This window comes from Pinus tabuliformis, chromosome X (assembly GCF_031772625.1).
Source record: "Pinus tabuliformis cultivar Carrire ecotype Pingquan chromosome X, CPIR1, whole genome shotgun sequence".
Taxonomy (NCBI): Eukaryota; Viridiplantae; Streptophyta; class Pinopsida; order Pinales; family Pinaceae; genus Pinus; species Pinus tabuliformis.
The window spans coordinates 662,892,363-663,180,720 of NC_142308.1; positions in this window are offsets into that span (position 1 = coordinate 662,892,363).

A 288,358-nucleotide genomic window follows, 5' to 3' on the forward strand; every position below is an offset into this window, starting at 1 on the left:
CGGGACCATTCGGCAAGCTTCCTCCACCACCTACATAATCTACTTATTCTGTTCTACTACCTCATTGCACTGCAGGCTCACTCATCACTTATAGAGCATGACTGTCCAGGGCCCTAAGTTTCGCGGTGACTCCATCTTGTAAGAGGTAGAGCGTCTCTCGAGGGAGCATGACCATATTCAATCCCACCCCTTTTAGATTTCTAATTGTGGGCCTGTTAGCCTCATTTTCTGTAATAAGTGCCCCATCTGGTAGCAGTATTGTGTTGGTCACCCTTGTGCGCAACATCTCCTCGGCAGCTGAAGTGCCGATCGCGAGGCTGGTGGACACTGTTCCAGCCTATGGAGTACAAGCTTGCAACTCCTACAAATCTATCCGAAGAGCCCCTAATACCAATTGCTGCTACTCTTCAAACTGTTGGAGGGCCTCCATGATGACATCCCTCACTGTTTCTCCAATATCATGCAAATCCCCCTCAATGAGGGTGATTGGGTCGAAGGATGTCTTTGAGGCCTTGGTTTTCTTCCGTGGCACTACTTTCTCTTGCGATCGTTGACACTTGAGTTGGGTGGACGTCATCTGTAGGTCCACACCACCTTTTTATGTTGGCTCCTCTAGCTCTACTTCAGTTCCCAGCGAAGGTGACCTATGTCCCTCGTGTTAGTTCCAGTCTTCGCAGCCTATCACCAGGGATCAACATGAGCTCTTACTATGTCTAGTTTTGTTAGATCTTTTGCACATGATGTTCAACACAAAATATGTCACAAGTGTCTCCATCAGAAGAAGCTCGGAAAAATATTTCCAAATGTATATCACACTCCCGTAACCGGCTCCTAGATTAGAAGATATGATCGAAATGGATGAGTGATTCTTGGTTATGCATGTTTTGAGGTCAGTTGCTACACACAATGACAAGTTTAGTACAAAATAAGTTTATGAAATAATGGTAACGAATTTTTCAAAAGTGAAAGATTTTTTTGTTCATCACATACCAAATAACATAAACCTCCTTCAGTTTATGCACAGGTGCTACTATGTGGGAGATATACAGTGATATTTGTAGCCTACATTAAAACAAAGCAATTTTTTCATATTTTTTACTGGGGCCATTTTACAACATATGGAAAGTAATTATGAAAAACCCAAGGATTTTTTTGTTAAAAACGAGCCATATAACATAAACCTCTTTCATTTTATTCACAGGTGTCATGAATTGGGATATGTGACTAGATCTTTACAGCTCATTTTCACAGATTTAAATTTTTAATGATTTTCTGTTTTAGAGATGATTTTTTGGAACATATTGCGAGCAATTGGAAATGAATTTCCAAAATTTGAGAGAGGTTTTTCTCCATAATGACCTTATCTACACAAACCTCTTTTATTTTTGTAAAAGGTTCTATGGTTTAGGAGATACGAGGTCATCTTCAACACCTATTTTCATAAATTCGGCCGAGTTTAATGTAATTGATTCTATTTTGAAGAAAATGGTTGAGCTCAATTACCTTAGTAAAAGGATGATAAAATGTATATATTGTATGAATTTCATAGTGTAGGGGTTGGAATTTGGCAAAATATTGGACTTTTGGGAAATATTGGAGCTTCATTGTGTACTCATTTTCAGTAGTTTGGCTAAGGAATAGACCAGGGTTTGCAGCACTTTATGGGATTCCTGTGGCATTTTTCTTTGGTATTGTGTTTCCTTCTGTAATTGTAAGTTTAAATTTGTTTTATGTATGCCATTATCACTCTTTGCTTCATATTAACTAAATCAAACAAGGAAAAAGGTATAATACATTGAAAGTGCAGTGCTCTACCTGGGGTTTGTTTAGTTATCTATGTTTTCAGCTATTTGAAGAGGATCCCTAAGTTTTTCATGCCCTGTACAACTCCTCACCAGTCTAAAAGCTCCCCACCGCACTTAATTTGAAGTACTAAATCACTTTCCTACCTTGCCCCATAGATATCTCTGCAAAACTGAGCCTCATTCCCCAGACCCAAAACTGCCTTTCACATTTGAGCCAACAAAACATCATCAAATTCAATCAAACACCTCTGTACACATATCTAGCCTAAAATCAGTCATCACATCAGTCATCTCAAGCTTTCATTGGCCATATTTTCTGAGATTGACAAGGAGAGAGCCCTCTCCCAACCTGGTAGGGCTAGCTACCAGGTTAAGCGTGGTTTGATGTTACCCTAGATTCTACCTTTCTCAGCCTGAGGTAGATTTAGGCACTAACACCTCGTGCTCTTCTATTCCTGTTTTTTGTTGTTTCGCTAGTTTCACGGTGTCACGCGCTGCTTGGGCCTTAGCCTCCTCTTCCTCCTTTTTGTGCTTCTCAGCCAGCTACACCATTCAGAGCTTTGTTTCTCCCTTCTTATGCTACGTGGAAAACTTGTCTATTTCCACTGCGGAGCCTACTAGAGAGTGCCACTCCGGCAGCCAAGACTAGAGGACTACGAAGATAACATCATCAGTTTCCAGATAGCGTAAGTTATGACATGTCTTTGTGGGGTCCTTCCGTGCCCTGATAAAGACATGGTGGAAATCTGCTTTGAACTCTGCAAAGCTCTACAAACTAGCATATACTATGGGTGACAACCGCGGCTTGCGATTGATCCCCATCTGGATACTCATCTCCATCAAGATCCAAAAGATCTTGCTTTATTTTATATGCTGCGTGTCCTTGGTCACCCACAACGAAGCATAATTTGCTACCTCTGGAAGGTCCAACATGACCGAAGGGAATTGGCTATCTTCTGGCAGCTCCCATGCCACCAGTACGATTGACACCAGGAGCCACGCATAGTGAAATGTCTTGCCCTGCTCCTATTCCTCACGAAAGTTCGCAAGGAACTCGCCGCATAAATAATTCACCCAGTTGAACTGGACTCCTTTAGCGCATTGGGCTGCTAGTGCAATCATAGGCGCGGGCACCTCATCCGCGTGGCACTTCCACATCACCTTCCCTGCTAAAATTTGTGTTGCTACCTTGACTGCAAGGTTGTTAATGCTGGAGATGGCATATCCCCACTTCTTCTTCTCCAACTTGAATTTTTTCTTCATAGCTTCCGCGAGGGCTAACTCACCACCTTTTCCTTCTGATATATTGGCTGGATCCTCCCCTGAGTAAGGTAGCCATGTGATCCGATGGATAAAGTGTTATGTGATGGGAATGGGCTCCTCCAGCCACAAACACCCATCATGCACTAAGCATAGAATCTGCTTGATGACGAAGACGGTCACTAGAGTGCAGCGGTAATGTGGCACTTAGAGTAGGTCGAGAAACCAGACTTTCTCTACACCCTTGAGCCATGTCTGTGGCTCCAATTCAATCGTTCCAGCAATCACGTCAATCCATCAACGCATTAGCTGCTCAGTCGCTAAATGCGAGAATTTCTCATGATCTGCGAGGTCCCAATCTTCAAACTTTAGTACAGGAACCCACCCTAAGTGCGGCCCCTAAAAAATAATGTCATCTAGGAGCAACGGAGTTTGCAGGGAGCTCTTGCTCTTGTCTATGTCCTTCGGCACCTTGGCTTTGCCCTTGCGTGGAGGAACATATTTGGGTAACCTGGTAATAGGGTCCGCACCTTGGGTTTCAACTTCCATTTCCATGTCCTCCTCATCCACCAGGATTTCTTCATATTCTTCCTCATGTACTTCCATATTAATGGCCTTCCCCTTTTCCTGCAAAGTGAGATTGGTCCTCTGTGGGTTTCTTGGCGAGACATGCATCGGGATCACAGTCTGCTTATCCTTCTTTAGTCTCAATGTTCTAAGTGATTTAGGGACTTTTACTATCACTTCGACACTCTCTGGGGTAGCTTCTACTACCTCAATTTCTTGCACGGCTTCCTCGGGTGTTGACATCATTCTATTCAGGAGGTCCTACATCTCCTTCGGCAATCTCTCAAGCGCTGAACTTTCTCTCAAAGCCTCAAAATTTGCACGGTCCATACACACTTGATAGCGCAACAACTAAATTTTCAAAATGCCAAGCGTTTTTCGTTGGATATCCACATGTAATTTATAGGGCCTTTTGAATTCAAATCCAACCATTCCCCCCACATTCAGCCCATTAATGCTAGATTGGCGACATATTTTCAAGAATATAATCCATAAATTTTGCCTTAAATTCCTGCTGCCCACTCCATTTGGCCATAATCCGACCATTAAATCGTGAACAGTGACTTTAACGGTCACTTTCTGGTGGACCTGTGCGTTATTTCCCCGAGTAGCATAGCTGCCTTCACGCTGTTGCGGACCCTGTGACACTTTGTTGCTTCACGCAATCCTGAAATCACGTAGCTCCCCAACCTGGGAAATGTAGTTTATAGTCCCATGCCTCCTCTCAGCTGCTTGGAGTGCTAAGACTTTGCTTATGTCGCATAGTCAGATGGTTGGGCCACCTCTGTATGGCTTCAATTGACTGCCATTCAACTTAACCAACTGGACTGCTCGTCCATCGGCAATCTCCTTAATGACATAAGGCCCTAACCAGTGCATTAAGAATTTCCCTGGAAATTTATCAAACTTACTGTCATACAACAACACCAAGTCATTCACCTTAAAGGTGTGCAGCTTAATATGTCGGTCATGTCATGCTTTTTTGCGCTACTTTTGGACCTATTGATGAAATCCTACCAAAAATCTTTCTTCCTCGAGTTCATCCAGCTGCACGAGCCTCTCTTCCAAGGCTCCACGATCCGTCATACGTGTGAGCACTGTTATGCGCAGACTAGGCACAATGTATTCCATAGGCATTACGTCTTCCACTCCATAGACATAAAAGGGGTTTGTCCCGTCAACTTTTTGCATGTTGTTCGATAAGCCCATAGTATTGTAGGTATGTGTAGGTCCCAATCACTTCATTGAGCATTGCAAACCTTGGTCAGCGCATTTTCAAGCACTTTGTTGAACGCTTCGACTGTACCGTTAACCTGTGGGTGATATGGTGTGCTCTTCTGGTGATACACCCGAAACTCCTCCGTTAGTGTGTTGATCGTCTCATTCAGAAGTGCGTACCATGATCACTCATCAAGATCCTTGGACATCCAAATCGTATGAGTACATGTTCAAATAGAAACTTTGCAGTAGTCACGCCTGTGCAATCCTTTACTGGTTGTACTTCTGCCCAACGATTCAAGTACTCTATTGCAGTGATAATGTACTTAGCTCTTGTCTTCCCTTGTGGTTAAATGGGTCCTACAAAATATATTGCCCATTTTTCGAAGGGTTGCAACGTCATTTGTGGATTCAAAGGCATTTCATCCCTCCGCGATGGCCTGCCTATTCTTTGACATACATCACACGCCTTGCAATATTATTTTGAATCCTAATGAAGGGTTGGCCACCACAACCCGGTGCGTAGAATCTTCTACGTAGTTTCTCTCCATGCATAATGTCCTCCTGCGACACCCCCATGAGTGTCCAGAAGGATGCTGCTTCGCTCAAACTCAAGTATATACCATCGCAATATCTCATCATTCCCCATCTTGTATAGATGCCCATCAATGACAGAGAAATATGCCGCATGCACCACTAATTCCTTCTTTTGTTGGATAGAGTATCCTTCTGGTGCAATTCCTATTGTTAGGAAGTGTATTATATCCTCGAAATGACCATCCATGACACGCACTGAAAATAGCTGTGCATCGGGCAATCCTTCCTCCAATTTAGTAGGTTCCTTCCCTGTTTCGATGCGCGATAGATGGTCTGGTCCTGCATTCAATTGTCCAAGTTTCACAACAAATTCAAAATCATACTCTTGGAATAATAAGAGCCATCTATAGATTCTCCCCCCAACATAGGATTATTGACCAGGTACTTTAACAGAGAGTGATCTGTATACATCTTAAAGTGGCCTCCTAGCAAGTAGTGTCGGTACTTCTGCAACACATATACCATAGCTGGCCCCTCGCATTCAGTGGTAGAGTAGTTCTTCTCTGCTTTGGATAGTCTGCAACTTGCCAACGTGATAGAGTGGTCCAAGTCTTCTCCGCCATCCTGTGTTAGTACTACCCCTAGCACTATACATGATGCTTCGACATGTACATGAAACTCTTTCTTCCAATTTGGGAAGACTAGAATCCGTGCAGTAACCATCTTTTCTTTCAGTATATCGATGTTTTTCTTACAGTCATCGTTCCAGCAGAACGTGACATCCTTCTTCAACAATTTTTCCATCGGCGCGGTGATTTGGGCATATCTTTTGATAAACTTCTTGTAATATCCTGTATGTCCCAGAGTAGTGCGCAACTATTTCACACTCCTCGGTGCTTCCAAGTTTAGAATCACCACAATCTTCACGGGGTCTACCATCAACCCTTATCTGCAAACCACATGCTCCAATAAGTTTCCAAAAGGAATGCAAAGCAAACACTTCTTGAGGTTGAGTGCGATCTAGTATCTTCGACAGGTATCCAGCATCAAGCACAAGCTCGCTACATGGTGCTTAACCAACCCAAATACAGTCCAGTCATCAAAATAGACCTCCAAGAACTTATGAATAAATTCCTTGAATTCCGCAACAACCACCTGAGAAAAGATAGTAGGCGCATTCTTCAACCCAAATGGCATTACAGTGTATTGAAAACAACCCCACTCAGTCGCGAAGGTTGTCTTGCTCCTATCCTCTGATGCAATTTTGATTTGGTGGTACCCAGAGAATCCATTAGTGAAGGAGTATGCTTCTTGGCCACCTACATTGTCCAATGCTTCATCCATGAATGGAGTTGGAAAGGATCATGCACACAAGCGTCATTCAATTTTCTGAGATCCACGCATATCCTTATTTCATCCTTCTGCTTCTTCTCTTGCACCACCATTTGGTTTACCCAGTCAGATTCTTCCATAGGTTCAATGATGCATGTTGCTAGAATTTTGTCTAGCTCTAAGTGGACCTTCTTCTTTTATTTTGGATTTAGGTGGTAACACCTCTTCTTAACTGACTTCGCGTCAGGTTTTAACGTGATCTTCATCACTCCTAGATCTCTGATTATTCCTTCAAATCCGTAAACTTGGTAGGGAATAAGTCCTGGTAATCATGGAGCAATTCAGTGACCTCATCCACTGTCACATCGTCCTAGTAGTCTCCTATCTTCACAAATTTGGGTTCTTCCTCCGTACCAATGTTCACCTTTTTAGTTCTCACCAGCATGATTATATCAGGGTTTTCAATCAATTGTCCTTGAACCTCGCAGTGGCCTTATGTTTCTAGAATCTTAATCTTCCATGGATCTGCGTCCTCCTCTTCAGTAGTTACATTATAACATTCCAGTGCGTGACTCAACTGAGTAGCCTATTCAGGTTGAATCAGGTCTAAAGGATCCTACAGTATCCTAAATATGGATGCTTTCACCTCTTGTAGCGCTTCATCACTACTGTCAAACCCATCCTCAAAACTAAATGTCATCATGAATCCGTCGCATAGGATATCCCATTCACTTGTCCCATGGCAGAGCTCTATTTCTATATACCAATTCCTTGGGATAACATGCAGGGTATGACAAAACAGGTGCACCAACTAAGGTTGTGGCTTTTCTCCACAAGCCTATGTCCATTTGGCGAGATGTGCACGCAGATCATTCTTTCCATCATACTTGTCTATCAATTGCATCTTAGGCTATCATCCTTCTACATTTGCACCAATCATCAAAGGTTCCCTTATGTGTACCCCACCATCTTGCGGGCATAGCACACAGTTCCCAGTCCAAGGCCTGGAAGCATTTATTTTCGGGCACCTCCCTTTCAAATGCATCCAAAAATATATCTACCTCATTTAGACCATCATAAATAGGTAGATTTCTTTCCTCTGAAGACACACAGTGCAACGACTAGGTCATCATGTTGCAATCCAGCATAGTTACTTCATGTAATCAATTCTGCCAGCATTCTATTTCTTCGTCGGAGTATGAAGTGCAAGAACTCTCACGATCCCACATAATCCATCCATCCATGGTGGGATTCACCCAATATTGGTCTTGCGCTATTATCTTATAGATGCAGTCCAGATCATCATCACTCTCATAATCGCGGAATGGTTCCGTATAGAGTGATCCCTCAGTAGGATTAAGGGGTATTATTATGCGCAACGACTTTTTCTCAAAGATCATCTTTCACTTCTTTAGATTGATTACCCCGTTCATATCAGTAGCCCAGTCAGTTCCTAGGAGTGCAGGGTAGGGATTGTTTTTGTCCACTATTTCTATCACTTCAAAATCTGCCAGTGCACTCGCTCCCTCAATATCCACGGTCACCCCCTGCCACTGCCCCAAGGTTATGATTTTCTATTGATTCGCCATCCTTAGCTGAATTAGAGACCATTGCAGTGTAGGTCTCCCCATTCTCTCCCAACTCTGCTTTGGTAGGACATTCACATCTAACCCCAGGTCCAAAATGACCTAATCCATTTCATACTCTCCTATTTGTGCAGTCAGTCTCATCTCTTGTCCCATCCTTGTTTTATGCTTGCCAATCTTTGGCACTACGTGTAGCTCACCTGGCGTGGTCCCAACACATCTATTGATGAGTTACTATAGCCCTTTCACAACCTTACTGTCGCACGCTAACTTCATGCAAGTTTCCAAGAAACTTGTGAGCATAGTGGAGTCCATCTCCAGCTCAGGCTTATCCTTGCTTCCTAAAGTAGAGGCCTCTACGAAGCTCTTCTTAGCTTCAATGAAGGCTTCATGAGCACGCTCCAAATCAAACTCATCCTCTTTCGCCGAGGCTTTAGGAACCCAGGTACTGTCGTCTGGTTGTTTCCCCTTATCATCTCCCATCGTGATTCCACTCCAGAGCACTATATTTATGTTCAAATCTTCCTCACGTGGCTCAGACATCATCTGTAGGTTCTAAGTCATGGGAGGTGGTAGTGCTCCTTTGTCACATATCCTAGCTATCATCATAGGAAAGTCTTCCATTTCATGATGCAACAACATGCAATACTTGCATGGTGGATGCGTTGGATTAGTGTAGTCATGGTCATAGTGTCCTGGTCCTTTGTAATTGTAGCAAATCAACTGTCCTCGACCTCTTCCAGGTCCTCCTCCACCTTGGCCTCGCCCACGCCTATGAAATCCTATCCACACCATCCCTAAATTCTGGTCAAGGCGACACGTTTCGGCCTGAATCCTGTAGGCGCAAGTTCTGTCCATCATCAATTCATAGCTTCTGCAAGTACGTTGATCATGTTCTATCGACCTACAAAAGTTGAAGAACAACGGTTGCGGTGCTTGTACATACATTTGTAACAAGTGGAAATTATCTGTGGCATGTTTTTCGGCTACCTGACAGATAGCGCACCATAAAGCAAGCGCTACGCTAGGTCCTGCTTGAGCTTCCATCCTTAAAGGAATCTATCCTCCTCCTACAAGGTAATTTGTAAAGACCGGGAAATGGTATTTTTCATGACCTTGACTCTTGCATTTCAAGAACCATACTTCCTCGTGTACCTTTGGCCGAACCATCCTGTCCTACTTTAGACTTTGCATCTGAAGGCATAGATTCTTCAACTGTGCATTGATCTATAGAACTCCTAGATTAGGATCCGGCATCAGAGTCTCATGGCAATCTCCAAGGCCTCTGACTGAGTTGATATCTTCTGCTGCGAGAGCGCACTCCTTAAGTGTGGTAGTAGCTAAGCCACAAACCACTTGCAATGTTGTCCATCAGTCAAGTTCATGTTGGCTTCACGAATTGTACATTTTAGCCTCTGATCTAGTTCCCAAGGTGTCTCTCCTGGTTGCATCGCGATCTCTTTAAATCCCACAATCAGCTGCACCTCAGATTTAGGCCTGCTAAATTCCCTATTTAGTGCTACTTGGATGTCCTCTACTCTAGCATTCGGGTTATCGTTGGAGTACTTAATATACCAGGTTAGCATGTGATCTTGTATAGCACTAACCAGTGCCACCTTCTTTATATGTTCATCTATAACACCTTGAGCTTCCCATACAGCCCTCACAACAAACTAGAATTGGTCTGGTTCCTCATTTCCCAAGCCTTTGAACAAAGGAAACTTCACTGTATTCGCCATACTGAATCGCGGTGGAGGTGGAGGTGGTATGGGTGAAGTTGGAGGTGATGGAGGTGAAGGTGGAGGTGGTATTCATGGGAATCCTTGTCTTATCAACTGAATATAACTTCGCGGAGAGACCTTCACTATCCATTCTTCATCCCTTCATGGAGGTGAAATCAAGGGGCTATGCTCTAGATCCTTATTTCCTTCGTTTCTATAATTTTTTCTGCTTCGTGTAGTCCCAAACATCAAGGTAGCTACATAACCCATTTTTTGCACAACATCATTTTAATCTAAGTATTCAAAGATTTTACGTGCTTACCTCGCGGTCCTTTGAAAAAGCGTCACTCCGCCTCACTATAGCTGACTGAGGTGTTGACCATGAACTCAGTAACAAATCCTACTACGACGTGATCGTGCTAATGATTGACATCACGAGTGATCTTAGCCTCTGATGCTTCTAACCTTCGTACTAGCTCTGGGGTCCACACAACAGGACCGTCAAGTTTCCACCCTCCTTAGATATCTGCTAGCTTTGAGATCCACTCATATAGCTCAGTAGGAAATGAGGTGAAAAAGATTTCAAGGATCTTCGTATATAAGTATCGGTCTAGCCACTATTCTTTTCATGGTTGCAGGTTTCTATTTTCTTGTGCTGTGAACTCGTGAATCCTTCTGTCCAACCAGCCTTCGATTTCTTTCTTAGTTGGATTCCAATGATACAACATAACAAATCTCTTATGTAGATTCCAGTCCCAACAACGGAACCATTTGTTTGCTTGAGGGGACCTGCCCCAAGTTCGGAGTTAGTTAGCCAAACAAATCCCTACACTATTGGCCCTTTCCGCATTAGCCCGTGGAGCGCGGACTGAAGTCTCACCTGAAGCAGTATGGGGGGATGATGGAACCAAGTTTCCACACCCTTGAGATGGATGTGATGTCGGTTTATTCTGGCTTGCCTTCAAGTAGGTTTCTTAGCCGTCTTTTCCACCCTTCAGTGCCTTCGCGAAAGGGTACAATTGGTTTTCGTGCAACCCTAACATGCGGCTTAGGGACTTTTGCGCTACTAATGCAACGATATGAGATATCTCTTGATCTAGGCTAAGTGTCTTACTTATCTTATTAACCAATCTTAGTTAGCTTCACGTAAACAGATTTTCATACTTTCGTTACTTAACCAACACATTTACATACATTTGCACATCATATAAGCATTATAAGTGAAATTCATACCCAACATAACAAGATGCATAAACAGGAAATAACGATGCAGAAATTGTAGAATAATTCTCTTTATTGATAATTTCGGATGATTACAGACTCAACCTGCCCTGCGCACTCAGCTGCAGGGGTCCGTGCACTCAGCTGCAGACTTCTAGGCCTCTGCACACTCAGCTGCAGAGCCTCTACCTACGCTACAACACAAAATTAGACTTCTACTTTAGAGCTATCTCTCATACATCATATCTCCATGTGTCTCTCTTCTATTCTTCCTATCAAACTACTTAGAGCTTATCTCTATTGATATAATCCCATGGTCTGCGAACCATGGGTAGATCTTTTACAGCCGGCATTATATTTCCAAAATAAGGGCGGACAACCCTATGACTCTTTAACACTTACGTGCTCCACAACCACAAAATGCGGATTCTTTGCACTTGGATTACAAAATTTGACCAAAATATGGGCTTTTAGCCCCAAAACTCCCCTTGGGGGATCCCGCACCCAACATGTACATGTACATCAGATGTTTTGGTTATCAAATATCCCCTTATCTCATGTTGCAATATGTGACCAGTAAGGTGGTCATGTAAGAAGTATAAAATAAGATAGAAAAGGGATTGTCAGGAATTATTCACATGAGGAAGAAAGACCCTTGGTACACATTCCCATTGAGGATCATATTATATGATTTGAAGAGACACAAAGCGACAATAACAGAAATATAAGAGTTTGACCGCTTTCACTTTGCCACTAAGGACTTCCATGTATATTATCCTTGGAGAATATGCAGGAAACATTGTGAAAGGATGGGTCACAATACATGGTATTCTTCGATATATACAGTAGAATATGAGAAGATAAATAACTAGTACAATGAAAACATGAAGGAACATCCAAGGATGGAAACCAGTTCACTAGCTCAAGACATGTAGGTACGGGAGGAAGAAAATATAACTCCTCAAGCAAAGAAAGTAAATCCCAAGAAGAGGATTAGATATGATTCGAGAGGCGAGGGCAGCAAAAAGTCAAAAGTTGATCCTCTAAATATAGGAGCTATTCAAGCAGAGTAGGACATGAGAGAAGCAGGATGAGTTTCTCTCTAAGCAAGAAGAAGAAGAAGAAGAGGAGAGGAAAAAACTAGAATAAAAATAACAAGAGGCATTCCTAGAAGGAATAAGTAACACAAATACTAGAAGAATAATAATTGACTCAAGATATTGAAGAAGAATATTTGGAGGAATAAAATACCATCAAACCCATGAATGATGAACCAAGCACTCCAAAAGAACCTCCCCTTACATTTGGTCATCTTCCATTCGTGGAAATGGGGATCACCCATCCATTGGCTGACAAAGTTAAGGATGTATGCAGTGTAATGTTTAATCAACTTAAGAAGAGGATCATACAACAGAGGCATAGATACTTCCCCAAGGATCCTCAAAATCAAATGTCAATTTCTATAGAGAAGGTAATAACCTATAACACCATAAGGAATACCAGAGCTATTATGGGGGAAAATGTTGCATTCGATACAATGACACAGGATAATTTTGAGTACTTGTTGAATGAGAATGCTAGGCTCAGAAGAGAACTTACTGCGGTGAAGCAACAGGTGGAACATCTTGCGGTGAAGAATCAATTATTTTCATCACAAGGCTCCAACATTGCCAAATGGAAGTCAGCTATGCAGGAAGAATCGGAAGCAACGGAGGAAACCATGGCATGATTATATGATGAGATGATTCTTCTATAAAAAGTGGTGGCTCCTCTAGTTGGTATTCAAAAGAAAGCACAGGAAGCAGTGAAACTCCAAAAAGTGATAAATACAATAATTGACTACCGTCAGGAGTGGGCTTCCAAGTATCCATATGGTTAACAATATTTAAAAAATAAAGACAATATTTCCATAGAGATGGACAAAGTTTAGTTGAAACTCCACCGTCACAACTACATACACCTTGGAGAACAGTGGACTAGTACCATTGCTTCTTATAATCGACTACATAATGGTTTTGAGTCTCTAACACAGAAGCATGGGGCTTGGATTCTAGAGGTATTTCCTTTTCTTCTCTTGTAATACATATGAGATAGATCATTCTTTGGAGAAACAAGTTGTGGCTTTGTGTTCTACTATTGGATACAATGTTTCATCTATGTAGAAATGTACTTAGGACATTGCACTTTTAATCAGAATCTCAATGAGCTGACACTTATTCATGCATGTATCATACATATAGTTGGACTATTCTAGTTATGTTTATGGTATATGTTTCTTTAATTACATACTAAGTTAATGAACTAATTCGTTGCTTAGCTATGGCTATTATTGAATGAGTGTTGTTATGACTTGAGGATTGTTCTTTATTATGTGGACTGATTTGTAGGTATTCTCCAAGCCTTTCATTTTCTTTCCAAGGCCCCCTTTAGGATAGTACTATTACTTTTCTAAATGGTGGCTCGTTTTCCCTACCATCTATGGTAGTCTTCCTCGTAGACCTTACATTGGGTGTCTCAAAAAGCTCAAATTCTTGCTGCCCCAAAGAGGTGTTGTGTTCTCTTGTGTTTGATGATGACCAAGGCATATTTTCAAATCCTTTCTAGTAGTGGTCAACCCGTATGACTAGATGATACGCCTACACGAAATGGTGTGAGGTCTAATTGGGACTTCACATTGAGGAGACTGCTTACAATTTTGCTAGCATCTAGCATTGTCAACACTAACTCAAGCCAAAATTCTAGGTTAGTATGCATATTTTCCTCCTTTAAGTCTTTCTATTAGCTATTGTAGCACCCCAATCTGAGCTCTAGTCATTGACATATGCTCTATTGAAGTGACTATATGTTTTTCCCTTCAATTGCATTCTTCTAGTCAGTTGTGATCAACTTCTCGGGACCAGTCAAACATGCCTACAATTGTATCTTGTGTCTATGTTCAAACATACCGACATCTTTGTTCATCTACGATTTTATTTCCAAAAAATCACTAATTTCTTGAATGTTTTGGGTTTTTAGTTCTCGTTGGCCCCGAATTGACTTATGTCACTCCCCCCATCGCTTGGCATGCATGTGTTTCTTCTACCTTACATTCATCAATGCCCCTTGTATATTTCTGGTGTGATTTTTAAAAATCCCCTTTGAGCCTTTTTATTGGTGATGTCACATATAATTTCATCATAGTTTCATGCTGACGTAGAATGCCAAGGCTTAGGACTCGATTCATTACTCATGAATGCAAGGAGAGGAGTGGTTGATCCGATGAAGTAATGGCCAATATCGCCATGGTTCTAGCCCATTAGATTATAGGTTCTTGGATTGAGGCTCAATATGATGATGTCATCTTGAGTGGTAAATATTTTTGGAGGGAAAAGAAGAAAATTACTTGTTCTAATTATATTTTAATCTAGCTTCTTATCAGCCTCTTCTTCCTTCTACTTTGCCTCTTGTTATTATATTAGTTTTTCTTCCTCTTCCTATTTCCGTTTCTTTGCAACTTCTTGTTTTCTCTTTTTTCTCTTCTTGTTATTGTTTCTTAGCCTCTTCTACAACCTTTTTCTTCTTTAACTTTTCCTTCCTTGTTGCTTCCTTTTCGATTTCCCTTTTTAGGGAAGCCTTATCTTTCTAAGTGTCTATGTTATGCTGTGAGCCTTCACCTTCAGATTCAGTGTCAATCATTAGATTATAGGATCTTTCTCCATTGCCCAATTACATGGCTTAGGCAATGTTATAAAAGTTTTTCACCATTTCTTCTTCAACTTCAATAGTTGGCATGTAGGCCACCAATATTTTATGACTTTACAATGCTTATTGGAGATCTTCTTGGGATCATATCTGTGGAAACAAAGTTACTGATGAAACGAGAACTATTACCTCAAAATGAGAACTCTAACCAAAAGACCCCAAAGAAACATAAAAAACTAGACTAAAAATGAAAAGTGTTGATGATGGAATAACTTTTTTTTTTCGAGATAAATTTTCAACATTTTTTAAAAATGGAAGTAAAAGGAAATTCCTTTTTTGCAAAAAACACCCTGAAAATGAAAAATGTTGATGCTGGAATAAGGTCTTTCTTTTTCAGGGTAAATTGTCAACATCTTTTAATAATGATGTTAAAATATCATGACTCTGAAAAACCTTAAAATTCCAACCATAGACATGGCATTAAAGATAAAATATCAAAACTCTTAAAATCCAACGATTTTTAGGCATGATATTAAAGATAACATATCACGTCTCTAAAAAACCTTCAACATCCAAGGATGATAAAATATCACCTCTATGAAAATCCTTAGAATTCCAACAATTTTTAGCTATGGTGTTAATATTATTTTAAGAAATTATTACCATTTAATTTATATTAATTTATTTTTATTTTAAGTTTATCATATTAATAACGATTTAATAAATATAATGTCTTTTTTATATAATGTAGTGAAGTTACTGGATATGAAACACATCACTTATGATGAATGAACGACTTTATAAAACAAATGAATTTATATGGGATTTTGGAGTTTTTGATACTCTCTGCGTTAAAACATTCTTTTTTTGGAAATTTGTGTCAATATTTTATTTTTAAATAATTTTGAAATTTGCAAATTGTTTTTTAAAAACTCTAAAATGAAATGAAATGATATTTTAACATCCGTGAGACTAAAAGTAGTTTATGGACTATTAGTTCCCTGCTTTTCATCTTTTACAATCCAATCATTTTCTTGTTCAAATTGATGATGAGTTGGCCCAACTTCCAACAATCCCCACATTGAAAAGACAATGCCAAGGAATAACTTTCTCTGATGTCTTTGAATGCATCACATTCCAAAATGAAATGTTTTTTCGATTCCACTGTCTCAGGTGTAAAAAATGTACACACCCATTCTTCCCAAGTTTCTTTAGGCCTTTTCCACCGTCCTATTTCACACCGAAGTTGATGCGAGTTGGTTCTTAATTGAGCAATAAGAACCTTTTCCCTCCACATAATGCTAGCTCTAGTGATCTCTTTTTGTTGTAGATCACACGTAGGGTTGAATTCCTCAATGTAGTACTTCTTATTTCTACCCAACTCTTTTCCCATACCTATTTATGAAACTTCTCCATAACAAAATCCTTTACCTGCTTGCTATTTGTGGGACAAGTATTGAGGTAGATATTCCATTTTTGCATCCATATGTAGTTTTGTTTCATCCATGTTTTCTTTCTTTCACTGGCGCCGTCATTTAAGATAACATTACACCATCTAACTACTCCCATTTGCTCAATTCTTTTTATATATCTTATGAGCTGCACCATAACAATTACTTCAATGGGAGTTGTCGACCGGATAAATCGTTCTTGCGGACAAGACCGATATCCCTAGTATCAACAGATATCTAGCAACAAGCAGAACAAGCAAATCTATCTTTCTCTAAATATATTACGATTTATAAATACAAACCAAGAGGTGTTTTAGACCCTACCTTAAGTCCAACGCTAGTTTGTGGCAGCCACGCTTCGACCGTCCGAACAAGTTTCCTTTTGAGAACCTGCAAACACAAACAAGCACACATCAAATAACACCTGCATAGCTAATATAATAAATCATATTCATCATGGTGATCAAGGAATCCATGAAATAAACCATAGAACACAGCTTATTGAGAAAAATAAACTTGATTGTATTAACTTTGAAAAATAAGAAGAACTTTACAACCTTGGTGCCTTGATGTTGTACAAGCTCCTCCGAGGGTCCAAGCAAGAATCTCCTCTACTTTGACAAGCCTCACACTCTTCACGATGAGAACAAAAAGGTATGTAATCTCTCCTCTCAAGCTCAATTAGGAAGACTAAATTCCAACAGCATTTACCCTTAAAAAAGTTCATCTTTCAACCTCCCTAGTAACCAGCCCAATACCTCATTTTATAGTGTAGAAGAAGGAAGTTACAGGTCCACCTATGAAGGGATAGAGTCCTCCTTCAAAGGGATAAGCTCCTCACATCAAGGGGTTAGCTCCTTAAGGTATGGGATGCATGAACCTTAAAGGAGCGAACTTGCCACCTCAAGATTCCCTCTAGAAGCTTCCAGAAATAACCCAAAGTGAGTTTTTGAGAATGTACTTGCGCCTTTTTGACATTTACAGGGGTTCGTACCCATTACACAGAGACAAAGTGGTTAGGTACGCAGGGGACATGACTAGTAGGTGCGGGACCGCAGGTAATGCTAAGAGAAAGTGCGGAACCAGAGTTTTAGAGATTTTTAAGGGCTTTCTCTTATTTTTCAAGGCTTGACATGAAGAACTGAGGTTTAAGACTTGCAAAGGAGGAAAGCATGAGTGGTGATAGACTCACACTAATTGGAGAATGTCACGGTGACAATATTTTGTGCAACAGGAGTTGCCCTGTTTCACTCACCATTATTTCATTATTCATAAATATATAGATTTTAATTTTATAATAATAATAATAATATCAAAATTATATTTCTTTTGAATTTAATAAATCAAAACTAATAAACATATTAAAGATTATGAAAAAAAAATTGCCTTTCCAGAATCCTATCCATGAACAAAAAAATTGTACTCCGAGTCTTATTACTTCTACATATATTTTATTTTGACATATATTTCCAATCAAATATATTGAAAATATGAAAACATTGAAAAAAAAACTAAAACAAATAAAAAATAATAATAACAAGTAAATAAAAATATATATTTTAACATTAAAAAATAAAATTAAAACCATGATCCAAAAAACACAATATGAAAGAAAAGGAAAAAAAAAAAGAAAAGAAAGAGCAAATATAAAAAATGTAAAAATCAAATAAAATTAACTTATAAATGATCAAAATTTAAAAATTAAAAACAACCCAAAAAATTAAAAACATAAAAAATAAATTAAAAAAAGGAAAACATTTCAAAAACACAAGGAAAGAACTTAAAAAATAGACAACAAAAAAACATAATAAATAAATAAATAATAATGATAAGATTAAAAAAAAATCAAATAAATAAAATAATAAAACATTAAAAAAAATAAATTGAAAAAAAAACAATAAAAAAATAGTTAAAATTTATTTAAAAAAACATTAAAAAAATAAAAAATATTGAAAATAATGATTAAATATATTGAAAATAATAATTGAAAAAATTGGAAAGAAACCAAACAAACAAAAATTTAAAACCATCTTTTTTTCTTAGATAAAAAAAAAAAAAAAAATGAAAAACATATTAAAAAACAATAAAGTCTATTTAAAAAAATAAAAATAATAAATAATTAAAAATAATAATAAATAAACAACAAAATAAAATAAAAACTAAATTCATTTCAAAATAAAAAATAAATAAAACCATTTAAAAATATCATAATTTATTAAAAAAAATTTAAAAAATTAAAAAAATAAATAAATAAAATAAAATAAAAGTTAAATAAAAAAAATGAAATTGGGCCCACCCCATAGCCACTTGGGTAGGGAGGTCGATTCTCTGCCCAAGCCGTTTTGCGGGCCTAATTTCATTTTTTTTTTTTTTTTATTTAAATATATATTTTTTAATTATACGTTTTTATTTTTTTTGTTTATTTTTTAAAATTTAAATTTTATTTTTTTATTTTTAATATTTCTTTTTGAAATATTTGAAATTGTTTTTTTTTTTTTTTAATTTCTTATTTTTGAATTTAATTTTTTTTTAATCTTTCTTTTTAAATTTTTAAATATTTTAATTTTTAATTTTTGAACTTTAATTATTTTTAAATCTTTTATTTTAATAATTTATTTTTATTATTATTTTTTTAATCACGCTATTTTTTTTTAACTATAGAAAAAAAATCGATTGATGTTTTTTTGGGTTAATTTTTATTTTTTTCCTTTAAGTTATGTGTTTTTTTGAAATTCTTTCCCCATTTATTTATTTATTTATTGACAATTTTTACTTTTTATTTTTGTTTTGTTTTTAAATTTTTTTAGATATCATTTTGGGATTCCACTGCGTTAAGTAAGTCATTCACGTATGACCATTTCCATGAGAGGTAGTCGTAACTGACTAATTTCTCATGATTTTTGAATAGTTCACTTAACACTCATTACATCTGGTGATGCTCACACATAGTGAAATGAAACACATAGCATCAATCATCACTTCCGTGGCTTACACCCAATAACCAGGACTTCCCTGAAGGTCATCCATCCCAGATCGCCTCTGGCTCAAGTGTGCTTAATTCTGGAGTTTTCCCCACAATCAAACCCGCTTGGCTTGCTACCCCATTTGCAAAACCTTAGCAAGTATTGTGCCTCATGAACCATTCCAGTAGAGATCTCTTCACTCTTTTTGAATTTTAAGTATTAGGGGGTTTATGGAGTACATTATATTAGATATCATTGTGGGGAAAACTCCACAGTCAAGCGCACTTGATCCAGAGGCGATCTGGGATGGGTGACCTCCCGGGAAGTCCTGGTTACAGGGTGAAAGCCCCGGAAGTGATGATTGACGCTATGTGATTCATTTCACTAGTTTCAATCCCACTTCTTCACCCTGTGAGCATCACTCGATGCAATGAGTGCTAAGTGAACTATTCAAAAATCATGAGAAATTAATCAGTTACGACTACCTCTCATGGAAATGGTCATACGTGAATGACTTACTTAACACAGTTGAATCCTAAAATGATATCTAATATAATGCACTACGTAAACCCCCTAATACTTTAAATTTTAAAATTTTTGTTTAAATTTGTTATTTTCACAGGTTAATTTTGTTTTTTTTGTTTTTTACATTTTTGTGGGTTTTTTTTTTAATTTGATTTTTTGCTTTTTTTTTAATAAGCTCTTTAAACAAAAAAGGTTGATGTTGCATCAACACTTTTCAAAATTAACATGAAGATCACTAACATTTTAAAAGAAATGTTCATACTCGATAAATAAAAAAATTTAAAGTGTCTGAAATAAGCCCTCTAAAAAAATGGGTTGATGCTGCATCAACACTTTTCAAAATTGACATGAAAATCAATATCATTTAAAAAGAAATATTATATAATAAAATTTAAAGTGTCAAAAATATGTTCCAAAAAAAAGCTTATTTTTGAATAACCACTTTTCAAAATCGAGTGCTTTATTTTTTACCTTGAAAAAAAGGGTAATCGTTAATTTTCTCGTTTTATTGGTAACTATGTTTGGAAAGGAAAAGTGTGAAATCTGAAGCATTATAAGTCCTAGGTTTCAGTTTCTACCTCTGTGTTGTTTTAGATACAATAAGACCCTATACATAGAGGAAAATATGGCCAAGGAGCTTTCCTTGCTTTGAGAAGTGTGTTAGTGAGTCCTATTGAAATTTGATAAGCAACGTGTTGTAAGACTATCTTGTCATTCATAAAAAGCGCCAACTAATGGGGAGCTCTGTAGGCTCCAAACACCCTTATGTATGTTCAATCTATAGGATTAAACAAATCAACAATATCATGTAGTGATGTTCTAGACCTCTCTGATATGCATAGAGCTTCTATATCAAATAATATAGAATACAAAGGAGAAATGAAGCTTTCAAAAATGTTCTTATACATTCATCTATACCTTATGTCCCATAGGCTCTTACAATAAACATGAACTTGTAGTGTATCTGAAGTAGGGATCCATTGCCACCCTATTATTGTAAACTAACATTTGGCACATATACCATCCAATACATAAGAATCCTTATAAAATTCCAGTTCTCCTTTAGCTAATTCTTTTTCTCTCTTTATATTGACCCTAATTAAAGATGCTAAAATTTCTAACCAATTAAAGATCCTTCCTTCCTGAATGCAAGTATACATCACGGGGACTCAATCCTCCTCAAAGAACTTTGCATCTGATCTTCCATATAGCTTGCAACACATTGTTGTTATCATCTAATACACTTTTCTCAACATCTTGGTTTTATAAATGTGATCTAATTTAGACCTACACTTACTTTGTTCCTGCCACCACTTTTTTAGTATGTCTCTGTTAGTCAGAGGAAAAATATTAAACTATTTGGTAGACATGACCACTTGACACTTTGGAAGCTTATAGTATTAAATAATATTCTAATGAGAAAATGCTATTATATTTGCATTGGGGCTACCCTTCATAGTCACATCCTTCATAATTGTGCACTAGATGATCCATTCAACTGTTTCAGCATAGGAAAAAATAAGAGGATGTGTAGCTACCTTATGGAACCATGAGATTTGAACATTGCGATATACCTCAACATCCTCTTCATCCTCAGGGATTTCTTTTCTAGAAAATATTTGCTAGATACCCAACCAAGTCATGGTCACTAGCTTATCCACATAGCAGGTCATGTCTGCAAAAATAGGTACCAAGACTAAGTGATTATCCACCACACCTTCTATGCTACTTTCTATGATTTCCTTGCTTAGTCTCTTCTTGGTGGGTGGATCCATGTCTCGAATGGAAGTGATATGCTATAGCACTCGATATTGAAAGTACTTGACATCTCAAAAATGTTCATGATGATAAAAAATGATGTGAGGGAAAAATGTCAACTTAAATTACTATGTATCACAAACTAGAACAAGATAGTGTGATAAGGTTGTGTCACAATTTTTAAAGACTATCTGTTATAAGGGCTTGAAAAACATGACCATGTATTTCTAGTTGCAAGAAGTCAAGTTAAGCTGCAGTAAAGGGATAGTGCTATCACAAATATATGGGTAGGATTCCAACATTGAATTGTTTTATCACAAGAAGATACATCAAGATGTGATATTATGACTGACAAACAATAGCGACAATGGGGGAAATAAGTCACAAAAGGATTTGGAATAGTGTGATTTTGTACTTGTGTGAACATGAGGAGATGGAATAAACTGTGATACCAAAATTGTGATGTTGTGTGGTAGATCATGATGCTACGATAAAAGAAGGTACCGACAATGAGAGGATCTATTTGTAGAGACATACAACAATGTGCACTATAATCATCAGGAATAGAGCTTTATCTTCTAGGATAAAGTTAAATGCTATGAAAGAGAGAGTGGTAATAATCTAGCATAAGGGTTCAATTGAACTTAACGGTATGGCGGGATACAACTAAGTATGAAGCAGTGAACAATAGGAGAGACATGAGAGAAGGGGAAGGCATTATGAGAATTTTGAGGTAAAAAATAGGCCTCAATACAAAAAAATTTCTAACAAAATTAGCTTTAAAAGAACTAATAGGATTTAAGATGATGATGTCATCCCCAATGGAAAATATTTTAGAGTGAAAAGAAGAAATCTATTTTTTTTAATTGTATTTTTTACTTATATCCTTCTAGGTTTACTCAAATGCCAAGGGTAGACACCCGTTGGATGTGAAAATTGAATTACACATCTAACGAGTACCCACTTTGTATACTTTTAAGTAGAACCACATAGAAGAAAAATGAAAATACATAAAAAAGGGTGTTCAAACAACCTTTTTTCATGTATTTGCAATTTTCTTTAATGTGGGTCCACTCAAAACTATGCAAAGTGGCTACTCGTTGGATGTGGAATTCATCCAAAGGGTGTCTACACTTGATACTTGAGTAAACATATAAGGAGATAAGTTGAAAATACAATAAAAAACTATTTTCCTTTCTTTTTCTTTAAAATGCCATAACTCTTATTCTATCATTTTCCTTAGGAGGCCCATTTTTTAAATTAAAATTCCCCTAATGTATGGAGTGGAATGGAAAGGAGGAGAATAAATGAAAGCAAGGATAATATAGAGCCTAGGGTATATAGAAAGTGAAAACTTGAGAGTCAAAATGACAGAATATGAAACACCACAATCACAAACAAACATGGAAGGTTGCGATGAATTACTAGACTCAATAGCGATAGGGACTATAATAGTAGGTTGTGACAAGCTTAGTCCTCTTGCACAAGCTCTAAAGCTCAAAATGAATAGTGAAAATGATGGGGGGGGGGGGGGGGGGGGGTATTTCTATTTATAGCTTTGCTGACACATGCGAGAGAATTGGTGCATTAAATGTGCCTTTGCGAGGAAATATGTGAGAGGAACTAAGTTGGTCGACAAGTCACATATTCACAAGTTAATATCTAATATGTCGCAACTTCGTGAATCAATATGAAATATCGGGAATCCATTCACAACGGACCACACTATGAGAATGGTTATTGCAAGTGTGATGACTAGTAGTGCGATATGACAAGGTAGTTCATGACATGATGAAGTTGTGAGGAATGACCTTGTGCAAGATTAATAAAATGTGATGTGATGGTCTAATTTGGGCTGTGATGCAACAAGGTATGAAAACATGCAAGAAGATTTATTTTAAAATTTAAAAAGTGAAATCATACATGGAGAAAACTTTAAGACAAAGCCTTTAAGGACCAAAAGTAAGGGACTCAAAATTTTAGAGGGTATTGAAAATTTGTGGTTGCTGTTATAACTAAAATTCTCATGCTAACCCCCTCGTGGCCCTTCCATGTTGACCACACAATGAAACCAATAAAAAATATAGATGGGGTATGTGCTTGTGCTCCATTCACAAATCCCATACTACACCTTCATGCTTTCCATGTAGGCCATTAAAACCTAGTCAAAAAGATAATGATCATTGAATGGATAGCCTTGAGTTAACCAATTCCTAAGAAAATCCTCCTCAAAAATTTGAATCCCTATCCACTCCTCATAGTCAGTCATTATGTTTACATTTCCACAATTTTTACATGAATTACAATTCACATGGATAATTACAAGGGTAATAGAAAAAATTATTTTCACAAACCCCAACCCCTTAGACGAATACTATCCTTAGTGTTCTACATTGAACAAAATTTCAACCATGCTCTATTATAAGCACAAAGTTTCATAGTGCTCTTTACCGAATACCAAATTCAACAGTATTCATGTCAAATACAAGGTTAAGAGTGAACTTTATATATACAATTCTTTACATTCATTACATTTATATTTACATTTGTTTAACTAGAGAAAAAAAATGGGTATAATACCCTCATATGTTCAACCATCTCCCAAGTGGCCTCATCTAGTCCAAATATCCTGCACTACACCTTAACCTCCTCAATTACTTGATCCTAGAGCTCAATCTACCTCCGATCCAGAATGCACAGTGTCTCTGACTAGAATTATCCCCCATATTCCACCTATAACATGGACCTATACCTTTTAAGTAAAGAGATATGGAATAAATCATGTTCCTTCATTGTGGGTGGTAAGGCCAATCTATAGGCCATTGGCCTCACTCTTTATAAAATCTAAAATTAACAACAAAATTGTGGTGCCAACTCAAGACAAGACCCAATTCTTAAGGAAATTGTTGTCAGTCTAATGTGGAGGTAAGCATGTTCGCCCACTTTAAACTCCTTGTGCATTCTTGTTTGATCTTCATAGGTATTCTACCTTTCCTAAGCTATTTTAATAGTTGCATATTAACAATTACTTCATGTTCCATTTCCTTTAGAATATTTGGCCTCATATGCACTATATTCACTGGATCAGTGAAACTTATCGATGTATTGCATTTGCTCCCATAAAGAAGCTTGAGTGGACTCATTCTCAATGACTCATGGTTCTCGTTGTTATAAGCGAACTCTATCAAAGGTAGAAATTCTTCCCATCTCTTTGGCTAGTGCATGGCATACATTCTCAACATGTATTCTAATACTTTATTTATCCTTTCAGTCTTTCCATCCATTTGAGAATGATATGTTGTGCAAAAGGCTAATTTTGTCCCAAAACCAGTAGACAATGTCCTCCAAACCAACAAACAAACCGTGCATTCTCACTATTTCTTTTATAAAAATATTAGCAATATAAATTGCTTAATTAGTAGATTTAATAGCTACAAAGTGAGCTACCTTGCTTAACTTGCCTAGCACCACCATTATGGCATCATGATTCCTAGTTTTCCATGGAAGCTTCGTGATGAAGTCCATTCAAATGGCTTCCAACTTCCATTCAAGAATGCGGATTTCCTGTAGCCATCCTACTAGATGTCTACATTCTACCTTTACTTAATATCACTCTAGGCATTTGGAAATGTACTCAACCACATCCATTTCCATGAATGACCAATAATATGTCCTTTTCATAGTTTTTATCATTTTCTGATAACCTGGATGACCTGAATCTGGACATTTATGAAACTCATCATAAATGGGGTACTTCAAGTCACCCACGCAAGGTATATGCCAGCTTCCTTTGAACTTTAATAGTACATCCTTGATGAGAGATAATTTCTTACTCATTGTTCCTTCTGACTCTTGTTGCAAGTGTTCTTTTATTTGCTCATAATACTCATCTTGTTTCATTTTCTCCTTAATATTTTCTTGTATGTCAACTTCACAAGAAATTATAGTTGCCACATGAGCTACCTGTAGCATCCTGCTGAGTACATCAACTCCCTTATTTTCCTTTCCATTTATGTATTTTATTTCAAGATCAAACTCACTAATCAAGGCTATCCATTTGGCCTGTTTTTCATTTAGCTTGGGTAATGATCAAATTGATACCTCAGCCAACAATGACCTGAAATTAATACAAATTTTATTTCAAGGAGGTAATGCCTCCACATCTTAAGTGAAAGCACTATCATTTCAAACTCCAATTCATGAGTGACATAATCCTTCTCATGCTTTTCCAAATTCTAGACTCATAGTAGACCACTTTCTCTTCTTGCATCAAGACCCCACCATGTCCCTCCTTGAAGGCATCCATGCATACCACAAAATATTTCTTTGTATCTGTTATCCTTAATATCATTTCATGTGTGAAAAAACATTCAACTCTCAAAGATGGCTTAACATTCCATTTTCCATTGGAATTTAATTCCTTTCCTTTGTAGTGTTGTGATTGGATGCCCAATATTTGAGAAATTAAGGACCAATGTTTGTAAATAACCAACCAACCCCATAAAGGATCTGACTTCTAATATGTTTTGAGGAGTAAGTCATTCCATAATGGCTTTGATCTTTTTTGGGTCTACTGAACCTCCTTCTTTAGAGACAATGTGTCCCAAATACTGAATTTGTGACTGGAAAATTTCACATTTGTTGACTTTATCATAGAGCTTGTGCTCCCTCAGTAATTTCAACATCGCTTCTAAATTATTTTCATTCTCATACTTGGTTTAGTAATCAAACCAAGATTTCATTGGCCAAAACCAATACAAACTTATCTAAATATAGACTTAAAACATTTCTCATTAAACACATGAATGTCGCTTGGGAATTTGTAAGTCCAAATAAAATAAATACAAATTCATAGTGCCCATACCTGGTTCTAAATGCCATTTTATGAATGCATTCATCTTTCATGTGTACCTAATGGTACCGAGATCTCAAATCAATCTTAAAAAAAATCACAACTCCTCTCAGCTGGTTAAATAAATCATCAATTCTTAGCGAAGGATATCTAATCTTGATTGTGGCTTTATTGACCTTCCTATACTCAATACACAACCTCAACATACCATATTTATTTTTGACCAATAATATAGGTGCTCCCCAAGGCGATACATTGGGTCTGATATATCCTTGGTCTAACACCTCTTTTAATTGTAGTTTAAGCTCTATCAACTATGGTATACTCATTCTATATGGAGCTTTAGACACTAGCACTAATCCTAGCAATAATTCAATTGAAAATTCAATTTCCCTCCTTGGAAAATGTTTTGGGATCTCTTTGGAAACAAATCGTTGAATTTTTTTATTATTGTATGTTCTTCCATTCCATTTTTATCGACCCCCAATTCATTGGTCACTTGAGCAACATACATTTCATACCCCTTTTTTGTTGCACTACATTAGCAACAATATTGTTATTCATTGAACAATCACTGGTTTTACTTTCCCCTACAACATCACCTTTTCCCTTGTGTTGTTGAGACATTCAATTGACGTGCTAAAGAAATTGAATTTGGTCCCTTGCTTTCCAACTAGTCCATTTTGATTAATATGCCATATGAATCTAATGGTAGCAAGTTCAAATAATCTAGCCTGGCATGTTGTCCATTATAACTAGACATGACTTCACCACATATTCGACCCATTTCTTAGTCTCAGTGGCTAATTGAACCAACCAAGAGATTTTACGTCTTATGCTCTATAGCACACACTTCTCTGTAACATGTGAACTTATGTAACTTAAATTCGAACTAGGTTCAATCAAAATTGAAATAGACTAGTTATTCAATGTACTATCCATTTCGATCATTGAGGCTTGGTGATTGGTCTGTCCATTATCCAAGGCTACATGGATATGCGGTATGCTCTGAACAACATCATTTACTATTTTTTCTTCATGCAGGTCATTCTTCTCTTGTTGAAGAGACTCTTCCTTCTAGTGGTTTTATCCACAAGTCCAACAATTCATGGGCTCTATTATGAAACTCTTCATTTCCTCTTCTATAGGCTGAGAGAATTAGTATCTACTAATAGCAGTGGATCTATGTTAGAAATTTCCCCTCATGAGAGTGGTGAAATTCAAATTCTTTCCTCTAGGTTATTATCTTGCAAACTTTTTCCCTTTTCCTTTAAAGTTGGGATTTCATATTTCTTTCCAATTAGCATGAGGCTCATTCTTATGTTTAGATAGTTCATAACACTGCTTCATCTTCCAAATAACATGTTCCAAGTTTTTAGGCTCATCAAATTCTATTATGACCCTGAATGCCTATGGAATCCCACTAAGATACCTTTGATATTTCATCTTCTCATCCTTTCTATAAGGCACACACCTTAGTAGATCCAAAAATCTAGTTATATATTCATCTGGTGACTATTTCCCTAATTTATTCTCATAAAAATAATAGGACTTGTTGTCATAGTACCACTAAAATAGGTACTTTTCCCTAAAACGCATCTCAAATCTCCTCCAAGACAATTATTTCTCTCTGATATATTTTACATTCCTCAAATATTCCCATCAAATACTAGCCTTTCCCTTCAGGTTGACCCTAAAATACTTCTTCATCCCTAACATGCATGCTTCTTTTTCCTCTGCCTTCGTCACCAATCCATCAAATGTAGGCGTTTTTTCCTTCTTAAATTCTTCTGGCATCAATAATTTTCCCTTCCACTTCTACTGTCAGTGCCTCTTATTTGCAGCATTAGACAAGTGCTCACAACTTCCTGTCTACTTCTCTGAATTACTTCATGGAGTTTCACCTCTCAATGTATCCTTGGTTATGTGCCTATGCATTTTCTTGGATCTATTTCCTTTAGCACCCAGTCTTTAATTCATGATTCCATAGGCTTGAGGTGCCTTGTCCGTATTTATACTTTCCTAGGTGGCTGGAACCAAGATCATGTTTCTTATGTATCTACATATATGAGAGGCTTTGCAATATTACTACATTTACTTCTTCCTACTTTGCCTAGCCTCTGACAATATTCTCATTGTCATTCTTACAATTTCTTACCTCAACCCTTAAAATTCTAAGAGTGTCCATCAAATTAGGGGAACCTTCTTCTCTCCTTTTTCCAATTGACTCCACTTCTTGACTATTTTGGGATGTATCAGTGTTATACTACACCATCTTACTTCTAATCCCTTCACTCTCTTGTTGTTTCTTGGTGTCTTGTTATGTGTTGTTACATACACATATATGTTAGCCAATTAAAATATAATTAAACATATTTACCGATCACCTTGGCTTAACTTCAATAATCCCATGGATCTAAGGCTATATGAAACAACAATTTTCAAGTTAGTATGCTAATTAGAAACAAAATAATGAATCGACAATCTAATTGATCCAAAATGGATCTTAAACCCTCTAAAAATGTAAGTCTTCATATATATTAAACTATCAGAAAGCAGAGATCGCAGAGGAAAACACTAAGGAATGGCAGAAAACAGAGTGAATCGGAGCATAAAGTCTCGTTGCACAGGAGCCATCGGATCGGATAGATCAACAGACCAGATTAAATCGAGATATCACATCGGGAGAGGCCAGCAGAGTATATCGGAGGCGGCCCTAAGGGAAATGCGACTGCGATTGGTGACTTAACGTGGACCGTTGATCAAGCGCATAGATTAATAGTGGAGATTACTGATATCGAATTGTAGATTTGTAAAGGGAGGACTTAACACAGGCGGAAGGATTTTAGCGGACCCAATGGATTTATGAATCAAACAGTGAAGGATTTAAGTTTCGTGGTAAATGGTAATTTGGGCAGGCTACAGGTGGTAAGTGGTATTAGAAGGGCTTCACCTGATTCCATACACTGGCTGACACGTAGCATGGCATAGGAGAGAGAAAAAGACTCACTTCGGGTGGGTTTTCCCCGTCCAAGTGGGCCGCCCAAAATGGTCGTCAGCCATTGGATTAACGATCACGGATCAGACGATGAAGAAGGCACGAGCTGGTTGGATGATCGGGTTGGATGTGAACCGTCAGATTAAAGGCAGATCAATGGTGTGGAATACAAAGGGATTATGACCCGTAGCAATTGTGACTTGCCATAGCGATCAAGGTGGACCCGAGAGGATTATAGGGCAGACTTTATATCATTTGAAGTTTGGATTTAGCATTTCAGTTAGATTTTCCATTGTTTCAGTGTATTCCCATCTATTCCTTATGTAAACAAAAAAGTGTGTTCTCAAGGATTTTCACTCGTGCTTGGTCCTTTCGTTTGTAAACAAGTGGCCTCAATGCCTTAGGTTTTTTTGCAATGATTGTTTAAATGCTGAGCAGGGAGATGCAGGGATAGCGCCGGGAGCCAGAGAGCCCAAGAATGGGATTGAACTGATAGCGACGATAGGCTTAAAAGCCATTCAATGGTAGCACAGAGAAGGAGGTCAGAGACAGAGGCGAGACAGAGAGTCAGAGAAAAACGCATAGCTACGAACAGTTGATCAGAGGCACTAAGAGGGAGAGTCTGTGCACTCTTTAGACTCGAGTTTTTCGAGTGAAATCCCTGTGTAATATCACTATTTGTTGTGTTATGGCTCTGATTGAGCTCACACCTATAAACTTTGTTCTTGAAGACATAATACAGAGGTCGACACTGAAAGCTGGACCAGGAGATGTAGCCAGGAAGTCTGGTGAGCTCCTTGATTATTTTTTGTGTTGATGTGTGAGCCTATTATGTTTTCTTACTGTTAATTATCTATATTGTTTGCAATCTTTTCGATCAGTTACACTAACTAATATACGCATTTTCCTACACATGAGTCTGTAATACCTTTTCTTCTTGATTTAGTATCTGTTTTGGATTAGGTGGTATCAGAGCTTTCGGTTTTGGTTTTGTTAAGGTTAGACAAGCTTGTGCTGGATTTTGAATGCTAACTAGATTAAAGCTCAGACTAGGAGAAGGAGAACTTGTTGAGGCTAATCTAGAGATTGGAAGAGTCTTTTCTAATAGGAGAATGGCAGAAGAAGCTCCATTGGGATCAGAGTCTCAATTTATAGAAAGTTTTAAGACACTTCAAGCTATGGTGGAAGATATGTATCTGGAGTTTAAGAAGGGTCGAGGTGAAAGCACTGCAACACCCGAACCGGACAAAGGAGCAGAGGAAACTTTTCTAGTTGCCCCTCCAAAAGGCAAAGGGAAAGGGGAAATACCTCCTCCACCATCTCCTCCATCATCACCTTCATCATCCTCATCATCTTCTTCTCATAACACTAGCTCTTCTAGGAAGAAGAAGAAAACTTCCTTAATCAAATTAGATGTGAAGTTTGATTTGCCAATTTACGATGGAGAACTCAATGTAGAAAAGCTAGATAATTGGATAAGACAAATTGATGTGTATTGCAAGGTACAAAGCATTGATTCAAAAAGGAAGAAGATTCAGCTGGCTAGCCTTGGACTTGGAGGAACTGCACTAGTATGGTGGGAAGGCAAGACACAAGTTGATCTGTAAAAACATGGTAAAATCATTTCTACTGGAATGAATTTGTTTCTGCCATCAAAAAGAAATTCTATCCATTAGCTTACATGCAACAGGTAATGATGAGTTGGAAAACTCTTCATCAATTGAAGGGTCAAAGTGTACAGAGTTATACTCAGGAATTCAGGAAAAGAGCTTTAAATCTAGGTATATCATTAGATTCATATGAGACTTTATTGAAGTATATAAGTGGTCTTCATAACTATTTAAAGCATACTATTCTCATGTTTAATCCCACTAGCTTAGATGATGTATCGAATAAGGAAAAGAAGAAAGTGAAATGGAAGGAGAGGAAAGCAAACATTGTAAAGAAGGATAAACCTTCATGCACTCATTGTCAGAAAGAAGGACACGATGAGGCACATTTCTGGTCTTTGCATCTAGAAAGGAAACCTAAGAAGTTTGGTGGAAAGGAGAGAAAGAATGTTGCTGCTCTTCAGCAGGACTTGGGATCATATTCAGGTGATGAAACAACAGTTATAGCCACAGGTATTAAAGGTAAAGATTCTGAAGCATCCACAAGTAATTCCTCACAATCTGTTTATAATGAAAATAATGAGAGGGAAAGAAATGAGCTTTTTCGTATTAGAGTAATTTCCAAGCACAATAAGTTTGATACTTTATTTGATAGTGGATCACAAGTAAATTTGATTTCTGAAACAATTGTAAAGAAGTTTGGATTACAAACAAAACCTCATGAGAAGCCATATCCATTAGGTTGGGTGTGTGATAAAACAAAGCTACAAGTAATGAGACAATGTATACTTAGGTTTTCTATTGGATCAACATTTGTAGATGAGGTTGAGTTAGATATAGTTCCATTGGATATATGTGGTATTTTTTTGGGAAGTCCATACTTGTATGATAGGAAAGCTATTTTCTATAGAGATGAGAATAAGTATCGACTCACTAAAAATGGAATAGAATACATTGTAAGAGCTTATAAACTCAAAGGTAACTATTCTCTCATAAAATCAGGATAGATGAAAAGAATTGTGAATTCAAGTAAGCAATTCTTACTAATGGTTGTAAAGGCAAAGGATCCTGAAAAGTCCAATGCATTTGAAGGTTGTGATTCTAAACAGAAAGCTGATTTATTTAAAGTTGTTTCAGAGTATGATGTTTTATTTCAAGAACCTAAAGGTCTGCCACCCAAGCGAGAAATAGTACATGATATTTATTTGCAGCAAGATGCTCCATTACCTAACATTGGAATGTACAGGTTATTAGCTTTAGAGAATGTAGAGATAAAGAAGCAAGTACAGGAGTTTCTCAATAAAGGGTTTATACGAACAAGCACATCACCATGTGGATCTCCAATTGTTCTGGTGAGAAAGAAAGATGGTTCATGGAGAATGTGCATTGATTATAGAGCACTAAATAAAATAACGATCAAGAATCGTTATCCTATTCCTCATATTGATGATTTATTAGATCAATTGAAAGACACAGTTTACTTTTCTAAGTTAGACTTGCGAAGTGGTTATCATCAGGTCAGAGTTGCAGAACAGGATGCATGGAAGACTGCTTTCAAGACAAAGCAAGGACTTTATGAATGGTTGGTTATGCCTTTTGGCTTAACTAATGCTCTTGCTACATTTATGAGAGTTATGAATGATGTACTCAGACCATTTATTGATAACTTTGTAATTTTTTATTTAGATGACATTCTTGTTTTTAGTAAGACATGGGAAGACCATGTAAAGCATGTGAAGCAAACTTTAGATGTTTTAAAAAGAGAAAATCTCTATGTAAAACTGTCAAAATGTGAATTTGGCAGAACATCTTTAAATTATTTGGGTTATATTGTAGGGGGTGGTGAATTGAAGATAGATCCCTCTAAGGTTGAAGTCATTGTGAACTGGCCTAAACCCAAATCTGCTACAGAGGTTAGGAGTTTCCTAGGGGTAGCACAACACTGGAGAAAGTTTATTGCTAACTTTTCTTTCATTGCAGCTCCATTACATGCTTTAACAGGATTGAAACAAGTGTTTAAGTGGGGAGGCAAATAGCAGAAATCCTTCGACACCTTAAAGAAACAAATCAATACAAAACCAGTACTAGCACTGCCAGATCTTCGACATCCATTTGAGATTGAGACAGATGCCAATGACTATGCCATGGGGGCAGTGTTGATGCAACACGGAAAACTCATATGCTATCATTATGAGACATTTACTTCTGTAGTAGTTAATTGTCCCACATATGATAAAGAATTGTATGCATTAGTAAAAAGTGTGAAAAAGTGGGAACATTACCTAATGGGTAAAGAAACAATCATACATACAGATCATCAACCACTTCAATATTTGCACTCACAAACTAAATTGCAACAATCAAGACATTATAGGTCGATGGGTTTTCTACAACAATTTCATCTTGTCATGAGATATAAGAAGGGCATAGACAATAAGGTTGCAGACATGTTATCAAGACCAATCATAAATGCATCTACTATACTTAAGCATAACTCAGTAATGCACGAAAGTACATTGAATAATATGCTCAAGATGTAGATTTTAAAGATGTATATGCAACTTTAAGTCATGGCAAGCCAGTAGAATAATTGGATTATTATGTAAAGGACCAACTCTTATATCATTTGGGAAAGTTATGCATTCCACAAACTAAAAGAGTTAACATAATCCAAGAAGCACATGCTTCTCTCATATCAGGTCATTTTGGTGTAAGTAAAATAGTTGCACAACTGCAAAGGTTCTGTTATTGGCCAATAATGCATGAGACAGTTTCTAGATATATCAAAGGATGTACAATGTGTGCTACAAGCAAGCCCAATAATAGGAAATTAGGCTTGTACACTCCACTTCCAATTCCTTCTCATCCTTGGGAAAGTGTTTCCATGGATTTTGTTGGGGGATTGCCAAAATCTAGGAAAGGTCATGATTATTTGTATGTTGTTGTGGATAGGTTCAATAAAATGTGTATTTTGATACCATGTAACAAGCAGGTTACAGCTGAACAAACAACAAAGTTGTTCTTTCAGAATGTATGGGTTCATTTTGGGTTACCCACTTCTATTGTATCTGATCGAGATTCTCGATTTGTTGGGAAGTTTTGGTCAAATCTATGGGAGTTAATGGACACTAGATTGAAGAAAAGCACAACATTTCATCCACAAACAGATGGTCAGATAGAAGTGGTCAATAGGACAATGATCTAGTTGCTCAGAGGCTATTGCAGCAAGCATCCCAAGATTTGGGATGAGCATTTGTGTTATGTGCAACATGCTTACAATCGTGCCAAGCACTCTTCTACTTAGAGATCTCCTTTTGAGACTTTTTTTGGTTTTATACCAAAGTCTCCCTTGGATTTTTTCTTTGGTAAAGACATAGAAGTTGATGGACATAGTGATGTGGACAAAGCAACCAAGTTCATTGAAAAAATCCAGGAAATTCACCAAGCAGTACATGAACAACTAGAAAGAAGTCAAGCCAAGTACAAGGCAAGACATGACAGGCATCGAGCTAAACATAGTTTTCAAGTTGGTGATCAAGTCTGGTTGTACATCAGCAAAGACAAAATGCAAGGTGAATGTAAGAAGTTAAAACCAATAAGGTATGGACCTTTCAAGATACTTGATAAAATTTGTGAAAATGATTTTCTCCTTGATTTACCAGCTTATATGTAGATCTATTCAGTCGTTAATGCAGAAAACTTGAGATTGTATGAACCTTCATTGGTTGAAGATCCTAAAGAGTAAAGTTAGTTTCCTTCTATTGGGGATTTGTTGCCTGAGTATCTCAATGAGTTACAAGAGGACACAGTTCTGGATAGGGAGGTAAGAACTACGCGTCAAGGGGATGTTGAGTACCTGAGAGTGGGACTCAAAGGTTCAAATCCAAGCAAAGCATAATAGATAGAAGTTAGACAGGTGAAGGAGCAGTATCCTCACTTGATCGATGCCTAAAACTAACTTTTGGTGGTCCAAAAGATTTTGATTGGGAAGGCATGATCCAAAATGGATCTTAAACCCTCTAAAAGTGTAAGTCTTCATATATATTAAACTATCAGAAAATAGAGATCGCAGAGGAAAACACCAAGGAATGGTAGAAAACAAAGTGAAGCGGAGCGTAAAGTCTCGTTGCACAGGAGCCGTCAGATCAAATAGATCAACAACCCAGATTAAATCGGGATATCGCATCGGGAGAGGCCAGTGGAGTATATCGGAGGTGGCCCTAAGGGAAATGCGACTGTGATCGGCGACTTAACGTGGACCATTGATCGAGCATGCAGATCAACGACGGAGATTACAGATATCGCATCGTAGATTCCTAAAGGGAGGACTTAACACAGGCGGAAGGCTTTCAGCGGACCCGAAGGAGTTATGAATTAAACAGCGAAGGATTTGAGTTCCATGGTAAACGGTAATTCGGGCAAGCTACAGGCGGTAAGTGGTATTGGAATGGCTTCACCCGATTCCATACACTAGCCAACACGTAGCATGGTGCAAGAGAGAGAAAACCACTCATTTCGGGTGGGTTTTCCCCATGCAAGTGGGCCACCCGAAATGGTCGTCAACCGTTGGATTAGCGATCACGGATTAGATGGTGAAGAAGGCACGAGTTGGTTGGATGATCGGGTTGGATGCAAACTGTTGGATTGAAGGCAGATCAACGGTGTGGAATACAAAGGGATTATGACCCGTAGCCAATGCAACTTGTGATAGCGATCAAGGCGGACCCGGGAGGATTATAGGGCAAATTTTATATCATTTCAAGTCTGGATTTAGTGTTTCGGTTGGATTTTCCACTGTTTTAGTGTATTATCGTGTATTCCCTATGTAAAAGGAAAAGTGTGTTCTCAGGGATTTTCACCTGCGCTAGTCCTTCCATTTGTAAACAAGTGGCCTCAATGCCTTAAGCGTTTTTGCAATGATTATTTAAACGCTCAGTAGGGAGATGAAGGGACAGCGCCAGGAGCCAGAGAGCCCAAGAAGGGGATTGAACCGAGAGTGTCGATAGGCTTAAAAGCCATTCAATGGAAGCACAGAGAAGAGGTTAGAGGCAGAGGGGAGATAGAGAGTTAGAGAAAAATGCACAGCTATGAACACTTGATTAGAGGCACTAAGAGGGTGAGTCTGTGCACTCTTTAGACTCGAGGTTTTTGAGTGAAATCCTTGTGTAATATCATTGTTTGTTGTCTTATGGCTCTAATTGAGCTCACACCTATAAACTCTGTTCATGAAGACATAATATAGAGGTCGACACTGAAAGCGGGACCAAGAGACATAGCCATGAAGTCTGGTGAACTCCTTGATTATGTGTTGTGCTGATGTGTGTGTCTGTTATGTTTTCTGACTGTTAATTTCCTATATTGTTTGCAACCTTTTCAATCCCTTGCACTAAGTAATATAGGCATTTTCCTGCACATGAGTCTGTAATACCTTTTCTTCTTGATTTAGTATCCATTTTGGATCACTAAACTACCAATCAATTACTATCCCATGACTTTGATGTAACACATATAGTCATATAATGTATAATATAGAATCAATGCACACATCAAACAAGCATACTTTAATGACTACACTCTCTAATAGAGCTGAAAATATAATTATTTCTGATCCCATTTGGGTTCAATGTTGAACCATGTTGTGATATCACTCTGTAATAGACTCTAACACATTACCATATTGTGTCAGAGTCCCAAATTTTATCTTCAGAGGTCCAATATTGATCCTTTAACTCTAATACTACTATGTAATTCTCACTCCCACCCCCTTTGACATTCCCAAGCCTAGTGGGAGGTGTTACTTTAATCTAACCAAACCTCCATAGTTCCTCATGGAAATGGGGTCATAAAATTTCCTTCCTCCCAAAATTTTAAAGAATCAACTTTGGAAAACACCATTGTGTTCAACTTGTCAAGAGATTTTAAACAATATAAATTTTATCAAAATACGATACTCGAATTAAAAGTTATAACAATTTAAATTTTTAGTATTCAAACCCTGCCCCATAGGCAAGAACTTATCACATGGCTCCCATGTTCCACCCATGTGGAACTCACATGGAAACCATACCTCTCCTAGATGGATTCTATTGTAACCCTAGAGACCACTCCTGGTTGAGGAGAGGTCAGTGCCCAGGACATCCATACAAAAAGATAGTGAATTTTATTTGTTGTCCCATTATGATAGTTCAAAAGTGTGTTTCACATGTAATGTGAAGGGAAATTTATGGGATATTTTTTTTTTTCAAGATGGCCTCACTCGTAATGAAAATGACTCAAATTTTTAGCAGGGTGATGTAAAGAAATGATAAAAGGTTCAGAACTGAAGGCTACTTAATGCAAAATATTTTGTCTCAAACCTTAGTAGAAAAAATGAAAGATAGGAAAATGAAGCTTATAGAAAAGAGAAGCGCATATTAAGGTTATTTAATTTAAAGATTACATGTACTTTCAGTTCAGTAAATTCGTATTATCAAAACAACCAACAACTTCATTACTCTTTTCTAAAGAAGAAAGAACAATAAATGAATTACAATGAACATGAACACCTATCAATTTCAAATACTACTTAGAATCACCTTGAAATGATTTATTTAATTTCAAAAAAGATAAAAACATTACACAAAAAATTCCACTTCTAATTCAAAATTTGGAACCTCAAACGGTTCTTGAAAGTCTCTTTTGTAGTTTCAATATAGTGGTGACAATTATAAAAACTGTTAACCATCACAAACTTCTAAAGATACCTTAAAAATACTTTAATTCCTATTCGGTCCATTTGAGGACTCAAACTTTTATAAAATTAACAACAAAACTATGTCAATATTACAAATACAATGTCTTCAAATATTTCACAAAATAAAATAGGTGGTCGTTTTTCATAGGATAACTTGTGATCCTTGTGCAAGCTCTCGCTAGAAGGTCCAACTTCTACTCCTTCTACTACTGTTGGAAATATCCATGCTCTACTCATTTTCCACACTATCAACTTTGAACTTGGAAATTTGAAAAACCTTGCATGATCCATTCTAAAGATCTGAATGTAAGGTCTCTCTGTAAAAAGGTTTTAATTAACCATAATAGTTTAAAATCTCTGTGAAGGTAATTGACAATAGTTGACCCTTTAAGAACCATTGTTTTCTAATGAGAGGAACCAGTATTACTCTTTGATTCTACCAACAAAGTGTCATAAGTCTCCCATGGAATAAAATTTCCCTATTCATCCCAACATGAGGGAAATCCTAGCCTCATCCTTTTATCAAAAAATTTATTAAATTTCAGGACATATTTTTTGATCTTATCAAGATTGGCCTCTGTTGTTTTCATGTATAAATTCTTCCACATCATTTTATTTATTTCTAACACCAGCTTGTTTTATCCTCAACTTGCATAGTTCTTAATTCCTGAGATGATTTGTAATTAAGAAAAGTCAATCATCTTATTTGCTCATTGGGCACGTTGCTATGTTTTTTCTTTATGGGCAGCAATGATTCTTTTTAGGTCCCTAGCAATGATTTTCTCTTCTATGACCATCAACATATAATCCCAAATAACCTTTACTTTTCGGATAATATCATTCCATATTATATCTCTAACCTGTATAAGTGACTTGTTCCCCTTTACATTTTCCTTCAATTCTTTGATCTCATCACTAGTTGTCTATTATTTTTTCTAGTATTGTAATGCACTATATTTTACCATAGTAAGTGTAATTCCTTTAATTTTTAGAAGCTGCTTTATGTTATCCAAGTTCTTCTGCATTTTATTCATTTCATCCTCTGAAATTTTCAACTTAGACATAAACCTGGTTAATTTATTAGTTGGATCTTCTGAATCTAGTTGTAATAGAATAGTGCAGACATGAGTATCCAACTTTTGCAACAAGCTAGTATTCAATTCTTTTAAAGTAGCCACTTCATTTTTCTCTCTGGTAATTATTTGGTTAGAATCTCTTTTTATTTTTCCACTTCTGCTACCTATGGGGCCATAACATGTTCTATTGTAGGCAACTTTAATTTCTTTCTTAGCACTTGAATTTCTATCTCTGCTGCCTATAAAATATTTTGCACAGCAGATCTATCTTCAGGATTTACACCAATCTTAATAATTATCTTTTTCAATTCTTCATTTTGAGTAAACAAGACTTTGGAGTTTTCCTTTTCCAACTTCAATTGATTTACCACCTTCCCCAATAAGGCTTCTGTTTTGCTTGCTTCTAGGGATGTTTTACTCAAATCACTATAGATAAGTTCTCATTTTTCTAGTGTAGGTTTATTTTTTTAGGCAATAGAATATCCCTTGCATCTACAGTTAGATTCACAATTTTGAAACTAGTTGATGAAGAAAAAGTTAAAGATGAAGGATGAGAAAAAGACACTTTTGAGTTTATTCCTTTCTAAATCCATGGATGATAACAACTTGGAGTGATACTTTGATATTGACTGAGTTTCAAGTTGAGACATGACATTTTTTTTACTATTCTTATTCTTTTCTTCAGTATGGCAATATGACTCCTTTAAAACTTAGACAAAACACTTTGGAGTCCTTTCAAGAACAAGGAAGAAGGTGTTCATGTCACTTCACCTAATTGTAATTGGAAACTAGCTACAGTAGAGGAACTTTCAACCAGAGGCTCAGACTCTTTTTCTTCCCCATGTAACTTTTCTTTCTTGGAACCATGACTTGTTTCATCATCCAGATCTATAATCTTTAATTACTCTATTGAATCATTTTTCTATAGGATGAGGAGTTTCAATCTCCATTCCCTTTTCTGCTTCAGATTTACCACCATTAGCCAAATTTTCAATTTCTGGTCTAGATTCATTTGTATATGAAGCATAAGAATTCTCTACACTTCTTTTTGAAATAACATGGTGAGGTCCATAGGGCCATTTATCCCCTTGTCGAAATTGCATGTTTTGAATATTTTTCTCAACTTCTTCCGTGGCCTGTCTATTACTAAAAATAAAATGCCCATCAGTCTTGGGAAACTTGAAAAAATGTCCCTTCTTTATTGGCACAAAATGAACTTACTTGATCTACATTCAAACTTTGTCTAATGAATTCCAAACCAAAGAGTCTCATTGGTACAAAAGAAGGAAGCTTATAATGGGCAACCTTTGCTCCATATAATCTGATATCAACATAATCTTCAAACTCAAACCAATCCCCTACTTTGACATCCTTTCTAAGTTGTAACAAAGAATGAGATTGTGGCAAGAGGCATGGTGGAACATAGCTATTTATAATGGAATAGATAACTGACATGAAAGAATCAATGAAATATACAAAAACTTCACGATTAGGGTGACTTCTTACAATGTTTGTCTAGTTTAGTAATAACTACTTATTTTTGTGTACATCCATTATGTTCAGGCCTAAGTGTACAATTTTTTCCACATGGACATAAAGGAATAGTTAGTTCAATATTGATGGAAATATGAAACAACCAGTAAGACTCAGATTTGATGATTGAGAGTTTCTAACCCTTCCTAGAAGGTTGGTGTATCAAGAACGATTTTAGGTTGCATGACTAAATTAAACATCCCTAGAACAACACTGTCAATAATAAAAGTACTCTCTCTTCCCAGAACCTGGCAATTATTTGTAAAATTGGCTTACCATGCTCATTAAAAGTTTCTAGGGGAAACTAAGTTGGTACAATAGATAAATTTTGTCCCGATGGCATAAGATAAAGTGACAATTGGGACAAATCTCTTATAGACAAATTTTGGAAGCCTGCTATCAGGGTTTCCTCTGAAAATGAAGTATAATGTTCTGAAGGTGGAAAATCAAGATCTTACTAGATTAATAAAACAAATACTTGAAAACTATTCTCCCCTGGTGCATTCATTACAAAGATTAATGAGGATACAGGGAAGAGACCAACCAAGTAATGAATTTTGGGTAAACATATGTTTGAGGGATTATGGTATAGAATATGTCTGACCTTATGACTTTAGACTATACAAGGGAGTCTGTTTGACCAACTAAATTTTTTTTGTAGAGTTCCATCAAGTTCGATGAGAAAACAGGGTAACAAATGTCTCTTTCTGTGTCCATCAGGGGGATATGAGTTGTTGAACCTGCCATACAAACTTTATTCGAAATTTTAAATGAATGAGTGGAGGTAACATAGTGGATAAATACTTGGATGTTGTAGGTTGGCACTGGAGTCTGATTTGATGATCTAGCGGAAGTGAATCTACTTAGGAATGCACTAAAACTTGAACATACAATGTGAACTGTGATAGTAATAAATAAGTTTTATGGGTAAACAGGAAAAGGTGAGGGAAAACATAATTGAATATGAAAGCAGCGGGTGTAAAAAATGATGTGGCAATGATGACATGATGGAGGTTCCATTGAGACCGCATGCCAAACGTGCCCGACTTTTAAACCTTCGACTCTTTGGAATCTTGGTGGGCCCCTCCAATCATAAATAGTATTTAATCTTGCATTATCTTAGTCTAACATTAATCCACCTCTATTATTCTTCGGAAACAAAGTAACACCCTTAATATTTTTGGTTTTTTCTTTATGAGATGTTTTTTTTGAAATATGTAATTTTTATTTTTCACATTTCGAACATAGTGAAAATGAGCTACAACATTTGGCTCCACCTGGGGATAGTGTTATGGAACAAAAAACTAATAACCACATAATAGTTCCTTCAATTCAAGAATGGATCCATATCATAGCTTAAAAATTAGAATTAAACTCACCAAGTACTTACAATGATCAAACTGATATTTACAATGGAAGAAATTAAAAATGCTTGATGATGAAAGTAGTGTTTCAAATACTACCCATTGACAAGCATCTACAATAGTTCTCCATCCAAATTTTCTAGAATTAAAGTATTGTTGGCTCTAGCTTTTTCTATTTTGAAATTTCCAAACCACAGAGGATCAAATTTTCCATTCTTTCCTTTATCTTCCCTTCTAACATCCCATCTAAAGAAAAGGTCTCCAGGATGAAACATTATCTCCTTGGCCTTTCTATCAAAAATAAGTTCATATTTTCTTGATAGCTGGTTAGATTTTAAATCACCTACTCTCGATTCTCATTCAACTCTATTAGCTAGTTAATCCTTCGAGCTAATGCATTGGGTTCCTCCTCAGCATCCTGAATGAGTGCAACTACTATATTAGCTAGCTAACTAGGAAAATGAGTTATTGTTCCATACACTAATTCAAAGGGTGACTTACCAGTGGACCTTTTGGTAGTCACTATGTTTTCCCATAAGGAAAACTTTAGCTAAGAATCCCAATTCTTCTTGTTCTCTACAATTGTTTTCTTGAGTATCCTTATGAGAGTTTTGTTTGAAGACTTTTCCAACCCATTTCCTTGAGGATAATAGGTGGTAGAATGAGAAAGAATGACATTGTAATTCTGGCATAAATTAATTATTTTTGCAGATTTGAATACTTGGGCATTATCAATAACCAATTTCTTAAGGAAGGAAAGCTTGCAAAAATATTTTCTTCGAGGAACTTGATCACCATTGTATTAGTTTCCTTCCTGGTTTGAATCACCCATTTTGTAAATTAATCACTGGTTGTTAAGATTCACTTGTGTTGTCCATTGGAAGGTGGATTTGTCTCCCCTATGAAATCTAGTCCCCACTTCCTGAAAGGCTCCTAAAAAACACAAGAATTAATGGAAGTGGTGCTAAATGTTTATTCTCAGCAAAATGTTGGCACTTTTTACAACTCCTAACGATCCTATAAACATTTAAAAACAAAGTAGGCCAATAAAAACCAACCTTCAATATTTTATGTGTTGCTACGTTCCAATTATAATCTCCTTCACATGCACATCCATGATACTCATTAAAAAATTCAATTGTTTCCCCCTCTATGAGAAAAAGTAGCAAAACACCAACATGATATTTCCAATATCAGTGCCCATTTGTTATCACATACTTTTGAGCTTCCAATCTTAGGGATTTGTATTTTGTTCTGTCTAGGGAAGTTGGGCAGCTAAGAAATGACAAGCAATGAACAATATTTTTATACCAATCAGAGTACATATATTTATATTGAATTTTGTTATCTGGTTTCTTCTTTTTACCTTTTTCATCATCTAATTTGATTCTGAAATTTTTGCAAGAAGATTAATTCTCACCCCCTAGTAATTTGCTTCTATCAAAATCTTTGCTAATCCTTGTCCCTTTGTCAACTTCATTGGTTTAATGTCCATGTCATACTCCTGAATCTTGGCTATCCACTTTCCCCTTCTTCCTTCACTGTCACCCTGTGTCAACACATATTTCACAGCTGAGTTTGGTACATATGCAATGATATGATACTGCAAAACATATGTTCGAAAAGCCTTCAAGCCTTTAACCAGAGCATAGGCCCATTTCTCCAAAATTTTATACTTCAACTCATCATATGTTAATACTTTTCTTATAAATGCTACTAGTTGCTCCTTATTGTCCTGATTTCTCTGTAAAAGAATAGATGCAACAGTAGAAGCTGAAGAAAAAAAGAAAAAATTTGGAAAGGTTTCTCGTAATGAGGACTTACTAAAACAAGTGCTTCACCGAAAGCCTTTTTAATTCTAGAAAAATATTATCTAGCTGCTGGGGTCCATTTAACTTCTTCATCCTTCTTCAACATATTAGTGATTTCTTTAACAATTTTTGCATAATTAGGAATAAATCTCCTGAGAAAATTAATTCTCCCCAAGAAAACTTGAATTTATTTTTTATTTCTAGGAAGAGCTATATTACTGATTGCTTCTACTCATTTTGGGTCAATTTTTACCCCCTCCTTGGATACAATATGCCCAAGAAACTTCCCTTCTCTCAAATAAAAATGAGACTTTTTCGGATTTAGTGATAACCCATATTTTCTACACTTCTCAAAATTTTGCTAAAGGTGTTTCAAATTCTCTTCATAGGATCTATAAAATACTATAATGCCATCTAAATAAATAACTATGAATTTATCCTTCGCTCCAACAAAGGATATATCCATAGCCTTCTGAAAGGTTGCACCAGCATTCATCAACCCAAACGAGATTTTTGCATACATGAAAGTCCCCCATGGAGTTATGAAAGTTGTTTTCGTTTGGTCATGTGGGTGCACTGCAATTTAATTATAACCTGAAAATAAATCAATCATGAATAATATGGAAGATTTAGTCACTTTCTGTAGGATGTGACCATCTTTGGAAGGGGGTAATTTTCCTTCATTGAGGCTATGTTTAGATTTCTGAAATCTATGCATAACCTGATCTCTCCATTTTTCTTCCTCATTGGCACTATATTAGAAACCCAGTCTGAGTACCTCAAAGGAATAATTATTTCTGCCTGCAATATTTTCTTCATTTCCCTTTCTATTGAAGGCAAATTAAGGGGTTGATTTGTCCCAACTTCTGTTTATATGGTTTAACCCCTTGCTTCAAAGGAATCTTATGGTGTATGATGTATGTGTCATAATTCTTCAGGTCTTCACAAGAACATGCAAAAAATCAATATATTTTTTGAACATATCTACATACCTCTGCTTATAATATTTATAAATACCTTTTTCCAGCTTCACAAGTTTGGGATGTTGTCTAGTTCCAAGGTTACAATCTTCAACATCATTCTCCCAACATTGCTTATTGGAGGTTATTGGAACATCATTTGTATAAAACAATTTTTCCAGGGTACCAGACCTTTGGGAGTCACAATGCCCTTCAATTGAACAATTTTGGCCAACAATGGAATTCTTCCAATGTGGTTCATTTTTAATTCCTTTCTTTGCATTACCTTCATCTTTTGCTTCTTCATAAATTTATGAATTAGAATATTCACCTACCACTTCCAAGAACCTTTTGATTTGTTCGTCATCTTCAAATACATGCCAATATTTAACATTGTTTAATATTGAAGGTCTATTTTGAAAATCAACTTCATACCTCAACTTAGGATTTTTTGGAGGTTTAAAGGCGTTGGATGCAAGTGAATCAGCCAATCTATTTCCTTCCCTTCGAAAAAGCTGAATATTAAAGGCTAAAAATAAATTATAAACTAGGTCCCAAACTTCATTTCGGTTGGCTCTAAGCCTTGGGTGCTCTTTCTGACACTGCCCTTTGATCTGTTTTAGAATTAACTTAGAATATCCAAAAATAGAAATACATTTTATCTTCATATTCTTAGCAGCTTGCAGACCAAGAATTATAGACTCATACTCCATTATATTATTGGTAGAGTGAAATTCCAATTTGTAAGAAAGAGGAATGATCTCACCTTTTAGGGAAAGCAGAAGAACCCTTGCACCATTCCCTTCCTTTAAATATTCTCCATCAAAATATAAGTTCCATATTCCACTTACTAATGCTTATTTGTTCTAGATTGCTGAAGAAGCCTGAACCTTTGTATTTTCAGCAATTGCCTCATGTACTTGCAACATAAAACAAGAAAAAACATCTTTCTCATGGCTATAAATAGGATATTACTCGAACCTTCCTTCTTGATAGTCTTTACAAAACTTGAATCTTTGTATATTCTTAATTATTCTCCACTAAAGACTAGAATGATGGCATAAGTAAAGTCCAACTTCAGTACTCCTCCCAGTTTAGCTCCCCAAGATCTTGAAAGAAACATTCCAAATCAGTTTGGAATATCTGCCACTACCACGTCCATCACAATACTTCTGGATGGAATTTGAGTTAGAGAAACCACAAGGTCTTTAATAAGCCCAACACACTTCAATTTTTTGGAATCAAAGAAATATAAATTGTTATATGGTTTAGTGTTATTGAGATTGAATTGCTTCATCATAGAGAGATGCATTAAATTGTGAGAAGCCCTTAAATCCAACATACAATTATGAATAATAAAAGTATGTATTAGGAGAGAGATATAAAAAGGAGGGGTTCATGAATCGTGTTCCTCCACATGAGGGCAAAAAACCACCACTAGCCTCTCCTCCTACAAATTGACCATATCTACTGCATTATTGGTTTGAGATAAATTGATAAAATCTGAAATTTTCTTTTTGTAAGCAAACTATTTCACCAACTTAGTCAATGGAATAGGTATTTTGACCTTCTATAATTCTTTCTAAATACTAAAAGAATGAGTCTCATTTTCTACTTTAGACTGCTCCTCCTTTGTTGGCTTCTCTTTTTGCAGATTTTATTGACTTATTATAGGTTGTTGGACCTGTTTCTCCTATGTCACCTTAATTTGTTGGCTTCTAGAAGTCTCTCCTTGTTAAACTGGAACTATTCTCAAAGGTTGCTTCCCTTTTCATCCATTTTTGGAATATATTTTTGGGTTGTTTGTTTTTACTGGTCTTCTACATGATCTTGAGTTCTTGACCTCTTCCTTGATCTGAGATCATACTTCTTGTGAAACTCTACTTGCATTAAATCTGTAAACTTCCTGCAATATTCATCAATCTCTTCATCATCTAATGAAATTTGAGGCTCAATATTTAAATCCTCATCATTCATTATTTCTTCTTCTTCCTTTGATAGAGTAGAATATTGATTTTCCTACAATCTAAGAGTCTCTTCCATTTCTTCTTCTAGTTCATCTTCAATGTACAAAGGAGGTTGAACTTGATCTTGGTCTTTCTTCTCCCTCTATATAATGTACAATGATTGTCTCCTAAGTTGAGGATTAAAATTTCTATTCTATGCTTGTTGAATCTGTGTAGGAGGATTTTTATTGTCAAGCTCCAACTTTACTATTTTGTTAGACAGATTCTTAATGAATTTTGTCATCTTATCTAGTTTTCGCTCATGTAAACCTTTAGCTTGATTAGAAGGCCTTGCTTCTTCCTTTCTATTATTTTTGTCAATTTCTTGATATTTTTGTTTAATTTTCCCTGATGTAGATAAATTGGCTTCAATCTCTAATGCATCAGTTTGAATTTCATCTAAAGTAGGAGAGTGTCTTTCCATTAAAGTAAAACCAAAATATGACTCAAATGCCCCTGCAAACACTACTTTTTCACCAACAGGAGGTGGTTTTATTTCTATAGGAAGACTATTGTACAATTTATTGAACCTTTTGATGAAATCAACAACTCCTTCATCTGGTTTCCTTTTTATTGCATTAAACTATATCAAGAAATATCCATGGTCTTTCTTTTCTCCCCATCTCTCTATAAAAGAATTCTCCAATTCCTATCAGGTATTGATTGAATTAGCTAGGAGGGTCTTGAACCATTTTCTTGATTCTATGTCCAATGATTATACAAACAGCCTCATAACAACATCCAAATATTCCACATTCAAATTTTCTACAAAAGCGTAGAAATTTGCCACATGTTTTTCTATTGTTATCTCATCCTCTCTTGTGAATCTTGGTAGCAACTTCAAATAATCCTAAGGCATAACATTCATGGGTTGGGGAAGATTTAAAGGAACATATCAATTCAAAAGAAAACCTGGAATCACCATGTTTTGATTTTGGAGGGGAGAAGAAGGGTTTCCTTCCTGAAATACAAAAGGAGGAGGTGGAACCACATATATAGGAACTAGTTGAGAAATTGTAGGGACAATCTGGTATGAAGTAGAAAAATCAACTATTTTTATTTCTTCAACTTTTGAAATAACTAGAAAAGAAAAGGAAACAAACTCAAAGAACCTCTCTTCAAGAGTAGGCTTAGGAAATATGACTTGAGGGGAAATTGAAGTGCCTTCAGAAAAATCTATTTTTTTTTATAATTTCTTCTAGATGATGACCTCTCAGGGATTGTGACAAAGAACTAGTATGAGGGTCCGACAAAGTAGGACTTGGAGTTGCTAGATACTTTTCTCTCCAAACCCTTCAAGAAACCAATTTTTCAAGATCGGATAAAACTGAGGATTTTTGCAGTGAGGAGTTTGACCTCATGTGAGGCCTTCTGGAAGCCAGGAATGCTACCTTTACTCACTCTTGGTGAGAAATCTCAACCAACACACTTTCTCTACTCACCAAACAAAGAAATGGTTTTCAAAAGAAACCCAGGGAAAAATAACTTCGTTCTTCATTCCCCAGCAACGACGCCAAAATATGTTGTAACCCTAGAAACAACCCATAGTTGAGTAGAGGTAAGTTCCTAGGACATCCATACAAAAAGATAGTGAATTTTATTTGTTGTTCCATTATGATAGTTCATAAGTGTGTTTCACAGGTAACGTGAAGCGAAATTTCTGGTATAAAAATAGTTTTAAAGACGGCCTCACTGGTAATGAAAATGATTCAAAGTTGAAAGACAAGAAAATGAAGCTATAGAAACGAGGAGCGCATATTAATTTTATCTAATTTAAAGATTACATGTACTATGAGTTCAGTAGATTTGTATTATCAAAACAACCAACCACTTCATTCCTCTTTTATAGAGAAGAAATAACAATAAATGACTTACAATGAACATGAACTCATATCAATTTCAATTACTTCTCGGAATCATCTTGAAAATCTCTATTTAATCTCCAAAAATATAGAAACATTCCACAGAATATTCCACTTTTGAAGTAAAAAATCGGAACCTCAAATGGTTCTCCAAAGTCTCTTTTGTAGTTGCATTACAATGGTGACAATTATAAAAATTGTTAACTATCACAAACTTCTAAAACTACCTTAAAACTACTTTAATTCCTATTTGGTCCTTCTAAGGACTCAAACTTTTATAAAATTAACAACAAAATTGTGTCAATATTACAAATACAATGTCTTCGAATATTTCATAAAATAAAATAGGTGGTCATTTTTCACTGGATAACTTGTGATCCCTGTGCAGGTTCGCTTGTAGAAGGTCCAACTTTTGTTGCTACTGCTACTGCGATTATTCATGCTCTACACCTTTTCCATACTATCAAGTCTGAACTTGGACATTTGACAAACCTTGTATGAGCCATCCTAAAATTAGTGATCCGACTGTAAGATGGTCTCTCTGTAAAAAGGGTTTTAATTAACCATAATAGCTGAAAATATTTGTGAAGGTAATTGAAAATAGTTGACCCTTTAACAAATGTTGTTTTCTCATGAGAAGAACCAATCTTACTCTTTGCTTCTACCAACAAAGTCTCATAAGTCTCTCATGGAAGAAAATTTCTCTACATGAGGACAATCCTGCCCTCATCCTTTTATCAAAATTTGTATTAAATTTCAAGACAGATTCTTTGACCTCACCAATCTCGGCCTTAGGGAAAATTTTAGGGGCTAATATTTGTAGGTGGGCTAAATTTCCATGCTTTTTCCATAAAAAAGATTCGCCAATTTCCATTTTCTTCTAAAATTATTCCCCTAAATTTTATAGTACACCATTATTTTACTTTAAAAATTGCCAAAATATCATATCAACTAATATAAAATCATTGAAAATCTAAATATTTCTACAAAAATATCACCAAAATTTTGTAATTTTCAGATTAGGGACTAGTAATATTCACTCAAGTTTCTAGACTTGAAGATAAACTTCCATCCTCAAAACAATTTCTACTTGGCCTCTTTTGTTTTCCTATATAAATTATTCTACACATTTCTAACACCGGCTCTATTCTATCTTCAAATTGCATAGTTCTTAATTCCTGAATTGATTTGGAATTAAGAAAGTCAATCATCTTCTTTGCTAGTTAGCCACGTTGCTCTATTTTTTGTTTATGGGTAGCAAGGATGCTTTCGATGTCCCTGAAAATGATTTTCTCTTCTGCTCTTATCAAAATATAATCCCAAAAAACCTTGACTTGCTGGATAATATCATTCCATATTATTTCTCTAACCTTGTATAAGTGACATGTTCCCCTTTACCTTCTCCTTCAACTCTTTGATCTCATCACAAGTTGTCTGATAATTTTTCTATTATTGTGATGCACTGTCTTTCACCATAGTCAATTGCCTTTCTTTAATTTTTAGAAGCTCCTTTGTGTCATCCAGGTTCTTTTGCATTTTCTTCATTTCATCCTCTGAAATTTTCAACTTAGTCATAACCCTGGTTAATTTATTAGCTGGATCTTCTGAATCTAGTTGTACTAGAATGGTGCAGACATGAGTATCCAACTTTTGTTGCAAGCTAGTATTCAATTCTTTCAAAGCAGCCACTTCATTGTTTCTCTCCAGTAATTCTTTGGTTAAAATATCCTTTTCTTTTTCCACTTGGGCTACCTCTAGGGCCATAACATGTTCTACTGTAGGAAACTTTAATTTCTTTCTCAACACTTGAATTTCTATCTTTGCTCCCTATAAAATATTTTTCACAACAGATCTATCTTCAAGATTTACACCAATCTTAAAAATTAACTTTTTCAATTCTTCATTTTGAGTAAACAAGGCTCTGGATTTTTCCTTTTCCAACTTCAATTGATTTACCACCTTCCCCAATAAGGCTTCTGTTTTTCTTGCTGCTAGGGATGTTTTACTCAAATCACTATAGATAAGTTCTCCAATTTTCATGTGTAGGTTGATTTTGTCAGGAAATGGAATATCCCTTGCATCTACAGTTAGATTCACAATTTTGAAACTAGCTGATGAAGAAATAGTTAAAGCTGAAGGATGAGAAAAAGACAGTTTGAGTTGATTCCTTTCTAAATATGAGTGATAACAACCTAGTGTGATACTCTAATACTGACTAATTGTCAAGCTGAGACATAACATTTTCTTTAATCTTCTTATTATTTTCTTCAATCTGGCCATATAACTCCTTTAAAACTGAGACATAACTTTGTGGAGTCTCTTCAAGAACAGGGGAAGAAGGTGTGCATGTCACTTCACCTAATTGTAATTGGAAACTAACTACAGTAGAGGAACTTTCAACCAGAGGCTCAAACTCCTTTTCTTCCCCATGTAACTTCTTTTTCTTGGAACTGTGACTTGTTTCATCATCCAGATCTATAATCTCTTCAATTCCTCTCTTCAAGCCTTTTTATGTAGGATGGGGAGTTTCAATCTCCATTCCCTTTTCTGCTTCAGATTTACCACTATTAGCCAAATTTTCAATTTCTGGTCTAGATTCATGTGTATATGGAGCATAAGAATTATGTACCCTTCTTTTTGAAATAACATGATGAGGGTCATAGGGCCATTTATCCCCTTGCTGAAATTGCATGTTTTGAAGCATTTTCTCAACTTCCTCCATGGCCTGTCTATTATTAACAATAAAAGGCCCAACAGTCTTGGGAAACTTGAATAAATGTCCCTTCTTTGCTGGCACAAAATGAACTTGATCTACATTCAAAATTTGTCTAATGAATTCCAAAGCAAAGAGTCTCATTGGTACACAAGAAAGAAGCATGTAAGCGGCAACCTCTCCTCCATATAATCTTATCTCAACATAATATTCAAAATCAAACCAATATCATACTTTGACATCCTTGCTAAGCTATAAGAAAGATTGAGCTTGTGGTAAGAGGCATGGTGGAACAAATTTGCTTAGAATGGAATAAACAATTGACATGAAAGAATCAATGAAATATACAAAGCCTTCATGATTAGGGTGACTTCTTACAATGTCTATCCAGTCTACTACTGAATGCTTCTTTTGTGTGCATCCATTATGTTCAGGCCTAAGTGCATGAATGTTTCCACATGGACATAAATGAAAAGGTAGGTTAATAGTGATGGAAATATGAAACAAGAAGTAAGACTTATATTTGACAATTGAGAGTTAACTAACCCCTCCTAGAAGGTTTTTATATCAAGAATAATTTAGGTTGCATGACTAAATTAAACATCCCTAAAACAACATGGTCAATAATAGAAGTACTCTCTCTTCCCATAACCCTGGAAATTACTTGTAAAATTGGCTTAACATGCTCATCAAAAGTTTCTAGGGGAATTTGAGTTGGTTCAATAGATAAATTTTGTCCTTATGGCATAAGATAAAATGACAATTGGGCATAATCTCTTATAGAATTTTGAAAGCTTGCTACCAGGGTTTCCTCTGAAAATGAAGTATAACATTCTGAAGGTGGAAAATCAAGAGCTTGTTGGATTAATAAGGTAGAGACTTGAAAGATATTTTCCCCTAGTGCATTCATTACAAAACATTTATGAGGATACAGGGAAGAGACCAACCAAGTAATGAATTCTGGGTAAACATATGTTTGAGGGATTATGGTAGAAAATATGCCTGACCTTACGACTGCAGAGTATACATGGGAGTCTGTTTGACCAACTAAAATGTTTTGGCAGAGTTACATCTGGTTCAATGGGAAAACAGGGTAAAAAATGTCTCTTTTTGTGTCCATGAGGAGCATATGGATTGCAGAACCTTCCATTGAAACTTTCTTCGACATTTTAAATGAATGAGTGGAGGTAACACAATGGATAAATACATGGATGTTGCTTGTTGATGTTGGAGTATGAATTGATGAGATGGTGGATGTTAATGTGCTTACGGATGCGTGAAAACTTGAACATACAATGTGAACTGTGAAAATAATAAACAAGTTTTATGGGTAAATGAGAAAAGGTGAGGGAAAATATAATTGAATGTGAAAGTGACGGGTGTATGGAATGTTGTGGCAGTGATGACGTGGATGATGTGATAGTGATGACATGCTAGAGGGTCCATTGGGACCGCACGCCAAATGTTCCTGACCTTTTAACCTTTGACTCTTTGGAGTCTTGTTGAGCCCCTCCAATCATAAATAGTATTTCATCCTAGATTGTCTCAGTATAACATTAATCCACCTCTATTATTCTCTGACAAAAAAGTATCACCCTAAATAATTTAGATTTTTTCTTTATGATATATTTTTTTTGAAATATATATTTTTTCTTTTTCACATTTCAAAAATAGTGAAAATGAGCTACCACATGTGCCTCCACCTTGGGATAGTATTTTTGGAACAAAACACTAAGAACCATAGATTAGTGCCTTCACTTCAGGCATGGATTCATATTATAGCTTAAAACAATGCAATGAAACTCATCGGGTACTTATAGTGATCAAACCAATATTTACAATGGAAGAAATTAAAAATGCTCAATGTTGAAAGTAGTGTTTCAAATACTACCCATTGATAGGCAGCTACAGTAGTTCTCCATCCAAATTTTCCAGAATGAAAGTATTGTTGGATCTGGCTTCTACTTTTTTTAAAGGTCCAAACCATAGAGGATCAAATTTTCCATGCTTGCCTTTATCTTCCCTTCTAACATTCCATCTCAAGAAAAGGTCTCCAGGCTGAAAGATTATCTCCTTGGCCTTTTTGTCAAAAATAAGTTTCATCTTTTCTTAGTAGTTGATTAGATTTTTAATCACCTAATACCCATTATCATTCAACTCTACTAGCTGGTTAATCCTTCGAGTTAATGCATTGGTTTCCTCCTCAACATCTTGAATGAGTGCAACTTCTGGCTTAGCTAGCTCACTAGGAAAAATAGTTGTTGTTCCATACACTAATTCAAAGGGTGACTTACCATTGGACCTTTTGGTAGTCACTCTGTTTAGACATAAGGAAAGCTTTAGCCGTGAATCCCAACTCTTCTTGTTCTCTACAATTGTTTTCTTGAGTATCCTTACTAGAGCTTTGTTTGAAGAATTTGCCAAACCATTTCCTTGAGGATAATTGGTGGTAGAATGAGAAAGAATGACATTGTAATTCTGGTAGAAATTATTTAGTTTTGCAGATTTGAATAATTTGGCATTGTCTGTAACCAATTTCTTAGGGTAGCCAAATCTTGCAAAACTATTTTATTCCAAGAACTTGATCACCATTGTATCAATTGCCTTCCTGGTTGGAATTTCTTCCACCCATTTCATAAAATAATAAGTGGATTTTAAGATCCACTTGTGTTGTCCACTTGAAGGTGGATTTATATCCCCTATGAAATCCATTTCACACTTCTTGAAAGGCTCCTAAATAAACACATGAAGTAACAACAATGGTGCTAACTTTTTCTTCTCAGCAAAAAGTTGGGACCTTTTACAACTCCTAACCAGCTTGTAAACATATAAAAACGAAGTGGACCAATAAAAACCAACCTTCGATATTTTATGTGATGTTACCTTACAATTATAATGTCGTCCACATGCACATCCATGATACTCATTAAAAATTTCAATTGTTTCCCCCTCTATTAGACAAAGTAGAAAAATACCAGTATGATCTTTCCAATGTATAAACTGGACATTTGTTATCACATACTTTTGATATTTTAATCTTAGGTCTTTGTATTTTGTTTTATATAGGGAATTTGGGCAGCTAAGAAATGACAAGTAATGAACAATATTTTTATACCAATTGGAGTAGAGATATTTATATTTAATTTTTTTTTATCTGGATCCTTCTCTTCACCTTTTTCATCATCTAATTTTGATTCTAAAATTTTTGCAAGAAAATTAATTCCCATTTCATAGTAATTTTCTTTTGTTAAAATCTTTTCTAATCCTTGTCCCTTTATTAACTTAGTTGGCCTAATGTCCATGTCATACTCTTGAATCTTGGTTATCCATGTTCCCCTTCTTCCTTCACTATCACCCTATGTCAACACATATTTCACACTTGATTTTAGTACATATGCAATGATATGAGACTACAAAACATAGGCTCTGAAAGTCTTCAAGGCTTTAACCAGAGAATAGGCCTGTTTCTCCAAAATTTTATACTTCAACTCATCATATCTTGATACTTTTTTGAAAAATGCTACTGGTTTCTCTTTATTGTCTTGCTTTCTCTTTAAAAGAACAAATGCAATAGTAGAAGCTGAAGCAAAAAAAAACTAGAAAGGTTTTGTAACACCCTCCTCCCACACCATGCCAACCGGGGTAAACATGAGACGAGAGGCTACTATGATAAGATTCGAGCTCCTAGGTGACCTTAAGGAAGTGGAATTGACATAACATCACACACAGTCATCCAAGATCATCAACAAAACCCTCAGAAGACAAGTCAGCCAATCAAACATCCTGTGCCTGGGTCCCACTATTGTTTTGGACCTCTAAATCCATAGTCACTCTCATGCTATGGGCAAGGGGGTGACTAGAGACCTAAGTTCACTCTCATAGTCTTGCATGCTAGTGACTGTGGACCAAACTTACCAGTTTTGTGAAAGAAACCCCAAGATTTAAGCCACTTTTTCAAGACCAGAGCCCAGGCCACTGCCCAGAATGGAATGAAATCTTGAAATCAATAAAAGTTCATGGAAACAATGATGCAAAAGAAATAAGCTCAACAATACCTTAACCAAACCCCTACTAGCCATGAGAGGAATTTCATCAAACATATCATCGACATGTAACCTACAGGTGTAAACAAAAAAATTAAGTGTAGGGATCTCATACTTATCTAGGAATCACTATAAACCATTCTTCCCTCATGTCATTTCCTACATATTAATATATTAGTTCATAGACACATTATCCATTCATATACAAATAAAAACATGCCGAGAGCCATACATAGCTACTGTCACAATATGTACGTATAACCAGTATAATAGGAACATAAATTCCATAAACATACCGACCATCAAAACCCACATATACATCAATACATTTTCACATGAAAATCAAGGGAATGATTTTCTCATTAATGAATGCAATAAACCAACCGAGATGGGACTACCATGTTCCACCTGACCATAGAATGGTTGAGCCAAATCTCTCTTCATCAATTCACCCCCATTCCATATTCCAAGCATGAATATGGGATCCAAATCAAAAAAACTCAACCAGGGCATACTGAGGCTAAACCACCTCACCCTCATCAATAGAAACTAGACTTTACTGTAATCCATCCCATATCACAAGGCAAACATAGTGAACACATCATAATAGGCTTTATCGTGATCTCCACCTGATCACTAGGCCAAACAAGCATAGATGCCACCGGATTTCTCACCTACACCGTGAGGTTTTCCTATCTCCTAGTCTCTCAAGCTTTACCACAATCCAAACCCAGATCACTAGGCCCTAAACCGAGACCCACTCTCCAGGCTTTACCGCATATTCCAAACTCGGTATTACTAGGCCCAACAAAGAGAAACCCATCTCTAGTCTTTATTGTATATCTCTCCATTCACCAGCAAGGATTCCTAGGCCATCTGAGGCAACAAAAAATACAGCTTTACAGAAACCCATAGTTCGGCTAAGGGATTTATAGGCCATGTGTTCTATCATTTAAGAGATCCACCTCACTCAGCTTCAAAACCATCCGAAAATCCATCTCAACCAAACTTGAGAACCCCATCACACCATGGCTATCCGAAAATGGCAAGGCTAGGCTAAAAACACTATCACTCCTAGAAAAAACCACGCCATGATAGAAAATAACCACATGCAATACCATGCATGCCAGATCTAGGAAGGAATATACACATGCAAGTTGATAACTGCAATGAAGCATGTTGCAGCTGCTTGATCCTGCCTTTCCCTGCTTGATCCTTACTTCCTCTTTCCTTCTTTTCCTTTTTTTCTCCAATGCCAAAGTGCTCCAAGAAAAACTCTAAGTATACAAGAGTATGAGAGAGAGAGAATAATGAGAATGCTCCAAAACTGAATTGACAAAAGGTTACCAACTGATCCTCAGAAGACATTTTATGAATGAGGCCTCTATTCTCTTCATTTTCCATTATTTTCATTCTTTTTCATCCTCTCATGTAACCTTTGACCTTTCACCTCCTTTCTCTCCTAATTTCCATTATTTTCATGCCGTTTTTCCTTTTAATGCCTTAGCCATAAATAACAAAATGAACACCCCCTCGGATGTCTTACCCAACATTCAGTTTGGAATATGTGTCCCATTCATCCGTGGTTATTGTTTTTTCTTAATTTATTACATGGAATTTGCACCAGTGCTATTATAGTTTCCTCCCCCTTAGGGGACACCATCCATGGTGTTCAATCACTCATATACCTAAGCAACCTTTTGAAAGAATACATAATGCTTATGGAGCTTTATAACACAACTTGATGCAGTATTTATAATGAAATATCTGCTCAAGAGAAGAACATCATGACAACATGATAACATACCACATAGTGGAGCTTTATGTCACAGCTCATTATGGTATTTACAATGATAATCTTGGTGAGTGCCAATCCACATGGAATCTAACATCATGATAACATAACCACATGATAGCATAATAACATGATAACATAACCATAATGACATGACACCCATACCACATAGTGGAGCTTTATAACACATATCGTTATGGTATGTACATCCATACACATGGGTGCATATAGCAACATCACCATATGTATAGAACCAAAAAATATGCCAAATCATATACCAAAACATATATCAAACATACACTAGTCATCATATCTAAGCACATATCAAAACATCATATAGCATATATCAAAAAATCATAAAGCATATATCAAACCACCATAAAGCATATACCAAACCACCATAAGAAAATACCAAACCACCATAATAAAATACCAAACCACCATAAAAAAATACCAATCCACCAGAAGAAAATACCAACCACCATAAGAAAATACCAAACCACCATAAGCAAATACCAAACCACCATGTCAATCTTCTTTTCCTCAATGGGAAAACAAGGAAGGGTAGATGGCCCGCATCTGATCTTCCATCTCCCATGTAGCTTCATCGGGCCCAAAGTGCTTCCATTGCACTTTAACTTGTTCGATTGCTCGGTTCCAGAAAATGAGCACCTTTTTTTCAATAGACAGTGAGGCTTCAGCTGGAATTCTCCATCTAGTTCCACCTACAATACAGCCAGTCAATCACATGATCATCATCCTTAACATACTTCTTAAGAAAATATACATGGAAAACATCATGGAATTTCACTGTCGGAGGAAGTGTAGGTTGATAGGCCACTTTCCTAATCTTCTCAATTATACTAAAGGGTCCACAAAACCATGGTGCCAGATTGGCACATGATCCAATCAACAAGGGGCTCTTCTTCTTTTCATGTGCAAGTACACCTGTTCCCTAACCTAGAACTCATTGAACAATTTGTTCCTCTCTGCATAACTCTTCTGCCTATCTTGTGCTTCCTTGAAATTCTTCTTGATCTCCTACATCTCTTGTTCCATGTCTTCCAACGTATCTGGTCCAATCAATACTCATCTTCAATGATTCCTGATAACTGTTGTTATATGCGAACTCTACCAAAGGGAGATACTCTTCCCACTTCCACTGTCGATGCATCACATACATTCTTAACATGTCCTCCAATATCCTATTGACCCTCTCTATCTGTCCATTTGTCTGCGGATGATAAGCTTTGCTGAAGGCCAGCTATGTGCCCAAAACGTGCAAATAACTCCTTCCAAAACTTGGAAGTGAACTTCGCATCCCTGTTTGACACAATATTCTTCAAAACACCATGTATTCTAACCACATCTCTGATGAACATCTATGCCACATTGCTAGCTGAGTACGTAGACTTCACCGGAATCAAGTGTGCAACCTTTGTCAACCTATTCACAATGACCATGATGGAATCATGCTACTTCACTATCTTCAGAAACCCTTTGATGAACTCCATGGAAATGAACTCCCATTTCCATTCTGGAATTGCAATTGGCTGTAGTAGACCACCTAGATGTTTTCACTCTACCTTCACTCACTGACAATCAAAGCATCTAGCCACGAACTATGTTACATCCCTCTTCAAATTTGACCAATAGTAATACATCTTCACCACTGTCAATATCTTATGATAACTTGGGTGACTTGAACATGGTTTCGCATGAAATTCCCTCAATATCACCTACTTGAGCTCATTGATATCTGATACATATATCTTGTCTTGAAACCTGACCAATCCATCTGCTGTAAGACAATAGTCCATGCCCTGTGCACCTGCACTTGTACCTATACCTGTACCACTACATGTACCTACACCTACACCTATACCTATACCATGACCTATACCTATACCCGTATTATCACCCTACTACAACGTGTGCACAATATCCATATACCTGACATCTTGTTGTCCTACCTGCAAGATCCTATCATGTAAGTCCATCCCATAGGAGTTCACAACTACCAAGTGATGTACCTCTACCCGTCTACTGAGAGAATATACCACCCTGTTCTCTTTACCTTTGATGTACCTGATCTTGAAATCAAACTCGTTGATCATGGCCAACTATCTAGCCTGCTCAGCATTCAGATTCAGTTGGTCAAACAAATACCTCAACCTAATGTGATCACTCGTAAGCACAAACTTCCTGCCAAGAATATAGTGCCTCCACATCTTCAGTTCATGTATAATCGTTGCTAACTGAAGATCGTGTGTCAGGTAGTTCTGCTCATGCTCGTTTAGTTTTTGGGACTCATAATAGACGACCTCTCCATCCTGCATAAGCACTCCACCAAGCCCTCTATTGTGAGCATCTGTGCATACCACAAACTCTTTGCTCAGATATGTAATATGTAGTACTGAAGCATGCGTCGACAACTTCTTAAGTTTCTCAAAGCTAGCTTCACACTCCTTTGTCCATTCGAACTTCTTACCTTTCCTTTGCAATGATGTAATGGGATAAGCAATCTATGAGAAGCTCCTAATGAACCTCATATAATAACCTACCAGACCCATGAAACTCACCTCATCAACATCTTAGGAGCTACCCACTCCATGATGGCCCTTATCTTCTCTGTATATACTGTAATTCCCTCCTTGGAGACAACATGTCCCAAGTAATGTACCTTAGTTTGAAAGAAACTACACTTGCTAAGATTAGCATACAACTGATGCTCTCTCAACAACCTCAATATTGATACTAAGTATTCGACATGCTCTTCCTCATTTTTAGAATATACCAGTATATCATCAATGAACAAAATAACAAACTTATCCAAATCTGGATGTAACTCATTATTCACCAAACACATGAATGTACTTGGAGAATTATTTAAGCCAAACGGAACAACTACAGACTCATAATGCCCATACCTGGTCTTGAATGTAGTCTTGTAAATGTCCTCCTCTTTGATGCATACCTGATGGTATTCATATCTCAGGTCGATCTTTGAGAACACAACTGCTCCCTTCAGCTAATTGAACAAGCCATCAATCCTAGGAAAAGGGTACCTATTCTTGATATTCACTTTGTTCAACTACCTATAGTCAATGCATAATATGAGAGTACCATCTTTCTTCCTCACAACAAGACTGGTGCACTCCAAGGTGATATACCTGGCCTAATGTATCCCTTCTCCAATATTTCCTTCAACTACAACCTTAACTCAACCAACTCAGGTGTGCTCATCCTATAAGGTGATTTTGATGTTGGAGCTTCCTCTGTAACTAACTCAATAGAAAAGTCTACCTCCCTGTGAGGTGGAAACTCTATAATGTCCTCAGGGAATACGCCCTGAAACTAATACAACACGATATATTTTCAACACATATGCATCCTCAACCTCCTTACCATTATAACTAGAAATGTGTATTGTAAATAGCTTGCACCCTTTCCTGCAGCTACACTTTGCTTGCATAGCTATCACCATCCTAATTGATGTGGCTTTCTTCTTACCTTGCAAGACTCTTGGTTCTCCATTGTCATCAACACACTCAATAGATTTTTTATAGAAGTCAACCTTGGTTCTATGTATATACAACCAATCCATGCCAAAAAACATACTGTATGACCCCAACAGTAATACATTCAAATGTGTTGATGTAGGCATACCATTCAAATCAAATGTGCAAGCTCTTACCTAGCGATGACCTCACCTTTTTGTACCTGTAGCCAACTGCACTAACCAAGACTTTACATGCAATTCCTTACTCAAAATACACTTTTCCACCAAGTCAGGACTAACATAGCTATAACTAGATCCAGGGTCAACCAAAATAGAAATAACTTGATCACAAAGCTTACCATCCATCTCAATGATAGATGCCTGGTGTTCTTCCTGCCTGTTGTCCACTACTGCATAGATCTTGGAATACTCTGACCAACGAAAGCAATAGTCTGTGACTCCTGTGCACTTTATATCTAAGGCCTACCACCCTGGTTCTGTGGACAATCTCTCTCAACCTGTTCCTCGCCACATGTCCAAAACTCCAACCAACCAATAGCAACACCTCTATGTTGCTATTGCGACTCATGTCCCTGTATAGCTGCATTAAATCTCTTTTGCGGTGTCACATTCTCTTTCTCATCTGCATGTTGGGGCCTTTTCCTCTTAGGCTACCATTTACCTTTACCTTTGTCCTTTCCTTTCCATCCATGCTAAGATTCATTTACACTTTGATTGCTCATAACAATTCTTGAGTTTCCAAATAACTTCCTCAAGTGCCTGAGGCTCATCATACTCAATCCAATCTCTAACTATTAATGACAAACCGTCTACAAATCTCTAAACTTTAGCCTTTTCATTAGTAAGATATGGTGAATACATCAATAGCTCCAAGAACTTGGTCATGTACTCTAAATATTTCATTGATACCATCTTTATCTCATCGAATTATTTTGCCTTACTGTCATAGTACCTTTCTGAGAAGTACTTCTTCCTAAAAAGTCCCTTGAACTCCCACCAGCTCAAGTCATCTATCCTGATGTCTCTAACCCACTTAACATATTTCCACCATATGTTTGTTTTACCTTTCAAGCTGAAGATAGCTATTATAGCCTTCATGTTATCCATGTACTCATGCAACTCAAGGAATTTGTTCATTCAAGTATCCAAGCCTTTACATATTCCAACTTATTCATATATCCATCAAACGTAGGTGGTTTTAATTTCTTGAGCTCATATGACAATTATCCCCTATCATTCCTCCTATAAGGATGATAGTGATGATGATCATGATGTCTATCAAAGCCAGAACTAGAATAATACCTATACTTAGTGCCCCTCGTTTCTGGAGCGTCCAAAAAGCTGTGATCTCTCACTATGTTAGATCTATCTGACGTATGTCTACCAAGAGATATACTACCATATGCCCCATTAGTTTTATCCTCATGTCCATGGCTGATCCGAAGAGGCCCTTGTCGCTGCAAGCCTGAAAAACTCTGAAGAAGTATAGCATTCACCTCTACCTGCTTCTCTTATGCCTATACGATCCAGTCATTATCACCCTTACAACTCCTTATCTCTTCCTTCAAAAGAAGGGGCTTGATCTATATCAACTTATGTTTATATGGTTTAAACACTTGCTTCAAAGGAATCTTATGTTGTATGATGTATGTGTCATAAGTCTTGAGGTCTTCATAAGACATCAATATTTCTTTTGAATAGATCTACATACCTGTGCTTATAATATTTAGAAATACTTTTGCTAGCTTCACAAAATTGGGATGTTGTTCAGTTCCAAGGTTACAAACTTCAACATCATCCTCCCAACTCTTCTTATTGACAGTTAATGGAACATAATTTGTATCAAATAATTTTTCCAAGGGTACCAGACCTTTGGGAATCAGATTACCCTTTAATTGAACAATTTTTTGGCCAACCATGGAATTCTTCCAATGTGGTTCATCTTTAATTCCTTTCTTTGCATTACCTTCAACTTCTACTTCTTGATCAATTTCTGAATTAGAAAATTCATCTACCACTTCCAAGAACCTTTTGATTTGTTCATCATCTTCAAATACAACCAATATTTAACATTGTCTAGTATTGAAGGTCTATTTTGAACCTTAATTTCATACCTCAACTTAGGATTTTGTGGAGGTTTAAAGGCATTGACTATCATTACAAGTGAATCATCCAATATGTTTCCTTCCCTTCATAGAAATTGAATATTGAAATATGAAAATAAATTATCCACTAGGTCCCAAACTTCATTATGGTAGGCTCTAAGCCTTGGGTGCTTTTTCTGACACTACCCTTTGATCGGTTTCACAATTAACTTAGAATATCCAAAAAGGAAAATACATTCTATCTTCATATTCTTAGCAGCTTGCAGAACAAGAATTATAGTCTCATACTCCATTTTATTATTGACAAATTTAAATTCTAATTTGTAAGAAAGAGGAATGATCTCACTTTTTGGGGAAAGTGGAAGAACCCGTGCACCATTCCCTTCCTTTGAATATTATCCATCAAAATATAACTTCCAAATTCCACTTACTACTGCTTCTTTGTTCTGGATTGTTGAAGAAACCTACACCTTTGTATCTTCAACAATTTCCTCAGGTACTTGCAACATAAAACAAGAAAAATCATCTTTCTCCTAGCTATAAATAGGAGAATTACTCGAACCTTCCTTTGTGATAGTCTTTACAAACCTTGAATCTCTGTATATTCTTCTTTCTTCTCCACTAAAGACTGGAATGATGGCATAAGTAAAGTCCAGCTTCAATACTCCTCCCAGTTTATCTCCCCAAGATCTTGAAAGCAACATTCCAAATCAGGCTGGAATATCTGCCACTACCATGTCCATCACAATACTTCTGGCTGGAATTTGAGCCAAAGAAACCACAAGGTCTTTAATAAGCCCAAAACACTTAAATTTTTTGGAATCAAAGGAATATAAATCCTTATATGGTTTGGTGATCTAGAGATTTAGCCGCTTCATCACATAGAAAGGCATTAAATTGTGAGAAGCCCCTAAATCCAACATACAATTATGAAGAATAAAAGTATGTATTGGGAGAGAGATATAAAAAAGGGGTTGAATAATATTGTTCCTGAGTCCACATGAGGGCCAAACATCACCACTAACCTCTCTACCTACAAATTGACTATATCTGTTGCATCATTGGTTTGAGATAAATTGATAAAATATGAAATCTAGTTTTTGAAAGCAAACTGTTTCACCAACTCAATCAATGGAATATTTATTTTTACCTTCTTTAATTCTTTCTGAATACTGAAAGAATAAGTCTCCTTTTCTACTTTAGACTGCTTCTCTTCTGCTGGCTTCTCTTTTTGTAGATTTTGTTCACTTATTACATGTTGTTGGAATTGTTTCTCCTATGTCGCCTTAATGTTTTGGCTTCTAGAAGTCTCTCCTTGATAAACTGGAACTGTTCTCAAAGGTTACTTCCCCTTTTATCCATTTTTTTCACAGATTGTTGGGCTATCTGTTTTGACTTGTCTTCTACATGATCCTGAATCCTTGACCTCTTCCTTGATCTGAGATCATACTTCTTGTGAAACTCTTCCCTCATTAAATATGTAAAAATGCTACAATATTCATCAATCTATTCATCATCTAATGCAATTTGAGGCTCAAAATTGAAATCCTCGTCATTCATTATTTCTTCTTCTTCCTCTCACAGAGTAGAATATTTATTTTCTTTCAATCAAAGAGTCTCTTCCACTTCTTCTTCTTGTTAATATTCAATGTACAAAGGAGGTTGAACGTGATCCTGGTCTTTCTTCTCCCTCTGCATAATTTTCAAGTGTGGTGTCATAAATTGAGGATTAACATTTCTATCTCATGCTTATTGATTCTATCTAGGAGGATTGTTATTGTTAATCTCCAACTTTACTATTTTGTTAGACAAATTTTTAATGAATTTTGTCATCTCATCCAGTTTTTTCTCATGTAAATATTTAGGATAATTAGAAGGCCTTTCTTCTTCATTTACCTTATTTTGTCGACTCCTCCATGTTTTTGTTTGATTTTGCCTACATTAGATAGAATGGCTTCAATATCCAAAGCATTATTCTGAATTTGATCTAAAGTAGGAGAGTGTAGTCCCCTTAAAGTAAAACCAAAATCTAACTCAAATTCCCCTGCAAACACCACTTTTACACTAGGAGGAGGTGGTTTTATTTCTACAGGAAGACTATTGTATAGTTTATTGAACCTTTTTATGACATCAACCACTCCTTCATCTGGTTTTCTTTTTATTTCATTAAACTTTGTCAATAAATATCCATGGTCTTTATTTTCTCCCCATCTCTGTAAAAAAGAATTCTCCAATTCGTCCCAGTTATTGATTGAATTAGCTAGGAGGTTCTTAAACCATTTTCTTGCTTCTCTATCCAATTATTGTACAAACAACCTCATAACAACATCCAAGTATTCTACATTCAAATTTTCTACAAAAGCACAAGAATTTTCCACATGTTTTTCTGTTGTTATCTCATCCTCTCTGGTGAATGTCGGTAGTAACTTCAAATAATCTAGAGACTTAGCATTCATGGGCACACATCTCTATCCTATCCCACATTTAGGCTTTCCACCTTCTTACTTTTGTGCCTATCCTAGATACATTGGACCTCCAATGTCTGGCCTCGAACTCCACATAGAATTAACCTTGAAGGGCCCCATGCTACATATACCTTACCTAGTGCAATTAACCCTCGATTCAAAGCAAGTTTAGCCCATACAAGATCCAGACCCTTGATGATGTAACACTCATTGTTCCTTCTTAATGCTTGGACTCTAGGACCTTTCTAGAGTGGCCTAAGTCTAGCTAGAATCCAAATTGATTTCAACCTTAGTAACTGAGAGTGATTTTCTGAGTTTGTTTTTGATTTTTTGAGGAATTCAACAGAGGATTCTCCTTGAAACAAAGTGTTACTTAGAACACTCTCTTCTATAGGAAAGAAGACCTTCAACTATATGATAAGGTATGTAGGAATAGAAACCCCATTTAGCATTAGCTTTATAGGCATTAAACATAGACATAATAATCATAATGAAACTATCAAAATTCCTATCACTTGGCATAGGATTCAACGAAAGAATCACTGACGATTAACTATTCTTGATATAACAACAACCCATTAATAATATAACATATTCAACAAGAACCATAAGAACCACTAATGTTACATTCCATACAAGAATTGCTCATAAACATGCGCCAGTGTATAATAACAAATAAGCATGACAAGCATAACATATCAATAATGAAGTGCACACAGAGTGAAAAAACAACTTAACCCAACCAATAAATATATAAACTATGTAATTTACCCTTGTACTCAGGAAAATATCAACAATCATAGGGATCTACAAATCCCCCTCAAACCATGAGAAGAAACACACTTTCATCTCATTGAAAACAATCAGGAATAATACCATTCCTCCATGGCTATTGTTGATATATTCATTGTCATTTACAACAATATTATAATCTATTTTTAGTAATAACACATAGAAAGTACAAGTAATCAACTTATCTTATGAAGTGAATGAATGGAAATCGAGGGAGGGACTTCCACTATCCACCCAACCATATGCCAACTGCATTGCAATATTTCTTGTAGCTAACCACCTCAAAGAAGGAATCAGAGTTTAAGGAGTAAATTCTTAAGGGAATAAAAACCGATTTCAATCAATTAATCACATAGGAATCTAGTGACCAACCCATCTCCACCTACTTATTTCAAGATTATACTATCAAGTGTGTCCGCTAGTTCACCTAGGAATCTAGAGCACACTGATGTCCATATGCTAATCTTACAGATATAAAAAACACATAGATATTTCCTTCTACAAATAAAATATCTATAGTACATTATGTTCCACCTTCTCCCCCTCATAGGATTCCAGAAAGCATATTGTCTGCATGTTTTTTCTTTCTTTGACCATGCTTCCCAGTGTGTTCATGTTCCAATGTCAGTTCTTTTTTTAACATTCTCCTTCTATTCCAAAAGTTCACTAGAGAATCCATATATGCCTAATGTGGCATACAATAGCCATGAAACACTAATCATGTTTGTGAACCTACCAATGCCAACTGTTATCACTCAGGTTGTCCTTAAAGCTCCTTAAAGGATACGGCCGAGGTAACCACAAACCAATCTTTGGACTCCAGGTCCTAGCCTACCTGCAATCAGAGAGGGCTCTCTCTTTATAATTTAGCTTTGTTTTGGGTTGATTTTAGGCTAGTTATGATTTTCTTGGGTTTTGTTTTGATTTTGGTGGGATGGAGGATTCTTTCAAATAGAGTTGGGATGCATAGTGTGAGAAGTTCAAACCATTGGGCATGGAGTCGTGGATTAGGCTTGCTGTTGCATTTTCTTGGTCACAAGAGGAATACAGAGCAGGATAGCTACACATAAAACAATATCGAGCTGGAATAAATATGGAACACAAGTCAGTGAATGAAAGGTAACTAAGTAGCTCTCATTATGCTAACAGAGGGAAGGTGAATGAACATTTATATAGGAGCAATCAAGGATTCCTAAACAACACTCATATATGAAGGAACTAGTGTAAATATGAGCAAATCAGTATTCATATTTAGGACTAATTCAGAGGAAAACATAGATAAATCACAGAAATTGAGAACAGAATACAACTAAGTGAGCTCTGAACTATTCTTTCTTTCTGCTATTTAGATAGTGAAACAATGATGGCATAAACACATATAAACTATAAAAAGGGATAAGAAACACTTATTGGGCTATGTATAAGCGTTAGGATTCCATAGTCACTCTTCAGACATTAAAACACAACAGTCAGTTCATCTCCCAAACGTTCCAGCAATCTTTGATTATAGAGACTCTCAGAAAATACAATGCAAGTCTAGAGAGGAAGTTATCGACCAACCAACCCTTAAAAAAGTGCAGAGGGTGGTTTAAATAGAAAATATTTACAAACATCCCTTGAACAGGTGTCAAGGGAGAAAATATCTCAAAATATCTATCAAAACAGATCCAAAGAGATCTGTGCAATAACTGCTTCTAATGTTAAGTTGCTGGAAATAAATGCAATAAAATATCTAAAACAGCTGCACATGAGGGAGCAACCTCATCAAAATGGCTCTTTAGGGCTGCGCATGGTCCTGTAGCTTCAAAAATGGACTAAAAGAGTTCCTTGAGCCACGCGCTGTCCTCTGTGTGATAACTATGCATTTAAGGAAGCAGCGCTGCTCCAAAAATATGACTGGGAACAATGTCTCTGCAATAAATCTGCCTTGAAAGCCTTCATCTATGCCTTTAGGTGGCTTTAAAGCAATAAAAGAAGTGTTGGTGAGCCTTAATGGCTGAATGATGCTTTGTTGACTTTGCTGGGCTTGCTTTGCTTTCATCTGCTTTGAAAAACTGGACTGATACTCTTTGCCGCTTCTGGAGATGCTATGGCACGCCTCTGGGCCCCTCCTGGCTTGAAAAGGCCTTTAACTACTAAATCGCCCATCATGGCCGCTGTTCGGCCCCAAAAACTTGCTGTGAAGTCCTCCAGCTGCCTATGGGAGCTTATCGGCCCTTGCCGATCCAAAAACTACCTTTAATCTGATAAATCGCTACAAAAATGATGAAAAGGGATCGCCCACAGATTTGCCGAGGCAAAATCATGAATTTTGGCACAAATAGAGCCACAAGCGATGTACAATGGGCCGAGCAAATCCGTGCTTGCCTTAGATTTGAGCGGGCGGAGGCGCCGCATAGAAACCTGCATAAACCAACCCTCCCTTTGAAACAGGAAAAATACCTTTAAAACTGCAAATTTTGATAAAAAATGGCGCTTAGCGAATCACTGTTCATAACATTAAATGCTGGCCGTTGGATCCGGCGCGGGCCGATCCAACGGCCAGCGCTAAATCGCATCGGGGCGGACCATTGTTCCCAACACATAAAACCTCCGAAAAGCCGCAGACCCGAAATGCTTATATGCCCTTTCTTTATGGAGATCGGGTCCGGCCCATCAGAGCTTTCATATCGACGGATTTGGTAAAAATGGGTAAGCGGACCCGATATACTATATGCTGCGCTTTATTACTTTTCAGCTCCGCTGGTCGGAGCCATATAGGAGTGATGCGATTAGATATGGGCCGTTGATCTCTGGGCCTGAATGGGCGACTTAGATTAACTCGGCAATTCGCTATCGGTGGGGTCATGGGGTTGCCACATAAAAACGCCGAAACCCATCGGACCCGATAAGTTATACAGGCTCTCTTTATTTTGTTTCGGGTCCGACCCATCGACGGAACCCAAATCGGCGGTTTTAACAGAGGAATGGGTCCGCGGACCCGAAAAACCCTTAACAATGCATTTGATAACTCATCGGCTCCACCAAATCGGAGCAGTATATGGGGCGATGCGAAATGGGGGCCGCGCGACAAGATCTGGACCGTCAGATCTGGGGCCCGATCCAACGGTCCTGGATCCGTCGGCGAATCGGCAGTCGGAGGGACCAGAGGGCGGCACATATGGAATCGCCGAACTGCGCGGACCCGATATGCTTTTACCGGTCCACTTTATATGTTTTCGGGTCCGGCCCATCGGCACTATGCCCCATGCCTTGAGACTTAGCCATTTTCGCTTATATATGCCACTGCCCCCTCCCGATAGCGATATCGCATCGGAGGGGGTCCAAATGAAACTTTATTATATCGGACCCATGTTTTTGTGAACTGCCAAGCCTTTTGGGAAATCGGAAGGGTTCCTTTATAGTTTGGCATGGATTCTAAAGCATCGGAAGGGGTCCGATAGCCCAAAAAGGGAGGATTTTATCCTTTTTTGAAGGTTTTTCATGGTTTTTGCATTCTTATGCCTTGGAAGGAGTCCAAAGGCACTTAGGAGGAAAGTGATGTGGTTTTGAGAGGGGTTTAGTGGCCAAAGAGGGTTTCATGCCTTATAAAGGCAAACCAAGGCCAAAGAGATGATTTTTATACATATGAAGGGAAACTATGCAAAGGAATGAGTCCTTGTGCACTTGGAAGATAGTTAGGGAGGTGATGAAGGGTTCTATGCATCAGAAAGGGTCCAAAATGCATGAGAAGATGGTTTGAGGGGAGAAGTGAGGATTCTTGCTGAGTTTCAGATAAACTTAGCAATTTCCAAGGATGTATATGGTTATTTTCAACCAAGGGGAGGGGATAAGTATATAAGGGAGTTATAGAGATAGTTTTAGTAGGGGAAGGGAAAAGAGATAGGGAGTTACATAATAAAGTTAGTAGTTAATATGATAATGATGAGAAAAAGCGCTAAGAATGAAGTCTTAGGCTATCAATGGGGGAAAATGACAGATAGAAGAAGTGTGAACATTCCTTTAGTGAAGCAGATCTTCACCAAGGCAGATGATATGGAGAATGATGAATCTAAGAGGTATCAAGCAGATCTTGACCTCTTTAGGGGAAGTTAGTGAGTGATTTGGGAAAGAGGGGGCAGGGGAAGTTAGACATGCATTTCTTGAAGTCCTCCAACTGAAAAATCACCTTCAACTTGTGATATGATAGATATAACACTTGACAATATGAAATGGATCACAAGCCATGATTCTGCAACCACAAAGCTACCTACCCGACCTACTCACCTAGCATTCTCTCTTCTTTTTGGTTTGGGTGCACTTGAACTAGCATACCCAGTTTTTTGTTCTTTTCTTCTTGCTGTCCTCCTATCTACAACTACACTTATTGCATCCAGGGGTTCAGATTAAGCTGTTGAGCACCCTTGTTTCTCTACCTAACTACAAATCTGCCAAGATTAAGCTGTTTGGACAAATGTTCATTCTCTATATTCTACAACAGGAAATTGAAACCCAGGGAGGCCAAGATTAAGCTGTTTGGCCTTCCCTTAACTGAAAACTTATCAAAAAGCATTAACTCATCAAAATTTGGAATACAGCAGTGGCATTTAGAGTAGCACACTCTCATGGATACTTCTCTGGTCATCTGTAGCAAATATGGAGCATTGCAGCAAGCAAAGTATGACATATTTGGCATGTAAAAATGTCGATCATGAAAGATGATTAACCTGCTGCAGCAGGAGGCTAACACCAACCATGCTTCTTTTCCTGTGTGTAGTTCTCTCTTCCAATCTAAATGAATGTCTCCATGTCCATGTGCATGAATTTTGTTATCACTCATAAATTTCTCTAGAAGTTATTAGAAGAAATAAAATGACCGAGGTAACCACAAACCAACTTTGGAGCATAGGCTCTAGCCAACCTATGGCTTAGAGAGGGCTCTCTCTATATGATTTAGCTTTGTTTGCTGGGATTTAAGGCTAGTTATGAATGTTCATGGGGTTTTTTAAATGGAAATTGGAAACTTTCAGAAGGGTTTGGTCGCAGGCTTCTAAATTTAAAGTAATTTTCAATTAATTTTACTCAATTAAAATCTTCAAGAGTGAAAATTTTAAAATTTCGAAAGGAGGTATGGTAATTCGTTCACAAATACCTAGAGTTTAGGTGAATTGACTTCAAACTGGTGTTCTAGATGACGATGGAAGGTTGAAAGGGCTCTGAGAGCTTTGTAGGTGGTCTCCGTAGCTTCTTTGAGGACTAAAATGAGGTTAATTGGTAGTTTTCATGTTTGTAGGTGTTGTATCAGTTCGCATAGGTTTACAAAGAGCTCGAGCAAAAAAAGATGGAAAAGGGACTCCCAGCCTTTTTATGGAGCAACGGTCATTTTTTGGTGGAAAATTTTATGAATGAACAATAGGTGGTTTATCAGGTCGAGCAAGGAGGTAGTTTCCCAGGCCATCGCACTGCTTATGAGGGTCGGGCGGTATTGAGGAGGGGTCACCCGATCTGCTTTAGAGATCAACACGTAGCACTCAGGGGTGTTATTGGGAAAAGTAGTGTCCATTCAAAGCTGCTAGTCCCACTAAGATGGGTAGCTATCTTAGAAAAAAAAAAACTAAAGTTACTTTTGTTTTCCTTTATGAGAGATAGATGAGAGAGAAGCAGAGACTACCAAACTCAGTCTTTTGCTAGTCTCCTTGCTTGTTTCCTCTCTTCCTTGATAGAGCTTTCACCACTCCTTTCTCGCTTGTTCCGCTTCAAAGAACACCTGTAGAGTCAAGGTAGAAAAATACCATCAAAGCATAGAGATCTATAACCATAAATAATGTAGGATCAGATATACATTAACCATATAGATGCATATACAAATACAAGATTCAAAGATATACAAACATATGGAGGAAAAATCAAATAGCTTTATTGATAGAAGTAATAGAAGAGAGGATTACAACCAGGCTGTCTGATCCAGCATCATCCTCCCAGCATGAAATTCCTCTTCACCTCATACAAAGCAAGATCACCCAACAATGTCTTCAAAGAGAAACCAATAGCACTTCCTTGCAAATTACAAAATTCCAGCCTTTGGATCTCTCGGATGAGGGATCCATATATAGATGTTTACAAGAGAGTGAGTCAGCTTCTGGGATTTTGATTAGTATCATTTCACTGATAGTTCTTTGTTCCACTTGGAGATTTCAGATCTCTTACTCATCCCTGGGCGAATTCAGAGAGGAAAGTGTCATATGAGCAGTTTCTAGAAGATTTTTTGGGTTTCCACCTAGCAAACTTCTTCTGCCATTTATCTGCCCTCACTCATCACACCCTACAGAAGGGCTTTCCAGTATGCATCGCACCCCCCGTGTGTAATAGGTGAGATGCATTGCACCCTATGCATGGAGCAGTCTGTATGGTCCTGTTTTGACCAGTTCTGAGTAGTTTTTCATGGAGAACTTCTGGGAGATGATGTAATCAGTTTACCTTTTTCCTTTAGGGTATGAAACAACACTTTTAGGGGTTTAGAATCCCTTGGTTTATGGACATATGTGATTGGGGTTGCAGTGCCCAAATATGTCTATAACAGTTGCCCCTTAAAGCATGAGGTCATAAATCTTTTGATGTCGGGTGAAATTATTTATAATGAGGATCCAAGGTTTTTCGAACTAGAAGGTGACCTGTAATAAGATACAATACAATACATTATCTTCACAATATTTTCATGATATAGCTAAGGCGGGCATTCCCATGCTCAGCTTTATAAATTCATATTCATGTACATAAGACAGACAATTGTCTATGTGGCAGAATGATGATTCTGGTAGAGCCATCATCCTTTAGTTTGGATGATTATCTGTGCAGTAATGATGTACATTTGATGTCTTTATTTTCCTGAAGATATCGCAGCTCAAATGGATGAAACTAGATCTAGGGTCTTCAAATTCGTTCAATCTTCGCCTGAAGTACAAGTTGATCCATGTGAGAAGATGTTCTGATGTCGAACATGGAAAGACATCACCTGATTACAAACCAATGATGTAAGCTGTTAACAGGCGCGAGAGGAATCACCGATAATGATAGTGATCCTCAAGGTACTGCAGTACAATTCATGTGGTGTGAATACACGAATTGATGTCGAACACTACGCAAAATCGTTCGGTCGAAGGCCACTGATGTAAACCTGTTGCCAGAAGTGAGAAACTTGCCATTGAGGCATGCAAGCTTCAAAGTACTGAAAGGGTTGTTCCTAAGTCAACTTCTTGGATAATGAGTTGATGTCGACAAGAAGTGACCCATCATAGGAGGGCCTTAATGAATCCCACATCTATGACACAGAACGAAGAAAATGATTTTTTGGAGGTGAAAACGATCTGATGATACAAGGTTCAGGGTGGCGGTCATGAAAAATGGACAGTGAAGGTATTGCAGCGGATGAGGTGTTAGCTAGGTTGGTGAATTCTCTAAGCAACTTCTCTTGAACATATCGGCGACACTGAAATGGATTGGTAGCATTAACCCCAAGGTGGATGGTACGGTGGACCAATGGTGATATGACCAATGAACGGAATAACCCAACCCGACTCAATCATGGTGATGGAGTGAAAGTGTCATGTTCAAGAGCGACCTGCTACCAATGAAGCTATTCAAGTTTTCTTCCCTTTTTCCCTAGTCATTGTAGACCAGTACCTCTTTATTTTTGTCAAGCTTGAGGAGGATGACATATGCTTGTTCTATAATTTGCCCTTCGGGAAAACCTGTCAATATGTTTTAACAAGCCTATCGACAATGAAACTCACTCTTGTCTACATGGACAAGTTTGCCGCTATTGTTTTAACGAGTTTAACGACAAAGATAACTCGGTCCTTTTCAATTTTAGAGTGTCTAAAAAGGGACAGAAAGGCAACTCCAGTGGTCCTTTTTTGTAATGTAATCCCTTAAGTCTGAAAAATTGTAAAACAATACAAAAGGGATGACTTTTCGATAGTTTTAATGAGCCAAATAAAACAAGCGCTCAATATTTTTGTGTAATAATCCCTCAGGTCCAAAAAAATTAAAATCTAGAGGAGGGATGGCACTTCCGATCACTTTAACGAGCTGGAGAGGCTAATTGCTCGGCAATATTTTCATATTTTACGAGTCAGATGAAAAGAGCTTAAAGGAGACTCATTTTTTGAGGAACGAGTGATGTTTTTGGATAGCAACTGGTTCCAGGTAAGGCTTGGAACTTTTCAATGATGGCAGTGTAAAGAAGGCAGCTAATAGAATCACTCGTCGCAACTGTTCCTCAAAAGGGTAAACAATCAAAGGGAGGCGTATGATCGGCTAAAAAAGAGTGGAGGTGATGGTAAGAACATGACCAAGGTTCAAAAGATGATAATTACATGATTGCAATGGTTATTTACCGAAGGTGGGGTTCATTTTTTAATGAGCTTAAACTCTATGGGAACACTTGCTCATTGCTAGGTTTATTTTTTAACGAGCTTGAACTTCATGTAAAACTGCTCATGGTAAGGCTTATTTTTTAACGAGCTTGAACTTTGCATAAAACTGCTCGTGCCAGTCGTATAATAAGGATGTCTCATCAGTAGGTTCATTTTTTAGGGAGCTTACCCCATGCGTAACTTTGCTCCGAAGCCTTTCATTATGCAAGCTAGGAACGACCAACCTACGAGTTTAAAGGGTTAAGAGCCTACAAAACAAGATAATAAATGGTGACTTTTCACTTGCATGCAAAAAGGTTTGCATGCCCCCAGGTATAAAGTAGAGTTTCCAGGTCACTATATGGAAGTTCTTGCATTAGCAAGATTGTTCCATCCGCGTTGCAGACAAAACACTTCCTTGGCGATGTCCATCAAAATGGACAAAGGTGACTGTTGTTAGTCCCAATCACATAACCTTTGACGGGGGAATCTTTTTCCAGTCCAAATCCATTTTCCTAAATGGACAGGGGTATCAAACTAGTCATATTCCTACGCGAAATCCTACCTTATATCTGGGGTTTTCATGTCGAAGCAAACCAGGGAGCATGCCTCCTGGGTTTCAGTCATAATCACCGAATCACTCGGGATCATCAGGTGGATGGACTGGATATTGATTAAACATTCCTTGTGCAAAAATACCAGTTAGGGATGGAATTTGACTAATAGTTGTGTTTGAACCAAGGAATGAAAGTTGGTCAACTAGGTGGACCACTCTGCCTTCATGTGGAAAACACATCACTCGAAAGAGTGAGGAAACGATATCTCCCATGCTCTAAATGTAGTCACGCCCAATGAGTATATTTTAATCTAGAGGTCCTTGGACTACCATCACATTTAGATGAACATTTTTCCTTCTCAAAGTTATAGGAAAATTTGGAAGGATCCCTAACGGTCGACTGGTTCCTTTGTTGAAGCCTGTCAGATTTCGAATCTTAGGTAGAAGTGATGGCGAACCAAGCACTTTCCAAGCAATTAAGGAAATGATACTCACAGAAGCCCCTTCATCTATAATAGCACCAACCATTATCATTTTGTAAGCTTGTATTATGATTTAGAATGGTACATTAGACAGTAGGCAGGGTCTGCCTAGTAGATTCCAATTGAAGGAAAAGACTAGATTGCTTGGAGGTGGGACCGAATAAACGACCGGATAAATCTCTGATGAACTTCCTTCCTGCAGTAAAGGAATGGGTAGATTGACCCCATGTTCATCAGAGTCTGTGTTTACGAAGAGAATTTGAATGGTTTTGTTCTCATTCTCTTTGGTGACAGTGTCATCTGAAATTTGACCCTCTGAAGACAAGATTGGGTCGACTGCCATCTCAACCTGTTGACTTTGGTCCAGTGTGGAATCAGAGGGTTTATCTTCAATGATAGGTGCTTCGACTAATAACAACGGTGTGTCAGTGAGATTTTCAACTAGCGATGGACTCGGTAAGAGTTTTTTGTATCCAAGAGGAAGTTGCTGCAATGACGCAGGACGATTATCCAATTCTCTTTTAGCTTCGTCTAGGAAGGGACAATGGTGGAGGGCATGATCGTCTTCACACAGTCTACAAGGAAATTTGGATCTTCCTTTTTGTACATTGACTTCTTTTTCACTAGTTGATGGTGTGCTCTCAACATGATCGTCAGCGGTTGAAGACACCGGATTGTGCAAGCGGGGAGACCAGTCCCTCAAGATCCATGCGATGCAGGGACAATATCGATGATAGTGATATCCCTTGCAAATGACACATGGAGAATTAGGTTTGGAAGGTGTAGTGTGTGGATTTTTGTCAGATGATGCATGGTTGCCCCCTTTTGCTATTGGATTCTTCCTCTTCTTCTCCTTCCCTTCTTCTTCTCAGTTACTTGGGTTTTAGCATTGTTGGCTTCACCAAGTGAAGAGGAAGAAGGAGAGGGAGAAACAAACGAAGTAGAAGGTTGGGGAGCAACTTCATCTGGTTGCTGATTAGATTGCTGAGGAATTGTGGTGTTTTGAATGACAGAGGTCGAGAAAAGCCAAACTAACAGGCTAATTGTGAGTCCTGGAAGGGACAATGTAGCCATATGTGGAGCACCAACATCTCCCTAAGAAGAGAAGGGACTAGGATTTCCTCCAAGGGGAAATCCTTGATTGGTAGACTCCATTTCTCAACCTAAATACCAACGAGGGAATAGTGATGTTATTTAGATTAAAATAAATTTTATGATGCTTTGACACAACTTTCTTTTTCAATTTTTAAGAGTCGAGAAAAAGCTAAAGATGACTCTAGTCACCTTCGATTTTTAATGAGCCTGAAGTGACAAGTGCTCAGATGGACCTTTTCTTTTAAGGAGATTGAAAAGGAACGAAAGTGACTACTCTAGAAATCTAGACAGAGGGATTACCAAACCAATCACAAAACTGCAGAATACTTTTTATGGTACGACAGTCAATCTTCTTGAATGTTGTGTTCAGTGCATTGTGATCAATAGGGAGGTAGACACAACTTCCTAAGCATAAAGGATGTAGCCTATTTTGGTCTCTCAATATATACTTGATGGTACGTGGGAGCACAAGTCCATACTGACACTTGTCGTCTCAAAGAGTAGGAATCACCCAACCTACGATGAAAGCAATAGTTACCAGGCTTTACGACACCGGAATACGTCTCTAGCCTAGACTTCAAAATGTTGTGCGTTAGGGTCCAAAGCGTTTTTATGTTCATTGAAGTTTATTTTATAGTTGATCTTTCTTAAGAAGTTTGCCTTTAAGGTTCACTCATTGATGTAGATATACAATTCCTAAATATGCAATCTAAGATGATAAATAGTCGTTTACTTTCTTTTTGCAATGAAAATCCTAGCTACTAAGGAAAGAGAAATGAAATTCTTTCAACATAGAGCAGAGAGGACACACTAGATACACTTTTCCTAAATCAACTTCAGCATGCAGTCTTAATGCAAATGCACATGCATGTATTTTTTTTCAGTTTCCTTAATGTGAGAATGAAAAAAAGAAAACAAAGTATAGATCTGAACTATCTTCTTTCAAAGTGACAATACTAACAATTTTATTTTCAAAATAACAAAAGTAAAGCCAAGACGACACTTTGCGATTTTGAATTTAAAATTGCTTTTGACACTTTAAATACTAATGATTCAAATCAAATACAATGGAAAAAGTGTAATCGACTATCTAAAAGAGGAATTCTTTGTAACACTCTTTTCCTTGACTGAAAACAACACTTGCGACACTTTCAAACAAAAGACGGCAGTTCGATTAAGCTACTATTTGGAAAGGAGAACTGTAAATGATGAAAAATACATAAAAAAAACATTCACAATTCCTTCTATTCAACATAGATATACTGATCATAGACAACAAAATTACTGAATAAAGTTGAAGACAATGAAGAAAAAACCAAAATCTGGAGGCAGAAACAGTGTTAGTCAATCATTGCACCTGTGACATAGGGAAATAGGGATGCATCTCACCCGCAACACACGGGAGGTGTGATGCATCCAGGTTTCCAGGAAGAGACAGTGCGATGGTCCAAGGATGAGACTGTACTTGGTTTTCACTCACAGTTTGCAGCTAAGTTCAGGGATTTAGGCTGAGCTAATGATTGTAAGTAAACACAAAGTATAGGGGCTGATCTAATGAGGTTATTTGAGCTACCATCAGAGCACTTAGGATGTTCGCAAGCTAGATTTTCAGTTCATAAACCAACCTGGAGATTGACTGAAGCAGCGTTGATCTACTTTGCGGTTGCATGGCAAAAGCAGTTCGAAGGCTAGCTAGCTTAACTTCAGGCTCCGTCTGTGGTTTATAAAGCAAACAACAGTAACAAAACAAACAAACTGTTCGCACCCCAGTGGAGTCACCATTTCGTTATCATGAAAACTAGTGTCCATTCAGAGCTGCTAGTCCCACTAAGATGGGTAGATATCTTAGAAACAAACAAACTAAAGTTACTTGTGTTTTCCTTTATGAGAGATAGATGAGAGAGAAGTAGAGAGTACCAACCTCAGTCATTCTCTAGTCCCCTTGCTTGTTTCCTCTCTCCCTTGATAGAGCTTTTGCCACTCCTTTCTCGCTTGTTCTGCTTCAAAGAACACCTGTAGATTCAAGGTAGAAAAATACCATCAAAGCATAGAGATCTATAACCATAAATAATGTAGGATCAGATATACATTAACCATAAAGATGCATATACAAATACAAGATTCAGAGATATACAAACATATGGAGGAAAACTAAAATAGATTTATTGATAGAAGTAATAGAAGAGAGGTTTACAACCAGGTTGTCTCATCTAGCATCATCCTCCTAGCATGAAAGCCCTCTTCACCTCATACAAAGCAAGATCACTCAACAATGTCTTCAAAGAGAAACCAATAGCACTTCCTTGCAAATTACAAAATTCCAGCCTTTGGATCTCTTGGATGAGGGATCCATATATAGATGTTTACAGGAGAGTGAGTCAGCTTCTGGGATTTTGGTTAGTGTCATTTCACTGATAGTTCTAGTTCCACTTGGAGATTTCAGATCTCTTACTCATCCCTAGGTGAATTCAGAGAGGCAAGTGTCATATGAGCAGTTTCTAGAAGATTCTCTGGGTTTCCACCTAACAAACTGCTTCTACCATTTGTCTGCTCTTGCTCATCGCACCCTACAGAAGGGCTTTCCAGTATGCATCGCACCCCTGTGTGTAATAGGTGAGATGCATCACACCCTATGCATGGAGCAGTCTGTATGGTCCTGTTTTGACCAATTTTGAGTAGTTTTTCATGGAGAACTTCTGGGAGATGATGTAATCAGCTGACCTTGTTCCTTTAGGGTATGAAACAAAACTTTTAGGGGTTTAGAAGCCCTTGGTTTATGGACATATGTGATTGGGGTTACAGTGCCCAAATATGTCTATAATAGGGGGCCCAGGGAAAGCTGCTTTATTGTGCAGGTAACGATCGGTCATTGGCACAGCCAATATGGCTATGGACCGTCGAATGTAGGAGATGGTGATCAGATGATAGTTGGGCGATGGAGGTGCGAAGATGAAATGAACTGAGGTGTCGGATTGGGGGGGGCAAGGACTTTCATCTTAGGCAATTTGTGATTAATTAAGACTTAATCATGAGTTTAATTGATTAGGCAGGGTTTAATGACGAGGTTTAGTTTAGGTTCAACGTGCAGGGGTGTATTAAGAGGGTTTTGTTGGGATATGGAGTGAATTGTATAGTTTTTATTAAAACTAAGGGTTGGGATATTACATAGGGGATTTATTAATATAAGGGAAAGGGTATTATGGGATTTATATAATAAAATTAAAAATTAATATGAAATTTGTGGAGTGGGTATATCCTTAGCATAATGTAAAATGTAATATTTGTGCACTTTATTTACATACACTCTATACTTAGGATAACTTTTTTTTGTGGGTTTTTTGAATGAAAAGGGATTTAACATGGAGTTTTCTTTATTTTCCTAGGCAAATGAAGTTTGACCTTAGGAAAAAGGGGTTTTATTAGGGTAGTGAAGGGGGATGACTTTCATGAAGGGGATTATAACACTTCATGCCCATAAGTCATTAAGCTGAGGGTCTAGTCCCACCAAAAGTCAGAGAAATGATCTGAGCCTCTTTGACTTGAAGGATTTAAAGTATTAGAACATACTTGTGGATAGGAAATTAGTATGTAAGGGGAAAAATGAATGAGGGGGAGTTAAACATGTTAACTTGCAAACCCTTGTTGTTTGCTTCCATAGTTGATCATACATATAGAAATATGTGTCTAAGCATGATACATGTGTTTTGATCCAACCAACTTTGAACTTCAGCAACCTTTCTCCTACTTACCCATTACTTACCCTACCATTTTTCTTCATTTTATTTGGGTGCATTTAGGCTAGAAAACCCTTATCATCTATTTTTCTATTGAAAAGTAATCTATCTAATTTTAACCTTAGATCATCAAAGGGCTCAGATTAAATTGATGAGCTCCTTTTATTTTCTCTACCTATCTAATGATCTGCCAAGATTAAATTGTTTGGTCAGATTTTATTCTCTAACTAAAACCATCAAATTCAAAGCATGAAATAACCAAGATTAAACAGTTTGATTATCCTGGATTGTGGGATGAATAACAAGCTGCACACAATCATTATTATGCATAAAAGTAAATAGTAGTGGAATTTTGACTTGCACATTTTCATGGCCTCTTTTTTTTTTTGGGGGGTTCATATATTTTCATTTTTTTTTTTACCTTTTCTTATTCCTTTTGTCCTTTGATTTTTCTTTTAGGACATACCCTCTTTACATTTTTTTATTTTTTAATATTGAAAACATTTGCAGAAAGCAAAGATATGTACAATATTACAAAGCTTAACCTTAGAAATTCAAAATTATGACTCCTATTGGTATAGAAACCTAACAGTGGCTTCACTTGGGGATGGCATCTTTTGAAAAGATGTCAAGAACTAATGAAGATCAGTAGCCTTTTATTTGTTACTGATGTTACCTTGCAAAGTGTCCTTCTGTGAATCTGAATTATTGATACTTATGACAATGAATCTTTTAAACCTTAGGGCCTTCTCTTCAGCCTTCAAATTCAAATATTACCATCCAATCCAAACTAGACTTTTGAAAATAAAATATGTACAAATGGGAAATGAAAATTAGTAAGTTGGTTCAAAGTAATGTTTCAGCATTCGACCATTCACTAGCCCACCTTTTGTATCTGTACCATTATTTTCTCTCAAGGAGAAGGCATTATTTCCTCTGTAATCATAAATGACATAGGGACCTTTCCATAGGAAATCAAATTTCCCATGTTTTCCTTTGTATTCCCTCCTTGAATCCCACTTGAGCACTTTGTCACTAATGTAGAAATATTCAGCCTTGGTTCTCTTATCAAAAATCTTTTTAATATTTTCCTGCACAACTTGAGACCTCACATAGACCTCGTCTGGTTTGTTGTAGATGGATAGTTTGGTTGATTCTTCTTTAGATACTGTTTGGTTCAACCTGCAATTCTTGAAGTATCTTCATTACTGGTACTCCCAAAAAGGTTGGAAAGACAACTTCCATCCCATAAACTAGTTGATAGGGAGAAGTACCAATTGATTTCTTAGTAGTCAATCTGTCTGCCCATAAGGCGTTGAATAGCTTTTTATTCCATGTTTTCTTATTGTCCTCTAATAACTTCTTGATGATGTTTACTAGGCCTTTGTTTGAGGATTCTGCCAGTCCATTACCTTGAGGGTAACAGGTTGTGGAATGGCCAAGGGTGATATGGTATTTATTGCAGAAATCTATCATTCTTTTGGATTTAAAGGTTGCTGCATTATCAATAATGAGCTTAGTTGGACATCCAAATATTGATAGAATATTGGTTTCAAGGAAGGTTATGATAACACTATTTGTGGCTTGCCTTGAAGGTATGGCCTCTATCCATTTTGTGAAGTAGTCTGTGGCTTTGAGGATCCATTTGTGCTGGGCAGAGGATGGTGGGCGAATTTCACCAATGAATTCTAAACCCCATTGTTGAAAAGGTATTTATACAGAGATTGGCTTGAGGGGTAAATGTAAGAGTTTTTTCTTCCCCTCAAAGATTTGGCATTTGTGACAGGAGGTCACATATTTTTTGACTTCAGCAAACAAGGTAGGCCAGTAGAAACCAGCTCTAAGGATTTTATCGACACTGGTCTTCCAGTAAAGGTGTCCTCCACATCACCTGCATGAAATTCTTCTAGGATATTCTCAACCTCATATTTTAATAAACAAATGAGAAGAATACCTTCATGATCTCTCCAAAACAAAGCATTATCTAATATACAAAATTTCAAGGATTTCATCTTCAAAAACCTGCTTTTAGTCCTACATAATTCAAGAGGAGCTTGTAAATTCAGTAAAACATAAATAATATCAGAATACCAAGGTGATTCAATAAAGGCTTGGTTGATTAGTGGAGTCGTCATATCCTCTTCATTATCTATTGTTGCAATAAAATTTATATCCAGGGACTGACAGTTTGATTCCGCCATGAGTTTGGCTAAACCTTGGCCTTTGATTAACTCAATAGGTTTGATTTCTATATCATACTCTAAAATATTAGCAATCCACTTTCCCCTCTTTCCATCAGGACCATCCTAAGTTATGATGTCTTTAACTACTAAATTGGGAACGTAGGCTACTATATGAGAATATAATATGTATACCCTAAAATCCTTAATGGCTTTGACTAAAGCCAAGGCCTGTTCTTCCATTATATTATATTTCAAGGGGGCAGCTCTCAGGGCTTTTCTAAAGAAATCAATGGGTTGTTCATAGCCTTGGTCATCTTTCTGCAATAGAAATGTAGCAATTGTGTGCTCAGAAGAAAAGGAAAACAAGATGAAATCTCTATCAAATTTAGGACTGATTAATACAGGTGTTTTAGTCAAGGCTAGTTTAATGTCTTCAAAGGACTTTTTAGCCTCAACAATCCATTTTATGGTGGAGTCATTTTTCAGCATGTTGTTTAGTGATCTAATTAACTCTGCCACGTTAGATATAAATCTTCTAAGAAAATTAATTTTTCCTAAGAAAGCTTGTAACTCTTTAATGTTCTTAGTGTGTTTTATTTTCAAGATGGCTTCTATTCTAGCAGGGTCTATTCGTATACCATCTTTTGAAATTATGTGACCTAACAACTTTCCTTCTTCTAACCCAAACAAGGACTTTTTGGGGTTTAAGGAGATTCCAAATTTCATGCATTTAATAAAAACTTTCCTTAAATGATCCAAATTTTGATTATTAGATTTTGAAAATACAGTAATATCATCTAGATATATCACAAGGAAATCATGAATTTGGTGGCAGCTCTTGAAGGTGGTTCCTGCATTCATTATCCCAAAAGGCATTTTTACATACATAAATGTGCCCCAAGGAGTAGTAAAGGTAGTTTTCAGTTGGTTATCTGGATGAACCAAGATTTGATTGTAACCAGAAAACCCATCCAACAATGAGATTCTGGTTGAACCAACTACTCTCAGTAAAATGTGGTCCATTTTGGGGAGAGGGTAATTTTCTTTTAGTGACACCTTTTTGAGGTTTCTGAGATCCACACGGAGTCTGATCTCACCAGTTTTATTTCTATTTGGCGCCAACTTTGAGACCCAATTAGAAAATCTGATTGGTGCAATTATTTTGGCATCATACATCCTCTGAATTTCCTTTTCAATTGCAAGTAGTAAGACAAGATTAGTCCTTCTAAGTTTTTTTTTGAAAGCCTTTTGATTTTCTTTAACAGGAATTATGTGTTGGATGATGTTGGTGTCATAGGATTTGAGGTCCTCATAACTCCAAGCAAAGACATCCTGAAATTATTTCAACAACTCAATGTATTTCACTTTTTCAGTTGGGGGTAATGATTTTGAAAGTTTGATCAGTTTAGGATTTTCATCAGTGCCTATGTTACATTCCTCTATATCAGACCTAGAAGGTTCCATTTTAGGTTTCCTAGGAACATCATTTGAATCAAATAAATCTTCCAGAGGGGTTAATGATGAAAGGAGATCTTGTGGGTAAGGAAAAATCTCCTTTCAAGTACAAATTCGATCCTCAGGCCTATGGGTTATGGCCCACAAACCAATCTGAAGTGCTTTTCATTCGCTTAAGCCTCAAAACGGAAGCACTTAACTTATTAGAGCCTACTACACTATCGGGAGTGTTCATTGATGTGCTCTTGCCATAAAAACCCCAGGACAACAAAATTATCAAAATACATAGGAATGAAGGGAAAACCCTGCTTCAAACACATAGCCAGACCTCAAAAATTATAAAAAAGCATTCATAAAATCGTCAGGTCCACACCTTCTAGCCTTTCCATAGCGCTGCTCCAATCTCCAATCACCGATTGGCTTCATCGACTTATCAGCGATATCGGCATTTCGGCACATCCAATGTCCTTCGTGCTTGGTATCTGCGATTAGCGACCAATGATTAGATCACGACCGTTGATCCTAAATCTTGACCTAATGATCAAGATCACATCGCATCATCGCAATCACAAAATACATAAGGCCGGGGTTTATAACTCCTGACCCTTTGTAATGCGATATATCATTATCGGTGATTGCACTGCTCCATAGTCAGTCCACTAACACAGAAATTCTCCGATGAGATATAAAGGCTCTATCCTCTACTTTTATCTAGTCTGTTGATCGTCCATACTCAACAGCTCCTATGCATTCTTGTCTGTTTTCTCCTTAACTTAATCTCGCTTTCCTTTGATGGATTTCTATGTTAAAACACAGTTCTCTGCCATACTCCGTTTAACATATGATATAATAGTTAAATCGATATCTTTGGATCGCCATCGATCCTACAGTGATCGATGGTCAATCAAAAATCTACAAATGGGATTTAAGTCCTTAATGTATATGTTTACAGAATCACCCGAAAAGAATAATTACACAGATACGCGGAAATCCACAAACACACATGTATTATATTACACACATAATTTAGTTACAACCTAAGGCATTTCAGCCTTAGAAACAAGCTTCCTCTCAACTACATTGTGAATACTCTCTCCTCTCTATTATCTACCTATATCACTCTATATCTCCCTCTAGAACACGCAGGTTCATCATTTATAAGAAAACATTGGATCAGATCGTTGGAAGGATCCGATCAAATCCTCTCCACAATTTCCTCAACAATCCCCTAAATCTCTCAACTAATCATACATATGGCAAACTACATTTTAATTAAGTCTTCTAGAGACTTTATCCATTCTGTCATTTTAGCCCTGTTTTTAATAGAATTTCCCCTGTTCAGCTCAATGGTCCACATCCTCCTTGCTCTCCAATTTGGATTTCTCCTTTAATGAAAAGTGTTGGATGCTCCTGTATCAGACTCCTGAGGCACAAAAATTTATGACCTCCTAGCCATATGCTTCTCCTTGTCCTTAGCAATTATACCCACTTCTCAGTGGAACTGCCTTCATGATCTTCTGTGAGCTATAACCAACCTCTGTAGTAACAGTCTTCCTCTGCTACATGATACCTCACTAAGATTTATCCTTTGAGCTTAGTCTTTTGGCATCCTTCTGGTTCTCTCCTCTGAACCAATTGAGCACACCTTGCTCTAGGTTGCTGCAAGTCTTCTCACCTTCTGTTGTTGTTCGATGTACGACAGTAAAGATCATAAACTCTCTAGCTTTAAACAACTATACCTCCTTCTCCTTCTGCTTGCACTCTTATTCCTTCTCGCAAGAAATCCTTTCCTTGCCCTGATACCAAATGATGAAAGGAGATCTTGGGGGTAAGGAAAAATCCCCTTTCAAGTAAAAATTCGATCCCGAGGCCTGTGGGTTATGGGCCCACAAACCAATTGAAAGTGCTTTTAATTCGCTTAAGCCTCAAAATCAAAAGCACTTAACTTATCGAAGCCTATTATACTATCGGGAGCATTCATTGATGCGCTCTTGCCATAAAAACCCCGGGACAACAAAATTATCAAAATACACAGGAATGAAGGGAAAACCCCGCTTCGAACACATAGCCGGACCTCAAAAATTATAAACCCGCATTCATAAAATCGTCAGGTCTGCACCTTCTAGCCTTTCCACAGCACTGCTCTAATTTTCGATCACTGATTGGCTTCATCAGCTTATCGGCGATATCGACATTTCGGCACATCCATTGTCCTTCGCACTTGGCCTCTGCAATTAGCAACCAATGATTAGACCGCGACCATCGATCCTGACTCTCGATCCAATGGTCAAGATCACATTGCATCATCACAATAAAAAAATACATAAGGCTGGGGTTTATAACTCATGACCATTTTCGATGTGATATATCGCTATCGGCGATCGCACTACTCCATAGTTGATCCACTAACACATAACCTCTCTGATGCAATATAAAGGCTCTATCCCCCACTTTGATCTGGTCCATTGATTGTCTAGACTCAACGGCTCCTGTGCATTCTCCTCCGTGTTCTCCTTAACTTAATCTCACTTGCCTTTGATGGATTTCCGTGTTAAAACACAGTTCTCTACCATACTCCGTTTAACACAAGATATAATAGTTAAATCGATATCTTTGGATTGCCATCGATCCTACAGTGATCAATGGTCGATCAACAATCTATGAACGAGATTTAATTCCTCAATGCATATGTTTACAGAATCACTCGAAAATTATAATTACACAGATATCCACAAACACACATGTATGATATTACACACAGAATTTAGTTACAACCTAAGGCATTTCAGCCTTAGAAACAATCTTCCTCTCTACTACATTGTGAATACTCTCTCCTGTCTATTATCTACCTATGTCACTTTGTATCTCCCTCTAGAACTCACAAGTTCATTATTTATAAGAACACATTGGATCGGATCACTGGAAGGATCCGATCAAATCCTCTCCACGATTTCCTCAACAATCCCCTAAATCTCTCAACTAATCATACATATGGCAGATTACATTTTAATCAAGTCTTCTAGAGACATTATCCATTCCGGCATTTTAGCCCTATTTTTAACAGAATTTCCCCTGTTCAGCTTGATGGTCCACATCCTCCTTGCTTGTCCTCTTTGGATTCCTCCTTTAATGAAGAGTGTCAGATGCTCCTGCATCAGTTAATCCCTTTGGTAAGAAGTTATCCTTGAGATTAATTACTTCGATTTCTTCACTGATTATTTCATCAATCTCAATTTTCTCTAAGTTATCTACATCTAATTTGGTAAATTTAGTTGGGTTGAGTTTTTCCATTTCATCACCTTCTATCTCATATATTTCTATCACATCCTTAATGTTAGGATCTATTGATGTAAAAGTATCTATATTGTTATTGGTAAACTCTTCTTCTGAAATCAAAAATTTATTTATCTATTTATCATCAGAAAATATTTTCCAATTCTTCAAATTATCTGGGATTGTGGGTCCATGCCTAACTTTAGCACTATACTGATGGTTGGGCTGGAAGGGTAATTGTAGGTGCTGGCAAACATTGCTAAACTATGGGCTTGCATGTTATGTTTTCTTGGAATTACTGCATGCTTTGTTTCTAGGAAAGTGTTAAGTATTTCTATGATAGTTCCCCTATAACAACTTAATCTAGGATCCTTTGTCATATATACAACATCAATCTGTTTTACAATTAGTTCAGAGTCTCCCATGATAGAAACTCTTTTAGCTCCTAGATTCCTAACTAACTTAAGACCTAAAATTAATGCCTCATACTCGGCCATATTATTGGTAAATTTAAAATTCAATCTATATGCATGGCCTTCTAAGTAATTCTTTTCCAAATTATATATCCAGACTCTTGCTTCTACTCCTAGCCTATTGACTGATCCATCAAATTCTAAATGCCACAATATCTCATGATCTATATTTAAACTATCTGGAGCAACAAACGTTTTATCATTTATAGCAATTTGACCATCTTGTTCATTGAACAGTTTTGTAGTCTGACCTATTTCATTTTGTGTAGAAACTGCAATTTCTTTTGGTTCTGTATTGTTATTGTCTAAAAAAATTTCTTGTGTTTGATCAACACTATACAAGATAAAATAATCAATATCTGAGTGTATGGAGTATATGGGAAAGTTTTGAGGCCGATCCTGGCTACTTACCATATATTTCATTAAGGTTTCTCAGTATAGTTTCTTAGGTTGTCCAAAAACAGAGATTGTTGCATATGACATATCTAGTTGTAAGGATCCCTGAAGTTTGGCTCCCCATGATCTGGATAACAGCATGCCATACTTTGGTGGGATGTCAACAACTACAATATCCATAAGGATGCTTTTGGCAGGATATTGGACTAAAGTGACACACAGGTCTTTAATCAATCCTAGACACTTTACCTGACTGGAGTCAAATGAGAATAAGTCTTTGTAAGGCCTTGTAATGTCTAGGTTTAATTTCTCCATCACTGATTTGGGCATTAAATTGTGGGAGACCCTAGAATCCAACATTTCATTGTGTAGAATTTTGTCATGCATACTAAGGCTAATGTAAAAAGGAGGAACTCCTCCTTATAATGGTTTTCCATTAACATCTGGACCAAATGAGTTCTGGTTGGTCATCAAACATGTTGACTGAATCCTCATTTTTAGCAATGTTTAAGGTCTCGTTTATCTATGATCTATAAGTTTCATTCTTGATTAGTTATGTTAAAGGAACTGAAATCTTTAACTTTCTTATCTCCATTCCTGAATTGAATGGAAAAGAGACTTTTTCTGTTTGAAGGTTTTTAACTTTTTCAGCAGGGATTTGAGTAGGCTTGTCTTCTTTTCCTTTATTGGGTACCTCCTTATGTGGATTTTAAAATTTGTTGTTTCGAGCTTTGTCCACTGGTTCCTTAGGTGGGATTGAAGTGGATGCTTGATTAGCAGAAGGTTGATCAGAGGTTATGTCTACAATTGTGGGGCTAGAAGGTTTTGGGTTTTCCCTAGGGAGAATTTGGAGGATTTTTGAAATAGGGGCTTCTTTTATTTTCTTGGGTTGATTTTGTACTATTTTCTTAGTTTGGTCAGGGACATCAACATTCTTTTTGTTTCTTAGGTTATACTGTTTATGAACTTCAAAGATGGCAGAATCATATCCCTGTTTGTAATCAAATGATTCCCCAAACTATATTTGTAATTACTGTGGCATATATAGTTCCTGCTCATCTTGGGTTAGAAAAATAGTGTCCTCATCATTTATTCCCATTAGGTTAATTTGTGTATCTTGTTCTGGATCTTTCGGATGGGATGTCTTTGTATAATTTTCTTGAAAATGAGGCCTAATGTTCTTATCTGGTCCATTTTTCCCAATGTTTTTTTTTTTTTCTAAAATTTGGGTTTCTAACTAGAGGTGTTTGTTGGTTATCCCATTGAGGTTTCATCTCCATGTTCTCTATTCTATCCATTAGTATTTCCATACTTTTTGCTAAACTATCTATTTTAATGTCAGATGGTGAGGTTTCATCCTTCGCAGTTCCTCTCCTTTCATTTCTAGCTCTATCCCTTTTAGCTAACAAATTGGCTTCTACACTAACAATTACACTTTGTGTTTCTTCTAGTGTTGGCGGGTTTCTTTCCCTAAGTTGGTATGCCATATCTGTGTCAAAACCATCAGGGAACTTTATTAATGCTAAGTCAGGTGGGGGTGTAAGGTTAATTGGGATTGCGTTATATATATTATTGAATCTAGTGCAATAATCTTGAATAGTTTCATTAGGTCCTCTTCTAATATTCTCATATTCTAAAAGGATTTGTAAGAGATTCTTTTTCTTTTCCCACCTATCAATAAATAATCTTTGGAAATTTGCTAGGTTTGCAATGTGGTTGGCAGGAAAGGCTTTAAACCACTTCTTAACATCAGTAGTCATAGTTTGGGCAAAGAGTCTCATCTCAACATTTGCTTCACCTATTTCGTGTAATTCAAAAAAGTCAGACATCTTGTTTACAAGCTGCTGGGAAGTGTAATGACCTGTACCATCAAACAGGAAAATCTTACTCTGATAATTTGCAGGCATGGCATGAAGTTGGGCAGGGAAAACAAGGGGAGCATATCTATTTGACATTGATGTAAGTTGGAAGGGGCTGAGATGTGCGGTTGAGGTACTTGGAGATGATGCAGCACTGGATGAAGAACCAGGACTAGTAGATGATGAATGAGTAATCATAGGTTGGTGAGGGAGTGAAGGTATAAATGGTGGTGAAGAATGGACTTCAGAATGTTGGAAATAATACTGAGAGGGGGGGTGAATCAGTATTATCAAGTTCCTTTAATAAATCTTCCTTATTTATTCTTTGAATTATTTTTGCATGTCAGTACCATAAAATAATGAGCATGAACAAAGAAAACAGATAGTCACACCAAAGAACACAAGATGTAAGGTGGAAACCCAATGTGGGTGAAAACCACCTGCTACAATATGTCTCTATCTTCTTTCAAATTAGAAACTCCTTTTACAATGGTTTTGTACTCGTTCGGTCCTTTACCAGTACGCAGGCTGCAACCTGCAGAGAGCTACAACTCTCTCTCGTTTTCCAGTCTCTCCTGGAAGGGAGCTACAACCCCCTACTTCTTTTCTTTCAAGGACCACTTTTCATAAATTTTCAAACTGGATCCATAAACATCAAGAGATCAACAAGTACAAGTAAATCACCCAGTCAACTGCAGTAACCAGATCCACAATAACAGTAAACTAAACCCAGAACACTTTATCAACAGAAAAATTCAGTCCACAAAAGATCTTAAGACAGATACGCAGTTTTTCTTTCTCTGGCCTGTGTGGCTACGCACTTCTCCTTTTGCTCCCCTGCGTATACCCGCAGAGAGCCTTCTGCTGCACCGCGTGCCCACACACTGTTTCTTCAAATCGCTCTGCGTACTGTTACTGTAGGTACGCACCCTTAGACACTATCGCGCCGCGTACTGCTACTGTAGCCACGCACCCACAGATGCTATCGCGCCGCGTCCCTACGCACCTGCGGCTTCTGAAGCGCCGTGTACTTTCCCTGTGCCTACGCACCTGAACCTCGGTCGCGCTGCGTACCCACACAGTGCGCCTTCTTCTGCTTTGCATACCCACGCACTGTTTATTCAATCGCTCTGCGTACCCACGCACTTGCTATGTTAATCACCTGCGTACCTCTGATTTAGGGCCGAATTGGCAGTCCACCAGTGTGCCACAGATAGTCAGATGCTCAGATCTGTTCATGCGCTCGAGAGATCACCCTTCACAGATTCGCTTTCAACTTCACTTTTATATAGATCAAGCTTTTAAAACAATAACCCAATATTTCAGATCTTAAGATATTCAAGATCTCCTTTGCTTTATATAGGCAAGCTCTTCCTAAAATCATGGATCAATACCATAGATAACCAATACAAGGGGCCCAAAACATGGGGCTCAATAATAATAATAATATAAAACAATACCACGGGCCAAAACCATAGAATCAAGAATGGCGGGCTAAATACCACGGGCCAAACATAAGAAACCCCACGTGAGTGCGCTTCTCTGCCTTGAAGTAAGTGAACTGGGGGTACGCACCTTCTGAACGGGTGACCTGCGTGTGTGGCCGCAGTCCCTTCACGGTGTACCTGCGTGTACGCACCTTTTGAACTATTCTCCTGCGTACCTCTTAATTTTCATAATTTTCAACATTTTGAGAGCCTGATTAGAGCATTGCCACTTGAGGGTGTTGCCATCAAGTACAACATCTATAACATAGAGCCATACCGGAATCATAATGCCAACACAGAAGGTATTATTATTGAAGTTGAAGGTAACAATGGTGACCCAAAGTAATGGACAATTGTTCAGAAAGCTCAGGGGTTGTGGTAGTATTAATGGATGATTGTGGAGATTTTAGAATGTATTCATCAATTGATTTGTTGGTCTGCTGAATTTCAAGGTTTGCAATAATTTTAGGATCTAGGACAGTTTCATCGATTTTGTTTTAAATAATGAAAGATCAAATGGCACATCAAAGGGAAGTTCTTCTAAAAATAACCACTCATCAGGACATGAATTAGCTTTAACTAATGGTATTTGGCTAACCAAAATTTCTTCTTTTTTATATTTTCTTGAAATTAGGTTGGGATTATCAACTACTAGGGCAAGGTTTGGATCTAGATTAGCCCTAGTAAAATGAGTCTTCCTAGAAGCCAGAATTTCAAATTTTTAATTGTTTTTGTGAGATTTTTCAAAATAACTTCTAACAAATGACTTTAAGAGGCTCAAAATGTAGATTTAGAATTTTCTTAAAGCTTTATTAGCACTGAGGATTCGATGGTCCCTAGTGGAGTTTCCACTATGTTATCACTTAGAAATTTCTCTAGAAGTTATTAGAAGAAAGAAAATGATCGAGGTAACCATAAACCAACTTTCGAGCATAGGCTCTAGCCAACCTATGGCTTAGAGAGGGATCTCTCTATATGATTTAGCTTTGTATTCAGGGATTTCATGCTAGTTATGAATTTTCATGGGGTTTTTTAAACGAAAACTGGAAACTTTCATAAGGTTTGGTCGTAAGCTTTTAAATTTAAAGTAATTTTCAATTAATTTTACTTAATTAAAATACTTCAAGAGTGAATATTTTAAAATTTTGAAAGGAGGTTTGGTAATTCATTCACAAATACCTGGAGTTTAGGTGAATTGACTTCAAACTGGTGTTCTGGACAACGATGGAAGGTTGAAAGGGCTCTGAGAGCTTTGTAGGTGATCTCCATAGCTTCTTTGAGGACTGAAATGAGTTTAATTGGTAGTTTTCAGGTTTGCAAGTGTCATACCGGTTCGCAGAGGTTTACAAAGAGCTCGAGCGAAAAAAGACAGAAAAGGGCTTCTCGACCTTTTTATGGAGCAATGGTCACTTTTTGGCGGAAAATTTTATGAATGAACAGTAGGTGGTTTATCGAGTTAAGCGGGGAGGCAGTTTTCCAGGCCATCACACCACTTATGAGGGTCAGGCGGTATTGAGGAGGGGTCACCCGATCTACTTCAGAGATTGACACGTAGCAGTCGGGGGGCCGAGGAAAACCGCTTTATCGGGTGGGTAATGATCAGCCATCGGGTGCAGCTGATATGGCTGTGGACCGTCAGATGTGGGGGATGGTGATCGGATGATAGTCAGGCGATGGAGGTGCGCGGATGAAATGAACTGAGGTGTCGGGGGGGGTGTGCAAGGACTTTAACCTTCAGTGGTTTGTGATTAATTAAGACTTAATCATGAGTTTACTTGATCGGGTGGGGTTTAATGATGGGGTTTAGTTTAGGTTCATTGCGCAGGGGTGTATTAAGAGGGTTTTGTCAAGATATGGGTTGAATTGTATAGTTTTTATTAAAACTAAGGGTTGGGATATTAAATAGGGGATTTAATTAATATAAGGGAAAGGATATTATGGGATTTATATAATAAAATTAAAAATTAATATGAAATTGGTGGAGTGGGTATATCCTTAGCATAATGTAAAATGTAATATTTGCGCACTTTCTTTACATACACTGAATACATAAGATAATATGTTTTTTGTGGGTTTTTTTACTGAAAAGGGATTTAACATGGAGTTTCTTTTCTTTTCTTAGGAAAATGAAGTTTGATGTTAGGAAAAGGGGTTTTATTAGGGTAGTGAAGGGGGATGACTTTCATGAAGGGGATTCTAACACTTGATGCCCATAAGTCATTAAGCCAAGGGTCCGGTCCCACCAAAAGTTAGAGAAATGCTCTGAGCCTCTTTGGCTTGAAGGATTTAAAGTATTAGAACATACTTGTGGATAGGAATTAGTATGTAAGGGGAAAATGAATGAGGGGGAGTTAAACATGTTAACTTGCAAACCTTTGTTTTTTGCTTCCATAGTTGATCATATATATAGAAATATGTGTCTAAGCATGAGACATGTGTTTTGATCCAACCAACTTTGAACTTCAGCAACCTTTCTCTTACTTACCCATAACTTACCCTACCATTTTTCTTCATTTTATTTGGGTGCATTTAGGCTAGCAAACCCTTATCATCTATTTTTCTTTTGAAAAGTAATCTATCTAATTCTAACGTTATATCACCAAAGGGCTCAAATTAAATTGATGAGCTTCTTTTATTTTCTCTACCTATCTAATGATCTGCCAAGATTAAATTGTTTGGTCAGATTTTATTCTCTAACTAAAACCATAAAATTCAAAGCATGAAATAACCAAGATTAAACAGTTTGATTACCCTGGATTGTGGCATGAATAACAAGCTGCACACAATCATTATTATGCATAAAAGTAAATAGTAGTAGCATTTAGATTTTCAAACTTTCATGGTATCTTTTTGGTTTTTGCAATTCATATATTTTCATTTTGTTTTTGACCTTTTCTTATTCTTTTTACCCTTTGATTTTTCTTTTAGGACATACCCTCTTTACATTTTTTAGTTTTTTAATATGGAAAACATTTTTAGAAAGCAAAGGTATGTACAATATTACAAGGCTTAGCCTTAGACATTCAAAATTATGACTCCTATTGGTATAGGATCCTAACAAATTCCATATCTCCTTTTCTCATTGCCTCTTTTCTCCAATTTACCCCCTCACATTCCTTTCATGTTGACCACATAGTGCATCCCATGAGGAAGACAAAGAGGGTATGGGATTCTCCTCCATTTAGGGAGCCCATACTACACCTCCCTGCCTACCATGAAAAACATTAAAAAGCAATAAAAAAGTCAATTACCATTAAATGAACAACCTTTATCTAACCATTTCCCAAGAAACTCCTCCTAAAAACTCTGAATCCCTGTCCACTACTCACATCCATTCATTATGTTTACTTTTCCACAATATTTACATGAGTTACAATTCACAAGTATAATTATAAGGGGAATAACAAAAATGGTTGCCACAAATAAAACCCCCTTAGAGGAACATTGTCCTCGGTGCAAAAAGGGTTGTCACATATATCTTGATTTATGAAATGACCATTATAGGTCCAAAGTTATTCATACATATAGATTTTCATTTTCAAGAATCATTTCAAGATAGTAAATCTAATCCTTTTGGTGGTAGATTGAATGTTATTGCTAGTGACCTTGGTCAACTTCCTCTTGTTAAAGATAACCTTTTTATGTTGGTAAAAAACAAGGAAAGTCTTATAGATAAATATCAACATTGTTTTCACTTTGGATACAATATTTTTCTATCAAGGAAATGATTTCACACAAGTTCTATTTTCGTAGACTTTTAACTAACATGAGTAATGTAGAACCCTTTCTTGATGATTGGGATATTTTCTAGTCACATGTTGACATGATATTAGCCACTATGGAAAATAATTTATTCTATTGAACAATTCACTTATTCCCAAAAAATACTTTGGTCACTCTACAAAATAAGCAGATGGTAAAATCATTAAATTTTCCAATTGCAATATTTGTTGTAGATCTTATTAAATGAATATAATTGTAAATGTCAATGATGATTAGTTGGAATGTGAAGTATTTTTATGCCCTCGATAGTGTGTCATGTTTACAAATAACTTGTGGTTGGAAGTTGGATTAGTGAATGGTCAACATGGATATATCCAATATAATTTCAACATGCTTGGCTCAAAGACTTCATAATTTCCATTTTTTACTACTTTTCTTTTTAATAAGTACATAGGTGTTCTATTTGACATATCTTTTACAAACATTGTACATATAACACTTTTTATCATAGGAAATCATTAAAAAAACCCTTTAAAGATGGAATGAGCCCTTATTATACAAAAATCATAGGGGTTGATAAAATGAGCTACTATTGATATCAGTGATCCAAGTGGATCCTCGTGATTTCTAAAAATCAAAGTCTCTAAATTTTGATGCAAGGTGCATCAAATTGAAGAGATCGAGGGGAGATTTTTGATGCCACGTGGACAATATTCAATGTAAATCATATGAATAAGTTATAAAATTTTGAAGTTTTCAGGAAACAAAGAAAAATTCAGCAAGGGTGCCATGTGGCAGCACCATAGGAGGAAACATGGTAGAACGGTTAGATTCCCTCCTATTATCTTGAACTAACTTAGGTTGTGGAAAGTTTTACTTAATAACCTAACCCCACCTGCAAGGTATATTATGAATATGGGGTCACAAAAATCTTATTTTCTCAAAATTTGCACAGTTTGTCCTTGATGTCACTATAGTGTGTAGCTCATCTAAAGTTTTCCAATGATAAAATTTTCATCTCAACCTGACTCCCAAATTGAATGGCATGCCAATTTAAGGATTGAAAAATCATGGAGAGGTATATAAACATGAAGTTTCCACATGGAATCCATTTGTAATCCACTTGAATTCCATATTAGTAGAGGTAGGTCCATGTCATTTCCCCCCCCTACATGACACCCATATGACCACTACCAGGTCCCTCTAGTGCTCGCCACATCCATCGCAGCATGTGGTACCACTAGGATCTATCATTCATTGTTATGCAACAAGTTCACATTATATATAAGTCCAAGTTCTTGAAAACTAGTGTGGTTTCTATAGTTGAGGTTCTTTAAAGGTCTACAACCAAAGGTGGTTTTGTGGGGGAGTGTATGCCCAATTTATTACATCGGATGAGGGGGCCCCACGGTAGATCATGGTTGTTGATGTAATCTAGCATAAACTAAGTGGTTTATTACATGGCCCACCTACCCAAGAAATAACGTATTGCAAATTAGGGGGTCTTGCAATTTTACTGGGCCATATATCTAGCTCGTTCACACAATTGTGTCATTCTAAATGATCACTTGTTAATGGGGATCCTATGATATGAGGCTGAGTATATTTGGTGAATATACCCTATGGATTCATCAAATGACAAATAATTTGCCTTCTCCATCTCCCTTGTTGGCCTTTGAACTATTAAGAGTTTAAATATGTGCTAAGAGGTCTCCAGTGGGCTAACACATCAACTTAAGAGCCTAGTGATGGACATTTTCTTGTCAACTATTGCCACCATTCCACCATCATCGATCCAATCAGATAAGGCCACATCGACAAAAATTCCACATGGAATTACAATGTTATCATTATATCATTCCATGTCATCTTGAGTTCCTATGTGGCATCAACTTGGGCATTTCCACATTGTCTTTGGCATGGAGCTCACAAGGTCCTCCTCCTTATGTTTTGTGGGGTATTCCATGTTATAGACACTTTGAACCAATTCCAATTTTTGGTATGGTCCATAAACCCATGTCACTTTGAATTGAATAAATATCGCCCTAAATGTATAAGCTTCAAGGAAAAGTGATGGATGGTGATAGGTCATAAGGTTCTGCAATGGAACCACGTTTGGATCCATGTCATGTTGTTAGGGGTTATCACCACCCATGACATTTGGTATTTAAAAAGGTGAGGGAAAAAAGCGTTGAGGTGGTAGCACAATTCTAGTGCTCCAAGTTCCACTTCGTCCTAAATCGGTGGACCTCCGTTTAACTGTTAGGGAATATTGGTTAGGGTATTAACCCTTGCTATTTCTACAACATAATTACTATGATTGATGGTTGATGATGTATTATCGTGCCATTGTGATGTGGTTCTACCAAAATACACTCAGTATAGGCTAAATTTAAGATCTTTGGATGTGCGCAACCCATGAAGAAGCATATCCAACCTATATGATGTTGAGGCCTATGCAATGTTGAAATTTTCTAACCTTTTGACACCCCAAATGACTGAATGACCGAAATTTTGTAGATCATTATAGAAAAGGGAAGCAAGGAGAAATAACAAAGATCACAAGGGAATCTTTCTGAAAACAAACCTTTTGTAGATAGAGTCCATTTCCAAAATAATATAAAGGGGCTCTAATAGGGCCCAGTCACACCAAATTTAGAATAAATAAAGACATGGCTCCAAGGGTTCATTTCCCCAAATTCAACATTATACAATGTGAAGTAAGTCTGATTCTCTAGCTTTCTACTTGTTGCAAGTTAATTTACTTCTTTAATGAGACAGGAGACAGGATTTCTTCAATCATTCTCAATGAGGTTTAATAGTTTGCATGATTACAAAAGAGGGTTACAAACCATTTATTATGCATTAGACTTAAAGGTATTAACTAATTACTACTCTCAATCATAGTAAAATAATAATTATGCACAAATAATAGATGTATCACTTTATTCGTGAGCTAAATAGCATCAACATTATCTAGATATTTATTTAAGCCTTAGTGTATAAAACAACATGCAAATTCTGATTATGGAAGTGCAATCAACAATGCAAGGCATTCCACACAATCAAAGACATGTAAGTTGGTTTTCATCCATAGCTATAACAATGAATTCAGGCATTCATTCCTAAATATACAATACATCTTGAAATTCATGAAATTGGTAGTAATTATATAGTTCAAGAAATTTAGTATCAAGATAGATGTATATGAGACAACTTGTCAACCATGAATATGTATGAGTTGCACATTCTTTCATGAATTAAATAGGACCATACATCATCCAACCACATAACAAGTACACTCATCATCCGTAATTCATATGCATAAACCATTATACTTGTTTATGTGACTTCAATTAGTTTGAAAATAAAGGAGGGACTTCAACTCCCTAACAAACCATAGACCAACTACACTACACTATTTCTTGCAATTGACCACCCCTTAACTAGATCCAAAGTATGATGGAGTGCATGTTCAAGAGAATCATGCAAAAGGTTGGTCATACACTCAGGGGGCGGATTCCATTATCTAAGTGACTTATCTATTTCTCTCTGGGAATAAGCACCACAAAAATTCCCTCACTCCTCTAAGCTCAATCATAGGGCCTCAACCCAAATTCCAGCTCAGTTCAATTTGTCAATTTTGCTCCATGAGCTCTTGCTCTTTCTTTTTGCAACATTTTTCCAGCTCTCCCTCTCCTCTTCAACAACTACTCTAATTATCCATAGACTACCTAACAAATTTTTTTCCGTCCTCCTAGCATCGACGTAGAACTACCTCTTCTCTCCCTAGAGGCTCAAACCACCCTTCTTCTCTTTTCCTCCATGTTATTTTTCTATGTTCTCTCCTCTTTTTTTTCACTCAAAGATATCGTGTTTCCCTTCCATCATGTTGCAAAATAATGAAGATGTGAGCTTTTCCCTCATTCACTCACATATTTTCCATGTGTTAGGTGGTGGCTCCATCTGTTATGCCACCTTTACTAGAAGTTAGGATGCCATCCTCACTTCTCCAATCTCCCTATTCAATGCTTGCTAGTGTTGGTTGGTCATTGGTTAGGGTGAGTTTAAGGAAATCAAATGCAGTTACATATGGGCCTGCTCATAGCATGCGATAGGCACCCAACGGGCATGCAATAGGTGTAACCATAGGTAACCAAAAGGAATGCAATAGGAAACCCCCTAGAACATTGGATATGTTTGTCCCTGTTTTCAGGTTAGGCAAATTAAAATTCCCATTTAATTTATTTCAGGTTTAGAAAAAAATGTCTCAACCAACCATGGCCTCCATGTTTGCATTACACAATCACGATTTAATAATTTAAATAATGGGGGTAACAAGAGCAGGGTTACAAATCCCAACCCCTTAAAGGAATACCATCCTCATTTTCTATAAACAAAGAATAGAGACAAAATTTGAGCCTTATAGTTATAGATATTATATCAACAACAACTTCCATATCCTGAATTTTCACGTACAACCATGTATTCATTGTGCACAAGGCTTTCTTAGGGAACAAATTTAGCTCATTTCTTCTTAGAACACACCAGTAATGCATGTCTTAACCTAGTGAGTATTCTAATGATTCTTTGAAAACTAGTTTACTCAAGTTTCCATCTTCGTCTAGTCACACATCTTCCAAGTTTCGACACCTAGTCCCTTAGGTGATCCATTCCTTGGTGTTGGTTCTCAAACTATTCCAATAATAAAGAAAAATTTAAGAAGACATCCACTAAGGATCTATTAATCCTCCCACTTTAGGTTGGATACATTCCATCTCCAATCACAAGGGGATTCCCCGAATTCAGTATAATTTAGTAAAGTATTCTATGCAAAATGTATATATTTTGCTAGGTTATAGATAAAATGTTGAAGAATCTAGGGCAGTTAGAGTTAGTGTGATTCTTATTAGCATGATAACTATTTGTGAAGTGTTTCAACTTTTTTCTTACTAGCATATTCTTTAATATTAGTGTGTCTTCTTTAGTTCATCAAATAACTACCAAAGCAAAGAGACAAGAACACAAGATGTTGACATTCTCCCAGGGCCAAAACCTCTCCCTCTTGGAAAGGAAAACCCACACTAAATTCTTCTTATAGAGATTCCAATTGATGAATACCAAGACCTTGACCCTTGACCTATTAGGCCACTCCAACACCAAGGCACCAATCCTCTTATACATCAATGTTGATATCATCATCATTATTTCTCCCTCACCAAGGTCTTCATCTATATGATCATTCCATCTCCATCACCATTAGCCAAGAGCTACTTATAGAATTCTTGATATCATGACTGAAATAATGACCTTTATAGCTTCATTAAGACAAGGTTGTGACTACACGTATATGCCGAGATAATGTGTTACTATGAGTTCCTTCCATCATGTTGAGTCAGTATGTTACTATGAGATTCGTCCATCATGCCAAGACAATGTATTACTATGAGATCCTTCCATCATGCCTAGACAATGTGTAGTATAGTAGGATTCTGAGATCATCCTTACTTCGGTTATGAAAGCACTGAGATTTGTACTGAGAAGGAGATTGTGTTCTTCTTGACACCTATATGTCAAGAGTATTACCCATCTGAAATTGTAGTGATACTTCTCCATCCGAGATCCTGAACTGTTGCCCTAATCCGAAATTCCTGCACCTCCTGTACCCATCTGAGATTGCAGAGAAGTCCGAGATTTCTTGGTTCCTGTGGTGACCCCAACGGGGTATTTATAGTGGTTCTGCCTCCATTAATAAGCCGACATGTCACCTTGAACTATTGTGTCTCCACATATGAGCCGATGTGTCATTTAAATATATTTTGAGGCCAACATGACTGCCTTCTTCATCGTTTAGCTTGCAGAATTCTTCTTGTGCTTGTCTTGTAGGGCCTTTTAGACTAGTATACATTTACACATAGGCTCAAGAAGAGCTCCTTATACATGACTTTGACTCTTTGACTTTCCTAGACTTATGAAATGAGAAAGAAACTCATTCTTATAATTTACAAAAATAATATTTCTTTTCCTTGACAAGTACAAAGATAAAAATTACACTTTTAAATATTGAACCTAGTTACACTTTCTTCAACACTCCCTCTTAACTAGGGAGGTATTTATAAAGGTACTTGGTCATTCTTAATTTGAAGAATGTCTCATCAGAAGAATCAGATTGCCATCTATATAGTATTATAGTAACCAACATTGTTTCCATAACAAGGCCTTGACTAACAACTATATCTCTCATTAGGTCAGAGCATAATATTGGTGAGACCAATGACTATAGAAACCTTCATCATTGTTTCTCAAGGTATGTACCCACCTGGGTGTTCACTGAATATGACCTTCTAGGACTATTCTTATCTTGGGTTCCCAACCATCAAAGAATATCAGTCCTCTTGCCTACTCTTGTCTTGGATTCCTAGAAATCCTCAAAGAGCATCAGATGCCAGATGCTTACCCAATCCTCCATTATTTCTTCCAAAGTGAAGACAAGAATGTTGTGTCTATCTCTCCCTATAAACTAGGGATGATATCAAGTGTTTACATTTCTCTTCATGGCCTTCACCTAGACTTGTGGTTGTTTGTCCTAGTCTAGTGCATGACACATGAAATAGGAAAACACAATTGTCACTCCTTTTTAATCAGGGGTGATCTAATCCAAGCTCCCTCTTGGTCAGGGACTTGTCAGAGATTCTTCTTAGCTAGGGACTCTTCTATACATCAACAACTTCTTCTTCGTGGGTCCTTCAGCTGCTTGATCAACTTCTCTTCTTGATGTCATGAAATTCATTTGAGATTCTTCCTTGTAGGGCCACAACCATAGATCACTTTCCTCCTTCATTTGTCATGTCATTCATTTATTCATGGAAAGTTGCCTTCTTCATATCTGGAACCTTCGTCATATGGCTACTTGTTCATCATGCTTCTTCTATCCACCACATGAATTCTAGTTGTACTTGTATTTACAACTCTTGTTCGAGTAGCTCTGGATTATCCAGATATTATTCAAGAAATCAAAACATCATATTACATCAAATCATACCTTACTAGATGGATCTTCATCATGACATCTTTATGTAGGTATCAGCATCTAGCATACATGTTGACACATCTCCCAAATATATCCATTGTCAAGGGTGTTCATCTTTTCCATTAGAGTCTTCATATCTTTTTGGGAGATTTTCTAGTCAAGTCTTCTTGATATTTTGGATGTTTTTTACCATTGGGGTTGCATATCTCATGATATATTCCTTCTCCACACATTCAAGTCTCAGGTGCTTCTAATCATAGTTTCTTAGTTGTGATCAACCACCTCATACTTCATATTAGGAAATTGTTGATTTCATTTATTGTGTCTTATGCCTTCTTGCATCCCTTCAGAGGAGGAGATCCATTTTCTCCTGATCATGCTTCTCAATATAGAAGTAATGATCCATGTTACCTACAACCATGTGACATGACATTATAATATCAAGCACAAACATACATAACTTATTTTACCTTTAGGTAATCTAGGCTTCTTCCAGCAACTTCCTTGATTGAAGTGTCTTCAACCTCTTGATCTTCTTTTCATCTTATGTCACTATAACATCATCCATTAATTCCACAAGTTGTATTTCTTGATGAAACACTTGCTTCCTGTCTAGATTAGTGAACCCTCCTATGAGGATCCCATCAGAGAATCTTGAGGATCTTGTATATCCTCATCTGGGAGATGCTTCCTTTTTGTCTTGATGTATGATGAGCCTTGTCCTGGATGACTTATTCCCTTCCTTAAATGTTTAATGATGTTACCAATGTTGGAAATAATATTGGGGGGGGGGGGGGGTGGATCAGTATTAAGAAATCACTAACTTTTTATTTCCATAATCAGAATCATATATGCTACTTCAATTAAGGGAACCCGTGTGTACACGCAACTGTGTTTAATGCAACTAGCGTATATCCAGTAAACTTATGATTTAGTTAATCCATTATATGTTGATCTTTAATCAGTGCATCATAACTTCATTAACCATATAAACAGTGAACAGGCGCAGTAAAATAGAACAGATCATCACACATAAGAAACACACATGAACACCATGATATAAGGTGGAAACCCAATGCGGGACAAAAACCACTTGCTATCGTCTTCATTTAATATAAGAAAAACCTATTTACAATCATGTACTGGCCCAAAATCATACAAGTACGTAGGTACCCACCTGCAGAAGGTTACAACCTTCTCTCATTCTCCAGCTACTACTGGAATGGAGCTTCAACCCCTAGCTCTTGTACTAGCTAATATGTTTACTAGTACGTAGGCGCTAGCCTACTAAAGGCTCCAACCTTCACTCATTTTCCAACTACTACTGGAAGGGAGCTCCAACCCCTTGGCTCTTGTTCTGGCCAATATGTTTACCAGTATGTAGGTGCCTGCCTACAGAAGGCTACGACCTTCTCTCTTCCTCCAGGGACCACGTTTCTTAAATTTTCATACTGGATATTCCTGAAGCACAACACCATAATTTGAAGGCCACGTTTCATCCAATTTTCATACTAGACCCATCAACAACATTGAAGCACAAAAATAATCACCAGTGCAATACACCCATCAACTACACCTGCATCATCAATCTCTGAATCACTCAACACTGAAACACTGAAACCCTGTCAACAAAACACAGTCACCAGAACACAGAGCAGACCACAGAATTCTGCAACAACAACCAGATCCAACTACAACTTCAAATATCATACTTCATACTATATACGCTACTCTGATGAGCTGAACCAGCGTGTATACACACTTTTACCAAAGTGAACCCGCATACAGATCTGCAAATATTTACTCATAACTTTGCAACTATTCCAGACATCAGTCATACCCAGATCATAACATTTATACAATAAAACATGCATCAATAATTCAGATCTAGTCTATCCATTATCAAACCACATAATGATAATACATTCCAAGCCTTGATCCCGATCCATCATCCATCATCAACCGCATAGGTGCATCCTTGGTTTAGATCAAGCAAAGCATCACAAACCCATAACCAGCATACTAGATCTCACACTTCATCAAATATTCATCACTTGCACTTTGGCCTAATGATCTTCTTCTCCTTATATAGGTTTAGGCCTCTCCAATACCATGTTCCAAAAACCATGTAGGATCGATACCTTGGACCTAATACCTGGGGTAAATACCTCAGACCAAATACCATGGATCAATACCAAAATACCGTGGACCAAAACTTAGTTTTCCAACAAGCCTTTCCTTCTGTGAAAGTGCATGTGTACATTATAAGCGCCTTTGTATATAGTGAACCTGCGTGTATACGTGACTCGATCAATGGTGAACCTGCGTATACCTTTCTCTCTTCATTCTTTTTGTTTGCCTACTATACTCTAATCTTTCATCTGAGAGAATTGCCATCAAGGGAAACACTTCTGTCATACTTGTATCATAATGCCAACAATCTCCCACTTTGGACTTGATGGCAACAACCACACCAAGTCACTCTCCCCCTTTGACATCAAGGGCAAAGGGAGGACCAAGATATTCTCTCCCTTGATATACATTCTGTTGTCCATACTCCCCCTGAGTACATGCTGAGATCTCTGATCGAGCTCTCCCTTTGTACATGCAAAGATGTACCAATCCATCCATGCTCCCCCTGAGCACATGCAGAGTCTGCAAAAATATTTTTCAAAATAATAACATGACTCTACAACTCAAATAAGTGAGTATGACCTTCCTATGACTCATACATACATCAATCTTCCAACCAAGTGCAGATACACCATTTTCACTCATCCACCCAACCAAGTGGGGATATACTGAATGTTTATACATGACTGAAATAGATATTATTACATCATCCTTCCCATGCAAATTGGGGTTACAAATTAGGTATTTTCATGACCTTTACATCAAATGATATACATGACTTTTATAACAATGACCAACAATCTAAATAGGACCATGATAGTCATTAGCAACTATCATACACCATATATGATCTGCACCATAAGCATCTGTCACCAGCATCCAGACCTGTAACCTGCAATACCATTCTCTTGGCCAACCAACAATCATTTAGCCACATAAGCATCATCACCAAATATTTCTAACCATAATGCCAACAATGCATTTATTCAAAGCATATGCTCCCCTTGAACATGTTCCATCTATTCACTATCAGATCTGATCATGCATATATCAGCAAGAAGTATCAAGGCATCATCATCATCAAGTTAGGATCAAAAGCACTTCTAAACAACATCTTATGAGTACCAACACATTTCCACACATCATCAGCAGATTGTAACCATTATCAAACAGAGCAAATAATTGACTGAATCATATCAGACCCTTTTTCTTGAGTCTATCCCACTGCTTTTCCTCAAACCAACATATACGCGACTGTGCAGCTTCGAACTCACATATACACGTGACTTCTCTTTATGAAACTTGTGTATGATATTTAAAACACTAAGGTTCCACACCTTCAGCTCCCTCTAAGTCTGTCATGTCTATATACTCTGCTATGCCACATCTTTCTGACTGTACTTCCTTTTTCTTCCATATCTTCGACTGTGATGATGTTTTCTCCTTTTGGTATGGTGCCCAAAATCTTCTCTTGCATTCCTTTGCTATATGTCCAAGCTTGTTACATGCATAACATCTTATATGTTTCATATTCCTTCTATAGCAGTCAATGGCTTTGTGACCAAACATATTGCAAGAAAAATAGTATCCCTTAAAGTACCTGGAACATGATGATCTTTCTATGTGATGGTCTTGAACCATTCTACTTCTTCATCTGGCTGCAACATGCCCAAAGTTATGACATATAAAACATGCAACATTATTCATCAAAGGAAATAACCGTCTATCACTTCCACATTTAGGAGTAAAGGATTTTCTTTGAAGACTTTCTTTCTTTGGTTGTTGATGGGGTTGACCTCTCATCTCCTTGTTGAGCATTTCAAATTTTGTATTAGAGTTCCTTGCCTCACCTTGTGAGTTAGATTCACCTTCAATAGATTCATAAAAACCAAGACTAGTTTTGATAGTAGGCGACCTTTGACTACTAATAATATCATCCAAAATCTTACTACTCTCTTGAAATCGTAATAGTTTATCTTTTTCTTCTAATTTACCTTTCACGATATTTACCTCAACCTGATGTTGTTCTTCCTTTTCCAGATATTGCTTCTTCAAGATTTCTTCATACTTTCTTTCTTCTTCCACTTGTTGCCTTAGTTTGAGAATCTCATTTTCTTTTTCTTCATTCTGCTCCTGCATCATTTGATGTACTCTGAAGATGCACTCTAGTTGAGCTTTTAAGATGATAACTTCTTCTTTAAGGCCACTCTCCCTTTTCTTAAATAGATCTTCTTTATCTATGATTTTATCTGATGCTTCATTTGCTTGTTCATCTTCAATCTGAGGTGATGCAGAATCTGAATACTTGCTTCCACGTAACGGTACGCTGTCACTGTTCCTTTGAGTTGTCTTCTTCTTCTGACACGCTTTCTTTCCCATTTTCTATGGATCTCCTTCAAGCGATCAAGCTTCTACCAAAGGACCTACTCTGATACCAATTGTTGGAAATAACATTGAGAGGGTGGGGTGGTTAATCAATATTAGAAAATCACTAAATTTTTACTTCCATAATCAGATTCATATACACTACTTCAGTTAAGGGAACCCACGTGTACATGCAACTATGTTTAATGCAACTAGCGTATATCCAGTAAACTTATGATTCAGTTAATCCATTATATGTTGATCTTTAATCAGTGCATCAGAACTTCATTAACCATATAAACAGTAAGCAAGTGTAGTAAAATAGAACAGATCATAACACATAAGAAACACACATGAACACCATGATATAAGGTGGAAACCCAATGCGGGACAAATACCACCTGCTACCGTCTTCCTTAAATATAAGAAAAACCTGTTTACAATCTTGTATTAGCGCAGACTCATACTGGTACGTAGGCACCCACCTATAGAAGGCTACAAACTTCTCTCGTTCTCCAGCTACTACTGGAAGGGAGCTACAACCCCCAGGCTCTTGTACTAGCCGATATGTTTACTAGTATGTAGGCACTGGCCTACCGAAGGTTCCAACCTTCACTCGTTTTCCAGCTGCTACAAGAAGGGAGCTCCAACCCCCTGGCTCTTGTACTAGCCGATATGTTTACCAGTACATAGGCGCCGGCCTACAGAAGGCTACGACCTTCTCTCTTCCTCCAGGGACGACATTTCATAAATTTTCATATTGGATACTCCTAAAGCACAACACCATAATCTGAAGGCCATGTTTCATCCAATTTTCATACTGGACCCATCAACAACATTGAAGCACAAAATTAATCACCACTACAATACACCCATCAACTACACCTACATCATCAATCTCTAAATTACCCAACACTGAAACACTGAAACCCTGTCAACAAAACATAGTCAGCAGAACACAAAGCAAACCACAAAATTCTGCAACAACAACCAGATCCACCTACAACTTCAAATATCATACTTCATACTATATACACTACTCTGATGAGCCGAACCAGTGTGTATACATGCTTTTACCAAAGTGAACCCGCATACAGATCTGCAAATATTTAATCATAACTTTGCAACTATTCCAGACATCAGTCATACCTGGATCATAACATTTATACAATAAAACATGCGTCAAAAATTCAAATCTATTCTATCCATGACCAAACCACATAATGATAATACATTCCAAGTTTTATGATCCCGATCTATCATCCATCATCAACCGCATAGGTGCATCCTTGGTTCAGATCAAGCAAAGCATCACAAACCCATAACCAGCATACTAGATCTCACACTTCATCAGATATTCATCACTTGCACACTTGCACTTTGGCCTAATGATATTCTTCTCCTTATATAGGTTTAGGCCTCTCTCAATACCATGTTCTAAAACCATGTAGGATTGATACCTTGGACCCAATACCTGGGGTCAATACCTCGGACCAAATACCATGGATCAATACCAAAATACCATGGACCAAATACCACGGACCAAAACTTAGTTTTCCAGCGCACCTTTCCTTCTGTGAAAGTGCGTGTGTACATTATACGCGCCTTTGTATATAGTGAACCTGCGTGCATATGTGACTTGGTCAATGGTGAACCTGCGTATATCTTTCTTTCTTCATTCTTTTTGTTTGCCTGCTATACTATGATCTTTCATCTGAGAGAGTTTCCACCAAGGACAACACTTGTGTCATACCTGTATCATAATGCCAACAACCAAGAGCTATATCCTTCAGTTTTGTCTGTCATAGATTTTGTCCTTGATGATTCCCTTGGTGATCTCATGAGCTCTTGTTTCTAATGCTTCCATGATGCCACAATGCACCATATTATCATTGTCATATCTTATAACAAAATCTTATGATGGGATGCTTTTGTGAGGGATACTATCCAAATCATAGTAGATATTTGTTACTTCCTCTTTCCTTGGCCCTTTTCTTCAACTTCCTCCATTTATCTAGTGATATGAGCTTCCATAATTTTAGCTATACCTATTTTTCCTTGTTTGAGGAACAAATCTCCCTTTTCTTTATGCACATGATTTAGTCCTTTACCCTTCAATACCTTTCCCATCAACTTGTCTTTCTCTATTTAGCATAGAGACCATAAGTTGTCGAATGAGGTAACCTTCTTATCCCATGGTTATTTGTTACCTTGATTATCTCTTAGTGCATTATGGTTATCTTCCTTTATAGGTCTTGTAGATGGAAGATATCCTATATCCTTTGATACCCTTTACTTTCATGTAGATCAGATTTCATGTGACCTTCTTCATTGCATCTTCAAAGAATGAGTTAGTCTGTATCTCTTTGATGTCTCCAATATTTATATATGAGGGGATGTTTCATAAATATCCCTTTCTATGAATTCAGAGGAGACCTTTTGATATGCTCAATGACTTCATCTATCTAGATGACTATGTCTATCTTCCTTCTTCATGTAAGGAATCTTGATGACCCATTCAACTTCATAGATGTCCTTGCAATCATGAAGTCATTTAACAAAACTTGATTATAGAATGAAAAGATACTTACTTGTCATGTGAAGATGAAATCTTCACCTTGATGCTTTCTTGAATGATCTCCTTCAATGAGATTCTTGCTTGAGCTGCCTGGTACAACTGAGTTCCAAGATCTTTCTTGAGACTTCCTTGCATTGTTCAACACCAAGCACTGTTTCTTTTATAATATGTTGAGATTACTTGATTCCTTGATTGTGAGGGTATGATATCGAAATCAAGAATTTTTTAGAGCATTGTCATGATGCCCATTTGAGATGTGGCATTGTGTTCTCCTTCTGAAGTGATATTGTTGTAATGTATGATGTGATTGTATATCCTTGTGGCCTTGTTGTGATGCTCCTTGCTGGAGTAGAACCTTGCTTGAGTTGACTAGCATGAACAAAGATCTCCTTTGATACCTTCAAGCATTGTCCAATACCAAGCATCAAAACTACTTCAGACTTAAGTTATTGAGATCTTTGTGGTATGACATAGATTGTAATGACACCCAATTTGGGGCTAGCACCAAAACTGTGAGAGGTATTGTGTTTTCCTTATTTTGATTGTGATCTGAATTCTGAGCACTAGCATTGAGACTTCACTTTGACTGAGATTACTTGATCTTGAATTGTCTTGTTGTTGTAGACTGCTTGTTGAAGACTTGATCCTTTAATCTTGACAAAACCCTTCAACTTGTTTTGATTCCCTTTTTGGAGACTGATCCTTGTATGTCTCTTTTGCTACCCTTCCTTTGACTTCAACACCTTAAATTTGATACCATGTTGAATAATCTAGGGCAGTTAGAGTTAGTGTGATTCTTCTTAGCATGATAACTATTTGTGAGATGTTTCAACTTTTTTCTTATTAGAATATTCTTTAATATTAATGTGTCTTCTTTAGTTCATCAAATAGCTACCAAAAAAAAGAGACAATAAGACAATATGTTGGCATTTTGTTAGGGTCGAAACCTCTCCCTCTTAGAGAGGAAAACCACACTAAATTCTTCTTATAGAGATTCCAATTGAAGAATACCAAGACCTTCACCCTTGACCTATTAGGCCACTCCAAGACCAAGACACTAATCCTCTTCTACATCAATGATGAGATCATCATCACTATTGCTCCATCACCGAGGTCTTCTTCTATATGATCACTCCATCTCCATCACCATTAGCCGAGAGCTGCATATAGAATTCATGATATCATGAAAGTCTCATCATCACTGAAATCATGACCTTTATATCTTCATCAAGAATGAGGTTGTGACTCCACCTGTATGTCGAGATAGTGTGTTACTATGAGTTCCTTCCATCATGATGAGATAGTGTTTTACTGTGAGATCTGCCCATCATGCCGAGACAATGTATTACTATGAGATCCTTCCATCATGGATAGACAATGTGTAGTATAGTAAGATTCTAAGATCATCCTTACTTCGGTTATGGCAGCACTAAGTTTTGTACTAAGAAGGAGATTGTGTTCTTCTTGACACCTATATGCCGAGAGTATTACCCATCTGAAATTGTAGTCATACTTCTCCATCTGAGATCCTAAAATGCTATCCTAATTTGAAATTATTGGACCTCCTGTACCCATCCGAGACTACAGAGAAGTCTGAGATTTCTTGGTTTCCTGTGGTGACCCATTAGTAAGCCAAAATGTCATGTTGAACTGTTGTGTCTCCACATATGAGCCGACGTGTCATTTAAATATATTTTGAGGCCGACATGACTTCCTTCTTCATCTTTTAGCTTGAAGACTTCTTCTTGTGCTTGCCTTAGAGGATTGTGCTTGTCTTGGAGGGCCTTTTAGACTAGTATACATTTACACATAGGCTCAAGAAGAGCTCCTTATATATGACTTTGACTCTTTGACTTTCCTAGACTTATGAAATGAGCAAGAAACTCATTCTTATAATTTACAAAAATAATATTTATTTTTCTTGACAAGTACAAAGATTAAAATTACATTTGTAAATACCGAACCTAGTTACACTTCATTCAACATAAAATAATGAAAAGGCATTAAGTGGTTAAGCTCCAAGTGGAGGGAACTTTCAAACAAAACATAATCAATGATTCCATTTAAAATCTTAAGTATGCAATGGGAAAATAACATTTCACAAAGTTCAAAAAGAACATAACAATGTAACTAAATAAAAAGAAACATAAAAGTAATGACAAGTTAGCTATACTTATATCGCTTATTACTGACCATTCATCATGATAAAAAGTATAAAATAGTATAATATAATGTATTATTACATTTCACTCACCGTACCAAAGATAAGCATCAAGAACATGATCATCTATTGATAGTATAAATATCACAAGACAAACAAATCCTCTATTGGATGCAACAAGGCAATTTTAAACATGCCAACCATTAGCTTGTTAACGAACATTAGGGCAAGTATATAAAATAATTGAAAATCTACAACATAAAAAGAAAACAAAACACATGACCAATATAATCTATATTTACACATAAAATCATAATGGAATTACTAACATCAACCATTCTAAATTCAATTAAACAACATGTCACATAATTATCTCAATTCGTATGCCTATGGTAATATTAATATCAGGAGGAAATCGAACTAAGTAATGAGAAGTGATGTAAAATATTGATTAAGTAAATTATGTAAACCACAAACTAAATTCAGCTCATAATCACATGGAACAAAATGGGACAGAAAACTAAAGAAATGCTATATTAAAGATTGCATGATATAAAATTATAAAAGTATCATGATCAGGTCAATCAAGTGTATTCAGACCTTTAAAACATAAGTCTTTTCTCCTAAAAAGTTGGCCCCTTAAAATGAGAAACAAAGTCATTATATACCAAAAATCACATAACTACTAAGTAATGGTTTATTTAACAATAAAATTAGCATTTCATAATTTGAAAATGAAAAAATGAACTATTTCCGAGGAGATTTTTTTCTTTTCAGACTTTTCTTAGCAATTTAATTATTTTCCTTATAGTAATGTCACATATAAGGACTTGAGAACTTTGTATTTTCTTGAATTTTGCAAAATTGTAATGGTTTCCTCTTTAAATTAATAGCATACATAATTTTTCGTTGAATTATTTTTGCCTCAATATTTAATCCATTTCTAATTTATTTTCCTTAGTTGGCTGTGTTAATATCTTTCATGGAATAATCACTCATGTACCTCTTATAGAATAATTGGTTTTCTTGATTTAATCTCTAGTAAACCCTGGTAAAATATTTTCAAATAAATTTGTACATGGTCTGGAATACAAAATTTTATTTTCTAATTCATATTAGTAAAAGTAATGTGAATCCCCAAACCTTAAACCAATTATCATGGGATTGGGAAGAGAAACCAATGTGTGAGAATTGATTTTGCTGGATGATATGACATTAAACTGGACTTGAAAAATGTTCCTAAATTTTCCTCGTTCTATAATATGACTGGAATACGAGATGGGGTTTCATACCTTTTAATTTTATAAGGTTTTTTTTATGCTTTCCATATACAAAGTATCATACCATAGAAGAAAGAGGAAAGATAAATTTTAATCCATAGTTCTGATTAACAGTTCTTGATTGATATCAGATGGGAAATGGATGGTGATTTAACTCTTTGTTCTAACCGGATGGCATATGCACATGTGAGGGAAATGTGGACATGTGCAATTTTAAAAGATTTAATAACATGTTTTAACCTTATATTTTTCTTGATCGAATATGATTTACATGCCTTGTAAAGCAAGGTTTCTTACATGTTTAGTAGACCTTACGTGAATTTTAATTGGGTTTTAACTAACCCCTATAAAATTTATATGATTTGAACATTTTTCGTGGTTTGGTAAATTTAGGTTTATTACATGAGTTTCTTTTAGTTAGAGACCACCCTCCATTTTATAGTATGTATTAGATTACATATAGACTTGATTGGATAGTTACATGTTCTAAGAGTTTATAATTTCAATAGTGTTGAAATATATCGAAATTTTAATATTATAACATTTTTTTTCATATATTCTTATCATTCTAAGTAGTTGTGTGTTGTTGGAGGTAGCTAGATTTGGATTTCTTTCAAATTAGAGGAATATGTGGTTTTACATAAATAATTAAATTTGAATTTCTTTCAAATTTGAAATATGCATATCATTAATGGGAGCATTGAAAGATGCTTACAGGTTTATATGTAGATGGGGTTGTGTTTGTTAGATAAGTTTAAGTTTTTATCTTCAATATTATGAATATAAATAAACCATGCAAGTGATGGTATATTTGTTTGAAAATATTTTATAAATATTGATAATTTTGAAATAAATGATTTTTAAATTGCTATTAGATGCGAAATTTTATTCACACTAATCTTTTATTTCGACTTGTTACGATTTGAAAATTTACTTCCCTCTCATAAGCTAAGTATGAGCATAAGATTGGTTAATAAGAAATGACATGATTTTTTACAAAGGATTTTTCGGCGAAGATCAAATGAGACATCATTTGTCTCATCAAATGATGTCTCATGTGATCTTTGCCGAAAAATCCTTTGTAAACTTGATATGGATCACAGAAGCCTAAACTCGACATGATTTTTATCAGCACTTACTTGGGTAGGATTATGTTGTTTCAATTTAACATATGTAATACATGTATTAGTTAAATAATATGTGTTAACACAAACATCCTTAATGCATATTTGATATATTTCCCATTTTTGTGGAAACCACCATTAGTGAGGATATGTATTTTGATGATATTTGGTTAGTAGTGTTAATTATTTGATAATTGGTTAGACTAATGTTAAGCCTATATGTAGGTGGCTAATAATATGGTTATATAATTTATATACTTCTACTGATATGTGACGTTATTTACATAAGGTCATCTATATCATTAATTTTACTCTTTCTGGTTGAAGTTTTGTTTTAATTTTATTCATTGATAAGCCTTTTCATGTGATTAAAGGTCAAATATAATGAGTATGTTAACATGTCAAATATGAGTTTAGGAGGCCAAGTAAGACTAGCTGAAACGAGATAAAAGTTAATGTGAGGTAGAATCTATAAAGATAGCCTAAGTTCTTTAAACAAGGCGAGATTGAGCTACAAAATTCAACTCCTACTAAGGATGGAGCCTCCCTTTGAGGTAGCAAAAACTGTATACATTTTGCCTTGAAACATTGGCCATGGAGTTAATTTTCATTTGAAAATAAAATGTCTTACTCAAATGTATTAATACCCTATAACATATTAGTAGATAGTTATAAATGATGAATGCCTCAAGAATATCTACTAACAAACAGGTGAATGTGTCACAAACTCATTTTGTCCATAATTTTTCCTATAAATATTCATATTCATGCTAGAGAAATAATTTCTACTCTTAAAGATCTACAATATTGATAAAGACTAGTATTCTAGTGTAATAATAAAGCTTGGAGACTTACCAGTTTTGTAACCCAATTTATTTTTTACCCTTGTCCCAAAAATGTTCAAAGTGCAAGAGGAAATTTCACGACAATAATCAACTTCTGTGTTGGATGCATGGTATCGCTAACTTGTCTTAATTATCAGATCGATTGATTTCTTTAACTGTTGCGTAAGTTGTGATCCAACATATTTTGTGAATGTTGCATGGAACCTATGTCAACCATTTAATTTCATTGGATGACACAAGGGTCATTAACAAGGTCCCACTCCACCATCTAATATGACCTAATAGCCATAAGATTGAAGTATCACTTGCCATTTGATCATATAAGATGGTGAGGGTCCTATTATTGAACCCTTATTTTACCATCTGATGCAACATGTCGATTGTTAGATCAAAAACTTCTCCATCATTTAACCACTTTGGATGAGAAAGGTAGCATTAATGTTTCCCTAAGTTTCCATCCGATATGAAATTATAATTGTTGGATGAAATGAATTTTAGTCGTTTGATGATATATAGGGGACTATTCTGAGCTACCTGCCAAACTGCATAAAATTTGAAACAATTTAGCATGGAGTTTGTTAAAATTCATGCATACATAATTGACTTTCGATGAAAATATAAAATATACTAAAAAATGGAAAAGGAGATGTTAGTACCATCTTTTTTCAATTCCTGCAAGAATATTGCATAATATTATGCTATAAAATAAATATATCATTCTTATGATTCAAAATCATTCACTTGTTGGTAGGCAAGAAGAAAGAAAACTTCAAATGTAGAAAGAAACAAACCCTAATCTATTCAAGAAAATGAGTGAAAATATTTCACATATTAATATCCTATTTTACCAACAACAAGAATTACATCATGATTAATCATAAAATATCCTAGCATAAAGGTTGATGAGCCCAATTGTTATTAAAATATAAGACATTAGTTCACACCCTTTAGTCTACTAGGTCATTACGGTAATGAATTAGGTCACAATGATCATAGTTTAACATGTGTCTCATCCTTCATTAGATCCTTTCAAAACCATATATAAATTATTTCATTCTTATAGTATTTGGTTAATAGATTGTAAAAAACTATGGTACTAGTTTTAGAAACGCAAGTATTATATGCACCCGAAAGTAAAGTTCAACTAAGACTATTGAGACTAGTTACTAGGTATTTGTGTTTCCCATTTTATTTACGCTACATGAGTTTCTAGAATTGGACATTACTCCACTACCAACAAGTGTCCATAGCCTCGATAGAGTCATCCCCTATCCTAACTAGAAAAATTTCATCACTTTTTTATTCACGTATAAGCATGTTTTGCAAAGGCTTCAATTTTCATTCATTGTAAATAATTTTGGGATGATTATGCACTAGTATTTGAACCAATACCACTCACCTTCCTCTGCGACTAGTAATAATTCATAGCCCTGCCAGAGATATTGTCATTCCCCATCTAAAGCAACTTAAATAAATGTGAGATTATTAGTAATTATGTACTTGGATAACCCAATACCATAGATATTTCTTTGCTACCAATGAGTGTCAATAACCCTGATAGAGTTATCTACTTCCCCCAATTTGAAAAAGGATTAGTTCCTATTAATCAAGAATATTAATTGTGATCAAGGAAGGTCACATGCATGACATATAATTATAAATAACTAGTACAACAAACTGCCTTAGTATTGTTAGATTTTGCAAATATCAAATCTTGCATTTATTAATTTAGTACTCATAAGATAATATAATCTATTAAACAAAGTCTTTCGGTAGAAATCACGAGGGAATTTTTTGGCCGACGCATTTCGAACCAACAAGTGTGCTTCATCATCAAGACCAGATGAAGAGGTAGACCATGGCAAAGGCTTAAATAGAGAGCAATGTAGAGACATAATTTCAAGTAACAGCGATATTTGAACAATAATGTTTAAATTATAATATTAATTTATTAATATATTAAAAACAAATATTATTAACGGCTATATTAAATGGCTAGTTTTTGAAAAATAATATTTAAATTAATTTATTAAAACCAAATATTACTAGTTCTTGAAAAATAATATTTAAATAATCATATTAGTTTATTAATTTATTGAAATATTAAAATGTAACAGTTATATTAAACAGCTAGTTTTTGAAAAAATATTTAAATAATGATATTATTTCATTAATTTATTAAAAATATTAATATGTAACGACTATATTAAATGGATAGTTTTTGAAAAATGATATTTAAATAATCATATTAATTTATTAATTTATTAAAATATTACTATGTAACGGCTATATTAAACGGCTAGTTTTTGAAAAATAATATTTAAACTGTGATATTAGTTTATTAATTTATTAAAAACAAATATTAATAAGTAGCCGCTATATTAAACAACTATTTTTAAATAAATAAATAAATAATCAAAGTCAAACTTTAAAGGAGGGGAGTAAAAATTATAAAAACGAGTGAAGACCCTAAACGAGACAAGATCATTTGATAAATAAAATAACTAATGCAAATAAAATAAAATAAATTTAAAAATAATTAATGGAAAAATAAATAAAATAAAACAAAATATACACAAGTCAATATATATATATATATATATATATATATATATATAATATATATATATATATATATATATATATATATAACAGAAACATATATATATCCAAAGAATCAATAAATAAAATGGGGTCAACAACAAAATATGGGGCTCATGCCCATTAAACAAATAACAAAAATACTAAAAGGAGTTAAGAACGAATAGGATGATAAAATACATAAAAAAACACGAAGGATCAAGAAAATAAACTCTAATGAAGAATAAATCAACAACAAATACTATAAAAAGGATGCCAATACCTACATAGATGAAAAAAAAAAACTAGGAGGACAAGACAGGGACCCAACTTCTACTAATATTCCAACCATCATCTCTATTCAAATTATTGGGTCTTTTTTCAATTTCTAGGGCCTCCCTCAATTTACGATGATGAAAATGACTAACCTTAGCAATGACTTGGGCCTCCTCAATGCAGATGTGATGCTTAGATTTATCTGCATGCTTCACCAAAGCAGAGGAGTGGGTCTTGCCATGCTTGATGTCAGTAGCATGCTCACGAATCCTTTGATTAATCGAGCAACCAATCTCACCAATGTAGGGAGTCCCACAAGAGCATGGGATAACGTAAACACCCTTCATATTCTTGGGTCCATTGGGTCTTTTACAAATCTAAGGGAGCTCCATATGGTATTTAAAGGCCGAAAGGTTGAAGCCACCTTATGCTTCCTTAGGATCCTTGCAATCTTGTCAGTGGTCCCTTGGATAAAAGGAAGATGAACACCATAAAATCGATCCTTGGTATCTTTCTTAGCACTAGGACCTTTTTCAGCTTTGAGGAAAGCCTTAGTACATTAGTGTCTACTATACCCATTATCAAATAAAACACTTAGGAGATTTGCTTTCTCTTCCTTGAGATGGTTCCCATTAGAAACTCTTAAATCTCCAGTTGCTAAGGTGTTGAGAACACCAAGCTTTTGAGTTGGGAAATGATGAGAATTAGCATGAAGATATTGTTTCGTATGAGTTTTCTTACGATATACCTGATGAGAGAGAGAGCCATTATCATTCCTCGAGAGGAGGACGTCAAGGAAGGGAAGACTACCATTACATTCAAATTCCATGGGGAAATTTATAAAAATAGATTGATTGTTAAGATGGAGGAAAAATAGTTCCAACTTTTCTTTACCATGGAACCAGATCACAAAAGTGTCATCCACAAACCTCTTCCACAACTTTGGCAGAAGAAGAGAAGAGGCTAAGGCCTTTGATTCAAAATCCTCCATGAATAGATTAGCTACCACAGGGGAGAGGGGGTAACCCATGGCGACACCGCAAGTTTTCTCATAGAATTCCCCATCGAATGAAAATAAAGTAGAAGTAAGACAAATACCAACTCAATTAGCCATATCAGGATCTGTGATGCACTTGATGACTTCAATGGCCTCGTTGATAGGGATATTAGTGTAGAGAGAGACCACATCAAAGCTCACAAGCTTGTCATTTGGATCAAGCTTGAAACTCTTTAACTGATTAACAAATGATGCGAAGTCCTTGACGAAGGATTCTGTATGGCCAACAAGGGGCTTAAGCTTCTAGGCTAAATATTTAGCAAGAAGATAAGGTGGTCCTCCTATCGTGTTGACAATGGGTCTCAGAGGAGCCCCTTCCTTATGAATCTTTGCCAGACCATAGATTCTGGGGGTTAGGGTCTTCACTCTTTTTTATAATTTTTGACTCCCCTCCTTTAAAGTTTGACTTTGATTATTTATTTCTTTATTTTAAAAACTAGTTGTTTAATAGAGTGGTTACTTATTAATATTTGTTTTTGTTAAATTAATAAACTAATATCACAGTTTAAATATTATTTTTCAAAAGCTAGCCGTTTAATATAGCCGTTACATATTAATATTTTAATAAATTAATAAACTAATATCATTATTTAAATATTATTTTTCAAAAACTAGCCGTTTAATATAGCTGTTACATATTAATATTTTAATAAATTAATAAACTAATATCATTATTTAAATATTATTTTTCAAGAACTAGTAATATTTGGTTTTAATAAATTAATTTAAATATTATTTTTCAAAAACTAGCCATTTAATATAGTCGTTACCTATTAATATTTTTAATAAATTAATGAAATAATATCATTATTTAAATATTTTTTTCAAAAACTAGCCATTTAATATAGCCATTACTTAATAATATTTGTTTTTAATATATTAATAAATTAATATTATAATTTAAACATTATTGTTCAAATATAGCAGTTACTTGAAATTATGTCTCTACATTGCTCTCTATTTAAGCCTTTGCCATGGTCTGCCTCTTCATCTGGTCCTGATGATGAACCACACTTGTTGGTTCGAAACGCGTCGGCCAAACAATTCTCACATGTGATTTCTACCGAAAGACTTTGTTTAATTCATTATGGATCACATAAGCTTGAATACAAAAATAATATAATCTCTTGTGATATTCATGTGTAAGTACAAATAAAAGAAATATTTAATCAATAAATACTCAACATGAACTTTGAAACTAGTAGAGGGATGATATCTAAGATATTTTAGCCAAACTCATTATCATTCAACTTTCTAATATGAACAATGTCTTTAGTGATATTTCCCAAACTCATCATTATGCAATAGATTAAGGAATCATCAATCCATATTTCATTCTTTCTATGATCAATTAAGGTTATTAATATGTGAAGATCTCATACTTATTCCTTTTAAGTTATAAATCCCTAAGGTACATGTGATAAGAAGAAAGGTTTATTTATGAACACAGTCTATATACATTTATGTTTTTCACTAGCAAAACTAATCAAATAAATAAAAAATTCAATGCAACCAAGTTAGAAATTTACCATCTATATAGCTATTAACTCTGGGCTTCATGCTTATAAAAAATAGTGATATGTTCAATAGTTGAAAGAAATGGGGAAAATAATCATTTACCAAGCCTTCGAGGAATATGGTAATATCTGATTGATAACAAGAATATTTGTTTTCAAACTATTTGTTCATTCATTCCTCGACATAATCATGTTGTTGTATATAAACTTATGACATATAAACCTTATAGTATCAACAACCCATTCATGAGAAGAATATCCACATGTTTCTATTTCATGGCTATCTTAGACTATCATTGGGTTAGTCATATTACAATTTGAAAATAGGTTGAAAGTGATAAGGTTCAACATATTAATAGCCATATGGGCCAACATATGATATTGCCTTTGTATAATATAGTTATCATAGATGTGTTGAATGTTACAAAAATAGAACGGTGTTAATCAATTACATGCTCTTATTTGTTGTGATTATAAGTATTAAAAGGATCAGATTAACATAAGGATGGTAAGTTTATACTTGTAAGAAAACTCTCATTTATTTCCATATTGCAAGAGGAAGTTAATGGTTCATCCTCATATTGATCATATATCAATGGTTTAGAGTAATCAACATGAGGATCAAGTGGAATAAAATCAAGGCTACTAAAGGCACCATAACATACTTTATATTCTGAAGATGACTAAAAAACTCAATTAATTGTATGAAAAGGGTCTTCATTAGTCAATTGTTGATATACAAATCTATGGTTGTATAACTTTGATTTTCCTTGATCAAATGTAATTTCTCCTTCACAGTTGTTTTCTTCACAACCATAAATGTTAATGTGACGAGGAACATGAAATAAACCAATAATAATATCAATTATAAGGCTTTCATATTGTTCAATACATATATAAACCCTTTTACATTCTTCCATGTCATGTTCAATGGAACATTTATTTTGTAGAGCAAGGGAAGATAAACCTATTTCATTGAAATCATCAAGTTTGTAATCATTTTGCAAACTTAAATTTTTAGATTCGTTATTAAATCCTTCAAGTTTGAGCTCTTCATCACTATGTAATATTGATTTCCTTGAGTTTCTAGGTCGACATATTCATCTAAATCACAACAATGATTGGAAATTGATTATGTTGGATACATACATTTGTAATATTTTCCAAGGACATAATGGAAATCTCTAAGGGAGGAGACACTAGTAGGAGGAACTTTGCTATACCAAGTTCTAGTGTCTCCTTCCAAACACATCTTAACTAATTTCACAAAGACATCCTAGCGATAAACCCTTGAATATGCAACCATGGAATTCCATTAGATGTTGAGCAAGGTTGTTGTCATCATCTTCTCAAAAGCAAGGAAGGTGTTTCTCCCATAAATCTGAATTAGGCATCTCATTGGGAAAACTAGGTACATTAGAAAATCGAAAGGGGTGAATCATGTGGATACCAAAGAATACCAAGAGAATTTAATTTAAACAATCCGAATAATACAAATAAATTAAGGATTCAATAAAATTAAACAAATAAATATATTCTTGAAACTTCCAAAGAACATGTTATTGTGTTCTATTCGCCACCAACTCACAAATTCAACCATTTTTCATTTAACAGGGAAACGAAATATTTACACTTTGCTCCCCAACAATAGGGCCAAAAGAATGTTATTTCTCAAATTGTTCTCGTGACAAAGAGAAATTTAAGAAGACATTCACTGAGGATATAATGATCCTCCCTCTTTAGGTTGAAGACTGGCCCTCTCCAACCACAAGGGGTATTCCCTAAATTGTATATAATTTTGATAAAAAAAATTATACAAAACATATAGATTTGGCTAGGTTATAGATAAAGGATGAGAAGGCGTTAAGTGGTTAAGCTCCAGGTAGAAGAAACATGCAAAAAACAGATAATCTATGATTCCATTTGAAATCTTAAGTACGCAATGAGAAAATAAAATTTCACAAAGTTCAAAAAGAATGCAATGACATAACTAAATAAAATGAAAAGAAAATTAACAAGAGATTAGATATAATTATATTGCTTTTAATTATAACTCATCATAATGAAAGTATTAAATAGTATAATATCATGTATTATTACATTTCATTCACCCTGCAAAAGATAATCATCAAGAACATGATCATTTACTGATAGTATAAATATGAGATGGCAATAAAATTCTCTATTAGCTACAACAAATCAATGTTGATCATGCCAAACATGATCCAAGTGGATGTTGGTGGCCACCCACCTATCCCATTTGGACCCCCACAACTGTTTCTTTCAGTTTTTAATTTAGTTTTTATTATAGCACAATTTACTATTTTTCGCAGTTTTTCAGGTCCTAAACTTCCGGAGCCATTTTGAGGCCCTAAATGACGTTTTTTGGGAAATCTACCGCCATTGATTTTTTTGGAAAAAAATCATCTTTTTCGTCGTAGTCCTCGGAGAGATCTTTCCAACAGGCTATCCCAATTCGCAACCCCAGGAAGTTGGTTGTCCAACTCACCCCAAAACATAACCCTAGAAGATGAAACGCCAAATTGTGCAATGATCTAGGTGGATGTTGGTGGCCACCCACCTATCCCATTTGGACCCCCACAACTGTTTCTTTCAGTTTTTCAGTTTCCTTAATTATAGCACAATTTACTATTTTTAGCAGTGTTTCGGGTCCTAAACTTCTGGAGCCGTTTTGAGGCCCTAAACGACGTTTTTTGGGAAATCTACTACCACCCATATTTCTTCCAAAAATTCACCTTTTCCGTCATAGTCCTCAGATAGATCTTTCCAATGGGCTATCATGCGCGTCAAACGGACATAATATGTCCAATTTGCGACCCCGGGAAGTTGGTTGTCCAACTCACCCCAAAACGGGGCCCACAATTTGGCGTTTCATCTTCTAGGGTTAGGTTTTGGGATGTGAAGGGTTTTCCATTGTTTCTCAATAATAAATAGGCCTTCGAGCCTCATTGTAACACAGTTCAGAACAGTTCAGAGGCATGTAGCCACCACATCTCTTCTTAGAGATAAGCTACCATCGCCCTAGCTGGTTTATTTCCATTACTGTTTGTAAGCATATTTCAGTATTTTACATTAATGAAATGAAGTATTATTTCCATTGCATATATGTGTTTATGGTTATCTCTGTAATTTGTTGTGTTCCTGTCTAAGTTCAGATCAAAACATTAGCTTGTTAACAGGCATTAGGACCTAAGTATATAAAATAATTGAAAATCTATGATAGAAAAAGAAAACAAAGCATACGACTGATAGAATCTTTATTTATATGAAAAGTTGTAATGGAATTACTAGCATCAAGCATTTTAAATTCAATTAAACAACATTTCACATAAATACCTCAATTCATATGCCTCTAATAGTATTTATATCGAGGATGAAATCAAACTAAGTAATGAGAAGTGATCTAAATAATTAATTAAGTCAATTATGCAAACCACAAGATAAGTTAAGAATATGATTACACAGGAAAAAAAAAAAAAAAAGAGTCGAAATGTTAATTTTTCTTAGGGCTATATTGTTCTTCACTTTGATAATTTCATTTCGATATTTCCATATTAAAGTCACCCCATAGCATCATAGAAATATTCATATTTACATAATTATTCAACAACATATGCAACTATATAGAAAGAACAATATCATCATCAACGTAGCAAAACATAAAGGAATAATAAAAGGAAAGCATTCACACATAAAGAAGCTATGATTGGTTAGAGACCAGGGAAAAACCCACTATGGGGAAAGCCATTTTGAATTCTTCTTCTTATTAGATTGTCATTGAATGATTTAGCAAAGAGAGAGTACAATGGTCCATATCTTCAACCATAAACTTATCCAGCAAAAGTCAACTAAACAATATCCATGAGATGAACCCAACCATGTCAATAATTAAAACCCTCATTCAGGAGCCTATAATCAATTGTCATTGTTTGTGGTCAACTGTCGAACTCTACGGTCAACTGAAAAATCAAACATTAGATTCTAGTCACATGGAGGAAGAGACATGTGTGCGGCTAAGAGATTCCAGTTGCTACCTTGAGCCTGAAAGCCTACGAATCTAGTTGAAAATTGCCTTTGAAAGCCTATGAATGTGACCCAAAACCCTAAAATAGAGATGTGAGCTTGAGACTTTGCAATTACTTCTTCGTGCGAACCAATTCTCCACATATGTGCCTCATACTTACACAAGCCAAAACAAAGAAAAATAATAGAATAATGTCTCGTGATTATTTCCAAATGAGGTTAAGATCAGATGTATTTATACCCTTCCAAGGGTGTCCAATTTGATTTAGGGTCGAATTAATCAAATGTGCACATGTGGGATTTAATTTAAAAATACACTTCAATAGTCAAAATTGGTCCTCTCAAAAAGAGGAATCTCTTCCCATGGTTGGAATTTGTCACTGGATTCCATATTAACACTTAGGGAGAAATTAAAAATATATCATGTAATCATAACAAGAATCCTGTCATCAAATCATATGCAATCTGAATTATCTCGTCATCAAATGTCATCATTATTAATCTCTGCTCATCTCTTGCTTATTCCTACTTATCTCTTGATTGTCCCTGCTCATATGCTGAACATTCTCAAATATAAAAGAATAAGAATTTGATATTGCAGGGGAGCTCATTCTACAACCCTCTATTCATCAGGGAGCCATTTCTAGCACCTTAAATCACTGCCAGCGGGGAGCCAATTAATCGACCCACATCAACAATGTAGAGCTTAGCTCAATTTGGAACAACATCGAGGATCTTAGTCTCAACCTAGAAACATATCAGGGAGCACATCTCAACCTGAAACATCATCGGGGAGCACATATCAACCCTGAATCTCATGGGGGAGCTAAACATCTTCAACCCCATATTGAGTAATAGGTGATATAGGGGAGCACATATCAACCCATCCTAATTCTCATTTATCTTCCCAACAATGACCCTCAAGAGTCATTTGGTAGAACACCTGCATCATAATCATCTTGGGTTGTACACCCCCAAGTACACTCTCAACCCGTTGGCCAGACGAAGAGCGGTATTCCCAACAAGCCTAACTTGTGGGTATGATGCCAACTTGGGTATACTCTGCAAAGACTAAGATAAAGGAGAAACATCCCCAACCATATGGGTAATAGATAAGGGAGCAACTTCTACGACCCTATTGTCTAGAGATCCCTCAACCCTAGGAGCCCTCCATCTCAATTCCTCACCTTAGGAGTTCAGAGAGTGGGGAAGAGTTGGCTTAGTGTTATCCATCAATCCTTCTCTCTATAGATCAGAAACATATCATTGTGCTCAAATATGGTAATACTCATTTATCAATAGCAGTGATCTCTTGTTCATATAGGACATCAAATCAAATATTACATTAGAACAATATATATATCACAAAAAAGATACCTTGTTCATCCTCCCTCTCATGGAGGCAACAACCACAAACCTAAGATTATCTCGTACAACAACATTGTCTCAATATATGAAGGTATCTCAATCCCAACAATATATGATATTCTCTATCAATCAGATCCCACTCATTATTATCACAATGTATTCCTATCATATCCAAAACCTGCTCAAACAACTCTCTAAAGAGCTTCTTGTTCGCATTATGGTACAGGTGTTGTCCTTAATAAAAACACACGGTGATGTATGACAATGAAACAGTTTAATTCAGAGGTAACAAGAAAGGATTACACGTCAGACTCCAGAAATTGAAGAAAGAGAATTTTTTAATAAGTATACGTTGGTTCACTTAGTTCAAGTAGCGTATACAAGCGGGTTCACAGAACAAAAGGAGCATATACATATGCATGCACTTTCACAAGAGGAAAGTCATGTATGGGATGGAAAATTAAGGTTAAAGAATACCAAGGGTCCATACCATGGTATTAGCCCACAATATTGAGCGGAGTAATGGTTAATTGATCACGTCTAAGAATACCACGGGTTCTAAGTGTTGTTTTGGTCTAAGGTATTGAAAAATTCTCTGAATATATAAGGAGGAGAAGATCAAAGGGCTAAGTGTGCATGTGAAAGGGTTTTTGATGAATAATTCTATCTGAAGTATTTTTTGGGTTGTAAGGCTATGGTTATGTTATAGATCTGAAATATATTGTGCACCCTTGGATACAATATTGGATCAGGATCATGAGACCTAAATTGTGCGATCTGATAATGGATAGTCTAGATTTGATTGCTAATTCATGATTTATCCTTTATATGCTATGATCTGGGTATATCTAAAGTTTGGAATAGTTGCGAAGTTATAAGTTATTATTTGCAAATCTATATGCTAGTTTGCCTTGGTGAAGGCGCATATACACGCTAGTTCGACACTTATAAGTAGTGTATACATTATGACATATGATTTTTGAAGTTGCAGTTGGTTTTGGTTGTTGATGTAGAGTTCTGGGTTTAGCTCTATGTTCTCGTGACAGTGATGTGATTGTTCAGATTGATTGATCGTGATTTGCTTCAGTGATTGGTTGTATTGTGGTGATGATTTATTTTGAGCTTCAATGTTACTAATGGGTCCAGTATGAAAATTTGATGAAACATGGCCTACAAATTGTTTTTTTGTGTACTAGGAGTATCCAGTCTGAAAATTTATGAAACGTAGTCCCTGGAGGAAGAGTGAAGGTGGTAGCCTTCTATAGGCCGACGCCTACGTACTGGTAAACATGTCAGCCAGTACATTAGCTAGGGGGTTGTCTCTCCCTTCTAGTAGAAGCTAGAGAACGAGAGAAGTTTGTAGTCTTTTATAGGTGGGTGCCTGTGTACTGGTATGAGTCTACACCAGTACAATATTCTAAACAGTTTTTCTTTATATTAAGAGAAGACAGACACGACAATAATAGTATTTTTCCCAAAAATTAGTTCAGAGCAAGTCCTTCTGAAGAAGTTTGATTGCTTGAAGGAAGATCTCTCAAGATGTGAAATCACGAAGCAATGGGATCTATCAAACCACCAATATTCAATGGAGATAACTTAGTATATTGGAAGAAAAGAACTAGAGCCTATCTTCAGTCACTTGGAGCTGATGTTTGGGCAATTGTGGAAAGAGGATACCAATATCCAGTAACATTCCCCATAGATCCAGCTTTTGAGCCTCATAAATTGGTAATTATATGGGGTCATTTTACCTCCTAACCTAGTCAAATCAACCATTCTCTTAGCTCATTGTATGATTTTCTGATTATATTTATGCTTATAGGGTGAGTTGAGTTAGTTATTATGCCATGTGGTCTAACATGTATTTAATGCAGATTATTGATGGATTTCGAGGTCAAAGTCAAGGATCTAGGGGCCAAGCTGCAGCAATAACTTGGAGTATGTTGGGTTTTGTTATGTTCTTTTCACGACTAGTTAACTAAGGGGTTAGAGGGGGGCAAAGGCCCCCTTCATTGCACCGATTGTGTAGTGGGGGGGTCACAGGGGGTTTGAGGCATACCCGTAACCCCACTTTATGGGGTTCTAGGCAGCGCCCCAGAAAATTTTGGTTTTGGACCCTATGTTAGGATGGGCAGACCCACCTATGGTGTTATGCATGATTTTCGCACATGTTTTTGGACGTGATGGTTTTCAGTCCATGGTATTGGATGCAATGGTTTTCAGTCCATGGTATTCGATGCTTTGGCATGTATAAATATGTATTATAACATTGAAAGTAACATAATGAAAAATCAAGCTGGTACTCCCGGTTTTGGGATCCAGGGGAAAATATCTGTGTATATGTGTTTTATGAGTGATGCTCTCGCATTGTTTATTTTATGTGTTTTTTAGAATTCGTATGCAGGTAATTTTTGTACGGGGTTAAAACCTATATTTGGTATCATAGCAATTTTGGCTTCAAGGGGACGCCTTTGTTGTTAAGGGGTTTCGCTCGGGCCTGTGGTAGACCCTGTTCAGTGGGAGATCTGCGAGATCGATTCTGGTGGTGAAAGAAGATGGCGAGTAGTGGAAAGATAGAGATCAAGAAATTTAATGGTCAGAGTTTTGAGTTGTGGAAACTCAAGATGGAGGATCTATTGGTGGATAAAGATCATTGGATCGCGGTAGATCCGAGTACTAAATCAACGGGAGTGTCCGACGAAGAATGGAAGAAGTTGGATCAAAAGGAAAAGAGCACAATACGATTGTGTGTTTCAGATTCAGTATTGTTGAATGTATCAGGGGAAGCTATGGCGAAGGCTTTGTGGGACAAGTTAGGGACTTTGTACCAATCTAAGTCTCTAGTGAATAAAATGTTCCTGTAGAAAAAGCTGTATAACCTGAGGATGAAAGATGGAGACTCGGTGACAGGGCATCTGAACGCATTTAATACCATGGTAAGTCAGTTAGCATCTGTTGATGTTAAAATTTTAGATGAAGATAAGTGCATCAATTTGTTGTGTTCTCTACCAAATTCGTGGGATAGTCTAGTTATTGCAATAGGTAGCAATGCAATTGCCATGTAGCTTGATGAAATAGTCTCATCCTTCCTGACGGAGGAGATGAGACGGAAAAATATGGAGAGCCAGAATGGTGATGCCTTGTATGTACGAGGATAGTCCCAGAACAGAAACAAAAATAATTCATTGAGTGGGAGATCTAAATCTAGAGGGAGATTTAAATCTCTAGGAAAACTTGTAAAGGTGGTGTGTTGGAAATGCGGAAAGGAAGGGCACTAAAAAAGGGACTGTAAATCTAAAGCTCCTAATAAAGTAAAGGGATCTGATGATGCTCCTTTTGCAGAGGCGAAAACCACCTCAGATGAAGGTGGGGATGTGTACTTGGCTTCTTCAAGTACACATGTAGATCATGAGGCATGGTTGATTGACTCAGGTGCATCCTTTCATTTCACTCCCCATAGAGAGTGGTTTTGCGAGTATGAGTAATACAATGGTGGTGATGTCTTCTTAGGGGATGATAGGAAGGCTAGAATCATTGGTCACAGAAAAGTAAAGTTGAAGTTGCAAGGTGGAAGGGTTAGAACACTTCTAGGTGTTCTTCATATTCCTGCATTGGCCAGAAATCTGATTTTTGTAAGCAAGCTGGATGATGCAGGTGTAAAAACAGTGTTCGAGAAGGATACCTGCATAATGGTTCAGGGAGGACTGGTATTGGTGCGTGGAGTTCAAATTGGCACTCTGTACAAGCTGCAAGGTAGCACTGTTATTGATGGGTGCAACAGTTCTGTGGTTCCTAAAAGTAGAGCATAAAATCTAGTGGTCTCTGGAGAGAAGACCATGTTGTGGCATCAAAGGCTTGGACATATTGGAGAGAAGGGCTTTCTAATACTTCATGGTAAAGGTATGAGTAATAGCTCTCTGGATTTTGATTTCTGTGAAAATTGTGTATATGGGAAGCATAATCGGGTGAGTTTCCCCTCTAGTAGTAAGAGGATGAAACATATATTAGAACTTGTGCACAGTGACGTGTTTGGACCTGTGAAAGTTCCATCACTACATAAGTCTGTCTACTATGTATCATTTATAGATGACTTCTCAAGGAATACATGGATATATTTCCTTAAGAAGAAATCTGAAGCCTTTGATAGGTTTAAATAATTTAAGGCTCTCGCAGAAAATTAGACAGAGAAGAAGATAAATAATGCTGGAGAGTTTTGCAGCAAAGAATTTGAAGAATTCTATAAGAAGTGTGGTATAGAATGATAGAAGACTACTCCATATACACCTCAGCAAAATGGAGTTGCAGAAAGAATGAATAAGACGTTGATGGAAAGGGCATGAAGCATGCTCAGTGGTGCCGGGTTAGGACAGGAATTTTGGGTAGAGGCGGTGGATACTGCATGTTACCTGGTCAATAGGTCACCTTCATTAGCATTGGAGGATAAGACTCCACAAGAGTTATGGACTAGTAAGAAACCCTCTCTTTCACATCTGAGGGTATTTGGATGTGATGCATATGTACATGTTCCAAAAGAGAAACGAACCAAGTTGGATAGTAAATCTGAAAAGTGCATCTTTATTGGGTATAAGGATGGTTTAAAGGGTTATAAGCTTTGGAACCCAGTCACACGGAAGGTTTTGTACAGCCGAGATGTGGTGTTCAGAGAGGTAAAAGATGTTATTAAACATGAATTCCAACCAAAGGAACCTGAGAAGATAGAGTTTGAGCTTAAGGAGGAAGAATCAGACTCTATAACAGAGGAGGAATCAGAAGATGAAGAGCCACAAACTCTGGGTGTGAGAAGATCAGTTCGAGAAAGAAGGCAGCTAGAAAGGTATAGTCCATCTGCTTTCTATTCAAATTTTGCTTTATATATTACTGACGATGATCCCAGAACTATGAAGGAAGTAGTAGATTCAGAGGATGGAAAACTTTGGAAAGAGGCCATGGTTGATGAAATGGCATCTTTTCACAAAACTGAGGCTTGGGATCTAGTAGATTTGTCGGCTAGAAGGAAACCCATTGGCAGCAAATGAGTGTTCAAAAAGAAGACAAATGCAGAAGGAAAGGTGGAGAAATACAAAGCTCGTCTGGTAGCAAAAGGTTATTACCAGTTGTCGGGAATTGATTTTGGTGATATTTTTTCTCCTGTTGCCAAGGTAACTTCTATTAGACTACTTTTATCTATTTCTACTACTTTTGATTTTGAGGTAGAACAGATGGATGTGAAGACAACATTTCTTCACGGGGATCTGGAAGAGGAAATATACATGAAGCAACCTGAAGGCTTTGCGGTGAAGGGTAAGAAAGAACTGGTATGCAAGTTAAAGAAGTCTTTGTATGGGTTAAAACAGTCATTAAGGATGTGGTATCATAAGTTTGATACATTTATACGGGGACTTGGCTTCACCAGAAGCAAAGTAGATCACTTTGTGTCTTTTAAATTAAATGGTGATCGTGTTATTTATCTGGTCTTGTATGTGCATGATATGTTGCTGGTTGGAAATAAAAAATAAATTATCCATGATTTGAAGACCCAATTGTCCTCTAAATTCGACATGAAAGATCTTGGTGCTGCAAACTATATTTTGGGTATGGAAATTGAAAGAGATCGGGTAAAGAGGAAGCTCTAGTTAAACCAGAGGACGTATGTCGAGACAATACTGTAGAGGTTTAATATGCAGGATAGTAAACCTGTGAAGGTTCCTATTCCTATAGGTGTGAGGTTATCTGCTGAACAGTGTCCCAAGACACAAGAAGAGGAAGATTACATGTCCCGTGTTCCATATGCAAGTGTAGTCAGTAGCCTAATGTATGCAATGGTCTATACTAGACCAGACATTGCACATGCAATGGGAGTATTGAGTAGGTTTATGTCAAAACCAGGGAAGGAGCACTGGACAACAGTGAAGCGGGTTTTTAGGTATTTGCATGGCACTAGTGATTATGGTTTGTGCTATGAAGGAAGATCAGAATTGGATAGAATGTTGGATATTCATGGCTTTGTTGATGCAGATTGGGCTGGAGACCTGGTTAGAGAAGATCTACAAGTGGGTATGTGTTTAACCTATTTGGAGGTGTAGTCAGCTGGATGAGTAAGAAACAATCTATAATGGCACTATCAACTACAGAGGCAGAATACATGGCAGCCACTCATGCAAGAAAGGAAGCGGTTTTGTTGCAGAGATTGTGTTCAAGTATGGGGTTAGTATAGGGAGCTATAAGGATAGACTGTGACAGCCAAAGTGCAATTTTCTTGGCAAAGAACCCCGCATATCATTAAAAGATAAAGCACATTGATGTTCAGTATCACTTTGTGAGGGATATGAGGGTATGTGTTTAACCTATTTTGAGGTGCAGTCAGCTGGATGAGTAAGAAACAATCTATAGTGGCACTATTAACTACAGAGGCAGAATACATGGCAGCCACTCATGCAAGCAAGGAAGCGGTTTGGTTGCAGAGATTGTGTTCAAGTATGGGGTTAGTATAGGGAGCTATAAGGATAGACTGTGACAGCCAAAGTGCAATTTTCTTGGCAAAGAACCCCACATATCATTAAAAGATAAAGCACATTGATGTTCAGTATCACTTTGTGAGGGATATGATAGAAGACAAAAAGGTTTTGCTGGTAAAGGTGGACACTTTGAAGAATAATGCAGATGCACTGACAAAATCTGTGAGCTCTGAGAAGTTCTCTTGGTGTAGAGAGACAATGGGCATTTTAGGGCTGAAAAAATGACTAAGCTCTCTTATGGCCCCCTATGGAAAGAAAACAACAAGTGGGAGAATGTTGGGTTGTGTTATATTCCTTCCACGACTAGTTAACGGGGGGTTAGAGGGGGCGGAGAGCCCCCTTCGTTGCGCCAATTGTGTAGCAGGGGGGGGGGGGGGTCACAAGGGGGTTTGAGGCATACCCGTAACCCAACTTTATGGGGTTTGGGGCAGCGCCCCAGAAAATTTTGGTTTTGGACCCTATGTTAGGATGGGCGAACCCACCTATGGTTTTGTGCATGATTTTCGCACATGTTTTTGGACGCGATGGTTTTCAGTTCATGGTATTGGACGCGATGGTTTTCGATCCATGGTATTGGATGCTTTGACATGTATAAATATGTATTATAACATTGAAAAGAACATAATGAAAAATCAATCTAGAAGTCCTGGTTTTGGGATCCAGGGGAAAATCTTTGTGTATATGTATTTTATGTGTTATGCTCTCGCATTCTTTATTTTCTGTGTTTTTTAGAATTCGTATGCAGATAATTTCTGTACGGGGTTAAAGCCTACAAAGTAGACAAAGGAGAGGACTTATAGGAGGGAATCCCCCTCATTTATTTCTCCTCACTTCGAATTCCCCTTCATTCAACTCGGAGTACAAGCAGCCGAATCATGCACTAGAAGGCAGCCAAGAAAGTGGAAGATGATTGAGAGTTATCTCAAGTTTTGGGAGACAAGCCTCCCTGATTTTAAGGAAGCTGTTGGTAGCTTTAGATGTATGAGTAGAGAGGCCTAGGGCCTCACTAGGGTCGACTTAATTCTTATGTAAACTCTGCTAAAATTTCGAGTTTACTATTTTATGACAATTTTATGTTATCTTGCTATTTTTTGATAATGAAGATGGAATATTTTTTGAGCTAGCACTTAGTTACCTCTGAGGGCTAAAGCTCTTAGGTTAGGGCCCAATCCAAGCATCCAAGCTCCTCTTTACTTGTATTTGTATGCTTTACTTCGGTTTGTAGATTAGTTTGCTGTTAGATGTATTTCTCTTATGGTTAAGAATAGGTTGCTTTTGATGATTTAGTAGTTTGCTTCTATTTGTGATTTCTGTAGTAGGTTAAGAAGTGTTCATAGAAGATTCAAAAGGTTATTAATAGCACCTTGGCCTATCTTCCTCCCTCTAGTACCATGATTTGAGGCAAAGTCCTGGTTACCGGGTGCAAGCCCCGGAAGTGATGATTGATGCTATGTGATTCGTTCTCCACATTTCACTAGTTTCAATCCCACTTCTTCACCCCTGTGAGCATCACCCGATGCAATGAGTGCTAAGTGAACTATTCAAAAATCATGAGAAATTAGTCAGTTACGACTACCTCTCATGGAAATGGTCATACGTGAATGATCTTACTTAACGCAGTTGAATCCCAAAAAATGATATCTAATATAATGCACTGCGTAAAAACCCCCATACTTAAATTCAAAAAAGAGTCAAGGGATCTCTACTTGAATGGTTCATGAGGCACAATACTTGCTAAGGTTTTGCAAATGGGGTAGCAAGCTAAGTGGGCTTGATTGTGGGGAAAAACTCCACAGTTAAGCGCGCTTGAGCCAGAGGAGTTCTGGGATGGGTGACCTCCTGGGAAGTCCTGGTTACCGGGTGCAAGCCCCGGAAGTGATGATTGATGCTATGTGATTCGTTCTCCACATTTCACTAGTTTCAATCCCACTTCTTCACCCCTGTGAGCATCACCCGATGCAATGAGTGCTAAGTGAACTATTCAAAAATCATGAGAAATTAGTCAGTTACGACTACCTCTCATGGAAATGGTCATACGTGAATGATCTTACTTAACGCAGTTGTATCCCAAAAAATGATATCTAATATAATGCACTGCGTAAAAACCCCCATACTTAAAAAAAGACTCTCTTGTTGCCCCAAAAACACAGATTTTCCTCATTCCTAGGACTTCTAGTGTTTGCAGCTCTCTAGTAGGTTGATATTCCAGTTTTTCTTTGCTTTAGATATTCTCTATCATGTTCACTTCCTGATTTACAATATTCCTTTTGTATGCTTTCCTTTCTTACAACATTTCCCAGCATTTCCTTCTATACATCATAGTTTAGGCCGTTTTAATGCAAAACTCTGTTTTTCCTAGGATGCACTCATTTCGTTGGTTGCTTGATTTTCTTGGTTGATTGTCAGTTTTCATGTAGTATATATCTTCCAGTAGTAGGCTAGCTTACCAGAAATCACACCCTCCATCTGATCCATTCCCTATAGGTCTCCCAAGCTTCACCTCAATTCTACCCTAGTTTCCTTCATTTTTCATAAAATCTCTTCCTCTCTCCTTGAGCAAACCCAATCATCTTTCTCTCTCCTAGTGATTCATGGTAGACCCTAGGTGCCCTAACACCACATTCCAACCTTCATCCACCTTTTCCACCCACTCTCACACCCTCAAAACAATGAAAATTGCTCTCAGCCTCCTCCTGTAGGCCTGTTGTAGTTTCCCTGTTTTCCTCCTGTAGTTTTCCTGTGTCCTCTTATAGTTTTTCCTATAGGCTTTCTTTTGAAGTTCGAGTATGGGAAAAGTTTCTAGAAGGCCACCTAAGACCTCCTAGGACCCATATACACCATCCTACATCCTCCCAAGCTCCAAAACCACCCTCTAACACCACCTATTCGTTGCCACACTCACACACAATAAATTAGATGCATGTTAAATTCACATAAAAACACATAAAAATCCAAAAATATGTTTTTTTCTTATTTACTTCTAGAAATAGCATGGGTAGATGTTGTTTACTTCCTTGAGTAGGTAATGGTAGTTCTTTCATGGTTTTCATAGTGTTTTTGGTAAAAGCAGAATTAGCTTGTTAATTAGGGTTTACTAGGTTTTGCTTTACATTCCAGTCTTTCTCCTTTTTGCAGTTAGAATAGCATTTGTAGAGTAATATTTCTTTCCTTTCATCACACATAGAGCTTCTTATGAAATCTATAGAAGTTTTCTTGAGCTCCTAGTGATCTCACGCTGGCTGACCAAGTGACAACCTGTAATGAGAACTAGTACTTGTGCACATAGCACCAACACTTCCAAGTTTGTTATGAACTACCGGGTTGATAAAAGTAAAGTTGGCAGCCAAGAGTTGCAGCATTCTTACTGCAATACTAACGCTCACCACCAATAGAAAAGAAATCATATGAAACCAATGCCAAAGTCGTCAATGCTTTATTGAGAAGTCTATTAGAATCAGAATTCGTCAAAGTCATGCAGTTCAACATAGCCAAAGAAATATGGGATAGAATCATTCAGAGCTATGAAGGAGACTCCTAGGTAAAATGTGCTAAACTCCAAACTCTCATAATCCAGTATGAAACTCTCAAGATGCATAGTGATGAAAGTATCACTAGTTATTTTTTACGAGTAGATGAGATTGTAAATCATATGAGGAATCTGAGTGAAGAAATAAAGGAGGTTAGTATAGTTGAGAAAATTTTGAGATCTCTATCTTATAAATTTGAGTCAAAAGTATCTTCCATTGAAGAAAACCAGAATCTACAATCTGTTACTGTTGTTCAACTTCATGGAATTTTAACTGTCTTTGAAATGAGGAAAGGAGGTCCATAAGAAATCATAGAAGCTACTTTCAAAGCTTCTGCAAAAGGAAAAGAAAAGGAAGATCTCGAAGAATCAGGATATATATCAGAAGAAGATGAGGTAAACTTTGTGAAGAAACTCCACTGGGGTTCCAGAATATTTAGAGGTAAGCTTCCCTTCAAATGTTTTTCTTGTGGAAGAGTTGGTCATTATGTTGCTAAATGTCCTCATATATACAACCATAACAAAGGAAATACTTCTACAGAAGGTAATACAAGAAGTTATTATACTCATGAAGATAGTGATGGCCTTTCTAATAGTAGTGAAGATGATCAAGATTTTAAATTGTTCATGGCATCTGAAAATTATACCTTAGAAGAAAAAGATTTCCTTAAAGAAATCACTCAACTCAAAATCTATTTGGAAGAAAAGGATACAGTCATAGACACAGTGATAGATCAACTCACTAAAAATCACAAACACAATGAAAAATTAGAGTGTGAAGTAGTAAGTCTAACAAAAGAACTTGAGAAGAAAAAACTTTGAATATTAGATTTTCTAAAGGATCGGAAACCTTAGATTAAATCATCAAAGTTCATCGTTCTCCACTTATAAAGATTGGTCTTGGTTTTCATGAAATTGTTAAAGGTGAATCTGGCTCACAAACTAAGGCAAGGAATTCTAATGCAAAATCTGAAATGCTCAACAAGGAGATAAGAGGTCAACCCCATCAAAACCAAGGAAAGAAAGTCATAAAAGAAAATCATTTACTCCTAACTATGGAAGTTATAATCGGTTCTTTCCTCTGATAAATAATGTTGAATGTCATATCTGTCATAATTTTGGACATGTTGCAGCTAGGTGCAGAAGTAGAATGTTTCAATCTAATAACTGTCACACAGAAAGATCATCAACTTTCAGGTACTTTAAGGGATATTGTTTTTCTTGCAATATGTTTGGTCACAAATCCATTGATTGCTATAGAAGGAATATGAAACATATAAGATGTTATGACTATAACAAGTTTGGGCATGTAGAAAAAGAATGTAGGAATCAATTTATGGATCACCGTAGACAATATGGTAAGAAATCAAATAAGTAGATTTATATCAGAAAATCAGAAAAAGATGAATCTACCAGGAATCAAGAAAAGGAATATCAGATAAGGTGGGATCTTTCTCTTTGATCATTCAAAAACGAATATGATAGTGGATATGCTCATCAAATGACTGGAGACAAGAGTAAAATGGAGTCTTTGATGAGGAACCATCATGGCAATGATGTTCTAGCTCAGTATACAGACATAAGAGACTTAGGGGGAGCTGAAAGTGTGAAACATCAATATTCCAATTCTCATACACAGTTATTATGAAGACAGGTCGCGTATATACATGACTTAGAAACTGCACAGTCACATATATGTTGGTTTGATGAAGAAGAAGTGGGACAAACTCAGGAAAATGGGTTTGATATGGTTTAGTCAATTATCAATTGTCTTTTCTGTTCTGATTGATGATGATTACAGTCTGTTGATGATATGTAGAAGTTCTTTTGGCCCTCATAAGTTGTTTATGACTTGATGAATAACTAGTTGATGATGATTCCTTGATGATTCTTACTGACATATGAAATGATTAGATCTGACAGTGAATAGTTGGCACAAGTTCAGGGGGAGCATATTCTATGCTTCTAATAATGCATTGTTGGAATTATGTTTTTCTTTAGAAGACCTTGGTACATAATGATGCTTATGTTGCTGAAATGATACTATGATATAGACATAGGTGGCCTATGATGAAATCTCAAATGATACTTATATTGCTTGAGCCACATATTTGTTTTGATTCAGATGACGCTTTTAATGATGGACACATACATGTTGTTATCTTGATGTTTCTGGCAGATGCTTATCATGCAGTTCATGATAGTTGTTGATAACTATCACGGTCTTATCTAAGTCCTTGGTCTTTGATGTCATGAATATCATTTGATGTAAAGGTCATGTAAAGACCTATGATGTAATTTGTAACCCCACTATGCATGGGAAGGATGATGTAATAATTGCAATTTTTCAGTCATGTATGAACATTTGGTATATCCCAACTTGGTTGGGTGATTGATGTATGTATGATTCATTGGTGATAGGAAGGTCATACTCACATAGTTGAGTTATAAAGTCATATTATTCTTTTGAAAAATATCTCTATAGACTCTACATTTTCTGAACGGGAGCATGGACAGCATTGTGCATCTCTAAGGTGGAGAATATCTTGGTTCGCCCTTTTCCCTTGATGTCAAAGGGGGAGAGTACCTTGGTGTTGTTTGATATATCTAACAAGTTCTACAAATTGACATAATAAACACCAATATGGTTGCCATCAAGTCCAAAGGGGGAGAATGTTGGAATTATGGTACAAGTGTTGTCCTTGATGACAACTCACAGTGATGTATGAGAGTGCAACAGGTCAATTTAGAGGTAACAACAAAGGATTATAGATCAAATTCCAAAAATTGAAGAAAGAGAATGTTTTAAGAAGTATATGATGGTTCACCTAGTCCAATCAGTGTATACAATTGGGTTCACAGAACGAAAGGAGCGTATACGTATGCACTCACTTTCACGAGAGGAAAAGCGCATATGGGATGGAAAATTAAGGTTAAAGAATACCAACGGTCCATACCATGCTATTAGCCCACAATATTGAGCGGAGTAATAGTTACTTGATCTCGTCTAAGAATACCATAGGTTCTAATTGTAGTTTTGGTCCGAGATATTGAAAAAGGCTCTAAGTATATGGGGAGGAGAAGATCAAAGGACTAAGTTTTCATGTGAAAGGGTTTTTGATGAATACTTCTATCTAAAGTATATTTTGGGTTGTAAGGGTTATGGTTATGATATAGATCTGAAATATCTTATGCATCCTTGGATACAATATTGGATCAGGATCATGAGACCTGAAATGAATTATCATTATATGATCTGATAATCGAAAGTCTAGATATGATTGCTAACTCATGATTTATCCTTTATATGCTATGATCTGGGTATATCTAAAGTCTAGAATAACTGCGAAGTTATAAGTTATTATCTGCAGATCTATACGCTCGTTCACCTTGGTGAAGGCGCATATACATGCTATTTCGACACTTCTAAGTAGCATATACATTCTAATATATGATTTTTTAAGTTGCAGTTGATTCTGGTTGTTGATGAGAAGTTCTGGATTTATCTCTATGTTCTGGTGACAATGTTCTGATTGTTCAGATTTATTGATTGTGATTTGCTTTAGATTTGATGGGTTTCAGTGATTGGTTGTATTGTAGTGATGATTTATTTTTAGCTTCAACGCTATTGATGGGTCCAGTATGAAAATTTGATGAAAGCTAGCGTACAAATTGTGTTGTTTTGTACCAGGAGTATCGAGTCTGAAAATTATGAAACATGGTACCTAGAGGAAGAGTGAAGGTGGTAGCTTTCTATATGCCGACGCCTACATACTAGTAAACATATCAGCCAGTACAAGAGCTAGGGGGTTGTATCTCCCTTCTAGTAGAAGTTGGAGAATGAGAGAAGGTTGTAGCCTTCTACAGGTGGGTGCCTGCGTACTGGTATGAGTCTCTACCAGTACAAGATTGTAAACAAATTTTCTTTATATTAAAAGAAGACAAAGACGACTGCAGAAGTATTTTTCCCAACACTTCTTCATCCTGCCTCATAGATAACCATGCTATAATCATAAACTCAACCTTAGTTGTGCTTAAAGCTATGGACTTTTCATCAAAATATAAAGGCCTATCTCATAGTAAGGTAGCCCCCATATGTTCTCATATTATCAATAACGATCCCAAATAACATCAGTACATCCTTGCAGTCACATATCACAAGAATAATGTCTCGAACTAAATATTGATCATCCCATGCAAATATCTCTAAGTGTGCTCGACGACAACTCAATGGAATGAAGAGAATCAATCATGAATTCACTCAATTTTTTAGAAAATCACACATGCACGCACACACACACACACACAGATATATATATATATATATATATATATATATATATATATTATATATATATATATATATATATATATATATATATATATATATATACAGACAGGTGTTCAAACGAAAGATCAATGCTTCAATCATCTTTGGGTTGCCAAGTCAAGTTCAACAATATCTTTTCATAACTAATTTGATTAGATTATCCAAGTATTTTCATTTCCTTTTTCCAACAACTCTTAAGTAGCTTCACGATATATATTTTTCTTTTCCCCAACTTTAGAATTTAATTCATCATGCCATGATTCTTCATTTTGAACTTCAGAGGCCTTCTCCCTCTTACTTTGATCATTGAAGGCTCATTATCTGTCAAGAATAAACCATAGACATATAAAACCAAATTGTAAGTCATACCTTGGACGACTTTTGAAGTAGAGGTTTCGATCAACATGTCTTCTTGGCTTCACCAAGTAACTGTCAATGTAGACATACCAGGGTCAGTAAGCTTGCTTCACACAATTCTTTCTGCAGGCATAACACTTTACCAAACCAATATGCTCAGCCTTACATAAATCAATATTGTGCAATCAAATCAGCTAAGTCAGCTTATCAAGCCTTAAATCAAAACTAATATCAAAATCGTCAATATCACTATAAAAAATGTTTTGGACTAGGTAATAGGTAGAGCTCAAACCAAGTTATGACTTCATCTATTGTCATGGCAACAAATTGTCATTTACTAAGAAATAACAAACTAAACTTCATCAAGTCATCCTCATAATCATAATATAAATATTTTATGTCACTAGATGAAAATTCATACACCAAGGATAAGTAATGTAGGTTCCAGCCATTTATTGTGAAATTACTTCATACTAAATCACAATTGTTTATACTTCAACCATTGTGCCAAGGAAAATGAGGCCAATACAAAACCATTATTCAATACCAATATTAGTCATTGAAAGTTACTATGCCCACATAGCACTATCCTCAAGGAAAATCATCAGTCATCAAGTACCAAATCAGATCAAAAGTCACTTATCATCACTGTGAATTCAAATAATCCATAAGAAAAAAATATCTATGAACCATCAAGAATCATGTCAAAGTTCTAAAACATCATCAGTCATTCAAGCCAATATGCTCACTAAGTCAAGGCAATAGGTAAATTATTCTAAAACCCATGTAATTGTTATCATATACTTTCATACACTAGCTTTAATGATCAAATTGAAATAATATACTAATAGCATATTTCGGTTACCTGCAAACACAATTTTAGTTAATACATTCAAATTTTCTCTAGAAAGTCAAACATTCACACTTCCTTACCCATATAACTTTCTGTTGTATGCTCTATATCTGTAGGACTGTCATACTCCTAGAGCATTCCTGATTTTGTGCATGATGCTTCATATTTTGTGACCTACATGCATAACCGCACCCACAGACCTTGTTCCATGCGGCTGGAGGCCTATAATTGCATTGATAAGCTTGCTTCCACGAGGTTTGAGCTTAGAATAGGATAAACCCTATCTTATAAGATATTTTTATATTCATTCCCAGAAATCATACTTCAACGGTAAAGAATATTTTATACATATAATGCAAATGATAATAGGTGTAGGGATATTGTGGAGGATTTATCCCTCTTAATGAGAATCCCCTTCAGTCATCATAATTCAAAATGTCAACATGTTTATCATAATGTTGTCATGCATCAGCAAAATTGTTAGATCAAACTATATCAAGTTTTAAAACATATATCCATCATGGTCATAACATGCTAGCATCAACTACTTCATCATCACATATGAACATAACATCAAACTTTCATCAAGGGTTAGAGTCATATGATTAGGAAAAGTGACATGTGTATCATCAAAGATCATGAACACAATATCACTTACATAGCTTTGTCCATGAAGTCAGGGCATCCAAATTTACTACAGTGTCAAAATTTCTAAGCCAAGTTCAACGAGAAGATCTTGAATATCAATCTTATTGTTACACTTCTATCATCAAGGTTTTCATGCTTATCACAAGAATTATCAATAGTATTAAGCTACCATATATAAGAATCAATGAGATATCCTTCTATATGAAATCCATCATGTATATAATGAAATATGCATGCCAAATATCAAGTATACCAATATATCAAAAATCAATGTAGCTTTACCATGACTAGAATGTAAGATACTTGTCCAATACCAAGTGCACCATCTCATCATAAGTATCGTGAATAAAACTTACTTTCATATTCATGCATGAGCCATTTGTGAAGAGATATCCTCATCATACCTTAGGGATTACCTTGCCATCCAATATTGCATTTGAAACAATAAACCATGCATACCTTGTAGTATTCATATACCTATGCACCTTCTTATTTGACATTGGCAGTGGGAGAACTTTGTTAACTTTCTTTTTCATCTAAAATTGTAGCTCTTCTCTTCCTACAATAGCCATATTTTTGCGCATCTCAAATGATCCTCAAGAAGGATCCACTTATGACATCTCATCAGGAGGTTAGAAGCAGTCGCATAGTAAAATACACATGCAGGAAGTATAAGTAATAATAAAAGCAATAAACTCAAACATGAATAGAATCAGAAAGAGGTAACATAAATCTGAAGGTACTTATCTTAATGAGAGGTGAGCTCTCCCTCTTGAAATAACCTTCAAGAGACACGAATCTCCATTTACTATATAACAATGTAGCCTTCAATATTTCAACCAACTTTTATTAGCAGCCAAGCCTAATAGAGATTATCCCTTATAGGGCTTCATCAAATCTAACACAAGTTCTTTAACATATTCACATAATTCAATCTAGGATTTCAAATCTTTTCCATAAACCATGGTTTATTCCAAACTAACCTCATAATATCCATGAAACCCTAATAATCAAATTTCCTAGGGTTTCATTCAAACCCTACAATTATTTTAGGTCTCCTTCATCTTCTCTTGCATCCATCAAAGGTGTCTCATAGGGGTGATATTCAATGAAATTTATTCAGTGCAACTCCGATACCATGTTAATTTTTCTTAGGGCTATATTGTTCTTTGCTTTGATAGTTGCATTTCATTATTTCCAAATTAAATTTACCCATTAGCATCATAACATTAGTCAGATTTACATAATTATTCAGAAGAATATGAAACTATATAGAAAGAATAATATCATCATCAATGTAGTGTAACATAAAGGGAAAATAGAAGAAAATCATTCACGCATAGAGACATGAGGATTGGTCGGAGAATAGGGAAAAACCCACTATGGGAAACCCTTTCAAATTCTTCTTCTTATTAGATTTTCAGTGAATGATTCATCAAAGAGAGAGTACAATGATCCATATGTTCAACCATAAATTTATCAAGCAAAAATAAACTAAACGGTAACGATGAGATTTACCCAACCATGTGAATAATCAAAACCATGATTCAGGAGCCGATAATCAACTATCACTGTATGTGGTCAACTATCGAACTATGTTGTCAACTGGCGAAAAATTTGGTCAACTAAAAAATCAAACATTAGATTCTAGTTGCATGGAGGAAGATACATGTGTGAAACTGAGAGCTTCTAGTTGCTACCTTGAGCCTACAATCATGTGACTACAGTAAAAGAAATTCCTTTGACAAGCCTGTGACTATGATGTGCTGGACCTGCCAACATTCAGGGGATCACCCCGGTATGAAGTCCCAACTAGACCTCACACCATTTGGTGTGGGAGTCCCATCTGATATGATGGCCCAGTTGCCATTACCTTAAGGATTTTCCTCAACTCTTGCTTGTCAACATAGGAGAGTGTTCCCTTTGTCTTCGAGAAGTAAGGTTCGCATGCCTAGTGAGTGTAAGTGTACTTGTTGTTATAGACATTTTTTGGCACTACAACCCCAAGCATGAAATGTCCATAAACCAAGGGCTCCTAAGTCCCTAAAAGTGTTTTTCTAACCCCTAAAGGAACAAGGTCAACTGATTACAGCTTCTCCCAGAAGTTCTCCATGAAAAACTGCTAAGAATTGGTCAAAACAAGATCATTTCAGCTGCTCCATAGGCAAAGTGCGTTGCATCTCACCTAAACACACTGTGTGGGCGTGTTGCATTTCAAAAAGCCCTTCTATGGGGTGTGATGGGCGAGAAGTGACAAATGGCAGTGTCATTCCACGAGGTGGAGAGGCATGGAAACTTCCAGAAACTTCTCCTGTGACACTTGCCTCTCTGAATTCGGCCAAGGATGAGTAAGAGATCATCAATCTCCAAGTGGAAGCAAGAAATATCAGAGGGAAGACACTAATCAAATCACAAGCTGACTCATCTCCCTTACAGATATCTATATATGGATCCCTCATCCCAGAGATCCGGAGGCTGGAATTTTGCATATTGTAAGGAATTGTTGTTGGTTTCTTGAGACAACATCAGATTGTTGGGTGATCTAAGCTTTGTATGAGGTGAATAGGGGCTTCCTTGCTCAGAGGATGATGCTGGGTCAGAACAACTGGTTGTAACTCCCTTGGCTCTTTCTTGTTTATCAATAAAAGCTATTCAAGTTTTCCTCCATACTCTTGTGTCATTTATGTTTCATGCATTTGTATGGTCAATTTACATCTGATCCTAGATTGTTTATGATTATAGATCCATGTTCTTGTATAGTGCTATGCTACTGTGATCTTACAGGTACTCTGTGAAGCTGGGCATGCAAGGGAACAAGTAGCGAAAGACTATCAAGAGAGAGAGGAATCGAACCAGGAGATTAGCGCAAGACAGAGGTTGGTCTTCTTTGTTCTTCTCTCATCTATACTTCATAAAGGAAAAACGAAAGTAGCTTTACTTTGTTTGTTTCTAAGGTAGCTATCACACCTTAGTGGGATAAGCAGTTCTGTGTAGACACTTTTCCCTGTAACAAAATGGCGACTCCACTGGGGACGAATTAGTTTGTTTGTTTATCTTCCTTGTTGTCTATTTTATAAACTTACAGACGGAGCCTGAAGTCGAGCCAGGTAGCTTTCGAACTGCATTTGCTATGCAAATGCAAAGTAGATAAATGTCACTTCAGTCAATCTCCGGGATTTGTTTATAAATTAAACAACTGATTTACAAACTCTCTGATTTCCCTTTGTGATAACTCTTAGATCCTCCTTAGATCTACCCCTGATTGTTACATTACTGATTACCATTTGCTCAGCCAAAATCCATGAACTGAACTGCAAACTGTGACCCGGAACCCAAGAAAAGTCTCGTCTTTGGCCCAACGCAGGTACTGTTCTGTGAATCTGAAATTCAGCGCACTTCCCGAGTGTAGTAGGTGCGCTGCATTTCAAATTCCCTGTGTTACAGGTGCGCTGATCAGACTAGGCATTGTTCAGTTTTGGTTTCTGTGATTAATTATTTCTGGTTCTATTCATGAATTTTGCTGCCTGTGATTAGTATATCTCTATTTGAAACCCCTTTTCCTTGCTGTTATTCCGCCTCCTTTGTACAAAAGAACTGTAAATGTTTTTGTGTGTTTGTTGAGTCATTTTCAGTTCTCCTTTGCAAAAGTAACGTAATCGTACTGTCGTCCTTTGATTTGAAAGCGTCGCAAGTGTCATTTTCAGGCATAGGAAAGAGTTTGATTGCTGTAGATAGTCAATTATCCTGTTACTATTGTATTTGGTCTGAATTTGTAATTTTTCTAGTGTCGAAAGAAAGTATTCATTTCCAAATCATAAAGTGTTGTGATTGCCTCCATTTTTTTTTTATTTCAAAAAGAAACTTGTTGATAATTATCGCTTGAAAAGTAATTCAGGTTTGTGCATTAGCTTTCTTTTCTCCATTCACATACTAAGAAAGCCGAAAACAAATACATGCATGTGCATTTAGACTGTTTGATTGGTTTGATTTAGGAAAGTGCATTTAGAGTGTGCTCTTTGCTCTTTGTGAAAGAATACTGTCTCTCTTTCCTTAGTAGCTAGGATTTTCATTGCACAAAGAAGATAAAAGACTGTTTATCATCTTAGATTGCATTTTAGGAATTACACATCTACATCTCACGGTGAACCTGAGAGGAAAACTTCATAAACAAGATCAACTATAAAATAAATTCAATGAATCTAACAATGCTTTGGAACTTAACGCACAACATTTAGAAGTCTAGGCTAGAGACGTATTCCGGCATCGTAAAGCCTGGTAACTGTTGTTCTCACTGATGGTTGGGTGATTCCTCCACTTTGAGACGATAAGTGCCAGTACGGACTTGTGCTCCCACGTACCGTCGAGTATATTTTGGGAGACCACAATAGGCTTAATCCTTTATCCATAGGAAGCCGTGTCTGCCGCCCTATCGATTGCAATGCAATGAACACAGCATTCGGGAAGATTGATTGCCGTACCGTAAAAAGTATTCTGCAGTTTTACGATTGGTTTGGTAATCCCTCTACCTAGATTTCCAGAGCAGTCCCTTTCGTTCCTTTTCAGACTCCTTAACGGAAAAGGTCCATCTGAGCACTTGTCACTTCAGGCTCATTAAAAATCGAAGGCGACTAGAGTCATCTTTTGTTTTTTCTTGACTCTTAAAAATTGAAAAAACAAGTTGTGTCAAAGCGTCTAAAATTCATCTAATTCGGAAACATACATCCCCTTTATTTTTAGTTGATCGAGTAATCTATAATCGTGGAAGAAAGTCAATTGAAACCCCGTCGTTCGTGGAGGATTATGAGTCAACCGTCTTTGTCTTTGGAATCGAAGCTAGTACGGACAAAGCGAACTCGTTTAACCGGTTCCAAATCTCCTGTTAAAGTTAGAACAATTGTTCCAACAAAATCAGAGAATCCGGTTACTCCAAACATTTCTGGTATCCCTGCCTTTACAGAAGAAGTCCAGCAGCCACAGAAGGACAGTGGTACTGATCCTAGTCCGAGGGTAAACACTTGTATCACTGAACCAGTTCCATCTACAACCGGTTCGGAGAGTGTTGCTCCCCAAACATCTGTCGTTGCAGATTCCATACCTTCTTCGGCACCACAAATATTCTTCAGACCTGACGGTCTTCCCCTTCCACCTGGACTGATTGCTATAGAAGAGATTGTAGAAGATCCTCCATCTAGTACTCCATCGCAATTTGGTGTCGAGATCACTTTGTATCCTTCTTCATCAGAAGTTAGTCTACCGCCAGCGAGAGCTCTTGTAGAAATTCTAGGTAATCTTTTGGATAGACTAGAAATGTCTGAACAACCGTCAACATCTAGGACTGTGTCGTCTGACACAGCGACAACAGAACTCCCTGCTATCACTCCAACAATGTTCGCCGGTATCCCATCTATCCCAACTAGCTCTCAATCGCTAGAAGGAGCCCACTCATGGGCCATTTCGACAGTATCGTCTGTTCCTGTTTGTTCATCCAGAATAATATCCGGAAACTCTTATGTTGAGTCTCAACAAATTGATCCATTTGGAGGTCAATTTGGGTAGTCCAGCCCTTAAGGGCAAACCATTCCTTTAAGTACCGGATTACCACCGTATGGGGGGCAGTATGCCCTTTCATTATCCCCCCCGGGAGGACAGCGATACGAGAGTTCACAAAAAAATGCAGGTTATGCTAGAATTACTTCAAGCGGTTGGGTACCGATACTACCTCAACAACCAAGAGTTGTATATTCGATGCAACAATGCTTACCTATGTCAAGTATACCAACTACGCCAGCTATTGTGACGGTGTCACAAGTTCAAACGTTGTCTGTTGTATGCCAACCTCAGGTTTTTCAGGTTGTAATGCAACAGCCCCTTGACCCTGCAACTCAACCACAATCGCCGACTGGTGGAATGACAAGGGTTCAAATGGGTACAATCACCCCTCATCTTGGTCAAACAGTTAGTATCGGGCAACAGCACATGGCTTCACAACCATGGCTAGTGCAATACCAACAACCATAGTTCCAACAAGTATATCAAGGTTCTGAGCAACAAATCTTTGCGAATAGTGGGCAACCGTATATTCAAAACGGTCAAAATCAACCATTTTACAATGGTCATGCCCACCAACCTTACCAAAGTTACCAGCATCAAATGCATTATGCTGGTATGCAAAGACCAACTGCTCAGGCAATCCCATCTTATCTTGGGTATGCTTCACCTAACCTGAATCAATAGTTACCCTTTGTGGCAACTTTAGAGTTACCTGATTTAAATCGGTTAACAAACGATCCAATTGCTTACGCCCCTTGGTGGCCAGCGATTCCGCATAAAATTCCATCAGATATTCCTAAATTTAATGGAAATCTGGGTGAAGATTCGTCGAATCATGTGATGACCTTTCATCTGTGGTGTTCATCGAACACTTTAAACGATGATTCGATTAGGCTTCGGCTTTTTCAGAGGACGTTAACTGGTCCGGCAGCAAAATGGTATATCGAATTGCTTAGAGCTTCATTCGACAACTTCAGTACCCTAGCCATAACCTTTTTAACCCATTTTCAGTTACCGATAAGGTACGAAACAGGAACAAAACTTCTTACCAACTTCAAACAAATGATGGCCACTCACATATCTGATCATATACATGAGTGGCGACGTCGTCGTAGAATGGTGAAAACGTATGTTCCCGATCAGCTCTTGCTGAATGGTTTATCAAGTCATTACTGCCTTCCATCATGGAAGATGTGGCAAAAGGGGGGGGTCGTCACCGAAGAGCAGGTTATCGCTCGTGCGCAATATTTGGATTTGAATTACACTCAGTTGGCACGCTCTACGATAAAATACCTGACGCTCCTAGACTGGAATTCTTAGTTCCTCCTCCTCCTCAATAAAACAATGACTCTCATGCCGGCGATGGCGTGATTGGTGCAACAAACATGAAATCGACAAAGGCTACATCTAAAAAGGCCCGTAAGATTTCCGGTCAAAATGAAAATGAGGAACTTCTTGCCTTGGAAGTAAATTCCATATCGACAGATAAAGGCAAAGAAACCAAGCAACCAGGGGGCAAGAAGAAAGGCAAAGGGAAGAAGAAGAAACAGGGAGAATCATCACCTGAAAAATCTTCTGCAAACCCTCCTGGAAATAGGAAACCAAAAAATCCATGCTTTATATGCGATGAGGATCATTGGACCGCAGATTGTCCACACAGAGCTGAGCTTAAAAAATTCTTCAAGAATTCAAAAACCTCGGCAGTATTAACTGATCCGTTTCCAAATCCAGGGACAAATCTGGTTGACAGTGGAAATGCTTCCCCGTCTCAAGTGCTAATGTTGTTGGTTTCCAAACAGCAAAATGATGCTTTGATATCGACAAGAAACAAAGATTATGGGAATCCACAGCTGTCGAACAACAAGGATAAAGATCAACCTAGTAGTTCGACAACAACTTCGACAAAAGTTGCGCCACCCATCATTCCCGAGTTGACAATAAAACCGCCAAAGGGAGTAGTACACAAGTCGACGTTTAATCCCCGCGCTAGAGCGGCACAACATTATAATATGGTGGAAGATTTGGCCCAATTTCCATCCGCTATGTCGACTCTTGAGGTACTACAAAATTGCCCATCCCAAAAGCAGGCCTTATTATCAGCCATTGGTGGGATAGACCCAAAGGATTCCAATCTTGTATCCTTCGATCATAAAGGATACGATCCTCAGTTACAAGCTCAACTAGCTTTCCTCGTTCAAGTGAAAGCCCTCAACAAAACTGTTCATCGAACAATTATTGATGAGGGGGCATCTACATGTATTATGTCGATGAGTTGCTGGAAAACTTTAGGATCTCCAACCTTGTCACGATCTTCGACGATATTAAAAGCATTTGACGGACGAACGTATACCCCATATGGTATTCTAAGTAACTTGAAGGTTGAACTAGGAGGGAAAACAGTAGAAATAGATGTTGAGGTAATCGACGGAAATCTCGATTACAACATCCTACTGGGAAGACCATGGATATATGCCATGGCTGCTGTTGTGTCGACCTATTTTAGGAAGATTGCATTTCCCTTTCAAGGAGGGATTACAATCGTCGATCAACAAAACTTCCTCCCCAATGGTTCTCAAGTTACGGGAAGAATTCCGATGATCCATGGAAGCCCCCATTCGCTTCAAAATATCGGAGTAGGCCTACTAAAAGATCCTATATTAATGGGAACTTTCGCCCTTCCACCTCCAATCAATTTGGTGGAAGTAGCGTCGGTAGGAACCTGCAATATGATATCTTCTAAAAATATCTCAGAAAACGATATCGACATGGATCATACGCAGGTTTTGCCTCCAAGCCCAACAGAAATATTGTAGCAATCAATGTTCCTAGCATGGGAGGCAAACCCAAATCAACGCTCATCAAGTGTTTGGATAGATAGGTCTGAAGAATATGGTACCCCTTCAGATCCTTGGTCGCGAGTGCATGTCACCGACGAAGGAATTGTTCAATCAATGGTAGTTGAAGGGGAAACATGGGATGATTACCACCATCGTTCCCTTCTTCCGGATTGTGAAGAAAATACTCCTGATGACCTTTATCATCCTTCATTTTTTGATTTCCTATCAAATACCGTAAACACGGTGGATTCTGAGCGAAACTTGTCCAACATTGAAGAGACTATCGCCATAAATATCTCGAGCAAAACAGATGTTGTAGAGAATATTTATGTTGGAAAATGTTGTTCTCCTTCAGAACTGGAAATATATAACGCTCTTTTTCACAAATTTAGAGATGTCTTTGCTTGGTCATATAGTGAAATGCCAGGCATTGACTTGAGTATCGTTGAACACGAAATCAAGATGTATCCAGATGTCAAACCAGTACGAAAACGGCTACGGCACGTGCACCCCAAGAAAGCCGCTGCCATTAAGGCAGAAGTTGAAAAACTTCTCCATGCTAGTTTCATTTACTCGGTTCCTCTAACCGATTGGGTATCGAATATTGTCCCTGTTATGAAAAAAAAGGAAAAATTAGAGTGTGCGTCGATTATAGGGATGTAAATCAAGCTTGTCCAAAAGACAACTACCCTACACCCTTCATCAACCAGATAATTGATGAATGCACTGGATGCAAAAAATTTTAATTCATGGATGGATTCTCCGGGTATAATCAAATAAATATCCGCCCACAGGACCAGTCAAAGACTGCATTTATTTGTCTGTGGGGCACATTCGCATATCAAAAATTACCCTTTGGATTAAATAACGCAGGGGCAACATTTCAGAGGGCAATGAATTATGCCTTCCATGACATCAAAAACATCGTTCAACCATACCTCGATGACCTTCCGGCTCATTCGCGAAAGCGGACTGATCATCCGCAGCATTTAAGAGCGATATTTCTACGTTGCTGACACTACAAAATACGACTCAATCCACACAAATGTGTATTTTGTGTCAATTCTGGTCGTTTACTTGGCTTTGTAGTCTCGAAAGACGGGATTCGTCTCGACCCATGTAAGGTTCAGGCAATCATAAATTTGCCTCCACCTTCAAATTTTCTTTAGATTCAGAAACTCCAAGGGAAAGCAAACTTTCTGAGGAGATTCATTCCAAATTACGCCGAACTTGCTAAAGGTTATACGCATCTTTTGAAAAAGGAAGTACCCTTTGTCTGGGATCAAGTTGCGCAAGTTTCCTTTGATGCTTTAAAAGAATCCCTAATGAAAGCATCATTAATGTACGGTCCTGATTATCAAAAAGACTTTAACCTGTATCTGGCTGCAGCGGATACAACCATCGCAATGGTTTTAGTTCAAGAAGACAACGGAATTGAACATCCTATATATTATTTAAGTAAAAACTTAAATGATGCAGAAAGTAGATATTCTTATGTTGAAAAGCTATCGCTCGCATCTGTTCAAGCGATACAGAGATTTCAACACTACGTCCTCTTTCGAAAAACTACCATTCTGTCAGATTGCAACCCCATGACTTATATATTGTCGCAATAGTTGCTAGGGGGAAAATATTCAAAATGGATAGTAATTCTACAATAGTTTGTTCTGGAATTTGTAAAATCCAATTCAAAGAAAGATTTGGTATTCGCAAAATTATTATGTGATCTCCCATCATCGTCCAACGATGAAACATCTGAAGAAACAATCGTGGACGAAAATTTGTTTCTGATATCTTCAAGCAATATGTGGTATGGGGATATAATCATTTATCTCCAAACCCAAAAATATAGGCCAAATACCTCTCGCTCCGAACAAAAACGTATTCGATACCAAGCAAAAGACTACATGATCATCGGTGATACACTTTACCGTCGTGGTATCGATACAGTTCTGAGAAGGTGCCTCACCCATGAGTAGGCCAAAAAAGTCCTGAATGATTTCCATTCAAGCACGTGTGGGGGGCATCAATCCGGTTATGCTACAGCGCAAAAAATTCTACGAGCAGGATACTTCTGGCCAACAATGTTCAAAGAGTGCATAAATGCAGTCAGAAGTTTCCATGCTTGTCAAATTTTCGATAGCAAAACGAGAAGACCACCCGCACGTCTGCAACCAATAGTTGCTGTCGGGCCATTCGCCAAATGGGGCATCGATTTCATGACATGTAACCCCACCTCGACTGGGGGGCATGGGTATATTATAGTCGTAGTCGACTATTTTACCAAATGGGCCAAGGTAATGCCTACATTAGATAATACTGGTGAAACAGCTGCCATCTTCTTTTTCAATCATGTAGTCGCCAGATTCGGCATCCCACAAGCTATAGTCACAGATCATGGATCACATTTTCGCAATCACATGATGGTCGAATTAGCTGCCAAACTAGGGTTGTCTCATGACAGCTCTACTCCATATTACCCGCAAGCCAACGGACAAGTTGAAGCAATCAAAAAGGTCCTGAAGCACATGCTGCAAAGGATGATTGGAGTTCAAAAAAGAAGTTGGCACCGAATCCTGTACTCAGCCTTGTGGGCTTACCGAACATCGGTAAGGAATGCGACCGGGTTTACACCTTTCCAACTGGTATATGGCCTGGAAGCAGTCTTACCAATCCAGTGTGAAATCTCGTCCCTCAAACTCGCAATTGACCTTCTCCCCGGAACTTCAGAAGAGGAGGCTCGTTTTTTGGAACTAATCCAATTGGATGAAACCCGTCGTGATGCCGCTTTGGCTAACGAAGCCCATAAGAAATGAGTCAAAGCGCATTTCGACAAGAATGTCAAACCCCGTGTCTTCTCAGAAGGTGATTTGGTCTTACTTTATGACCAAGAATCCGATAAATTGGGGGTAGGTAAATTCAAGTCTTTATGGATGGGCCCCTATATTGTTAAGCGAGTGTTAGTAAAAGGAGCCTACGAGTTAATGGATTATGACGGAATTCCACTGGCACAACCTCGTAACGGGTTGTACCTCAAGCGTTACTATGCGTGATTCAGTATAGTAACCTATATGTTTTTGTTATGTTTTTGTTTTCGCTAAAAGTATTTGCTTTGGTCAAGTAATCCACTTTTTACATTTATTCTAGATGTCAAACCTATTGGAGTCATGTGTTGGATATGCCGACGGAGCAAGTTGTAGTTCGCGGAACCTATCTTCCGCGCCCTGCCCCATTTTTGATCCAAGCAGCGAGTTAGTAAGTTTCAGAGGGCTATGTATTGGTCGATCAACGAATAACATCGCTGAATATAGCGCGTTGATAGAACTTCTCTCTGATGCCATCACACATGGTATACGCCGACTGATTGTCAGGCTAGACTCACAACTCATCATACTACAACTCACTGGTATCTACTCTGTTCGAAATCCAGCTATTTATCGCATGTTCCTAAGGGTTAAGATTTTGGAAAGACAATTCGATTTTATTCAATATCAGCATATTTCCAGAACCTTAAACACATTAACTAACTCATTGGAAAATTATGTGTTAGATAGACATTTGCAATATTTATAAAAAGAAGCATACCATCAATATTTGCGTTTGGATCATGTAACTTAACCAAAATAAAGCTTCGAAAATCAAAAATATATATATAACTATTTATGGTTTACACATAATGTTCTGTAACCAAGACAAAATTGGTCAAATGACCAAAAACTCAAAACGCTAGGGGGCACCCTAGTCTAATGATGCTCGTGATAGCAAGTCACAACCTGTGCGATCATGCGTAAGAGCCGAGTCCATCGTATTGGCACACCAGTAGTATGCCGCTTCAACCTCAAGGGCAGCTCGTCAGTCCTCACATCTGGAATACCAAGAGTGAGGCCCTCAACCTGTTCCTGTAATGTTGTGAGTCTCGGCCACATCAAGGTCGCGAAGGATAGCCCTTCCAACAGCCTCTCCTGCTGGGGCAGCAGCTCGCACTCGCAGGTGTACTACTGGCTGAACGAGACCAACATCTGCATGAACACATGAGTTTGATTAAAGTCTTGACAGAATAAAGCACAAGGACATTATAAAAGAAAAACGATAAACACGAATATGGTCAAAGAATTTTCCAATGGCACCCCATTGTTCGCCAGCCGGCAGTACTAAATCTGGGTCACCCCAGAAGTCCATACCAACATATGGGTACTCGGAATAAACCATCTCCTGACAGTCAAACCACCCGAAGAAGGTATTAAAAAAGGAAATCTAAGACTGACCAGCATGCCTAGACATATGGTCGACCCATCTCTGCATACTTGGTTCAGTTGGTGAAGCTAAATCGAGTGCAATATACTGCGGCTGCATCAGTGGTATCGTTTCCAAGGCAAAGGCGGTCAAAATAGAACCATACCCAAAGTTCTTCAACCTCCCACTCTTCACCTTGGTCAATTGTTCTTTCATCACAAGAATTACTGCGTCACACCAGTTGAACACCTTCGGTTGGAGGCATTCCAAGGCATACTACATATAAGATCGGTTGGCTACATGAAGAGCCGCACCACCAGCCATCCTACCAAAAGTGAACAGAATAGTCCTAAGGGACCTGTCAGTGACATCACGGATGATGATCTTGCTGTCTTTACTCGGCTGAGATCCCTCTCTGCAATACCGGCAAACATAATCTCTCACAGATTCACCTCCTCGGGCCGAACCTGATAAAGAGATGGGGGCACCCCGCCTCGACAAGCCAGTCAAGAAATAGATGTCCACTACAGTCAAGGGGATGGATTTGCCCCTAATCTGGAACACCTGGTTGGTAGGATCCCAAGCATCGAGCAAATACTGCAGCAAGTTGATCTGTTGTCTCATGCTAGAAATGCGGAAAAACTTTAGCAAGCCACAGTTCCGCAGTGTGTTTATTGTAACCGGATCATGTAAAGCAAGCATGTCCTCTTCTTCATGCTCACGTTCTCGCCATGTAATAGTCATCTTGCTCCAACGATCTCTGAAAACAAACAAGAGAAGAGTTAGATCCAGATTTTGGTAAGAAACAGGCAAAATTTCCATCAAAAACTGTGCATAAAATTCCTTCTTTACGCCCATCGCACCTACAGTAGTGTTCTGGGTGTGTTGCATGTTAGATGGCCAGTAAACAGGTCAACATCCAATGCACCTTTCGACACACAAAGGGTGCGCTGAAGACAGGGCGAGTTTTTCAAACCCCAGAGGCTCAAAAAAACCAGGAATCAAGCTCAGAATGCAAAATGGAAAGCATGAAATGAAAGAGCTCAAGTTTAGCTCCTACCTGGTCCAGGCGGCGCCGAGAATCGTCCACAGAATCTCCCGAAATCAACTGATGAAAATCAAGGGGGAAAGGACCTCCAAAGCTCCAACAAACAAAAATTCAAATGAAATGGTAAAATGAGAGGTAAAAGAACTTTTACATTACTTTTTACGTAGTTCGAAGTAAAATATTAGTGTTCTAACTCATTTTTCAAACATATATTGTTCATTTCTGACTAGTTTGATGAAGCAATTGAAAACACAGTACAAGCTTTGAAAGAACAAAGCTATTTATGGTAAAGTCAAGAAGTGACCGTTGTATCGAGTAGTTTTAGCGCATAGTTCAAGCTCGTTAAAAAATAAACATAAGCCATGAGAAAATGTTTCCCCCCACATTTAAGCTCATTAAAAAATGAACTATTTCCTGGTAAATAACCATCGTGAATGTAGTACTTCAGCCTTTAAAAGCCTTGGTCATGTTCTCATCATCACCTCCACTCTATATTGGCCGATCATTCACCTCCATTTGATTGTTTACCCCTTTTGAGGAACAGTTGCAAAGAGTGATCTCACTAGCCATCCTTGTAACACTGCCATGATTGGAACATTCCAAACCTTACCTGGAATCAGCTGCTACGCAATTCTATCACTCGTTCCTCAAAAGACGAGTCTCCTTTAAGCTCTTTTCAACTGACTCGTAAAATATGAAAAGATTTCCGAGCCATTGGCCTTTTCAGCTCGTTAAAGGGACCGGAAGTGCTATCCCTCCTCTAAATTTTAATCTTTTTGGACCTGAGGGATTATTACACAAAAAGATCGAGCGCTTGTTTTGTTCGGCTCGTTAAAAGTATCGAAAATTTATCCCTTCTGTATTGTTTTATACTTTTTCGGACTTAAGGGATTTGATGACGAAAAAGGAATTTTGGAGTTTCCTTTACGTTCCTTTCAGACTCTCTAAAATCGAAAAGGACCGAGTTATCTTTGTCGTTAAACCCGTTAAAACTTAATAGCAGAAAACTTGTCCATAGCAGACAAGAACAAGTTTCACTATCGCTAGGCTCGTTAAAACATAGCGACGTGTTTGCCAGAAGGGAAAATTATAGAACAAGCATATGTTATCCTCCTCAAGCTTGAAAAAAATAAAGAGGTACTGGTCAGCAATGACTGGGGAAAATTGGGAAGAAAACTTGAAGAAACTTTGTTGGTAGCAAGTTGCTCTTGAACATGACACTTTCACTCCACATCCAAGTCGGGTTGGGTCGTTTCATTCACCGGTCACATCGCCATGGTCCCATCACACCATCCACATTTGGGGTAATGCTACCAATCCATCATGTCAGTGTCGCCGATATGTTCAAGAGAAGTCATTCAGAGAATTCACCTGTGTCTCACCCACTACAATACTCCATTCTTTCATGACCGCCACCCTGAACCGTATGTCATCAGATCGTTTTCACCTCCATTAAAATCATTTGCTCCGTTCCGTGTGATTGATGTGGGATTCATTAAGGCCCTCCTCTGACGGATCGCTTCCTGTCGACATCAACTCATTATCCAAGAAGTTGATCTAGGAACACCCCGTTCAGTACTTTGAAGCTTGCATGCCTCAATGGCAAGTTTCTCACTTCCGGCGACAGGTTTACATCAATGGCCTTCGACCAAAAGATTTTGTGTGGTGTTCGACGCCAAGTCCTTTATTCACACCACGTGAATTGTACTGCAGTACCTTGAGGGTCATTATCATTATCGGTGATTCCTCTTGCGCCTGTTAACAACTTACATCATTGGCTGGTAATCAGGTGATGTCTTTCCATGTTCGACTCCAGAACATCTCTCACATGGATATACTTAAGGAATTTAGACTTCTGTGATCCATAACATTGTTTAGATAATCTTCGGCAAAATCACATAATCAATCATTTGTCGACGCGTTTCGAACCAACCAGTGTGGTTCATCGTCAGGACAAGTTGAAGAACTAATCTGGTTTAGCTTGATTAAATAGGGTGTGCAGAGACTCCAACGGCTATAATGCAACGGCTAATTTTGACCTGATGATCATAGTCAAACCCTTAATTTTATTATTAATAGAAGCATATAATTTATTATTATTCGTTAATTGAATAATACAATAATTCTTATTGTTTAAATATAGTGGTCATTATATCTTCATATTTATTAAGTAACCTAAACCAGATTAGTTCTTCAACTTGTCTTGATGATGAACCACACTGGTTGGTTCGAAACGCGTCGACAAATGATTGATTATGTGATTTTGCCGAAGATTATCTAAACAATGGATATACTTGTACTTCGAGTGAAGATCGAACAAGATTGAAGACCCCGGATCTAGTTTCATCCATCCCAGCTGTGATATATATTCAGGGAAATAAATACATCAAATGTACAACATTGTTGCACAGATAATCATCCAATCAAAGGGATGATGGCTCTACCAGAATCATCAGTCTACACTCAGACGATTGTCTGTCCTATGTACATGAAAATGAATTTATAAAGCTGAGCATGGGAATGCCCGCCTCAGCTAGATCATGCAAATATTATGAAGATAATGTATTGTATTGTATCTTATTACAAGTCTCTTCCCAGCTTGAAAGAACTTCAGATCCTCATAATAAAGCATTTCACCCGACATCAAAAGATTAAAGACCTCATGCTTTAGGGGGCAACTGTTATAGACATTTTTGGGCACTACAACCCCAAGCATGAAATGTCCATAAACCAAGGGCTCCTAAGTCCCTAAAAGTGTTGTTATAACCCCTAAAGGAACAAGGTCAACTGATTACAGCTTCTCCCAGAAGTTCTCCATGAAAAACTGCTCAGAACTGGTCAAAACAGGATCATTTCAGCTGCTCCATAGGCAAAGTGCATTGCATCTCACCTAAACACACTGTGTGGGTGCGTTGCATTTCAAAAATCCCTTCTATGGGGTGCGATGGGTGAGAAGTGACAAATGGCAGTGTCATTCCGCGAGGTGGAGAGGCATGGAAACTTCCAGAAACTTCTCCTGTGACACTTGCCTCTCTGAATTCGACCAAGGATGAGTAAGAGATCATCAATCTCCAAGTGGAAGCAAGAACTATCAGAGGGAAGACACTAATCAAATCACAAGCTGACTCATCTCCCTTACAGATATCTATATATGGATCCCTCATCCCAGAGATCCGGAGGCTGGAATTTTGCATATTGTAAGGAATTGTTGTTGGTTTCTTGAGATAACATCAGATTTTTGGGTGATCTAAGCTTTGTATGAGGTGAAGAGGGGCTTCCTTGTTGAGAGGATGATGCTGGGTCAGAAAAACTGGTTGTAACTCCCTTGGCTCTTTCTTGTTTATCAATAAAAGCTATTCAAGTTTTCCTCCATACTCTTGTGTCATTTATGTTTCATGCATTTGTATGGTCAATTTACATCTAATCCTAGATTGTTTATGATTATAGATCCATGTTCTTGTATAGTGCTATGCTACTGTGATCTTACAGGTACTCTGTGAAGCTGGGCATGCAAGGGAACAAGTAGCGAAAGACTATCAAGAGAGAGAGGAATCGAACCAGGAGATTAGCGTAAGACAGAGGTTGGTCTTCTTTGTTCTTCTCTCATCTATACTTCATAAAGGAAAAACGAAAGTATCTTTACTTTGTTTGTTTCTAAGGTAGCTATCACACCTTAGTGGGATAAGCAGTTCTGTGTAGACACTTTTCCCTGTAACACTTGTGTCAATGGTTCTTTCACTGTGAGGGGAAAAAGGTGAAGATGAGTTCTAGGTTGAAACAGATTAGTCCCAACTCGGCTAGGAACACACAACACAAAGGACATGCACAGCATCTAGTGGAGCAGTCCACTCGGATGTAGCAATCACAACATACAAGGTGAGATAACACGTACAACACTCACGAATCAGTCTGGAACGAGTGTAACTTTTGTTACAGTAAGGTTCACGTGAAAGGTATGTCTGATGTCTGACAGAGCAGTCGACATGGATGGGACAACATCAACAGCATATACAACACATTTCCATTAATATATTATGCATTACAACAAATGTATCAATTCAGTTGTAGAACACATGGTTAAAGAAACATGCATTACAAGTGTTAAAGATTAGTCTTACAACAAATACAATACATGTGTGAAAACGTGTTGGCCTGTTAACAAGCTTCTGAATTAAGCGAAAGTTCCAAGACACATTGTTACACCATACATCACTAACCCCATCAGCGAGGCATTGGAGCCACTACTTACTCCTCAAAGAAAATATTACAAACTCTCTTGGCTATGTGGGATGAGTTGAGGTGAAAATTCCCTTCATGTACAAATGAGGGGGATATTTATAGCCAAGGGTGAAACTGACCCTTGTGGATGTTCGACAACCCTCATGACCATTCAACTTCCATGACTTTCTAACTTACATGATTCTATGTTCAACAAGTGGGTCTCTTGGACTTCCACATTACATCACATTTATTGAAAACAAGCCATTAATTGAGATGTGGGCAACATGACTCATTACTTGAATCGACATGACTTGACATGACAATGCTGGTACATTTGTGTTGTTATTGGAGTGCATATCAAGCTACAGCACTGCTGTGTGACAGATTTCTTCATGGTGTATCATAGCTTCATCTCTGCATGGCGAAGTGCGTAGAGTCTTTGATGGTCCTTGGTTCACTTGATGAAGCTTTAGCATGTTGTTTCTTGCTTTCATGTTGGGAGGATTGACAGGCTCACTTGTTTGCGAAGGTGCATGTTCTTCGCATTCATCCGCTTCACATGATTCGTTTGTTCGTTTGTTGGTCAACCTATTCATTTTCATGTGCTCCCTTTTTTCATCCCATTCATCGTCTTGACATGTCTTTCGGTGTACCTGTCCCTGCAGTCACTCAAGGTGAGACAACATCAAATCCAAAACCTCCTAGTCTACCATGACACATGATCATTTGAATGAAGGTGACCGGGAGAGGTAGCAGGGTTGTGATGCGGGATGATGGCTCTGGGCAACTACTGATGGAAACTGCGCAAGAGTCACTAAGGGATGGAGACAGATAATCTGAGTCAACAATGACTGTCTGCACAGAGTGGCTCAGCTGGGAGGAAAAATTACACAAATTTTGGGAGGAACAGTCTGGGCTCCAGGAGGGAAAGGTAGGCATGCTCTATGCATTTTCTGGAATGAATAGTTAGTAGGGGATGGACAACTAGATTTGCACAATTTTCTAGAGAAACCGGTAAGGCTGCAGGAAGGGTCAGAAGGCAGGGATTGCATAGTTTTTCTGGGGAAATGCTCGGGAGACTGGCAACCAAAACTATGTAATTCCCAGAGGGAACTGCTAGTTGGCTGCTGGGGTCACTGGCAGCCAGACTTGCATAATTCCCAAAGGGAACTTCCAGTTGGCTATTATGGTTACTTGTAGCCAGACTTGTGCAATTCCCAGAAGGAACTACCAGCTGGTTGTTGGGGTCACTGGCAGTAGAAACTGCGCAATTCTTGGAGGGAACAGGAAGTCTGCTATTGCGAGCTCTTGGCTGGGAAAATAGCACTAACACTAGAAGGTCGGCCTATTGATCGTCTCTGTGCAATTTCTATGCTGAGCTGACTAATGGCAAGTGGGAGGCCTGCTCATGAGCACTGCACAATTTCTTAGATGAACAACAGGTCTATTGTCCGAGTGGCCAGCATGAGTGCTGCTCGAGTTGCTTGCGGGCAACACTACTTGAAGGAACTAGCTTGGTGCTTCTGTGTTGTTCTGGTTGACAGTCGATCAAGTCGAAAGTAGGGTGATGGTCTGGCTGTTAGTGAAGAGTCTGGTCATCAGAACTTTAGCAAAAATGACTAAGTGTGTGAACAACAGAAAGATGCATAGGCGATCATACGAACACACACTCGCATGACTTGACAACGAAACAACTGAACCATCCAGACAAACATGTTCAACATGACTAACCGATGGTACAAGAGAAAAGCGTGAAACTCGTGATTGATCGTTCATGATCAAGACGACGCTTACATGACAATGAATGTGACTCTATGTGTGAGTGCGACATATGCTTTCATGGTGAACACAATAAACACATACGAAGCAAAGACTTTGAGCATAACTAGAACATAGTCGCAAGCATGACTTAGACATCAACATGTAGAGACTTGAGTGCAATAAACAAGTAAGGCATATGTAAAGACTCACACGAGCTCATGGAGTGAACTCGGGTGTCTGTAGCCATCAAGTGAAACTCTTCAAGGGAGGATCCGAAATTGTTGCAGGCCAAAATTTTGGAGGGTGGTTGTAACCACTACAACACTTGACGACACACTAGTAGAACTCCAGCTTCTCTATTTTGGTTCGTTGCTAACATAGGGCCTTGGTCTTTCGAGGAGGATTGAATCATTGTGCAGGTTACTTAGTTTCCCCACTTACCCCATGGACATACTTGGTTCACCCTTTTCCAACTCAACAAAACACAATCGAAAGTTCAGATTAGATCTCAGTGTTTCAAATCTTGGAGGGTAGTTGAGGTTGTGAGTTCAATATTTTCAGAGTATAAGTTTTCATCTCTAATGTTGCTCCACTGCCAGCAGGCCTAGACAGTACCCTGGTGGAGTCACACAGGAGCACACACATTTCTCCACTGCCAGTGAGCTTGGTCAGTACCCCAGTGGAGTTGCATGTTTCACCTGTCTGCATAGGAAGCCTTTCTCTTCTTTTGCCTTTGTATTTTTAAAGATAACTATGTGTAGGCACTTATTTATTTTGGGGCGGAAGAGGGATCCCAACTTATTGAGAGTAGAAGAGTTTGTTCCTTCAGAGAATCATGTAATACCTTTGACATAGGTTTTCTCGGTTAGATTTTACCCTTCTCCGTTTCTACTAATTGGATTAGCTTCAACACACATAGTAGAAGGTTGAGTACAGGCATGGGGTTTCCCAGTGTGGACACAAGGTCATCGTTGGAACAAAGCTTCCCTTATAGATGGTTCATATTTTCCGTCAAGACTTCATCGGGAAAATATTGTAACCAAGCACAGAGAAAATGGACACAACACTGGAAAGTGTTGCAATGTCACAAGTCTCTTCAAATTTCAGCCACATACTCTATTCAAAAGCTAGAACATAGTAGTTCGCAGCACTTATTTCTGGAAACAAAAATAGTAATATATCAAACAAACAAAATGCAGGTGAACAAAAAATAGTAAGAAGAATAAAACAAATCAAATTAAAAGATAATAAGAAAAAAAAACCAAATGAAACAACAAGCAGCAATCAGACTATGTACAAGGCACGAGCGCGCCCTGACCTACTGAACTAATGTTTGAGGACTTGGCCATTTGACAGGAAGATTATCAATCCTCCCATCGATTGATTTCAAATGATACGTGTGTGAGCCAAGTTTCCCGTGGACCAATACCAGTCCACTGAGCTCCGCTACCGGAACCCAGTGGCATTCCAGAAAATCTTCAAGTGAAGACAACACTACTGTCTCAAGTACTGTGTGCAACATGGGCTCGGATGATGGAACAGGGTAATTTTTTACTCTGGGAAGGGTTAAAGTTTCTGAAGTCAATGTGTAAGCGGATCTTCCCAGATTTCTTATGTGCATGATTTGAATTAGAAAATCAAGTATGATGACCAATTTTGCAAGTAATCCAAAAACTGAAAATGTTAGTCAATATTTTCGGCAAAAGGGGGAAAAACAACATGTATGTGTTACCTGTTCTTTGTTGCAATGGCTTTTCTCCTCCTTTACCTAGAATCTCACATTGGATAGCTCAGGTGCAAAGGGTACTCAGGTCATCATCTACTCGTGCAAACCCATCTCGATATTATTTGATCAAGTGGTCAACAATTGGTCATTGCTTCAGTGTGTAACTCGTACCGAGATTAGCCATCTTCAGATCATGGTGGATTCCCATGTTGCTATGTTCATTAATAGTGTTGGTCTTTCGTGTGTTCAGCATGAGTGCTTCAACATCATTGTTTGTGACTGTGAACTTCAAACAACTTGAAATCATGCATTGTTCATTGTTTTGGATGACTGAGATGCACTTGGTACTTGAATCATCATGTGTTCCTGATTTACCAAGACACATGGTCCACAACTTGTCTGTACATGGACCGTGTGGCGTGTTGGTACTGCTGCTACTATCGTTGTTGCTAATACTGCTACTAACGGAAGAAAAAAAATTGTACAAGTTTCATTATCATCAGTTGGGTGAGGAAGGAGTCCCAACTGTTTGTCTGACAATGTTGAAGTAGGCCGTGTAGGATAACACTCTAATGTCTTTTCTAGGAGGCAGTTTCCAAACATGAGTTCTGTGAAGGCCAATGGTTCGATATCGCCGTCAAGGAGAGTGACATTGTGTTTCATATGCCTCTCGGATAACACCCAAATTTGGTTGCATCTGCCCTTGTACGGAAGCCACAGGTGAGACCAGTCTGTAGCAAAGTATCCATCTAGCTTGCTGGACCAATCTCTATTGAGCAGTAGACCATATGCTTCTGGTATGTCCACAACAACTATGTCGATGCACTCCTAGACTTGGCTGTTATGAGATAGTTGGATGATTATGTCTTGTAGTTCACCAATGGTTGGTACTGATGTTCTATCCAGTTGGATGCTTCTCGCAGATGTTTTTCTCCATTGTGCATTGATTTTCTTAGCAATGGAGAGCGGAATGACATTGGCTGCCCCACTAGAATCAACCAAATAATTATGGACATTGTAGTTGAAAACTTCAAATGTAAGCAGGAATGGGGGGAAACCTAAGTTTTTTTCTTCCATCTAGAGTGTATTGAGCATAGTGGATAGTGATCTAAGAGGTGTGCATGCTCCCTTGCTGATAGAGGTCGCGTTGTCTATTTATGTTTGTCATAATGCGTGCAGTAGGATATCTCACTCGCTCTGGACTTTGGCTAACTCGAACAAACTGATGTTCACTCGAGTTTTCTTAAAGTCATCGACTATGTTGTAATCCAGAGGTGGTAGACTCACCGAGGTGTCCGGGGTGGAATGGATTCTCATGCTGTCTGGCTGATTGTTCTACACCTTGCTGCTCACGAATGTGTTCTTATCCGCCACTATCTTCTCGAACTTTCTTTTTGTTTGTTGTTTTGAGGAAGCTGGTGGATCGGACTTCTTTATCAGCTGTCTCACTCTCTCTTTCATATCCTCAAGTGTCAGGCGAGCCCATCTACTCCTAAGATTGGAACGATCATTTTTCTTTTGGGCTGCTTCTCGGTGTTCGTCTTCAAGACTACTTGCGAGCACTGATATGCATTCACCACATGCCCAGAACTTGGTGCTTCATCAGGTGCAACCTCTTCATTATCATCAGTGTCTTCTGACTGCTCATGTATTTTTCCATCTGCATCAAGTGTATGAGTAAAAACAAGGGTAAAAAATCACTTCCAATCTGAGCAAGAGTTCTTGGGGTGAAATTCTTCATGGAAGGAACAATGCTTAGGATCAACACATTGATTGAGTTGGAACATAGGCTTCTGTGCAAATTTGGAACTGAACCGGCTGTTGCTTAATGAGTCGGTTGATGAGCTGCTTGCCTATCTCTGTCTGGGCAGATGACTATTCGCGAATGTGTCCATCTTCTGTTACTTGAGTTTGGACATTTCAGTGGTCAAGTTCTTGACAAGGTGAGTAACGGTCTCAATGTCGGTTACTTCCTTGTCATTGCCTTTTCTCGTCGTTTCTTGGGGCTTTCTTCTCGCATCCTTGGAGTATTTCATTGATTCATCATCCTTGATGACTCCAATGGCGTGCAATTCTTTCGCAATAGAAATAGCCTCTTCGTAGCTTTATAATTGTGTTGGCTTCACATCTGTCTTGATGAACTGCGCAATGGTGGTTGGCAGTGCAGATGTGTAATATTCAACAGTGATGGAGTCATGAGGTTTGGTGTCTACTACAAACTTGTTTAAGATACATGTAAAACTCATTGAAATCTTTCAATTTCTCTTTTCCCTCCTGTTAGTGTCAGTCTTTGTAGCCTTCCACCAGTGATCAAATATGCTCTTACAAAGTGGTCTCAGAGTGTCAAGGTCAAATTTTGTCATTTCAAAGAGTCTTCAAACAAAATTTGGTCACTAGGCATTAGGTCTAGGGTTTGCTTTCACTCCTTCTAAAGTTATCCAAATTTCGGTCCATGTCACCATTCAGCTGAGCCTATCAGCATTCATATGGTTTTCCTCATCATGTCATGTTCCATTGGGTCATTTTACACCTCGTTCATGCTTCAGTTGCGCCTAGGTAAGGTCATTTCCCTTTCCTATGGTTTTGAAGGCAATTTCTCTTGGACGGTCAAATCATTAGCAAAACTTGTATCCTGATGTTCATACACCTTCCCCTATCCTTAAAGTACCTTACCAAATGCTTCCCATCACTGAGATCTCCCAAATTCCTCATTTTTGCACAAACCCTAGTTTCTTGCTACAACTTGGCAATTTTCTAGGTTGGGCCTGTGTTTTGCCCTTTTGGACCCCTTCCCCTCACTCAATCTCTAAGATTCCACTTTCCCCTGCTTCCTAACATCCCTCCCTACTCCCCAAAATTTCCCCAAGAATTTAGAAGCCCCTTATCCCCTTCATTTCGCTTCATTTCCACAATGTTCCTTGTTTCACACATCGGGATAAGTTTCACTCAAAAGATGTTTCAGAGCAATCAAAGATTAATTTTGGAAAAGTGAGAGAGGTTTTTGTCCCAACAATGCCAAATAAGAAAAACCTCCTTCCGTTTTTACACAGGTATCATGGTTTTAGAGAAATGTCAAAAATACCGTTGCCTCAGGAGAATCGAATGCACCTCTGAAGTGACCTTGGGAAAATCAAGTTTTCTCCTAGCTTGGTTGGCAAAATTACTTTCTTGATGAGTCAAATGATAACTAGACACAAAGAGATTTACAATGAGCTATCATGAGCTCAATTTGGAGTTGAGGAAGGCATTCAAAAGTTGACTGCAACAGCACTCTGCCTTGAGGCAGCCTCATTTGGCACATTTTGACCAGTCTTGAGAGATTTGATTTTTGACAAGGCAAATGAACTCCAAATTGAAAAATTCTAGTTGTGTTGGAAATTAGACTCAAATACCTCTCCGACGAGCTATCCTGCACCCAATGTGGACACCGGGAAGGCCTCCAAAAAAATCTGAAAGTCGCGCTACGCGTAGGGCTCAGGCGCGCTACGCGTCAGGGTTTTGGCTCAACGCGTAGCGCGCCGTGCGCTACCCTTAAGTTGGGGAGGTCCATTTCACAAAAAATAAGCATTTTTGAATTTTTCATGACAAATTACACTTTCTCAGCCACTGCCAAGACATTTCATGGAGATTTGAGCCCTCAAAAGGTAAAAAAACAAGCAAAAAATGACCTTCTGCCACTTTTTGGACACACAGGAAGCAGTCTTGGAAGATTGCAATTTTGGAGAAGCAAATGGCCACCAAATTGAGAAATTCCACTTGGACTGGAGATTAGACATCTATACCTTTCCAAAAATCCCACTTGTGCCTCATTTGGATGTCGGGAAGTGCCCAAAAAGTGGGCTGAAAGGCGCGCTACGCGTTGAGAAATGGCGCGCTACGCGTTGAGAAATTTTCTCAATTTTTCACCTTCAGCTCTGGAAAACGCAACATTTGACCAGTTTTGACTTTTTGGTGGGATTTTTCATCCTCCTTGATGTAATTGATGTAATTTCATGTTGACATGACACTTTTTTATCTATTCTAGAAGATTCATTCATAAAATGGCAAAAAATTAATGAATGAATTGGTTTCCTAGCTTATAGAGGCAAGTTGTTTTGATTGCCTAGATTGTAGTGCTCAGTTTAGAATTGGTTGAAACAGCTCCTAGGATGATGAGCTCGACCCCTAGAGGCAAGGAAATGTGTTAGCTTGCCTATATTATGTATTTTCTTAGTCATTTTCAGGGGTTGGAGGGGTTGGACTCTTGAGGGATAAGCTTAGACTGTATTACTCTTTGTATCTCTGCAATTTTGGCAAAGGAAAGACCAGGGTTTTGCAGCACTATTTGGGATTCCTGTGGTGATTTGTGTTGATGGTGTGTTTCTCTCATGTACTTGTAAGTTTGTTATGTGTATCATTTTCCCACTCTTCTTTTCTGCAAATTAAGTAAATGAAGTGTTAAGGTAGAATTCATGGTTTCTATGCTCTGCCTTTAAGTTTGCTTAATATCTATGTTTTCATCTATTTAAGGAGAACTCTCGATGGTTTCTTGCTCTCCTTAACTCCTCACTGGTCATATCTATCCATTCACTTATTTCAAAGGCATCAAGACAATCTCCTACCTTGCCCCAAAAAGACCTCTGCAAAAACTGTGTCTCATCCCCGCACCCAAAATTGTCGTGCTCAGCTTTCCAACAAAACCCTAAAAATTTAAAATCAAACTTTCCCTATCAGTTTACTAGCCTAAAATCAGTGTTCTTTATTGGTCATCTCAGTCATTTGAAGACCTTTTGCCGAGATAGACCCGGAGAGAGCCCTCTCCTGTCCCCGTAGGGCTAGCTACGAGGCTAAGTGGTTTGATGTTGCCTTGGATTTTGTCTTTTTCAGCCTGAGGCCAAATCCAAGCGCTAACATATTGGCGACCATACTGGGGAAGAACAAATGGTTTGCTGGTTGATGTCATTTGTTTTATAAGCTACAGACGGAGCCTGAAGTTATGCCAGGTAGCCTTTGAAACACTTTTGCTTTGCATTAGCGAAAGTAGATAAACGCTGCTTCAGTCAATCTCCGGTCTAGCTTGTAAACATGACATCTAACTTGTTAATTACCCCAGTACATGTATCAAGTTCAAATCTAATTGTTGATGGTGGACAACGATCAGACACTGACAAGGCTGAAATCATTCACTTGGTGACTCTAAATCAGTTTCGAGATCAGATCCAAAGACTCCACTGGAGGATGATCCCGACCAGCAAAAGCATGAAAGGACAACATGGGCAGATTAGGTATTCAAGTTGGAATTTCATCCAAGACATTTTGTTCTTTGTCATAAATTATTTCTTCTCTTTTCCCAAGAATGTCAAGAAGGCTTTGCAAAGTATACTATGCTTGATAAAATATCCTCGTCCTGCAGTTGATTCTTTCCCTTTGAAGATTGTGAATAGCAAAGATTTGCATACCTTTGAGCTTGATCAAGACCTTTCTTCTAAATTTTGTGATGACCATCTTCAGATTGATGAACCTCAAAAGACCAAGACTGATTCTATACCTGCTGTACATACCCCTACACCTTGTAAAATTCTAGATCAGTATAAACCTCTTGTTTTACCCTCTGTTCTTCATGCTTTCCCCAAAAACTATGATCTATACTTGCCGAGGTTTGACGGTGAATGTAAGAATGTCAATGTTGAGCAACATGTGCAGAATGTTGAGACTTTTCTAGATCTTTTTGAAGTTGATGATGAAGATGTTAGTATTAGGCTTTTTGCTCTTTCTTTGCAAGCCAAAGTGAAGAGTTGGTTCAAAACCCTGCCTGATGCAAGCATCTCAGATTTCTAGCAGTTCGTCAAAGTTTTTCTTGATAGATGGATGATCGGGCAGAACCTTTTCTTGATTGTAGAAGAGTATAACCAGCTGAAAAGATTGCCAGGGGAGACAGTACAACAGTTTTCAGCCAGATTTAATCAAGTTTATTATTCAATGCCAGTTGATATAAGGCCTACTCCTAGATCTACTCTCTTGCACTATCCGGGTGCCTTTGATCCGGAGATGGAGTTTCAGCTGAGAGAAAGGGATATTGCAACACTTCACGAGATGCAAAACAGTGCAGTAAATGTAGAAGCTCATCTGCTGATCCGAAGGGCAAGGTTGAAAGAAGAAGAGATGAAAAACATAGATCCGGAAGAATCAACATCTCTAGAGGTGAAACTTGACATTTTGGTAAGTGCAGTGGAAAAGATGATGGACAAGATCAACGCAAGGAATGATTATGATGTTCAAGGCTCGCTGATTGAAAAGGAAAAAGTTGCTGATCCAAAACATTTTGTTTCTTATCCTAGTTGTCATAGATCTGATAATGATTGTTTGGTAGATCACCTTGGCGAAGAAAGCACTGTTGATATGACCTGCATGCTTGATGATGTCTTTTATATCGATGATTTGCCTCAGTTTGATCAGTATGATGATGATTATGTTCTCCAAACAGAAGCTAATCTTGCAGACAAATCAGCAGCTAGTTTGTGGGAGGAGGAAGAAGTTCACTTACAACAGCTCGAGTACAATGATCAAATGATGCATATCAGCTATGACATTTACGAGGAAAGTGCAGCAAAGTTTGAAGTAAGTGAAGGATCTTTGCCTTTTTGTTTTGATTCATTTCATTTCATCAGAGATAACTTCCATGCAATCAGAAATCAAATGTCAACAAGTCTTGATTTGAATCATCTTGAGAGCAATGAAAATTTTGTTCAAGACTTCTCATATTTAGATTTGCAACCCCCGAAAGCCATTGATTTTCAAGTTGCAGCTGAAGACTTGGAAGTGGACACACATGATTTAATGATTCAAGGTGACTCCGTACCATTCTGTTTTGAATCATTTCAGTTTTTGAAGGGTAGATTGCATAGTAAATTTTCAAATGAACAGCCTATAACAAATCAACAATCTCTTAGTGTTAATGTTGAGGATGAGACAGATAACAAAATTCTTGAGCAGCCTGTAGCATCAGATTTGCAGCCTCCAAATGAAATTGAAGGGCAGATTACAGATGAAGTTGTGGAAGACGAAATACATGATTTGATGATGCAGGAAGATTCTATACCCTTTTGTTTCGAAGCATTTCAGTTTATACGGCAGAATCTTCGTAAAATCTCTCAAGAAAAAGATGAACAGCTAGAAGGATGTCATACATTTTTCAATGGATACATTGCAACAGTCTTTTCAAGTTTTTCATGATCCAATAGCTGATGTTTTAGATGAGGTTTGCAGTCAAAGTCTTTCTCCATTGACTACATGTGAGCTTGAAACATGTGCTGATATGAATTTGATCCGGCAACCGGTTTCTTTCTCATTTTCAGCAGAGGTCTCGTCACAAGGCTCAGATCAAAGTTTGCATTCATGGTATGAGGAAACGAGAAGAAATCCATTAGATGAGCTAAGTTCCAGTGTGCTTGAATTTCAAGATCCTTATGCAGTGTTTTTGGAGGTGGATAGAGAATTCATATCATTCTACGGATCTGTTTCCAAATTGTCATGGGAGTTGCCTTTCAGTAGTTCTCTTTTGTTGTTCATAAGTGAGCACTTGCGGAGAATTCGAACAACAAACGGGATACTTACTTGGTTGGTTGTTTCATTTCACTTGATCATGTGATGAATGAAACTGTTAGAGTAGGTTTTGATGAATAAGCTCCACTTTGAGCATCATTTCCAGTTGTCAGTTGTGTTTAAGTATTGAGTCAGTTTTTAGTTGAGTGAGAGTCAATTTGTGTCATCCGAGTCATCAGTTTTCAGTCATGCATTTTAGTTTGAGTTTTTGACTCCATTGCCCAATGGACGAAGGCACTGTCTGCTCTCCCAAAGATCTGTTGTTCTTGGCACCTCCAAGGAGCTACCATCCCCATTGGAGCCAATGTTAGTGTCAGTCTTTGTAGCCTTCCTCCAGTGATCAAATATGCTCTTACAAAGTGGCCTCAGAGTGTCAAGGTCAAATTTTGTCATTTCAAAGAGTCTTCAAGTAAAATTTGGTCACTAGGCATTAGGTCTAGGGTTTTCTTTCACTCCTTCTAAAGTTGTCCAAATGTCGGTCCATGTCATCATTCATCTGAGCCTATCAGCATTCATAGGGTTTTCCTCATCATGTCATGTTCCATTGGGTCATTTTACACCTCGTTCATGCTTCAGTTGCGCCTAGGTAAGGTCATTTCCCTCTCCTAAGGTTTTGAAGGCAATTTCTCTTGGACGGTCAAATCATTAGAAAAACTTGTATCCTGATGTTCTAAAGACTATGATTCATTCACAAATCATTGAAGCATAAAACAACCAATACTAGCATCATCAATCTTTGAATCACTGAACCACTGAAACCCTGTCAACACCTGTCACCAGAACACAGAGCAGACTACAGAACTCTGTAATATCAGTCAGACCCAACTGCAAACCCAAAAATCATGCTTCAAAAGATATACGCTACTTCAATGAAGGCAACCCGCGTATACACGCGGTTTTACCGAAGACAACCTGCGTACAGATCTAAAAATAACTTTTCATAACTTGCAGCTGTACCAGATATCAGTTATACCCAGAATATAACATTGCGTCAGTATGCAGATCTAGAAACACGCATAATCAACCATATAAAGATAGTTCATTTCAAACCATTTGATCCCGATCTCTCCTTAGATCTTGTTCTCCATCAACCGATGAGATCTCTCCTTAGCTCAGATCAAGCAATACATCATCAACCAATAACCTGCATACTGGATCTAATACTTCATCAGATATTCAAGACTTTTCGGATACTCTTGCCTAATGATTTCCTTCTCCTTATATAGCCTTAGGCCTTGTTCAATACCAAGAGCCAAAACCATATAAATCCAATACCATCATCTTCAAAACTAGGGATCAACACGTCCGTCGAGACACCAAGGTCCAAAACCATAGGCACAACTTCCAAGGAATAACCGCCGTGGACCAAAGATAAGTTTTCCACATACACGCGCTTTTACTGAAGCCAACCAACGTGTACACGCGACTTGATATATAGAGAACCTGCGTATACGCGACTTGGTATATAGTGAACCTGCTTGTATACGCGACTTGGGCTTAACGAACCTGCATGTATGAACTTTCTTGGCATGCTGTACTAAGATCTGTCCTCTGATTAAGTTGCCATCACCTGTACCAGCCTCTGAGCACCTATACCAACCTCTGAGTGAGTTGCCATCAAGGACAACACTTGAATCATAATGCCAACAATCTCCCCCTTTGGACTTGATGGCAACCACCACACCAAGTCACTCTCCCCCTTTGACATCAAGGGAAAAGGGCTGTGCTCCCCCTGAGTACATGCTGATATCTTTGCTTGGCTGTGCTGAAACATGCTAGGCTAGACCTGCAAGAGATGTTCTTTAAAAGAACTAAGACTTGTACATCATAAAGGACCTTCCTATCACCAAAAGACTCAATACATACATCCATACTCCCAACCAAGAGGGGATACATCAGAAATTTACATATAATAACCAATATTCATCCCAGGCATAGTGGGGAAACCAACATAGGCCGTTACATGACCTTGAGATATCACAGAAGAGATACATTACATAGAGATAACAAATCTAGACCAAGACTTATGAAAGTCACAAGCAGCATCTGATACACATCTTTTAGATCAGCAACCAAGATTTCCTTCTGAGCTCCTTCTCCTGAAACCAACAGCAGTTGTGTACTACATCTAAATGCCAACAATGCTTTATGAGACTTTAATCTGCTCCCCCTGAACCTGTGCCTGCTGCTCCCCCTGAACCTGTGTCTGAAGAATTCTGGCATACCCATCTCAGATCTTCTCTGACCAGAGTCTGCCCTTGCTGTTCAGAACTCCATATACGCGACTTATCCTGCAGAAAACGGCGTATGCACGCGGATATGCTTTTTGCAACACGCGTACACCATACACGCGACTTTCCCAGCATAAATCGGCGTATATACACGGATATCCCTTACGTAACTTGCGTATACCAAACTCTCTGTAGAACAGACAAGCTTCAACAGCAGGATGAAGCATCAACTACTCCCAGCTTTTGTCTGAGATATTCAAAAGTTTCCCTGGGCAGTGGTTTTGTGAGAATATCAGCAACTTGTTCCTTAGAAGGAACATACTCCAACTTGACCTTCTGCTCAAGCACTTGTTCCCGAAGAAAATGGTACTTGATTGGTATGTGCTTGGTCTTTGAGTGCATGACTGGATTCTTTGAAATGCTGATTGCACTTGTATTATCACATAAGATAGAGACTGGTGAAGTGCAAGTGATTTGAAAATCCTGCAAGGTCTGCATCATCTAAAGAAGTTGTGTGCAACAAGATGCCGCAGCCACATATTCTGCTTCAGCTGTAGATAAGGCAATCGAACTCTGTTTCTTGCTGAACCAAGATACTAATCTGGAGCCCATAAAGAATGCACCACCACTTGTGCTCTTCCTGTCATCCACGCTTCCGGCCCAATCTGCATCTGTATAAGCATGAAGTGTGAGATCTGTATCTCTAGGATACCATAATCCATAATTTTGTGTCCCTTGAAGATATTTGAAGATTCTCTTCACTGCCTGAAGATGAGTCTCCTTTGGATTTGCCTGAAATCTACCAACTATTCCGACTGCATGCATGATGTCTGGTCGGGTACCTGTCAAATAAAGCAAACTCCCAATCATGGATCTATAAGTTGGTTGATGAACTGCTGCTGATTCATCATTTGCACTGAGGCTGCATCCTGTAACCATGGGTGTACATACTGGCTTTGAATCTTCCATGCCATACTTCTTCAAGATCTGCTTGAGGTACTTGGTTTGAGATAAGAAGATGCCTCCTTCATTTTGTTGGATTTGCAATCCAAGAATGTATGTCAATTCTCCAAGTAGTGACATTTCGAATTCTTTCTGCATAACCAAGGCAAAGTTTTGACTCATAGTCTCTTCATTGCTGCCAAAGATAATATCATCTACATAAACAACAAGTATTAGCAATTTGTTATTTTCAATTTTTATATAGAGATTGCTATCTGCTGATCCTTTTGAAAAGCCTTGTTGGTGAAGATATTTGTCCAATCGATAGTACCAAGCCCTTGGAGCTTGTTTGAGACCATAGAGAGCCTTTTTTAATTTGCACACAAGGTTTGGATCATTCCCAAGAATGAAACCATCTGGCTGCTCAATATATACTTCTTCTTCTAAGTCTCCATTCAGAAAGTCTGATTTCACGTCCATTTGAAATACCTTGAAGTTTTGAAAGCTTGAGAAAGCAAGGAACATTCGGATGGCCTCAAGTCTTGCTACAGGAGCAAAGGTCTCTTCAAAATCTATCCCTTCTTGCTGCACATACCCTTTACAAACAAGTCTGGCCTTGTTTCTAATTACTTCTCCATTTTCATTCAATTTATTCTTGAAGACCCATTTTGTCCCTATGACATTCTTATCTTTTGGTCTAGGAACCAGTTCCCAAGTGTTGTTCTTTTCGATCTGCTCAAGTTCTTCATCCATTGCTTTGACCCAACATTCATCCTTGCATGCCTCTTTCACATTTTGTGGTTCAGTGGAAGAGAGTAATGCCAAATAGCTTGAAGCTTCTGCAATTCTTCTTCTTGTTTGTATTCCTGCTTCTTTCTGCCCCACAATCTGAGATTCTGGATGATTCTTTTGAACATATCTGGATGGAGTCTTCTCTTCTATTCTTGCCTGCTCTTCTGGTTCTTCTTGAGGTTCTTCTTCTTCATCATTCTGCCTTTGAGTGTAGCCTTCATCTTCTTCAATGTCTTCATGATGAACTTGCCTAGGAATATATCCCTTCTCATCAACCACTGCATCAATGCTGTCAACAATTCTACCAAGTCTTTTATTGTAGCACTTGTATGCTTTGCTATATGGAGAATAACCAAGAAGAATGCCTTCGTCTACTCTTGGTTCAAGTTTGCCAAGTTGCTCATCAGTATTCTTAATATAACATTTGCTCCCAAATATTTTGAAGTGCTTCACCGAAGGAGTCTCACCACTCCAGAGCTCATGAGGTGTTTGAGTGCTGTTTACTCGGACATTTGTTTTGTTAAGAATAATAACCGCAGCATGTGCAGCTTCACCCCAGAAAGTTGCGGGAGTACTTGATTCATCAAGCATAGCACGAGCCATTTGTTGGATTGTTCTGTTCATTCTTTCCACCATGCCATTTTGCTGAGGAGTTCTAGCTGTAGAGAATTCTCTTCTTATCCCATGTTCTTCACAGAAATCGAAAAATTCGTTTGAGGTAAACTCCCCACCTCTGTCAGATCTGAGGCACTTAATTTTGTGTCCTGATTCATTTTCAACCAAGGCTTTGAAGGATTGGAATTTTTCGAATGCTTCATCTTTGTGCTTCATAAGTCCTAACCAGACAAACCTGGAGAAATCGTCAATGAATAATATCAAGTATTATTCTCCTCGAGGTGTTCTTTTTCTGAATGGACCACATGTATCTGTATGTACTAGCTCAAGAGGCATGCTAGCTGATCCTTCCTTCTCTGGAAAGTTAGTTCTGGTTTGCTTTCCAAACTGACAAGATATGCATATAGTGTTGTCTGGAATTTTGATATCTGGAAGACCACGAACTGCCTGATATTTGCATGCTTTCCTTATCTGTGAAAAGCTTAGATGCCCCAACCTTCGATGCCATAGCCAGTGTTCATCATCCTTGCTCAGATAGCATTGTTGTGGTCCTTCTTCAAATATGTATAGATTATTTGGAGTCCTTCTTCCTTTGATCACTGTTTTACCTGTATCAAGATCACGAACACAACATCCATTTGATCTAAATATTACCTCTGTTCCTTGGTCGCACATCTGACTGACACTCAGAAGATTATGCTTCAATCCATCAACATACAAAACATTTCCAGCTTTGACCTTCTCTTTCAATGGAGCCACACCTTTTCCTTTTATGGCTGCAGAGATATCGTTTCCAAAAGAAACTTTCTTCCCCTTTTCTAATGCGGTATATGACTCAAGCTTTTCTTTGTCCCCTGTCATATGCTTCGAACATCCACTGTCAATGTACCATAGACTTTCTTGACCTTTTGCATAAAAGGCTATCCCACATCTTTCTGGTTGTGGTTCCTTTATTCTCCATGTTCTGACATTTGAGTTTTTCTCCTTCTGAATTGTCTTCTGGAACCTGCTCCTGCATTCAGAGTCTTCATGACCAAAGTTATTACAAATAGAGCATTCAACTTCATTTTCAAGAACCGAAAAGTTGTTATAAGTCCTTTTCATGGTTTCAGTCATTCTCCCTTGCTTTTGAGTTTCTCTAGTCATGATTGTCTTGTAGGCAACACATTGAGCTGCTTTGTGACCGAAGTTATGGCAAGAAAAGCATTGGCCATTAAAGAAACTTCTGTGATAACCAGATCTATCATCCAACCGATTGTAGCTTCTATTTATTCTTGGAGCAAATTGGGAAGATTTTACCTGTGGCTGATTGTAGCTTTTGTTTGTCCTTAAGGCAGTTTGTCCCCAAATTTCTTGATGGTCTTTATTTGTTCTTGAGGTAAACTGTCCCTGATTCACCTGATTACTTTTATTTGGCCTTTGCTCGCTTCTTCTTGCTGCATCAAGATAACTTCTAGAGGTAGAGGCTTGAGATGTTTCTCCATTATATCCAAGACCTGTCTTGATCAGAGGAGATCGCTGCACATTGATAATCTCATACAAGGTTTCAGATCCTTTAACAAATTTAAGATTAATAGCTTTTGTTTTCTCAATCTCTTTTCTAAGACCAACAATTTCACCTTCTAGTTTTTCAAGATGTTTTTCCTTTTCATCAATTTGAAATTGTAGAGTATCAATGATTATATTCTTTTCTTCTATACATCTCTTGAGTCTAGTAATTTCATCATAAAGGTTATCCACATCTATAGCATCCATATAATCATCATCTTCAAATGCCATTAACAACTTATATTCATTACTTCGTTCATCTTCATCACTATTCGATAGACCATCACTATCTTCATGAGTGTAGTAACTTTTCTTATTTGCACTCTGTTTCTTGTTCCATCTAGCAGGTTCCTTTCCTTTATCCTTATAAGGACATTTTGCAGCATAATGACCTACTCTTCCACAAGCAAAGCATTTAAAAGGTAACTTACCTCTGAACCTTCCAGAATCCCTTTGAAGATTTCTGACAAAATTTGATTCTTCTTCCTCTTGTTCTGGGACGTGGCTTGCTTCATAATAATCTTCTTTGCCTGATGCCTTGAAAGCAGCTTCTCTTCTGTCTGATGGACCTCCCTTTCTCATTTCATAAGCAGTTAGAATTCCATGTAGCTGAGACATAGTAAGAATTCATAGATTTTCCTTTTCTTCTATTGCAGATACTTTAGATTCAAACTTGGGGGACAATGATCATAGAACCTTTTCAACCACTATAGCCTCTTTCATCTCTTCACCCAAATTTTTCATACAATTAACGATCTCATCTACCCGAAGAAAATAGTTAGCCACACTTTCATCATTATACATCTTGAGAGTCTCATACTGAATCCTGAGAGTTTGAAGTTTAGCACGCTTTACCTGTTCATCACCTTCATAGCTCGTGACAATTTTGTCCCATATCTCTTTTGCGGATTTGTAGTGCATTACCTTCATGAATTCCGTTTGGGATATACATCCTAATAGGGTACTGACTGCTTTCGCATTTGTTTCATACTTCTTTTTCTCGGCTGCATCTGTAGGAGTAGCTGAAGGAAAAGCGTAGCCTGTTTCTACAATGTCCCAAACTTCTGTACCAAGAGATTGAAGATAGGCAGTAACTCTTACCTTCCAATAATTGAAGTTTGTCCCATCAAAAACCGGTGGCCTGATTGATGCTTCTCTCTCGTAGTTGCTCATGATGAACGATCTACCTTCAAGCGATCAAGCTTCTCTGAAGAACCTGGCTCTGATACCAATTGTTGGAAATAATACTGAGAGGGGGGGTGAATCAGTATTATCAGATCAATAAAACTTTTTCAATGCTCAGAAACATATACGCTACTTCAGTTAAGTGAACCAGCGTGTACACTCTACTGTGTCTAAAGAAAACAACGTATAACCAGAAAACTTATAATTCAGTTAGTTTATCTTCAGTTAAGTGCATCAGGTCATTATTCACCATATTAAGAGCAAACAGATGCAGTATAACAGAACAGATAATCACACAAAAGCCACACACATGAACACCATGATATAAGGTGGAAACCCAATGTGGGTGAAAACCACCTGCTGCAAGTCGTCTCTATCTTTCTTTAATAAGAACTTCAGTTTACAATCTTTTGTACTGGTGCAGCCTTATACCAGTACGCAGGCTACAACCTGCAGAAGGCTTCAACCTTCTCTCGTTCTCCAAACTTCCTTGGAAGGGAGCTCCAACCCCCTTTGCTCTTGTACTAGCTAAGATACTAGTACGTAGGTGTTGGCCTACAATCTTCTTTCCTTCAGGTACCACTTTTCATCAATTTTCAGACTGGATATTCCTGAAGCACAACATTACAATCTAAAGACTATGATTCATTCACAAATCATTGAAGCATAAAACAACCAATGCTAGCATCATCAATCTTTGAATCACTGAACCACTGAAACCCTGTCAACACCTATCACCAGAACACAGAGCAGACTACAGAACTCTGTAATATCAGTCAGACCCAACTGCAAACCCAAAAATCATGCTTCAAAAGATATACGCTACTTCAATGAAGGCAACTCGTGTATACACACGGTTTTACCGAAGACAACCTGCGTACAGATCTAAAAATAACTTTTCATAACTTGCAGCTGTACCAGATATCAGTTATACCCAGAATATAACATTGCGTCAGTATGCAGATCTAGAAACACGCATAATCAACCATATAAAGATAGTTCATTTCAAACCATTTGATCCCGATCTCTCCTTAGATCTTGTTCTCCATCAACCGATGAGATCTCTCCTTAGCTCAGATCAAGCAATACATCATCAACCAATAACCTGCATACTGGATCTAATACTTCATCAGATATTCAAGACTTTTCGGATACTCTTGCCTAATGATTTCCTTCTCCTTATATAGCCTTAGGCCTTGTTCAATACCAAGAGCCAAAACCATAGAAATCCAATACCATCATCTTCGAAACTAGGGATCAACACGTCCGTCGAGACACCAAGGTCCAAAACCATAGGCACAACTTCCAAGGAATAACCGCCGTGGACCAAAGATAAGTTTTCCACATACACGCGCTTTTACTGAAGCCAACCAACGTGTACACGCGACTTGATATATAGAGAACCTGCGTATACGCGACTTGGTATATAGTGAACTTGCTTGTATACGCGACTTGGGCTTAACGAACCTGCGTGTATGAACTTTCTTGGCATGCTGTACTAAGATCTGTCCTCTGATTAAGTTGCCATCACCTGTACCAGCCTCTGAGCACCTGTACCAACCTCTGAGTGAGTTGCCATCAAGGACAACACTTGAATCATAATGCCAACAGATTGTAGTGCTCAGTTTAGAATTGGTTGAAACAGCTCCTAGGATGATGAGCTCGACCCCTAGAGGCAAGGGAATGTGTTAGCTTGCCTATATTATGTATTTTCTTAGTCATTTTCAGGGGTTGGAGGGGTTGGACTCTTGAGGGATAAGATTAGACTGTATTACTCTTTCTATCTCTGCAATTTTGGCAAAGGAAAGACCAGGGTTTTGCAGCACTATTTGGGATTCCTGTGGTGATTTGTGTTGATGGAGTGTTTCTCTCATGTACTTGCAAGTTTGTTATGTGTATCATTTTCCCACTCTTCTTTTCTGTAAATTAAGTAAATGAAGTGTTAAGGTAGAATTCATGGTTTCTATGCTCTGCCTTTAAGTTTGCTTAATATCTATGTTTTCATCTATTTAAGGAGAACTCTCGATGGTTTCTTGCTCTCCTTAACTCCTCACCAGTCATATCTATCCATTCACTTATTTCAAAGGCATCAAGATAATCTCCTACCTTGCCCCAAAAAGACCTCTGCAAAAACTGTGTCTCATCCCCGCACCCAAAATTGCTGTGCTCAGCTTTCCAACAAAACCCTAAAAATTTAAAATCAAACTTTCCCTATCAGTTTACTAGCCTAAAATCAGTGTTCTTTATTGGTCATCTCAGTCATTTGAAGACCTTTTGCCGAGATAGACCCGGAGAGAGCCCTCTCCTGTCCCCGTAGGGCTAGCTACGAGGCTAAGTGGTTTGATGTTGCCTTGGATTTTGTCTTTTTCAGCCTGAGGCCAAATCCAAGCGCTAACACCTCCATCTTGAGGTTTCCCAATTATTTGAGTAACATGGCTGGAATCTTGTCATCAGCAAACTTTGCAAGGAACATACATTTGAAAGAACTCCAATTTCGTATAGAGTTGGGTGGAAGGTTTTGATACCATGCAACTACCCAACTGTCCAAGGTACATGGAAACAATCTACATGCTATGTCATCATAACATACCTCAAGGGTCTGCAGCTGTAGGCAGAAGTTGTCTAAGTGGTCTTCTGCCTTCACCGTGTTGTCAGGGTTAAACTTGATGTTCATTCTTTCTGCTCGCTTCGGCATCTTGTGCAGAACATTCAGGAGAGACAATGATCCTTGAGTCATCCATTCAAGATTTGGGTTAGCCTTCTCTTCATCCTCTTCATCCTCTTCCTCTCCTTTGGAATCTGATGGTTATGGATCTAAGTCTATTGGTTCTTCTCCGCCTCCACTTGCTTTGTTGCCTTCCCCTCCACCTCCTAAACCAAAGTTCGATCCCATGACCACAAGAGTGCCTTGTTCATCTTCAAAGAAGATTGGAGGTTCCTCTCTATCTTCAATAGCTTCTTCCAAACGTTCAAGAGTAACAAGGACTGCTTCTTCCACCGATGATACAACAACCCTTGTGGGAGTGGCTTTTGGATTCTTCGATGCGTGTGGAAGATACTATACACCCGAGATCAATCTGACTACTTTCATGAACTAGCAAGTGATGGGACGGACGGAGTGAAGGTGTTGATATGAAATCTTGTGTTCAATTCTGGGAGGTGAGGAGTAACCAACTACTGAGTCGTGAGAGAGGGAGTGCGAGTTACTGCCTTGACTATATGGTTGATGAGTGAGTGTGAGGGGAATTTCAACCATGTACAACTGGCTGTCCTCCTTCTAGCGCCAGAACTTTTGATGGTGCTAGACCCGCCAACATTAAGAGGATCACCCCGGTATGAAGTCCCAACTAGACCTCATACCATTTGGTGTGGGAGTCCCATCCAGTATGATGGCTCGATTGCATTTATCTTAAGGATTTGCCTCAACTCTTGCTTGTCAACATAGGAGAGTGGTTTGCTTTGTCTTCGAGAAGTGAGGTTCGCATGCATGGTGAGTGTAAGTGTACTTGTGTTAATGGTTCTTTCACTGTGAGGGGAAACAGGTGAATATGAGTTCCAGCTTGAAAGGGATTAGTCCCAACTCGGTTAGGAACAGACAACACAAAGGACATACACAGCTTCGGTGGAGCAATCCTCTCGGATATGGTAGTCACAACATACAAGGTGAGATAACATGCACAACACTCACGGATCAGTCCAAGATGAGTGCAACAGTTGTTACAGTAAGTTTCATTTGAAAGGTCTGTCTAATGTTCGACAGAGTAGTCGACACGAACGGGACAAAATTAATAGCATATACAACACATTTCCATTAATAGATTATGCATTACAACAAATGAATCACTTCAGATGTAGAACACATGGTTAAGGCAACATGCATTACAAGTGTTAAAGATTATTCTTACAAAAAATACAATACATGTGCGAAAACGTGTTTGCCTGTTGACAGGCTTCTGAATTAAGCAAAAGTTCCAAGACACATTGTTACACTATACATCACTAACCCCATCAGTGGGGTGTTGGAGCCACTACTTACTCCTCAAAGAAAATATTACAGACTCTCTTAGCTATGTGGGAGGAGCTGAGGTGAAAAGTCCCTTCATGTACAAATGAGGGGGGCATTTATAGCCAAGGGTGAAACTAACCCTTGTGGCTATTCGACTACCCTAATGACTGTTTGACTTCCATGACTTTCCGACTTACATGACTTTATGTTCAACAAGTGGGTCTCTTAGACTTCCACGTTACATTACATTGATTGACAACAAGCCCATAGTGGAGATGTGGGCAACATGACTCATGAATTGACTCGACATGACTTGACATGACAATGCTAGTACATTTGTGCTGCTATTAGAGTGCATGTTGAGCTACAATGCTACTGAGTGATGGATGTCTTCATGGTGTATGATAGCTTCATCTCCTCATGGTGAAGTGCGTGGAGTCTTCGATGGTCCTTGGTTCACTTGATGAAGCTATAGCATATTGTTCCTTGCTTTCATGTTGGAAAGCTTGATAACCTCACTTGTTCGCGAAGGTGCACATTCATCGCGTTTGTCCACTTTGCATGCTTAATTTGTTTATCTGTTGGTGAACTTGTCCATTTGCATGTGCTCCCTTCATTCATCCCATTCGTTGTCTTGAAATGTTTGTTGGTGTACATGTACTTGCAGTGACTCATGACAAGACGACATCAAATCCAAAACCTCCTAGTCTACCATGACACATGATCATTCAAATGCAGGTGACTGGGAGAGGCAGCAAGGCTGCGATGCGGGATGATGGCTCTAGTCAACTGCTTATGGAAACTGTGCAAGAGTCACTGAGCAATGGATACAGAAAATATGAGTTGACAGTGACTGTCTGTAAGGTCTGGCTCGGCTGGGAGGAAAAATTGCTCAAATTTTGGGAGGAACAGTCTAGATTGTAGGAGGGAAAGTCAGGCATGCTCTGTGCATTTTCCGAAATGAACAGTCATCAGAGGCTAGACAACTAGTTTTACGCAATTTTCCAGAGAAACGGGTCGGGTTGCAGGAAGGGTCAGCAGGCAGGGATTGCGTAGTTTTTCTGCAGAACTACCTGGGAGACTGGCAGCTAGAACTATGAAATTCCCAGAGGGAACTGCCAGTTGAACGTTGGGTCCAATGGCAACCAGAACTATGCAATTCCTAGAGGGAACTACCATTTGGCTGCTGGGGTCACTTGCAACCAGCCTTGTGCAATTCCGAGAGGGAACTTCTAGTTGGCTACTGGGGTCACTAGCAGCCAAACTTGAGCAATTCCGAGAGGGAACTACTAACTGGCTGCTGGGGTCATTGACAACAGAAACTACGCAATTCCTAGAGGGAACAGGTAGTCTGCTGCTGGGAGTTGCTGGCTAGGAAAAATGCACTGAGGTTGGAAGGCTAGCCTGTTGATCATCTCTGCGCAATTTCCGAGTTGAGATGACTGATGGGCAATGAGAGACCTGCTCATAAGCACTACGCATTTTATTAGATGAACAGTCAGTCGAATTTCTGGGTGGCCAACATGAGTGTTGCTCGAGTTAATTGTGGGTAGCGCTGCTTGAAGGAACTGTTGGGTTGTGTTATATTATTTCCACGACTAGCCCACATAGTTAACCGTGGGGTTAGAAGGGGGGCAGAGAGCCCCCTTTGCTACGATGATTGCATAGCGGGGGGGTCATAGGGGGTTTGAGGGGTGCAGGTAACCCCACTCTATGGGGTTCAGGGCAGCACCCCATAAAATTTTGTTTTTGGACCCTATATTAGGTTGGGCGAACCTACCTATGGTTTTGTGCATGATTTTTTGCACATGGTTTTGGATGCGATGGTTTTCGGTCCATGGTTTTGGATCCGATGGTTGTTGTTCCATGGTATTCGATGCTTCGACATGTATAAATATGTATTGTAACATTGAAAGGAACATAATGAAAAATCAAGCTGGTAGTCTTGGTTTTGGGATCTAGGAGAAAATCTCTGTGTATGTTTTATGCTCTCGCATTGTTTATTTTTTGTGTTTTAGAATTCGTATGCAGGTAATTTCTATATAGGGTTAAAACCTTCATTTGGTATCAGAGCTGTTTTGGCTTCAAGGGGACGCCTTTTTGCTAAGGGGTTTTGCTTGGGCCTGTGGTAGACCCTATTCAGTGGGAGATCTGCGGGATCATTTCTGGTGGTGAAAGAGGAGGGTGAGCAGTGGAAAGGTAGAGATCGAGAAATTTAATGGTCAGAGTTTTGAGTTGTGGAAAATCAAGATGGAGGATCAGTTGGTGGATAAATATCAGTGGGTCGTGGTAGATCCAGGTACTAAACCAACGAGAGTGTCTGATGAAGAATGGAAGAAGTTAGATCGGAAGGCAAAGAGCACAATATGATTGTGTGTCTCAGATTCAGTGTTGCTGAATGTATTAGGGGAAGCTACAACAAAGGCTTTGTGGGACAAGTTAGGGACTTTGTACCAATCTAAGTGTCTGGTGAATAAACTGTTCCTATGGAAAAATTTGTATAACCTGAGGATGAAAGATGGAGACTCGGTGACAGAACATATGAACACATTTAATACTATGGTAAGTCAGTTATTATATATTGATATTAAAATTTTAGATGAAGATAAGTGCATCAGTTTGTTGTGTTCTCTACCAGATTCATGGGATAGTCTGGTTATTGCAATGGGTAGCAATGCAACTACCTTACAGTTTGATGAAATAGTCTCATCCTTGCTGACGGAGGAGATGAGACAGAAAAATATGGAAAGCTAGAATGGTGATGCCTTGTCCGTACGAGGACAGTCCCAAAACAGAAACAAAAATAAGTCATCCAGTGGGAGATCTAAATCTAGAGGGAGATGTAAATCTCCAGGAAATACTGTAAAGGTGGTGTGCTGGAAATGCGGAAAGGAAGGGCACTACAAAAGGGATTGTAAATCTAAAGCTCCTGACAAAGGAAAGGGATCTGATGATGCTCCTTTTGCAAAGGCAAAAACCACCTCAGATGAAGGTGGGGATGTGTACTTGGCTTCTTCAAGTACACATGTAGGTCATGAGGCATGGTTGATTGACTCAGGTGCATCCTTTCACTTCACTCCCCATAGAGAGTGGTTCTGCAAGTATGAGAAATATGATGGTGGTGATGTCTTCTTAGGGGATGACACGAAGGATAGAATCGTTGGTCATGGAAAAGTAAAGTTGAAGTTGCAAGGTGGAAGGGTTAGAACACTTCCGAGTGTTATGTATATTCCTACATTGGCCAGAAATCTGATTTTTGTAAGCAAGCTGGATGATGCAGGTGTAAAAACAGTATTCGAGAAGGATACCTGCAGGATGGTTCGAGGGGCAATGGTATTGATGTGGGGAGTTCGAATTGGAACTCTATACAAGCTACAAGATTGCACTGTTGTTTATGGGTGCAACAGTTCTATGGTTCCTAAAAGTGGAGCAGAAAATCTAGTGGTCTCTGGAGAGAAGACCATGTTGTGGCATCAAAGGCTTGGACATATTGGAGAGAAGGGCCTTCAAATACTTCATGGCAAAGGTATCGTAGAAGGTATGAGTAGTAGCTCTTTGGATTTTGATTTCTGTGAAAATTGTGTATATGGGAAGCAGAATCAGGTGAGCTTCCCCTCTGGTGATAATAGGACGAAACATATATTAGAGCTTGTGCACAGTGATGTGTTTGGACCTGTGAAGATTCCATCACTGGGTAAGTCTATGTACTATGTATCATTTATAGATAACTTCTCAAAGAATACATGGATATATTTCCTTAAGAAGAAATCTGAAGTCTTTGACAGGTTTAAAGAATTTAAGGCTCTGGTGGAAAACCAAATAGAGAAGAAGATAAAGGTGCTGAGGATAGATAACGGTGGAGAGTTTTGCAGTAAGGAATTTGAACAATTTTGTAAGAAGTGTGGTATAGAACGATAGAAGACTACTCCATATACACCTTAGCAAAATGGAGTTACAGAAAGAATGAACAACACGTTGATGGAAAGGGCAAGAAGCATGCTCAGTGGTGCCGGGTTAGGACAAGAATTTTGGGCAGAGGCAGTGGAGACTACATGTTACCTAGTCAACAGATCACCTTCATCAGCATTGGAAGATAAGACTCCACAAGAGGTATGGACTGGTAAGAAACCTTCTCTTTCACATCTAAGGGTATTTGGATGTGATGCATATGTACATGTTCCAAAGGAGAAAAGAACCAAGTTGGATAGTAAACATGAAAAGTGCATCTTTATTGGGTATAAGGATGGTTTAAAGGGTTACAAGCTTTGGAAGCTAGTAACAAGGAAGGTTGTGTACAACTAAGATGTGGTGTTTAGAGAGGTGAAATATGTTATTAAACATGAAGTCCAACCAAATGAACCTGAGAAGATAGAGTTTGAGCGAAAGGAGGAATAATCAGACTCTACAGCAGAGGAGGAATCAGAATATGAAGAGCCACAAACTCCAGGTGTGAGAAGATTAGTTCAAGAAAGAAGGCAGCCAGAAAGGTATAGTCCATCTTCTTTCTATTCAAATTTTGTTTTATCTATTACTGATGATGATCCCAGAACTGTGAAGGAAGTAGTAGATTCAGAGGATGGGAAACTTTGGAAAGAGGCCATGGTTGACGATTCAAATTGCATCTTTGCACAAAAGTGAGGCTTGGGATCTGGTGGAGTCGCCGGCTGGAAGGAAACCCATTGGCAGCAAATGGGTGTTCAAGAAGAAGACAAATGTAGAAGGAAAGGTGGAGAAATACAAAGCTTGGTTGGTAGCAAAAGCTTATTCCCAGGTGTCGGGAATTGATTTTGGTGATATTTTTTCTCCTGTTGCCAAGGTGGCTTTTATTATATTACTTTTATCTGATGTTGCTGCTTTTTATTTTGAGGTAGAACAGATGGATGTGAAGACAATATTTCTTCACGGGGATCTAGAAGAGGAGATCTACATGAAGCAATCTAAAGGTTTTGCAGTGAAGGGTAGGAAAGAATGGTATGCAATTTAAAGAAGTCTCTGTATGGGTTAAAATAGTCACCAAGGATGTGGTATCAGAAATTTGATACATTTATACGGGGACTAGGCTTCACCAGAAGCAAAGCAGATTACTATGTGTATTTTAAATTAATTGGTGACCATGTTATTTATCTGGTCTTGTATGTGGATGATATGTTGCTGGTTGGAAATGACATAGAAATTGTTTAGGATTTGAAGACCCAATTGTCCTCCAAATTCGACATGAAAGATCTTGGTGCTGCAAACTATATTTTGGGCATGGAAATTAAAAGAGACTGGGAAAAGAGGAAGCTCTAGTTAAACCAGAGGAAGTATGTCGAGACAATACTACAAATGTTTAATATGCAGGATAGTAAACCAGTGAAAGTTCCTGTAGGTGTGAGGTTATCTGTTGAACAGTGTCCCAAGACACAAGAAGAGGAGGAGGACATGTCCCATGTTCCATATGCAAGTGCAGTCGGTAGCCTGATGTATGCAATGGTCTGTACTAGACCAAACATTGCACATGCAGTGGGAGTATTGAGCAGGTTTATGTCAAAACCAGGGAAGGAGCACTGGACAGCAGTGAAGTGGGTTTTTAGGTATTTGTGTGGCACTAGTGATTATGTTTTGTGCTACCAAGGAAGACCAGGATTGGACAGAGTGTTGGATATTCGTGGCTTTGTTGATGCAGACTAGGCTGGAGATCTGGATCAGAGAAGATCTACAAGTGGGTATGTGTTTAACCTATTTGGAGGTGCAATCAGTTGGATGAGTAAGAAACAATCTGTAGTGGCACTATCAACTACAGATGCACAATACATGGCATCCACTCATGCAAGAAAGGAAGCAGTTTGGTTGCAGATATTGTGTTCAAGTATGGGGTTAGTACAACGAGCTATAAGGATAGACTGTGACAGCCAAAGTGCAATTTTCTTGGCAAAGAACCCTGCATATCATTCAAAGACAAAGCACGTTTATGTTTAGTATCACTTTGTGAGGGATATGATAGAAGACAAAAAGGTGTTGTTGGTAAAGGTGGACACTTTGAAGAATACTGTAGATGCATTGACAAAATCTATGAGCTCTGAGAAGTTCTCTTGGTGTAGGGAAACAATGGGCGTTGCAGGGCTGGATAAATGACTAAGCTCTCTTGTGGCCCCCTGTGGAAAGAAAACAACAAGTGGGAGAATGTTGGGTTGTGTTATATTCTTTCCATGACTAGCCCACGTAGTTAACCAGGGGTTAGAAGGGGGGTGGAGCCCCCTTCGTTGTGCTGATTGCGTAGCGGGGGGGTCACAGGGGGTTTGAGAGGGGTAGGTAACCCCACTCTATGGGGTCTAGGGCAACACCCCAGAAAATTTTGTTTTTGGACCCTATATTAGGTTGGGCGTCCTACCTATGGTTTTGTGCATGATTTTTCGTACATGGTTTTAGACGCGATGGTTTTTGGTCCATGGTTTTGGACGCGATGGTTTTCGGTCCATGGTATTGGATGCTTCGTCATGTATAAATATGTATTGTAACATTGAAAGGAACATAATGAAAAATCAAGTTGGTAGTCCCGGTTTTGGGATCCAGGGGAAATCTCTGTGTAAATGTGTTATGCTCTTGCATTGTTTATTTTCTGTGTTTTAGAATTCATATGCAGGTAATTTCTGTATAAGGTTAAAACCTTCAGGAACTAGCTTGGTGCTTCTGCGTTGTTCTAGTTGACAGTCGATCAAATCGAAAGCAGGGTGATGGTCCGGCTATCAGTGAGGAGTCTGATCATCAGAACTTCAGCAAAAATGACTAAGTGTATGAACAGTAGAAAGATGCATAGGTGATCATGCGAACACACACTCGCATGACTTGACTACGAAATGACCGAATCATCCAGACACACATTTTCAACATGACTGACCGATGGTGCAAGTGACAAGCTCGACACTCGTGATTGATAGTTCATGATCGAGATGAAGCTTACGAGACAACGAATGTGACTCTGTGTGTGAATGGGACATATGCTTTCATGGTGAACATAACAAATACATACAAAGCAAAGACTTTGAGCATAACCAGAACACGGTTGCAAGCATGACTTAGACATCAACATGTAGAGACTTGAGTGCAATAAACAAGCAAGGTGAATATAAAAACTCACACGAGCTCACGGAGTGAACCCAGGTGTGTGCAGTGATCAAGTGAAATTCTTCAAGGGAGGCTCCGAAATTGTTGCAGGCCAAAATTTTGGAGGGTGGTTGTAGCTGCTATAGCAAACCCAAAACCCTAAAACAGAGATGTGAGCTCTGGACCATACAATTTATCCGCAGACATGCCTCAGACCCGTGCAAGCCAAAACCAAGAAAGAGAATAGAAGAAAGTCTCATGATCATGTCCAAATGAGGTTGAGGCCACTTGTATTTATAGCCTTCCAAGGGAGTCCAATTTTCTTTAGGTCTGACCTCATAAAATGTGCACATGTGGGCTTTAATTAAAAAATACACTTTCCCTTATTCAAATTGAGTGCTTCAATAGTCAAAATTGGTCCTCTCGAAAAGAGGAATCTCATTCCATTGTTGGAATTTGTCATTGAGCTTCCAAATTAACATGGAAAACTAGAGAAATGATATATTCAAGATTGCATGACATAAGATTATAAAAGTATCATGATTGAGTCAATGCATCAAGTGCATTCAAACCTTTAAAACATAAGTCTCTTCTCCCAGAAAGCTAACACCCTCAAAATAAGAAACAAGGTCATTATATATCAATAATATCACAATTGTTAAATATTTGTCTCTTTAACTATAAAAATAGCATTGCATAGTTTCAAAATAAAATAGATAAAACTATTTCTGAAAGACTTTTTTCTTTTCAGACTTTTCTTAGCAATTTAATAATTTTCCTGAACTTGAGAAATTTGTACTTTCTTTCATTTTACAAAATTGTAACAGATTGCTCCCTAAATTAACATCATACATAATTCTTTGTTGAACTATTTTGCCTCCATCTTTAATCCCTTTAGAATTTATTTTCATTAGTTTGTTGCATTAATATCTTTCCCACAATAATCATTCATGCATCTCACAAAATATTTTTTTCCTTGATTTAATCTCCAGTAAACCCTGGTAAAATATTTTCAAATAAGTCTATACGTGGTTTGGAATACACTCACATGTCATTAAATGTTATTTTCCAATGGAGGAAAATATAAGTAACATGAATCCCCACGAACAATTTATAATGAGATTGGGAAGAGAAACCAATGTGTGAGGATTGATTTTAATGGATAATTGGAAATTAAATTGGACTTCAAACACGTTCATAAATTTATCTCTTTCTTTAATATGACGTAAACACTAGATGGGCTTTCATACATTTTAATTTTATAAGGTTTTAACACCCGCTTTCCATACACAAAGTATCATACCCATCAGAGAATGAGGAGAGATAAATTTTAATCGAAAGTTGGGATCCGACAGGGTCCAAGGGTGAGGGGTAGTTCTAATTAATGGTTGTCAGATGGTAAATGACTGGTGACATAAGGGGTAGTTCTAATTAATGGTTCTCAGATGGGAAATGGCTGGTGCATTAAGTCTCTGTTATGACACGATGACATATCCACGTGTGAAGTTGGGTCATGTGCATTAGTTTAATTTTAAAAGATTTATTAAAAAATTTAACCTTAGCTTTCGTTTAATCCGATAAGATTTACATGCCTTGTAAAGTATGATTTCTCACGTGTGGAGTGAGAATTTTAATTGGGTTTTAATTAACTCATATAAAAATCTGCTTTGAACATTTTTCGTGGTTTGGTGAATGTAAGTTTACTTTGTAATATTCTTTTAGTTAGAGACAACCTTCCATTTTATAGTATACATCATATTACAGACAGACTTGACGGATAGTTAAATGCTCTAAGAGTTTATAATTTCATTAATGTTGTAATCTCCCACAAGTATGATAATTTAACATTTCCTTTCATATATTCTTAACAGTCTAAGTAGTTGTGTGACTGGAGGTAGCTAGATTTGAATTACTTTCAAATCCAAATTATGATGATATCGTTAGATTTGAATTACTTTTAAATCCAAATTATGCATATCATCAATGGGAGCACGGAATGCTATGAATATAAATAAACCATGCAAGTTATCATATATTTGTTTGATAATATTTTATAAATATCGGTCAATTTCAAATAAATGATTTTTGAAATTGCTATCAAGATGTGAAAATTTCTTCGTTTAAATCCTTTATTTCAACCCAATATGATTTGAAAATTTACTCGCCTCTCATAAGCTATGTATGAGCATAAGATTGGTTAATAAGAAATGACATGATTTTTATTAGTATTTACTTGGGTAGGATTATGTTGTTATAATTTAACATATTTAATACATGCCTTAGTTAAAGAATATGTGTTACCATAAGCATTCTTAATGCATCTTTTATATATGTCCCCTTTTTGTGGACATCATTCTATTGGTGCCAAAATGCACCATCCCATGAGAAGTTTTCTTCAGTAGTTCTCAAGGCCAAAGAAAGTTCATGAACATTCAAATTTTCAAGGTCAACCTACTAAGCAAGGAAAGGTCCAAGGTTTCATTCACAAGGCATTGATGGAAAAAATCCCACCCAACTTCACTAATGGCGTGCATCGATGGGAATGCAACAAAAACATGCATCGGAGCACTGACGTGGGGAGATTTTCGGGCGTGAAAATCCAACAATGAGTGCACCAATTGATTTGATGTGCCACAACGCCCTACACCACCAACCTACATGGGGGTTAATGCAGCTGGGGGGTGTAGAGTGGGACACATGACATCCCCTTGTTCCCTTCACTTCCCTATGAAACTTTTAAATTTGATTCTTGGGGTGATGTGAAGGGTGCCACATGGCCATTCCATGTGATAATTCCATGTAGCTTTCTCCACCACATCAACTAACCATGTTGGCACTCTGCCACACCAAACGTTGTGCTACATCACCTTGTCCAATCACCTTGACTACCAACCCTTTCTTGCCATGTGATTCCACCCTAGCATCATGTGGCAAACCCACGTCTCATTCCTACGTCAAAATGACATCAACCTTAAATTTTACACCCAATAATTTTCCGCCATGTGTCATGCCAAAAAAATTATAAAAAGGGACCGAGAGCCCATTTTGTTACTATTAGGTCCTATTTTTCCTCTAGCTTAGACTATGTGCACCCATGAGCCTAACTTACTCATTTCCATCCTCTCCAATCCTAAATTCACACATTCAAACCAAAAATTCACCCTTATTTCATAAATTTGACCTATTAAAACCCCTCGCTCAAGATGATTTTGGGAAAATTCAAAGTTTTAAAGGAATCCTAGTATGATGCGCATGAAGAGAATTCTTCTACTTGAGAAAGTTCAATTTTCATGCAAACTAAGCTATCATTTCACAAAATTAGCTCATCCACAACCTCAATTCACCCCAGAGTTTCCCAAATTGAAGCTAAATTTGTTCAAAAGTCTTTAATTTGACTTTTGTGTGTGCCAACTGTTGAGAAATCAAGGACAACTAGCTTAGGGTGATTTCTCTTTACTTTGATAATTTCTTGTGATGTTCTTTTTCTTAAACTTGATGCACTTTTAATTAGATTCTTCTTCAGTTGATTATCATAGTGTTCTTATCGTCAAACAACTACCAAACTATGAAGATCATTAAGATAAGTGGATGCATGATATAGGCTGCCAACCAAGGCCAAAACCTCTCCTAGAGAGGAAATCCCACGACAAATCTTCTTTCTTTTAGAATCTTGAATTGACAAGTTCAAAAGCCCTTTAGACCCAAGACCAAGTCAACCTCTCCTTTGATGAGCTTATCCTTCACAAATTTAACCCAATTCCAATATCTTCCAACTTTAGATTTCAACCTCTATTTTAGAATAATTAGCTTCTATTTCAAGACTGCGACTTTTTGACCCTCCTATAGTAGCTGTAATTTTTGCATGTGTGGGTAATATATAATAAATTATACCTTCTACCTCCTTCACTTAGGGTGCTTATTCTTCCTTGGAAACTTGGCTTGCAAACTTGATCTTTTGAACCCAAACTTCAACCTTTTTTATGATAACTGCAATTTTCTCCTTGCTACAACAATTTTTTCCCTAATTTCTTCGCATGTGTGAGACAGTTTCAACCAAAATTTCAGATTTGTGATTCTTTTTGTTATCTCCTTGTCTTCTCTTTTTCTTCACTCCTTTTTCCTTTCTTGATCAAAATTATTGATGATGATTCAAAATGAGGTTGAGCTCCATCTCATATATAGGCTTCTTGTGAGGCTCGATTAGCCCTAATGAGGCTGACTTGTCTTGTGTAGGTCGACTCCTTCTCTTGTAGGGTGACTTGCCTTGGAGGGAGACTTTTAACTCTTTTTTACTTACAATAAATTCTTTGTACATGATACAAAATGCCCAATAGGGTCTTTTATATATGAGCATGACTCTATTGACTCCTAAACTCTATGACAAAGCCTTAGAAGCACACAATGGGTGCTTGATCTACAAATAAATGACCTTGAGCATGAAACCCATGCTATATAAAATAATAATAAATTTTCTTTTCTCTTTACATAACATACCTAAAATCAAGATTACATAAGACATTATGAAGACCAAACCTAGTTACATATTTCAACACTCCCTCATAACTAGGGAGGTATTCATAATACATACAAGGTACATGGACATTCTCATACTAAATAGTTCTCATAAGAAGAGTCCTATTTGTTAGCCATCTCATAAACTACCTTTTTCGTTCATTTCCGCGCATATAATCATATCAAGCAACATTTTCATATAACAAGGCCTTGACTAACAACTCTATCTCTCCACTAGATTAGAGCACAATGATGGGGAGATAATGATTTATAGACACATTTATCATTGTCTCTCAAGGCACATACCCCATCCGGATTTTCACAAGGTATGTCCTTTTAGGACCATTCATGTCTTCGATTTACACATCATCAAGAATATACTCTTTAACTACTCTTACCTGTTGGATGCCCTACCTCATCCTCAAAGAGTATTAGAATTCAGATGTTTACACAATCGTCCATTCTTTATTTTTAATGTGAATATAAGAATGATGTGTCTATCTCTCCCTCTCAAATATGGAGGATCTACTTATTCTTATAAAATGAATATGCCCAAGCTCCCTCTTAATTAGGGATTTGTTTCAAACAACAATTATTTTCTCTTTGGTGGTGATCATGGTACTATCAGCTACTTGTAGGGCTCCTTCTTTCTACATCATGATATCATGGATGAAATTCAACTTCTTCATAATGGCTCCATCTTCTTCCACAACTTCTTCATAGGGAATCAACCATCTTCTACATCACTTCCCTCAATGAAACATAGTGTTGAACCAATAGTTATGTCATCCTTCTCTTCATTGGTAAGTGACCTTCTTCGTCATCATATGAATATAGTTTATGCTGCTACCTCTTTCCAAGTCATGTTTCTTTCATATTTTTTCATCCAAGTTTATGTGTACTAGTTGTAGGTGAATTTCTATAAACCTCCTTCAATAGCCCTGCTCCAACACAACAAAATGCTTGCTTTCAAAGAAAAAAAGTGAACCATCAAATCAAAATTACCTTTTAATGATGGCCCTTTTTCATAATATCAGCTTATGCAACATCAATATCATGCATATTGTACAAATCCATCTCCAAGATATTTTTACCATCAAGGTTCTTCTTCTTCATCATTTTTATTAGGATCTTCATATCTTCTCCATGGCGATGTCATAGCAAATCCTTCTAATTAAATGATGATCAATATTCTAAATGGCTATAGATACATCTTTACAAACTCTTCTTCCATCTTCATCATATGTTGCTTCCTTGATATCTCAAAACATAGTTCCTTTACAATAGGAACAATGGTTTCATTCTACCTAATATTCTTCATGAGGTCATGTAATGTTGATTCTATCTTTTCATCATGTATAAGATTTCAAGGCACATTGTATTTATGCCTTCATGCATCATTCATAAGGAATAGTCCCTTCTTCTTCAATCACGCTCATGAGATAGAGAATTCTAACCATTCTATCTGCAATTAAGTGATGACATGGCTTTGTTTATCTATCAGTTAACAAATATATCCATGCCTCTTCCTTCATGTGATAATATAGGCTTCCTTTTGCATATTCCATTTTCTTGCTTGAATATGAAAATACTTCAACTAAAATTGTCATGTTTCTCTTCTTTTGTACCATACCTTCATCCTTCTAAACTGTGGATTCCACACTTGATGGAATGTGACACTTGTTTCTTCTAAGTAGTGGTGAACCTTTTAAAAAAGATTCTGATGAAGGATCTTGATGATCCTTATTCTGTAAATGCTTCTTCCTAATGATGATGAAGTGTGACAAAATCTTATTTTCCTATCTTGCTAGATGGCTTGATTCATTCATGCAAAATGCTACTTTGGCTTTTCTTTCATGCTTCCATGATGTCATCAATACTACTATACTACATGTTATGATAAATATAATAATTCCTACCATGACTTGATAAATTTTATATACTGAAAAATAAACTAAAGGTCTGTGAGGTACCTTTTAATAGTAGATTTCTTTCACTTCTTCCTTCCTTGATTTCTTCTCTTCCAATTCTTCAACTTCTTCAGTCACATGGGAATCAGTTATTTCTTTTCTTTCTTGTTCCCTTTCTTGAGTTGAGGACAATTTATCTTGAAGTGCCCATATTCATTACATTCATAGCACTGAATCTTAGACATTTCATTTTTTTAAAATTTCTTTCGAGACTCAAACTTTCCAAACTTCCCTTTCCTCCTTGTCATAGCTACATTTATTTGTGTTTACTCATTTGATCCAATGCCATTCTTTGCCTTTAATCTGGTTTCTTTAATCTTACACAATGACCATAGATCAATGAATGGAGTGGCTTTCTTCTTTGCATAGATGCTTGATACAAAGTTGCTTCATTCATTTGGTAATGCATTGAGTACAAGAGTGGTCAACTCTTGATTTGACATCGTTTCTCCTAGCTCTTGTAGTTGATCCCTTATTTGAGATAACTTCATGAGATATTAGGCTACCCATTATTCTCTTGATACTTTCATCTTGTATCATTCGGTTATTAACGATATTATTTCCCTTGCAGTACTTACAAAAAACAACTACACCAACCTGTCATAAATTTCTTTCGATGTCTTCAATTTTCCTACATAGGGAATGAGAGAATCCTTAATCGACTCAATGAGGATTATTTGAGCCCTTTCTCCTTTCGTATACTCTGATAGTGCTTGATATTTATCTTGTGGAGGTTTGGATATTTAGCCCTTGACATATTCAATAACTTCATTTTCTGTGAGAATTAAATCTATTCTTTTCTTCTATGCAAGGTAGTTTGATGTCCCAACAAGTTTATTATTCTCCTTGTAGAAAGTAGTCATTTGATTTGTAGATTGAGACATAAAATATAAAGTACTTACTTGTAAAATGAAGAAGTTTTTTTATGATTATGTCTTCCACTATATTCCTTTCTTGATGATGATTTTCCTTCTTCAAGAATGACAATGCTTCTTCTTCAATATTAAGCAAGGATGTTCTTCTTCCTTCAAAGTTGTTTGAGATGTGATTCTTTCTTCAATGAGAGGGAAATAAATTTTACTTCCTTAATGATGTTGAAGTGCTCTTCTTGCTTCATTTTGGATGATGATGTAGATTATGAGAGGCTTCCCAAAATACTTCAAGTGTGTAGAGTTGGAGATAGGGTCATGTTGAAGCTACAACAACCCTTATTTTGGCTTGGTGTTTCTTTTTTAATAAATGGGGACCCTTTTTCCTCTAATGAAATTGCTTCTCATTTTGCTCACTTTTGGTCTTATTTTGTGTTTGCATCAAGTGACATTTTCCGCCTTGACCCTTGTTCTCACATGACAACACTTATGTCACTTCACATTATCACTCCTCTCTTCATAGTAACACTTGCATCACTAGTCTCATTTTGCCATATTTCCTTACACTTTGCATTTGGTTTGCTTGATAGGATCTCCTCCACATCACATCGATTGGCTTTGCTTCTATGACCGCTGTGTGGTCACCTAAAACTTTCTGGAGTACGAATGATCTAGGTATTTTATTTGATGCATGGAATTTTGCTGCATTGATTACCTTTATCGTTATAGCACCTTGATGAGTATTAATACATCCTTGACTTGATATGGACTTTTCATAAATACATATGAAATAATTTGTAAATTTTTATATAAACACAAATAGTATATATTTTAATTAATATATCATATTTTAAACTTTCTTTATTCTAAAAATATATTAGACATTAATAAATATACAAAACCTCATTATAATTAATAAATATAATATATATTTAGGAAAAAAAAAACTCTTAAAAAATCAACCCCCGTTTCCATTCTATCACATGTTAATACCATTTGTATTATACCACTCATACACAATGTTCATGAATTAATGAAGTAAGAGGGAGTAATTTAAACATATATTTAATATAAAAATTTATTAATAAACAAACATGAATACTTGAAACAATATTAATAGATTTATTCTATAATTATATGTTAATCATTTTGTTTTGAAGATGAACTATTGAAACAATATTAATAGATTTATTATATTATTATATGTTAATCGTTTTGTTTTGAAGATTAACTATATTAACGGGTTCAAAATGTGTTAACTAAAATATCTTTTATATAATTTTTTCTTGTTTTTTAAAGTGATTCCACGTCAATCCAGGCCCGATGACCATTCCATCTGAGATTTTCGAAATAATTGGAGGTGATGTCAGTAATCGATGTATTTAAAAGGTTTGATTCACCATAATGTAACTTCAATTTACAAATTTTTTTTTACGCCATGTTTGCCGAGTCCTATTGATCTCGCTCTATAAAACTGAAGCGTCGAACCAATTTAAATATCTATGATTAAACGGAGGTTTTATGAAAAGAGAAATAACAAATTGATTTTAGTAAAATTTGTTAGCATGATTTTTTTTTGTGTGACAGGTGCGAAGATAATCAACACCAAGGCCAATCACATTTCAATGGTGCGCAAAATATAAAAGAAAGCATCTAAGAGAGGCAACACCTAGAAATCGTTGCAAAGACAGCGAAATTCATGGCAGAAAGGAAGGAGTGGAAACTGTTTTCAGTAATGATAACTGGATCCTGTCATCAAAATCTACCGGAATGATCCATTTTTCTGTTGAAAAGGTTGTTCTGTAATTATTGAGAGATTGGCTGGTTGTTCACAGATATGAGAGTGAATCTATAAAAATGGAAGGGCAGGAATAATTGATGTGAGGGGGAGGAAGTAGGGAGTGGAGTGTGTAGGATTTTTTTTTTTATTGCTTGTATCTTCTTACTTTAAGGGTGTATAAGTGACGCCTCCAGAGATTTGAACAGGGGTGGGACTCTTTACAAATCTATTCCAAACACCAAAATTCCAGAAGCTGGATTTGGTGATGGGACTTGCTTTTTTATTGTTTCTATTTTTTTACACTAAGGGTGTATAAGTGAGGCCTCCAAAAATTTAAACAGTAATGAGACTCTTTGCAAATTGATTCCAAACGCCAAAACTCAAGACCCAGATGGGTGATGCTGAGTACAAGAGCGCAGTGCTGAAGGGGCGTTGCTGCCCGCACGCAGTGTTGGGGCTAGCGCATTACTGGATGGCAGCACTGTGGAGAGGAGCGCAGCACGGAGGCTGCATAGGTGAAAGGAGAAGCATTGAAGAGTGGCTCTGTTGGCCGCGTTGTTGGAGCCCTTTAGCGAAGGGCACGCAACATTATTGCTGTGGGCAACATACAGAGGCGGCTGCGTTAAGCTTTTGAGTGTCAGCGTAGAGATCCGAGGAGGAGGTTTCTGGAAGCACGCAGTGGAAGAGGGCATGAGCAGCACGCATGTGTTGTTGTTAAGTGCAAAGGCGGCTGTGCGTTCTGCAATTATTTGAGAAGGCTAAACACGATCTTTGTTGATGACAATTTTAATACACACGTAAACTTTTGTGTTGGTTTTTCTTTCTGTGATAGGCGTTCATAATAAGTTAACAAGGTCATACATATTTCAACTTTTTTGTTTTTATGCCATGACGGTTTGGTTCAAACTAAAATCATCATTTGTAATATATGATAGGTAATATATTTCTTCACATGGTTTTCAATTTGTATTGAATATTTATTTTTCGTAAAATGATCTGGTAAATACGTCATTTAAAACATTTAAAAGGAATACTAATTGTTTAGACCTTGTTATTGTTATTTTCATAATTATATTGACCTCGTAAATTTCTAGAATTTAAGTTAATTTTTTAATTTTTCTTTTAATAGGTAAGGTTATATTAGACGAAAAATGAGTTAATGGAATTTGTTTCTTAAGATAGATAATTATGTATTTGTCTTTACAAATTTTTTTATGGTTTCTTTTGGATCTAGGGGAGAAGATTAGTCTATCGGTTTATATAAAGATTATAATTAACTTATTATATAATTGATCTCAATTATGTAAGTAAGGAGGTTATCGTGATAATTTCCTTTGTTTTGTTTACATTTGTGTTACTGACATTAGTAGATCTACAAATTACTTTGGGATGTATTAGTGAACCTTAATTCTAAGATCTAATAAACTGCCCCCTCCTCCAATTAAAACATTTTTAGCTTTTTATTAAGGTTAAGGCTATCTTGTGATTAATCATGATAGGTTTCATTTTATGTTCGGTTACATAGTTTCATTCACGTTTCAAGACTCCTTGCGAAGGAGAAAACCTCATAGCGGCTTGACTCAACTGTGATTTCATTCACGTTTAAGATATCATCTTTTCTAAAGTTATATCATAGAGAGGATTCTCTAATATTTAGTTTCTTCATCATAAACGTCATCACTGTTAAACAAACTAGAGATCATTCTTGTGCATATTGTATATATCTGTTTAGGTAAGCTTAGACTAGGTTCACATAGGCTAGTTCTAGGACAAGGGTAACTAGAAACCCATTCAAATGGGTAAGAATTGTTATTACAAGGGAAAAGAGTCTAATTGGGACTCTGACTGGGGAAATTTTCTCACAGGTTGAGCCATGACATTTCCATGCATCAACAAGTCCTTGAGGTATTCTTCCAAGAGTTTTCTTTATTCAAGATGATAGGTTATTATACATTTCCTTGATGCTCTTAGTTCTCCTTGATGATTCGATTCTTTTGATGCTCTTCTTATGCTTGGCCCATATGTATCCTTCTTCAATTGAATGATCTTCAAGTTGCCTTTCCTTGTCACCTTAGCTCTGAAACCATGTTGAGAAATCAAGGGCAACCGGATTAGGGTGATTTCTCTTTACTTTGATAACTACTTGTGATGTTGGATCTTAAACATCTGTGGTTTATATTTTCTGAGTTAGTAACAAGAGAACCCACAGTAATACCCATATTCTGTCAATGTTTCAAATCCCAACAGGGATCCATCATCAGGACTATTTTTGAATGTTGATAGTAGAAGAACTAAATTGTGAGATTGAAGATCTGAGGCTCTTCTTGCTATCTTCACTCAGAAATTTTCGAGTAAAATAATTTCACTCCATGTATCCCCTCCGTACACGGAAATGATTCTAGATTTTAGACATCTATGGTTTATATTTTCTGAGTTAGTAACCAGAGAACCCACAGTAATACCCATATTCTGTCAACGTTTCAAATCCCAACATGGATCCATCATCAGGACTATTTTTGAATGTTGATAGTAGAAGAGCTAAATTGTGAGATTGAAGGTCTCAGGCTCTTCTTGCTATCTTTACTATGAATTTTTCAAGTAAAATAATTTCACTCCATGTATCCCCTCCGTACAGGGAAATGATTATGGATTTTATACATATGTGGTTTATATTTTCTGATTTAGTAACCGGAGAACCCACAGTAATACCTATATTCTGTCAACGTTTCAAATCCCAACATGGATCCATCATCAGGATGCATGTTGGGATTTAGCTCTTCTACTATCAATATTCAACAATAGTCCTGATGATGGATCCATGTTGGGATTTGAAACGTTGACAGAATATAGGTATTACCATGGGTTCTCCAGTTACTATCTCAGAAAATATAAACCACAGATGTCTAAAATCCAGAATCATTTCCCTGTACAGAGGGGATACATGGAGTGAAATTATTTTACTCGAAAAATTCAGAGTGAAGATAGCAAGAAGAGCCTCAGACCTTCAATCTCACAATTTAGCTCTTCTACTATCAACATTCAAAAATCGTCTTGATGATGGATCCCTGTTGGGATTTGAATCGTTGACAAAATATGGGTATTACTGTGGGTTCTCCGGTTACTAACTCAGAAAATATAAACCACGGATGTCTGAAATCCAGAATCATTTCCTTGTACGGAGGGGATACATGGAGTGAAAATATTTTACTCGAAAAATTTAGAGTGAAGACAGCAAGAAGAGCCTCAGACCTTCAATCTCACAATTTAGCTCTTCTACTATCAACATTCAAAAATAGTCCTGATGATGGATCCCTGTTGGGATTTGAAATGTTGACAGAATATGGGTATTACTGTGGGTTCTCCGGTTACTAACTCAGAAAATATAAACCACAGATGTCTAAAATCTAGAATCATTTCCCTGTACGGAGGGGATACATGGAGTGAAATTATTTTACTCGAAAAATTCAGAGTGAAGATAGCAAGAAGAGCCTCAGACCTTCAATCTCACAATTTAGCTCTTCTACTATCAACATTCAAAAATTATCCTGATGATGGATCCCTGTTGGGATTTGAAACGTTGATAGAATATGGGTATTAATGTGGGTTCTCCAGTTACTAACTGAGAAAATATAAACCACAGATGTCTAAAATCTAGAATCATTTTCCTGTACGGAGGGGATGCATGGAGTGAAATTATTTTACTCGAAAAATTCGGAGTGAAGATAGCAAGAAGAGCCTCAGACCTTCAATCTCACAATTTAGCTCTTCTACTATCAACATTCAAAAATAGTCCTAATGATGGATCCCTGTTGGGATTTGAAACATTGATAGAATATGGATATTACTGTGGGTTCTCTGGTTACTAACTAGAAAATATAAACCACAGATATCTAAAATCCAGAATCATTTCCTTGTACGGAGGGGATACATGGAGTGAAATTATTTTACTCGAAAAATTCAGAGTGAAGATAGCAAGAAGAACCTTAGACCTTCAATCTCACAATTTAGCTCTTCTACTATCAACATTCTAAAATAGTCCTGATGATGGATCCCTATTGGGATTTGAAATGTTGACAGAATATGGGTATTACTGTGGGTTCTCTGGTTACTAACTCCGAAAATATAAACTACAGATGTCTAAAATCCAGAATCATTTCCCTGTACGGAGGGGATACATGAAGTGAAATTATTTTACTCAAAAAATTCAAAGTGAAGATAACAAGAAGAGCCTCAGACCTTAAATCTCACAATTTAGCTCTTCTACTATCAACATTAAAAAATAGTCATGATGATGGATCCCTATTGGGATTTGAAACGTTGACAAAATATGGGTATTATTGTGGGTTCTCTGGTTACTAACTCAGAAAATATAAACCACAGATGTCTAAAATCCAGAATCATTTCCTTGTACGAAGGGGATACATGGAGTGAAATTATTTTACTCGAAAAATTCAGAGTGAAGATAGCAAGAAGAGCCTCAGACCTTCAATCTCACAATTTAGCTCTTCTACTATCAAGATTCAAAAATAGTCCTGATGATGGATCCCTGTTGGGATTTGAAACGTTGACAGAATATCGGTATTACTGTGGGTTCTCCGGTTACTTACTTGCGATGTTATTTTTCTTAAACTTGATGTACTTGTAATTAGATTCTTCTTCAGATTTCTATTTACTTTGATAACTACTTGCGATGTTCTTTTTCTTAAACTTGATGTACTTATAATTAGATTCTTCTTCAGTTTATTATTATAGTGTTATTATCATCAAACAACTCCCAAACTATGAAGATCAATAATACAAATGGTCACAAGATATAAGTTACTAGCCAGGGCCAAAACCTCCCCTACAGAGGAAAACCCACAAAAATTCTTCTCTTCTTATAGAATCTTCAAATGAAGAATTCCAAGACACTTTAGACCCAAGACAAATACCCCTCCAAGACTAAGTTAACCTCTCTTTTTATGAGCTTACCCATTACAAAGTCAACCCAAGTAAAATAGATTCCAACTTAAGATTTCCACCTCTATTTCAAGACTACAACTTTTCGGCCCTCCTGCAGCAGCTATATTTTTCACACATGTGGGTGATAGAGGGTAAATAAGACCTTCTCTCTCCTTTGCTTAGGGTGCTTCTTCTTCCTTGGTAACTTGGCTTTCAAAATTGATCTTTTGAACCCAAACTTCAACCCTTTTTATGATGACTGCAATTTTCTCCTTGTTGCAACAAAGTTTTCCCTAATTTCTTCAAACGTGTGAGGGAGTTTGACCCAAAATTTCATATTTATGATTCCTTTTATTATCTCCTTGTCTTCTCTTGTTCTTCTCTCATTTTTCCTTTCTTTATTTAACTTCTTTATGATGATTCAAAATGTGGTCAAGTTCCATCTTATATATAGGCTTCTTGTGATGCTCGAATAGCCCTAATGAGGCTAACTTGTCTTTTGCAGGCCGGCTCCTCTTGTAGGCCAAATTGTCTTGGAGGGAGGCTTTTAATTCTTTTTTACTTACAATAAATTATTTTTACATGATACAAAATGCCCAATAGGGTCTTTTACATATGATAATGACTCTATTGACTCCTAGATTCTATGACAAAGCCTTAGAAACACACAATGAGTTCTTGTCCTATACATAAAATGACCTTGAGAATGAAACCCATGCTATATAAAATAATAATAATTTTCCTTTTCTCTTTACATAAAATACATAAAATCAAGACTATATAAAACATTATGAAGACTGAACCTAGTTACATATTTCAACACCAATCAATCTAATAATTTTTCTTTTCTCTTTACATCAAATACATAAAATCAAGATTGTATAAAACATTATGAAGACTGAACCTAGTTACATATTTCAACACCGACCAATCTCACAACTTAGGAAATTTTAAAGCGTCCCTCCACCTCATTGGACAATCTCACTTAGACACATGACGCCCACTCATTTGTGTTGACACCTAATCCGAAACGGATGAGGTGAAGCCGGACAGTCATCTAGAAGATGAACTGATCCGTTTTGTAAATGTATAAATAATAATCATCTAATGAATAAAATCATTCAATTGTTTCTTGCGCTCATTAATTGCTGGAGTTACCCTGGCCTGACATGGTATCAGAGCTCAGGTCCCAGTCCCTTAAATTAGCTGTAACTCCTGCCTCTGCCTCTGCGCTCTCTGGCCTGAATAGGCTGCCTCTGTCATGCATTTTATTCAGGAAATTCGCTGCCCCTCTCTGCGCTGCCTCTGACATACCTGCTCTGACATACCTGAGTGCCTCTGTGCGGTGAGCGTGGAATGGGCTGCTGAATGTGAGTGCTTTCTTGTTGATATTGAACACCTGAGTGTTTCTATCACTGATTTCTCTCATTCCCTTCTGCATTCGATACCATCTTGCAAAAGACGACCATGAGACCTTCTGTCTTCTGCTGCAGCCGAGACTGTGGTGGTGTGAGAAAGGCGATCTCTCGACCTGATGCGGTGATATGGTGAGTGAACGCGGTGTCTCCATGTTATTGCATGACTGATGGTGACTGCGTTGAAGACATTGGTAACGCTGCGTTTTTTAAAGAGACTGTTCTAGCTGCGTTTTTTTTTAAAGAGACTGTTCTAGCTGCGTTTTTTAAAGAGACTGTTATAGCTGCGGTTTTTTAAGACTGTTCTATGATGTGGGTGTTCTAGAGACAGCATGATATATATATATGCTGATGGAAATTGATATATATCGCTGCGTTTTTTTAAAAAAAAAGGACTGTTCTAATTGGTATCGCCGCGGTTTTTTAAAGGTTGTTCTATGATGTGGGTGCCTCTGAAACTTACGAATGATCTAGTGATTTGCAGAGCTTGGAAGCTGCTGATGCCTTAAATGGTGGTGTTGAGAATTCCGTGTATTGAATCTTAGTTCATTCCAGCATATGTCAACGGGCAAAGACAAGGCCGAGTACTGGAGGAGCCTTTTCAGATGGGGTATAGTATAGCTAACCTGGCAAGCATACCGCCTTGTGAAACCTACACCGTCACGACAATCTCCACCGTATTATTGAACAGGCGTCAAAGATTTCGAGGCTGAGCATTGTTTCCACGTCTTCCATTGATTCCCTTGGCAAATAAAATCAGATCATCGCCATATTCATCACTTTGAACACCACTTTGAATTGCGTTGATGTATTTCAATAGAAGACTGTGTTTGATGTATTGAAGCCTGTAATGATTGACTGTGTTCTTTTTATGGTATCATATTTCTGCTCTCGGCATCGATTCATTCAGTGCGCGCAGTTTTGAATGGTGCATGGTTATGCGTTGGTAATTTCGGTGAAAGTTGTGTGAAGATTAAAATGCGTTGTTTCATTCAAAAGGTTTAATATATTGCACTGCTTTCATAACAGCTTTGCATTAATATATATTGAAGTAATATATATTATCCCTTATGCGTGTTGCATTGATTGAAGATATATATCTCTTGCGCAGTTTTTCAATTGCATATATATTGATATATTGAAGTTATAGAATGAAGTGATGAGATTCATTGCGCATTTTTCAAACATAGTAAAATTGCAGTGATGCTGATGCTTCTATCAAACATAGGAAGAAAATAAAATACATAAAGCTGTGGCATAAGTTTTTTTTTTTCAGCAGAAGTCTTTTATCAACAGAAGTTTTTTTTTTTAGCAGAGATATTTTTACAGAATGCATTCAATCATTTCTATGGTCGGAATAGTTCTCACTGGCAAGGAGAACTATTCTGAATGGTCTCGGATGGTAAAACACACCCTCATCTACAATGAGTTGTGGAAAGGTGTGTGTGTCGGAGAAGAAGACAGAGACCCTGTGCAGCCCACATCAGACAAAGAACTCGCCATTTGGGAAAACAAGAACAGCAAAGCCTTTGCATTGATCGCAACATCTTTCAATGAGGAAGTAAGTCGTCATATTTCATCCTATTCCACTGCCTTTGAAGCTTTACAAAAGCTGAAAGAACTCTATGATACACATTCTGCACTTGAAGTTGTTCAGCTCATGATTAAACTCTTCACTCTTGAACTGAAAAATAATGATCCTCTTACTCTTGCATCTGAAATAAAGTCTATAGTGCATGATATTAAATCCACTAAGGTTGAGCTGGATATCTCTCTTATTGCCTTTCTCAAAGCACTCTATCCTACCTACTCTAACTATCTTGAGTCTTTACAAGCAAATGGAAATCTTAAAGATATAACCTTTGACACTCTTGTGAAAAAGTTTGCTGAAAGAGAGAAAGCCTTTGGAAAGAAAACAGTCCCTGAATCTTCTGAAGAGTCTGTTTGCCTTGCTCATAAAGAAAAGCAGCCTGCTAAAGATTCTACAAGAGGAAGAGGTGGACGAAGAGGAAGAGGAAGATACTTCAGAGGCAGGGGGGCAGGCATCCTCAAGCAGAAAAGGCAGATCTGCATTGCATTCGCTGCAAACGAAATGGATCACATGATGCTTCTACATGCAAGCTACCATGGGACAAGATTGAGCAGAGAAGAAATCAGCAGAAAGGTAAAACTGATGATTCAAACAAAGGTAAAGCACCTGAATCCGCTCACTATATTGAGGCACAATGTAACATTGGAGTAAATAAAGATTTGTTTAATGCTTCACTTGCTTCTTCGAAAAATGACTGGTTGCTTGATTCAGGAGCAACCTGTCATATGACTCATAGGAGAGATTTCTTTGAATATTTCACTAACAATGTTGATGGAGCAGTATACTTTGCAGATCAGTCAAAAATCAAGCCATCAGGGCTTGGCACAATCAGGCTTAAACTGCCTGGTCTTCCAGACTTTCTTCTGGATCATGTTCTATATCTCCCACAGCTGAAGAGAAACTTGCTGTCCCTGGTCCACATCCGCCAGCAAGGTCACTCCATTCACATGTTTGATGGCAAGCTTGAGGTAAGAAAGGCATCTGACCACTCACTTGTCATGAGGGGTATAGAAGAAGAAAGACTCCTTAAACTGCAAGGAACCTCTGCTCATGCACAACATTTCTCATATATTTCTCATCATGAAGAAGGTGCACTTTCATCAAGTTTATTATGGCATGCTAGATTTGGACATTTAAACTATGATAGTCTCCGCTTGTTGAAGAAAAATGGTGTTGCTGGTTTGCCTACAATTCCTAGAAAACATAAACAATGTGATGCTTGCATTCTAGGAAAGCACAGCAAACAGTCTTTTCATGATTCACATTCAAGAGCACATAGGAAGCTTGAACTTATTCATTCAGATTTATGTGGTCCAATGCCTGTTTCCTCTGCAAATGGAAATAAATATATCATGACATTTATTGATGATTACACCAGAATGTGTTGGGTTTACTTATTGAAGAACAAATCTGATGCTTTTCAAACATTCAAGAATTTTCATAAGTGGATTGAAAATGATGCACAATCTCATATTGGGTCTATTCGCACTGATAATGGAAAAGAATATACATCAAATGAATTTGAACACTATCTTCGCCAACATGGGATTAAACATCAAACAACTGTGCCTTATAATCCTCAACAGAATGGTGTAGCTGAATGAATGAACAGAACAATTTTGAATATGGTACGATCCATGCTTTTCTTCAAAAATGTAAAGACAATGTTTTGGGCTGATGCTGTTCTATGTGCTGCATATATAAAGAATAGATGTCCATCTAGTGCTATAAGAAACAAGACTCCTTATGAATTGTGGTATGGACATGTTCCTTCGGTAAAACATCTCAGGATTTTTGGTTCCACCTGTTATGCTTTAATACCAAAGGTACATAGAAACAAACTTGGTGCTAGAAGTCGTAAGTGCATCTTCCTGGGGTATTCAAACACATCTAAAGCATACCGCCTTTATGATGAAGTAAATAAAAAGTTTATTTTATCTAGAGATGTCATTTTTCTTGAATCATCCAAATCTGACAGTGTTGTTGAGCGGCAACTTGATCGCTTGGATAGATTCACAAAACCGAAATCATTCCAAGAGTTTGATAATCAGATTCCACATCTTGAAGGGGGGATTCCTATACTAGATCAACATGTGGAATCTCCTTCTGAAGAACAATCTCCCCTGCATGACACTCCAACAACGGATGATGCTTTAAGTGATGTAATTGATAGAATTGGGAGACTCAATCTTGATTCAGACCCAACTCAATCAACAGAACAACCTGGACCATCTCAGAAAGGTCCCCCAAAGTGGCTGACAAAGACACTTGAAAGTGTTCATCCTGATGAAATTGGAAAAACAGGAACCAGAAATTCAAACCGACAAGATGGAGGTGATGTAGATAACTCTAATTCACCTGTTGATATGGATGTTACTTATGATTGTGAATTGAACTTGTCTACAGATTTTGAACCAACTTCCTTCAAAGAAGCTGCTTCTCATGATGAATGGAAAGAAGCGATGCAGAAGGAGTATGATGCCCTCATAAAGAATGGCACTTGGAAGCTGGTTGATCCTCCATTTGGAACCAAACCAATTGGCTGCAAGTGGGTCTACAAGAACAAGTACAAAGCTGATGGCTCACTTGACAAGCACAAAGCTAGGCTTGTGGCAAAAGGTTTTGCACAGAAGGAAGGGGTCGATTATGAGGAAACTTTTGCTCCCACAGCAAAATGGGCCACCATCCAGACACTCTTTGCACTAGCTGCTCAGAACGGTTGGAAAGTCCATCAAATGGATGTAAAAACTGCATTCTTGAATGGAGATCTAAAAGAGAATGTTTTTATGTCCCAGCCTGAAGGATTTGCTGTGAAAGGACATGAAAACAAAGTATGCAAACTTGTGAAGTCCTTGTATGGCCTCAAACAAGCACCACGAGCCTGGTATGAAAAACTAACTGAGCATCTTCTGAAACTCAACTTCAAACATTTTGATCTTGATGATGCAACTTTATTTGTCAAGAAAGTTGGCAAGACAGTTGTATATCTTGTGGTATATGTAGATGATCTTTTAATGACAGGGAACAATGAAAGCTATATTGCATCCATAAAGAAAGAATTAGGAAATTTTTTTGAAATGACTGATTTGGGCTATGTTCATTACTATCTTGGCATTGAAGTAACCCAACATCCAAAGTCCATATTTCTTTCTCAAAAGAAATACATTGGAGATTTGTTAAACAGTTTTGGAATGACAGAGTGCAATCCCTTTCTACTCCAATGGAACAAAACTTGAAGCTCACATCTATTGAAGGAAAGGAATTTGAGGATGCAACAAAGTATAGACAGCTTGTAGGAAGTCTCATCTACCTCACTACTACCAGACCAGACATTTCATTTGCTGTTGGAATCCTCTCCAGATTTATGCAAAAGCCTTGTGAGGGACATTGGTCTGCTGCAAAAAGAGTTCTAAGGTACTTGAAGGGAACTCAAGACCTTGGAATCAAGTATACACAGGTGGACGACTTCAACTTGATTGGATACTCTGATTCAAACTTCGATGGAGACAAAGAAACTGGGGTATCTACTTCAGGATATGCTATGAGTCTTGGATCGGGAGCTGTCTCCTGGAGATCACGCAAACAATCAGTACCAGCAGATTCCACAACAGAAGCAGAATACGTGGCAGCAGCTGAAGCAACGAAAGAAATTGTGTGGCTCAGGAAAATTCTTGAAGATTTGCAAGTAAAACAAATACAATCTACTCCACTCATGATTGATAACACCTCTGCAATAAATTTGGCCAAGAACCCAAAGTTCCATGATCGTACTAAGCACATCAATACTAAATATCATCTGATCCGACATCATGTTGAGGCCAAAACAATCCATCTCCGTCATTGTTCCACAAACGAGCAAATTGCAGACATCTTCACCAAAGCGCTTGGAAGAGAAAAGCTTGAAAGATTCAGAATGATGCTTGGACTCACCAACATCCCTTCAGATTAAGGGGGGGAATGTTGACACCTAATCCGAAACGGATGAGGTGAAGCCGGACAGTCATCTAGAAGATGAACTGATCCGTTTTGTAAATGTATAAATAATAATCATCTAATGAATAAAATCATTCAATTGTTTCTTGCGCTCATTAATTGCTGGAGTTACCCTGGCCTGACAATTTGTTTATTAATACATTTGCAAATATCACTTTTGTCCTTTTGTCACTCCTCGGTCAACTAGCCCCTTTTTAGCAAATCCCATATTCCCAATGACCATTTCTTCTACTTCAATCTCTGCTGATATCCCAATGGTTGAGAAATCTAGAGACCCTAACTTTAATTATGGTGATGAAAACATTAGGGACCCACTAATAACTACTTATGAAATGAGTAAGGCTATTCATTTGTTACAAAGTACCTATGATATAGTTGGGGACCACAACAATTTGTCAGTGTCAATTCTAGTCCTAGCAATGGTCCCACAAGTATATCACTTTCCAGAAATGGTATACCGATGTACTTGAAAAATCAAAGAGTTGTTGTATTTTATCAAGGGGACAAGGTAGTAATCAAATTAACACTAGAAGCCATTTCAAATATGATCTTATTGCTAAACAGGTTTGATATACAAAGGTTGGATAAAGAGATACTCGAAGAGAAATGGAAGGCTTTTTATCTAGAGATAAAGCAAAAGGTGATCAATGGATATATCAAAGAGGGAGTAGTTTCCCATTTCGTCCTCCTCCCTACCCCATAATGGTATTTTATGCTATGCTAAATATTTGTTTTTCTATTGTTTCCCAAGTCCTCAGTATCAATACCAATGTTTATGTAAATGGAATTATTTTTGTTTTCTTAGTCTCCTTGGGTCATCTAGCCACCAAGGCCTATACAAAGTTTAATTTTCCACAATTTTTTTTCGATGAGATTCATTCCCAATTGATAGAATTTGAAGAAGGGAGGTTATTCCAATACCAAACTTACTTGGTCCACTTATTTATCTACTAGCAACATTACCACCTTGAAAACCTAAAGGCTAAGATGGTGGATGAACATAGTTCCCTATTACCTATTTATGAGTGGTTACCCATGGTTAGAAAACTAGAAAATAACCAAGTCTTCTTCAAATATGTGTCATATTTCATGTTAGTGACCTATACTCTTTTTCATGGTTAATTTCTACCCAAATATCCTCCATTCCTCAGGGATAAGTTATGGTTCACCCATGATACTAGGATAGGTTATTAGTACCTTTTCCAAGAGTACACATTCATCAGAGTGCATGGATTCAAAGGAAAATCGTATTAGTTACCAACCTTCTTGACTCTCACATATTTGCATTACAGTACATTAGACAAAGGTTCAACAACAATAATGTTCATTTAACTTCCAAGAAGGTAGTTGTAAATTTCCACCTCCCTCATGAGGCAGGTCCATTTGTGTTTAATTCAAGGGATTCCTTAGATCTTACAAAGAATACCTTGCAAAGTTTTGTTTTCCCACAAGCAAGAGCATGGAAGTATGACCCTCATAACCTTATTTATGAGAAGAGAAAAGACAAGGACTAAGAAAATCCTAAGCATGACTCAAATCCCATAGTAGAAGATTTTGCTAATAAATCTACTTGGAAGGAAGTTAAAATAATCTTGCATCTAGTTGAGTTAAGCACTTCCTGCCTCCGAGGGAAGAAAATGACCAATCAAAACCCATGGTTGTTGATCAAAGGGAGGATCCTAGCTCTAAGAAAACCAAGGTATGAGAAGTTGAAGGAGATGATGAAGAGGAGGAGGAGGATGAAGAGATAGAGTCACAGAGACTGGAATTGTAAAACATTCATCTGGTAACTTAGTCAAAGCAGGATTTTACTATGGAACATATTCCCTCTACCATGTCAACATCCAAGCCTACAAAGTCAAGTGAGGATTGCAAGCTTGGACAAGTGTCAGTGTTGGAACAATACTAGGAATTGGTTAAGCAAGCAACCAAAGAAATAAAGAGACATAAGGGTAGCAAAAAATTAGCCACTTCCCCCAATGTAGGTGAAGAGTGCATTAGACCATGAAAAGAGAATTTTCAAGTTGGTAGTGTTATAGTCCAGGCTACAAATAATCAGACCCATGGAAAATTGCAAAGTTCATCAAATATCCTTGCTAGCATATCATATTCCATATGTAGATATCATAGAATTGAATATGCATGTGACTCATGTGGTGCATAGACAAATGCATCATACTAATTCCACATCCAAGAAATTGCAGGAGTTGTACAATAAGGCTAGAAATTAGTTGAAATATGAAAGGATGACATGCAGATCCGTGAATATGAAGATAAAAAAACATGGAGGATAAAATTACTCACCTAACTACATATCCTCGTGATTTTAAGCAATATAAGGCCATGTTGGAGGATAAATATAGGGAGATAGCCTCCATTAAAATAAACTTAAGATCCCATATGCACACCCCATGAAAATAGATGAGTTGGCATAGGTGGAGAAAGATAACCAAGAGCTAAAGTAGAAGCTCCATGATGCATTGATAAAGAATATAGAGTACAAATACCAAGTTGTGCTACTAGAAGCATAAGTCCAAGGGATGAAGGAAACGATAGGTGAGACTTCTCAGTCCCACCAAACCCATTATGCTCTAGTAAGTAAAGTGGAATCAATGATATTGCTAGATGATGCTAAGAAGTTATAATTTATACTCTCAAATCGAGAGCAAGAATTGAAGAAAAAGGAAGAAGAATTAGTGTTAAGATTAGGAATGTTATATGCTAGAGAAATTTATTTAAATTTTCACAGTTAGCAATCACATCAGCATTACGATAAACTACAGATAGAACATAAATATAATATGCAGAAGACAAGCTAAGACAAGAGGACACAAGATATGGCGCAAGCCAGGGACAAACCCCACAATGTGTGGGGAAACCCTTGATCAATTCTTCTTTTATCTTCAAAGTTCAGCAGAGAGAGAGATGGTACAAATACATTTGAAGTCAACACTTTGACTTGCCAAAATAAGAGATCAGACATCAGAGATATTTCATCATGAAGATGACAGGATAGTTCTGATGACAAGGACTACAGATCTGAACTCAGGTGAAGGCACACTTCTCAGTCCTCATACTTCAACTGATTCACCATGCTGCATCCAACCATGCTGCGTCCATCACTATGCTTATCCATGCCTTAGAACAGCAGTATTTAACACGTTGTTACAGCAATTTCCATGCTGCTCCTTTACGTTGATATATGTCTCCTTTATGTTGCGGCTAGGCTTCATTTGCAACGTATAGAAGCTCCCTTAGATAGTTGTAGTTGTGACAGCGGATTAGGGCACCTTCAAGTCTCAGATTAGGGCCTCTTCTAGTCCTCCTTACTGCGGCTTAGGACAGCGTATGAGTAGCATATAGAAGGCCTGTCCTAGCTGCGTATATACATCCTTCTTGACCAAGACATCAATCCCTTATTCTGCGAATGTTGAGATCACCATCATCACTTCTACCAAGCGTATGACAACACCCTATCATCGTTGATGTACATTCACATTAGTGCCACTGATATCAAATTTGTGAGATCATCTTTCATACCACCATTCAAAGAGTTGTATCGAGATCAGGACTCATGATCCTATAACTATCATAAGATTGTATATCACAGAGATCATTCCTTGATATCAATATATACAGTGATCATATGTTGCATCTAACTTGAACGTTAATATCATTACAGATTTGAATGTCGAGATGATATATGAAAATATCTTCTACATAGTGATGCTAAGAATGTAGCCCTACTTCATTGTTGTTCATTATTCCGAGACTGCTACAGGAATATCACCTAGATCTACTGCATCAAAGATATGTCGATACCAAAGTTATGCTTGGAGAGAATGTCGAGGTTACTAAAGGCAAATCCAAACCCTTATCCGTGGTTGCTTCTGAGATTGAATACCCTTCATTGTAATGTCGAGGTTGTCATGATTATGCCGAGAATGTATACCGAGACTGCTACAGGAATATCACCTAGATCTACTGCATCAAAGATATGTCGAGACCAAAGTTATGTTCCGCGGTTGCTTCTGAGATTGAATACCCTTCACTGTAATGTCGAGGTTGTCATGATTATGCCGAGAATGTATACCGAGACTGCTACAAGAATATCACCTAGATCTACTGCATCAAAGATATGTCGAGACCAAAGTTATGCTAGAGGCAAATCCAAACCCTTATCCACGGTTGCTTCTGAGATTGAATACCCTTCATTGTAATGTCGAGGTTGTCATGATTATGCTGAGAATGTATACCGAGACTGCTACAGGAATATCACCTAGATCTACTGCATCAAAGATATGTCGAGATTGTCATAGCAACTGTAGGATCATTGTTATTACTGTGGTTAGTTATTATGTCAATACTGTACCTCTGAAAGAGCAGAGATATCTTTATGCTGAGATTATCTATCCATATGAGGTTCCTTCTGTTATATCCAATCGAGATCTAGCTTGAATGCACCTTATACCCATCCCAGGTGTAGTCAAGCCCTTCACCGAAAATCCCTGCGGCTCTGCTCCTTCTAGTATATGTGAAATTTCAGAGAGAATTTGCGAGTTGTGTTCATCTTCTTAAGCTACGTCAACATAAACAAGTCTCTATGTACAACGTATAAGGTCTCCTCCTGAACAGCGTATAAGTAATTGACTGCGTTGGATCAGCTAGGGCATCATCTGTAGCTAGGGCTCCTTCTTAGGCCAGCGTATTCTTTTGGTTCTCTCCTTCTCCAAAAACCCAGACGTGGAGAGGATATCACCTCAAGAATACGTGTGTACAAATGATATCAAATCCTCATCTATTTATACCAAAATGAGGATGATGAATAGACACGTCGGTTGGGCTTCTAGAGCCTACATAAGAGCTGGTCGGCTTGACTATAATTACATAAACAAAATAAATTCATATCTCCATAAATACTTATCGGAATCGGATGATCTTTGGATCAATCCTACACCTCTCGACGAGAGGGATCCAATAAAATTATCAGCTGCCATAAAGAAGCTGACCCACATGGAGTTTTTCCCTAGTTTCCAATTTAACGCTCCCTCTCAACTAGGGGAAACTCCATCTGCTGATCCATATGTTCGACTGTACTATCTCTGCCATCAGTGCCCTGCACTGCTCTGCCCATCTTTGCTCAACTCTCCTGGCTCTGCTCTACTCTACTCAGCTCTGCTGGCTTTGCTAGCTCTGCTCTGCTTTTCTCAGCTCTGCTGGCTCTACTCTGCTCTGCTCAGCTCTGCTGAACTATGAAGAAGAAGAAGAATTGATCGAGAATGTCTCATACCATTCTCCACTGACCCAAAGTCAGACTCAGAGTGCGTAACACTAGTCCTAGACCAGTCTCAACCGATCCAAAGTTAGCATCATAGTAGGTATGACTCTCACTAGTCCCAGACCAGTCCTGCACTAACACGAAGTCAGTCTCGGAGTATGTACCACCGGTCCCAAACCAGTCTCAGCCGACCCGAAGTCAGTGTCATAGTATGTACAATTCCTACCACTGGTCCCAAACCAGTATCATTGATCCCAGATCAATAGAGTACATCCTAGCGTAGGGAGTACGGTAGATACAACGATGCGTCCAGCGGTACTACTATGGTCCCTAACTTCATTTCCATGCTCATTGATCAGATGAGAGGTACTTCCCATGAGTCCCAGACTGCATGGGTAGGATGCCTCGACAGGAAAACTTAATCAATCCTGTCCTCACAGGAGAACACATCAATCCTGCTACAATCGCCATGGAGAACACATCAATCCAGGCTGCCATGGAGAACACATCAATCTAGGCCTCACAGGAGAACACATCAATCTTGCTACAATCGCCATGGAGAACACATCAATCCAGGCCTCACAAGAGAACACATCAATCCTGCTACAATCGCCATGGAGAACACATCAATCCAGGCCTCACAGGAGAACTAATCATCCTGCTACACAAGAGAGCGAATCATCTTGTCCCACAAGAGAGTGAATCATCTTGTTCCAGCGCGCACCACCAGGGGAGGGTGAGTCACCCTGTGGTCGTATGTTGCTCCAATAGAACTGCAAGCCCCCAAAGCTCCCAAAGCTCAATGTATGCAGGACCCTTTTACAAAGGTCTCTTGACAACTCCAAGTCATTCGGGAAAATCACAAATTTGGTCTTTCCACGGGGCTCTAACCTGAACATCATCTTAATGCGATGGAGCCTCCTTGATCATCGACTTACCATAGATAAGGCAGTATTCGATGTCTATCTGCTGGAGCAATTGTCAAATATGGGATTCGTTAATAATCGAATCCCATCTCTGGTTGTCACAGAGAATCACAGTGGTATTCATCATGTGTACAAACAGCTCACTGAAGAGCTTCAGCAACCAGACCGCCTCACAGAAGACCATACTATCAGCAATGTATTCTGCCTTGATGGTGCTCAGAGTCATCGACTTCGACTTCTTGCTCATCCAGGATAACGAGGCAGATTCCAAAGAGAAACAACACTGAGAAGTGCTCTAGTGATCCTCCACACTGCCTGCCCACCCTTCATAATCATGTGGTTTCATATTTCCAGCAGTGTATCTCAATCCATGACAGATTGTGCCCTAAAGATATCTCAGAAGATTCTTGGTACCAATCCAGTGAGGCTCAACCAAATATGAGCTCACCATGCTAACTGCAACACATATGTTCGAACGGAGGTTCTCCAAGAACATCAATGCGAATGAGTTTATGAAACTCAAAGGCATTTCCCAAATCTGGTCCGACATCATTACCATATAACTTCTGAAAGTTAAGATCCTCGAGGTAGTCACAAGCTTGCATCTTATCTTCCCACATTCAGAATCCAACTCCCTCTGTCTCCTATAAATGAGAGGGTCTGCACCTGTCAGACATAGGTGCCGGTACGAGAGGTTTATCATCCACAACCTTCGAGTAAAGGTTTGGATCGGTTTCACTCCTAGTGAATCTCAGCGGCATTAGATAGCTATCAATCCTCTCATATTATGCCTGAGGTGTTTTTCTTCAAGCCATAGAGGGCTTTCTTCCACCTGTATACATGAGATTCCTTGATCATGATTCTCAGACTCCTCGGGTTGTTCCAAACCTGTGAACCTGCTGCATGAGGGGAATGGTACCCTTATAATATTTTCCTTTGGTACATTTCAGACATGTACCTTCATGCTTCCTTTTGAATTCAGGCATCCTAGTCACCATTTGACTCACAGACCTCTAGAGCTGAGTCAATGGACATGGTCCCCAGTGGACTTCCTGCAACTTGATACAACCCTGAACTCAAAAACATCTTTAAAAAAATCTATTTTCAAACACGTACCTTTCCATCGATAAGTGCCACCTTGTAACCTTTGACTTCCATTTCCGAGATGGACATCAGGTTCAATCAGGTACATAAAAGAGATTTTGGGGTTCCTTGCTTTCGTGGAAGAGTCGACCATTGTCTTTGATGACCCGCATCTCTGTCATTCGGGCACTCCTTCGCATAAGGGCCGAACTCATAACCAAGACATCTACCTTTCCTTCCTACCCTTAGATCTGAACTTCCCAATGAAGTGATGCCATCAGAAGTTTTACTGCGCCATTCTAATAACATTCTCTACTTCAACTTCACCCTAGGTGAATTATGAGGAACCCATTGATCCTTTTGTCTTGTCCCAACTGTCTTTGGTGATTGCTTTTTCACTCCTGCTTGGGCATTGTCTTCACCTCAACTCTGATACCATGTTAAGATTAGGTATGTTCTATGCTAGAGCAATTTATTTAAATTTTCACAGTTAGCAATCACATCAGCATTACGATAAACTGCAGATAGAACATAAATATAATATGCAGAAGACAAGCCAAGACAAGAGGACACAAGATATGGTGCAAGCCAAGGACAAACCCCACAATGTGTGGGGAAACCCTTGATCAATTCTTCTTTTATCTTCAAAGTTCAGCAGAGAGAGTGATGGTACAAATACATTTGAAGTCAACACTTTGACTTGCCAAAATAAGAGATCATACATCAGAGATATTTCATCATGAAGATGACAGGATAGTTCTGATGACAAGGACTACAGATCTGAACTTAGGTGAAGGCACACTTCTCAGTCCTCATACTTCAACTAATTCACCATGTTGCATCCAACCATGCTGCGTCCATCACTATGCTTATCCATGCCTTAGAACAACAGTATTTAACACGTTGTTACAGCGATTTCCATGCTGCTCCTTTACGCTGATATATGTCTCCTTTATGTTGCGGCTAGGCTTCATTTGCAACGTATAGAAGCTCCCTTAGATAGTTGTAGTTGTGACAGCGGATTAGGGCACCTTCAAGTCTGAGATTAGGGCCTCTTCTAGGCCTCCTTACTGCGGCTTAGGACAGCGTATGAGTAGCATATAGAAGGCCTGTCCTAGCTGCGTATATACATCCTTCTTGACCAAGACATCAATCCCTTATTCTGCGAATGTTGAGATCACCATCATCACTGCTACCAAGCGTATGACAACACCCTATCATCGTTGATGTACATTCACATTAGTGCCACTGAGATCAAATTTGTGAGATCATCTTTCATACCACCATTCAAAGAGTTGTATCGAGATCAGGACTCATGATCCTATAACTATCATAAGATTGTATATCACAGAGATCATTCCTTGATATCAATATATACAGTGATCATATGTTGCATCTAACTTGAACGTTAATATCATTACAGATTTGAATGTCGAGATGATATATGAAAAGATCTTCTACATAGTGATGCTAAGAATGTAGCCCTACTTCATTGTTGTTCATTATTCCGAGACTGCTACAGGAATATCACCTAGATCTACTGCATCAAAGATATGTCGATACCAAAGTTATGCTTGGAGAGAATGTCGAGGTTACTAGAGGCAAATCCAAACCCTTATCCATGGTTGCTTCTGAGATTGAATACCCTTCATTGTAATGTCGAGGTTGTCATGATTATGCTGAGAATGTATACCGAGACTGCTACAGGAATATCACCTAGATCTACTGCATCAAAGATATGTCGAGACCAAAGTTATGCTAGAGGCAAATCCAAACCCTTATCCGCGGTTGCTTCTGAGATTGAATACCCTTCATTGTAATGTCGAGGTTGTCATGATTATGTCGAGAATGTATACTGAGACTGCTATAGGAATATCACCTAGATCTACTGCATCAAAGATATGTCGAGACCAAAGTTATGCTAGAGGCAAATCCAAACCCTTATCCGCGGTTGCTTCTGAGATTGAATACCTTTCACTGTAATGTCGAGGTTGTCATGATTATGCCGAGAATGTATACTGAGACTACTACAGGAATATCACCTAGATCTACTGCATCAAAGATATGTCGAGATTGTCATAGCAACTGTAGGATCATTGTTATTACTGCGGTTAGTTATTATGTCAATACTGTACCTCTGAAAGAGCAGAGATATCTTTATGCTGAGATTATCTATCCATCTGAGGTTCCTTCTGTTCTATCCAACCGAGATCTAGCTTGACTGCACCTTATACCCATCCGAGGTGCAGTCAAGCCCTTCACTGAAAATCCCTGCGGCTCTGCTCCTTCTAGTATATGTGAAATTTCAGAGAGAATTTGCGAGTTGTGTTCATCTTCTTAAGCTACGTCAACATAAACAAGTCTCTATGTACAACGTATAAGGTCTCCTCTTGAACAGCGTATAAGTAATTGACTGCGTTGGATCAGCTAGGGCATCATCTGCAACTAGGGCTCCTTCTTAGGCCATCGTATTCTTTTGGTTCTCTCCTTCTCCAAAAACCCAGACGTGGAGAGGAGATCACCTCAAGAATACATGTGTACAAATGATGTCAAATCCTCATCTATTTATACCAAAATTAGGATGATGAATAGACACGTCGGTTGGGCTTCTAGAGCCTACATAAGAGCTGGTCAGCTTGACTATAATTACATAAACAAAATAAATTCATATCTCCATAAATACTTATTGAAATTGGATGATCTTTGGATCAATCCTACACCTCTCGACGAGAGGGATCCAATAAAATTATCAGCTGCCATAAATAAGCTGACCCACATGGAGTTTTGCCCTAGTTGCCAATTTAACAATTAGAAAGTACCAAGATGGATTTGTACCAAACTCAAGAGCATGGTCAACAAATTCATGCTAAATTGGAAGTTTTAAGGAGGAAACACCCAAGTAAATCATATTTTAAGATTGAGAGAAGAATCGTAATAGATAGGATAATGAAGAAAATGGACAAGCATTGGGATCATATGGAGTTGATTCAAGACAAAATCAACATTGTCAAGAGAGCCAATATATAGATGAATGCCATTAAGAATAATATTGGTGACTTCCCCACCAAGGTTAGAGCAATAATAAATTTACTTAATCATATGCCTAAGGAGGATGCCATGAAGGTGAACATTGATAGATCCATATTAGCAACAAGGGCCAATTAGATGAAAAGAAAAGAAAAACTATTGACATTGGTCGAGAAGAAAGCAGAGGCATTGGAAAAGGAAGTACAAGGCTTCAAGGAGAAATGTGAGACGTTCAACAAGAGGAATTTCCCAACATTATTTGATGGTAATGGGGACTTATATTCCAAATAGTCCCTCATGAAGATCCTGATTGTAATTAGAGATGATCAGAAAGGCGTTGGGCAGTTGGATCGCTCCCTACAAGGAAATGGCATTGCAAACATGTATGGAGATCACTTTTAAATATTGGTCATGGATTAGAAAGGCTTTGGGGAGGAGGATCACTCCCTACAAATAAAGGAAATTATAAACCTCTATGGAGATCACTTTTAATTCTTTTTCATGCTAAATAATATTTTCAAAGGACAAGGCAAAGTGGACTATGATGTAGTCACAAATCTGGAAGGGTCCATTTTGGATGCATAGTCATGTGATATTCCATATGGAAAATAATAGAAAGGGTTGATGGATTTTTACATATTTCCCACTTAGAGGGGACCTGTCATCCCTATGTTGGAGGAGAAATGCTACAAGTGTCTCTAATAGAAGCAGACTCTATTTCTAAGCGACTACAATACCAATAAGCACAACCACAATTGTAGCCACAGGTGTTAAATTAGTAAAGGAATCCCCCACTAGCTACCTAGCCAAGGTGATGTGAAAATTTGCATCCAACATGTGGGCAAGAGAGAGAAATAATCTCAATGCATAAGCACGAGAGAGAAAGTTCCTATTACAACCAAGATAGATGGGACCCACCCTAAACTCGCATGTTTCTGGCAATTTTTAGAAGAAGTTAACTACAAAACAACTGTCATTTTTGTAAAGATTCCTAGTGGTTACTGAATACCACTAGTGGTTTAAGGTTAGGGTGTTAAGTCTTGAGAGCCTATATATAGGCCTAATTTTGATGTTGTATAAAGGAAAAATTTCTGATGTAGGGGAAACCATGTCAAATTTATTCTAGAATTGCTATGGATTTTTTAAGCTATTGTAAGGAGAAATTCTAAAGTATATCTTGGGTTGTCATTGCTTTTATTCATGTAATTATGAAAACCCACCTTGTAATTTGAATTTTTCTCAATATCAATGCAATTGCAAGAGTTCTTTCATAGAAAATTATGTTGTAAACCTAATTTTGTATGGAATGTGAATGAAATTGTGTGAATTAAAGAGAATTCTAAATCTGTAATATTTTTTCTTTAATTTTGTGAAATTTATGAAGACTGTGAAGAGTATATATTTTATTTTGGTAAAATTTTACATGAGTTGAAATGAAATGCATAAATTCCAATTACTATGTTTTTTACAATTGAATTCTTGATTTCTCAGTTGTACATTGGATGCCAGTGGGCTAAGAATGAATTCTTAATTGCTCATCTTAGTTTGTTGAAAGATGTTCTCTATATTTTATTTTTCTTACTCAAACCCTCATTGTTCTTATGTCAAAGCCAAGGCACATGGATTCTCTAACTTGAAAACATGTGGAAATCATATCTAACAAAAAAATTATGAATCATTGGCAATTTCCCACCTGAATTCTCAAAAGAAACTAATATCATAAAACAAAAATTGAAAATATGATTGGGTTGGTTGAAGTATGCTCTTATTATCTTCTATTTTCTTGTTAAAACATTATGTCAAAGCTAAAACACATGAATGTTAATATTTGAAAATACATTAAAATACCAGAAGAATTAAGAGTAAAGTTCACACTTTCATGCATCATTTTATAGCCAGAAATGAAATTCATAATTAAAAAAAATACATACCTGATTTAATTTGTTGAATTGTTTTCTCTATATTTTCATTTTCTCTTGTTGAAACCCTATACCAAAACCAAAGTTCATGAATATTAAAACTTAGAAAGATATCATAACTCACTCAAGATAATTGAAATAAGCCTTGGTTATTTTACACACACATTTTCTAGCACGAAACAAAATCAAAACAATGAATTAAAATCAGAATAAGATTTTTCTAGGCTCTACATTATAGCACAACATAGTGTGAATATGGGGCCCCAACACGTTCCCCCTTTTTGTGGAAACCATTTGTTATGATATGTATTTTGATTATATTTAGATAGTATTGTTAATTATTTGATCATTGCTTAGAATAATGTTATATATATGTGTGTGCGTGTGTGTGTGTGTGTGGTTAATAATATGGTTATATAATTAAACAATTTTATAATAATATACATATACTTATATTGATATGTGACATTATTTAAATAAGGTTGTTTATATCATTAATGTCATTCTTTAAGGTTGAAGTTTTGTTTTAATTTTATTCACTGATAAGCATTTTCGTGTGTTTAGAGGTCAACTATAAGGAGTGGGTTAACATGTCGAATATGAGTTTAGAAGGTCGATTAAGACTAGTAGAAATAGAATAAAAGTTAATGTGAGGTAGAATTTGTAGAGGTAGCCTAGTTTTTTTTTAAAGAGGGTCATATTGGGCTACAACATTTGGCTCCTATTGGGGATGGTGACTCCCTGTGAGGTAGCAAGAATCGCAAACCTCGTGCCTTGAAACATTAAGCATGGAGTCTTTTGAATTTGAAAATCAAAACCTCTTGCCCAAATGTATTAATACCCTATAACATATTAGTAGATAGTTAATAATGATGAATGCCTCAATAATATCTACTAACAAATAAGTGAATATGTCGAAAATCCATCTTGTCCAAAATTTTACCTATTAATATTCATATTCATGCTAGAGAGATCATTTCTACTTTGAAAGATTTGAAATATTGTTAAGAACTATTATTTGAGTGCAATAATAAGGCTTAGATACTTACTAGTTTCGTAATTCCATTTATCTTTTACCCTTGTCTCGAAAATATGTGAGGTACAAGCAAAAATTTCACTACGATAATCAACTTCATCGTTGGATGCATCGTGCCTATATCTTGTCTTAACTAATCCATTGATTGATTTCTTTAACTATCGTCCAAGTTGCAATTTGCATGTTTAATGGTCATTAGATGGAACCAATGTCAACCATTTGATTTCATTGGATAACACAAGGTTCATTAGCAAGATCCCACTCTACCATCGGATATGAGATAACAGCCATAGGATTGAAGTGTCATTGGCCATTGGATTGTATCGTATGGTGAGGGTCACATTATCGAACCCTTATGTTACCACTTGATATAGTACGTTGATTGTAGGATCAAAACATTCTCCGTCATTAAATCACTTTAGATGAAAAAGGTAGCATTAATGCTTCCCTATGTCATCATCCAATATGAAATTATAATTGTTGGATGAAATGGATTTCAAACATTTGATGATATCCGACAGACGATTTCAAGCTACTTTCTAAACTGCATAGAATTTGAAACAATTTAGCACAAAGTTCATTAAAATTCATGCATACATAATCAACTTCTGAGACTTAAGGAACACATGCCCACACTGATTGTGATATCGATCCATTGAAAAAATAATGGCAATTAGGGTTTCTAAGAATGTGTTCAAAGGTATGGATGATGGAAGGCCCTAGGTGAATGGATGGCATCTGATGGCAATCCTCATTCAACATCTAGCTCATACATGGTAGCAGGCTGATGCACATGGGAGAGAGCGCTACAAGAAAATCATTGGAAGCTATCCCGTGAAGCTGTAGGGGAAGGAAACATTCGCAGTCTCTTTCTCTATTAGTTTTCCATTTCCACGTGCCCTTACTAGGGGATAACATCTGCAAGAGCAACTACTTTGTTACTTTCACCACAAGGAAGAATAAATGTTCAGCTCGAGGGATTGTGTCGACTTGGAGCCTGAACCTAAGGATATCCTATCTGTTTGGGGCTTAGAGCCTACTCAAGAAAATCTGGATAAGGTAAAACTTCCATCTCAATCTCCAACTAGAAAAATGGAGGTATCGAGGTTAGAATGGAATTCAGGAGGTGATTTAGGTTTGCTAGAGATAGGAAAGCCCAACACTTGAATTGTGGAGTGTTTGGTTACTAACATAGTTATTGAGGAAGGTTAGAAGACCTCAACGGAACCTGTAGACCTACCAGTTGGGGTGTCAGCAGAGATTCAAGTAAGTCTAAAAACTCCTTCCTTTCACCCTGAGTTTGTTAATTTCAGGGGAAGTCTCGAAGATATTGTTAGAAGCAGTGGTCTATGGGGGAATGAAGATCTTAATTCCTTCCTGGTAAAGGGTCTATAGTTCAAAGAATTAGGATCAAACCAAAAGGTTAATAGAACCCTCGCATGGAAATTAGCTCCAAGGGAGAGGGAGGTTGAGGCACTCGAACCCCAAAAAATCCATATAGTATCATCAGGGGAGGGCTTAGACCCAGAAAACCGGGTGTTGAAGCCAAGAGATTTTTATGGTCTATCAGTAGACCTTGAGAAGGATAGTAGTCAAGGCTTTACTAAAGAAATACAAGGTTATGAGCATGGGGAAGTTTTGGGTCTTGGCCCTTTGGAGGTGGTGGTGAGGGATTTGTACCTTGGGCTAGAAGTGGAGGGGCAGTCAGTAGATCTTAGGGAGTTCTTCTTTGAGACTGTGCCAGTCGAGGAGTAGTTAGGGAAAATTTTTGAGGATCTGGACCATGCATAGGAAAGGAAGGAAAATTATGTATCTATTGAGGAAAGGAACAACCAGACTACATTCTCGAAGAGAAAAAAGGGGAAAGTCATAAATAAAATATAGGAATTCCCAAATCTCATCCTGGGTGTTGACATTCAGATTGATAAGGCTATGGAAGCCTCAAAATTAATTTTGGTTGGAAGAGCTAAAGGAAGGCACTATGCAGAAAAGTACATTTTAGAATGGATTTCTAAGGCATGGAGAGGGTCTCTGAAAATCCAGGTAGAGGTGATCACCTTTGCAAGGAGTTGGTTCATTGTAATATTTAATAAAGGGGAGATGCTAGAATGGGTACTTGAGCGAAACTGGTGTTTTGGGATCTCGCCAATTTTCTTCAAGAAATGGACTCCCCTTTTCGATGCTCAAAGGGAGAAATTGGAGGAGATACTGCTATGGGTTCAGCTTCCGGCACTACCCCCGCAACTTTAGATGGAGGATGTTTTTAGGGCTATTGGTAACGAGATGAGAACATTTCTTGAAGCTGACAGGCAGAATTGTGGCTTGAATTATAGTAAAATTAGACCCAAGAGAGAGTTTAGTGGAAACAATTAATCTCCAACTTTAGGGGTATTCACATTCCCAAATAATAGACTATGAGGAGTTTCCATTCCATTTCCATCGATGCCATAAGCATGGAATTTGGCACGTGACTTCCCCTTGAGATTTCATAGGAGAAGGCAATAGAGGGGTGAATCAAGGAATGAAGAACGAGTTTTTGCAGAGGAGGTAGACAATGTGATGAGGCTCATCATTGGGTAAAATATATGGACCTTAATACACCTCTAAGCTCACAAAAATCAACTCTTCTCATAATTATTTAAATGTTTTAATTATATTTTGCTTAATGAGATGAGTAAAAGTAATATGTTACGTCTAGTGGTTAAATGTGCATTGATTGCAGGATTTTTGGAGAAAATTATGGCTAATTAAGGTGCATGAACTCGAATGAGACAAGAAGGAGAGATTATAGGAGATGGATCTCCCTCATTAAATCCTCACTCATTCTAAGATCCCTTAATCAAATCACACCAGCTCGGAGTTGCAGGCAGCTGAGTCATGAGGATCATTGGCAGTCAAGCCAGTGATAGTTAAGAACCAGTTAATCTTAATATTGGGAGCCAACCCTCCCTAGATTTAAGGAATTTGTTGGAAAATTTAGCTGTATAAATAAAGAGGCCTATAGCCTCATTAAGATTCAGATTTTGTATGCAAAATAGCTAAGCACTTTCGAGTTGAAGGATTGTGACAAAAACATTGTTATGTATTTTTTGATATGTTAATGAAAATGAGCATTCCCTTGATCCAACACTAAGTTGACTCAGAGGGTTGAAGCTCTTGGGTTAGGGCCCAACCCTAGCAGTAGAGGTTCCTCTTATTGTACTTGTATGATTAGGTTACTTCATAGATTACTTGTTAAATTGATTTTGGCATTGTTACATTGCAAGTATTGTTGAATTTGATTAGTTTGCTTCCATTTGTGCATAGCCTTAATAGTAGAATTAGAGAGATAAGTAAATATAAAAAAAAAGTCTGATAATAGGTGGATCTTACCTCCTTCCTCCCTTCAGGGACCATGGTTTAAGGAAAAACTCCCATTCAGCCGAAAAAGACAGAATTATGGTTTCTTATGAAACTTAGGGTTTTTCTGCTAATTAGATAAGCATCTTTCAGTTTTAGAAGATAGGTTGCAGTTGTCATTTATGATATCTTAAGTTTTGTATTAGATTTCATGTGATTTCATCATATATATCAAGCATTTCCATGCATGAACTAAGCAAATAAATGATGCAAATTTTGTTTTCCTTATGTTGTTGTAAACCCTTCCTGTTTTGAAATGATTTATGGATAAATGCCAACAATGATGTGTAAGTTGCAGGAGTTTGAATATTGCAGGAAGACCTCATATCATCAACCTCGGCCAAACCATACCCACCCATGATCGCCAAAGGCCACTAAGTTCTCAATCTGAGTTATCATTTCACAAGGAAAACTTACCATGCTTGTTGAGCAAATCCAACCATCATACACTTTGGTTTGAGTTTTGAGTGATTCCAACCACTTCCTTGCCTTATCCCTTCCATCAATCACCTTCCCTAGGCTCCATACCACTATCCAAATCAATCCTTATGCTTTTGGCATGTTCCTGTAGGAAAACAAGGGATCTTATAGGTGAATTAGGACATCCTGTAGACATCATGTAGGAACACTTGTAGTGCCCTTTTTTAGCCTGATTGGTGAGAAATGCATCATGAAAGCTAGGAGAAGACCCCTGCTTTCCCCATAAGCCATTTGACCCATCACACCCATCTCTCTCCACACCTATCCCACCTGCCATGCAGTAAAAAAGGATTAGCATTCATGTTTTTACAAAAAGACAAAAAGGAAAAGGTTGTGTTGATGCCTTGAAAATCACTGCATCAACATCGGGGAAAACCACCTGGTCCGGACCTTAAAAGGAGCTCCTTTTCCATTTGGTGTGGTGGCTCTGACTAGATATAATGGGACGAGTTTCCCAATGATTTATAAATGGGATGGATAAGTGATTGATTTTCTAATATCTAATGGGAATGATGGATGATTTATTCTAAAATGCAACAATATAAATAACTAATCTATCTTGGGAAGTCTTTCTCTTAGTGCAATTTTTGATGATTCTTATTGACAAGTAGGCATATAGATGACTCTACTTATAAGCAAAAATATTTATTCATATGATAATTACTTTATTCAAGTAGTTGAACAAAGTAATAATTAAAACATTATCACACTAATCTTTATATATTACTGATACACATACATATGAAAAATAACAACTCTTAAACATTCAATAGTGATAAGTGAAAGAATTGTTGTAAGAGCATATACATATATCAATAATAGAAAAATTAAATAAATGTTCATTCACATAAAAGCATGAAACAAAAAACATAGATAGTAGTACCATATGTATTTGAGTCTTCTCCAATATGAATTGCATTCAGATCCCACCTTTCAACTTGGAAATACTTTCACAAGAAGCAATAGTGCATATCACATAAAAGTATTCTTCATCAAAACTCAGAATTCAGGTCCAGTTTTTATAAATATATCGGAAGCACAATAGTGCAACTTCTAATCCAAGTCTTAATACAAAAATTTGAGGACCCTTTCTAAAAACATGAAAGGGTCTATAAATACTATCTAAACTAACAAACTATGAAATAAAAATGCTATGTGCTGGTATAACCAAATCACAAATATGTGAAAATCTTCTTAAAATAGGCATGTTGTAGTCGGTCAGAATGGTTCACTGTATTGGCTACTTATCTTGTGACTTGAGCTGACAAATGGCAAGCATCGGTTGAAGTTCTGGTGGATGACTCATGCGTGAGTGTAACTGAGCAGTGTATGTGGCATCCATAAGTTTGGGAATCATATGGCTGATTGCATCGGTGAGGCATTTCATCGTTGTCCGCTGACTATGTGGTTTAACAAGGAAAAACCAAAAGGTTTCCCATGTTAAAGTTTGAATACCTGCAATCAATATTTCCTTCTACTCCAACTCCTGTTTCCATGTCTCTTCTAATGCTTTTACTGATGGAAGTTTCCCTAGAGAACACTCCGTAATTAAATTTGATAAATAAAGAGTATTATTAATCAATTCAACTAGATTATTTGTTACAGATCTGCATCTTGATGTTGCTCTTTCTGCCTTCATTAGTTGAGATTGTCATTCAGTGAATAGGATTTCTTTATGAGATTCTAGAATTTGGGGTAGATTAGCAGCTTTTCCTTCTTCGGTTTCTTGCCAAGAGAGAAAATTTGTTAATCTTTCATCTGCTTGCTCCAAGTTTAGTCTCACATCAACTGATTTATCAATCATGGATGATGAAATTTCACACAGAGAAAGAGCGAGTGAGATTTTATGACACAATAGGCTCATCTGTTTAGATATTGTTTTGGTAATTTGTAGAGCCTCCGATCTGAATTCTCCCACTTGGGGATATTCTTTGAATCTTTCTATCTGGAGTGCTAGTTAAGTGATCTGTTATTCCTTTGATTTAATCAACTGTTCATTTAATAATTTCAAGTTGGTCAATGCTTGGGATAATTCCTGTTGTTTCTGAATTTCATGTTGATCAATCCTTTGTTTTTCTTTGAGCAATTGCTCATTCAATTGGTCATTTAACTACCTTTGGACTACTAACTGTTGTTCCAACTGCTCTATCTTTTGTTGTTTCTATTGTGCCTATGTTTCCAGCAAAATGATTTCTTGGTATTTTTCTTTGAGAAATTTACTAACCTCCGATGCTTTGTCCATTGTGGCTGTTTTGTATGCTCCTGCATACTGAGAAAGTTTAGTGAGATCTTCAGAAGGATTAACTTCTTCTCTCCATACCACATTTGTTATCTCCATTTGTGAAGTCAAAAGAGGAGATTGATCAACTTTCCTCTTTTTCCTTTGTCTTTTGATTACATCCCTATGTTTAGGGCTATAGAAGACATCCAGTGGTGGTATTTCTTCTACATGCAAAACAATTTCATCGGAGGGGTTTTCGAGGATTATTTCTACATCCTTGTGAATTATGGGCGGGCCGCTAGTTCCTTTAGTCAGAATTGTATTGATTGTTGATTTCTGACCAGTTGTCACCTCAGGTGTGTTGAATCCTTGAAGGCTCTCAGTATTACTGATTATGGAAGCAAATTGCTACCATTCCTTGATCAGTTTAGGATCAACATAAATTCTTGAATCAATGAGTTCACTACCTTTTCCTTGTCCCTGTTCCTGCTCTAGAAAATTTTCCTTTTTAGGAATCTTCTCCACTACAGGAGTCTTGTCAGCAGCTTTCTGTTCACTTTGACTTTGTGGCTGATCTGTCGGGGCTGTAGCTAATAGGTCCAAAGGCAAAGTTTGCAACCTCTGGGCTCTGAGCCTATTGAATGTTTCTAACCCCTCTTATCCATACCTGATCCTTGCCAATCCTTTAACCTGAAAAAATATTTCGGTTGAAACAAATAAATCATCAAATTCATCTGCTTCATGATTGAATCTAGCAATTTTAGCTTGAGTGGTAAAATTATAGGCAACCTTCCTTGGGTCATATTGCCTATTGGGAATGGTGGCAAGATTCAACATCTGAATATTTTCTGCCTCTTTCTCTACATGCTTGTAATCATGTAGGGTGAAAATGCCACATCGTAGGGGGAATATAGGCCACATATGTTTCTTGGAATCCTTAAGGGTTCTTGATGTTCCTTGAACTGCTATCTGATATGCTAATTCTCGGGCTAACAATTTATCAGGAACATATAGAGGAAGAACATGGGGTTTAGTGAGACTGCCAAAAAGCCTCACATAGGTAAATTTCTCCTCTCTGAACTAGCTACCTACTGCTGTCAGGTCAATTGCTGCTTCTTGGGATATCCTGGGGGCAGGCTTTTTGAAAATAGAATAATATACAGGTGAAATAAACCCATTGCAAATTCTGTACAGGTGATTTTTATTGTGTGCCTTCCACAACTTCTTGTGATAGATATGAATAGGGTTAGGATCTTAGGAAGTCCACTTCCATCCGAGTATCGGGAATTCAAAATTAAAACAAATAATATCCAGAATATATGCACTGTAGTAGAAAGGAGGAATGATTCGAGAAGTTGTATATGCTTTCCTTCTGTATTCTAATATCTCAGTGGCTAGTCTATTAGAAAAAATATTTTCCCAATCCATAACATAACCATTAATCGTAGCTTCCATTAACGAGACCATATCTATAGAAAATTTTGCAGAATCATGTTTTCCCCACAATCTACACATCATAGCTCTAGCGTAGCAATAAGGAGAAGCTAATGAGTTGACTGAATACTTATCCGATGAATCGTGCTTATGTTTTTCTGGGAAATGTCTCCAGTGCTTGATCGGGTCTGATTCCAAGTCATTTTCCTTTGCAAATGCTTCCAGGAATGCCTTGTTATAGTGCTTCTCAAGCGGAGGTAGATGGTACATTTTCCTGAGATCTTCAAGTTTGAATGACCCGAATATCCTTCCATTAGCCGTGGAAAAAGTTCTATCTAAAGTTAGGATTTTCTCGACAACCCATCTAACCACATCAGTGTATGGCAAAATTTTAGCCCGCGCTGCTATCCTGTGAAGGTATGAACAGGCCAATTCTTTGAGAGTTCCCTCTGACTTGTTGGTTGAATCGGCTGTGGCTTCTTCTTCTAATTCTTCGGGCTCCTCTGCTTCTATCAAATTATAAATTCTTTCCCAGCTAGCATTTCCCAGGCCGAGACATGTTGTATCTGATATTAATCCCTTCTTGCTCAGTCCTGGTTCTTTGGCTATAGGAGTTGCTTTGGCCTTCTTAGATTTCTTCCCCATCTTCTCCGGATTCATGAGTTCTGAGAAACTCTGCACAGACAATTTCAAACCGTAATAGAGGGATATGCTGCTGAAAGCTAATATGAAAATGAACAGAATTAAGGCAGTTAACACATGATAAATCAGATGTACCACGAATGAAATATTTTGAAGGATGTACTGTTAACTGTAAAATTTAATAGCCGTTCGAGCCACCAATCGTGATGAATTAATATCATAAATACCCGTCTCATCAATGATTATCTTGAGTGTGTCTTCGGATTTCCTTGATTGGCGATTGGTGATAAATCACAAATCGCAATCGGGAGTTTCAAAGGGACAGTCTTCATTGCTTGCAACGAATATCTTCGATTGCCGATAAAGTGATATTATAATAAAGCAGAGTATTATGCATGTAAATTGTTAAGCGTATGTTTTTCTCTTGAGATGCGCACCCTATTAATTGATCGTAATCGAGGGTTTGGTTTTCACTTTTATCCCTTTGTCATATGATATCTCTGATTGCCGATTGCAATTACTTTTATCGGATCGGAGGATTTGTTAAGGCCCTGTTTGTGTGTGTTCCTTTGATATCTCTGATTGTCGATTGTGATTACCTTTATTAGATCAAAGGATTTGTTAAGGCCCGCTTATGTGTGTCCCTTTGTCATTGCGATATGCAATCTCCGATCGCTTTATCGCAATGTGGAATTATTTATAATATTTTTTTAAAGGAACACTTTGTTCTTTTTCGAAAGGCTTTATAAAATAAATTATTTGCATTGGGCCTTTCGATAAAGATTTTTCTTGTAAAGAGGTCAATACCAGTTTTATTCACAAATCTAACTAAGTTTATTTAAAAGGGACCCATTTCTTATTAAAAATTTTATGTAAAAGTTTTTTAGAAATGGGGGATTATTGTATAGCACAATAGGTTGTTATTCTTATTCATGTGCACAACAATTAAGTGTTTGATTAGATCATATTTCATGCTTAGGTTAGTTAGGATTTCACATGTGTTAAATTAGAATTCTTCCAAAGCAAGGTATATTAACAAATAGCTAGATGAGTTGTGTGTTTCAGGCATCTATTTTAGTCTTTCATTACTGTAGTAGGTAGCATTACAATCCTCTCAATTAGGGTAAAATTATCCTTTCTCAATTGGTAATAAAACTTCTTCTAAATCAATAAAAGGATGGTTTGAGAAACCCTAGTGGTCTATCACCCAGCTCAGAAGTGACAAAGAGTGGACCCATTACATCTACTTTTGTATACAACACTATCACCTCCAAGTTTGTACGAACCCTCGGGTTGATGAAGTAAAGTTGGTAGCCCCAAGAGTTGTATCATTCTTGTTGCAATACTGGTGCTTATCACTTTTTGGCGTCGTTTTCAGGGAGGAGTTTGAGTAGATGAGAGTTATGATTTCTTTATTCCATTTCTTATCTCTTTCATTATACTATTAGTTTCATTTTCGCAAGATAATTGTAAGTTGGTTTGCTTTCCTTTCCATTCTGCAAGTGATTTCATTCAATAGTTAGTTTCAATTCAGTTTATCTTTTCTATTCTGAAATTAGTCTTAAAGCTTGAAAAAAAAACAAAGCACTTCTTTCATGCCTCATAGGAATAGGGATAACTTAGGAAAATTTATACCAAATACTCCCACCACTTCAAACAACCAACCTTCCCTCTTCTTCGGTGGTTGTGAATTAGAGGACCCTTTAGGTGAACAACCAAAGATTTTTGAAGAGCGTAGAGGGGAAGAAAAAGAACCCTTTCCAACTTACATAATGGATGAAAATAGAAATGAAAGGGGAGATAGAGAAATAATTGAGGGTGTTTTTCCCATCAGAGAAACCAATGGGGATGCCAAGATGAAAAACATAAGCCCCTCTGCTCTTCCTCACTTCCATGGCCTGACCTCAGAAGATCCAGATACTTTCTTGTTTGAATTTGTTGTCATATGCATAACTTATGATTACACCACTAATGATCAGAAGTTGAAATTATTCCCATCCACTCTCAAGGATGCATCTTTGTGCTGGTTCATGGGTTTACCTGGGGATAGTATCACCACCTGGGCTCAGATGCAAAAAGCTTTCAAGAACAAGTATAGAGACTACTACAAGTCTAAAAACACCAAAGAGGAAATTTTTACAATGACCTTGGGGCATGATTAGTCCTTAGAGGATTATGAGGAAAGATTCCAACTCAGCCATAAAAGGGCTAGGTGAATATTTGATCCTGAGTCACTTAAGCTAGTCATACTAATGGGGATCAGGGAAGGTCTCCTGGATACCTTAAGCCTGCTATCAGGAGGGGACATCTACCAGCTACCATATGAGGATATCAATACTATTTTTAAGAACCATTCTAGGGTAGCTAGAAAAAAGGGTAGGGTTAGTCAAACAGTGGTTATCTCATCCTCTTCCAACACATCTATAGAAAGTGAGATTGGAAACATGTTGGAAGATTTTAAGAGTGAAATGCTGCAAACCATTTCCCTACAAATGGACATTATGTAAATCAAGAGGAAGTAGGAGGAAGCAGAGAGAGAATTAGCCATCTTCTGCCCTAGATGCACAAGGAGGCACCCTAGGAATGAATGTCCATTAAACCTTATAGAAATATGCTCGGTCTGTGAAGAAAACCACTCCATAGACAAGTTCCCTTATTTACCTAGACTAAAAGTTGTGCATCAGGGAATTGAAGGGGTGACTAAACAACTTTGCTACGTAAGTCAAAGAAGGCCTCATGGGCCTCGACCATACCAGCAGAGCATGCAAGAGTAATCCTATGCATACTACAACCCTAACCAAAACGCATACATTCCCTCATGGGGCCTCGCTTCTCATCCCTATTGGTCTACACCTTCTCCCTGGTCTTTTGCACCATAGTACCATTGCCAACCAACCAACCAACCATTTCAGCCATGTAATCCTCCACAACCTCAATGGAATGCGCCACCCCAGGGGTGGAGGCCCCCATACAGCAATGGTCCAGCTTTATTGCCTTCAACTCCTACTCAACCACATTACACCTTGCTCCAACTAAACAAACTTAGATTCCTGCCAAACCAAACTCAAACCCGAATAATAGATAGACACATCAGGTCTACAGTGGAGAGACATCCTACCCTACTTATGTTGTCGAAATTTAGGAAATCAACCTTAGGTCTAGGAGAGTGCTCCCAGATAACCAACCTCCATCTCCACTTAGGGAGAGTGAGGAGGAAAGAGAGGAAAGTATTCCTAGAGTGAATCCACCACCCTTTCTAGAAATATTAACTCATCCAGTCCAGCATACCCTAGAAGAGAATGAACTTCTGGGTGCATTGAAAAATCTATGTGTCAAAAACCCACTTCTCCAAGCTATTAAGGATGTACCTATTTACAACAAACTGATTAAAGAGAAGTGTTTGAAACATACAAGGAGGCGAAAAAGATACACTCCTACCATTAGTGTCATTGGACAGCTGTCCGACTTAATGCTGGGGCAAGTAATTTGCCCAAAGTATTTAAACCCTGGAAGCCCTATAGTAGATGTACACATCAATGGAACCATTGTCCCACATGCCTTGATTGATTTTGGGGTTGCCATTAATGTAATGACTGAGGACACCATGATCAAATTGAATCTCCAGGGTTCATTAAGAAAGACCACGATAGTCTTGCAACTTGCAGACCAATCCATAGTAGCCCCTGAGGGGATTTTTGAGGATGTGATGGTCTCCATTGACTCCTGGGAGTACCCTGCAGACTTCTTAGTTCTCTAGCCTAAGACCAAATTTAATGGTTATCCTCTCATACTTGGGAGGCCTTGGTTAGCCATTGTTGATGCCTACATCAACTGCAGGGTTGGAAACATGACTATAAAAAATGGGCATCTATCCAAGTAGTTGGTCCTGTACCCTCCTGCTCAACCATGTTTAGAACATGACTTACCTTTATGGCTAGAAGAGGAGGAAGAATATGAAGTCTACTCCACCGAAATTTATACCCTAGAAACTTCCATGGGAGGAGGATAGCCTGATGAAGATGATTTGACTACACACATCCTCGGAAATCCAACTCCCAACACCATTTCTCTAGAGAAAGTAGTGAAGGAAACCAAGAACAATCATCGTATTGATCTATGCTTAGCTGACTCAAACCCTACTTGTGTCAAGACAATAGAATTTGGCCCTGAAAGAACACTGAAAATCAACCCCTCTCTCTTTGTATATCAAGAAGCAGAGTTATGTAATATGCTAAGAGAGCATGTGGATGCATTTGCTTGGAATTACAAAGAAATGAAGGGAGTGCACCCCTTGGTGTGTACTCACCACATTTACATCAAAGAAGGTTGCAAACCAGTTCAAAAAACCCAAAGGAGAATGATTCCAACTCTCAAGGATATAGTCAAAGAAGAGTTGCAAAAGTTGCTGGATGCAAGATTCATTTACCCTATCTTGGACAGTGAGTGGGTGTATCCTTTGGTGTTGGTTCCAAATAAAAATGGAAAGTGGAGGATTTGTGTTGATTATAGAGAGTTAAATAAAGCAACAAATAAGGACCATTTCCCTCTACCTTTCATTGACCAAGTGTTAGATGGTTTGGCAGGGAAAAAGTTTTTCTCTTTCTTAGATGGGTACAATCAAATCCAGATTAACCTAGAGGACTAGGATAAAACCGCCTTCACCTACCCTTGGAGTATGTTGGATTGATGGGCACTGACCCAGGTTCGACATTAATTAGGCAAGAAAATCCCTATACTACTAGCCCTTTCAGCATTAATCTGCGAAGCGTAGACTGAAGTCTCACCCGAAACAGTATGGGGGGATGCAGGAACCAAGTTTCCACACCCTGAGATGGTTTTGATGTCAGTTTTATACATCCAACTCTTTCCTCGCACAGATTGATAAGCCTTTTAGGGATTATCGAGATTTTCTCCTTATTCGTACTCTGAACCTTTGCGAAGGTGTACGACAGTCCTTCGCACAACCTTAATAGGTGGTTTAGGCACTTACACACCTCTACTATGTAATAACCCGAATTATCTTAAGTGTTGGCCAACTTTAACATGCATTTATGATTATCTTCGTGTAAACATATATCTCTACTTGCAGTCATATAACATAGGGAAATATATAGATTCATGCATCAGAATAACAATAAAACATAAATCGAGTGCTCAACATAACATAATCACATGAAATTAATAGAAGTAAAATACAGAGGTAATTCCAGAATACTCCTCTTTATTGTTGATTCAAATCTCCAGTACAGACTCTAACTACCCTGCGCACACAGCTGTAGTGGTCCACACACTCAGCTATGGAATTCTACCCTAGGCCTATGCGCACTTAGCTATAGAGCCTCCTCCTATGCTAAGACTCTTCACTCTTAGCTTCACAGACCCAACAATGACTCCAACTTATCCACTACTAAAATATTATTGACTACTGAACTACCTTAGACTCTTCTAAGACTCCCTTTTTATACAATCCCATGGCCCACAGACCATGGGTAGATCTCTAAAGCCGACATGACTTATACAAAAGAAGGTCAAAAAAACCTTAGCAACTCTTTACATCTTCATGCTCCGTGGCCACAAAATGTGGAGACTTTACATTATTTCCTACAAAATTTGGGCTTTCTGCCCCAAAACTGACCCCAGAGGATCCGTTCCCAACAGGCCCCCAACACAAATTTGGTGACTCGCCATCGAGTCACTCTGCCGCGCAGAGATCTTGTCGCGAAGACCTCTCAACTCCACTTTTACCACTGCGACTTCGACAGTTCACTGTGTTTTCGCCTGCTTCATCTGCTTGACCAACTGCTCTGCCACTGGCCTTGCGCCATCTACCTGTACCTTCTGCTACGTTTCCTATAGACTAGCTAGCTTTCCTTCAATGGTGGGCATGAGCACATATGCTTCGCCTAGCCAAGGCTTCAATCAAGCCTTCAATAATGCTTCCCTGTGTTGTGTTGTGTCCACCTGCTCTTTCAGCGTCTTTGCTTCCTGTAGCTTCGCTAGCCTTTGGGTAATGGCGAAGGTGTGCGCCATCACTTTAACCTTGTCATATCGCTATTACAGCTCTCGTGCCTCGGTTTCCAACCTCTCCACATTGGGATCCTCTTGTAAGCTGGTGACTACTTCGAGTGACTGCTCGAAGAGCATAATGTAATCCTTTATTGCGCTATCTATTGCTACAATGACATCCTTAACAACTACCTCGCGCTACTCTCTAACTTTTGGTGGAGTTGAAGGTTCAACATTCAACTCAAGTTCTGAAATCTTAAGGTTTAGTTCAAACTGAACCTTTTCCAACTCTGTTCTCGCTTCACACACTCTAGCAGTGAGCTTCTGAATTCTCACATCCACTGGCTCATCTTTGGGAATGTCCAGTTATAGGACAGACCTACATACCTCAACCACTACCTTGGTTGTGTGCTCATTCTTGTCTGTGATGGCCTTAAAGAGATCAATAGTGGAGTTATTATGTGCATCCATCTGAGCATTTTTCACCCTCTTCTCACTGATAACGTGTGGCACACACTGTTCATGGGCCCGAAGTTCTGCGATCACACCATCCTGTAAAGTGTGAAGGGCTTCACTTGGAAGCACAGTGAAATTGAGTCCAACCCCCTTGAGGGCATTGATAGTGGCCTTCTCACCTTCTGCTTCTGTAGTCAGTGCTCCGTTTGGTAGGGCTATTGCCCGAGGATCCAGTGTGCGCACCATCCCTGTTGCTTCTAAGGTTCTAGGCGCCAAAATATTTGATGCCGCACTGCTCTATCCCACACTGGTCTGTACAAGCAATGCCTAGATCTGCAGCTTGTGTAGACTCGTTTGAATGGCGCCCAAGGCTTGTTTCTACTACTGCTTGAACTGCTGCAGTAGTTTCGTGGTCACATCCCTTATAGCACCACCAATGACATTCAAATCACCTTCAGTCAAGGTGATTGGGTCGAGGGAAGTCTTGCTGGCCTTGGACTTCTTCAACGGGCCTACTTTCTCCTATTTCCTGTTGTGCTTAATCTGGAACGGAGTAGTCTCCGGGTCCGATCCTCCCTTCTCTAGTTTTTGTTCTTCATCCTCTATCTTTGGGGAAGGTGACTTCTAACTTTTGTCAGAGCCACGCTCCTCCTCTTCTTCCTGTCCTCCTATTTTCTTCATGACAGTGTGCTCTACCTTGGTTTTACCCTCAGCCTCCTTCTTCCTTTTCTCAGCCAATTGTTCCATCTTCAGCCTTGCCTCTTCCTTTTTTTTGCTTCATTGTAGACTTGCTAGACCCACCTGTCAAGTCCGAAGCGGTGCGCAAATTTTCCGGCTAATGGTTGAGGACCGTTGCGATCACGTCGTCTGTGGCTAGGTATGGAAGGGCATACCATTTTTGTTTAGGATCCTTTCGTGTGCATGGAGACATGGTGGAAGTCCACCTTGAACTCCACATACTCTGTCAGTTGATCAAAAATTGTCGGTGACAACCGCAGATTTCGTTTGATGGCCATGTGGATACTCATCTCCATCAAGATCCAAAATACCTTGGTGTCATTGACCCTTTGGGGGTCCTTCGTAGCCCAGAGTGAAGTGAACTTCACTACTTCTAGTAGGTCCTGCGCTATCGGAAGAAAATGACTATCCTCTCGTAACTCCCACGCAACCAACACTATGGATAGTGATAGACATGCATAGTGAAATGTTTTGCTTTGATCCTGTGCATCTCTATAGTTTGTGAGGAACTCGCTGCAGAGGTAGCACGCCCAGTTGAACTGTATGCCCTCCACACACTAGTGCCAGCACTTCATCTATGTGACACTTGCTCATAATCTTTCCTACCAAGATCTAAGCGGCTACCTTGACCGCGGGGTTGTTTATGTTAGTGATGGATCTACTACGCAACTTCTTAGAAAGCTTAAACTTATCCTTCATTGCTTCGGCGAGGTCACACTCACCTATCTTTATGTCAAATACCGTGGCAATATTTTCTCTTGTGTGTGGCAGCCGAGTGATCCTATGGATCAGCATGTCAGTGATCGGTATCGACTCCTCTAGCCACGGGAACCCATCATGCACCAAGCATAGCAACTTCTTTATCACTATCATGGTTATGGGTGTGCGGTTGTAATGCGGTACCCACATCATGTTTAACACACCAACCTTATCCATCCCTTTTACCCACTTTCTTGGCTCCAGCGTGGTCACACCAGAGTCTTTATAGAAGACGCGGTGCATGAGTTGAGTTGTCACAAAGTGGGGAAAGCGATCTGTATCAGCCAAATCCCAATCCTTCAATTTTAAAAGGGGGATGTGCCCCAGGCACAGTCCTTCAAAGATTATTTTGTTTGACAGCAAGGGTGTATGCAGTGTGACCTTGCTTTCATTAATGTCCTTGGGAACCTTTGTCTTGCCTCTGCATGAAGGAATGTACTTGGGCAGTTTAGAGATAGGGTCAGACCCTTCAATGTCAACGCCCTTCACTCTCATGTCAATGTCTTCCTCTCCCATATGGATTTCTTCAACATCCTCTTCAGGCTCCAGGTCAACTACCTTTCCCTTCTCCTGCACAGTGGGCTTTTCCTTCTGTGGGTGCTTTCTGGGTGATGCGTGTACCGACTGTGGCACTTTTTTCTTATCTTTCTTTGTTTTTGGACCCTCTTTGATCGGCGTAGGCCTTGGCCTGGGGCGACCTTGGTGATTTAGGCACTTTTGCCGATACTTCGACGCTCAGAACCTTGGAAGCAGCTTCTTCAGCTGCCATTGCTACTTCTGGGGTAGTTCCCTTAGTTGCCATTGCTTCTCCAGTGATCATGGTTTTTGCGGGTGCCAACATGATACTAGACAACAACTCCTGCATTTCCTTTGGCAACTTCTCAAATGCTGAACTCGATATCAAAGCTTCAAAGTACTCATAGTTCATACGTGCTTGAGAGTTTGACACCTCAATTCTCAAAATGGCAAGTGTTTTTCGTTGGGTAGCCACCTGTGATTTATAGGAGGTTTTGAATTCAAATCCGACCGTTCCTCCCAAAATTCATTCATAAATGCTGGATTGGAAGCAAATTTTCACAGATCTTTCCCTTAAATTATGACTTAAATGCCATCCCCCAGCTCCATTTAGTCGTTTTCCCACTGTCAAGTCATGAACAGTGACCATAATGGTCACTTTCTAGCTGCCCTATGCGGTCCCTTCTTGAATAGTGTAGCTCCCCACATGTTTCTGCTGACACTGTGACATTCCTTCACTCTGCGTAGTTCCCCAATCGTTCAGCTCCCCAACCCGAGAAATGTAGTTTATAGTCTCGCGTCTCCTTTCAACTGCCTGGAGCGCTAAGACTATGCTTCCCTCATGTAGTCATCTAACCGGATCACCGGTGTATGGCCTTAATCGGCTGCCGTTCACTCGCCCTAGGAATGGTTCTCCATTCAATTTTACTAGCTGAACTGCTCCACCATCAGTAATCTCCTTGATGACATATGGCCCTAGCCAATGCATCCAAAATTTTCTTGGAAATTTATCAAACTTTCTATCATATAATAGAACTAAATCATTTACATTGAAGGTGTGCAGTTTGATGTGTCGATAGTGCCATGCCTTTTCACTCTCCTTTTGAACTTGTTGATGGAATCCAACTAGAAATATATCTTCTTCAAGCTCTGTTAGCTACACGAGCCTCTCCTATAGGCCTCCACGATCCACCATTCCTATGAATGCCACTATGCGCAGACTTGGTACAATGTATTCCATTGGCATCACAGCTTCCATGCCATAAACCAATCTGAATGGTGTTTGTCCAGTCAACTTCTTGGAAGTCGTTTTATAAGCCCATAGAACTACAGGCACGTGAACATCCCAGTCGTTTCTTTGAGCATTGGAAGCCTTTGTTAGCATGCTTTCCAAGATTTGATTAAACACTTCCACCTTCCCATTAGTTTGTGGATGATATGGTGTGCTCTTTTGATGGTAAACCTGAAATTCCTCTATCATCGTGTTAATCGTCTCATTAAGAAAATGCGTACCGTGATCGCTAATTAAAATTTTTGGACAGCCAAACCTTGTCAACACGTACTCAAAGATGAATTTGGCTGATGTCATGCTTGTATAGTCCTTCACAGTCTGCTTCTCCACCTATCTGGTTAAGAAATAAGTCGTGATGATGATGTACCGCGCACCCGTCTTCTTTCCTAGAGGCTGAATTGGTCCCACAAAGTCAATCACCCACTTCTCGAAGCGCTGTAATGATATCTATGGATTCAGTGGCAGCTCATCCCTACACGAGGGTCTTCCATTCCTTTGGCATGTGTTTCATGCCCTACAATACGCTTTTGAATCCTTATGCAAGGTCAACCACCACAACCCAACACGTAGAATCTTCTATGATGTTTCTTTTCCTGCATAATGACCTCCCACGGCTTCACCATGTGCCTCAGTGAGGATGGTGTTTCGTTCAAACTCGGGCACATAATGTCACAATATTTCATCTGATCCCATTTTGTAGAAGTGCCTTGCAATGACAGAAAAGTCTGCTGTGCGCACCACTTGTTCCTTCTTATGTTGGCTTGTATATCCTTTTGGAGCTGTACCTGTCATCAGGAAGCATATAATATCTTCAAAGTGGTTGTCCACGATGTGCACTACAAAGTGCTGCACGTCAGGCAATCCTTCCTCGAAACTAGTAGGCTCTTCGCCAGTTTCAATGCGCGACAGGTGATCAGGTCTTGCATTCAATCATCCTGGTTTCACAATGAATTCAAAATCATATTCCTGGAACAGAAATAGCCACTTGCATATATTTCCCCCCAACACAGGCTTTTTTACCAGGTATTTCAATGCAGAATGGTCTGTATACATCTCCAAATGTCCACCCAACAGATAATGCCTAAACTTCTGGAGCACGTATACCATAGCTAATCCTTCACGCTCTATTGTGGAATAATTTTTCTTAGCTTTGGACAGATTCCTACTTGCGAACTCTATAGGGTGATCCAAGTCCCCTTCACCAGCCTCTGTCAGTGCTACTCCCAGCGCAATACATGACGCGTCCACAAGCACATGAAATTATTTCTTCCAATCCAGTAAGACTAGGATCGGCGCAGTGACAATTTTCTACTTTAGCACATCCAAGCTCTTCTGTCATTCTTCATTCCACCAGAATGTAACATCCTTCTTTAACAGTTTTTCCATTGGCGTCGTGATCTAGGCATAGCCCTTGATGAATTTCCTATAGTATCCCATATGCCCCAATGTTGCGCGCAACTATTTCACACTCGTTGGTGCCTCCAAATTGATAATGACTGTGATCTTTACAAGATCTACCATAAAGCCTTTTTTGCATACGACATGACCTAGCAAGATCCCAAAAGAGACACAGAACAAACATTTCTTCAGATTGAGCACGATCTGGTACTTCCAACATGTATCTAGCATCAAGCGCATACTTTCCACGTGTTGTTTTACCAACCCAAACACTGTCCAATCATCAAAGTATACCTCCAGAAATTTGTGAATGAAATCCTTGAACACCACGATGACTACGCACGAAAATATTTCCGACGCGTTCTTCAGCACAAAAGGCATCATCGTATACTGGAAGCATCCCCATTCAGTTGCGGAGGTCATCTTACTTTTGTCCTCCTCTGGTGCAATCTTGATTTGATGGTACCCAGAGAACCTGTCAGTGAACGAATATTCTTCTTGGCTGCCAACATTATCTAGGACCTCATCAGTGAATGGAGTTGGGAATGTATCATGCACGTAGGCATCATTCAACTTCCTGAGATCTACATGTATCCTTGTTTCTTCCTTCTTCTTCTTCTCTTGAACTACTATTGGGATCACCCAATCAGATGCTTCCACTGGTTCAATAATACCTGCCATGAGAATCTTGTCTAACTCTAAGCAGACCCTTTCTTTGTACTTTGGATTGAGGTGGTAAGGTCTTTGCTTCACAGGTTTCGCGTCTGGTTTTAGGGTGATCTTCATGACACCCAGGTCCCCTATTATCCCTTTCAGATCTGAAAACTTCATGGGAAATAGATCCTGATATTCACGGAGTAGTTTAGCGACCTTATCTACTGTCGCATTGTCCCAGTAGTCCCCAATCTTTGCAAACTTCGGCTCTACCTCCGTGCCAATGTTCACCTGTCTAGTTTTGAGCAGCTCAGTTATGTCTGGGTTCTCTACCTGCGGTCCTTAAACTTCGTGGTGACCTTCAGTCTCTGGAATATTAATCTTCTTCAGGTCTTGTCTTCTTCTTCCACTGTTACATTGTAGCACTCTAGCGCGTGGCTCAGTTGGGTAGTCCAATTAGGTTGAATCAAATCTAGAGGATCCTGTGGTATCCTGAAAATTGTTGTCTTAACCTCTTGCAATGCTTCATCAATAGATTCAAATCCATCCTAAAAAATGAACGTCATAAAAAATCCTTGGCGCAAAATATCCCATTCTTCGGTGCCATGGCGGAGTTCCATCTCCAAGTACCAATTCATTGGTATAACAACCAAGGTATGAAAAAATAGATTGACCCACTCTAGTTGAGGATTTGCTCCTGTTACACTAAAAAATGTCACCATGACTATTTACAGTTAGTATGGCTCAATCAACAGTCATGCTACCCTCTTAGGCAAGTCTTATGCCTCTGCTATCCATCTCAAACTCAAAGAAGGGAGAAAGTCTTGTAAAAAATGTGTTTATCTCTGGGGACGCAGGTTCTCTCAAGCCTTACCTGCGGGGACGCTCACAATGTTCACAAAGGCTGCGTCCTTGGACGCTCTGTATATTAAGGGACAGGTGCGTCCTTCTGTAAAAGGCAAAATGCGCAAGTTTCATCTTAAAAAAGTTACTTGTGGTTACTTCTAGAAGTTTCTAGAGGTCGGTTTGATGAAATGGATGCGCCTCTAGTTGGTTCATGTATCCCTATTAAGGAGGAACTTATCCCATCAATAAGGGAGCTATCCAACCCAAAGAGGGGGATTATCCCATTGATGGTGGACCTGAATAACCTCTTTACAGCACTATAAATAAAGGCATTGAGCCAGAGGGAGGGGAGGTTGAAGCTATACATTTTCCTTGGGTAAATGCTGCAGGAATTAGGACTCCCATTTAGAACCTTGTGAGGAGAGATTGTCTTTGCTTGATTCTACTTGGAAGTGGGTGAGCTTTGTCAAAGTAGAGGAAAACCCTTGATAGACCCTGGGAGGAACTTGCACAACACCAAGGCCAGGTTGTAAGAGTTTCTTTGTTTCGTTATTAATACAAACTGGTTCATTTTTCTCAATAGCTTGTGTTAATGAGTTATTTCATGTGTTCCTTGGTCTGCATGTTGAATATATGTTTTATTATATGAGATGCAAGTGCTTGGTAATTGTTTGATTGTTTGTGGTTGCAGGAATTGATGTGAAGGAGGAGCTCATCCGGATCGGCAAGGACGGACTACAACAACAGCGTTTTGGAATAAGGTAAGCCTAAACACTTTGTAGTTTTCATGTTTTAAAAGGTGTATTTAGAGAAAGATCGTTCCATTTTGTCTTGTTTGTCGCTAGAGAGTTTAGACTCCTAGGGAGGTCAGTTGTGTCCGCACAAATGACTTTTTCCGCCACGACAAATTGGCGACTCCGCTGGGGAATCCATTAATGTGAAAGTCTTTTCCTTTGTGTGAACTTTGCTCTGAGAAAATCATTTTTATTTTCTGGTTTTTGACTGTGAGAATTAGTATTTGGGTGGCTTAGCTTTAGATTTAGTTAGATTTGGTTTTTCTTAACTTTTCCAGAAGGACGCACCCTCTGAGTACTGCACAGTGCGTCTTTGGACGCGCTGTTGCCGTTTGCACAGAGCGGGCCCGCGCCTGTTCTAACGGGTTGCCTGCGTCTTCCTGTAAAAATTTAGGAAAACTCCATTTTTGCTTTAATTGCTTTTAGATTTTGGTTTTTCTTAGTGTTTTTTGCCCAGATCCTTTAGTACCCTGTCAAAAATTTTCACCTGAACTTGTTTCATTAGCATTCCTGCTTTTAGCTTTCATCAATTGGGTGTTTTGAGTCTCTTTTTTGAGAAATTCTTAATTTGATTTCCTTTGGTCATTACTTGGAGGTTTCTCTCAGTCTTTTCACAATTTTGCATCTTTTTGCTTTTGTTTTTGCATCTTTTTGCTTTTGTTTTTGATGAAATGGATGCGCCTCTAGTTGGTTCATGTATCCCTATTAAGGAGGAACTTATCCCATCAATAAGGGAGCTATCCCACCCAAAGAGGGGGATTATCCCATTGATGGTGGACCTGAATAACCTCTTTACAGCACTATAAATAAAGGTATTGAGCCAGAGGGAGGGGAGGTTGAAGCTATACATTTTCCTTGGGTAAATGCTGCAAGAATTAGGACTCCCATTTAGAACCTTGTGAGGAGAGATTGTCTTTGCTTGATTCTACTTGGAAGTGGGTGAGCTTTGTCAAAGTAGAGGAAAACCCTTGATGGACCCTGGGAGGAACTTGCACAACACCAAGGCCAGGTTGTAAGAGTTTCTTTGTTTCGTTATTAATACAAACTGGTTCATTTTTCTCAATAGCTTGTGTTAATGAGTTATTTCATGTGTTCCTTGGTCTGCATGTTGAATATATGTTTTATTATATGAGATGCAAGTGCTTGGTAATTGTTTGATTGTTTGTGATTGTAGGAATTGATGTGAAGGAGGAGCTCATCCGGATCGGCAAGGACGGACTACAACAACAGCGTTTTGGAATAAGGTAAGCCTAAACACTTTGTAGTTTTCATGTTTTAAAAGGTGTATTTAGAGAAAGATCGTTCCATTTTGTCTTGTTTGTCGCTAGAGAGTTTAGACTCCTAGGGAGGTCAGTTGTGTCCGCACAAACGACTTTTTCCGCCACGACAGCTCCATACACTTCAGTCCATTTGGCCAAATGGTCACATGGATCATTTCATCCATCATACTTTTCTATTAATTGCACCTTCGGATGACTAAAGCATACCCTCATCATCCTCCTATATTCACACCAATCATCAAAACTATCTACGTGCGTACCCCACCATCTTGCGGGCGTAGTGTGCAAGGCACAATCCAATGCCTGGAAGAGATGCTTCTCTAGTGCTTCCCTTTCAAATGCATCCAAAAAGTGATCAACATCAATTAACCCATCATAGTAAGGCATATTTCTTACCTCTGATGATACACAACGCAACGACTTGGTCATCATATTACAACACAACATAGATACTTCATGCGATCAATTCTGCCACTGCTCCAATTCTTCTTCTAAATCTGATGTGTAAGAGTTCTCGCGGTCCCACGCAATACGTCCGTCTACTGTCAGATTCACCCAATCCTGATCCTGCATCGTTATTTTGTAAATCTGGTCCAAGTCTTCATCACTTCATAATCGCGGAATGGTTCAGTATAGCGCGGTCCTTCTGCAGGGTCCAGTGGCACCATTACGCATAGCGATTTCTTCTCAAGTATCATCTTTTGCTTCTTCAGATTGATTACCCCATTCATATCAGTGGCCCAATCAATCCCAAGGAGCACAAGGTAGGGATTGCTATCATCCACAATCTCCATCACTTCAAAATCAGCTAGTGCACTCGCGCCTTCGATATCAACTGTAACCCCCTGCAACCTCCCCATTGGATGATTTTCTACTGATTCGCCATCCTTAACTGAATCAAAGACCATTGTAGTGCAGGTCTCCCTATTCTTTCCCATGTCTGTTTCGGAAAAACATTCACGTCGAACCCTAGGTCCAAGATAACTTGGTCCATTTCGTATTCTTCTATGTACATGGTGAGTCTCATCTCACGTCCAATTCTTGTCTTATGCTTACCAAGATTTCTAACTATGCGCGGTCCATCAGTAGCACTTTCCTTGCTAGCACATCTATTGATCAGCTCCTGTAGTCCCTTCACAGCCTTGCTATCACGGAGCAGTTTCATCTAGGTCTCCAAGAACGTGGTAATCATGGACGGGTCCATCTCTTCAGTCGGCTTCTCTTGACTTCATGAGGTATAGGCCTTAGTGAAAATTTTCTTCGCTTCCATAAATGTTTATTTTGTGTGGTATAGATCAAACCCGGTCTCCTTTTCGGGTGCTTTGCAGACCCATTCGCCTTCTTCAGGCTGCTTCCCCTTATCCTCACCAGTTGTCGCTCCACTCCACAGCAAAATATTTACCTTAGGGTCTTCCTCTCGAGGCTCAACCCTCATCCTCTGCAGGTTCTAAGTCGGTTGCTGAGGCTTGTTGGTCACTTTAATTGCTTATTGAATTAAACAACAAAGTGTGACATTAATTGTCAACCCAGGGAAGTCTTGTTATTTCAAAGGCAACTGCGTACTATATGCACTCGATTTTAAAAGCAACAAAAGTTGTAGTACAAACAAATCATGCCTTACTTTAACAAACTGAAGCTCCACTTTGCATTACAACAATTACACTCTATTGCAGATAACTATCAAAGAATGCTTAATTTCATTCAAAGAGTCATATAATGGAAAAGAATCAATCTGCAAAGGAAAACAATGGTTGTGCTATAACAGAGAGTCAGGACCCTATCCCCAGAGCGGGAATCTCCAGCACTTGCCTCTGATTATCTAGCTTGCCAATTCACTCTGTAACTTAATCACGGTGAAACACTCATGAATTAACTTTGAATAATACAATAATCAATTGAGAAAGAAACAGAGTTTCAGCAAAGGTATTATAAACAATATTCAGCAAACAGTACTTGTTAACAAGGCATGAATAAAAGACACACTTGACACACTGCAGAAATATAATGGGTGAATCTTGTGATGAAGGTGGGCCCTGTCCTTCTCACAAGATTCCCCAGGAGACAAGAACTAGAAAAAGATGTTCAGAACAAAATTTTATTCATCCATCAATATGTCATATTACAAAAAGAATTCTAGTCTTGTTCCTTCAGCTGAGCCTCTTTTCCACAGTCTATCCCCCTCTAATGTAGATGTCTCCTCTTTATAAAGAGGAGACATCTATTACAAAAGATTTACATTATTTTAACCCATTATACAAAAATAGGGAAATCAATTTCCCGTCAACAAAATGTTGTTACAGTAATATTGTCTTTAGATTATAGGTGTTTCATCCAGTGTAACAGCTTCCTCGGTGATCAGTCTGGTTCCTTTTTTGCTATCAAATTTAGAATGCAAATCTCAACTGTTTTGGCTTTGAGATTCGCATGCCATTTCTACTATTTCAGCAATTGCAAAAATAGTCTTGCAAACTCCACGTTGTTTCAACAACACAGACTGCACATCATTCTTTAACTGTTCAACACTTAACAATTTTAAAGATTAACTATGAAGATATCATGATTATATGCTAAATAATTAAACACATAGTGATGAGAAGAATCATTACATACCTTTGGGATAATTGGGTTAAAACACTAACAAGGACTTTTAAATGTAAGTTGAAAAGGATGATATCATGGAAAAATGTATGGTCAAAAAGGGACAATATGAGGTCCTAACATCCCCCCCAACTGAAGCAGTTGCATGTATTCATGCAACATTTACTCTGAGTCTCAATCGGAGTAGTGCAAATTACTTATACAGTAAGTATAGAAGGTGCTATCAGTTGAATCTCTGAAGCCCTGGACACTCTGTATTCTCTGCCATGCTGCAAGCTCCTCCTTTTCGGACACCTTGAAGTAGGCCTTATAGGAGACAAAGGCTCTAATCTGAATGTCACCAGCCACAGGAATCAAATTAAGCTTTCTATCCTCCGGCATGGCTTCATTATGGAGATAGAGTTCACATAATAGATTTTGTTCACCGGAGGATGCTGCTGCAAAGGTTTCAATAAACTTCTGGGGTGTAGACACCTCATGAGGTCATCCATCTCTGACTGCTTTTACCTGAAGGAATGCTAGGCGTTCTGCTAGAAACACATAATAGTTAAAGGATGATTTCCTAGTGGCCAGAAGTGTTTGAACTAACTCAAAGATAAGAGATAGTCTAGTTTTCAACTCCTTATTTTCCTTCTGCTGTGCATGGAACTGTTCCAAGACTTCCCAATTTCTATATACATGATTCTGCCATAATGATTTATGTTCCCGCAATGCCTTTTCTTACGACAGGGCATACTCTTTCTTCCATATATTCCTGAGTTCTTGAATGCTTAAGGTCTGAGTGAAGATAGTCTCTGCACACGGAGGTTCAGTCTGGGTAAACACCATCTTTGCAGACTTTCATGTAGGATTTTCAGCTTTAACAACTAGGGTAGGCCGGGGTGCTTGTGGTTTCTCTTCTTCTTCAAAAATTTTTCAAGGCCCTGCTGGTTCTTGTGTAACAGCAGGGCGTTCCTTTTTAACTATAATAGGAGTAAATGCAGGAGTGGGTCTAGGCAATGGGACTTCGATTATCCTATAACCCGCTCGAGAATAGAGATCACCACATTGGCTGCACATGTATTCATTGTATCGATCCTTTTCTGCACTTTTCTCAGCTGCAGATGCTACGTGAGCTAAAGTATACAGATTAAGTTCTTTTTCATAAGCTTCCCTTGCCATTATTAACTCCTACTTATAAACCTAAATCTCGGCTTTCAGAAACTCATTTTCTTGTTGAAGGGAAGCTAACGTGACAGGGCCTTCTGTAGCAGTTGCAGTCTCTGTAGCTAGTTCAAGTGGATGGGAGGATGGTTGTTTGGTGGTAGCTTCATTATTTGTATCTCCAGTAGGTGGTTCTTGTGTGACAATTGCTGGGTCATCAGCTAGTTCTATAACAGCTATATCCTCCTGAACATGCGAATTTTGCATATTAGCCGACTGAATGGCTGGTTCTTCTGTAACAATGATAGTTTGTGTAGTGCCCTGGTTATCTACACTTTTCTCATCAGCAGGCGGCTCTTGTGTATCAACCGCTAAGTCCGTAGCAGCCAAGTCTTCGTCTGTTTTCTGGTCATGGTCATCAGTAGGTGGTTCTTGTGTGAAACTTGCTGAGCTAGTAGCTGATTTAGCTACATGTTGGTTATCTATTTCCTATTTATCAGCAGGTGTTTCTTGTGTAACACCTGCTGAGTCAGTAGCTACTATGTTCTGATGTGTTTCCTGATCATGATCATCAGCAGGTGGTTCTTTTGTAGCACCTGCATGACTATTAGCTAGTTCTTGTGGGGCAGCTACCTCTAGGTTATCTAACTTTTGCTCCTCAGCACCTGTTAAGTAAGTAGCTAGTTCTTATGGGGTAGCTACCTCTAGGTCATCTATCTTTTGTTCCTCAGCAGGTGGTTCTTGTGTAACACCTATTGAGTCAGTAGCTGGTTCTTGTGGGGCAGCTACCTCTAGGTCATCTATCTTTTGCTCCTCAGCAGGTGGTTCTTGTGTAACACCTGTTGAGTTGGTAGCTGGTTCTTGTCTAACAGCTACATGTGGTACATCGTCTTGGGTGTCTACTTTTGATAATTAATCAGCAGCTGGTTCTTGTGGAGCAGCGACGTCTTTTAAAAGGAATGATGTCACAAAATCCTAAACATTTTTCATTTCAGTACCCGAGGGTGAGGAAGGTAAGGATTCGGGGTCTGGGGTTTTAGGATAATGGGTGGGGAAATTTGGGTGGTGGTCTCTGTTGCAGGTTTAGAAGATGTCCTCCTTCATCTTCGAGGTAAGGAGGCAAGAAAAGCAGTGGTTTTTATTTTATGGATGGCCTTCTCTGGGGTAGGAGGGACATCAGAAGTGATAGCTTCTTTAATTGAGGCCCTTATTCATCTTTTTGATGGGGGCACAGCCGTTTCTTGCCTTTTCCTTTTCCTTTTCAGCTTATCTAGGGGAATGTCATCATCTGAATCATCGCTGGGGATATGGACAGTGGGAGTGGATGATCCAGGTAAATTATGGGGTGGGGTTGATGCAATGGTGGGGTCAATTGGACTAACTGTCATGGGTGGCTGAGGATTTTTAGAATTCACTTAGGGAGTTCCGACTACTGCTTTAGAAATTTCGGCAGTTTCTTGAGGATTTTTAGCTGCTAGTTGAGTAACTTAAGCAACTTCCTGGGGGTTTTTAGCTACTGGTTGAGGGATTTCAGCAGCTTCCTGAGGTGGTTTGTTAAGGGGGGGATGATTCTGCAGGGCAAAGCCCCTCAGGATTAAAAGCTGAACCAAGCGATGGTGAGTGAGGGAGAGGAGTGGGTACTTTGCATTGCTAGAATAATGTGACATATTATTTAGACACCCAAGAAGATAGTATGACATATTTAATAAACAACCATGTCTTAAATGATTCAACAACACAAAGTCATGATAGTACACTACCTGGTAACGTCCTTCGCAGGTGAGGTAGTGCTTGACAAACTCTGCAACCTTTGGCCATGGAGGTGGTAATGAATGCAGTGCAACACCCCTGCCTTTAGGTTCGACCCGCTCCCCAGGTAGAAGAAAATCTTGTTGTGCGTTCAGAATGATGTGTTTACGGCTGAACCAACGGATGCCATCGGCTGGTAATCCTGAAACCTGCACTATATCTTCCTCTGTTACTGGAATTCACACTCCCCGAACAGTAGAATAACCTTCCTTTAAATTACGTGCGAATTCCAGGACTTGCTGAGAATCAAATTCCTGGAGCCTTCGGAAATAATCCACCCAGCCTGCTTGCAGAAAAATTTGATATGCTTCTGGGTGTAGTTCCAATAGAGCCGTTGAACCAGGTTCATTTCGAACAGCGTTACCTCCCATAGTTACCGGTTCAGTAAAATGCACAATACAGAGCCGAGTTACCGCAGCCGAGACAGAGTAAGATATTGCAAATGAGGTTATGACATAATAAGACAGAGACGGGGTGACACAGCCGTAATAAAAATGACGGTGATTGGCATATCGGGTAATGATTACAAAATTTTGATATTCCCCCCAACTGCGGCTAAAATGATAAGTTTTGAATGTACGGTGATTTCGACAATCATATCAGAATCTTCTCGTTTACTATAGTTTAATATTTACACATAAAACGCATACGTCACATTTTACCTTCGATTGTTGTGCTGAAAATATAACCTTGTCGTTTAATAGATCACCAATGGTTATGGGAAAGGGTTGTAAGATATGAGGGTATTTATATGAAAGGCTTCCTCTATTCACAGGAGGTAATAGTGAAGGAACACAATTATCAGGATGAATGGCTAATTCTCTCAATGGAAAATGATATGTATGGGTTGTTTTTGAGAGGAATTGATGCCTCAATTACAGAAAAATGGGAGAATTGATACTTTTCCGGAAAGATGGAAAACCTTGGTGCTTCGGAAATGGAGAAATCGGTGTCTCAGCAATGGAGAAAATTGGGAAAAGTTGGTGTTTCAACAATGGGGAAAATGGAGAAAAGTTGGTGTTTCAGCAATGGGGAAAATGGGGAAAAGTTGGTGTTTCAGCAACGGCAAAACTTGTGTTTCAGCACCGGGAAAAAGAGATGCTGTTGTTAAAGAAAAATAGGACAATATTGTTGAAGGGTAGTATGAGGGGATGAATTGAAGTGGAATGGCAATGTTTCCCAAACTGAAACCTGATCCTACTTGTAATGCAATTGTTCCTTCAACCAACCTCCGAATCTAAGACCTGCAAAATAATAAATTGTAATATGGCAGCCCTTGACAGGGATTATTAGTTAAGTAATCTAATCTAACAAGAATATATAATGTAGAGATTAAATGCAATGAGGGGCAAGAGGCTCCCCAAAAAGGTATAATGTGAATCTGCCATGCAAGTGACCTTAAAATCCTCCTTAGAAATCGGTTGCTGGTACAGACGAAGCCGATACCCATTTACTAACAATGGAGTTCTAGAACAATCAATTGTTAGGAGCCTTACTATTCCATTGGGAAAAACAATATCTATCTCGTAAGGTCTCAGCGACCTTGTTCGTAGTTTCCCTTGAAAATTTTCAAACCTGGAATCATATAATAAAGCCCAATCGCCTTTTTGGAACTTCTTATGCTTAATAGTTTTATCGTGCCACATGGTTCTTTGCTGCTGAATCATAGTTGTTTGATGGATGGCATCCAACCTTTTTCATCCAATTCCTGTAGCTGCTGCAACCTAGCTATCTGTGCATCAATCAAATCAAGGTTAACAGCTAAAGCAGTTCTTAAGGTTTTAATTTCAAATTCCACAGGAAAAACAACACTTTTACCATAAACCAATTCATAGGGTGAAAAACCTGTAGTGTTTCTCCAAGTAGTTCTGTAAGCCCATAATGCCTCAGGCAGTCTTTGAGACCAATCCTTCCTATTATCCTTAACTGCTTTTGTTAAAATATCTTCTATGACTTTATTTGTACTTTCCACCTGACCATTAGCTTGGGGGTGGTAAGGTGTAGTCATTTTATGATTGATATGATATTTTTGAAGCATAGCTTTAAAACCATGAGAATTGAAAGGAGGTCCTCCATCTGTGACTAGTTCTCTAGGCACCCCAAATCTAACAAAGATTTCTTCAAATAAAAAGGTTAAAACAGATTCTTCATTAGCTTTAATAAGTGCCTTAGCTTCCACCCATTTAGTCATATAATCTGTACAAACCAATATATAAACTCTTTGGTTGGATGGAGGATTGATGGGCCCTACAAAATCTAGAGCCCATCTTTCAAAGGGTTCAAGTATTACCTGAGGGCTCAGTGGAATTTCATCTCTATGATTGAGTTGGCCCAATCTTTGACAACTGTCACAGGCCCTGACATATTTCTTTGCATCCCTGAAAAGTGAGGGCCAATAATAACCCATCCTAAGAATTTTATGTGCCGTTCTCTTATCAGAAAAATTCCCACCACAAGGGCCATCATGACAAGCCTTCAATATATCATAAACCTCATCTTCTCTAATGCATCTTCGGATTTCCTTATCAAGTCCTGTATGAAAAAGACACCCACTTATCCAGCTATACCTAGCACTTTGTTGAATGATCTTTCTTTTCTCCCGATGTGATAGGTTTGATGGTAGCTTCCCTGCAACCAGATAATTGGAAATGTCTACATACCATGGTGAGTGAGCAGATACTGCAAACAAGTATTCATCAGGAAAGGAATCATCTACTAGAGTATTATCATCATTTTTTATCCGAGAAAGGAAATCAGCAACTACATTTTCTTTACATGGTTGATCCACAATTGTAATATCAAATTCTTGTAGTAACAATTACCACCTGGTAACTCGAGCATTTGTAACAGATTTATTCATTAAATACTTGATAGCCGAGTGGTCAATGTGAACAAAAGTAGGATAACCAGTAATGTAATGTCGAAATTTATTAATAGCATAAATAACTGCTAAAAATTCTTTCTCGGTAACTGTGTAATTAGGCTCAGCAGGGGTCATATTCTAACTAATGAAGTAGATAGCATAAGGAAGATTGTTTTCTTCTTGACCCAAGACAGCTCCAATTGCAGTATCTGAAGCATCAGAGGATATATGAAAAGGAAGTGCCCAATCAGGTCCCCTCAGAATAGGAGCTGTAGACAACTGATGCTTAAGTTCATCAAATGCTTTCTGACAGGCATCAGTCCACTTAAATTTAGCATTTTTCATAAGTAACACAAACAAAGGAGAAGTTATTTTAGAAATTTTTTAATAAATCTTCTATAATATCCAGCATGTCCTAAAAAAATTCTTACATCAGTTTGTGTTTTAGGAATAGGAAGGGTCTGAATTACCTGTACTTTGGATGGATCCACTTGAATTCCAAGGAATGAAATGAAGTGTCCTAGTACAATTCCTTCGTTCATCATCATATGACATTTTTCGATACTCAAGGAAAGATTAGCTTGTATGCATCGTTTAAGTACTTTCTCAAGGTTTTGTAGCGCATCTTCAAAAGTCACACCATAGGGAGTGAAATCATCCATAAATATCTCCAAAGAATCATTAAGCATATCAGAAAAGATTCCTATCATTGCTCTTTGAAACGTTGCTGGAGCATTACATAGTCCAAATGGGAGAACTCTATAAGCAAAAGTCCCCCAAGGACTAGTAAAAGTGGTCTTGTCTTGATCTTGAGGTGCAATTCTGATTTGGTTATATCCACTAAAACCATCTAAAAAGGAAAAGAATTTCTTTCCTGACAAGCTGTCCAACACCTGATCAATAAATGGCAAGGGGAAATGATCTTTTTGGGTAGCTTTATTTAAGGCTCTATAATCTACACACACTCTCCATTTCCTGTTTTTCTTAGGTACTATTACCAACGGAGAAACCCATTCACTGTCAGATATGGGGTATATAAACCCTGTATCAAGAAAGTTTTGAAGTTCTTCCTTAACAATTTCCCTCAAATTAGGATTCATTTGTCGCTGGGGTTGACAGACTGGTCGGGCCCCTTCCTTAATATAGATACGATGAGTACATAATTCAGGAGAGATCCCCTTCATGTCTGTGTAGTCCCATGCGAATGCTTCCTTGTTCTCATGGAGCAACTTCATTAGCTGTTGTGTTTCAGCATCTGATAAATTGGGGTTTATGTTCAATGTTTTGCCAGGTTCAATTTCTACTGTTATGCTTTTAGAGGAGATAGCAGTTGATGTTTGAGGTAAATTTTCAGATTTGAGCTTTTGTTGTATTTCAGGATCCAGAATTGCAGTTAACTGAATATATGTTTCAGAAGTAACTGAGGAAGGTTCAGAAATAAAATTACTAATTACTTTATCTTCTGTGGTATCTTTAAGAGTTAATGCTTGTCCAATGGCAAAATGGGTTGAGTATCATTATCCTCATAGTCTAACCATACAAAATCATCATTTTTAATCATAGGTGTAGCATGAGGGTATAGCGTAAGCTGCTTAGTTTCACATCCATTAGAAATTGTCATTGAAATTGATCTACAATTGATAAAAGCATCTGTTGTAGCTAGCCAAAGTCTCCCCAAGATTAGAGGATTCCCCCCCAACTTTGCTTTAGTCTGTAACACAAAAAAGTCAGCTGGGTAATTCCAGGATTCAACTGAAATGATCAGGTCTTCAATCACCCCCTCTGGTTTGATTGTGGAACGATCAGCTAATTCCAGGATAGTTGGTGTCTCTCTAATTACATTTTTCAATTGTAACAGTTGTGCAGTTTCAAGGGTCATAATATTTATAACAGCAACTAGGTCTACCAGAACTCGTGAAACAATAGTTTTTTGAACCTGTACTGTGACCATGGGGTGACCAGGATCACCATATTTTACAGGGGGAACTTTTCCTGACATTAAAGCAGCTAAATCACCCATCACATGAATTGTAAGGGGATCTTTAGCCTTCCTACCAGGTTTCTTGATGCAAATGTCTCTGACAGTTCTGACATAGATTGGCACATCTCTGAGTGCTTGTAAAAGTGGAATTTTAACATACAGATTCTACAATTCCCCTAAAAGGTTAAAAGCAGGTGGCTCAAGCGTCTTAGTGAGAGCCAAACGCTCAGGGAATGGTGGCTCTGTTGTTTCAGCAGTTTCATTAGAGGATGGCTTGACTGTTTCAACATTTTTATTAGAGGATGGCTTGACTGTTTCAGCATCCTTATTAGATGATTTATTCTTTTCTGTCTCTTCTTTATCAGAGTCGGAAGAGGTAATATCATCTATAATCGGCTCAACTACTCTCCCAGATCGTAAATGAATATCATTACATTGCACAGGAGATGTAGGCAGGTTCTAAATGTCGATGACTTGCACAACTTTATTATTATTAGGATTAGGGTTCGGTTATATAGGCAGCTGAGGTTTCATGGTATGATTATTCGGTGGGGTACCTGATGGGAGAGAAATTTGTTGTTGTAACTAAGGAAATTGGTTTGTGAATAGAGTTTGTTGAGCTCTCCATTTTGGGTTCCATTGGTTAAAATAGGATTGTTGTAGAAGCCAGGGAGTCCACATTGCAGGGTCTATAAAGGGAGGGTTTGTTTGCTGCATGGGTGGGAAATGCATTTGATTAAAGGGTGGGTATTGCATTTGGTTAAAGGGCGGGTAATTTGCGTGATTAAAAGAACGATAATTATTCCAACGATTAAATGGCATACTAGAGTTCGTACCTTGTCCTCGTGGTTGCCATTGCCTCCTTTGTGTCAGCAGATAAACTGCTTCAGCTTCCTCCTCAGTTGGTTGTAATGCTGCCTTTATCCCTGGTAAAGAGGGGCATTGTTGAGTTTCATGGTCCTTCTCACAAATGGTACAGATTGGTACCTTGTCCAATGGCATTCCCTAAGTGGGTGTTTTTCTCTACATTTAGGGCAGAAAATGGCCAAAGCAGCTTCTTCCTCTGCCTGCTTCTTCTTAACCTGCAAGGTATCAATCTGTGAAGCAAAAGAACTTAACATTTCAGTCTTGAATTCCTCAAGTAGATTACCTATTTCAACTCTTGTTGCTCCTCCACTGGCTGATTTCTGGACCCTTGAATAAGTACTATCCTTGCTCTTTGATTTATTTGCATCTCCTCTTGAACACCTCTTGCAGAGGTTAACGATTTCATCATACGATTCTTTAGATATATCCCCTTTACCAAGCATATTTAACATATCTAAACAATCATCCCTTACCCCCTTTAATAATATTGTTTTAAGAATATCTTCACTTACATCAGGGTGCTCAGATCTCTGCAGATTATACTGGAGTCTTTCCACGAAGTCCTCCAGATTCTCATCCTCCTTCTGAACCATCTTGAATAATTCCTTCCTTTTTTCTCTCGTCCGGCAATAGTCTTGGTATCTGGCCATAAATTTCTCCTTCATCTGATCCCATGTTGTGATCACATGACCTCCCAAGCTCATAAACCATCTTAGTGCATTTCCTTTTAGTGTTGCTGGAAACAACTTTAACTTTTGATCATTATTAACATAATCATAATTTCTACACAATATATCAAACTCAAAAAGAAACTCATAAGGGTCTTCAGAGGATAAACCATGGAAGTTAGGTAGGGCTGAGAGTGGAATATTCTTCATAGGAGTTGTACCTCTAGGAAGTTCCTCAATAGGGAATTCCAAGGTGGAGAGAGAATTCTCACCTCTTCCTTCACCTCTACGTCCTTCACTAAAGATTCCTTCATTGTTTCCATCCATTGGTTGCTTTCCTGATGCACTTGCCCGATGTTCAGTGTTTTCCATTGGACTCTCAATGTCCTGAACTGGTTCTTCAATTTCAATATCTTCTATTGGTTATTCAATTTCAATATCTTCTATTGGTTCTTCAACTTCCTCCATTGGTTCCTCGTTATGTTCTGCTGTTTCTACAACCCTTTTAGGTCCCGCTACTTCCTCTGTTTGGTAATCCGTTTGGAGAGAGTGTTGAGTCTGTGGCCTCCGAGAGCTTAGCCTCTGGGATGTCTCAGCTTTTGAAATAATCTCATCGATGAAAGTTTTTCTTCCTCCTCTTCCTTTTCCCTTGCCACCTATAGGATTAGTTTTCTTGCGTCCTCTCATGCATCCTGCATATCTACAAGAAAATCATTAGTGCTTTTAAAATCTATAATTGCCTTCCCCGGCAACGGTGCCAAAATGTTGGTCACTTTAATTGCTTATTGAATTAAAAAACAAAGTGCGACATTAATTGTCAACCTAGGGAAGTCTTGTTATTTCAAAGGCAATTGCATACTATATGCACTCGATTTTAAAAGCAACAAAAGTTGTAGTACAAACAAATCACGCCTTACTTTAACAAACTGAAGCTCCACTCTGCATTACAGCAATTACACTCTATTGCAGATAACTATCAAAGAATGCTTAATTTCATTCAAAGAGTCATATAATGGAAAAGAATCAATCTGCAAAGGAAAACAATGGTTGTGCTGTAACAGAGAGTTAGGACCCTATCCCCAGAGCCGGAATCTCCAGCACCTTCCTCTGATTAACTAGCTTGCCAATTCACTCTGTAACTTAATCACCACTGAAAACTCATGAATTAACTTTGAATAATACAATAATCAATTGAGAAAGAAACAGAGTTTCAGCAAAGGTATTATAAAAAATATTCAGAAAACAGTACTTGTTAACAAGGCATGAATAAAAGACACACTTGGCACACTACAAAGATATAATGGGTGAATCTTGTGATGAAGGTGGGCCCTGTCCTTCTCACAAGATTCCCCAGGAGACAAGAACTAGAAAAAGATGTTCAGAACAAAATTTTATTCATCCATCAATATGTCATATTACAAAAAGAATTCTAGTCCTGTTCCTTCAGCTGAGCCTCTTTTCCACAGTCCATCCCCCTCTAATGTATATGTATCCTCTTTATAAAGAGGAGACATCTATTACAAAAGATTTACATTATTTTAACCCATTATACAAAAATAGGGAAACCAATTTCCCGTCAACAAAATGTTGTTACAGTAATATTGTCTTTAGATTATAGGTGTTTCATCCAGCGTAATATCTTCCTCGGTGATTAGTCTAGTTCCTTTGTTGCTGTCAAATTTAGAATGAAAATCTCTATTATTTTGGCTTCGAGATTCGCATGCCATTTTTACTGTTTCAGCAACTACAAAAATAGTCTCGCAAACTCCAGGCTGTTTTAGAAACACGGACTGCACATCATTCTTTAACTGTTCAACACTTAACAATTTTAAAGATTAACTATGAAGATATCGTGATTATATGCTAAATAATTAAACATATAGTGATGAGAAGAATCATTACATACCTTTGGGATAATTGGGTTTTTTTTTTTTCCAAGGAAAAAAAACGGTAACTTTTTATTAAAAAGATAATGAAAAATTACACTAGCAGATGCATTGAAGCGTTCCGTATGCTGCCACAAGGGCCCGAGTGCTTTCGCACCCCACACAACATTAGAGGACTAACGTGCAAAGAATAAGAAAAGAGAAGAGAGGAGAGAGTATGAAAGGGGCAAAAACTGGAATCCGGCAGTGAGTAGAACTCACGCTTCAAGTTTTTCTCCCCTTTTTCTTTTCGACCTTGCGCCATTCTCCTTGAGTGGGCTCAATCGAAGCAATGACTAACTGTGTCTCTGTATTCTGTGGGCCAGGTTCTTTGTCTGAATCTGAAGTATCTGAGTGGTGGTGCCGTTTGGTGCCTCCCGTACTAGGATCCATGCTTGTCTCCACTGCCTTGTTGTCTGATGAGATTCCTTTCTGTTTCTCCATTTCTTGAGTTACCTTAGTTTTCTCTGCTGGAGGTTCTTCCTCTGCTGCTTCTGATGCTTCGTCCTCTGAATCTGGGGGAGAAAAATTCCAACCTTTCCTCTGCTTCCCTTTCTGCTTCTTTTTATTCTTGGCTTCTGGACATGTGCTTTGTAAGTGTCCTGTATGCCTACAGATCCTACATCTGAAAGTGGTGTTTTCATAATCTAGTACCTGCAACCAGTTCTGTTGTTTGTAGATCAACCTTATATTTTCCTGCAGCCCTTTACTTAAGTCTACTTCCACACAGATACGTGCGAAAGTGTAGATCCTCTCATCGATCCTGTTCAGGTCTGTTTTGATATATTTCCCTATGTTGTTCCCAATGCCTTCCAGCACTCGTTCATCCCAAAAGTGCAATGGAAGATTGTGTAGTCTAACCCAAACTGGCATTCTGGTTACCGTCATTTTATTTGGATCAAAATCTGGGAACCATGGAGTCACAAACAACCCTGCTGTTCCCCAAAACCATGGCCCGGCACTGATGACTGTATCTCTGACTTCCTTGGATGTAAATCTTACTATGAAAAAACCCTTTGCACATAAATGGATGTCACACTCCATGGTCCAGCTGGTGAAGATCCAATGGAAAAGATCCATAGGTTTAGGCCAAAAGCTGTTGAAACGGCAAATTAAAGCTTGCGTTTCATAGGACTTGACGAAATCATCAAGCCCTAAGGAATCTAAGTTTAAAGCTGGGGTTTGCTCTGACTGATCTACTATGTATGGCCTGGGCATGTGTCCTCCTTGATCTGGGGAGAACCCTGAATTTCTGCTGCCCTGTAAAATGTTTTTATAGGATCCTTTTGGTTGGTGCTGGGCTGCAGCTTTTTTCCCCTTGTCTCCCCCTGAGGAGCTTGTCTGTCCCTGAGGCAGAGCCCCTCCTCTCAATCTGAGATTTAAAATAATGATTGATCCTGGCCCAATCTCATAACTTTCCAAAGATCTACAGTCCTGGAGGGACCGCCTTCCACTGACCAGATGCTGGGCCTGAACTGGGTATCCCATTTCTGCCCATATTTGTTGTTTTAGCTGCATGGAGGTGTCTCCTGCATGAACCCATACTAATCGAGATTTCCCCTGAGGGGGTTTAATCAGAATCTGAAAACAAATATTTGTTACCTGCTTTGGCTGATGGCGAAATTCCAGATCTGGCTCCGTTTTGATTCGTTTTTCCTTTTGCATGTCTAGATCTGCATAAACTCTGCCCGATCTAGGATTGATGTCTCCGTTCTGCCGCCTGGACTCCAGCTGTACTCGGATAAAGGCTTGGTCGTGTTCGATCTGGTGCCTCGGATCACTCTGTGCTCGGATATAGACTAGATCGTATGGATCTGAGCCAAAACTGCAATGATTGGGCCCGTGTGTTGTAGAAGGGAGCAGATCTGCATCATGCAGTCCCCCCCTGCTGATTCTCCGCGCGATCTGGATTGGACAACGCCTAGCCTCTAAACGCCATATGCCAGACAGGCTTCTTTGTTCATGGCTGCAGATTGGAGCCTCAATCTTTCGCAGGAGAGTACCCTCCTCGTATCTCCACGCAGCAATGGGAACCTCCGTTAATGCCTTCACCCCGTCTCGCTGAAGACTATACGCAGGGCCACGCAGATCTAAGTTTATTTTGGCCATTCGTCTCCGTGAGACCGACCATTTCTCTGCAGGTGCTTTCAGAAGAGATGACCTCCCACCAACGATCACCATTTCCCCAGTCCCTGGTTCACCTTCGGCCCTTGAGGCAAGCTTGGGAACCGTTGCGGCAGCAACCAGATCTCTGTTCGAAACCCTAACCATCGCCATCACTGCCGTCTCCCCTGAACTTGTTTCTTCTTTAGGCATCCAAGTTTTTTCTTGGGATAATTGGGTTAAAACACTAACAAGGACTTTTAAATGGAAGTTGAAAAGGATGATATCATGGCAAAATGTATGGTCAAAAAGGGACAATATGAGGTCCTAACAAGGCTACGCCCCCTTCTCGCATATGTTAGCTAAAAATATAGGGAAATCCTCCGTTTCATGGTTAAATTGAGTAAAATAGTGGCATGATGTTATGAAACCAGCTCACAAAAAGATAGAAAAGAGAGATCAATGCTTTAGAATTCAGCCTCTTCGAGGGGGCAACCTCCTTTACATTGCACAAATGAACAATTCTTGGATGATACAAATGAAAAGACCTCCTTTCTATATATAGGAGTCTAAGGGGTCATAACATAATCAGAGCCGACATAACAATAATAATGTAAGGGCACAATAATAACAATAGTGGGATTCTATGGGGCACAATAGTAGCAATATGGGCACTACATGGGTACATCAATATAATAAGTGGGTTGTACTAATAACAATAAGGGGTTACACTAGTAGTATAGGGGCCTAACATGCCCCTCTCCTTCAAAAAGCGTTGTCCTCAACGCTTGAGTAGTTCTTGATGCTTATGTATAAAATTCTTGTCCTCCCATGTGGAATCTTCAGCGGGTAAGTTCTTCCACTTGAGAAGATACTCTGAAATTGATTGATTTCGTAGCTGTTGGGTTTTTTTTTCTGTGACTGCTCGAGGTTCCAATATGATTTTTCCTTCCTCTTCAATTTCTGGCAATATTGTTTGAATTGGGATCTTTTGCAACTTTTGGATAAGTGGCCATACTTCTTTGTCCTTCCATTCATCCCTTGCTTCGTTTATCCAATCTAGTTGGATAATAGAAATAGCACAAAACAATGCTTCCACATCCTCATCCTTGAAGAGTCTTCCCATTCGGTAAGGTCGCCATTTTTTAAGTGCATGTAGTATTGCCAACATTTCCTTCTCATAAATATCTTGCTTGAGATGTAGCAGTAAAAATACCCAATCACCTACATCAAAACATTTTTCATAATGATGTTGATATACCTGTTGTTTCATTTTATTTTTCACCGAAGTGACGTTATCCTTTAAAATTTGGAGAAATTGTTGTTGATGCTCGATGCGATCTTTCACTGCTTGAACATTCTTCTTCTTGATATGTCCTTCTATGTTGATAGTTTGAGGAGTGGTAATTTCGACCAATGAATTACAAGATATGGTTGGATTCATTTCTTCTTTCTTGATGTGATCTTTCACTTCTTTTACCTTTTTCTTCTTGATATGTCCTTCTATCTTAAGAGTTTGAGGAGTGGTAATTCTTGCCAATGCTTTACAAGATATGGTCTGATTCTTTTCTTCTTTCTCTGGGGTTGGGTCTTGGCGTATATCTTCTTCTTTTGATGTTTCTTGATCCTTTTCTTCCTCCTCTTCATATTCTATGTAAAATAATTTCTTATCAGCACACTTATGACCTTTAGTACATTTGCTATCACAATTGTAACAAAGCCCTTTTTCTCTTTTTTCTTCCAATTGTTGTGGTGTAACCCTTGTAGGTTGTGGAAGGCTAGGAGAAACAACACTTCCATCTTTATAGTTGTGAGGGGTATGCTTCCTGGTTTCCATAATTTTTCTTTCCAATATGTCACAAAGCCCTTTTACTCTTTCCAATTGTTGTGGTGTTGCTCTAAAGAAGGTGTTGCTCTTTGTATCCTCATAATGTGCTATCATTTCCTTCGTGAAAATTGACCACGTAACAAGTTGTTTACGAGAACAAAGCCCTTCATATCATAAAAATTGATCTGGTTCCAAATATGAAGATGCAATACATACCTTTTGTAACAGTGGTACACCATGTAGATCAAAATATTGCTCCATCTGAAGTATCCAATTTACCGGATCCTTGCCATCAAACTTCCTCATCTTGCTTTTTCTTGATTTTAGGAGCTTGATCTTGAAATGGCTGTAACTCTATACTTTCAGATCTTTAAGTTCAGAATTGCAACCTGTGGTAGCCCTCTTTGTTCTCTTTCCAATGCCACCAGCCTGATCCAAATTGGATTCTCCAAGAAAGAGTTATGCATAATATCCCAAGATGACCTAATTATAGACCTTTCCAAAAGAGCGAAGTTGTATGAAGTGCCACGTGTCACTGTTTCGACTTTTGACTCTGAAAAATATCTACAAGAAACTACAGTCCGTCCTCTTTCTGTACCATCTTATGAAATTTCAATCTGATGCTCAGAGAGAAATTTATGACGATTTTCCCCAGGGCACCTGTTTGGAATGTAATTCAGGAGTCTGCAAAAAGACCAACTTCCTCAGATCATATCTCCGCAAATATAGCACGACAAACTTTGAAATTTGGACCCGAGATTCAACGTGATGTCTTCTCAAATGGGTTTTTTTTCAGCTTCTGAAACGTCGCAGAAAAAACGTTATAGCGAAAATGCCACGATGACCTATTTGGAGCAGCGAAACCCTAGAATCCAAAGCTCTGATACCAAATGTTATGAAACTAGCTCACAAAAAGATAGAAAAGAGAGATCAACGCCTTAGAATTCAACGTCTTCGAGGAGGCAACCTCCTTTACATCACACAAATGAACAATTCTTGGATGATACAAATGAAAAGACCTCCTTTCTATATATAGGAGTCTAAGGGTTCATAACATAATCAGAGCCGACATAACAATAATAATGTAAGGGCACAATAATAACAATAGTGGGATTATATGGGGCACAATAGTAACAATATGGGCACTACATGGGTACATCAATATAATAAGTGGGTTGTACTAATAACAATAAGGGGTTACACTAGTAGTATAGGGGCCTAACACATGACATCCGCGTCGGGTTTGGGCAATCTCACGTGTAGTGTCCTGGTCCTCAAAAATTGTAACAAATAACCTACCCTCGACCTCTATCAGGTCCTCCTCCACCTCAGCCTCATCTGTGCCCTTGATACTCACCTTGTGCTCCTCCAGCGCCTTGTTCCGGAGGCCACATTTCTTCCTGCACCCTGTATGCAGGTGTCATGTCCATCATTAATTCGTAACTCCGTCAATTGTGCTCATCATGACCCACAGTTTGACAGAAGTTGCAGAACAACTGTTGTGATGTCTGTACGGATTTCTACAGCAAATGGAAATTGTCTGTCGCTTGTTTCCCAGTGACTTGATAGATAGCACACCATAGCGCGGGCCCTGTACTTAACCCTAATGCAGCTTCCACCCTCAAAGGCATTGGTCCCTCTTCTGCAACATAATTTGTGAAAACTGGACAGTGATCTTTGTCATGCCCTTGGCTTTTGCACTTTAGGCACCACACTTCTTCGCGCGCCTCTAGCTGAGCTGTTTTGTCTTTTTTCAGACTTTGCATTTCGAGGCAAAGGCTCTACAACTATACATGAATCTACTGAAACCCCATATTAGCATCTTTCATCTGTGTCTCATGCACTCTCATCGCAATTTCCAGAGCTTCCGCCTGGGTCCCAATCTTCTGTTGTGATAGCGCAACCCTTAGATGAGGCAGGTGCGAGGCCACAAACCACTCGGGGTGCTACCCATCAGTCAGATTCATGTTAGCCTTGCAGATTGTACACTTCAATCACTGATCCAAATCTCAGGGCATCTCACCAGGCTTCATCATGATCTCTTTGAATCCCACAATTGATTGCTCCTCAAGCTTAGGTCTACTAAATTTCTTATTCAACGCAGTCTGGATATCTACCAATGCAGACGTTGGATTATTATTGCAGTACTTAATGTACCAAGTTAGTGCGCGATCCTGCAAAGCACTAACCAACATCGCTTTATTCATTTGATCATTTTTCATACCCTGAGCTTCCCATAGAGCCTTCGTGACCAACCAAAACTCATCCGGATCTTCATTTTCCACACCCTTAAACACAGGTAGCCTTACAGAGTTTGTCATATTGAATGGTGGTGGAGGTGGTGGTGGTGTGGGTGAGGGTGTAATCGGTGGGGGTGAGGATGGAGGTGGTGTGGGCGGATGAGGTATTCGCAGGAACCCTTGCTTTATCAATTGAATAATGCTCTATCGAGAAGCCTGTGTTGCTCCCTCGTCGTGACTCAGAGGATGCTCAATCAATGGGCTATATTCAAGGCCTTTTCTTCCTCCATCCCTGAAAGTCCTTCCACTTCACGTAGCCCCAAACATCAAGGTAATTGCATAACCTGCTTTTCACACAAGAGCATCTTAATCCAAATATTTAATGATTTCAAATACTTACCTCGTGGTCCTTTGAAGAAGCGACACTCTACTTTGTTGTAACTAACCAAAGTATCGACCGCAAACTCTGTCACAAACCCTCCTATGATATAGTCGAGCCAATGATCGACAACGCGCGCGATCTTATCTTCAGAGGCTTCCAATTTCCGCACTAACTCTAGGGTCCAGACAATCGGACCATCAAGCCTCCACCTCCCTTGGCCGTCTGCCAACTTCGCGATCCACTCATATAGATCAACCGAGAAGGAAAAGAAGAAGATTTCATGTATCTCAGTGTACATATATATGTCCAACCATTGTTCTTTAGTAAATCGCGGATTCCTATTTTCTTGTGTTGTGAATTCATGGATTTTTCCTTCTTAGTTGGATTCCAATGATGCAACATTAAACATCTCGTTATGTGGATCCCAGTCTCGGTAATGGAACCATTTGTTGGCTTGATGGGCCCTGACCTAGGTTCAACGTTAATTAGCCAAGAAAATCCATATACTACTAGCCCTTTTGGCATCAATCCGTGGAGCGTGGACTGAAGTCTCACTCGAAGCAGTATGGGGGGATGTAGGAACCAAGTTTCCATACCCTAAGATGGTTGTGATGTCGGTTTTATACCTTGAACTCTTTCCTCATGTAGGTCGATAAGCCTTTTAGGGCTTATTGATATATTCCCCCTCATTCATCCTCTAAACCTCCGCGAAGGTCTACGATAGTCCTTCCCGCAACCTTAACAGGTGGTTCAAGTACTTACGCACTTCTACTGTGTAATTACTCGAATTATCTTAAGTGTTGGCCAACTTTAACATGAATTGATGCTTGTCTTCGCATAAACAGATATCTCTACTTGCGGTCATATAACATAGGGAAATATATAGATTCGCACACCAAAATAACAATAAAACATAAACACAGTGTTCAACATAACATAATCACATGCAATTAATAGAAGTAAAATACACAGGTAATTCTAGAATACTCCTCTTTATTATTGATTCAAATCTCCAGTACAGAATTTGACTACACTGCACACACAATTGCAAGGGTTTGCGCACTCAGGTGTAGACTTCTACCCTAGGCCTCTGCGCACTTAGCTGCAGAGCCTCTTCCTATGCTAACACTCCTTGCTTTTAGCTTCACAAACCCAACAATGACTCCAACTTATCCACTACTAAACTCTTATTGACTACTAAACTGCCTTAGACTCTTCTAAGACTCCCTTTTTATATAATCCCATGGTCCGCGGACCATGGGTAGATCTCTAAAGCCGGCATGACTTATACAAAAGAAGGGTGGAAAACCCTTAGTAACTCTTTACATCTTCGCGCTCTGTGGCCACAAAATGCGGAGACTTTACATTCTTTCCTACAAAATTTGGGCTTTCTACCCCAAAATTGACCCTAGGGTCCCATTCCCAACATGGTACTTTCGCTTATAGGGTCCTTCCTTTTGGTCTATGCAATGCCCCTACCACTTTCTAGAGGGAAGTCTTGAATATGTTTGCAGAGCTAGTCCATGATGCATTAGAAATTTATATGGATGAATTTACACCCTATGGGTGTGATTTCCAAGAGGCTCTCTCTAACTTGGGTAAGGTGCTGAATAAATGCATTGAAATGAACTTATCCCTTAGTCCCGAAAAATGTGAGTTCTTGATGACTGTAGGGACTGTTCTAGGTCACTCAATATCCCAGGAAGGACTATAGGTAGACCCAAATAAGATAGCCATCATCAAAAGGGTCCTGACTCCGCAAAAATAGAGGGATGTCAGAAGTTTTTTAGGTTTAACTGGATATTATAGGAGATTTATAAAAGATTTCAGCAAGTTAGCTTCTCCTTTATTTGGGTTATTGGCCAAAGAATCTGAATTTTTATGGTCAGAAAGCTGTCAAGAAGCCCTGGACACCCTAAAGGACAAGTTGACTACTGCAACTATTCTCCGAGACCCAAATTGACCTCTTCCTTTTCATATACATGTTGATGCCTCTCACAAAGCCATAGGAGCGGCTCTAGGCTAGATAGATGAAAATATAACTTATGCCATTTACTTCATTAGTAAGAATATGTCAAAAGTCGAGCTGAATTACACAGTAACTGAAAAATAGCTCCTAGTTGTTGTGCATTCATTGAATAATTTTAGGCATTACATTACTGGTTACTAAACATTTGTACATACCGACCATGTTGCAATTAAATACTTGATTAATAAACCTGATGTAAATGCCCGGATTATTAGATGGTTACTTTTATTGCAACAATTTGAGTTAATTATTATTGATAAGTTTGACAAGGAAAATGTTGTTGCATATTTTTTATACAGATTGAATTTTGTTGCAGGGGAGGAAGGAATGGTTGATGATTAGTTACCAGAAAAAAATTTGTTCACCATTTCAGTTCTCTCTCCATGGTTTGTTGACATAGAAAACTACTTGGTGTTTGCACAGTTTCCACCAAACTTGTCCTCCAAGGAAAAGAGCAAGATCATAAGAAAGAGCGCCCCATTCACTTGGATTGGGGACAATTTCTTTAAGCTAGGTCCAGATCAAATTCTAAGAAGATATGTCAGGGAGGAGGAAGTCTTCAACATCCTTCTGGCCTGTCATGATGGGCCTTGTGGAGGTCACTTTGTAGCCAAAAGAACAACATTCAAGGTACTACAAGCTGGTTATTACTGGCCCACTCTTCACCAAGATGTGACAAGGTATACCAGTTAGTGTGATCGGTGCTAAAGGATGGGGAAACCTACCCTAAGGGATGAGATGCCTCTACAACCTCAAGTGACTTTCTAGCCATTTGACAAGTGGGGAATGAATTTCATTTGGCCCATTGACCCTCCATCCAAACAGAAGTAGTACATCATTGTGTGCACTGACTACTTAACCAAATGGGTTGAATCCAAAGCCATCAAAGTAGAAACAAAAGAAAAAGTGGCTGAATTCTTAAGGGAAAATGTGTTCTATAAGTTTGGGTACCCTAGAGAATTTGTCACTGATCAAGGCAGTCAATTTACATCTCACATTATTGAAAATTTATTAAGGAAACACAATATCAGGCACAAAACATCCACTCCTTAACACCCACCATCTAATGGGCAAGTAGAGGTAACCAACAAAGCATCGGAAGGCATTCTGACCAAGGTGATTAGCAGCAATAGAAAGGATTGGGAAGACAAATTAGTTGAGGCCATATGGGCCTACAATACCACCTGGAGGACCACCACTGGCTTCACTCCTTATGAGATGGTCTATGGGAAGAAAGCCCTGTTGTCCATTGAATTTGAATACAACACCTTAAGGATGGAAAGACAACTGGATCTGGATATCACCAAGGCACAACAAGAAAGATTGCTCTAGCTGAATTTAGGATGCAGGCCTTCCTGCATGTAGAGGTGACTCAAGTTCAAAGGAAAATTTAGCATGGTAAGAATATAAAAGACAAACAGTTTCAAGAAGGTGATTGGGCTTTGCTATATGATTCCCGGTACAAGGATTTTAAAGTCAAGTTAAGAACTATATGGTTAGGGCCTTATGTAATAGAATAGTGTCATGATAATGGTGTTGTGCAGATAAGAACCATTGATGCAGATGCTATCGCTTTGCTTGTCAATGGGTATAGATGAAAGATCTACAAGAATCTCTTGTCAAGGCAAGAATTCATCAATAGCATTAGCAAGACAGTGATGGTGGTAGAGCAAGTCTCAGCTTCCACCCCACCAAGTCCCCGAAAAAAAAGTAAAAAAAATAAACAGACTTACGTGAAAACCTCCATGAGGCACCTGAGTCCCACTATTAGGTTGAAAAACTTTTGAGGAGGCCCAAGGGTGTTAAAATAAGGGAAGAGAAAAATAAAAATATATCTGGGTGAAAACATCTTTTGAGGCACCCAGGGAAAGAAACTAGGATGAAAACCTCCTTGGAAGAAGACTAGATGTTTTACAAAAAAATACAAAAATAAACTAAAGTAAAAAAAAAAGGAAAAAAAAAGAGAAAAGATACAAAAGATGGCAATTTTGTTTTGCAGGTATGCAAGAGGAGGATAAGCACAACATGAGAAGGACAACAAGACCTACAAGAGCCATGTTTTAATCCACCCATCTCATATCCTCCATTATTCACCTAGTCTTCCATTTATAAACCCCTCCAGCTCATTTCACACAAACTCTGTGTTTTCTACAAGATTCCCTGTAATCCTACAGGAGTTTCCTGTAGGAATGACAATTAACCTTGAAAACCACAAGAAGGGCAGTCCAAGAGAAAAGTGATGACACAAGCATGTGTCTGGATGAAAAATGATTTATCTCACCACACCACAACCATTCCTTTTAATCACCATGTTGCCCTTGCATCCATCAAAGAAATCCATTCAAATATATATATATATTATATATATATATATATATATATATAATTATATATATATATATATATATATATATATATATTATATATATATATATAGATTACAAAAGAAAAAAAAGGAAGAGAAGAAAAACAAAAGAGAGAGAGAAGAAGGAAAGAGGAACCATACCCAAAGGCAACATCCCTCACCTACCATTCCATACCACCATTCACTCATTTCAACACCCCTTACACTTCAGAGCCAAAAAAAATATGAAAGTTTAAGGGAGAGGCAGCTACAGAACATCCTATAGACATCCTGTAGGAAATCCTGTAGCAGCCTATCCCTCAAAGGAAACCACAGAGATTGCAGCCATCTTCAGAATAGGGACTACAAGGATGAAGAATCTCCTCCAGATCTCAACAACAACAAGAAGATCACCAGCAACAAGGTCCAACACCTGCACATAAAAATGAAAAAGGAAGAGAAGAAAAAAGAAGAGAGAGAGAAGAAGGAAAGAGGAACCATACCCAAAGGCAACATCCCTCACTTACCATTCCATACCACCATTCACTCATTTAACACCCCTTACACTTCAGAGCCAAAAAAAATATGAAAGTTTAAGGGAGAGGCACCTACAGAACATCCTATAAACATCCTGTAGGAAATCCTGTAGCAGCCTATCCCTCAAAGGAAACCACGGAGATTGCAGCCATCCTCAGAACAGGGACTACAAGGATGAAGAATCTCCTCCAGATATCAACAGCAGTAAGAAGATCACCAGCAACAAGGTCCAACACCTGCACATAAAAATGAAAAAAGCATCAAAAGAGGCAATACATAGTGAAAATATGCAGATTGAAAAGCACAACAAATAATAACCACTCTCTACCATGCATCATCAACAAAGCACTTTACCAATAGGTATGTCATCTTACTCATGCTCTCTCATTAGTACGATATGATCGAAACTATAGGAATAATGCGAGAGTTTATTTTATAAGTAAAGGTGGCCAATTAACTTGGCCACCTTCAACCAGTCAACGAGAAGAAAAGAGTTAGACCACTCCACACGTGGCAAAAGTCAAATCAAAAGGAAAAATGGAATAAATCCAAAAATGGTTAAGTTACGGAGGATAGGAGTGGGAGATAATTACGAGGTAAGGTGAAATGATGGACTGATAGTGGGACCAACGGTCCAAAAGGAGGTGCTCGTACTTGGCCAGCCAACACACCACCCCACATGATCATCCATAAATGGAAATAAAAAATTGATTCCCATACAAAGAAAGCAAAGGAAACTTCGAGGATCCATCGAATGAAAAGGTTTCTCTTGGCCATCCTGAAGTAGCACCTACAGGAAACAGTCAGCATCTACAACACACAGGAAATCTACAAGAAGCCTACAGGATACAGAGGAATCAACTGACAGATCTATCAATGGGCACTAAGGGAGGTCAATTCAAGGGTTATCCTCACCAGAACATAGCAAAGTGAGGTAGGAGCCATACCTTCCATATTTTCCATTTAAGAAAAAAAAAAGGAAATCCTCAATTTGGTTAGCAATTTGTAGTGCATCTCAAGATAGAAGAATTGTATTGCATGTCACTAAAAGTCAAATTTCAAAACTTCCTCACCTACCAAAATTCTTGAATTGTATCCACACAAGCCTCTACAATTACCAAGGAAAGATGATAGGAGGTTTCAACAAGAGAGAACCCACAAACACAACAAGGATCCACCAGCATCCTCATGTGGTGGAAATTTTCACAAGGCATCAATGGATGGGGTTCTTTGAGAGGATGAGAGGATACGATGATGATGTGGCTAGAGAATTTTCCCTCTGACTCATACCCATCACTAGGACTATGCTGAAGGGTTTATCAGTAGAAATTACCCCTGAGGTTATAAGCAGAATCACTACACTCCCCCTAGGGTTACCATGGAGAAAAGAAGACAAGGGTAACAACACCCTTGCAAAGAAAAGATTCCTTTTGGAAGGAGAAGAGCCAATAGAGGAAAAAAATGGGGTTAGAAGGGAGAGCATCCCATACCCTTGGAATGAATTCAATTACCACCTCATCAAATATATTTCATGTGAAGGGAGATACAATGTAGTGTATGGATGCCACTTCAGAATCCTCCAAGAACTGAGATTTGGAGAGAACACACCTCCTCATAATAGATTGAATATACCCTATTTTCTCCTACAATCCATGATAGACATGAGCATCAAAGTGCAAGAGGGAAAACATCAGCAATTAGCCCATCATGGGTTGATCAAACTCATTCTTGAAGATGCTATACAAAACCTAAGATTCCCTATTCCATGGAAAAAATTTACATACATGCAGGCAGAAGGAGCAATTCAAGCTATTGAATATGACAGAAGCCCTACTACTAGTGAGGGAGAAGAAGGAACAAAAGAGGAAAAATAAGAAGAAACGGAGGAGGAAAATGAAGAAGAAACAGTGGAGGAAACAAAAGAAGAGATTGATGAGTAGAGTGAAGAAATAGAGGAAGAAAAAGAAGAGGAAGGAAGAGACAAAGAAGAGAATGACAAAGAAAATGGGAATTAGGAAAAAGGATCAAAGGATGAACAAAGGTCTGCAGCTCAAGAAAGAGAGGAAGAAGAATCACTAAGGGTGTCTCCAGAGCCTACAGAGAAAGAGGTAGCAGCTTCTCTTACTGCCCTAAGTACACATGTCAAATCAAAGGGGAAGAGGTAAAGACAAACCCCACTATACTTCAAGACAAGAAAGAGCATTAGGATTAGACAAGGGAGATCTCAAAACCCCACCAAAACTCTAATTTCCATTGAGAATTCACCAAAGCAACAAGAGAAGGCATCCCCTCTAAATAAAAATGAAGGAGAAGAAACATCAAAACAAGATTCTCCCAAGTCTCCAATCACCTATGTTATGAGGCCTATCACAAGGTCAGCCTCATCAAAGGGAAAAGGTCTCCTACAGGAGACACAGTTAGACCTACAGGAAGCAGAGACCATCCTACAGGAAACTCTGTCAAACCTACAAGAAACATAGAAAAGAGACTAGGAAGGAATTACTCAACAAGAAACAAAGGAAGAAGGCCAAGAACTGAAAGAACCTAGCCCACAGCCAAACCTCAGCTCCTACTATAGGTTCATTGAAGGAGGTAGGGTGATACCACAGAAGTTTTCCATTCCCCTATTCTTTGAACTTGGAAAAGAGAGGGCAAGGACACACATGGGGATGAAAATTGCTAAACCAAAAGGAGTAGAGGATGTAGGCTAGATGGAGGAGAAATTGTAGGAGATGGGAAGAGAACTGAGCAGAATAAGAGACAAAGAAGCAATGATGAAATCTCAGTTAGAGGCTGAGAAAACATGGCTAGGGAAGCAACAACAAGAAAGGGAAATCCAGTTGGCAACTATGGCCAGTTTTTCCATGGAGGCAATCCAATGCAGGATGCCAAAAAAGTCTTATGCCTTGTATTTCAAGGAACAATGGCTACAATTCTAGATAAATACCCTAACATAAAGAGGAATTATGCCCTTCCAAGACTATATACAATTCATTTATATTTGTGATCAAAGCACCTTGGAAGATAGAGAAAAGATATCTGAGTTTTACCTACACAATTTGGCCTTGATAGATTTAAATGTGTGGGACCCAAATCCAAATCTAGAGGAATTGCAATCGATGGCCTTAGCATCTTAGATGAATCACGAGGAGGAAAGAGATACAGATATGAAAAAGGTAATGGTAAAATAATATTCAAAACCCCTTATTATCAGAGCAGAACAATCTAACCTAATGGTTGTCATCAGCACCCACAACCTCATTGCGAATGATCCCAAGCTTGCACCAAGGTACCTTGTTGTACAAGAACAGGAAGTCACACACTTTGAAGACATGCTTAGATTGATAGGAAATGATAGACAACAAGATTGCCAAAGGATATGGAACACCTTGCCTTACAGCCTAAAAATTAGAGAATATCATTCTCCTGACAGAATGAGAGAGGCACAAAATAGAACCCCAATATAAGAAAGCACTACAAAGACTCAAAGTCAATTGGATTAGCTTTTGGCTCAATCCACCATTTATTTTGGGAATGTTTGAAGGAAGAAAAGAAGAAGAAGAAAGAAATAAGTGGGAAGAGATAGAGAAGAAGGTAGGGTTTTATTCACAGGAGGAAGAGACTACAACAGAAGCATGGGATGTCAGGGAAGCTACCAAAGCAATGAAGGACTAGGACATAGATTGAGTTTCTCAGAGGATGAGAAACACCTTCAGTAGAGGGTGATGATGAGGCTCATCATTGGGTAAAATATATGGACCTTAATACACCTCCAAGCTTACTAAAATCAAATCTTCTCATAATACTTTACATGTTTTAATTATATTTTGCTTAACGAGATGAGTAAAAGTAAGATGTTATGTCTAGTGGTCTAATGTGCATTGATTGTAGGTTTTTGGGAGAAAATTAAGGCTAATTAAGGTGCATGAACTCGAATGAGACAAGAAGGAGAGATTATAAGAGATGGATCTCCCTCATTAAATCCTCACTCATTCGAAAATCCCTCAATTAAATCACACCAGCTCGGAGTTGCAAGTAGCCAAGTCATGAGGATCATTGGCAGTCGAGCTAGTGATAGTTAAGAATCAGTTAATCTTAATATTGGGAGCCAAGCCTTCATATATTTAAGTAATTTGTTGGAAACTTCAGTTTTATAAATAAGGATGCCTAGAGCCTCATTAGGATTCAGATTTTTTATGCAAAATATCTAAGCACTTTTGAGTTGAAGGATGTGACAAAAACACTGTTATGTATTTTTTTGATATGTTAACGAAAATGAGCATTACCTTGATCCAGCACTGAGTTGACTCATACAGTTGAAGCTCTTGGGTTAGGGCCCAACCCTAGCAGCAAATATTCCTCTTACTTGTATGCTTAGGTTACTTCATAGATTACTTGTTAAATTCATTTTGGCATTGTTACATTGCAAGTATTTTTGAATTTGATTAGTTTGCTTCTATTTGTGCATAGATTTAACAATAGAATTAGAGAGATAAGGAAATATAAAAAAAAAGGTTGATAATAGGTGGATCTTATCTCCTTCCTCCCTTCAAGGACCATGATTTGAGAAAAAACTCCCATTCAGCCCAAAAAGACAGAACTCTAGTTTCTTATGAAACTTAGGGTTTTTATGCTAATTAGGTAATCATCTTTCAGTTTTAGAAGATAGGTTGCAGTTGTCATTTTGATATCTTAAGTTTTGTATTAGATTTCATGTGCTTTCATCATAGATTTCAAGCATTTCAATGCATGAACCAGGCAAAGAAATTATACAAATTTAGTTTTCCTTATGTTGTTGTAAACCCTTCTTGTTTTGAAATGATTTATGGATAAATGCCAACAATGATGTGTATGTTGAAGGAGTTTCAATATTGCAAGAAGACCTCATATCATCAGCCTCAACCAAACCATACCCACCCATGATTGCCGAAGGCCACTAAGTTCTCAATTCGAGTTATCATTTCACAAGGACAACTTTCCATGCTTGTTGAGCAAATCAAACCATCGTACAACTTTGGTTTGAGTTCTGAGTGAGTCCAACCACTTCCTTGCATTATCCCTTCCATCACTCACCTCCCTAAAGCTCCATACCATTGTCCAAATCAATCCTTATTATTTTGTCCCGTTCCTATAGGAAAATAGGGGATCCTGTAGGTGAATTAGGACATCTTGTAGACATCCTATAGGAAGACCTGTAGTGGCCTGTTTTGAGCCAGATTGGTGATAAATGCATCACGGAAGCTAGGAGAAGACCCCTACTTGCCCCCCAAGCCATTTAACCCATCACACCAATCTCTCTCCACACCTATCCCACATGCCATGCAATAAAAAGGATTAGCATTCATGTTTTTACAAAAATACAAAAACAAAAAGGTTATTATGCTTATTCATGTGCACAAAAGTTAAGTGCTTGATTAGATCAGATTTCATTCTTAGGTTAGTTAGGATTTTACATGCGTTAAATTAGAATTCTTCTGAAGCAAGGTATATTAACAAATAGCTAGATGAGTTGTGTGTTTCAGGAATCTATTTTAGTCTTTCATTACTGTAGTAGGTAGCATTCCAATCCTCTCAATTAGGGTAAAATTCTCCTTTCTCAATTGGTAATAAAAATTATTCTAAATTGATGGAAGGCTGGTTTAAGAAACCCTAGTGGTCTATCACCCATCTCATAAGTGACAAAGAGTGGACCCATTACATATATTTGTGTATACAACACTGTCACCTCCAAGTTTGTATGAACCCCGGGTTGATGAAAGCCCTAGGAGTTGCAACATTCTTGCTACAATACTCATGCTCATCACAACGCATAGGCGATGGAGATTAGAGAAAAGAGGTATTGGTCGTACATCCTATGGAGTTTGAAGAAGATCATATTCTGCCACAAGGGATACAAGAATTACCAGACAATGCTCAACAATTGGAGGCTTAGGATGAAGCATAATTCATCGTTCCCACTCCCGACTCTGTAGTTAATTCTTTTCCCCTGTTATCCTCTTTATCAGCTTCTCTTCAATATTTATTAGATTTTTTACCGAGGCCTGGTCCCTCCAGATCGCTGATGTCAGAAGAGTCACCTTGTTTTAGTTTTTATGCAACCATGGACAATATCATTACCACCATCCCAATTCTCAGATTATCTGTGCCATCCCTACCTAGCCCTGATAGTTTATTTATACCTCCTTCTTCCTCTTTGGCTCCCCACTATAATCTGCATCCTAGGGATAAGAAATTCCTCCCTTTAGCTTCCTTTGGAGGGTTGGGGAGATTTCAGGAGCCATCTCTTCCTTGTAAGACTAGAGGTAGGAAATATAATTTATCAAAAGCCCAATTGAAAGCTAAACTGGACATAGCATATGGGAAGCAACTGTCTCTGAAATGGGTGCTTAGAGTAGCACATAGCCCTCAGGTGGTTTCCAAATGATCGTTCTTTCCTTCAATTGCAAAGGGTTTCTATCACCCGTAGGAAGCTAGTTGTTAAAGGGTTATTAAAAAATTATTGTCCCAATGTTATCATGTTACAAGAAACCCTTGGAAATGGAGAGATTGTGATGGCCTCTCTACGTAAATTGTTGTCGGGATGGTCATTTGTGACCTTTCATGAATCAAATCAAGATTTTCAATGACTTTTGGCATTTGAATAATAATGTGTAGATGAGTCCGATGATGGTCAATTTATGGATGCTCTAGAATAAATTGATAGACTTATGGTCATAAACAAGAATCAAGAAAAGGAAATCAATATGTATAAAGAAAACAACCTAGTTGAGTAAATAACCCATGCTAAAGATCTATCTATCTATAAGAGGCTAAATTATTAGAAGAAGCCTTGAAGAAACAAGTCTAAGAAAGGGAAAATAATTGTGAAAACTATGAACTTGAAATTGTTGGTCTAAGAAAGGAAATTGTGAAAAAAAAGGCTCTAAATTGTAGATTTGTTAAAGGATCTGAAACTTTAGAAGAAATCATTAAAGTTCAACATTATCCCCTAATCAAGATAGGTCTTAGATACAATCCAAATAAAAATGGTAAAACATAAGAATCTATGATATCTTTTGAATCAGGTACAAAAAACTATGTCAATGTTGTAAGAGGAAGAAATCATCAGAATAGTAGGACTCAACAAAAGAATAAAGGGTCAAAATATACTCAGGAAAAACAACATTTCCATGAAAAAAGAGCAAGCTACTCAAAAAGTTATTTTACTCCTAGGTATTCCTACTTCAATGGTCAATGCTTCACTTGTCACAACTTTGATCACAAAGTAGTTCATTGTGTCGCTTATAAAACGATTATGATTAAAGAAGCAAGAAAACAACATAATGTAAACAGGTCAAAGAAGTCTTCTTATAATTCATTCTCCCCTCTTCAAAATGAAGTTAAATGTTCTATTTGAAATAATTTTGGTCATGAAGAAATTGAATTTAGAAGTAGGATGCATTCATATTATCAACATGAGCATAAGACAGAACCTCCCAAGGTATGGAAAAACAAAATTACTTCCTTTGAAAATTATGGTCTAGCATTGTATGCATGAGATCAAGAGGATCTATGGTACATTGATAGTGGTTGTTCAAAGCGTATTACAGGTGACATAGATAATTTTGTTTCTTTTAATGAAATTAAGAAAGAAAATAATGTGACTTTTGGTAATAATTCACTTGCTACTATTATAGGAAAAGGATATGTGGTATTAAAGAAAAGGTCAAGGTTGAGAATGTATTATTTGTTGATGGGCTAAGACATAACTTGTTAAGTGTTAGTAAAATGTGCGATGAAGGGCATGAAGTTATTTTCAGATCAAAGAATTGTGTGGTAAGAAAATTGGATACAAGTAAGACTATAATCAAGGGAACCAAAACTCCAGGCAATGTCTATATCCTATAAGGCGATAAAGAGCACGTTTTTTGAGCTAATCTAAATAAAGTTGGGTCTGACACAAAAAATTGAGACACCTAATCTTTTCTCAATTATACAAATCAAGCAAGGAGGGAGAAGTTTGTGACTTGCTAGACATTTCTCCACTTGAAAACATTATTTGCAAATCATGCCAATTTGGTAAGTAATCTAGAGTTCGGTTTAAAGCTAGTGAATGCACATTAGGTAAACCCCTTGAACTTGTTCACATTTATTTATGTGGTCCTATGATAAATAAGTCTCCTCATGGTGAACAATACTTCATGCTATTAATTGATGACTTTACAAGAAAGTGTTGGGTTGTTTTACTAAAGTATAAAGATGAGGCATTTGAAAATTTTAAAATATTCAAGGCTATGGTGGAAAATAAATTGGAAATTAAAATCAAATATCTTAGATCTCATAGAGGAAGAGAGTTTATATCAGATGAATTGATCAATTTTTGTGAGCAGCATGGCATCAAAAGGTAGTTTTCCATAACTAAAAATCCTCAACAAAATGGAGAGGAAAAAAGAATTAATAGAACCATTCAACAAATGGCGTGTGCCATGCTTGATGAGTCAGGAACAACTCATACCTTTTGGGTTGAAGCAGTACATACAATTATGGATATACTTAACAAAACCCATGTTTGAGTAAATAGCGATAAAACTTCGTATGAACTCTTGTATGCAAAACCTGTAACTGTTAAACAATTTATAATATTTGGAAGAAAATGTTTTATAAAGAAACATGATGATAAGATTAGAAGATTTGAATATAGAGTTGATGAAGGAATGCTTCTTGGATACTCTTCCGAAAGTAAAGGATCTAAATGATATAATAAAAGGCTCCAAAATAATGGTGAAATTATAGATATTGTGATTGATGAAGCATCCACATGTACCAAAAGAGAAGAAAAATCAGATGACGAACAACTCCTTACTAAAATCCAAGAAGTTGTAGGAGAAGAAAAAAGAGAAACATCAAAAAGAGGAATTGAAAACGCAGGTGCGTCAGAAAATATTCCATCAAGGTATGTTAAGAAAAATCGTCCTGAATCTTAAATTCTAGATGATAAAGAAACAAGAATACAAACTAGAAGAAATTTTGATGGATCATCTAGTCACTTAGCCCTATTATCCTTATTGAACCTCAAAATTTGAATCAAACAACCAAATATGAATGTTGGGTTAAGGAAATGAATGAAGAAATTGATCAAATAGAAAAGAGCCATACATGGGAACTTGTACCAAGGCATCATAATAAAAATTTAATTGGGACAAAGTGGGTATTGAAAAACAAACTGAATGAAAATGGAGAATTAATTCAAGACAAAGCAAGAATTGTATGTAAAGGCTATCCTCAACAGGAAGAAATAGACTTTGAAGCCACATTTGTGCTTGTAGCTAGTCTTGAAGACATAAGAATGTTTTTTTCATTTTCCATCTTTCGTAACTTCATTGTATCTCAAATTGATATTAAATCTGCATTTTTAAATGTGGACCTAGAAGAAGAAGTTTATATTGAACAACCTGAAGGATTCATACTTGGTAATGATATAAATCTTGTTTTCAAACTTAAGAAGGCATTATATGGGTTATAACATGATCTTCATGCAAGGTATTATTGTTTTGACAAGTATCTTCACCAACAAGGATTCAAGAAAGGATATGTAGATAAAAATTTGTATATCAAATATGATAATGACAAAATTTTGGTAGTAGTGGTTTATGTTGATGACATCATATTTGGAAGCAATGTTGAATCTATGAGTCAAGGATTTGCTTTAGCCATGAAGCAAGAATTCTAAATGTCTTTACTTAGTGAGCTAACATACTTTCTTGGTCTTCAAGTTCACCAAATTAATGATGATATCTTCCTTTCTCAAACCAAGTATCTCAAGCAGAGTAAGAAGAAATATGGATTGGAAGACTGCAAACCTGTGTGCACACCAATGGTAACATGATGAAATCTCATCCAAAATGATGACTCTCCTACAGTTAATCAACCCGAATATAGATATATGATTGGAAACTTGATTTAGCTTGTCGGTACATGACCAAACATTATGCATGCAGTTGGCATAGATGGAAAATTACAAGAAAATCCTAAGGAAACACATTTCAAAGAAGTCAAGAGGCTATTTAAGTATCTATAAGGCACTCAAGATCTTGGTCTATGGTATCCCAAAAACACAGATTTTTCACTTCATGCTTAGACAGATGCAGATTGAGCAGGTAATGTTGATGGCTGCAAAAGTACTAGTGGAGGAACATTCTATTTGGGACATTGCTTAGATTCTTGGTTCAATAAGAAACACAATTATATTATTTTATCAACTGCTGAAGCAAAATATGTTTTTGTCGTTGCTTGTTGTACTCAAATGCTATGGATGATCCAAACATTACAGGGAATTCAAGTCAGTTATCCTCAACCTGTACCTATTCTTTGTGACAACACTAGTGCCATAAGTATTGCTAAAAGTCATGTCATTCACTGAAAAACTAAGCACATCCCAATCAAATACCATTTTCTTAGAAATAGATTTCTTGAACAAAAAGTCAAGTTGGAATATATTCCTTCAAAGGAACAAGTTGCAGATTTATTCATAAAGCCTCTTCCACATAATTCCATTGAATATCTCATACAGAAGTTCAGAATGATTCTTGCCTCTTCACTCTGCTAATTGTTCTAACATAGAAGGAACATACATGTCATGTTCAGGGGGAGTTGTGACTATGAAAAACCAATATTTTACATTATGTACGTGATTCTTATGAATTATAGTCATGTATGCACGTAGTTTTTGACTTAGACAGTCATGTATGGTTTCTTGTGGTGATAAATGAATGGCACAAATTCAAGGGGAGCTTCTCATATGTTTCCATCAGTTCATTATTATCTTTCTGGTTCTGACATTGGTTTGTTGCAGTCTGTTGGTGATGCCCTTATGCTGCTTAGGGTATTGGCTCATGATGAATGTTGATATGTTGCAAATTATGTGATATGTCTCTTTGATTGGTGAGAAAGAGATGATGTGATCATAATTGATGATGAAGATTTGGCACGGTTCAGGGCAAGCATCTTCCATGCTTCTAATGGTTCATTGTTGGCATCATGGTTTATTGAGCACTCCTTATTGCATTATGTTGACTATGATTTCTGGTGATCTTGATATATGGTTATTGTTGTTGTCATTACTAAAAATATATGTGTTGTTGCCACTATTCCATGGGTATCAATGGTGCTTGGGTTGCTCATGATGAAGTTATGAATGGTGCCTTATTATTTATTGATGCTACATCCTAATGCACTTGGTAAGGAGGATAAGTATGATATTGATGCTACATTGTCTAATTTTCTTATTTCTTCTTGATGATGATGATATTCATGATGTTTTCATTATGCCAATTATGTTTTTGTTGTCAGATGATTATGTTACAGATTCATATATGGTGAATGGTGGTTTCTGATGATTATCATGGTCTTGCTACAAAGGATACTTCATTGTTGATATTCTTGTTTATGGTTATAAATGTCATGTATGTCTCTTGATGTAAAGGTCATAAAAAAACCCATGTTGTAATCATTGTAAAGTCAGTCATGCATGGACTAGTGGGTCAAATATGTAACCCCATTATGTTGGGTGATTGATGTAATCATGGGAGCATAGAGTCCTTAGTGATAGGAAAGGTCATACTTGTGTATCGATAGCCATGTATTTTAGTTAACAAAGTCTTGTACTTTTATTGCATATCTTTGTAAGGTTCAGTATATGCTTAGGGGGAGCATGGTCAATATGTAGATTTCATATCAGTAGATCAGACTCACAGTATTGAGATCTAAAAGGGAATTACTTCATTCAACCTAGTTAAACCCTTTTCCCTTGATGGGAGAGAAAATACTTGGTGTTCGGAGGTGTTTTCACATGGTTTACAAACACCAAAGTGGTTGCCATCAAGTCCAAAGGGGGAGATTGTTGGCATTGTGGATAATGTGTTGTCCTTGATGGCAACCTACATGACCAATATGTCCTTGCTGTCAACTTGTTTATAATATCATGGCTATGGAACTAATACAGATATCAAGAATATTGGTATAGACGTTACAGAGGATATGGAAAGAAAATGGCAATTCAGTTACTGAATGCATGGAAATTGTGAATATTGAAAAGCATACACGACCCCTGTGAAGAAGAGTCACCTACATACATAGGTTCTATGAAAAAAAGTCGCGTACATAATTTGACCCATGCAAAATTGGATACCATGGGTCATTACCATGTAGTTTCCCATATTAATTATGACGAAACTTCTACTTGATCCCATCAATGAATACCATCAACTTTACCAAAGGATTTTCATATGGTATTAGCTAAGGAAAAAGCTATATATGGAGAGGAGATCAAGATGTTAAGTGTGTAATGTAATGAATCAATTATGTGTGATCTGATTTGGAAAAGGTACACACCAGGGAGCAAGGAAAATGTTCACATATGAAAGATCTAAAGTTGTCTTGAATACATGCTTGATTGATTTGCTTGTTTGAATGACTAACAATGCAAATTTGTGATTATGGTATAAGTATGATCATGCATATATAGATGCTGAGATTTGTAGCCTTTGACAATATGTGCACAAAGATCTAGGTTTAATAGGTGATTTGCATCAAATTTTTGTTTCAATAACTTAAATATCTATACATAGTTTTGGGTATATGTAGTAGCATATATACATGGGTGTACCTCGCAGTGGTCGTGTATATATTCTAAAATAATTTGTTTAGATTGTTGCCTGATTTTCATTTTGGTATTCAGTATATTGAAATATATATGCACATTTTATGCTTGATAATTGTGTATATATGCGGATCTGGTTAAAGACATATGCATATACATTGTCAGTTGAATTTGATTAGGGTTTGAATTGCCACTAAAAGTTTATGATGACTGTTCTATTTGTTGTTGTCTATCAATGATGTCGTAGTCATGATGATCTATGCTTGGCAGTGTTGATTGGCTTGAATTATTTGTGACTTAGTATATTGACCAATAATGATATTTCTTTTAGTGAGGGATTAGTTGTTGGTGTGGTGCAGTGATTCTATTTAACAATTTTCTGGATTCAAAGAATTGGGATTTCATGTACACAGGTTTTATGAAAAGTAAGCATGTATATATGTGGGTATACTTCAGAATAGTCATGTATACATTATGAAGTTAATAATGACCAGGTTTTGCAATCACTGCACATTGTTTCTATGATGACTCTATAGTATCTAAAAATGTGATTAATCAGTGAATGGTTGAATGGTTGATGTGTGACAATATTATTTGGTATTTCATTGATTTGATTTGGTTTCATTAGTAGAGATTCAATTTAATGATTGGTTTTATTTAGTATTTATTGGCTTGATGTTTTAGTGACTCAGTTGGTTTATAGTGCTTCAATGATTTATATTTTATGATTCAATATTCTATTTCAGGATTATTGTTGGTGTGGGTCCAGTATGAAAATTTGATGAAAGGTGGCATACATGTTTTGATGATTGATTGACAAGTGGATCCAATGTGAAATATTATGAAACATGGTCCACAAGGTGTTGAGGGTTGTAGCGTTCAGTGAGGAAGTAGGAGCGCCCTTTGGTAGGAGTCAGTAAATGAGATTAGCGTGTTGTAGCTCCCTTCTAGTGGATGATGGAGAACGAGTGGAGTTTCTATCCTCCTACAAGTGGGTACATGTGTGCTCGTAAGAGTCTACACCAGTACAAGATGTAATGAAGTTTTATTTTATAATAAAATAAGAAGACAAAGACGACATCAGCGACGGTTTTCTCCCACATAGGGTTTCCACCTAAAATATCAGTGTTCATATGTGTTGTTGTGATTCCTTATGTGTTGATGATTTATCTTCTCTTTACTGCACATGGTTACTACTTAATAAATGGATAATGAAATATTGATGCACTAATTAAAGATAAACATCTGATGGAACATATGAGAAAATTAGTTATCTAGGTACACGTGGTTTGCATTCACTAATGTACATACACACATGGGTTGCACAAATAAAAATAGCATACAAAATACTGAATGCAAAATTGAAAGTTAAATTAAATTAAAAATATTGATTCATCTTCCCAAGCATTTTTATTAACATGTAAAACAATTGTTACTACTAAATACATAACTATTGAAGTAAATTGTACTACGAAAAGTAAAAGACATGAGTGAAGAGGTTGAATAATACATTAGGAATCTAATGAAGTGATTGGGGCTGGATCCTAGGTGCTTGTACCTATAAGGGTTGGAGGTTTCAGGCCACATTTGAGATGGCCTTCCATGTGTGCTAACCAATCATCCATAATTATGAGACAATGTTGGTGTCATTGAACTCGTTGAATTTCATTCGAAAGGAGATGATGTCATTGCAGTCTTTGTGTTTTTCTTTCAGGACCTTGGCCAAGAGTGCCTTCATTTTCTAATGGAGGCTAATTGAGTCAAGATATTGGCTCCGACTTCTCCAGGTATGATCAAGGTTGGGAACCCAATTGAATACTTCGTCTTGGATTTCCAAATCAGAGTAAGTGTTACAATAGTTAGTGGTCATGGCTTCTACTTGGGGAATTTTCTCTTGGATTTTCAGAGGAGTGAAGGACTGAAAAATGAGCGTAGAAATTTGAGTCTAGGATTAGGCTTGTGGTCATCCTTGAGGGTCTATGCCACTCGACCCTTAGCGACAATGCATCCTTTGGTGATGCATGGTTTGCTAGGGAACAACAAGTGATAGTGAGGATGACCCCAAAAAATAAAGAAACCAAGAAAACAATAAGACAACATGTGCACACACACAAAAAAAGTATATATATATATATATATATATAATATATATATATATATATATATATATATATATATATATATATATATATATATATATATATATATAAATTTGTTGCATATTAATTTAGAGCATAATTTTAGAGAACATATTGCTATTTTATTTTTATGTGCAATCTCAGAAATATAATTATATGTGTATAGGGACTTTGTATATTTATCATATTTTATTTTTATTTTTTAATTTATTTATTTTATTATGTTATTTTTAATTTTTTCCCTATAAAATTTAATTTGATTATTTAATTAATTATTTTGAAATTTTTTCCTCTTATAAATATTTTTTTGAAGTGACTTTTCATAGCATTTTGTAAAATTTACTATATTTTAAAATAAAATAAAGAATCTTTTCATATAAAATAAATTTAGTTGTTGAATTTTTGAGTTTTATTAGAATAAATTTTGTCTAAATTAGCATAGATTCAGGTTAACCAAAATATATCAGGCATAAGATGGATCAAATCTCTTAAGTTGTAAAACTATTTTAGAGTGCAAAGCTTGAACAATAATTTGCACCTCAAGAAATTTGATCCCTCTTCAGCTTGATAGATCCTCGATTAACATGGATATATATATGCCATATGACTTGTTAAGGATGAAATGAATTGCATGTTTTCTTCATCTTGAGTAGCACACTAATGAATTATTTTAACTATACCATTTTTATTTTTTCAAAATTTTCATTTGCTTTATATATTATGCCAAGAGGCACTGTGCAACAATATTGTAAAACATTATGTAATGTAATGTTATGTTGACTCGTTTAAATTATTTAAAATAAAATTTAAATTTAAAAATAATATTTAATACTTGACATAGTTAGATGTCATTTTGATGGATGGATAGGTCAAGTCCCTTCATATGACCATATGAAACATATAAATAACCGAGCATGTTCTTCAATCCATCTCATATCTGTGGGTATCCAAGCTTGACAATTGAAATTTTTGGCTGAGCATGTGAGTTTCTCTCAGGAGAAGCCATGGATTTTTAATCATCTTCTTTGTTTGTTTGATGGTTTCTCCATGTAGCTGCTAAGAGGATGGGAGAAAGGAGAAAAATGCATGGTTCAAATTATAAAATTTGTGTTGGCATTGATGTCAACCTAGTAGGATGTGTGACAAATGGTTTTGGAGTTGCCTAGCCTCTATGTGTGGTTATGACAAATGAGTGTGTCCTGACTTATGTCCATATGGTATGATGATTGATGATTGGTTTCTTATGTGCAGATGTTATGTACGGTTTCTATGGTAGATGAGTTTATGCATATGCTTATATGAAAATTGTGCGGGGTCTAGAAGAGTAGTGGAGATGATGGATTGATTTGTTTAAATAGAAGAGATAGAGAACAATTTTTTGTTAGATAGTGCACCTAGTGACATGCAAAGGGGATGTAGAAGCTACACGTGGAGCTTCTAAAAGGGTATAAACTTACATAAGCCTGTAGCAGAGATCATGGAGTAACGAGACTCATTGATAGGGAAAATATTGTTTTAGTGAGGCAAACATTGATTTTTGCTTGTGATAGAGTTTACATAGCTTGCAATTGAGGATATTTAGAGGAAAAATATTCATTTGATTTTTTTGGTGCAACAAAATTATCAGTGTAAATTTAGAAGTGATGGCCTCTTCTATGTAGTAGCTAACATGTTGTGATTGTAGAGATTAAAAGATTTATTGTAGAGGAGATGAGAAGAGTGTAGATTTTTGGTTATATGGTTGACTTATTTGTGTTTAAAGGGACAAAGAATTTACATGTATGGTTGCAACAATGTTTCATGTTTCATATGGCTAATTTAGTTTGCATGATTTAATTTTTGTAGCTAGATTATTTGTAGTTAATGTATTGAGGCAGTGTCAGTTGAGAATGGTGTGTGGATTTGAGAGAGAGCTATGTATTAAGTTGTTTTGTAGCAAATGTAGTTGTAGAGTTGTTGGTGGTCCAGTGATTGATGTGTTGTTTGAGCATAAAGTTTTGTCTTCTATTGTGAGTTTTTGATTATGTGCTATGAATATATTGTTGTTGTGATGTTCACGTTGAGAAGATCAAAGGTTATAGTTTTAAAATGCA